The sequence below is a fragment of the Strix aluco genome, chromosome 21 (assembly GCF_031877795.1).
Source record: "Strix aluco isolate bStrAlu1 chromosome 21, bStrAlu1.hap1, whole genome shotgun sequence".
NCBI classification, from domain to species: Eukaryota; Metazoa; Chordata; class Aves; order Strigiformes; family Strigidae; genus Strix; species Strix aluco.
The window spans coordinates 3,612,789-3,896,422 of NC_133951.1; the positions used below are offsets into that span (position 1 = coordinate 3,612,789).

The 283,634-nt window shown below is 48.2% G+C and overlaps 7 protein-coding genes and 1 long non-coding RNA gene across 14 annotated transcripts in view; 2 read left to right on the plus strand and 6 right to left on the minus strand.

Moving 5' to 3' along the window:
* The first annotated feature begins 56,322 nt into the window (after positions 1-56,322).
* MYH10 (myosin heavy chain 10) lies at positions 56,323-159,166 on the plus strand. 4 transcript variants are annotated; one of them, XM_074846976.1, is made up of 43 exons: positions 56,323-56,415; positions 59,105-59,482; positions 72,637-72,793; positions 94,739-94,766; positions 105,631-105,733; positions 111,676-111,705; positions 115,594-115,686; positions 119,462-119,525; positions 121,166-121,264; positions 122,180-122,323; positions 122,618-122,713; positions 126,158-126,276; positions 126,679-126,831; positions 127,232-127,405; positions 129,202-129,375; positions 131,078-131,192; positions 132,234-132,296; positions 134,765-134,958; positions 135,228-135,349; positions 135,675-135,744; positions 135,843-136,003; positions 136,617-136,725; positions 136,808-136,939; positions 138,276-138,482; positions 139,675-139,812; positions 140,365-140,488; positions 142,696-142,867; positions 143,611-143,823; positions 143,924-144,068; positions 145,469-145,675; positions 146,736-146,840; positions 147,889-148,041; positions 148,379-148,627; positions 149,167-149,379; positions 149,882-150,094; positions 151,373-151,534; positions 152,949-153,077; positions 154,319-154,407; positions 154,657-154,780; positions 154,886-155,094; positions 155,961-156,069; positions 156,410-156,582; positions 157,450-159,166. In XM_074846976.1, exons 2-43 carry the CDS (start codon positions 59,138-59,140, stop codon positions 157,592-157,594), a joined length of 6,024 nt encoding a protein of 2,007 aa, XP_074703077.1. In that variant the 5' UTR covers positions 56,323-56,415; positions 59,105-59,137; the 3' UTR covers positions 157,595-159,166. The 4 variants fall into 4 exon arrangements, with proteins under 4 accessions (XP_074703077.1, XP_074703079.1, XP_074703078.1 ...); XM_074846978.1 differs by lacking the exon at positions 132,234-132,296; XM_074846977.1 differs by lacking the exon at positions 111,676-111,705.
* A 655-nt stretch (positions 159,167-159,821) lies between these two features.
* On the minus strand, positions 159,822-189,120 carry NDEL1 (nudE neurodevelopment protein 1 like 1). 4 transcript variants are annotated; one of them, XM_074847082.1, is made up of 10 exons: positions 189,041-189,120; positions 179,454-179,551; positions 177,826-177,979; positions 176,412-176,560; positions 175,184-175,320; positions 172,912-173,085; positions 172,007-172,098; positions 169,571-169,722; positions 166,384-166,418; positions 159,822-161,431 (listed from the first exon to the last, which is right to left on the minus strand). In XM_074847082.1, exons 2-10 carry the CDS (start codon positions 179,537-179,539, stop codon positions 161,424-161,426), a joined length of 987 nt encoding a protein of 328 aa, XP_074703183.1. In that variant the 5' UTR covers positions 179,540-179,551; positions 189,041-189,120; the 3' UTR covers positions 159,822-161,423. The 4 variants fall into 4 exon arrangements, with proteins under 4 accessions (XP_074703183.1, XP_074703180.1, XP_074703181.1 ...); XM_074847079.1 differs by lacking the exon at positions 166,384-166,418; XM_074847080.1 differs by lacking the exons at positions 166,384-166,418; positions 189,041-189,120 and adding an exon at positions 188,537-188,680.
* A 13,389-nt stretch (positions 189,121-202,509) lies between these two features.
* On the plus strand, positions 202,510-203,175 carry RNF222 (ring finger protein 222). The gene has a single exon (XM_074847788.1). It carries the CDS (start codon positions 202,510-202,512, stop codon positions 203,173-203,175), a length of 666 nt encoding a protein of 221 aa, XP_074703889.1.
* A 31,302-nt stretch (positions 203,176-234,477) lies between these two features.
* Positions 234,478-234,888, minus strand: PIRT (phosphoinositide interacting regulator of transient receptor potential channels). Its single transcript, XM_074847803.1, has one exon. It carries the CDS (start codon positions 234,874-234,876, stop codon positions 234,478-234,480), a length of 399 nt encoding a protein of 132 aa, XP_074703904.1. The 5' UTR covers positions 234,877-234,888.
* A 28,228-nt stretch (positions 234,889-263,116) lies between these two features.
* LOC141932953 (uncharacterized) lies at positions 263,117-264,853 on the minus strand. Its single transcript, XM_074847206.1, has 4 exons — positions 264,823-264,853; positions 264,227-264,597; positions 263,850-263,975; positions 263,117-263,624 (listed from the first exon to the last, which is right to left on the minus strand). The coding sequence occupies exons 1-4, from the start codon at positions 264,851-264,853 to the stop codon at positions 263,241-263,243; spliced, it is 912 nt and encodes a 303-aa protein (XP_074703307.1). The 3' UTR covers positions 263,117-263,240.
* Positions 264,854-273,749: 8,896 nt separating this feature from the next.
* LOC141933211 (uncharacterized) lies at positions 273,750-275,326 on the minus strand. The gene is made up of 3 exons (XR_012626027.1): positions 275,196-275,326; positions 274,754-274,826; positions 273,750-274,190 (listed from the first exon to the last, which is right to left on the minus strand). It is a non-coding gene; the product is annotated as an uncharacterized LOC141933211 (long non-coding RNA).
* Positions 275,327-275,836: 510 nt separating this feature from the next.
* Positions 275,837-279,305, minus strand: LOC141932954 (uncharacterized). Its single transcript, XM_074847207.1, has 8 exons — positions 278,848-279,305; positions 278,616-278,710; positions 277,791-278,270; positions 277,414-277,539; positions 277,114-277,188; positions 276,396-276,804; positions 276,127-276,188; positions 275,837-275,959 (listed from the first exon to the last, which is right to left on the minus strand). The coding sequence occupies exons 3-8, from the start codon at positions 277,842-277,844 to the stop codon at positions 275,837-275,839; spliced, it is 849 nt and encodes a 282-aa protein (XP_074703308.1). The 5' UTR covers positions 277,845-278,270; positions 278,616-278,710; positions 278,848-279,305.
* A 2,825-nt stretch (positions 279,306-282,130) lies between these two features.
* Positions 282,131-283,634, minus strand: part of LOC141932955 (uncharacterized) — a 4,907-nt gene continuing 3,403 nt past the window's right edge. Inside the window, exon 8 of the mRNA XM_074847209.1 lies at positions 282,131-283,634. This exon is cut by the window's right edge and continues 2 nt beyond it. Coding sequence (XP_074703310.1) covers positions 283,280-283,634 — 355 coding nt within the window. The 3' untranslated portion in view covers positions 282,131-283,279.

A 283,634-nucleotide genomic window follows, 5' to 3' on the forward strand; every position in this document is an offset into this window, starting at 1 on the left:
GATGAACCTTTCTGCCATGTGGTCTCAGCTTCCAGCATTAGCCCTGGCCTCAGACCTGCCCCCGGGGCTCCTGCAGGGCAGTCACTGCCTATTGCTTTCTCCAAGTGCAGATGACATACTGAAGACAAGAGTGAGTTGGGAGCACCAACCTTACCAGCGTAGTGGTGTCATTTCAGGAAATTTCCCTGTTCCGTGAAGGTTTCACTGTCAGTCCCTGTGTGTTTATATAGGGACTCCTAAAGCCTGACCTCCTGGAGTCGTGGGATTACACAAGGCTCTTCCATCTCCATTAAACAGAAATTCCCAGTTAAAGAACAACCCCCTGAAAACTCACAACCCCAAAGGCAAGTGCATAGGTAATCAAGATGCAGTATTTTGTGTCTGACTTTTTGCCCATTTTTTTCATTCTGTAAGACCTGAATCTCACAAGCTTAGGGGTTAGCCATCCCCAAATGCTATGGTTACGCCATCGGTTTTACGGTGTCTCTTGAAATGCCACTTCATTGTGTGGCTTTAGGCAGAGCTGCCTGCTCTTCCCATCTGTGTGGGAGAAGTTGGTCTTGGCTTCCCTGGCTGCTACGGTGGGTTTCTGTGTGCATCAGGCTCCGCCACCAGGGCAGTATCTTGTCCAGTTTCTTTTTTGCAATAAATTATCTCTGTTCTCACTTAGCTGGGTTGCAAAAAGGAAATAGACTGGTGAGCTCACTAATGAAAGGTGTGTAGGCTTTGTTGGAAAGGGTTATTCCACACCTCCCTGCCATCCCTGGTGCTTCAGCTGCTTGTTCCAATGCTGGTGTGGTTCAGCCTGTTTAGAAGAAGCGTGCCTGCACGTGGCAGTGAAGCAAGGAGATGGTATTTGCTGCCAGCTCTCAGTGCAAGAGAACAGCAGCCTGGATATTTGGGTGAATAAGAGAAAAAGGGAACACTTTCTGACTGGAGAAGATCAATTCAACACAGGTATCCAGGGATGTTTCCATTTTAAGACCTCATTTGTTGAGCAAAACTTTATAGCAAGTAAAAGAGGACAGTTTGCTCTTTCATGCACAGAGTGATCCCTGAATCAAAATATAAGGATGATGCAGCAGGAATAAGAAGCAAACTATGACTCAGTGTCCAGACATCCCCGTGGCAGCGGCAATCATTGGACTGTGTTAACATGGGCTCATTCATTTGCTGTGCAATGGGGAGGATGCAATAGCTGGAGGAGGAGGAGTGGGTCTGCTTCCAGCCTTCAGATGTTCCCTGTTCTTCAGCTTTGAGAGCTGGTCCCAAGGCCCACACATCTGGACACAAAAGCAAAGCAGCAGCAATTTATTTTTCTCAGGAATATTTTGCTGCTCCTTTTTTACAGCCTAAAATGCTCAAAAAATGCATTCTCACCAGACAACAGTGAAGGCTCACAGGTCTGCCCCAAGGCAGGTGCAACCACCCCTTTCCAAGGGTTTCAGGGCAGCAAACTGCCCTTACCTTGTTTCAGTTCAGGTTGGGATCTGGACTGTGTCTGCTAAGAGCACATTTAAGGATCATTATCCAGTTTCATGGTAGATATCTTGAATGGAGACATCTCCATGGGTCAGGCCATCCCAAGCTCCCATTGCAGCTGATGAGAGGGATAAGCACTCCCAGGGCATAACACATCTGAGCCCTTCGGGATCACTTCGGGATCCCATCTGATCACTTCAGGAAGATCCTCTTTCTCTCCATGGACTATCCAAGGCACCTGCCATGACCTGCTCACATAGACACATCCAATTTGGCCATCTTGAGCACCCTTGCCAGGCTCTGCAGCCCCTCACTAGGCCTGGGACCTGCCTAATCACTGGATTGAACCCAGTCTCCCTAGGTCTCCCTGGGATTGACCTGTAAACTCTAAGGATGAGGAGAGGAAGTCTGCCTGGCTGGAGCTGTGGGCTGCAAGAGGGGAAAGATACCCTGATGTGTGGGTAGACTTCAGGGCTAGCCTTGCTGGAGGCAGGTCACTACATGTGCCCAGACATCAGTCCTCACCCAAAGTAGATGCTGAGACTCATATTTTGGTAACAAGCTCTGCTAAGGATGCAAGAGTAGATTTTCATGCTCCAGTTGGAATTCCTCAGCCTTAAGAAAATGACCTCTTCCAAGAAGCCATCTAAAACATTGTTTGCATCTAGCACGCTCCTGGAGGCAACCAGCCCCTCAGTTCAGGCACTGTGGTTTAACCCAGCCCACTATCTCTGGACAGCCCTCAGTGAACTCCTGCAAGCTACCCCAAAGCTGCCCTGCCTCCAGCTGAATGTCTTCTCCAGGAGATGATGGAGACTTGCCCCTTGGTGGGAGCATTCAGATTACGGGGCTGGGGACATGGCACTAGCCCTGGCAGTCAGAGTTCATGCATCAGTGACAGCAATGCAGCATTTGCTGTACACATACCTCCAGGATGTCTCTCCTGGCTGGGTTTTAGCAATAGCTCTGTCATGGCTCTGGATTTTCATCTGACTGGGACACCCAGGAGTGCCATAAGCCCACAAGCATCTGAGTTCATCTTTTGTGGTGCAAATGACCTCAAACCCAGAAGCATCACATGAACGGTTGTTTCCCAGGGAAACTCTGACAAGCACAGCCAGCCTTGTGGCAACATCAGGAGGGCACTGGAGGCATCAAGGTGAAAAGAAAGTGTCTTCTTTTTTTTGTCTTAGACTTATTTTTTTTCTGGGCTGAGGCAAGTCCTGGGATGTGGCACCAGTCTGAAGCTGTTCTCATACTGCCCAGACTGAGGACCTGAACCCCAAGGTGTGTCTGGGCAGAGTCACAGCTCCAGAGAGACCTGCCATCAATAAATCCCCCCAGCTCCAGCACTCAGCTGGTTTCCAGCACACCAGAGTTTTTTGGAGATAATGAGCCTTCTGCACACACATCAGTTGAAGCTGCCTCATCTGCCATGGCTGCTGGAAAGGTCTTGCCCTCCCTTTCTTCCCCATCAAAGGTTTGATTTCAGCTGCACAGGAGCTCAAATGCACAGCAGGATAATTGCAAAGCTGGAGGTCTTCAGATTTCTTGGGCTGGATTCAGCTCTCTGGTAACCAAGAGGAGCTCAAAGCCCTTTTCCAAGCACTCAGTCCTGGGTTAGTTCTTGCTCTTGGACTTTGAAAACCCTCCTGCCAGGCCTGGTGGCACATGACTCCACCGAGCCCATTAGAGGAGACCCGGGTAGAGGTGGCACCATGGAGGTGAACAGGCAGATGGCTGAGCTGCTGGCCGGGAGGAGAAACAGGATCCTGGTGTGGTCAGATCCCAGGGACCATAACAGAGGGGTGTCTGGGTGTCTCAGCTGTGACCATGGCTCCTGAAGAGGACCAGACCTGAGAAATGTGAAGTCCCTGTGGGGAGGCTCAAATCAGCAAGGCTAAAGAGCGTGGATGAAGTCCAAGGCTGTTCACTCATGTTCCTTGCACCAGGTAGTGGCCATCCCAGCCTGCAGCCAGGGCAGAGCCTCCCAACCCTCAGTGCTGCAGCAAGAACCAGGCTCAGAAGCAAGATCAGTTCTGGTCTTTGTCTTGAATCGCATTGTCTAATCACAGATGTGCTGGGCAGGGTATTTCCACAAGCTGAGAGGCTCTGCTGCAGCTCCCAGTTGCTGAGGAGGGAACATTTTTGCAGACATCTGGGGTTTTTCTGAGTGCAGACACAGCAGGCATCATGATCAGCCAGTGCAACGAGCAGAGGAAGCAAGACACGAATTCAATATGAATGGTAAGCAAGCTTCAACTTTATTTTCGTACACAACCTCTTTTATCTCCTTCTACATTAACTATGCACACGTGTCATAATCCAATTGGCTATATCAGAAGGCTACATTGTAACATCCCTGCTCCTCCGTGGTCTCCATGCTGCTCGACACCCTCTTTTCTCTGGCTCCCTGCCCAGAAAGTTGTTTACTATTTACTCAAGGTCACTGTGACTTTGCCGATACTTTCTGCATAGCTCAGTTATGCTAACTGAGGCCTAATCATGCTAAACGCCAGTGATCAAGTCATCTAGGGAGCCATGTCCTTGTTCCTTAAGCCATTCCCCAACAAGCCAGCAATGCCATTTCCATGGTATTGCCTCATCCTCAGTTGCAGCCCAGCATAGGGCTGACTCCATCCCACCATGCAGGATGACCTCAGGGGAAGGCTGGATGCAATGAGGTGGGAGCTGCTTGCAGGCTGGGATCACCTCGGCAAGGGTATGCTCAGGTGTTTGTTGCCCTCTGGAACACCATGAAGCCCTGCAACAGTGCAGAAGCCTTCTCAAGTCCTTTCCTACTGCTCCATAGTGGTGCACCAGATCCTTCCTCTCTCCTAGACATGAACAAATCCTGCTGAAATCAGTGCCAAGCGAACAACAGGAAGATTTCAGGATTAGACCTGCCCGGGTCTAGATTTGCCCAGTTTTGCTTTTGGGCACTACAGATTCCTCTTTAGCCTGTGATCCCCACAGCACCCCCTACACACACACAGAGCCTGAACCCATTCTGGATGTGCTGCCATCCCCACGCTGTATTCATGCAGCCGATGTCTCCTCCAGACCTGCATTTCACATCCTGAGTGCCTGCAACACTGTAAAGCCCAAGTCCACTGATGTTACTCACACATTAGAGCCACACCACCTTAATCAGGAGGGAAAATACAGTCCAGAAATCCAGGAGAGAGTCTCAACAACCTCCCTTGAACCAGTCCTGCAGCCTGACAGTCACCCGGGCGGGCTGGATTTTGATGAATGTGTTAAGCTGCCATAATCCGTCCGTGCCTCCTGAAGATGCAGCCTTGGTCCCTCAACCCCAGCTGCTCATTCCCAGCCCTTCACACCCCCTGTGCTGGCACAAGTGTTTGGGTAGCCCTGCCCTGGCTCAGTTCAGGGAACCAACTGCCTGCAAAACATGGTCAACATCAAAGAACCTTTCAAGAGCCCACAGAGCACTTGTGTGGATGCGCCCAGGAAAGGGAGGGTGTTCAAGAAGTGGGGTAGTGCGTGGGGAAGGGGAGGCCGTGGCTTGTCTCCTGGTGGCAATGCTTTACACTGATCCCCCCCAGCCTGAACAAGATCTCCCCCAAGCAGGGCTGATGCTGGGGCTGCGGTCCTCTCTGGAGACGCAGAGCAGCCCAAAACGTTGATACACCTCATAGCATCACTTCTTCCTTGCCATCAGGCCATCAGTCCTGTGAAAAGAGGACATGAGGCTTATTTGGTGTGACTTGATTGTGTTAGTGTTTGCAAACCATTTAATAATTCACCCCGATTTGGTTCGATATCACTCTGATGATGGGTTGACAATCCCTCCCCTTTTTCTGGTCGGGTTTGTTCCTCTTCACCCCATCTTCCTCTCACCATCATCCCCACGAGCTCTCCCAGATCCCCCACCCTGAACACATCCCATGCATCTACATGCTCCTTTATCCCACCTCTCCTGTTCCGGCCTGTTTTCTCACCTCTCCTTTCATTAACTATCTGGTCATGCCTGGATTTTTATGAAGATTAAAGCTAAAAAAAGAAACCACCAAGCTCCTCTGCTTTCCCTGCATCCTCCTCTGTTTGTTCTTTCCTGCTGAGCAACAAGCTGAAGCTCTTCTTCATCTTCCTCCCTGCAGATGCTTTTCATTCTGCCTGTGGTGCCTCTGCACACAGCAGCCCCTGCTTTCCCGTCAACATCCCACTCACTTGTGTTATCCCTCCAGGTTCAGCCTTGCTTGTATGCTCTTCTCTTCAATGCTCTGGTGTTCGAGGGCTTGTGCAGCCCTCCTGCTTGTCTCCTGGCAGGTCCTCTGTTTCTCTGTGCAGCAAACATTCCCCGTGGAGCTGAGATAGAGTCCTGCTCGGGAGCTACACACTTTCCTGCTGTCCTTGCCCTCAAAGATCCCCTGACAGGAAGGGCCCTGTGGGCTGATGCATGCTCTTTTCATTGATGTCCCTATCCCATGACTTTTGTCCTTGTGTTTTTAATCCTGATATTCCAGCTGCACTACCCCTGTGATTTGCATTTGTACCTTTTCCCTGGTCAACTCTTACTTGCAACCAAAAATAGGTGAAGAGCTCTGATTAAAATGTGGCATCTCTTTGTTTTCCACCAAAAGAAGCCTCATCCACACACTCTCACTCTCTGCGGGGCACAGCACATCTGGTACAGAGGACGGGAAAGCAGTGTGCCTCCAGCTCTGCCACACATCCAGAAAAATGAGGAGGTGATGCCATCCCCAGGCTCTGGGAAAAATAGCAGAGGGTTTGAACAGCAAGAAGGAGGCACACACCCAGGGATGGTGGGCAGCTGGGGGTGAGGAACCAGCACTGGTTCTGTGGCTGTCTTCTTCATTGTACAGCCCTGGGTCTCAGCATCCCCCAGCATCTTGCACATTCTCTGCAGAGCTGCCAAGTGCCCTTCAGGAAGACAGGCTGGTCTTCAGGGACACACAGCTCCTCCTGCACTGGCTGCTCCAGGTTTGTGCCTTCCCAGCAGACACTGGTGTGTCACTTGAAATCTCCAAAACCCTCCATAGGTCTGTGAGACTGGGCAGAGCCTCTGAGCATAGGTCCTGAGTTCAAGCTGACAGGCTGCAGGCTGGGGTGTGACCTGGAGGACTTTGTCCTGCCCTGAAGATGGAGAAGGAAGGTGGGCTGATGCACTGTGATCCATGGAGACCAGGGGAAACATGGCTGCCCAGCCTCTGGTGAGCCAGAGGATGGGTTTTGCACACAGATCTGGGGCCCATCAGGGAAGAATGTGTCCCAGATTAGACAATTTGGATGTTTTTAACTGGTGTGAACAGGGTTCTGAGCCTGGTGGATGGAGCTCAGCTGAGGAGGTCACTGGGTACAGGGGTCTCCACCTTCCTTTGGTGGAGCTGAGGAAACTGTGGGCAGAGCAGAATACTGGTTTGATGTAGGGCTGCAGGCCCCTCTACCCCCGAGTCCAATTCCTTCCTTTCCTCTACTTCTGAAGGCCCCATACCTTGTGGTCCCCACCCAGGGACCTTGGCAGTGAGGTGGCCAGGCAGCCCCTGGAATTCGGGAAATCTCCCAGGATTTTGGTTGACGGGGGCCAACCCTCTAAACAGGACTGTGCTCCACAGGTACTGGGGGTGTCTTCCCTCTCCTGGGGTTTAGGCATACTTCATCTCGGTTCCCTGCTATCGGTCCTGAACCCATACTGGCAGGTGATTTCTCAAGTTATTGGCAGCTACAGCCAATAACTCCCACTACAATATCCCTTCATCAGCTGAAAAAGACCCCACTGGAGCATTTAAACGAGGAAGGACCTCCAGGGCGGGGGTCGTGTGGGATTTTAGTCCCGTTTAAAGACACGTGGACCAGTCTTTTTCATAGAGCAAGTGTACAGCTGGAAGTCTATTAAGGCCATTTTATGGGAGCTCACACTGAGCGCTCCGATTAATTAGCTGGCAGTATTGCTAATGATCTCCGCTGCAATGAGTTGTGCTGGGAAATGCACAGCTCCAAGGGCTTCAGGGAAGCAGGTCTGATGGCAGGGCTCGGTCCCCCTCCAGACAGGCTGTCTCTCTCTGCACCCCGCATGGTATGGTTCACACTCTTCTCAGCTCAATCAGGGATCGGGGTCCCATGGGGATAGAGCTGTGAGGATGCAGGGCCTTTGCTGGCAGTTGCCTCTGCATTTCTGATCCCTACACACATAAATAAACCAGGGGCCATGCTCAAAGCCCCTGGTCAGGGGCTCCCCACATCTCTCCGGCTCCTTCCCTCCTCGGCAGTTCTCCACTGGGAGAATGGACGTGTCTGTGAGATGTGAACATTTGAAATCCTGTCCAAAATCAAAACGTTTCCCATGTTAGGGAGCCAAAAAGAGGTGAAATGGCCAGTGCTGTCCTGGAACCAGCCAGCTCTGAGTGCTAATCCTGAGATGGACAGGAAAGGCAAGGCTGGGGGAGAAACCCAGCCTGGATGGTGTGCCAGAGGCCATGTGGATGCAGGTGGTCTGGGGGAGGCTGGGAGGGACAACCAGTGCTTGGTCCATGTCCAGTGTCCTGTCTCCCATCTTCCCCAAGCACATCCTCTACATCACAGCCGCTTTGTACAGGAGCTGCTCTGGACCGAGCTGGCCTGGGAACAGTGGGGCTTGGGGTGTCTGTGACTCCCATCCCATGAAAAGCAAGGGGTGAGGAGATATACTGACTGCTGTTTGTGCTGGGGAAGGGCAAATAGGGCAGGTTGCACCAGGGGTAGGTGAGGGTAGCAATGGGGGATGGATACAGCCCTGCCATTGGGTGGGCAGCAGACAGGGGTGTGCCTGCAACCCCCCAGATTCTTGCTCTGGTCTCTCTCAGGTAGCAGCTGAAGGCTGCAAGGAGTGTGGGGCTACATATGGCCCTGGGTCACTTTATGCAGATGCTTTTCTATGGGACCAACTACCCACTGTGCCACACTCCACTGTGAGGGGCCCTGGGGAAGCCCTCCAGGGAGATGTCTGTGCTGCTCAGGGGAGCAAGGAGTGCAGGTGCCATCCCCCAGCTTCCACAGAGTTCAGCATGTCCCCTGAATCACAAGGAAATTCAAACTATGCACAGGGCACAAGAGTTCAGAACAAGCCCAAGTCCCCAGACAGCCATAAAATTCTGGCCAAGATGAGGCAATGTGAAAACTAAACATTCAGGCGAGAAAGGGAGCCCAAAGAGCACAGCAGCTCTTGGAGACAGTGTCAGCTCACTTCTGCTTCCCGGGTGAGCTGCAGTCTGGGGAAGCCCATGAGGGATCTCTATAGGGTCCTGAATGGGAACTTCAGCTCCTGGGGTGGTGCAGGCAGCTGAGATCCCTCTTCACCACACAGCACTGGCTTGTCAAGGCTTGGATAGAGCCAAGGGAAGGGTAGGGGCCTGAGCCTGATCTGCTGAGCTCTGGAAGAGCCAGTGCTGAGATGCAGCCAGTGTTTCCCCCTCCAATCTTTACCAAGACCAGGACGTATGGAGAGCCCTGAGATGATGCTGCCTGTATATAGAATCACAGAATCATTCAGGTAGGAAAAGACCCTTGGGATCATCGAGTCCAACCATCAGCCCGACTCTACAAAGTTCTCCCCTACACCACATCCCCCAACATCTCATCTAAAGGACCCTTAAACACATCCAGGGATGGGGACTCCACCCCCTCCCTGGGCAGCCTATTCCACTCTCTGACCACTCTTTCTGGGAAACATTTTTTCCTAATGTCCAGTCTGAACCTCCCCTGTTGGAGTTTAAAGCCATATCTCTCTTTGGCTTTCAATCCACCAGGTCGCTGAAGGGGCTATAGAGGATATATTCCCAGGATACAGGGATAGAGATTGCCCAGGGAAAGTGTCCAGGAGAGCATAAGCAGGGGAGCTGGCTGGAGTCAGCTTCGGGGCAGAGTCGGCAGCACGAGGTGCCCCCTGCTCCTCACTGTCCTGCTGCCTGCTGAGCAGTTTGCTCCCCATCCTGCCTCTCCCTGCTGCCTCTCTCCCTGCCTCTCTGCCTTTCTTGCTGTAGAGATCCCTTCTAGCTGCTCAGGATTGCCCAGGGCTTGGGGAATGTCCCTTCCCCTAAAACTGTGCAGTTGTGTGCAACCGCAGCAGCATGTGCAATGGGTGGAGCGGTGCTGGCAGAGCCCCGATGCCGCATCAGACCCTTCCCCAGCGTCTGCAGTCCTGATCCTCGTGGGAAATCACTGCCACTCATCAATTCTCCTTCTTATTTACATACAGCTGCCGCTCACAAATGGGCTTCCCGGGATTGAAACCTCTGGCAGCTTTTTGGAGTGGAAAAGCATGTGAAAACCTGCCACAATGGGCTGCCTGCGAGGCAAACGCCTGTTTCTCCAAGGCTCATTCGCTCTCTGGCTTGCCACCTGGATCACCTGCAGCAGGAGAGAAGGTCTCTGCCTTGGTTGTGGGAGCCCAGGGCTGCATGGTTGCTGACTGCCTCCCCCACTCCCTGTGGAGCAAAGCTGTTCCCAGGGCTCTTGCCTGGCCACAGGCACCAGAGTCTGGGGCACATCTGAAGCCAGAGCTCAGCCTGAGCATCATGATGGCCTGTGGTGGAGCAGGAGGCACAGCTCTGCGCATCCATGGCTCAGCTGTGCCCATTGGGTCCCTTCTACCCTCCCATTTATGGCTCTGTCCCCTCTATGGGATGAAGGCTCTCATGAGGAGCAAGAGGCAGTGCAAAGAGCAGACCCCTATTCCCAAGCTGAGAAGCAGGGGTAGACAGTGGGGCTCAACAACCCAGCACGAGATCACCCAAGCCCACTGAATCCTTCAAGCAAGCCTGCAAAGCTGGCCAAGAAAGGACTTGACTTAGGAATGGAGGGCAGACAAGTGCGGCTCATGCCTCACCCTGCCTTTAAATGGAGAAGTGAGACCTGCCTGGTGTTGATGCCCGTGGTTTCCTGGCAGCTGGTCCATGCGCCGGGCTGCCTGCCTGCCTGTGGGCAGCACGGCCGTGCTTGCAGGTCATCCAGCACGCAGCTCTGCAGAGCAACCTTCGGCCACCCCGGAGGGCTGCGCACATACCAGGGTGGGACCGTGCACACACAGAGGCTGCAGGAAAGAAAGCCAACCCTTCCCTGCACATGCGGGCTGCCAGGGACCATGCGGGAGGTCAGAAGCAGAAGGAGCCCAGGAATTCAGGAGAAGAATGTGTTTGTTGTTTGATTTTTCAGTAATATGTTCTGGGTTACGGCTGAATCCTGTTTGCAAAGTGCTGAGCCTGTTGTGAGAGCTGGGAGCAACCTGCACATGGAGGTAGGCAGGGGAAAATCCACAGCACGTTCCTATCTCTGTGCCCCTTCTGTTCAGCAGCGCTGGCTCCCCCAGCCCAGAAGGGAATTGCTCCAGGGACATGCAGTGGGACTCCAGAGCGACCCAGGTGCCCCAGGGCATGTGGTCCCAGCAGGTCCCCTTGTACAGTGGGAAACAGACCCACAGGAGCAGAGCCCATTCCTACCCGAGCCACCTCCCCAGCATCTGCCCTGGGATGGGGTGAAGCATGCTGGAGCCTGAGCTTCTGAGATCACACTTCCAACAAACTCCCACTGATTTTGGGAGCCCATCTGGAGTCACGGGAACTCCCTCACCAGTTTTCAGAGGGTGCTGAGCCAAAACACCCTTCTGGGGCTGGGATCCTGCACTGACAGCCCCACTGCTCCCAGGCAAGTGGGAGCAGGAGGAGCCAGAAGGCTAATATGTTTTTAAGTGGGGATGTCCCTTATAAGCCTGAATCAACGCTCTCATTTCCCTGGGGACCCCAGTAGTGACATTTTCACTACATGTTTTTCTGAAGGGGCCCAAGCAGCCAGGAGGACAGGAGCCAGCACAAGGCCCATGTGGGAAGGCAGCCAGGCTGCTGGGCTGGTCCCGGTCATGTGCTGCAGGGTGCTGGGGAAGAGGACAGCCCTTCCCAACCTTGTCCTGCAGCCAAGGGCACATGGCACCACCATCCCATTGTCCTGGTGGGGCAGCCAAAGTGAACAACCCACCCTTTGCTGCCAAGAGGCACTTCTTTGGGGCACAGAGGAGACCCTGTGCAGGCATGGCTTCATCGCAGCACATCTCAGCCTCAACGGGGCTGTGTGATGTGATAGAGGGGGGAGATGACTCAGGTTGAGGATGGGGCTGCTGTGGTCCTTCCTGCACAGCAGCCGTGAATCCAAGGAGGGTTGCAAGGAGCTCTGAGAGCTGCAGAGGGCAGGGGCTTCCCTGGGAATGGGAATTGTGCATTTTTTCAGAGGGGTCTCCAGCGTCACTCCCTATTGCACAAGAGCTGCTTGAGCCAAGCCACCCTGAATACAGACACCCGCCAGGCCAGAACACCTACCTCTGCTGGGACACACAGCTGCCTACGATCCCTGGTCTGTTTTGGAGAGGGTCAGATATTCACACCCACCATGTTCCCCTGGTTGGGATAGTCAGGCATGGTCAGGGCACACTGGCTGCCACAGCCCCAGCAAGCTGAGGAGCAGCGTGGCTGCTGTCCTACCTGCCTGCCTCTGAAATTCCCCACCACAAATGACAGGTTTGCTTTTACAGCTGACTTTTCCTGAGGGACACCCACCATGGGGTGCTGGATCCCCGCTCAGGCTGCAGCACAGGAAGCAGAGCAGCCCAAGGCTCCCACATCACGTGTCCCCACGCTCCCTCTGCCCCATCAAGCAGAAAATCTCCTGGGGAAAAGACTTGGGGAGCAGCCATTTCTTAGAAGCCCTGTTCAGGGCCCTGTTCCCCTCTTTCCTCAAGCTGCCAGGCCTCTTGCAATAAATCAGAGGATTTTCCCAGCACAGCACTCCCGCTGCCAGACCACAGTGCTCTGCTTGCACTTTTGTCTCTCTTTCCTGATGACTTCCCTCCTGTTTGCTTCACTGTGGCCTTTGCTGTGAAGTTAACCCCATTTTTTGTCAGGGATGCGTCAGCAGTGCTCTCTCAGAGCCCTGGCCCCTACATCTCCTGTCACTGCGTGTGGGTTTGCACGGCTGAGGGTAGGAAATGCAGGTGGGGGTCAAAGCTGTGCCCACTGGCGTGGAGGCCTGGCTCTGAGTAAGAATTTCTAGGAACAGTGGCTAAACTGTCCAGTTTTGGCTTCAATCCCCGTGAGTTTTTCACCTCCCCTGGTTTTGAGGCATTCAGGGCATCTTCCACATCCTGCCTGCTGTGCCTGACCGTGCCCCCACTCCAGTCAGGACGGCTGGCAGGCAGGGAGGGCTGGCTACCTTTGAGGTTATCCCACAGCTTGGTAGGCAAATGAACAATTTGGCGTACAATCCCTTTCCCACTGCATCTTCACCCAAGCAGCATGCAAGCAGAGTTTGCAGCTCCACCACTCCAGATGCACAGCACAGGCCCGCAGTTGTCCTGGAGTCAGTGGTCCCCTCCCCAGTGGGAAGGACCCTAAGGAGGGGGTGTCACCCCAGGACACTAAGGGGCAGAGCAGTCTGTGCTGCAGCATCCCCGTCCTGCATCCCCAGCCAGGGTCCTGCATGCCCTGCAGAGACAGAGGGCCACAAGATCAGGCTTCCCTGGGCTCAACCACAGCTTGAAACTGTCCTCCAGGTACCCAGCATGCCTCCTCTGGTCTGCTGGAGGGGATTCACCCTGCTCTGAATCCTGTGTCCTCCTGGGATCTGGACAAACCAGTCATGCAGAAGCGGAGGGGCTGTCCCAGGTGACACCTTGGTCCACTGGTGACAAGCCAGCCTTCCCTGTGGCCCCCATACCAGTCCGGCATGCTGGTTAGCTGCTCCTGACGGGGGCTGAACAGGGCTCGGAGAGCATTTCTGCTCCATGCAGACCGATTCACTTGTTCAGTCTGCAGGGAGGGAATTTACCTCTGTGTTTCCATGCTGATAGGAAGAGAGTTCATCTGAAATAGTGCAGGTAGAAATACTCATCAGAGGTGGCATCCTTACCCAGAACCTGCTCCAGCACTGCAGTGCATGAGACATCAGAGGAAATATTTGCTCCTGGCACATTGCATTAGGGAAAGTGTACAGGTCAGCCCAGGTGAGGACTTGGTCATGCCCAGACGCTCTCTGCTCCAAGAGGTTCGTCACTGGAGAGAGAAACCAAAGAGTCAGGAAGGGGAACACTGTAGCTCGGGGGGAACAAGAAGAAAACTTGGAACTAAAAGCCCTCTATCAGCTCAGAGCCTACCATGCCCCTCGAAAAGCCAAGTGTTGTTAGCACCGAAGCAGTGCAGATAAGAAAAGATGGTCAGCTCCAGCAGTTTCTCTGGAGGACAGCAGCTCTGCAAAGCAAAGGCTGGCTGTGAGGGCTCCACCAGCTGCACTCTGCTCCAACCAGGAGCTGTTCCCAGTATCTGCCTGGGTTTATGATGAGAAGAGACAAAGAAACCATGACAGAAGCAAAACAATCTGCTGTCCAAGGTTCCTCCCATGTGAGGGACAGGAGAGAGACCTCTCTTGGCACTGCATTTCTTTTTCATCCCTTGGGAAGGGCTCTGACACAGCGTGATAGAAACCAGAGCAGTCCTGAGTCCTGCACGGGTGGGTGGGAGCAGACTTGTTGCTCACTGCCCCAGCTCCATGACAGCAAGTAGGAGCCATGCTCAGTAGAGGGGAGGATTTGGCTCTCCCATGCCGTGGAGCATTAATATCCCATCTGGGGAGGTGGCTTGCATGTGCCCTGGGCTTGCATGCTTTCTCATCTTGCAGTGGGTCAATTCAACCCGGGCAGTCTGACCCAGATCACACTGCACCAGTTGACATGTCCATGAGTGGATCTGGTAGCCCCCTCCCTTCCCTTGAGGCTGCAGGGTGCTTGCTCATCAGCATTTCTGAGGCAGCTGACAAAAAAGGACCTTCTCACCCTGTCCAGGGCCTCTCCCTTGCTGCAAATCTGCAATTTGAATGAAGCCCAGGTGGCAACAGCCCAAGGAACTCAGACACCTCAAGAGAGACACAACACGAGGCGCCCTGTGCAATGAGTTGGTGGACATGGTGGTGAGCCCCTACAGCAGAGAGAGGAAAATCCACCACAGGCTCCAAAACAGCTTCAGATTCTTGGAAAGCTTGCAAGATGGGAAAGGAAAATGAGATGCAGGCGAACAGGGAGTCCTAGATTTTTTGCTATTAAATAGCAAAGCAAAGCAAAACAGTCAGTGTTTCCATTCCACTCGGTGTTCTGCTCATTTGGCCTGGCTTTTCATCTCAAACTGGGATGAAAATAGGACTTATTTGCTGCAAGACTTCTCACACTTTTCTATTTAGAGAAAAGTGTTGCGACTCATTGATGCTGACTGGTTAAAAGCAAACCATCCCTGATGCCCTTCCTCAGAGAAGGTGGCTTCTGAGTGGCATGTGCCATGGTCACATCATGGTGCTCTGCACACTTGTGATTCCCAAAGAGACTCCACACATGTACTTGAGGAAGACTGGAGGGCATCAAGAGAGAGAAGTAATTGTTCCCCTCTATATGTCACTTGTGGGGCCACTTCTGAATTAACTGTGTCAAATTTTGGGGCCCCCCAGTACAAGAACGACACTGACAAAGTGAAGAGAGCCCAGTGGTGAGGCTCTGAGATGGTTAGGAACCTGGAGAACAGGGCATATGAGGAGAGACTGAGAAAGCTGCGTTTCTTCAGCCTGGAGAAGGTGAGGGGGAGTCTGGTAGCCAGCTGTCTTCAAATACCTAATGGAAGTGTATAGAGACAAGAGCTATGGTCTCTTTTCAGAGGTACACAGCAAAAGGACAAGAGGCAACAGACACAGTCACAAACAGGGAAATTCTGATGAGATTTAATAAAAAATCCCCTTCAGCAGGAGGGTGGCTTGACCCTAGAATAGGGATTGAATGAGGCTGGGGGATCTCCATCCTTGGAGCTACCCTGACCCCAGTCCTCAGCTAACTGATCTATGTTGGCCCCACTTGGAGCAGGGGTTGGACCAGAGATCTCCAGAGGTGCCTCTGAACCTCCAGCCTTGCTCAGGGAAGTGCTAAAAAGATTTGCCTCTCCTACTGACTTCCCTGGCCTGTGAACAACCCAGTGGCCAGGACTCTCAGGTTGCACATCAGGGAATCTTCTCTAGGAGCTCCCCAGCAACAGCCTTTGGGTGGAAGAGTCCAGACTGATGCCACTTTGCCTGGAGATTTGGGCCATGACTCCCTGGTCATGTATTTGGCTAGTCAGAGCCACATCCCCAGACCAGATCCTGGTCTTGAGACTAGAAAAACAGTTGAATTTGTTCACATGACTCATCCTAGAGAAAAGGGACCAGCACCCAGGAGTCACATTTAGCAAAATCTCCTTCATGCTGGGCTACAGGCAAGTCCTTCCTCAGTTTCCCAACAGCTTTGCCTTCTGTGTTTACAGCAGCTCTTTTGTGTCTTTGCTGCACAGTGTCTTGTTCAGGCAAAGAAAGGGAGAGGGTTTTCATCCAGCCTTGCCAGGAGGTTGTCCTCAAGACAGAAAATGGATTAAACTTGGCGTTTATCTGCTCCTCATTGCAGTCTTTAGCCAGAAGAGATGGCCACACTCAACTCCAGGTTGTGGGGGAGCAGAGGGCTGTCGAGCAGACAAGGAAAAGACAGAGACTCAACAAGGGTGGACGGTAAACACGGTCATATCCTCCCATCCTGCTCACATGTGGGATCTTCCTGCCTACCTGCAGAGCACCACGTCCTGCACAGGGTCAGCTGCACTCTGCATGGCCCCATCCCTCCCTGGGAGGGCTTGCGTCATGCCGAAGGGCAGCCAAGCCTGCACTGGCCTTTGAGCTCGGCTTTCCTCCCTAGAGGTGTAGCACCAGAGTGGCTGCAGATGGGCATTAACCCCCAGAGAGGGTGAGATGATCACTGCCCAGACACGTCCCCACGCGCTGGAGGTCAGTTGCTGTCTGCGGCTGCCGAAGTGAAGCCCGAATGCACAGCTTCATGGTAGGAGCCGCTTTCAGCCAGCAAATGGCTGTTTGCAGATGTTGGGAGACGGGAAACATCTGCATTGTCATAGCTGGCGGGTCCTCCGTAAACACAGGATACATTCATTAAACAGGCTATTTCCCTTCCCCGCCTGACAGTGGGTGCCAAGTGAGTCTTTTCTCAGGTTGGATACATGAAGCTCCACAAGCTCCCCTCCAGCATTGCACTGTGGGGGCCACACACACCTCAGCCAAGGGGGTCTGGCAGGGGGGCAGCCCCACGCCACCAGGCTGCTGTAGGGCATGGGGGTGCTCGGGCTCGGGGTGCTCCCTGTGCCCTGACTCTCAGCCCTGGCACACACAAAACTGGGCAAGGTTGGGCTCTGCAGGTGATTCCTTCCATGGGGGACATAGTTGCTGGTGCACAGTGAGCAGACAGATGGACAGAGGTCCCCACTGCTCCCATGTGGCCAGTGGGCAAAGGCCTCATCTGTGGTGTCCCACAATATGAAAACCCCTGCACAGGATGTTTTGTACAGTCATTTACAAAGGAGACAGCAAATGCTGGTACAACACCCACAGCTGGACCTGAAATGCCATGCCAGAAAAAGGCATTACACTTGCTTTGTTCCTTGGTCTACTTGAATCTGAAAGGGAGCAGAAAATTATTCCAGCATCAAGCACCACCACAGTTCCAGCAAATGTGTCTTTTCCCTCCCAAGATAGTTACTGCTATCTTTAACACCATTTGGGAGTCCATCAGACAGGGAGATTTGCTTATGGTGAAGGGGAAATGGGATAAGGGAGATGAACAGGAAAGTTTTACTGAACACATCGTGTTTCAGACTCTGCTTTCCCCAGTATTCCTGCAAGCTCAGGTAAATGAATGGTTAAAAGGACTTTTGAAGGAATTGCTCATCTCAAGACAAAGCAAAGCTGATGCCCACATCAGACACAAACCACGTTGTCTTGCTGGTCACCCTGCCACTGTGGTACCAATGCTTCGCATCCTCTGGGCTGAGTTTCCCCATCACAGCTCAGCGTGGTCCCTCTTAGCAATCCCTGAGGATGCTTCAGATTTGAGCTCCCCATCCTGGACAGTCTGTCCACAGAGGAGCGATGCAGCAGAGGGGTGGCTGTGTGGTGTGTGCAGCTCACCCTCTCTGGAGATAAATGGAGGACTCTTGGTGCTAAACTAAATTAACCTTGAAAAATTCATGTCACAACTGACTGCAGCAATTAGTTGCTTTTAATGAGGTGCTTCACTCAGGCTGATGCGTGAAGGTCCTGGAGGAAATCAGTATCTACTGCACATGCCCCCGAAAACTGATGGTTGATAGGAACTGGCAGCCTCCTCTCACCCACTTCCCAGTAAGGAATTCCCACATTTATGGCTCCAGTTTTCTGCACACAGGTTTATACGCCCAAGTGCTTAGATGAAGGCTCCCAAGCCCAGTGTTTTGCTGGTGTGCCACTGATTTTCAGAACGGGAAAGACAGTCATTTTTTAACACATGTTGGGGAAGGACAAAGCGTAACATCACTTTGTGTCAAATCCACAGGAAAAGGGCAATAGAAATAGTGTTGGATCTTGATGCAATGTTGCGGCTTGATGCAGGTATGTGCAACAGCTCCCCGGCTCTGCTGCAGTGCTGACCACACCTGAGCAGGGTCCAGCACTCAAGCCCCGACCCAGCCCTGCAGGACCAGTGCTGTGACCCTCCAAAGGACTTTGCTGGGGAAGGGGAGTGTAGTCTTGCTGGGCGCTGATGTGGGCTGGCTCAGAGCAGGCTCCCTGACCTGCTGCACACTCTAGCTGCTCTTGTCCCTGAGCTCCTGCTAAGGTGGATCAACTTCCCTGGACCATCCCATTCCACACTGTCCTGGGGTCTCTGCCCTGCTGGGAGACCCCTCTCCACCACCCAGCCAAGCCTGTGTTGCTGAAACAAGGCAGCAGCCTTGATCCTGGAGGTATGGAGAGATACCAGCATTGCTGGCTCTCTATGAAGAGCCCTGCAGAAGGTGTGTGCCTAACTCATCATCCTTGTTCCCAGCCCCACACCTCTGCCATGCCCCAGCAAGAGGGGTGCAGAGCACATGCATACATTAGGGACTTGCAACAGCTCAGGATTGCTAGGTGATGCCAGCCTGTCCTGCCACGCTCACATCGATGGGCTGCAAGCACCGCCGACATTCCTCCTTCCTGTAAGGAGCTGGTGCCACAACATCACCTGGTTTCGGGGAATTCATGGGCCCATGCAGCCCTTGGGACTGCTCTGTGGGTAGTCTAAATCCACTTGCAGGCTGCAGAGCAGCTTAAAAGGATGCTGAACCAGATGTTTGGCTCATCTTCCCCCGCTTGGGTCTGCAGTTCATTGCTCCCACGCTGCATTTCCTTGCCTGCTCTTTCTTTGCACCCCATCAGGGGCCCCATGCTGCCCCCCTGAAGGTAGTTATTATTTTCTGCTGCGTCCCTTGAAGGCAGAGCTCCTCTGAATCAAATCCTACATCCAACTCTGGAGGGCTCCTGTCCCTGACCCTAGTCCTGGTGTTTTGCTTTGGGCTCAAACATGCAGCAGCAACATCATTAAGGTGCCAGCGTGGCTCCATGCACGACTCGTAGCTGCAAGATTTGCTTTCACAAAAACACTACAGAATCTCAAACCTCGCATTTTGCTGTTTGTAGGTCCAGGTTAGAACAAAGTGATTTCTAGAGATGCCTCTGATTCTTTCCCTGGATCTCCTTTCTCACTGTGGCTTAAAGTAAATACTAATAAATCCAATGTGGATTTCTTTCAAGTGTAACCTCCTCTCCTTGATTTAGCACAAAGGCTCACAATTTTCTGTTTTAAAAGTTATAACCCCATAAAATGTCTCCTGTACCAAAAATTCAAAACAGTTTCATATTTACTCATTAACCACTGGAAGAATACCAATGTTTTATTTTCTTTTCCCTAGTTTGCTTAGCGCTGAGAAGTCCCTGCTCTGCTCTTACACCTCAGATGGTGCACATGGAGTACTGGAAACTCATCTGCTTCTACCAGGCGCTCCAGAAACAGTGGGTACTGCATGTGGCTGAGGTATTTAGACAAAGCTTTTCACAGTGAAAATGGCCTCATCCTGCAACCTCCCTGGCAGCGTCCATCCACAGGTATCAGTATGTCACTGCACAAGAAGCAGAAGACATGGTCCCAGGGCAAAAGTACCAAGTGTAGGGAGAGCTTACTTCTAAAATCACCATGTAGCTGTCATCTATAAACTTGAAATAGTGCCATCAAAACCAGATTCCTCTAGCATGGGACAAACCTGGATGTAATTGAGCCTTGGAATCTGCTACAGTGTCCAATTTTCGTGCCAGAAGTGTCAGAGAAACAAGAAAAGCTGTGGCAGGATGTTGTATGTTTTTGCTGTGATTCAGCAAGCTGCATGAAAAAAATCTGCGCAATGATTTGAAATGGACCAAGCCAGAATCCAGCCCGTTTGTTTTTCAAAAGCTTTGTCATTTCCTGGACAGGATCATTAAAGAGGGTTGAAGTGTTCAAAACCTACTCCAAATGTGGTCGATTTTGCAATGCACCCTGGAGCTCTTTCTAAGTATGCATGTGCTTTGCAAGCAGAGTGCTCTGAAAAAGGACAAATCCTTCTAGGTTTGTTCAGATCTACTTTTCAAGACTTGCTTGCCCATCACACCACTTCCCCAGCACATACCTGTTTGGTTGGTGCTATCTCAGGTGCTCACAACTGCTGAGCCCAAAAGGGATTTGACTGTGCAAAGGCAAAGCCATGAAGGCTGGAGCACTGATGTCTCAAAATTGTTGTTATCCCCCACCAAGCCCTGGAAATATCTCAGCTCCGGTGCTTTGATAACCCCAGATCTACAGGTCTCCTTCTTCTGCCCTGAAGTCCTCTGAGACTGGAAATGAGCAAGTCAAGTCTTGATCAAGACTTGGTCCAGCACATCTTCCCTGCAGTTTTGACTTGCCTTAAGTCTAGGGAGGATCCTAGACTGGCCGAGACCTGCTGGTGACACAGCTGAATGGCTCAGGCACGAACACACATGAGGAATGGCTCCTCAAAACCAACCCCAATATCCCCGCGGTGTTAGAGCCTGACCCAGGGGTCAGAGTTCTTCTCTAGGCCAGGCTGCTTTGGGCTGCAAAGACCTTCTCCTCCATCCTGGGGTGCAGCATGTTGTGGGGACCCACACGTCCCACCCCACATGTGCCACCCTGACTCCTGCAGTCCCACCAGCCACACCGCTTGCAGCTTTGCTGATCTCAAGGGCTTCGTGTCTGCAAAAAGCCCTCCTGTGCTGCATTTCAGGATCATGCTTGTACCTCAAATAACCTGTGATATGTGATTTTCTTCTTTTTTTGTGTGTCTTTTTCATGTCTGGCAATGGGGCTGAGCTCATGCTGAAGACTTTCTCTTGATGGCAGCCCAAGTGTGGGTCTCTCTCTCCTTTCCCAGATTTTCTTGAAAGAATAAAACTTTTTTGACATTTTAATGTCTCTGTTGAGGCTGGTAGGAAGTGGTCAGCATATTCTAGCTGACTAGAGGCAGCAAACAGACAGGCAGAGAAACAGCATAATAGTTTAAGCCTCGGCAATAAAAGTGTCTTTTGCAAACATTTACAAAGTTCTCCCTTACTCAAGTTTTTCTGGATTATGCATTTTTCTGTCATAAAAATAATTAATAATTTGGGCCCTTTATGACAATAAATATGGATTTATTAATAACGTAGACTCTGAGATCATTGAGGCAGAGCATGTTTCCTATACAGAGAGTTTAGGACCAGGAAAAGTCAGTAAATCCCTTTGTTTGACCTCCTGTGTATAATCATTTTGGTCCTTGCAGCTTGTCTAATGGCTGAACCACACCCTCAGTGGTTCAGAGGTGGGACACCACGAGATGGAGCATCTGCCCTTCCTCTGGCCAGTTGTGCTTGGCTTTGGCCACCCAAACTCTGTGTGTCCTCTCTACTGGGGCTTCAGGTTGGCCTGTTCCCTTCCCCAGGACTTCTGCTTCCCTGCGGCCTGGGAATGAGACCTGCCCCAAGCCTGCTCCACGGACTCTTCATTAATGATGTGGAGCTTGTCTTCAACTGTGCTGTCTCTGGATTCTGTCCCCAGTCCTTCACCCTCCTCAGGCCACCGTGGGTCCAGCCCAGCCACAGGTATGAGGAGCATCCAGCCGGGATGGGCGTGACCCAGGGAGGTGGGTGTCTGCCTGGCGGCACCCTGTGACTCAGGAGCTTGCACCACCTTGTAACTGATACAACGGAGAGACCTAGAGGTGACTCTCAGGTGAATTCTTCCCGCAGCAGATTTGCACCATGCTGGAGACCCCACTGGCTCTGTCCATCTAGTGTGAATCACCCCTGAACAGACTCTCTTACTGTGCCCCAGGCTTTCCCACCTGCATTTCTGGCTGGGGTGGCCCCTCACTCAGGCACCTGGGACACCCTGCTCTAGTCTAGACAGCTCCAGCTATAAATACATGTGAATTTGCCCTGGGATTATTTGAAGACATCAGCCCCAACCTCTCCTAGTCCATGAGACCTCTCGTTACCCCAGCACTCCATGGGCTCTCCCAGGGGCAGGCAGCTCCACAATGTGCTTCTCCCTCTTCACTGCAGGTCTCAGTCTGCCTTTCTGAAGGTCACCCACGCCTGATCGGGGCCCTGGCAATGCAACAGCTCTAACAGCCGCAGAAAAGCAGCACCAGGCTGCAGGTCTGCAGTGACCCATTAATCCATCCCTGGGGGAGCTTCAAGTGGTATATCTGGAAGAAGGGAAAGCTCACAAATGAGCTGCTGTAATGCTTGACAGTGCAGAGGACCCAAGCAAAGAGGCTGGGGTGGGATGGAATGGGGTGGGATGGGACTGGCTCTGCCCAGACACATGAACAAGCCAAGGGGCTCTGGCTGTTCCTGGGTTACACAGCCTGGAGATAAGACGCCTCTGGTATTCCAGCTCTGCCGAACCCTCACACCATGTGTGCCCCATCAGCTGTCTCTGCCTTGGTGCCTGCAGAGCCCCAAGCACATTCTTCAGGATTTAATCATCCTGATGGGGGGGGGGGGGCAGGTTCCCAGGGCAGTGAGGGAGGAGAGGTAGAGGGAGAGGGACAGGGAGAGGGAGAGGGATAAAGAAAAGATGACTGCTCTGGGAGCAGAAGAGCCAAACTCTTTTAGGCACTCTGCATGGCCCCCGTTGGGTTATTTATAAGGGTTGAGGTCAGGATCTCTGGATTGAACACACTCATTTCTGCTGCATGCGCTAATGGATCCAGGGCTCCGGGGCCCTGAGATCAACTTCCAAATACAGCCTGGTCCCTGGAGGCACTGAGCCACCCTGCCAGCTCGGGCTCACAACCTCCTGCTCACAAGGACTCGTACACAAAGGGGCCTTAGACACAGCGCTGGATTAGACCAGCTCACAGGGCAATGGGACAGGAGCCAGGACGTCAGCCCCAGCTGCCCTGTTCTCAGCACTGGCACAAACCTGCCTGCAGGGATGGAAATCCCATTCCCCAAATGATTTTCTCGATGGTTCCCTTGCCGGAGGAGGGGAAAGGAGATCCACCATCCCTTCGACCCAGTTGGGACTTGGCCAATCAACAAGGAGTAGCTAGCTATCCATCACCTCCCCTGAGTGAAGGGTGCTCGCTGCCCTCCTCCAGGCCAGACTGCCACAATCCTGGCTTGAAGACGTCAGGGCTGGGATCTGAACCAGCCTCCCCCAGCACCACCACAGCTCCAAGCAGGCCCCCTCAGTGAATCCCGAATACGCTGGGCAGCAAGACTCCCTGCTCCCACTCACCCGGCCATTTGCTCTGCCCAGGAAAAGGCAGGTGTGGGGTGAGACGAAGCAGAACACAAACATTGCGTTAATGCTGGCTGGTGCTAATCAAAAACTGATGTTGCACAGCTCAGCCAACAAACATTGCTGGGGATCTGTGGGAAAAATGGGATCCACATGGCAATTCACACTCCAGCTGCCGCCTTATCTCCTGGAAATGTTATCTCATGCAAACTTGAGCTGGAGCTATTTTATTTTCAGCTGAGTAAAAATGTGTCAGTTTTATATTTATATATTAGGCCGTAATCCCATGGGAAATTAATTTGTCCAACAGCAGAAATTCTGTCATCGCACGCATCAGTCAGTCTGGGAATGGGGATCTCCAGACCAGGGCCCTGAAATCAGGGGAATGGCTTAAAATAATAACCATGGGAGGATGTGGGAGACCGAGCAAATTACAAGAGCTCCTTCCTAACTGCAAATGTATTTAGGGGGCATTTCACGGTTGATACATAAACACAGAGCCAGAAGCTTTGCGTAACTCCTGTCTTAGCGGGTTCCCCAGAGGGAGGAAGGGGCTCGGCCCACGCATGCCACAGGATGGGGGGGGACCACTCCGGCCAAGGTGGCCCCCATGCTGCCCCTGTCCCAGTGGCACCGACCCGGCTGGGTGCCAGCCAGCTGAGTCTCCCTGCAGAAACCAGTCAGGGGATTGTTCGCATCATCCCTGTCACTGGTGGCACAGCAGCTCTGGGTGCTCGTAGTATACCAGGGAGTGCCTTGGGGACACCCCCGGGTGGGCATCCCTGGATGCTTGGCGGTCCTAAGTGGTCCCTTGTGTCCGCAGGATGCTCTGGTGGGTGCCCTGCCTGGCAGCCATTCACTGGGGCTGGGATGAGCCTGGCCCTAAAAGCTTCCCTCCCATCACAGATGTCATGCAGCACTGGGCACAGAGCACCCCCCAGCCCACCAGCACCACCCCAGACCTCCAGCATCATGCCCGTCCCAGGCTGGGGGCTGGAGAGTGGTCCAGGGGCTGCTGGGACCATGCCCCTCTGAACCAGGGACGCTGTGCTGGCTCGGTGGGCACACGCCTGCCGCTCGCCGGCCCTGCTCCTGGCGCCCAGCGGGTCCCCATGGAGTGACGCACACGTCCAGTGAGCCTGTCCAAGCCGGGGGGTGTCAAGCCCTGGCCGTGGAGCTGCCTCGTTGGACTTTGGCAGCCTGGACAGTCGGTGTGACAGCTGCCAAGTCACGTGGAGGCATTTGCTGCCCAGACGGGTATGTTTGTGTGGAGGGAGCAGTGGGGCACAGAGGCCTCAGGGTGGCTGAGGAAATAGCCTAGGGGATGAACAGGACATTTTAAGGGGATTCTCCGTGTTTTTACCTTTGAGACAATGAGAAGGGAAGGGAAGGGAAGGGAAGGGAAGGGAAGGGAAGGGAAGGGAAGGGAAGGGAAGGGAAGGGAAGGGAAGGGAAGGGAAGGGAAGGGAAGGGAAGGGAAGGGAAGGGAAGGGAAGGGAAGGGAAGGGAAGGGAAGGGAAGGGAAGGGAAGGGAAGGGAAGGGAAGGGAAGGGAAGGGAAGGGAAGACATGGGCTTGGGTCCCAGCAGTGGGTTCCCTGAGCAGGGCTAGAAAGGGAGCTCTGTCACAGGGCTGCTGTTTTCTGTGGTGCTGAGCATCCAGGGCATGAGGACCTGCCTCAGACAGCAGCAGATAAGGCAGCTCAGAAAGTGCCTGCACAGTGGCAGGATGGGTCCTGGCACTGCTGTTCCCCTGTGCCAGAGGGATTGCACCCGCTTTGCCATGATGGGCAGGGCTGGGAGCTTGGCAGATGAAGGGAGTTCAGCAGGAGCAGGCATTGGTCAGGCAGGGTGATGGGCAGGGCTGGATGGTGATGGGATGCAGCAGCATCGCGCCTGTGTGAGGTGCCCAGGAACAGCCAGGGAAGGGACTGTGGCCCCAGATAGGTGAGGAGCTGCAAAACCGAAGGATGCTGGCATGTCCCCAGTCTGGAAAAAATGAGAGTGCCACTGGATGCTGACAGGGCTGCAGCCTACTGAGACTCCTCATCACATCTGACATACTCCAGTGGTGTCAGTTTTCTTCTGGTGGGACACAGTCTCCAAAATCCACTGGGCAGTGGAACTCCCCAGGAAAGTCTGGAGAGCACTGGTCCCCCAGGGAGCACCCATGGCAGAGGGTCAGAGTTAAGGTTATTTGTGTCCCCGGTGGCCCAGGTCAGTGGCTGGACCCTGCTTGGCCCTAAACTCATGTAGCCAGCACCAGTGCTGTGACAAAAATGAAAAAGTGCAATAGCCATCATCTCCCCAGATCCATCTCCCTGTGCCACAGCTTCCCCAGCAAAGCCCCTACCACCAAGCCAGGCCTGCTTTCCCCAAACTAAGCTCCATTTTTTAATCTAACAAGCCACCTTGTTCAAGACCTTCCTCAGCAGCCACGCAACCCCAGGTGCCTCAGTTGCTCTCTCCATCCCACTCTTCCTTTTGTACCCATGCTTAAGCCCAAACTACCCTCCAAAGTGAGGGTGACTCATCCCACTCTTCTCTGTGGGCTCTCACCCACAGTCCAGCTGGGTCGGGGAGCCGAAGGGATCATCCGGCCCTGCTGGGATCAGCTGGAGGAGGGGGATGGATATCCCCTTCCCTTTGAGGGCAACTCTCCCACAGCACCACTGCTGCCTTTCTCTGCTTCCCAGCTTTGCAAATAGATTGCACTTCTTTCTTCAAATCCACAGGCTTCCTTTAAGCCTCAAAATGTTCCTGGAAGCTTTTATCCTTCCCTCTCTGCTCCAGCCGTGCAGAGCACCACGGGCTGGGCTCAAGCACTATTATCTAGCCAGTTACTAATGCAGCCGAATCCCCCTAGGTTTAATGAATAAATCCAGCCTGTTTTCTCATGGAGACACTCCCACCATTGAAAGCACCCGGGTTGAGTTGGCGGCAGCCTGATTTATAGCCAAAAACACCAAGGCCACGCCAGCCTCTTCTTCTTTTTTTTTAGAGCAAAACCATTCTGGGGGCTGACGGGGGATTGACAGAGAGGGATGCTGAGATGTGCCGATGCTCCTGCAAATAACAGGGCTTTGTGGGACCCAGAAGTTCAAGTTTCACACAGTAAATAGCGACTGGCAGAAGCACGAGGCCAGAGGAGAGCTGGGAAGCGCGCTCCCGAGCAGCTCCAAGGCTGACGTAAGAGCAGCCCCGGAGCTGGCTTGCTCACCACATACCTAATTTTCCCATATAAGGCCAAGGAGAGCAATAACTCTCCTGGCAAGCAGATCAATAAAAACAGATGGTGGGCTTACAATTAGAGATTAAGCACATACCAATCCAGAACAAACAGACCATAAATCATATGTGAAGGAGGGTATTTATAGTTTAGATCACATTCCTTAATTAATTCAAAATGGCCCAGAAAAGAAAATAATACAAAACTGCTCTTTTCTGCTTTGTTCCTGCCTTGCTTTTGCAAAGCTGCATTCTTTTCTTGGGGGGTGCAGGGGACAGGGCAGCCACAGGAAAGACGCCTGAGGGATGATCTAGCCCAGGCTGCTGGGGGAGGAAACCGAAGGCTGCAGGTCTGGGAAAGAGCCACAGAGGAGGCAGTGAAGTAGGGTGAACACCCGGGGTTTGATGGCGTGCAGGGAAAGGGCTGGAGCACAGCTGAGCCCTGAATTTGCACGCCCCGAGGTTCATGGTATGCCTTCCCCCATGAGCACATCAGCAGCACTGTGTCCCCAGGGTGGGCTGGTGGGACAGGCTGATGGACCCGTGGGATGAAGATGCTGGGGTTTCCTGCATACAGCAGCTCTGGGGGTATTTCCATGGTGAGGGATGCTCCCAGGCCATGAGTCGGGATCTCCTGAAGGACAACACAATAGACCACCCATTAGCACAAGTCCTGATAACAGGGCATTTGACCTTTACAGCAATGGCCAAGCATGTTTTTCATGCAGAAATTACTGCACTAAATTAACTTGCTCTGTAAAATGATAACAAGATCCTCACTCTTGAGGGGACTGTCAAGCTGGAGGCAAATGCAATATGACAGGGAGAAAACACCAGCCAAAACTGATTAGTTCTGAAAATATACCTGGGCCTGAACTGTGGATGAAGGGTCCCAGGCTTTCCAAAGCACCTCTGTGACTCCAGTCCGGACCTATAGGTCTTATAGGAATTATTAATTTTAATGGGAACAAGGTACCTAAGGCCCTTGGGTGCCTCCAGACTTCAGAAAGTCCCATCCAACTGCAAGTTGAACTCCTGAAACTATGTCAGGAGGATGGAGAGGTTTCCTCTTTGTGAACACAGAGGACTTCTCCACCTGACTGTGGGAAGAGCCGTGTTGAGCAGAGGCTGGTATGGGGATGGCAGGCTGACTGCTGCATAGCTCCCCTGTGCCCAGAGAGGGATGTCTCCCCTCCCTGCCTCCTCCTTGTCCCCTCTGCCCTCCACCCTCTCTCTCATCACATCCCCATTCTTCCAGCTCTTCTGCTCATCATATCCCATCAGCAGACCCCCCAGCAAACTCTCCACATCTTGGCTGGCAGGGTTAGTCTTCTGCCAGGTTCATGATATGAACTGGCCTGTGGAGGGATCTGATGGGTGCCTGCACCGACCTATGTTGCTTTCAGCCATGTCCCAAAGCCCCACCAAGTGGCAGAAGACCCCAGGACACCCAGCATCAGGAGCCAAGCCCCTTCCCCACTGCCTGCCCCCAGCCCAGGGGGAGCAGGGCTGTTGGCACCCTGAGGCCACAGTGCAGAGGGAGCAACTCTCACTTTGTCCCAGGCAGGAGAGCAGAGAGCCAGGACAACTGTAAATATAAACCAAGCCCTTTGAATCTTGTCCTTCCCTCCCTGCTCTCCGGAGCACTGTCTATCAAGCAGAACATGAAAGAGATTGCTGAGCTGCTGGAGCTGGAGACTCTCCAGGACAAGAAATGAAGGAGGGACCCAACCGTCCATCAGCCATCCCAGCATCACCAGCATCTCCGTCTCTCAGCAGACCCTGTGCCTTCTAAATTGGGAAACTGGGATAAGGGGGCTGTACCAGCCGGAGCAGAAAATGGTCTATCGTTGCCCAGAGGTGATTCAGGAAGAGAGCCTGGCCCTGGAGCAGTGGCACGGGGTGGAAATCCACATTCATTTGCATGAAGCAACCCCATTAGCACTGCCCAACCCGAGGACATCACAAGGGGTCAACCCTAGAGGACAAAACGAGCCTCTCTCCATCACAGCAGGTTGTGCAGAGTGGGTCTGAACATTTCAGCACCAGTTAAAGTCCCTCGCTGGGCAGGGCTATTTTAAAATCTCGTTTGCACCCTCCTCCCATGCTTTCCCATGTACCAGGGCTGCTGGTGGGGCGTCGTGCCCGTTCTCTGACGTGAACGATGGCTTTGCAGATTGCGCTGGCACAACACTATTTGTTTTCTTGCCACAGCTCTGCATTTTGTGGGTTTGTGGGGGGGTTGCGGACTCAAAGACACGAGAAGCAATCCCAGCCGTGACGCACTTCTCATGATAGTGATCGTGCAGGCATTCACTGACAAGCAAGTCTAATCAGCATGTGAAATAGCTTGTTAGCTGCCCCCTATCATAACCAATCTGTTGACAACCTAGGCTCGCGTAATAAATCAGGACTTCAGATCATGAGGCTATTATAGCCCTCTACAAACTGCTGCTGTGATGTTTATGGCAGCCCAGCTACTGTGCAGTGACATTCCAGACCTGCAGGAGTGGCAGGGTCAAGGCGGGCTGTGCATGTGCCATCGGGTGCCATCGAGGTGACTTCCTCTCGGAGACATGTTTCAGCTCTGCATTGCATCTCAGAGGGCTGAACAGCGAAGAGACTCACGGCAGAGCAGGTAGAGGATCCCCAAAGTGGTGCTAGGGGCTATTTCATGGGCAGCCAAGGTGCATCTTTCCCAGGAACAGTTTAATTCACCAGCAAGGCTGTAACCCATGCACCACCTACTCTATGTGCTGATATCACTTTCTGGGGCTTTCTTCCAGCAGAGATAAGGCCCGTAATTGCCACCAATGTCCTGATGCAGACACCATTTGCTGCTTGCAGGACAATTGACCCCTGAGTGTCTCCAGCTCCCCTATCAGCTAGCCACCATTGCACCCATCTCTCTCTTTCTCACACACACATAACTGCTCCAACGATTACCTTTGCATATGAAATGCACCAAAAGATGCCTCCGTGTTTTTGTTGGGTCGAGGTGGAAGCAAATTTCCCCTTAAGACAACACTTTGGGGGAAATGGTTTAACTTCCTTTTTTTTGGCTCTTACTAAACCTTTTACATTTTTGCCCCCCACACCTTTTCATGCCCTGAATTATATTTTCATCATTTCTATTCTTCTATTCAAAGCAAAAGATACACTGGAAACTTTTATGCAAAGCATTCACAAATGTTTAAACTATCAGAGGAGATTCAAAGATACTAAGTTCTTGTAGCCTTGAAGCAAACGCTGTCCCTAGCTTTGCTCTGCCCCAGAGACTCTGTCAGAGGAAATAAGGAAAACCACGGTGCATTTTATAACAGGAAAGGTGCCACAGGAGGTGTCCATGGTTTTGTAGGGTGTCACACTCTGCTGAGACCCAGCAGAAGCGCCCTGGCTGCACTGGATGGTAGGTGGGATGGAGTGATGGCTGGATGATGCCCATCCAGGTCTTTGCAAGCCTGCTGCCATCCCAGCCCCCTCCCTACTATCTGCGGAGGTGGCTAACTGCAGAGTGAGGAGCTGTCGCCAACCCCCTCCAGGCAATATTTAGCAATCCCCAGCACTGGGGATGCAGACAAGGTGTGAAGCATTGCGGTTGTGTCTCCTCCCACACGCCTGGAGCAATCAAGGCCCTAGTGATGCCTCAGCTCTGGACCTGCTCCCTGCAAGCAGGTGAACATCTCTGTTTTCAGCCTCCTCCACCTCCACAGAAGTCCCCTGCACTGGCTTTCACCCAGGCAAACTTTGCTGATGGAAATGCCACCCATCCCATTGTCATTAGTCACAGCCTTTCTCCACTGTTTTGGGCACCTGCTGTTCACAGGCTCAGCTGAACTTCCCCTGGGGACTTCTGGCAAGGAGAGGATGTCCTCTGGTCTGACAGCGGCTGTGGAGGGCTCACGCTGGGACGGGTCCAGACCGCAGCAGAGGAACTACCTCCCTGCAGGGCAGTTGCATTGGTGTGAACCATGCTGCAAAGCCCATCTCCCTCCCGGCACAGGCTAGCGCAGAGTTATTTACAGGCTGTGTTAATACGATGGACACCATGCCAGCCAACGCACAGGGATTAAACCAAAGCCCTTCAAATGAACCGTGTGAACTGCTGTGGAGGGAGGAGGCAGCCAGCCCTACCCGCTGGGCTGCCAGGGCCCCGAGCTGCCCGTGGAGCTGGACAGACTCTGCGGCACCTTGTGCTGCCCCACGCTCGTGTGTCAGCTCCAAGCAGACAGACAGGTATATCAAATATGTCTCAATCAACAGGAATCGTAAACTTGTCGATGTTCAGCACGCTTGCTGGTCGTGGCTGTCCACTTGCTCCTGGAGAGCAGCAGCTCCTATCTGGCTGCTTTCATCTGGTATTAAATCACTTCAGGAATCCTCTTCTAGCAGTTAGTCAACCTCCTCCTCCCTCCCGGAAAAAAAAAGCTGTTTTGTCAGTAAATGCGATAAAAATCTCCCCTTCATCTAGATTCAAGGAGAAGCTAATCAAAATATTTACACAATCCTCATGATACTGCACATGCCAGGGTTTTTGTGGTGTCCTGATTGCAGCAGGTCACCCTCGAGCATCATCCCAGCCCGGAGGAGGAAATCCCAGGCTGGCTGCTGCAGCCCTGGTGCCCACGGACATCTCACATTGCCCCCGTGGCCGCCTTCCCAGGCTCGCTGTCCCCATCCCACCCTGCACTACCGGCTGCAAGGAGCCACGTCTGTCAAGCAGCAGAAGGCCTTGCACATCCACAGGAGCGGGGCTAGGGAGTGTGTTCACTCACTCATCTGGCTAGGCTGAAGCAATTAAAAGAAAAGCACGTTAAAACCTGCAGTTCTGTACAGCACCGGATGGGAGACAGTGTCTCAGGAGAACCCCGGCTACAGCCTGTCCAGCTGAGTGTGGGCAGCACAGGGCTCAGCTCCCCATGCATCTGAAGATCTGCCTTTGTACATCCCAAAGCCTGAGGCTCCCTTGCCCTGCTGAGCCCCTGCCCACCTTGCCCAGAGTGTGTGGATACCTGGCAGCCAGCACCCATCTGGGTGGATGTTGAAATTTTGCATCGCAGCGTCCCTTGGGCAGACGCATGGGCGTTTCTGCTGCCTTTGTTCACACTGTGAGATTGGAGTGATGAAAAGAGCCACATCTTGGCCAGAGATGCTGACAGACAGTGCTCCCCACGTCCCCGCTCAGGAACACCACTCACGTAACAGTGAATCACAGCCCTATCAACCCTGGACTATCATGTAGTGCCCAAGGGGAGCTGCTTGTCTACCCTGGGCCACCAGCCCTTCTGTGGTCCAGCAACTCTCTGTCCACCCTGCCTCATCCCACCATACCCAATGGCTGTCCGTCCATCCCTCCTTCTCCTACCCAAAGATTCAGCTACGCCCACTGGTTGTGTTTGCTGCCAAAGACCTTCCTGGATGATATGCCTGACCTGGTGGCCCCTTCCTCTCAGATTTGCAGAAGGGCTTGGTAATTTTCTGGGTCATCCATCTAAAGAAGTGAACATGGGCTGCCTCCTGCAACACCCTTCAGATGGACATCATTGTCTCCAGGTAGATATGACCTGAGGTGTTTTCATGAAGCAGTGGCAAACCCTGACTGAGATCATACCAAGGCCTTGGTTTGCTTTTGTTGACAGTTCACACGCCTCCATGACCCCCACGGCAGCGGGTTCTGAGAACATTCATCAGCAGACAGGAGCTGCCTTCACTGGCACCAGTGTGTGATTTCACCATGCGAACTGCAGCCTGGCTCCTCATTTTGCATCCATTTATGAAGCTGCGGTGATGAAGATCAGATGCTATGTTTCGATTTCCACCTTTCACTGCAATTTGCTTAAATGTATTAGCATTGACGTGTGGCCCAGCCCCTGCTTGGCCAGGTGAGCCACATGAGCCAGCAATGCATTTTATTTGCATCCTTAGTAGCTGTGGTGGATCTGGGAAGGCCATTGTAGACATCTGGAATAAGGATCATTTTTTGTTATTCTTTTGCTATTTTTTTTTTCAGGCAGTATAAAGAAACCTGTGCTACTTTGCTCCTGGAGATAAGCTTTTCCTGCGCCATTGTTACAGGCTATTTTCCTTGATGTACTCTATTTTTGGCACATGCAATAAGCCCTAACATCCTTCCCTATCTCTGTGTGCACTGGAGTCCAGTTTAACATATTTCTGGCCTTTATCTTAGATTTTCCAGTGCTGGAGCGATACTATATATCTTTTAGACCTTATTTTTGTCTTATGAATCACCAACCTTTAAACAAGACCCTACTGGGTATAAAGAGCCCCTGCTAAACAACAAACAGTGCCGGGGTAATAACATAGCAACTCCCTGCAGTCTCCTCTCCAGCAGTAGCTCTGGCACTTGGTTTGCATCCTGCCGGAGTCTAGACAAGCATTTTTGATCCAGCAGAGAAGTATTAGTTCAAGCTCTGGACTTTGCTCCCACGCACTTTTATCAAATGCTCTTGAAGTGCATTTGAAACCACTAAATCTTCTCCTATTAACAGCCCATTTGCAGATGGAAAAGGTATTTCTGCAGTCTTGTGGGGGCAGTTTGTCAAGCAGGTTTCACTAATATTGGCTTCCTGTAAATAAAGACATGATTTATTCGTGCTGGTTTTTCCTTCTCTGGGGATTTTGGTGCACCAAGCTGGTCTCTGGGTTCAACCATGCTTTGCAAACATGGTATCTGTGTCCACCTGGGGTCTCACTGACTGACAGCTCCTGGAGGCTTGTGGCCCCCCTTGTAGAAGAACAAAAGTGTATGAAATGGCCATGGAGAAATTCCCACTGGGCAGTTAAAGGGGGTCCCAGCTATCTGGACAGAGAGGGTCTGTCACACACAGTAGGTCTTCATGGCCCAGGATGTGCCCCCCAGTCCTGTATTCCTTTGCAGTTTTAAGCTTGCCTTGTACCTCCTGGGGAATGAGACAGGCTTAATGCACTTTGCGGGCAGGCTGAACCTCATGCATGTTGCACATCTGTGTGATCCAAGCTGCTAGACTGGGAACATGGTTCCCAACATCACTCACACTCACTGCTCACACTCAGAGGTTTGTTGTATTCCTCTGTCATCGGAGGGGGCTGCTGCCTTACCCTCATCCTTATCTTTCACACCTTGTTGCAATAACTTCTCACTCAGGCACATTATTTCCATTATAGACAATTTATTCTGTTGGCTTCATTTTTTTGACTGAGGCTTAGTGCAGCAGCTCTGGTGTTAGAGTGGCTCAGACCCAAGTATCATGTTCCTCTACTCTTTCCAACTCAAAACATCACCTGTATAAAATGAAATGCCCCAAACAGCATCATAAATGGCTTTATTTTTCTGTACTACCCCCCAGTGCTGCCTACCGCCCAAATGGCAGTGAGGTCAGTGTATCCTAAAGGAGAGCTCACGGCACATGAGATTGCTCCTGTTTTTCCAAGCCTACCTGCCAGAGCACTGCTAATGCACACAACGTAAAAATATTTGGCATGAGTCACCTCCCCCAGAATTTTTCCCCTTGAAAGCAGTGGAAATATTCCTCCTACATATGTAGTACGTTGGGTCTGGGTGTGAGTGGAGAGTTGTGTCAGCTGCTTTCCCGCGGTGATCACTGCACACCTCCACCCTCGCGTGGGTGTCCAGAGCAATGTGCCACCTGGCTCTTCTCTTAGCCTTTCCTATGGGAACAGACTGGGGCAGCACTGGGTTCTTCTACCTCTTCGCACAGAGCTGGGTGTTCCTCTGGTCAGGGGAAGACATCTTCAAAATCCTCTACAGCTCTAGCCCTCCAGCTAGCAAATGTGCTGCTGTGAAATCTTTGGTCCGGGCACTCCCTGCCTGCTTACGGGTACTGTTCACCCTTACAATACTCTCAAGTGCATATTTTTCAATTTGTATCTTTATGCTCAGATTGCTCAACTCCTCAGTGTGGATGAGTATGGGATGGCAAGTCTAATTGTCTCCCTCATGCCTACACGTGTGCGTTTCAGCTCACTGCTAATATCTGCTCCTGAAGCCACCTCAGTTGCTGCTTTGGAATCTAACTTACAAAAAATAAATGTCCTGATTGCTTACAGCCTGCTGGTCTGCTTGTCCTCTTCACCACTGACCATGTTCCTATGAAGGATTTCCTGAGCTAGAGAAGCTGCTGCCTGTTTTGGAACAGCCCTGAAAAACAACAGAGTCCAGAGAAACTCCTAGCCATTCCTACTGGCTTCATTTGTGGTGTCCCAGGCAGCCCAAATTCATAGATGGCAGAGATTTCTTTCTTAGGTCCCTTCCCTATAGTCCGTGGGTTCGCAGTCACTCCCAGGGTGTCACAGTCCCTTGGTTTGCCTTGTTGCCAAACTGCATGACCAGCTCTCAGCCCCAGGCGGGTCTTGACCTCCTTGCATCTTCCACTTTAAAAGCATCCCTCCTGGTCTCATTTGCCTGCTGAGTGCAGGACAGCAGAGACTTATCCAGCAGCTTTATTGTTGGCTTTCACTGAGTTACACAAAAGCCCCTAAGAGCGTCAAGCGCTGAAATCAGGCTGCTTCCACCTCTCCCTTCCTGTTGGTCTCCATAACCTGCATACGCAGAGGGAAGCAGTGTTTAAACCCTCCCTCCACACTCATGGGGTTTCTCCTCCAGAGTTTTAACTGCTATGCTCTTCCACTCCATCTATTTTCTTAGTTCATTTTCTTCTGATCCCATGGGAGGGTTCCGATTCCATGGGAGTTTCAGAGCCCAGGGCTGTGGTGGAGACCTGCTTTGGTCTGATGGCTCTGCTCTGATGCATCAGTATGATGTAGAGAGCCTCTCCTGCAGCCCTGCGCACCGTTTCTCCACTGTGCAGTCCCGTGTGAGGAGGGAGGCAGCGTGCATGGGCACCTCCCCACCACAGCCACAGCAGGAGCAGCCCAGGTGTGCTGGCCTGGGGCTGCGTGAGACCCCAGACCTGTTGGGAGCTGCAGCCCATCAGCACTTGCCTGGACACAGAGGTCACCAATGCAGTTGTCCCTACAGCATAACACCAGGGCCAAACTGGCTCATCCAAAAACCCCTGGGTGCCCCACAACACTGTGGTCTGTCCCATCCACTCTCCTGGCTCAGACCCAACAGCTCTGTGTCCTGTGGCTGCTGCTGCAGCGCAGAGGATATCAGTGGCACATCCAGGCCTTGCTCTGCACCTCTGGGGAGCACGGTGGACTGCCTGGACCTTCCCCAGCAGTATCTCTGCCCCTTGGCAGCAGCACAACCACCAGCAGGGCTGACCCCACAAGCAGCCTTTGCTCCCAGAAATGCCCCATGCCGGGATCTGGCTGGGACTCAGCACAGATTCCCAGACTAAACCCTTCCCGCCTGGTGATGAAATCACCCATCAAAAGGCGCGCAGCGGTGCTCCCACCATCAGCCAGATGTCTGCCGTGGGCTGCAGGGGAAGGAGCTGGGAAAATAAACACGTCTTCCTGCGCACGTCCCCTGTTGCTGGGAGGATGCAGTCACTGAAACCAAACCTGTCCTCACTGCCCCAGCTATGAGTGGGGCCAGCTCGACTCCTGAGCCATCAGATAAGCACATGTCCCTGGTCAGCAGGTACCAAATTCACCTCCCAGGCAGGGACTTTGTGGGCCACAGGCAGAACCTGCTTTGCCTAATTTTGAACATACCTGAAACAGAAGGTTGTCAAGCGATGGGGAGGGGCAGGACACGAAGGGAGAGAGGAATTCCTGGGAAATCACAGGTGAGAACAGCTGGAAAATCACAGACCACAGGAAGATGACTGGGAGAAAAAGAGGAGAATGAGGGCAAAGGAGGTATAAGATTTGGTCCACCACTATGTGGACATCCCATCCTGGCAAGGTCCGGGGCAAGGTAGCTCCTGTCTTGGCACTGCTCCCAGCAGCACGGGGACCCCTCGCATGGCCCCTGAGCACCACTGGGCTCACTGCATCCTGGAGCCACTGTCACAGCAGCATCAGATGGATGATGGGTTTGACAAGCAAAGGCTCGGGCCCAGTGTCCATCCCCAGAGCTGACCTGGCCAGGATGCTCTCCGCCAGGATACTGGAGAGGTGAGAGGCTACTGAGAGCAGAGGGATAAAAACAGCACTGGGGAAAGTCCAGAAATAGAGAAAAACACTTCCAGGAATCCACCTTGCTCACCAAAATAGGGTTACTAATCTCATCGTGGCATAGCCTTCAGACCCCAGCTCTGCCCAAAAGCTTCCCAGCTCCAAGCACCCAGGAAGGCCCCTCACATCCCATGATGTTTCTTTGTTCAAGGAAGAGTTTCAGCTCCTGGAAGACACGAGTTGGCTCCTTCTTAATGTATTACAACTTAACAAGCTTGGACAAAGCAGCTTCAAGTTTCCCCCTGGGGGGATTCAGCGAAAGCTGTGATTTATCACGTTCTACATGTAGCACTTCTCTGGGCCTGATTCCTGTCTTGTGTCCCGGCCCCGAACGATGCTAAAAATGCTCCTCTCCCCCATGGTCGCTGACCTGAGTGTGACTCACCGAGCAGGGGGAGGACCACAGTATTTCACAGGGATTTTATCCCTTCATCCAAGAACACCAAAGCTCTGTTCAAATATTCATCACTCCTCTAAGGCACAGAAACACCTCTGCCATTTTAGAGAACAAGAAAATGAGTCATGGGATGATGAAGTGACTTGTCCATTCTCATACTGGAATGGGTCCAGCCAGCCCTGTGACATGGGAATTATGGGGGGCCTTCACTTCTGAGGTAGGAGATGAAATTTGAGGATTTTGCCACAGTTCCCAAAGGCTTTCCAGTAACGGAGTAGTTCTAATGAGGCAGAGAGCAATAATCCAATTGGGTTTTCAAGCCAGAAAGTTATCTAAAATCCCTGCCGTTGCTCCCAGATATTTTTCTTGCTGATCCTGTACTTGTTTCAGAGCTCCCAGGATGCACCTGCGATGCACAGCGAAATGCACTAATTACTAACCTGGAACTGGTTATGTTTAGGATCATGAATTTATGCTGCAGGGTCCTTTCAAGTTAACTGTAACAGCCTCAATTAATCCTTTATTTACAGAGAGCCAACCCGGGTGGAAACAAACAGAGGGGAGGAGGAGTTGGGATGCTTGGGTTTGGTTCCTTGCTCTTTAGCTCTGTCACTGTCGCTACACATGACTTGGCAGAAGAAGGCAGGCCTGGTGGTGAACATATCAAATGAGATTTAGGAGATCTGCATCCAACTCCTGGCTTTGTTACAGATTCCCTAGGTGACTTCAAGTAAGACGTCCATTTAAAGCTAAACCTTCACAGCAGCATTCCCAGGATCAGGGTGATCTCTCTTATCAGGGGTGAGGCCAGTGCTCTGCCTTCCTGGCATTAGGGCGAGTACACGTTGGCTATGCCAGCACAGAGAGCCCGTGGCTGTCTGAGGAGCCCTGCTGCTGAGTCCCCACAACCAGCACAGATGCCCTTTGGTTGAGCATCCCATGTCCAGCCACGGGAAGCAGAGCAGTGTTGAGCCACTGGAGATCTTCCAGGGCTACCACACATAGGGGACAATGTGGATATATGGCCACCTGGACCAGTACATTCCCAGTGCCCAAGCAGTGGTTGTTACTGGTGAGAAAGTCTTCGTCCTCTTTGGCTGCACAACCACAGACCCATGTGTGCATGGGAGCTCCCCCAGTCCCAGGCTATGTTGGAGCTACAGCGTAGAAGCAGATCAGCCAGTAGGCTCATCCCACATTAAAGCTGCTGCAAGTAAAACCAGAAAATACAGTTGTCTCGCCAGCAACCAGCAAGGCAATGGCCAAACCAGCCAAGCTGGAAAGAAACCGGTCAGGTAGCACCGCTCACCCTGGTTAGGCTGTGCTGGGAGCAAGACAACGGGCAGGTTTAGGAAACACTCGTCAAGTTGCTTCTAGATGCCTCCATTTGCATGCCCAGAAGTTGCTTTGGAAGGCATTGGCTACAGGCAAGGAGGACGGTGTGTGACCCCTCAGTCCTGGCCCCAGCAGAACTGGCTGCAGCTCCTGGAGACATGGAAAGTCGAGCTTTCTCCATCTGTGAGCAACTGCTGCTTGAGGTGGTGGTTACTGCAGGGGTTCAAAGGTGATGAGAGAATGAATTTGGCTTGTAGGGCTGCAGGATGAGGAACAGCCAGAATCCCCTACATGCTAGACAAGACCGAGAGACACATATAGACCCTGTCTTACAGGAGTGTTTGTGTAGATGGCATAACTCGCAGGGCCTGCTCAAGCACCACTTGGCTAGAAGACCTCTTTCCGTTTTGGTGGATGATGACTTGGCTTTAGTTATTTGCTCCTTCAACTCCTCTGAGCTGACTTCTGCAATAGCAGCAATGCCACTGGAGATGTTCAGCCTGGATCAGAGGCAGCTCAGGCGTCTGGAGAACTCAGAGGTCCCATTAAAAATGGAGAGGATCTACTGTTCACCACCTCCTCAATTGCAAAAACAAAGGGTCATTGGATAGAGCTAGAAGCCGTCAAACAGACCAAATGAAGGTGTGGTTCATCCTGTGAAAGCTGGTGGATCAGGGGAACTCCTTGCCAAAGATGTGACTGCAGAAGGTTTTCATGGATTCCAGGAGGCACTGAATAAGTGCTTGAAAAATAGATCTGATCTGTTGAGATTTGTTAAACCAACAAACCACATCAGGCACAAGTCCACTTCTCTGCAGCAGAGAGCCATGGAGGGCTTGGCAGAGAGCAGGTTCACAGTGGTGGAGCAAACCACTGTGCATGACAACAGGGACCTTCAGCAGGGTGTTTGCTGCAGTGCAGGTCCACCAAAGTGGGTCTCCAAGCACCAGCCAAATGCTGGGCGAATGTTGGATGTGGACCCTTTCATCCCTGATTTATTTGCTTGGTTTGCTAGTGTGTGACCGTGGCTAATGGGAGCCCCCCATCGAAATGACTCCTTCCCCCTTTAATCTTTAGAGGGGCTATTCAAGGAACAGTGCTGTGACCTCTATTACAGAAAAAATGCACATCTGGACACAATCAGCCCCACGCAGCTGTCACAGCTGGGAAGTGGGACCTTCTCATCCTTGCTCCCTGGGCAGGAGCAACAGGAAGGGATTTGGTGCAGAAGGTGCAGAAGGGGCGACTCTCAACCCTTGAGTTTGCAGAGCTTCTCCTGTACTGTCTGCCAGCCACAAAACCAAGTTTTAATCTTTTATTTCCCATTCAGCAGAAAATGAGAGCAAATGCCCCAGGTTCCAGCAAAAGCAACCCCCCTCCGTTGTCTTTCCCATGAGACCATTTCTCTTGCATCTGATACCCCACTGAGATGCAGAAGCTCAGCCTCCTTTTCCAGCTCTAACCTGTCTCTCTTATACTGATGGCACTAGATTCTCTTCAAACTCTTTGCAGGGTCCTGTCACTGAGCCACCTGGTGTCCCTGGCGTTAGCAGGAGGGTGCAGGAGGCCAGTGGCACGTTGAACACCTCACTATGCCGAGCCAAGAGGCTCTCAAAGGTCCGGTGCAGGATACACACAGAGACACATGGGACCTGAGCCCAGAGCTGGGTGGCTCCGGAGGGTTTCTGTTTCAACCTGAGGCATTGTTTCACTTCTTGGTGAGTTTTTTACAAAATCTGAAACCCAGAACATTTTCTGTAAAAAGCACCAAAGGAAAAACATTTGGGGATAAAACTATTTCTAGTGAAAAAGCTTTTGCTCCGCTCTGGAAATTAGAGACCTGGCACAACTGGAGAGAACATGCCTGATAGGCAGTAGCAGGGCAGAGGAGGGGAAGGCAAAAATATCCACATCCAGGTAAAAATATTTACATCCAGGGACCCCGACTTCACTTCTGTGGCCATGTCCATAAAGCGTGCATCTTCCAGGCCAGTAAATGTGGGCAGCTGCATGATCCTGTACTTGTTTCAGAGGGATGCTGGAGCCAACCATGCTCCTCTGCTGTCCTCTTCCTACGCGAGCCTGGTGACTCAGACTCCTGGCTGCCAGAGCTGGGACAGCTCAAGAGCCGGTTTCAAGGTCTGCAAATGAAATCAGCCCTGTTCAGTCACCCATGGCTTGCCTGACAAGCGATTCACATTTCATTCAGACTTGACTGCAAACTGGTTCCTGGGAAGGAGAAGACCCCTCATGGCTCTAAACCAAGGTGGGGAGCACTGAGCCACCAAGGTGGAGAAGGAGGGATGGCATGGGAGGGGAGAGAATCATTGACAGCTACAGTGGAACTGTCAGACTGCTGAGAAATGTCTGCTCTGTGATATTCTGCTGCAGCCTGGCCAGGAAGAGGCTAACGATCTCACCAGAGCACGAGAGGTTCCTGGCGGGAGACCCCAACCATCAGCTGAGAGCCTGGGCCAAGTTGAAGCCAGTTTGGCAGGTGATGCTCAGGTCCCCACTGTGGGGTCCCATCCCAGGAGCCAAGCACAGCGCGGAGATCTCAGCTGGGGAGACGGGGTGTGTGGTTCATGGAGGGCCGGGCAGGAGAAGGCTGGAGGTAGCTCCTGGCTGGTGGCCACCATGACACCAGGAGAGCTCAGAGGAGGCTCAGGCGTAGGGTATCTGGGACCCCCTCTTGCCAGGGTGGTCTCACTAACCACAAGCATTCAAATAATTATCAGTTCAGAGTAAAAATAAACAGAGGAATCTTTACTATATGAGCCTTTTGGCTTCACCTGCTTCTCATTTTCTTGCTAGTTTGCTTCTGCAAAGGGCATTTTGTTGCAAGAGGGGAGAGACCAACCTCTCTCTGCGCAGTGCCTCTGTGGTGAATCAGGACAATCAGCGTCACAGTTTCTCCTGGATGACCTGGTGGTGTTGGTCAGCAGGGCACAGGATTTTCACAGCCCCAGTCTGCATGAGCCTTGGGGTCATCGCAAGGTGGGGGATGCCCACCTGGGAGCCCAGTCCCCAGGGCCGGGTGTGGACTGAGGCCACATCCCAGGGAAGGTTTCTAGGGGCAGGAGAAGGGGCTGCGGACTGTGACAGGCACCAGCTGGGCAACAGCATCATCTGGGCTGTTTTTAGGGCTGGGCAGACCTCAGCCCGCAGGCAGGACCTTGGGCAAATCCTGTCCCTCCCTGGTCCAAGCTGTCTGCCAGCCTACTCAGGGCCTCTGTGAAGGCCCTTTGGCCATATGCAGAGAGCCCGCGTGGGGCCTTATGGGGCTGCCCACGGGCGATGGTGACAATGGTGAGGTGCAAGGTGGAGGTTAAGCCACACCCGCTCCTCCTCCTTCTCACACAGCCCCGCGCTCCTGTGCAGCGGCTGTATGTCTTCAGGGTGGGTCTTGTACAAGACGGCTGGGTCTGCGCCTCAACACCTGCTCCTCCTCGCCTGCAACCCTCCGGCACGTCCTCGGCAAGGATCGTCCCCCAGCAGGTCAGGAGAAGCTGAGCTGCAGGAAGGGCTGCCCGCGTTGCCAGCGCAGGGGCGGCTGCTCAGACTTGCCGAGCACCGTTTATCTCCAGCAGCTCCCTCAAAGGCGAAGCGATGCCGGGGCTGATAGGAAACCGCTGAGCGAGCAGGGGCAGGGCGCGGGGCAGGTAACACCGCGCCGTGACTCAGCCCGGGGCTCGATCCCATTGATTTTCCACCTAGGCAGCCCAGCTGAGTGCAGGGCAGTTACTCCTGATCTGGGATAAGGGCAGGACTTGGCCATGTGGTCCCGTCCCAGGGATGAAATGCAGTTTGGCTCCCATGCCAGCGGGGCAGCCTTCCCCACCACCACTGCTTATACTGCTCTGTACCTCCAGCCCCCGTGGGCACTGAGCCAGCAAGAAGCCACTGGCCCCTCCCCTGGCCGGACCAGGACAGAGCTGAACCACACTGTAAAACACACACGTAAGTATTTGCCTTCAAGGGCCTTTCAGGTTTCTACTCTTTACCCACTTGCCGTGCAGTTATTACCAGGAAACACAACTTCTTCAGACAGCAAAGGCCAGATTTTCAGCTGGCATAAAGCAACATCCCCCAGAGCAGCCTCCAGAGCTGCACTGCTTTACACCCGCTCACCATGTGGCCCCTGGACCGGTATTTCTCGTGGACAGAATTGCTCTGCACCACAGCTCAGCAGCTTAAAAATATTTAAGGGACTTCAGTGCTGGGAAGGAAAGAGCTGATGGCTGGGAGTCAGCCTGGCAGGCACCTGGGGAAAGGCACAAACGATGTAGAATCGTCCTCATGCCAAGGAGTTCCCAGAAGGCGCAGGCTGCCGCCGTGGGAGAGCTCATGGCCATGGGACGAGAGGACGGAGTGCTGAGTGGGGAGCTGGAGGATGCTTGGATGCATTTCAGGTCTGCATCCCGCCAAGCTGCAGAGCATGCGTGTACGAGAGGGAAAGGTTTCTGATTAAAGCCAGCCTTTTCAACACTACCTCAGCCTGGGATATCAGATGAGTTTGACTAGAAACAGAGAGCCGAAACTTGTGAGGCTGCTTTGGCAGGCGTAACAAATATGTATGTTATGTGCAAAAAATGGTATTAAGCTGCAATTATGGGGGAGCTCAGATATCAGTAGTTTGAGCTGAATAATATTACAAGGTCATTGCTATTAACCTAAACCCAAATGTTATAAATCCAGGAAATTTGGAGCTGAGGTTAAGCGTCAGGGAATTTCAGGCATGTCAGGAATGCAGAGATCAGGCACAAAACACCTGTAGTGAGTCTTTAAAAGCGGGTTACATCTCATCCAGCCACCATGGGTATCATTCCTCTGTGTCACTGCAGAGCAGAGAAAGCACCTCCAGCAAAGCAGAGAAAAGGGGGGGGGGGGGGGGGGGGTGTGTGTATAATGATCGTGAATTAACAAATACATTTGCACACAGCTCCTGTGCACGGTTTTGTGTGGTCCAGCCTGCCTGCACATGTTCTTCCCACTACACATGCAGGTTTTGGTTATTCTTAAGCAGAAGTGAGGATGTTTTAGAGAACCAGAGACTCAGGAGACTAAAACAGAGAGGAAATTTAATTTTTGTGCCTATGAAGGGAAGGCTGGAAATGTGAACAACTTGTCTGAGTTGGCAGAGAGACAGAGATGAGTGCTCTGGGCCAGGAGTGGCCGGGGTGGCAGTGGGACGACCACCCTGCTAGGGCCAAACCACGGGGCTTCAGACGGGCTGGATCTGTGCCCCTTCCTAGACACTCTTCCATCAGGGATGCTGCCTGGCATGGGGACAAGTGTTTCTGCTGCAGGGACACACTGGGTCACAGTAGTACTGGCAAAGTAGGGACTGGCCCAGTAAAAGCCACTGGGAACTGGGGCCAAGCAGCCCATGTTGGAGAGACTGGAGGAGTTTCACGGGGCTGGTGGGCACAGGAGCTGCCAGATGCAGGCCCCATGCTGACAGGGCAAGGGGACCGCATGGGCTTGCAGCCAGGCTTGTGTCCAGCCTCCAGGGACATCGGGCAAGCAAACGGGTTGGGGTAAGTGCATGGGAAAGCTGGACTTCTGCTGAGCTCTTTATTAGGCGGGCATTACTGGCACCCATCAGTACCCCCAGAAGTGATGCCAGAAGGGCTCAGTCCAGACCAGAGGCAACATCACCCCTCTCAGGACAGCAGCTCCCCAACACCAGCGGGGAAGCGCCAGCCAGCAGCGCCTGCAAAGGGGCTTTGCTCAAGGACACCTCCCCGCTTCCAGCTGTCACCCGCTGTTTGCATCCAGTCGCTGCTGCCAGTGGAGCACCCCATGAAGCCTTCGGACTTGCAATTAATCCCTGGTGACAGTTTGCTCCCTGGATGTACAAGCGCTAACCCCTCAGGTGCTGGTGGCACCGTGCTGGCTCGGCGGGTGGGTGGGTGCAGAAGGGTTAAGTCGGCAGAGCCGCAGTTAATCAGATTGGAATCTGGTTTAATTGCAGGTTGCCTGTGACCCTTGATGCCTGCTTTTATGAAGTGATGGAAAATGACAAATATTTATCCCCACTCTGGCAGCAGCCCTTTATCTTCCCACACTGTCATCAGGCTTTTCCAGCCCTGCTTTCAGGAGGGAAGAGTGTAAGCAGATACTATATAAGGGTAAAAGCTGGTTTGGGCAGCTGTCAGCTTTTGCATTCGCAGCATTCCTGGGAGGAGAGGCGGGGGGAGGAGGTGTGAGACACCGAGGTAGCTCATGGACACCCAGGTGCTGCCGAATGGGCTTCCTGGAGTCCCCATTGCCCAGGGTCCCCACTGCCTGGGAGGAGGAGGTGCCTGGTCCAGGGAGCAGGGCAGAGCTGGCACCTTCAATGGGGAACAAAACTGGGGGAGTACGTGCTCCCCTGCTTAGGGAGATATGCATGAATCTTGTGCTAGGTGTGGGATAACCTGCAGTTATCCTTGAGCTACGGAAAGCTTTTCTCGCTGTTGTGCAGAGATGCGGAGTGGTGAATTGGCCTCACACCTCCACACCTCCTGCATTGGGCATCGTGGGAGCACATGGGCAGGCAGAGAAAAATGCCATTGGGAAGGGGCAGGCAGGGGAAAGCAAGGCAGGGAAGCAGCTGCAGCAGCCACACAAGCGTGTGCTGCTTCAGATACGGTGACACTGTGACCATGGTGGTGACCTGGCCATCGGTTCTAACAGAGGGCCAAGCCCTCACCAAATAAACCAGGATTTCTGCCAGAGGAGTTGCAGTTCTGTGGAGAGATGAAGTCGCAGTCTGTTCCCGCAGCTGCAGCGTGCCCTGGAGGTCCATGGGGCTTCTTTACTGCACATCTCCCAGAGCCGTGATCACCAGCGCATCCCATCCCAGTGGTGCTCAGCCCGAGAGCCCTGATTTGGAGGCAGGGGGCCAAGTGGGAACTCAGACTCTGCCATTCCCCAGCTCTCCTAAAAATCACCCTGGTTTCTCCCCAGCTGCCCAAAGCTCAGGTGGTTGAGGGGACATCCACCCTCCCCCTGGCATGGCTTGCTGGGGACACGGATGGGTGCAGGGTGAGCTGCCGTGCTGCTGCTGGTGGGGCAGTGCATCAGGCTTGGCTATACCAATCCCATGCGTGCAGGCCAGGCAGGGGGTCCCCATGTGGACCTGGCTTGGCGGGGCTGCTGGAAGCCCCTTGTTTTGCAGCACTTTTAGCTGCCTGCCTCCTTTGGAACATCTGGGCTGGGAACACGGAGCTGTGAAAACATCTTCTGCTGAACAGGACCTGTCCCACCACAGCCAGTTTGTGGCTTCACCAGGCTTTCCAGAAAAGGGTAGTTACCCCCCTCTAAAACCAAGAAATACACAGGAGCACTTGAAATCTCTTCCTCCATCAGATGCCTTCAAGAAAACTGCATTTTTAAATATTAGAAACAAATAAATTGCATTCTGCCTCCTAGGCTTCGAGGAGTTCTTTGGCTACCAGAGAGCTCCTCAGCCTTTCACTGTTTATGGATTACCTTGCTACCATGGGTTGCAATATTACTCTGAATGGTTTTGTCTCCCAGACATCCTGCAATATCTTAACTCCCATCAAGCGCTGCCTTTCTTTCCTCTGCAGTGCTCGGGGTTTGGACAGCCGCCAGCGTCCTCTTTAAACGTTACCAGAAGGGCTGGCAGGAATTCAGCCCTAACTCATTACAGGTCCCGCATACGTTCGGCTGGGGGTGAGGGTTGGCCTCTTTTGGGACCCTGACAGAAAATTTAAATTGAAATGGGAGGAGGGAGGGGAAAGAGCCCCATGGAAAAATATAACTCCTGACAAGGATGTGTATATTAAAACCCCCCATTGGCTGCATCTCCTGTTGCAAAGCGATAGCCCCGTCCCCTGCAGCGGGGGCTGCCGCCATTGAAAATGGCTCCGGTAATTGCAGGGACATGCTGATGACATGGTTATCCCATGCGTGCTCAGGCTGGGGATGGTGGGGGCTTTACACACCCTGGAAGAGTGGCTTTGTTCCCCCCCAGGGTAGCCCCATCGCCGCAGCCAGTGCACCAGAGATAAGAGTGTCCCCTTTGTGCAGTGGCCCCGGTATTTTTTGCTGGTGACTTCTCATTTCCCTGCTGCAGGGCTGAAATTAGGGGATTTCCTTCAACTTGAAGCTCTGCTCATCTCTTCTGTGCTGTTTCATCTCCTTTGGTGATCTTTGAACCATGCAAAACCATCATTGCTCAGCACTATTTAAACACAGTCCCTGTATGAGCACTCCCCCTCTATGCTTATTTCCACATGATTTTACATTGAAAAATCCCTTGACTCTCTGCCCTGGAGGCACAGCAGCACCTGCAGAGGTTGTTCAAGTAGAAAAAAAAAAACAAAAAAAGGGGTATTTTATTTTTCCCAGAATCAGGTTTAGTTTCTGCCCACTGAGATCTGTTGGTGATTGAATAACAACACACATATAAAATTACAGCTAAGAAATAATAAATAAATAAAGTAACAAAAAAAACTTGAGCTACTAAAAGACACATTCATTTCAGCCTCTTTAAACCCCAGGGTGTAAATACAGGCGGAGGAAGGAAGTCTCCGTTAAATATTCAGCACCAAGATCCTTTAGCACAGGTGGGGGAGGTTGTAGCTTTGTCTCCAGATTGTCTTAAATTCATTTGCTAGATAGGTTCATTAAACTGATGCAACTGGGCTATGTGGACTCTCTTCAATCAGGTTGTGGATGGTTAAGTGAAGGTGGTTGCAACTCCTCCTATGCTGATATGCAAATACAGGAGCTGCACCTGGGTAACTGAACCCAACAGGGTTCATCCTTTAGCAAGAGCAGACCTTCCTACGGAGCCTTCCAGCAAAGTCAAAGAAGACCAAGGTTAACATCCAGGATGAATTAATAGCCTGTTTGATTTACAAACAACTTTTTCAGATGCTCAGACCATCTCATCCATCTTAAACAGATGAGAAAAGGCACAAGTCCAATTAAAAACAAAATCATGGAATCATTTGCAAATCACCTTTATCTTCATCCTAAAGCTCTACCAAGCCTCGTCACTATGGTGCTCAGCCCTCCTCTGTGTCTGGGAGCTGGGAGCAATGATAGAGGAGTGTGTGTTTGTCCCTGGTTTCTCCATGCCCCTGACACAGGCTGCACCCACGACAAAGTGGGAAGTGGGAACTCTGCCTGTGTGGGAGCAGAGTGAGTGATGATCATGGGAATGGGGAGATGGTCACAGGAAGGGGGACATGACCACGGAAGTGGGGCGATGATCACAGAAATGGGGAGACGACCTTGGGAACAGCGTTATGCTCGTGAGAGTGCAGAGATGACCATGTTGGAAGTACCCTGTTGCCATGATGCTCTGCTCTTTCAGCCCACAATGTCACGCTGTAGGAACGGTATTTTTGCACTTCTGGGAGCCATTTCTGTGGTACCCAAGAGCTTCAATCTCTGTGCTGTGGTTGTCTCCCCTGCTTCCCATGCAGTATGCACATTTTTCACCCACAGACCTCAAAACAGCCCACTCATAGTGTGTGAATGAGCAATGGAGGTATTTTAGAAGTCATCCCATGGCTGAGTTGTCCCTGCTGGGACTGGCAAGTGCCCTCCATGCTCTGTTCCAGCCCTTCACCGATGCTGAGATTGCCCACGGTGTGTAGGGGAGACTGAAGCTTTCCCCACCCCGCCCGGGCATGCTGCTTCAGGTCCCCGCCTGCCAGCTGGGGACATCTTCACCACATTGTCACTCTGCCCCATCATCCCTTGGGGGCTGTGACATGGGGACAAACTACACCATCACAGCACAGTGCCAGGAGGGGACTAGATGCTGCTGGCAGGATCCCAGTGCTCAGGCCAGCACCAGTGCCATGAAGGGGTGAGCACCCTGACCTTAACAGGGATATGCAAACTCATTTTCCCTTTGGCAACAAGCGAAGCGCTGGCGTCCATCTGATGATGGAGCTGGGCTCTGTAGCACTGATGTGCCATGTGGGCTGTGCCAGGGGTTAACTGCTCCTCACCCTGCTCATCCTCACCACCCGAGGGAGTTCGTTCACTGGGACCAAGCAGAGATTGATCCCCCACTCCCCCTCCCCAGCCCAGGGAAGAGGTTGGCACATGAGTTACAAACTCAATGACCAGCTGATAGCTGAGTATTGGCTTGCTAATTAAACCAGCAGGGTTCAGTCAATCATTAAATTGGATTGAATTAAATTGAATTAGATGGTGGCTGTGGGCTAACATCCCAGGGCGAGCCCAGCTGCCAGGGCTGTGATGGGAACTCCCAGTGCAGTGTACCCTGACAGGGATGGCGTGCTGCGATATGGGTGTGATAGGAGGATTGCTGACTGCTTCCCCTCGCAGGAACATCCCCCAGGAATAATTTATCTCCTAGACTGTATGCACTAGACTCAGCTGCTGGGTTTCTAGGGAGAGGGTTTTTCCAGCTGGCCCTTAACTAGTGTCAGGAAACTGGTGTCTATGAGACCTGACCCTCCTGCTTTGAAGTCAAAGATAAATAGTCATGGAGGAGGCTTGTAAAGACCAATTGGCTCCTTTGGATGTAATATGATAAAACAAACTGCATGTGATGATTGATAACAGGGGGAGACCACCCTCCTCCCTTTTAGGCATACTATCACACCCCTTGCACAGAGGTGAACAGGACCAGGACAGAGATCCTTCATGCCTGTGAGACCTAGAAGTGAAGGATTAACATGAATGGAAAGGGTGAGCTGCAGCAGAAGACATATCCTACAGCCACTGGGTCTGTCACAGTCTCTGCTGGACACAGGAGGGTGAGAGAAGCTAGGACACACTCCTCTGCTCCAGCCTCTGAGCTGCCCTGAGCCGGGGAGCAATCGGGACATGCCTGAGGCAGGCAGCAGGTCCAGCCTGGACCGTATCTCCTGCTCCACAGCAGAAGCTGCATTCTGCATCTGGGAGAAGCACTTGCACATCCATGGCAAAAACCTCAAGGCCAGCCTTACAGGACAGTAAAGTCACCAGTGAGCCCCAGAGCAGTGGCTGGAAAGTGGCCATGCTGCTGGAGCTGCTGAGCGGGACGAGCAGCTCCCCGACCTGCGGGGCTCAGACACGCTCATGCCCTGGTGTTTGGGTCCACTGACGGACAACCAGACAGGCTCCCACTGGCCCAGATGGTGAGAGGTATTTATTCAAAGACTGGAGAGGGGCTTCAGTGCCAGGCTGCTCGTGAGCAGGCGGCGGCTATAAAAAGCCCTGCAATTGCCTTCCAAGCTGGTAATTCAATAACAAAATGCAAAAGTAATATTAAAGCTGCCTGCTGTGCCAACTGCTGGCTGTCTGCAGCAATAAAAATGCCGTAAATCAGCTCCAATTAAAGACTGCACAGAGTCTAACAGGAGGCTCCAACTGAAGCTGGGAAAATCCCCAGTACGCCGAAATGGCCGGGGCAAACTCTGCACGCCGTTGCTTGCCACTTGCAGGGGACTGGAGCTGGTTGGAGGGTGAAGTGCTGCAGCCTGGCCCTGCAAGTGCACACTTCAAGTATGAGAGGGTTTTACAGGGTTAGGAGACTGGCAGTACTTGTGCCCCATGTCCAAACACGAGGCAGGGCTTGGGAATGCTTTTCTGTGGTTTTCTAAGCAGACACAAGCTCTCGGGGTCAGGTCTGAAGAAATTGAAGTTGCTGCTAGCCCTGGAGACTGCTGGCAGTCTGGTGGGACCTGCTGGTGTGCTTGGGCATGTCCATGCCTTCCTCAGGTGGACCCCGAGGAGCTCACACCTTCTCGTAAGGCAGGGAGACATCCCAAATATATTATTTGCCTTTAAAAATGGGCCCTAGGCTCCCAAGGCACCCCAGCAGCCATCAGATCTCCACTGTCGGTGGAAGGTTTCTCCCCTGTGGTTGGTTGAATGCCATCTGCAGCTCAGTTTTTGGCCGTTTGCTTCTTGTAGTGGGCCCTGAAGGATTTTTCTCCTCTGTGGCACATTAGGGCATTGGAAGAGCCCCTGAGGGCAGACAGGAGGCAGGCATGTGGAGCTGGGATGCACAACAACAGGCTTGGTTTCCAGTGTGGGTCCCATTCTTGCTCCACCAGCACGGCCTGTGGACTGGGGGACACCTCAGGCAGCCCTGGCCCAAGTGTCCCCTCAATTCTCAGCATCCTACCCACCCTGTCATGGCCCCAGCATGTCCCCCAGCCCTGCAGGGAATGGTCAGCTCTGCTATGGCTTTGATCCTCGTCCAACAGGCACGGCCAGGGCTTCCACCAAGGGTGCTGGATATACCCCGATGGGAACTTGTCAGCACTGTTTCTTCTTTGCTGATCCTTCTGTAGGGTAAAAAATGAATGGTTTTAGTTAAATCTCTGCCAGAAAGGAGCGACTGGTGTTGGATGGAGATTCTGGCTCAAGAGGAAGCATTTGGTCCCTTCAGCCCGGCCAAGGACTATTGCGGGGTGGTGAGAAATGAGCCCCCTGCCTGCTCCCCAGCCACGACAACAGCTCAGCTCTCCCACTCTGGGCCTTCAGTGCAGTGACCTCTTCCAGGGGCAGCCTCTCAATTTCTGCTCAGCCCCTCCAGCACATGGCCCGCCCAAACCCTGGACTATGCAGGGGACTTGTGTTCCTTGGCATCACTTTTGTATTTGTATACAACAAATCTCAAAAAACCCCTGCTGGGTTTGCCCAGCTATAAACAGGGCATTTAGTTCAAATTAGAAAACTGTGACCATCGTCAGCAAGGGCAGAGTGACAGGGGAAGGAAAGCGAGGGGATAAATAGGGTTTCCAGCCAGGGTAGCCAAGGTGAGTGTTGTACCAGTATTGATGCACGAGCCCTGCCTACGGGAAATGGAGATGGGTCATGAGAGAGCAGGCTACAAATAAACCCCACATCCAAAACACGAGGAGGGAAATCTTTCCCATCAGGAAAGGTATGTGTGACACGCTCATCCTGCTGGCATCCAAGCACCTAATCTTGCAGTTGTGCTAAGCAAAGGCCTGTTCTGGACGAGGCAGAGATCCCCAGAGAAATGTGCCCTTTGCAAGTGGCTCCAAAGGAAACCTCCACCATTTTCTTTATTTTTTTTAAGTCTGCAAAATCCTAACTAGGTTGAACTAGACGATCTTCTGAGGTCCATTCTAGCTTGAATTACTGTCTGATTCTACGATGCCTAAGAATTTTTTCTTCTGGACTTTCTACTATACAATGGCTAAATCCTTTTCAGTTAAAGACAGTACTGCAAAAGTGCTTCTGCAATGCGAACTGGTGCAACTGGGATGAGAATCTGGCCCAGTGAATTGCAAGCTCTCAGCTAGCCAGAAGTAAAAGGGCAGCTCCCCAAACCTGCCGCACGTGGTTTTCCCGGGGACAATTTCCGATCTCAGGGTGTGGTGAGTGAGGCGGGGGAGGACAGATCTTGCAGACAAGTTCCTGCTTTGAGGGGAAAAGGGAGGTTCAGATTTCTGGCTGTTTTTAAGCAGAGACTTGTGAATGAGCCCTCCTTTTCCTTGAGGGAAGAGAAACGCATGCCAAACCCCTGCATGGAGGGTGGAAGCCATGGTTGCGAAAATCCTGCTCTACCTTCCTGGCCTCTGCTCCTTCCCAGTGTGAGGGATGGAGGAAAGGGGGAGGAAGAGAGAAAGCAAGGACCAGGTGAGCACAGGTCCCCCGTGTGTGTCTGGGTCTTGCTCCTAGCATGATTGCAGCAGGATGATCCAAGATGGATCTCATCCCGGGTCCTCCGCTTCAGCCCTTCATGTTTGAAGAGGCTCGAGATGTTCTATGGAGTTTTTTGGCTTCCAGCACAACCTGTTAGAAAATGGCTGCATGGTTGTTGGAGGCTTCCTCAGAGGGAATGCTAATCTTTCACTCTGCTGCTTGGATCTTGACTCATTTGGTGCAGAGGTGGCTATTTTTGCTGATCTGACATCAGGTTCACAGCAGCCTGTCCAACCATTGTGCAATCCCCTTTTGTGAGTAAGAAGCAGACTTTCCATTCCTGATTTAGCTAAGTTTTTAAACTATCTGGGACTAAAATATATGATGGGTGAGACAATGAAGCTCATATTTGGTGCTGATCCCTGCGTGGTGCCCTGGAGAACACCTCCTGTTTCAGAACGTTTCCTATTGACATATGAGATAAAATAAACGGCGCGGTCCTGGAGGACAGCATGCTTCAAGAAATAAGCGTAACCTCATCTTACTGCAATTTATTACATCTCGGAAAGCTTTGAAACTCAAGCATTAAGCATGAGGCTTGAATTTCCAATTCCTTTCAAGTTTCTCCCATAGAAATGTTTACTATAAAGTAATTTTGTTGTGGAATAATTTTTCTTTTATTCCTACACTTCTTGGTGTTTTGATCCCATGCAACAAAGCAGCCAGTTTTCACAAGAGCAATTCTGCCTTTTCCTCACACCTTCCTTCTGAAGGTGTCAAAGCACATTATACATCAAACGTGATCTCATCTCTGACATGGCAAATGAGCATAATGAAGTCTCTTCCCTTTGCAGGGTGAGTGAGGGCAGGGAAGGTACCGCAGCTACCCAAAGCCGCAGCAAGTCAGGATTTGAACTGGGAACTGAATCTGCATGGATTTTATTTACATGTCCCCTTGTCACCACTAAGCACAGACAATGTCTGTGCATATGCAACTCTTGCACTTAAATTTTTAATTCTAAACCCTGGCTCAGTATTGTTCAGTACTTGAAGTTACTGAGAAAAAAACTGACCCAGAAAGATGCTAAGATGTCCTGCTTTGCAGAGTCGTGGGGCTCCTGGGGGAGGCCAGACCTGGGTCTGTAAGTCTTGGAGGTGTGCCCAAAACCTGCCGCAGTCAGAAAGAAGGGCAGGGAGGGAGGACGCCAGTCACTGCAGGAAGCAGAGGTGTCAAATAATCAAGGAACAAGAGTTGTTCGGCTTCTTTGTGGAAGAACAAACAGCTGTTGGGTGTTTGTGGTGTGTTTTCCCCTTGCAGAAGTTTGTTCTGCCCAGCAATGCCCAAAGCAGACTGGGGATGGAGGTGCACATCACCCAGTGTGGAAATTACCTTTCCAGTACATGCCACCAGTAGTAAGACCTCTAAATTAGAAATGAATGGAGTATTTTTTTGCCTAAATCCTCCACATTGTTTCAAAAATCTCAAGCACTGCTTTAAGCTTAAGTGGTTCTTATTTACCTGCTCGGGTTCCAGCTCTGGAAACACCCACAGGGACACGCTTTGCCTTTAGCACATGCATGCCCTAGTAGCAACGGTATCATTAGCCTTCTGTTTAAAAGTAGGGAAACAATTTTAGGATTAGGGACCAGCTGAGTTTCTGTTTCACATAAAAATCCTTTATGAAGCTCTTTCCAGTCTCTGCTCTTTTCAATCTCCTGGGGAAGATAGAAATATCATCTTTCTCTCTATGGGTTAAATACATTGAGTGGATTTGGGGAATTCCTTCCTAACACTGTCCTGGATAAAAATAATTGTGTGATAAAAATAATAACTTAGTGCTACAATCCTGACACACTCCACGTGGCATCTACAGGATCCTCAAAGATTTTCCATGGAAGTAATTTCCTAAATGAAACTAAACTCTTCAAACTCTTTGTCTTTAGAGTAATGTTTTCTGTGTGATGTTTTTATTTTTCATTTAAAAGGCACTGTATGCCTAAAAAAGGAAGTTTTGTGACTGAAGCCTGAAGCAGTGTGACGTGGAGGTGCTGACCCGGAGCATGAGGGCGTTGAGGTGTGGGTGCTGCACCATCCTGAGGCCTCAGCCGCCCTGAGGGGTGACTGTAACCGGTGCATGATGCTGCTCCTTGAACATGCGGTTTTTCCAAAGGGAGCAAAATGCTCATCAGGCTGCTCCGTTGCAAAGCCCTGGTGCTGCCGAGGAGCTGGCATTGCTCTGTGAACGCTGGCTGAGTATCTCGTAGAGACCTGATGGCTGAGCAAGGAAGAATTATAAATCCTGGGACATGCGGCATGCTGGATGCCTGTATTTAAGCAATCCAAAATCTGCGCGGTGTTGGCCTCACTCTGCTGCCTACGGCTGCTCCGGACAGCTCGCCACACAGCTCAGCCATCCCGGCCCCGGGAGTGGCAGTCCTTGCAAAGTGAAAAACAGCTGGGGAGTAACCAGTTCAGCCTTTCGGCTTTCATCTACCTGCGTTTGCGAGTCAACACCCTTATTTTTCAGTGAAACAGGATGTACGAGACCTCCCACTGAAATGGTAATTAAGAGGGAGACTTTCATATAAATCCAAGTGCCAGGAGTTGCGCATGAACTGATTTGTGTGCAGAGATGAACAGAGGTGAGTGAATGACTTCCAGCTCCGTGCCAGGAGCCAGGTTCCCCATGGTTTGCCTTGTTGCCTCCCTTTTTGAACTGAGCAACCCATCCAAAAATGCCAAGTTCTATTGAAATGGCAGGTGCTGCTTTGAAACATTTCCATTTGTGCAGGTAGTTTGCAGAAAGTCCTGCTTCCTAGGCACAGGGGAAACGGGAGACCTGCTTACTCCTGTCCCCAGGCGCTGCCTGACACCGCCAGCCCTTCCCAGGTTCCTCCGCTGCAGCTTTGCCCCGCGCCAGGCTCCATCTCCTTCCTGCCACTTCTCTCTGCTCCTCACCCCGCTCCCAGTCCTGTTCAGAAGGATCTGACACAAATTCCCTCCACCAGAATAGCTCAAATTCCGGAGCCGCTTGCATTTGCTTTTAGTCTGGGTGGAGAAACGAAACCTGCAGCTCAGGCAATGGGAACCCTTGATGCTCCCAGTTACCCGCTGGCATGCAGGGCTGGAGTGAGCCGTGGCTGTGGCAAAAGGTTCTGCCCATTCCCTGGAGGTTGAATGCACCACGTGTGATCCTTGAGCAGCTTTCTGAGACAGGGAAAAAAACATGGAAAAATTTAGAAAAAAACCATGGAAGGCCATCATGGCGTTGAAGCTCTGCATCTCGAAAGCCCAGGCAGTGGCAGCGCTGGAGTGTGTGGGCCAGCAGCCCCCCGAGGCGTTACACCCGAAACCCACCCAGCACTGATTTTCAAAGTCCACGTGAGCCCACGAGACTCTCAGAGATGCCACAAACGGCTTTTTTTCCTATGCTGAAGCCTCCTGCCTACCCACCTGATCCAGAAAAGGTGCTGGCAAGCGGGTGAAGACTCCAAAACGCCTCGGGATTATGTTTAAGGAAGGGGAAAAACACACATGTGAGCAGGAGCTCGGCTGGGTGGCCTGGGGCAGAGGAGGCCAGGGCTGCTCTGTGGTGGCTGAAGATCGGAGAGGCTGGAGCAGGCTCTGCTGAGGGGGGCTGCACAGCCACCACCGAGACACTCACCGCATCCGGGGGCTGGGAGACCACGTCAGACTTGCAGTGAGGGTTGGGTTTTTATTTTTAATCATCACGGTAATTACCCCCGGGAGCAATTACCGAGGGCTGCGGCAGAGTTTCTAGAACTGGAACTTTGGAATTCGGGTCCTTTTCTGTTGGACTGCCATCCCACCCGGCGCCTGGCAAGCGGGGACTGCCACCTCAGAGCACCGCTGAGGAGAGCGTGAGGCGACCCTGGGCCCGCAGTACGGCGGGAGGGCTTCCCCGTTACCGGGGGGACGGGTTTCCCCGTTATCTCTCACGTCGGTGGAAGCCGGCCCAGGGACCGGAGCCTGAAAAACCCTTCATCGACCCCAAAATACGCGGGGGGGGGGAGTGTGGGTGGGTGAGGGGGAAGCGCGCGCCCGCCCCGCGCTGCAGCACCGCGCGCGCCACCCGCTGCAGCGCCGGGCACGCGCCGCGCCCCCCACCGGGCGTGCTGCAGCGCGGGGCGGAGCCCGCCCCGACAGGCGTGGCGGGAGCCCAGTGAGAGGAACGCTGTGGGCCGACGGGCGGGCGGAGCTCGCCAATGAGAGCTGAAGGGGCGGAGCCAAACGAGGAGGCGGGGTTTGGAGGGTAGCGTGTGGAGGTTGCTATGGCCGTGGCTGGAGAGCGGCCGCGCCGCCGGCCAATGGGCGAGCGCGCGGCGGCGGACGGACGTGGCCGTCGCCCAATGGGAGGCCGGCGGCCGGCGGCGGCAGCGGCGGGGGCGGGGCCGGCGGCGGCGAGCAGGGGGCGGAGGGCTCGGTGTGGCGCTAAAGGAGCGCGGCGGGCGGGGGGCGGAGCGGCGCGAGTGCTGAGGAGCCGGGCGGGCGGCGCGAGCTCCGGGGCACGGCGGCGGCCGGGCGCTACACAGGTGAGGCGGCGTGGGCCGGCGGCGGCCCCTGGGTCCCTGGGGCGAGCTGGGCGGGGGGCGGGGCTCGCCGGGGGCGCGCGGCCCGGCCCGCCCGTGGTGGGGGTGGGGCGGGGGCGGCGGGCCCGGCACACAAAGACCCCCTTGTGTGGGCCGCGCCGTCCGTCCCGCCCGCCCGCGCCGTCGCATCCTCCCGCCCACCCCCCCCTCCCCCTTCGCACCCCACCCCCCTCCGCCGCATCGCCGCCGCTCCCGGCTGCATCGGTGAGGGGAAGGTGGCCATTTTCTCCCTTTCCCGCAGCCTTCGCGCGGGCGGGGCGGCGGCTGGGCGGGGGGCGCGGGGCTGGCGCCGGGCTGCGCCGGGGAGGGGGCCGCTCCCGGGCCCCGCCGGGCCGAGCGGCCCCGGCCGCCTCCTTTGTCCTTTGGGGCGGTGGCGGGGCCTGCGGCCCTGCGCGGGGGGCTCCGCAGCCGCTCCCGCAGCAGGAGGGCGGCGGGCATCAGTCCTCGGCGCCCGGGGGCGGTGCGGCTTCTGCGGCTCCTCGGGCTGCCCCTGTCCTTGAAAATGCCCGGGCTGCGCTGAGGGATGCCACTCCCCATCTCCTCCGGTGCTCCCCCACCCCCCTTTTGTTTAGCGGAGCAGAACATGTGTAGGGTGCCTTTTTTTTTTTCCCCTCACTAGTCGTCTTTTGGGAGCGCTGGATTCCTGCATGATAAATGTGCTCATTTGTGTATTTCATTTGAATGCCATTGTTAACAGAGGAGCCTTGGGTAGAGTAAGCTGCAACTTGCTTTGCTTCTGCAGAGGGTCTTTTGTGATGGGCTCTATGGAATTAAAAGCCAAAGTGGAAAAATGACCCTGAAACCGTCTGTGATCCTCAGATGTTAGGTATATTCCTCAGGGGCTGGTGTAAAGTCAGTCCACGCATTCATTTCAGTCTTCAGCCTTTAATTCTGCTGGGGAACAATAATGATTAATTTTGTCGTACGAGTTCTATTTGACCTCTAGGTTTCACTGCATCTCAGTGTGCAAAACTCAGACAGATTATCATAAATGCGTTTGGCTATCATACCTGGCCAGGGAGCTTTCAGAGACTTGACACCAAATTTGCAGATGAGGGCGGCAATGGTGTTCCAGGTCTTTGTTGGAACTTCAGCTGTAGTCAAGCACAGTGGAGACAAACAGCTATCTGAATTGGGGGTTGGAAGCTCGAATATTAAATCTGTGGGCTTCTTGAGCCAAATGTATCATTCCTTGACTAATAGCTTCACTTTCCTGGCTGAGCAGTCCAGCTCACTTAAGGTGTCTCCTCAACGATTCCCTCTTCCTTCATTGAATTTTTCTCTCAGAGGCTCTTCTAAAATACTTTAAATGTCAAGTCATCGCCTCTTGATTTGAATTAAGCTGTCTGTAGTAAACGGTCTGCTTCTCAAACCTCTGAAGAGTTCAATGACTTCATGCTTACTTTACATTAAGGTTGGACAATGTAACAAATGTCCATGCCGCAGATGGAGACACAACTATTGTACTTAATTACATGTTCTTCTGAGGATGGGTGTGTTGCAGAACTTCCATCAGTTCATACCATAGTATGAAAGGTGGCAGATGCAGTTTGCGAAACCTTCCTTGCTTTTGAAGCTAACCTTTAGATTACCTGCTGGAAAAGACTATCATTAGCTAATGTAACATTCTTCAGCAAAAAGATCTAGTGTGTAAAAACCCAAGATATTTAATGACCTGGGTACTAGGTGTCAGGGTTGACCTTGTTGCTCCTGGGCAGTTACAGATGAAACTCCTAGCTCAAGGAATCCTGGATGTGACAGTGGTATTAACTAGAGATGCAGTGGCCTCTCTTAGAGGCAAATAGGTGAAGTGAGCGTGCAGGAGCTCTTGTCAGCAGTTTTCCTTTCCTCTTCAAATTACCCTTGAAGCTGTTGGAAAATCTAACATCAGTCCTTGCTGTGTCTTGACCCTCAAGGTAAACTTGAGATTTGTAGACATTTTTTTGGAATATGGTAATGTCAGTGCTCATGACTGAGAACAGAAGCAGGCTGTAGAAATGCAAAGTCTTATGTTTTTCAGGAAGAATATGAGCAGGGTTTAGCTAGTTTAATGGCTTGCAGAAACCCCATGTCTCAAGTTCTTGTCTGCAGTCGAAAATCTACATTTTAAAACATATTTTTGCTGCCTTCTGATTGCTGTAGTTGGCTATCCACTGAACATTTTTTTAATAGTTTTATCTTTTTTCTTTTTTTTAATTGCTCAATTCAAGTGGAGTTTACTGGTAAGCTTTTGTTAAATTTGCTCTTCTTCCTTATTTAAGCATGGAACACAGATGTGGGTTTTTCCTGCTTGTAGGTCTCACACTTGTTGTGATGTCTCTCCGTAGTTGGTGCACAGTTAGAACCAGTTTATACTGAGTTTCCTGTACTGGATCTGGGATGATTCTTGACAGATCATTTTAACTTTTATATGGCAGTTGGTTTATTCAGAGGGCTGCTGTGTGAGTAGGGGCTCTCAGTTGTATAGTAATTTCTTCAGTCTATGGAAGAAATTAATGATGCTTCTTCATCAGGAGAAGATACAGATGTTAGTGATAGATCATTTAATTGATGTGTCGTAGCTCTGTTCATTTCATTGATAAGAATATGATATGTAACATTCGCTTTGCTTTGTTTTCTCTCCAATTTACAGGGTAACTGATAGTAGACACCTTCACTTCCTGCAATGGCACAGAGATCGGGACAGGAAGATCCAGAGAGATACCTCTTCGTGGATAGGGCTGTAATCTACAACCCTGCCACCCAGGCTGATTGGACTGCTAAAAAGTTGGTGTGGATTCCTTCAGAGCGCCATGGTTTTGAGGCAGCCAGCATCAAGGAGGAAAAAGGGGATGAAGTGTTGGTCGAACTGGCAGAGAATGGCAAGAAAGCACTAGTCAATAAAGATGATATTCAGAAGATGAATCCTCCCAAGTTCTCTAAAGTGGAAGACATGGCAGAATTAACCTGTTTAAATGAAGCCTCTGTATTGCATAATTTAAAGGATCGGTATTACTCTGGGCTCATCTATGTAAGTACTAATTATTAGATTCATTATCGGTGCTAATCCAGCTGAATTTACCTGATTCCAATTCCTTTACCTATTTGAAACAGAAGAAGTGGGTCTTGTCTTTGATTTTGGTAGCCTAAATACTTTTGAGTCCCTAGCATTTAGATTAGTCCAGGGTCTTTTTCCATGCTGTGTACAGGTCGAGAACTCTGTTGTCATAAAACAAATAATAAAAAATTCTCCTATGGAAATAGTTCTGCAAGCATCTTTCAAAAATAGAATGCTAAATGGCAACTCTGGGTGCTTAGCTCATGCCGCTCGTTAGAGCACTTGCCTCAGACATGCTTAACTGATACAGTGAATAGTATCAAATGGCTTGTTTGAGCTGATGAGAGATTACAAAACCTAACTTTGCTGAATTACTGTTGTTTAATTGCTTATATGAATAAGCATATATCTTGTTTTAACTTGCTGTGTATTAAAAATGATAAGAGGCTATGCTATGCTATTATTTAAAAGCCAAAGTTGGAGAGTGCTCGGAATGCAAAATGTCTTTTTGGAATCTAATATTAACTTAGTGGGCCAGGAAAGAATGTGTTCAAGTGCTTAAAATAAACTAATAAGATAAAGCTTTCTTTTTTCAGTGGTTTTGAAGCACTACTTGGAACATCTGGCTTATCACCATCTTCCTATAGAGTTAGGAATCACACCGCCATTGATGCTGCTTTGACCCCGTTCCTTCTTTGAGCAATGTTAAATGAGTGCCTGTGCCATACAGTTAAGAGTAGCTCCTTGTCTCTTGGCAAACTGATTGCATAGTGACTTGTTGAGTCAGAGTATCATTAAGAGCTACAAGTAGACTTTCTATCTTAAAAGAAACTGCAACATCTGCTTAAATGCTTGGCTTGTTTTAATAAACACTTGTTCTAAAGCTTAAATCCATTTTCTTTAGTTCCACTAGCTAGTTGACTCGTTTTCCCTTCCATCTAGGTATTAATGGGGTACCTTTTTGCTTGGCCCTTGGTAATATTTGGAGTTATTAAAAATTATATGCGACTTCAAAATATTCTTTGTATTTGTGCTTCTTTGTTAGTTTCCTCTGTGGGTTTTTGGTTTTTACCCTTCTGAGGCCTTCCAAGACCCTTATGGCAGAGCTCAGCAAAAAAATACTCTTGGAATGCTTCCTGCACACTTATAAGTAAACTAATTGGATAATTAGTAAGGGCTGGATTGAAAATTAAAAGTAAACAAGTTGATAGGTCAGAAGTCTTCAGTGTATCTATCGATCATAATGCTAGTTGTTATGAAAGTCATTACAACTATTATAACCATATTTCATTATGAAGGTTAAAAGCTGAAGGCCTTAAATGTCAAAGCAAGCTCAAGTCCAAGGCCTCCATGCAGTAAACACAGCCCCAAGAGCTTCTGGAGGATGGTGCTGAGAACCTGTCACTCTTCTGTATACACAGATGATACAGCAATGTGTTACTGTGGATGACTGACAAATTAAAGAACTCTGTTTTATGGAAGCTGGCTTATTATGTATGTGGAGTTTAACTGATATCCTATAGGTGACCTACCTTCCCCTCCCTTTCCCAAAAAAGGTGCTTTCTGCTTGCATTCCTTAACTGTTGAGGCAGACTCTAAAACTTGGTTCCTTGGCATTGAGATACTGCTGTCATATAGGAGGATTACTGCATCAGTATATTACTAATGATTTCTACTCCTAAGCTGGAAGAAGTTAGTTGGGATCAGGAAGTTAATGGATTTGTTGGCCTCAACTGGAGGTCTGTGTTACAGGAACATTGCTGGAGGATGCTGCTGTTACCAAGAATAATGCTTCTATGCAGCTGTAATGATGGCTTCTTGTTTGAAATTAAAACTCAGCTTATTTTTTTGGAGGGGATAAAAAAAGCGGTTGCGAGTACTGTTAGAGTAGAGGCTGAAATGCTGGCAAAGGTCAATAGGCTGTAGAGAGAAACTTCATCAAGAACTTGAGCTGGTGGGGTTTTCAGTGCAGTTCTGGTAGGGATCTCTGTCGGGGGTCCCTAAACTTCTTGAATGTGGCACTGTCACTGCTGCTGCTGACTGCACAGCCCAGAGCCACTGCCATGGCCTGTGTATCCTGCTGATGGTGTATGGAGAAGAGCCAAAGTTAACTGAGCTGATGAAGGGAATTATGGTGGTTTGGCCATGACAAAAGTTGGTTCAAGGTATGTTTTGATTTCCAGATAGTACTCCCATAATAACCAGACTGAAGTCTTATATTTTTGATGTTGGTCTCAGGTAGTTAAGATGGAGATGGTGAATCTGATCTGGTTTCCTTTAATTCACAATAGGTAGCATGCAATGTTGCCTTTCTAGGGAGTAGATACATGTTTCCTTTCAATCCCTAGAAAGGAAACAACCGAGTTGAGGTATTTGGCCAGTGGGTCTAGTCATCTGTCTATAATCTACCTCTCCCAGATGACACTGCTGGAGGAACAAGGAGGGCTGACTAAAGCTAGCTAGTGCCAGTCGGCATGACCTGGGCAGTGATGCTCATTTCATCAGGAGTTTCGTGTAACATCTAAGTAGGGATGGCGAGGAGTTTCTGGAACTTCTAGCATTTCTAATGTCTGCCAAGTGACATGATCTTGGGCTCTGAGTTGCATTATTACTGTGCTGTGGGAGATGAACACAATTGGAGAACGTGGAAGACCAGTGGTTTGTAAAAGCATGATGTCCATGCTTGGCCCTGTCTCTATTTCTGGTCTGTTCATGACAGCACAGAAGATGAAAGGTGGGAGGGCTTGTACAAGGAACTGCTGGGGAGAATGGTTGGAGTATGAGCTATAGTCATCCCAGTTTTGCTTTGGAGATGAAATAAGTTACTTCATTTTTTTTTATTTCATTTCTTGCTCCACTTTCAACATCACCTATTCCATTTCTTGCCACAAAGTGTATTTTGAGTGTAACTGCAGAATATGTTAAAAAAATTCTTTCCTAGAGAAGCTGTACTATCTGCAAATTCTTTTGAAGTATGCTATATATATATTCACCCCTGAGAATGGGTAATTCTTATGAATTCTTGCACTTGGACTTTTCTCCTTAACCTGTCAGTGACTAAGCATGATACTGCAGAATCTGAGTCCCTGAGATGATCTCTGCTTGTGTTTGGGGCACTGTTTTCATGAAGTGCAAATGTTAGTTCTGTGAAGGTGCAGCCATCTACAGCAGGTTTTTTTCTTGGTAGGAGTTGTCACTCTTCCTTTTGTTTCACAGCTGAATTTTTCCAAATTTTGTGCTTTTCTAGGGATATTGGCATTTCTTATGACAGGGATGTATCATTTGAGTTGCTAATACTCCAAATTGTCTCTCATGACTTGCTGTAGTGGCAGCTTCTCCTGGGTTTTGGTTACCTTAAATGCTTGTGAACTGTCAGTTCTTCAGCTTCGTATAAAACTTTACTATTCTGCCTGCTCTGCTTTAGAGTGGCCAGCTTTAACACTGGTAATATCCTTCATAGCTGTAGGTCAGAAACTGGAGGTAGTTCACTGTAAAGGAGAAATATCCAAAGGCTTAGGAGGTCCTTTGAAGATTTGAAATAAAGATGATTTTGCTCAGACTGCTTTTGTGTGGTGGTTCTTGAATATCCATATCCCATGATGAACTCAGTTCCAGATATCTTTCTGGGGGCATTGCTTTAAGAAAGGAGTCTAGTTGTCAAGAGGTTTTAGGTGACCAAGGTCTGTAGCCTGAGTGACAAAACATTTTTATTTTTGTAAGACCTGCATGCAAAATGCCACTGAATGCTTCTAGATATCACCCCTAGATTTTGGCTTCTGCTTAAGTCATGTCAGCAAAACATGATTTCATGGAGGGGGGGAGGGAGATAATCTTTGAATCGAACGATGAAATGGAGACATCCACTGGAAAGAGGGGATGTTAAGAGTCCATCAGCCTTGAATGTTACTTAAGTTCTCAAGACCACTGTTGCCGTAATGCTTTGTGCCAAGCCATGACAGACAAGATTACTGCTCCAGTAATTCTCCTTGTCACCATTTCATGTGGTTCAGGTTTTCTCATGAACCAGCCTCCAAACTCTTCATGGTCCAGTATGGTATCTGAAGGTAGGAGGTCACTGACTTCAATTGTTAAACTGCTGTGCTGTAAGCTGTAGATGTTCAGGAGCAGTTTTGTTTATGGCTTGGAGGTTTGTGGTGTCAGTTTGCTGTTGTGGGGAGTGTGTGAAGCTCAGCTGAAGAAGTGGCTCTGGCTGTCCAAGCTGTAGCTGTCTCCTTCAGTTGGAGTCCTGGGGAAAAGGAGATGCTTGAAATGGGTCTCTTCTTTTGGTGGGAAAGGATGGGAGTGGCAGGGGAGTAAACAAGAAGGAGGATTTAGTCTGAAAATGAAGTGCTAGGATGGCAGATGTTGCACTTGAGAATATGGAGGGGAGAAATACTTAGGTGCTTTGATGGAGAGCTACAAAAAAAGTCTGAAAACTGCAAAGAATTTCTGGTGTAGGAAGAGGCGTTTTCTCCATCTTGATCTCTCTGCACTTCACTATCATCAATGTCTTAGCTTCAGTGTCTATTTAGAAAGTTTATGTATAGGCGTGTCAGTTATGCTCAAAATTAGGCTTCTACTCAAAGTTTACTACCCAATTTGACTCATATGGCTGATCTGAAGGAAAGAACCATGTCAGTATTTAAGTTGTTTTATACCATTTTGTGTTCTCTGCACTTGGAAGAGAGAGTGGCTAGTTAGTGTGCAGTTTGAGAGTCCTTCTCTTTCACTTCAGAGCAAGATGATTCTGTTTTTTTTGAATTCTGAATTTGAATTTTGAGATATGCTATACCACTTCTAGAACTGCAAAAAGCAAAGTGGTCAGGAATGTTCCTGATCACTCTTAAGTAATGTTTCAGTGCTTTGTTAGGCAGCATTCTGGATATAACTTTCTTAGACTTAAAACTTTGAAATACTATTAAAAGCATTTCAGTTACTCAAAGTGCAGCTGGCTGCATAGATCAGGAATGTGAATACCTCATTTCTACTTAAATGGAAAGCAACTTGTTCTTGATATTGCAGACACTGGCTGGAAATGGAATGAATAAGCTAATGACTGTTAATAAGTCGGGGCTAGGTGACACTTTTTCCATCAATTTAAAGCTCTGCTTTTGAGTCAGTACCTCTTTTGATGGCAAGAAAGACCCTTCCACTTGCCTTCTAAAGCATATTTTAAATGTTTCTATGTTCCTACATACTCTATTAATGAATGTAAAAACATAACCTTATACTCATCTTGTTAACAGAAATATTTTGTTAAGCCAAAAAGGGTTTCTTGCTAAGTGCACTAGCAAACACTAATAGTATGGATCCTGGAGAGGTTTGACACACCTTACTGATTTTCCAGAGAAGTAGAACATCTGAATTGCAGATGGCTGTATTTTAATGGTCTGACTGGTAAGTGCAGACTAATATCTGAAAAGTTCCTGGATAAATGGCATGTTGTCTACTCAATGGGTCTATAAATGTTCGAGTTAAAAAAGATAATCAAACTGAAAGAAGATATTGCAGGACCAAAAGTCTGTCTTGTGCAGTCAAAAGTTCCTATTCCTCTACCCAGTGCAGTAAGATGAGATGAAGGAATTGCTCACTCAAACACAGGCTGTAATTAAGTCACAGTAAAAATGAAGATACTTAAAATCCAGTGGGCTTTATAAAAATCTATTTTAAAAAATGTTGCCATTGCCACATCTGTTCTAGTCCCAGCTCTGCTGGAGGAAGTCCACTGCCCATAGCTGATAATATGTAGCTTGCTGATACCCCCCATAAATCACTGCAGTTACTACTTAACTGCTTCCTGACCTCATTCAGTCAAAAGGATTAAAATTAATAGAATTTCTCAAATGCTTGACTTCTATTAACCCGTGTCAGTATCTAGATGGCCTCTTGCGTTGGTGTGACTATGTGGGGTGTTCCCTGGTGATGTCTGTTGTTGGTAAGCCTGTGACCTACGTTTGGGTGCTCAGCTAGAGAGTGTCAGGTGGGGATGTGTGGCGTAAGATGTGAACATGCTGTAGGTGAAGTCAAGTTAGAGACAACTGGTTTTGCTGTTCCTTGAGGAAGGACAAAAGATGGTGAAGCACTCTTGAAGAAAGGGTTAGATTCAACATCGGAGTCCTTCAAACTCTAATGAACTATGCATTATCTTCCCTGCCTGCTCCTCCACTTTTTTTTAGCAAAGACTTTTTTGAAAGGGTTAGAAACTGTTTATGTAAGGCTGAGAGCTCCTGGAACCTTGCTGCTGATTATTGTTCTCTATGTATATGCCTACTGGGTTTTCTTTGTACCAGTAAAGAAGAAAACATGCTTACTATTGTGCAATTAAAAATACTTCAGCAGGTATTTTTTGATAATTACAAGTATTACATCTGTAATTGGTCTGCAGCCATATGCTACTTTCATTTTTTGAGGTACTTTCCATTTTATTGGGGCAGAAGAGGGAAAGAATGAGAAATATGCTGTGGTCCCCAGTTCCAGAGCCTGATGTGGGTGGAAGCTCTTGTAACACTGCACTTAAGGGGCTGTATATAAGCTGTTTCTTCTCCTAAACTACTGCCTCCTGTGAGGCTAGAGCGTAACCTAGAACAATCTGTGTTATTATATAAGCTTCTGTGATCTAATTGCTTTAATTTTCCTGCTGGTCCAGTTGGGAATGCTTCACATTAGTGAGTATTGAAGACTGGTATTAAAAGAACCTGTAAGAAATTAAGTTTGTTACTTAATTTCATCTTTTTCCTTAATACAAAACAGTCACTGGATCTAGTACGTAATATATTGCAGAAGAAATGCTGGCGTTCAAATTGTAAGTGCTGCTCTGACACAAGAACTTGTTTTTAAATTAACTTTGATTTTTTGGAAGACTTATAAATGGGATCAAGCTGAGAGAGTTCTCTGTAGGATTTTACTTTGTTAGAAACGTCAGAAGGATTTAAGGGAAATGAATCAATGCCCTCCTTGCCCTCAGGCCAGCAGAGGTATGAAAAAATACGTATTCTCATCATATTGTCTGCTTCTATTAAAAATGGTAGATTAGCAGCCTAAAAAGGTGCAATAACTTGGATTATGGACTCCTGTTCAAGTGCTCAGTGGAATACACTGTGTTGCAAGACATGCCTGCATCAGAAGTCATGGGTATCCTGTTCTAGGCCTTCTGTAGAGCAGTCAAGCTCCAACACGCAGCTGTACAGGAGCCTTATGAAAGGATATTAATACTTTTCTGGCTCTGGTGCAACCTAAGATCATGTTTTATGTCTTAGCTGTTGCTGTGGCTGAAGCAGTCATGGCTGTGACGCTGCGCCTGTCTATCTCAGAGGTGGTGAGCTGACTGAGCAGGAGTATGACCTGCGCTGCTGATCTAATATTGGTTTTTCTCTCATTAAACAGATAACCTGAAGGCCTTACTTGTGAAATACAGTTCTGGTGAACGTCCTCTCTTTAGTGCTAGCTATAGAGAACATCAACAGACAAGTCTTTTTAAGTTTGGGCTGTACTTTGATTAGCTTCTATGTGTGTTGTGTTCCTTCCCTTTCTCATTCTCATGCACACATTTTACACTTCAGTTGCCCTGAGTCAGTGGCTCTTGTGCCCCAGCCCCTGTCAGAGCTGAGGCTCCCATCACCCCGTGGCGGGTTCCCTGGCCTTGTTGGCACCCTTGACCCCAATCTTTTGGATGCCAACAGGACTTTCCTTTAACTAGCAGTTTGGGCTTGTACAGAGACATCTGGGATAACTTCTGGGTTCCAGTCTTGACTGTGGCCTGGCTGGGGAGCACAGGCTCAGGGTGGTGGTGTGGGGACTGCCCATGGTGCTGGGGCAGCTCTGTGGCCCCGCTGTCCTGAGGTGGGTGGTAGCTGGGGATTAGCTGCTGTGCAAAGCAGAGAATGTGTTCCACCCCAGGCCACAGCCTCACCTTCTTTCCTCACACTTCAGAGAATGAAGAGCTGCCTGCCCTTCTTAAGGCTTGAATTTAGGATTGGATAACTTCCTCATTTGGGGGGAAAAGGTAGTACATGAGAAGACCATGCCAAGCTTGGAGGACTTAATAGATCTTGGAATGTGAAAAGCAGGTCCATAGCTTCAGGAAGTGAAACCAGACAAAATGCTATGATGATGCAGTTTATCAATCTGGAGAATGCTCTACCCCATTAGTATATGGGATACTGCCTAACTTTTTAGGCTAGAAACTGCTGGTCTATATTTTGAGTAATAATATGAGATGTCTAGATGCTTACATCAGTTTAATTATGTACTAATAGAGTAAATCTGTAACTTTTTGAAGAACTGGAGATGAATGTTGAGCCTGGATACTCAGGTGATGCAAGCTGTTAGAAATTCTAAAAATTTACCTGCATCTTGCTACTGCACTCTGAAGTGATGCTTTAAAGAGGCCTTTTGATGTTGTCCAGGAGGAACTAACCTAACAGTCATAACAGCATGTTCCTTGATGCAAGAACTGTAAAGCTGAGTTATTAATCTAAGGAATTGTACAAGGCTTTTGACACTAATACCACCATATGTGTACCCAGTGAAGGTGTGGTATGGTTTTAAGAGAAAATAGGCCATGAAAACCTTTTTTGCTCTGCAGCCCACACCCCAGATTCAGAGCCTAAATTCCCATGTGCTCTCACCTGGAAATAATGCACTCTCTATTTGCCCCTGGTTCACTTACCTTTCTCAGGTTGCTTACTGCTAGGAATGTAATGCAGTTTTCAAATAGGCCGGTGCCAGAAACCTGAACTCTTCAGTCTGGGATAGCTTACCAAAATCCAAATTACTAAATGATATACTACTGGATAAAGGCTTGTAAGCATCTGGAAACATTCAAACTCCACAATTAGTGTCCTGAAGGAGAGTTTGTATAACAAACCTCTGTCAGAGCACTGCTTTACTATTTCTCTCTGGAGCCTTGCCTAGAGAGTGTGCATTCCAACATGCCTTATTGCTGTTCGTTGATATTATCTATATCCTGTTCCTCAGTAAAGTGTGTGTTTCAAGCAAGTATCTTGTTTGCAGCTGATCCCATGATCTCAAGGTGAATAAACATCTTTACTTGCCTTTAAGTTCTTAGTGTATATATCTACCTCTGTCAGCTGAAAAAATTAATAAACCTGGTTCTTCATCCAGACTGGCTAGTTACTGGACCTCTTCAGTGCTTGATCCTACCTTCAATTCAGATCTGATGGTTTTGCAGAGTGCCTGTACTGCAGGATGGAGAGGAGGCACAGGGCATCACTCTACCCCTTCGGCGAGTCTGAAAGCTCTGGACATCCTTAACGGTTACCTGGTGGTATTCTTGAAGTAGGGGGTCCATTTGTAAGGCAGGTGTGCAAGTATTCCTGTTAATTCTTTCTATGGCTGCTCACCAAGAAGCTGTTGAAATCAATCTTGGCCTATTTCTCATGTCTTCAATTTGCATGTAGAAAGCCCACAGCTCCAATCTGCTGTCTTAGATACAGTAATAGACTTGCACTGTGAGACTTGGAGTTATAAAATAGCTGTATGAATTTTTTTGTACCATTTACCTCTCTCCCAATTAAACTTGACTCAAAAGCATCCCTTCTGTGTTTACATGCCTACCAAGCCCCAAAACCAACCCCTCAATATCTTCGTGTGTTGCTTTCTGCAATAGATGATGGTCTGGAAATTTGGAAGCCTTGTGGGAGAACTTTGTTCCTTCTTCCTATGCATAAATTAAGGCTTTACAGTGTGGTCATGTTTTGAAGAAAGTGTGGGGTTTAAAATTCTGCAGGGAAACAGTAGGAGAGTGAACTGAGTGACGAACCTGTGGGAAATCAAGATGTTGGAGTTCAAGGTGCTTCTTACGAAGAGCAATGTCATGACACAGACTTAATGGTCAGGGATAAAAACCTATCCTTTAGATTTAGTTTCAAATAAATGAACCCCAGCACTGGTGAAATAGTAGAATTTTGTACTTCTAACTTCTAATTTGGCCCTGTTCAGTATAAAACCTCTTAAATGAACCCTTTTTATTTGCCTGGGATGCTTCTTGTTCTTCCTCTAGATTGGCTGAGTTATGTTGGCATCTAGCTGGATTTTGCTGCTTATGATCATGCCAGGTTCACTGATCCATCCCATTACTGTGTTGGGAGATACCTAACCTGGAAGCCTTTTTAGGTTATCATCAGTAGAGGTCTGAAGGATTAAGTTGTTTTTATGAGTTATTAATTCTTTATGTAGCTAAATAGTAATAACATTTATTTCATGTGTTGGGGAAATAAACAAAATATGCCAAAACAACTGGAGGGAGGAGGGATGAATAATCTTCAGATAACTGTTCTTATCTTATCACTTAAACTTTTTTTTTTACTTACCAGATCAGTTTATTCATGTCTGGGGAAGGGCAGTGATACTGGGGGGGAGAAAACAACTACTTTCCTTTGTGAATATAAAAAGACCAAAACAACTGATAAAAGTTTTAGATTGATTTGCAGAGAAATGGAGGTGTTGCTCTTGAAAGGGGGAGACTCTGTAATACCGTTGGTAAATACAGCAATACACTTACAGCTTAACCATCAGGCAGTGTTCTGAGAGTTCCCACCCACAGTGAGATATAGAACAGCATCCCACGGAGTTAAACTGCAAGTTTCGGGGTGGGTAGAAATCAGACCAGGGCTCAGAAGTGCTGCTGGATGAGAGTCCAGAATCATCCTGGAGGAAAGAGGTCTTCTAGCTTAAGCAAATGTTCATGTTGTTACACTGGTCAGAGTGTGCTGGGACAGATCTGGAAATGGACTTCAGTTATGTGAATTCTTTTGCTCGTGACCAGATCTCATCTGCAGTCAGCAATCCCCAAGTCTCTTTTTCATTAGATGTGGCTGTAGTAGAGAAACACAGCGTAGGTGCTGTTCAGTGATTTTGAGCTGGTAATCATACGGTGGGCTTGGTGAACATGTGCCTGCCTTCTAGTTACCCTTATTTGAAGGCTAGAATGGAAACCAGGCTTGTGGTAATTCTTGATGCCTTCATGTCACCTGTAGTGATTAGAGATGAATGTGGCTGACCTTAGTTGAGTACAACAGGGGAGACCACGGGCTAGGAACATAAATCCAGTATTTATCAATTACTTGTCTCCTTGGTCAGTTGTACCAAGATATTAAATAACTGTCCAGCCTTCCCTCTCCCTTGCAGTATCACTAGTGGCCATGAATGAGTTTGGTCTGGGAATGGATTCTATTACCAACCAATTTTTTTTGAAATATATCTTCAGTAAGTTACTGCAAGGGCATGGATGCTGGCAAGAGGGACAGTGGTAGGAACATGTGGCTGGGGAGGAGCTGACCGCTTGCCAACAGACCCATGCTTATGTTGAGCTAATGACTGATAAGTTGTTCCTTATGCTTGGGTCAGTCGACCTGATAACATCTGTTTCCTTTCTGTTGAGAAGTAAATACCTTATTACCGAAGATGTTTGGCTGGGTAAGGCACTGCAGTGCTTATCATCCAGCAGATCTGACCAAAGTGGAGAGATTATTTTCCTATAAGGACATAAGATGTCCTTGTGTCAGGACATCTGGCATAAAACCAAGTTCTTTTTCTTTACCAAGGGTGCTCCTGACTCAATTCAGAGATCACCTTCTGTCTGTCTTTCCAGAATCACTTGTAGATGTAGAAAGAACAGGGCACCTCTTCCTCAAAATATTTTATATATTGAAAAAACAGGCAGATCAGGAATTTCAGCTACTCTGTTGATACAAGTCTAGCAGAAATATATTTTTTTAAATCAACAAATGTTATAAGAGTTAGGAGTTACCTGCTTAATACTATAGGGTCTGAACAGCTGTTAATGCTCTCGGCTCCATTCCTTCTCTCAGCCTGCAAAGGTAGGAAAAACAGTTTTCCTGACATTCAGAAAGATACCTCCTGTTTTTGTCAAAAGAAAACTGGTCTCTTGCTAACATTCCTGTGCCAGTAAAGGTGTGAATAGTATTAATGACTAAAATAATGCACCTCCAAAGCATGCTATGAAATAAAGGTGAATGGAGAGATTTTACTTTCTTAAAAACCATCAGCTTAGTTGATTTTTTTGAAAAGGCAAGAGCCATCCACATGCTTTGGTTCAGGGAAACACCATGGATTAGCTCTGGTTTTTGCATGGTCAAAACTGACTGTGAGCTTGATCTTTGATCCCTAGTAAAGCCCATACAGCCAAGCCACATTCATCTGTGCTTCCCAGATAACAAAGTGTGGGTGACTGTGCATTTTTTTTTTCTTACATATATATTTATATGATAAATTTCTTCTAAATAACTTTTATGGAGCAGAGATTGAACTGTCTGAAGTAGCCTTTGATATTTCACTTATAGGGAAATGTGGACCTGTTTGTGTAATTTGTATTGTGTGCTCAATTTTGTAAAACTTTTGAGGCATTTCTTGACTAAACAGAAATGCCTCAGTAAGAGAGTCAATGAAATAAGAGAGTCAATGAAAAGTAAAATTTGTGCTTGAGTTTCTTATTAGTATAGTAGTCCTGGTAACTTCTGTTCATGGTCAACTCTAAAAGCAGAGTATGAAATGTCGTCTGCAGTGCCAGCTGCCAGGCTATCCATCAGCTGGGGTGGGACAGTGGAGGGAATGACCTCCAGGAGGAGACTGCTTTGGGATTGAGAAAGGCCGATGAGCAGGAAAGACATAAGATACAAGAAAACAGTAGGATAGCAGAAATAGTGGTGGTTGGAAAGAGGCTTTTTCCTTATCCAAATTATTTACTATTGAGATTATCAGTTCCTTCAAAAATGAAAACATAACTTTGAACGCACATCTTAGTGGAGGAGTTGAACCTCAAAAAATGACTGTAAATCCTGTAACTTGGCAAATGGAAGGGAAATTTAAATATCTGTGGGAAAGTAATCAGATGCTCCACTTCATATTTACTCATGTTTATTATCTTTAGTTACCTGCATAAAAAGTAATGTAAAGAGGCTTTTAAGAGAACTAGAAGCCAATAATTTGCCTATAGCGTGTACTTTGAGTTGCTCAACAAAAAAGACCTCAGTTTTGTTCTAAGATAAATATTATAGAACCTGTGAATAAAGTTTTCTGCTCTTCATGGCTCTATTTCAATACTGTTTGCTAACAGAAACGTTTCTCTTTTTTATTTTTTTTTTAAGACCTATTCAGGGCTGTTCTGCGTAGTTATAAATCCTTACAAGAACCTCCCGATTTATTCAGAAAACATTATCGAGATGTACAGAGGGAAGAAGCGCCATGAAATGCCACCGCACATTTATGCAATATCTGAATCTGCATATAGATGCATGCTACAAGGTAAGAATTAGTTAAATGTTAATTAACAGTTAGTTGGCAGCTCTTTGTAATGTACCTAAAACTCAGGAGCTTCATTATCCAGCTATATAGTAATTTCTAACATGATCATAATCTTTCCTACTACTTAAAGGGGGGTGTGAGGTTTTCCTACCTAGAACCTTACACTTTCAGAACAGAAATAACTTGGAGATTGACCCCTCTCTACTTATTTGTCTGACTTATGGAGGCACAGGCACAAGCTAACGCTAATAGGAAGCGTACTGTGCTGGCTGGTGGCACTGAAAGTTGTGGTAGAAATACTTTCTTAAAAGAAGTAGATGTAAGATTCATGTCAAAAGATGTTAGTGCAGCGGCTTTGAATGAAGTAAGAATGAAAGTGTGATTGAAGAGGGAAAGCTAAAGTATGTTAATGGCTTGTCTCTAATTCTATAAAAAAGCTGGTGTTTTGGCAGCTGAGAAGTAATCTAAAGTGACAATGAAACAATAGTATGTTTGAGTTCAAACAGAGGTCAGGGAAATACTGAACCTTGAAGATTTTTAATTTTTTTTTTCTCCAAAGTGGTATAGGTCATGTCTGTAGTACAATAGAGAGTAAGTTTATGGTGGGCACTATGCTCTGAATTTTGGCTTTAAGGCTCTGCTGGACAAATATGAAAACTGTGAATCTGACATTACATGAATGTGTTGAACTAAAGGCATGCTGTTGAACTTGCAAAATTGCACTTCTGACATAGTCTGTTGGAAACAGAGCCCATACTATCCAATATTGGCTCAGACTTAGGCGGCTGTTTTACTGATGTGGGAACACCAGCATGTTGCATCTAGAAAAGTGTGTGTAATGAAGAGGCAGGTCTGAAAAACTTACCGTGTTTTCTGCTGTAGACCTGGTATAGATGTGCTGGAAGTAGGTTAAAAGCTATTTGACCTAGTTCACATAAACTAAGAAAACACTTTTTCTGCTACCAGGTTAATCAACCATTTAAATGTAAGTGTTTTTTAAAAAGACATTTTCTGTCTTTAAATCACTGTAAATCTTGTTTCTTCAGTTGTGCCTTTGTCTTTAGGGCTGCTTAATAATAAACTACAAGTTGGTGGATTGCTATGTGCTCTTTCACCCCAGAAGAAACTATGCCATCGTCACTGAGCAGGGTGATTCAGGGGCAAGCAATGGAAGAGCAGCAACTTGGGGCCATCGAGAGTTGTCACACTTCTCAATGGATATTTGGGGCTCTGATTTTATGTGTTTTTTATGAAAAAACCCCCAAATTTAAGGCCTTTTGACCCAGACCAACAGCCTCTAACAGCTCAGATCAGAGGACCCCTAATAACAAGTGTATGTGGAATAATAGAGCAAACCTCAAGATTATTTTAATGAGGTTATTCCTAGAAGTCTCAAGTGGTTTGTGGATAAGGGCTTCCCACTCTAAAAGCACAGTATCTTTTGAAATTGCCTCAAGAAAAGTTCTTGAGACAAATGTCCTCTAATAAAGTAAGTCAATGTCAGTAGTTATGACACTTCAGGTGCTCTATATATTTGTTCACATACCATGCTAGTACTGATTTGTGTCTCTGGAGATCTTACTGCCTGTACAAATTTTACTATTTTTGGAAGATGAAATGAAAAAAATTTTCATATGATGGTATATGTTTGGTTACAGTTTTTTTTCTTTCCATACTGATATATGGAGGTTTATATTTTGTATCAAATCTGTGTCTTTTTGTGCTTGCTTTATCTTTCTTTTTGATTTTGATAGTCTGAATTCTTTTCATTTGAAAGAATGAAGCCTCAGATTGGAATAAGAATAGATGAAAACTGTGCAACAGGATCAATTTATTAGGGAATAACTTCTTTAAGGTTAACTAAAACTGTGTTTCTGGTGCCCTTCACCTGTGTAGAGCTACTCCCTGTTTATTTTAGCAAGTGATTCCAACCAGCCAGTGAACTTTCCATGGATGGTTTGCCTTCACAATTGCATTGCTAAGGATAAGTAAAAACTCTAGAACAGGCATTAGCAGTTTTGTGCTTGGCAAATATTTTACTAAGCAAACTGTTCTTGCCTGATTGGTTTGGATCAGAGGAAGAGAAAACCAGTGCTGCTTCTGAATTTATAAGACTCATGAAACTTTACAGACATTGCTTCCTTTAGGAGGAAGGTGGTGTACAGACTCTGGAGATATGCTTGCTTGAAGTATGACACTCACTGCTCTTTGTACTAGTGATTTTATACAATCACCCTGGCTTTACGTAATTTTGAAGCAGTGATCAGTCACAATAAGAATGACCTAATGAGTATGTCTAAAGGGGGCAAGTGGAGGAGAAGTCTGGTACTAACACTGCTCAGTGCTGGTCCCTCTTTGCTCCCGGAGCCTCTAGTGGGACCTGATGCAGAGACAGAGGTGCTTCAGGGAACTGAATTTGTCTTCGTGTAACTAAAACTTGCAGTTACAACAGCTAAGGTTTTCTAGTCATTAGGGCATCAGATAATATTTGTCTTAACCATAGGACATTATTACAATTTTCAGTTTATTTTCTGGTTATTGGTGGCAATACAAGGTCAACTACTGAGTGTGCCTAGAATTTGTTAGGGAGAGCTCGGTTTTCCCTGCCAGCCAAGGATTTAATGTAACGCACAGTGTCCTTAATCTTCTAACTATGTCTTATGTTTTCCTAGAATTTCAGACTTAAACTAATGAAACAGAAAATACGTACATAAAACTTTTAGCTGATAGAAGTAGATCTCTAACTAAGAGCTAGCTGTTTTAATCACAGCGATTCTGATTTAAGTCATCAGTGGTATCTGCTAGCATTTATTTGCAGGATAATCCTTGACCAAGACGCTTTTGCTAAGTTACTAACACGTAGTTATTATAAAACTGTTCTACAGTTCATGTCCACATTTGTGCACATGTTGCTTTGGAAAGTGAAGACAGGATGGTAGAGAGAGAGAGTGCAGTAGTGGAGGAGAAGAGTTATTCCAGTACTATTGCAAGCCAAGATTTTGTTGTTATAGCATATTTATATCAAAAGAAACCTGTGAACATGCTGACTTCTGTGTTTCCCATATTTGGCATCTAAAATTTTTAATTATTACGATTCAAGACTGAAATTGAAACCATAGACATGCAATTCCTTTGGATAATATGACCATGCACTTACAGAAATACCTTAACCGCTAATTTAGGTCAATGAAAGTGGTTGGCTGGTTTTTTTCAGTGGTATTTCGTTCAGTATAATCCATGTTTACTTTCCTTGTAGCTAATCATAAACTACTAATTTTCTAGGTGTTTGAGAAGTGCTTATGGTGATTAACAGGATACTTGGACCTGAGCTGTGACTCTGAACTACGCAATTTCTTAAAACACAATTTTTCTCTACTGATAATCATGTACAGGGAGTACCTGTACCTCAATATCTTAATGCTTTCATGCCTTAAATTCAGAGCATGGATGATTGGAGATTGAGCTTCTGCTAATCTGAAGCTTTATATATTTAAAATAATATTCGTGCTTAAACAAACAAAATATAGATTTCTGGTTTAGATCATGAAAGCAAAAAGTTTTTTGGTTGACAGAAACAACTGACACACATGCATCCAAATAGTTTTTCCTTCTCTTAAATGTTGCTGGAAATACTGCATTTTGTTAAAGTGGTGATCCAAGCAGAGCACCGCACTTCAGTGTGCTCTCTGTGAGGTACAGGTTGTGTGGGAGCATTGCTAACTGCCAGGCATTGAACTGCTTCTCTGTTCTTGTCCCCTTGAAGAATTTCCTGTTCAGGAGGACCTTCAGCCCTGCAGTCTGCACAGGTCAGCTCTCATCGTGCCCTTTGGGGAGGAGAATGGGCTGAAAATCTATTTCAGTGCTTGTTAAACACTGAGGACAAAGGGGAGGCGGGGCGGGGGGGGAAGAGCCATGAAACAGAATGTGTTCAAAAAGCCCAGTTTGCCATTTTGGAGAGGCAATAGTATTTTCCAGAGAGATGTACTGGATTAGTATAAACTGTCACAAGAAAGAGGGAGGTGCAGAATTGTTTTTAATGGCTGAGTGTTGCAGATGAACAATTCAGTGGTGGTGCAGCTGTGATGCACTAGGGATTTGAGGCGTTTTGCAAGGAAGAGCAAACCTCATTGATTGCTGGATGTCGTAAGTGTTGCCTTTTCTGCAAGACTTTTGTGAACACAGTCTTACTGAAAACAAGGAAGACGTTGGGTGCCTCTTGGTTATGACAGTCAGGATTTCTCTTCAGGAAAAGACTCATTACCTAGTGCCTTGACCTCAGAAGATAATAACATGCAATTCAGCTTTACATACTGGATTTCCCCTCTCCTAGTAATTATTTTTCAAAGTAGTGTGGTAGTAGGGTAAGTGTTACTTCACGGGTGGTTTAGTGGGTTTCTCCTGTGCTTTCTCTTCATTTTCCTAATGTTATTTGAAGCAGTAAGTACACATAACCCAGGGGCTTCTAGGCATATTAAAATTGTTTAGCCCTAGACAGAAATCAGACGCATAAATGCATAGGGTTGGAGTTGGCATACTTCACAAAAGAATGCTAGAGTGAGCTTTTTCACGGCTGCTGGACAGTTGACATGGTCATAAGGAATTGGTATCCTAATCCCTGTGACTACATTGACCTTAATTCTGTTTGGTAATACAATTTGCAAGACTTGCTAGTGTTTTGTACTGCTAAAAATTATAGGCAGTAAGAAGGAAATGTTTTGACAGGTACTAGGATTTTCTTTCAGAAAACCGATGCTCTAAGTCTAATAGTTCATCTGTGACTATCTTTATTTTACAATCGAGAGAGACTTGATTGTGTAAAAGCAGCACCAACATGCGTTTTTTTCCTAGTGCTTTTATCATACTTGGCTTTCTTTTCTCCCTCCTCCCTTCCTATTCTCCCACTGTATTTCTAGAGGAGGTATGGCATTGTTTTATTATGCCTCTTTATTCATTGACTCTTAAAAGTGCTTTGGAAGAAATATTAAGGAAAACTTGTGTGCTTTTTGTTGCCAAAGACCAGCTTGCCTACTAATATTACTCTTGTACAATTATGCTTAGTCTCTCTTTTTTTATCCTGTTTCCCTGAGGACATCTTGATGAGCACTAAATTAGCACTGATATTTTAGGACTGCCTTTAATCCTGTGGCAGAGAAGGTTTATCGGAAAAGGCGTAATAGGTGAAGTGAACACTTGGTGTTGGAGAAGCCAGTACTGCCTACAGATGCAATACTTCCCTCTTAAAAACATTGTATTGATCTATATAGTTTATCTTGATCTATATAGTTTATCTTGATTTAAGCGCTCCCTTTGGGGATGTTGTGTCCTGCCTGCTCCCCAAGATATGGAAGAAAAGAAACTAAAATATGACAAGGTCTATTAAATGTTCAAATGGAAGAGGAAAAAATTGTTCTGAGACAAAAAAGCCTGGGAGTGATGACTAGCATTCTGTTATGCGAGGAGTATATAGTACCTGTTATATGTGTAATTAGTATTCTTGATATTTTCATTACATCTTGACTTACCAAGAGGTTCCCCAAAGCTTTTTAACTAGTTACACAGTGTGGGATGGCAATCTAAGAGAACTAGCTGCTTGGCAAATGTAATGTGAAGGGTTTATAGGTCTCTTTATTGTTGCACTGTGATTTCTGTTTTTTGACTTTGTCCAATCAGGCTGGTGTGGAATGTAAATACTGAGGTGACAATAACATTAACATCAAGATTGGTTTGTATACCAACAGCAGTGTAATACACAGTGGTGTTAATGGCTGAGTGGAGGGAAGGAGATTCTTGAAGCAAGTAGAAAAAAATGAAATCCATCCTGCTGAAAATTCTGTTGCATTTTTGAATTTGAAGTAAAATGAGAGATGCTTCTGTCAGCTGAACCTATTGTGCAATATTTCATCTCCTTCCCCTCACTCTTCTGTTCTATCTCTTGATATTATATCTGTGTGCTTCAGTGACCATAAAGTTATTTTCATGAATTAAATTGTCACACCTTGCTAGACCATCTCTGAATGACATCAGTAGCAATTACTTATTGAACAAACTCAGTCGAACTTAGTTTCTAGAACTAGATTATAGTATACTATCATGTCTTTTTCTTACTTTAGTGCTTGTGGCAACAGTTCCTAACCTCTGCCTTTCTTGTCGAAATGTGTTTGGTTCCCTGCTCTTTATTGGTGTTCAACCTCAAGATTACAAACTTAATTAGGCATGATGATATTTACAGAAAACAACTTTTTTCTTAAGGCTCAGTTGCTTAGAAGTGTTATTTGAAGTTACCCAAAAAAATTAAGTCAAGCACTTCAAGAAGTAACTTTCTTATATTTAAAAATGAGACAGGAGTGTCAATTGTTACGTAAAGAATTCTTAGTTTCTTTAGTGCCTTGCCTGTTTTCTCCCCACTTCTGAAGGGAAGTGTTGCAGCAGATTAGCCAGTTCCGTGGTCTTTTCGGTTGATATGCTGATGAACTGATGATGATTTTAATTTTAAAACTTGCTATGCAAGCCGGCCTCATAATTGAATTGTGGCTGCACTAGCCTACAGACAGGAATTCAAGACTCTGTGCATCCAACTTATGAAGTCATTCATGAGATGAATCATTTTGTGCATATTACTCAGCCAGCACCTGCTTCTACTCTGAAGCTTTAATTTAATTTTTCTAGGTAGTTGTGAAATAGATAATTCACTTCTGCTTGGCTTTAGCCTTCAGATGACATACATCAAAACATTATTACTTGTGCAACAGAAACATAAATGTATTGTAATCTTGACAGCACATAGCACTGTAACAGCACTGCTAGGTGTTGCGTGTTTTGCACAATAACTGGTTTTTGTTAGTCACGTCTGCATTCCTCTGGGGTGTTGAACTAAGAATTTAGCTATAACTGCTACTGCTAGCAATTGGAGTAGCTCCTTTTTCTGCCTCTACTTAAATTCCTTTGTTATACTCTGGCAAGGAAGTGGCAAGAAGTAGGAGCAATTTTTATCGCTTAGCGAGTAGAGATAAGTGGTAAGGGGCTGGTGGTGTTCTGCTTTTCGTCTTCAGTAATGCAAGGCTCACATCACCAACATGATTGTCAATTTATATCTCAGTGTATATCTAGATTCCTTTCACTTGTCCATACTTCATGTTTTCAGATATTTGGCTGCTTAGATACTCCTGACAGACTTTGTGTACCTTCCTCAGTGATTCAGAGTTGCAAGGTGTTGTGCACCTCTACTATGCAGTTTCATAAAGCAAGGTCAATAAAAGTTCATGGCTTTCTGAATACTCCAGGGCGTTAAAATTCTTTTTATTCGAGGGCTTTTTCAGAGTGATGGTAAAGCTATCAGATGATGTGTAGAAGGAAATCCCAGAAGAAAAAGCAGGAAAAAATGCAGTGTCTTTATGTGTGTCTGCTATGAAGTTGCTTGGGGAAGTTCTCAGGCTGGGCGTGTTCCTTTGAGGAAAACATAAGGGGATCGCTCTAACTGAAGGGTTAGTAAATAGAAAAATGATGGTAGCAAACTGCAAGAACCAAATTCTTAATCTCAGAGATGGAATAGCAGACCAACTGACTGTGCTGCACGGGAACATTTGGCGCAAAAGATTTGGTACCAGAGCACCCAGATGTCAGCTACTGGGTGCTGTCTCTGGGAATCTGAAGACCGGTATGCTCATGATTGCTATCAAACACGTTGGTAGAAATTGTTCCACACTGTAAACCTAGTCTTTGCAGGGACGTATGTATGCATAGAATCATATATAAAGACTCCATATGGGTTTTCTAAAGAGGGGTCATCCTGCAAATGCATTGATCTGTGGATGAATCTGTATGGACAAGGGAGGGCTGTCCAATATGGAACATGTGGTTTTCAAAAGTAATTTGACAACAATCCTAACCAGAGGCTCTTGCGTAACTGCAATATGAGAACAGGCCTTTATATAGGTAAAGAACTGGTTAAAGATTGACCAATCTCATCCATTGTTTTCTGCTTTTTATGGTTTGGCAGGGTTACTGCTGAAAACCCCATGGAACCTGCACTCATCATGTTCATACTTGTTTATAAATGTGTTGCCTGGAAAAGAGGGGGCTGGGAGAGGGTTCTTGGCTTATATTGTTATCCAAGGTAGCAGAAATGAGAGCCTGATGTGAAGGACTGTGCCTCAGTGTATAGGACGTTAAAATAGTGTGTGTGAGACTCCATGTGTACCACTCCACGGTGGTGGTGTACTGGGGGGAGTGAACTTGGTTAGTAGTGTTGGAGCTGGTACTGCCTGAGCAGGAGCTGCAGGGGGTGAAACAGATCTGTGGAAATCTAAATGCAGTGTTCGGCAATGGTTATAAATCAGATGCAGAATGTGAGGAGCAACTGGAAAAGGGATCAAAGTAGGAAACACTTTTGCCATAAACTTACATTTTATACACTTATTCTCTGTGCAGCTCTGGCCTTCCCTGCTTTGGGTGAAGAGGAAATAGGACAGGAAGGCATTCAAAAAACAACTGAAATTAAGAACTGTATTCAGCACGTAAATGATAATTCAGGTCAGATGTGACAGAAGTCCAAATCTGAAGTGGCACAGGGAGAGGGAATAGCAATCCTCCCCCCAGCCCATCTCTTCCTATGCAAGAACAAAGGGTCGTTGCTTGGAATTTGCAAATGACATGTTCAAAACAAAAAAAAGGCAATTTTTTAAACAGCATATCTAAACTGTGGTAGTCTACACCTCAGGACATAGTGGGTGCTGAAAGCCTATGCTGGTCCAAAAAGCCATTTGGGCAACACCTGAGCTTGAAGTCTGAGGATAATGAATCAGTAAATTGCAGGAGAATTTGCCGGCTACTAGAAAAGTGCACTCATCCTTACCTGCTGATTTTGGTCCTTATGTTATCTGCTGTTGGAGTGTGATACTGATTCTGGTTGTGTGGTCTATCTTGCTATATCAGTAAGTAACCTGCATATAAAAGTGCCCATGGTTAAATGGCAATAGTCTGTGTCTTCATAACTCTGGAGGGTTGTGGAGTGAGATGGGTTAGCGGGAGCCTCACTGCAGTGTGCGGGAGCCGTAGAAGTGCAGGGATCTGCTGTAGCTGGCTTTTAAGAGGCTGAGACTATTGGAAACTGTAGCACAGTTATTAGTTTATTATGACTGCATGGAGCTTAATTAGTCTTTATCAGGGTGCTTTCCATAAGTATTATTACTACGCTGAAGTGTTAAACTGGCCAAGAGGCAGAATCTGGTAAAATGTCATTGTATCTTTTAAAGCAGTAGTTGTTAACGGTGGCATTCAGCATCTCAAATGAGATAGATTTAAAAGATGAGGTTAAGTTTTTCTCCACAAAACCACAGGGAAACATTGCCTTTAGTTCAGGAATGAATTCACAGTAATTACTGGGTCAAAAATTCCTCCAGTGATTATTCTCTTCTTTCTCGTATCCTTGTTTTTCACATCCCTTTCTTACTGAAGACTAAGGCTGGAAGAAAGGGGGTGTTAGGTGCTGAAAATAGTTGGAGAAAAGTTGTAGTTGGTGGGGAGATGCTGCTCCTGTTCCCCTCCTGCTCTCCATAGGGAGATATTACCCCTCTCTTAGGGTAATATACTCTAGAGTTTTAGATGGAAACAGTATTAAGCTATGTAGAAGAAAACACCAATTAAAGCCATTTTGTAAACAGTGATTGTTCATGACCATTCCTGATAGGGAAGGATTACTTTAATTATCAGCAGATACAGTGAAACTATCAAGAAGAATTCTAGTGCTTTGTACTTCCAGGAACAAATATTTTTGTCGGGTCTATGTGCTTAAGGGAGAGAGAGAAAAGGATTTTAAGGATTTCCACCTGTAAATAACATAAGGAATATATGATGCTCATATTTAGAAAAATGGCGAAGGGTAGAAGAAAATGCTTGTGTGTGTGCACAAGTGCATGTGCGTGTCTCTCCTCCAAAGGAAAGGCGATCCAAATAGATATGTGAATTTTTCTTTAAAAGCTGAAGGATAGGTTTATGTTGTGCAATTTCAAATTGTTGTGCTGAAATACAGTTTGAGAACTTAGTGGTGATTTAGGCACAAGAGGGTAGGGAAAGTGTGGTGTTTGTCCTCTGAATTATTGAACTTCCTTAAAAACTGTTCAGAATCAAACCTAGAGGAAGTCTGTGTTTAAAATGTAAGAAAGTAGCATAACTTGGGTCCTTTGAGGAAAGGATTTTAGTGTTTGAACTGTCTCATTTAACTTGAGATATGCATTTCTCCCCCTCTCTCCAGTCTTAATTGTAGACAAAAGTTTATCTTGAACATTGCACAGCATAGAAAGTTGGTTGTGCTGTACCTTTCCACATTCACAAGGTAGTTAGCCTCAACAGTTTGGCATGTAAAGGGGTGGAAGCTCATGAACTTCGGTCTCCTGAGATGTCTCATGAGACTGTAACAGTGGCTTTTGCACATTCTCTTGGGAAAGTGTTTTAGGACTTCTTATGGTTTTTAGTGATTGGAAAAAGTAATAACTCCACTGCTGAAGAACAGAAGCGTAAGAAGTCTATACAGCAAATCTGGGACTTAAAATATTTTCAGATAAGCGTACTAATCAAAAGGCTTTTTATGGATCTTAGAAAATATTTATTAGAAAAACTGCTTACAACTTTTTAGCCTAGCTATTGCTAGGTGATGAGTTAAAATCACTGGTGTGTGTAGTGTGGCTGACTTTACTGGGGGATGGGGTGCTGTGCTGGATGATCTGTGTCCTGTCCTGTGTGTGACTGAGAACAAAAAGCCAAACCATTGACCCTGTTGTGTTGAAGTTAGAAAGCCCAGCTATGTGCTGTTATCATACTTGCTATCTTTCCAAACTTGTGGAGTTCAGGCATAATGAAACAGCTTAGGGAGAACCCACTAGAGTGAAAGTTGGTTCACAGCCAGTTTTGTTAAGTGGTTTGTGTTTGCTTATTTGTTTGGGAAGGAGAAGAGCAAAAGTTACATGAGTGAGCTTAAATGGCAGATATTACAGTTAAAGGACCTCCTCGAATCATTGTTTCGGCTGACAATTTAATCTTTGTCTGGGCAAAATTGTACTACATGGGAGACGGAACCACTTAAGCAGGTTTGATGGAGAACAGAAACCATGGCTATGCTGAATACTCTACAGTCAAAATAAACCTTTTCCAGCCTGTATCTTGCCAACTGCTACTAATTTTAGGTTACTTTCAAGCAGCATGCAAATGAAAACTGAAAAGTAAGCATAGGGATGGCCTGTGTAGAAGATTTAGGAGCTGTTCATTTCTACTGGGAAAGCTCTTTGGGAGCCACAAATCAGGAAGGCTGAGAACTGCTCATCTGTGTCATTTGAAGCACAATAAGCATAAGTGAGCAAGTCCTTGCATCTCTAGCTGGAGCAGTTTAAGGAGTTGCTGCCTTATGGATTGTAACTGCCCTTCAGCTAAGTTGCATTAAACACTTGTGTGAGAACCAGTCGTTGGCTTTGACGGTAAATCAGTCCCACGAGTTGTAGCTGCCCCACTGGCTCGATGGTGTGGTGCACCAGGGGCACTCTCACGGTCGCAGTGATTGCCCTCTTCACGTATCGGCTCTTTGCACATCTCCCCCGTTGCTCACAGCACAGACCAGCCCTTGGGACTGTGCCTTTCTCTGGTTTTTCTCCAGACTCAAGGCTGGCTTGTGTTCTCTGCTTATCTCCTAAACTACAGCAGTCACCCCTTTCAAAAGGCTAAATAAATTTGGTATTACATAATAGATCAGGGGTGTTTGCAAGTCCTGCTATAAATCCATACCTGTTTGAATGAATTTGTTAGGGAAGGAATGTGTTACCTATTAACTTCTGCTCACAAATGTAGCAACTCTGTTTTAAGTTGGACTTACTAAAGCTTCTCTTAATGATAGTTAATAAAGGTAGTGAAAGACTGCCAGTGAAAACATAAGACATGTTTGAGCTTCTTCAAACTTAATGAGGGCTAAAAAAAAATTCAAATTCTATCTGGTATGTAATGGAGAAGCTATCCGCAGTTTCATTAAGTGGGCAGGATGTAGTCTTAACAGCTATTTGTTTTCTCTTTTTAATGCTGATTCAGCCCTGGCCAGCAACTTGGAAAACAAATGTCACAATTTTTTCTTTAGGAATTTGGGTAATTTCAAGCTAATGTTGCAAATACTGAACTTGTGACTTCTAAAATAGCCTCAGTTCATAGCTTGGCTTATTCTTCCCAGGTCTGATGATGCTGTGGTAGGTTTAGCCGCTAGCACTCTGCCTGCGCTGGGGCGCTCGTGCAGCAGCTTGAGCTATCTGGGGTGAGCGAGTGAATAATGAGTGTGGTCATGAAGTCTGCTGTAGACATGCAAGAAATACTTGTATTCAGTGCTATGGTTTGCCATAAACAAGTTGCAGGGTAAACTGTGACTGGGGCTTGACTGACCTCTGCTATGCTTCATTTGGTAATAATTAACATACTTAGGAGTCGGTCAGCAAGCAAAACTGAAGTATGGCTGTTGTGATTTATCTCAAATCTCACATCTTTTAGAGTAAGGGATAGAACCACTTTTTTTAAAGAACCTTTTATTATTTTGACTTCACAAATAGCAGGAACACCTATAGAGAGTCTACATCAATGCCCCCCACCCCACAGTGAAGAGGTGCTTTCTCAGCCTTGGCAGTACCTTGGAGTAATTAGACAAAGTACACAGAAGAGGCAAGAGAGAAATACTGGTCTGTCAAAAGTGGTTTGTGGCAGTTCAACCTGACAGCTTTCTCAGATAGGCTGGTTTCTAGGTAGAGGAAATGTAGTAGACACTGGCTGGCTCTGTCTTGTATCATGCTATATGGGAAATACTAGGTAAACAGACAAAGTTGGGAATTGGTACTTGATTTAAAACAGCACTGTTGTATTTCTTTGAAGTGGGTGACATTAGGCTAGAGGGAGAGATTTGATGTAATTCTTCATGGACTAGTGTCTGAGCCAGCATTGGGGGCTTTCAGTGTTTTGTGGAAAGTGAGCACTGATGAAGCAAAACTGATAAATATTATTATTCTAAATCTTAAAACCATTGGATACCCATGAGGAGTGAAGTGCACCTGAATTTGATCTTTCTTCTAGTATAAATTAGTGTTACATGTTTTAGGACAAACAATGAGAATTTCTGCAAATTCATTTTTTGATAGTTTCAGTGAAATGAGACTTGGATGTAAAAACTGACCAAGAGACGAATAAGATGATGATGACAAGTAGAAAAAGGTAAATGCAGTTTCAGGCTACATCGAGAGAGATGGTTTTCCCCTGAAGAGTGCCAGTGCCCTTGATCACTTCTGACCTCCAGAGGTTCCTTCCAGCTTTGAGGTCTTTTAGTCCTTAGAAGGACAATGCAATGATTCTACTTGCCTTTCTTGAAGATACCTGTGATGTCTCCATCCTTTTAGTAACCTGAAACCTCCCAAAGACAGTAACCTGACAATGATATTGTTCAGCTCCTTTAGCACCAGTGAATGTGTCACATCAGATCCTCTGGGCATGTGTAGGTTCAGCTTCCTTAAATAGCCAGTACTGGCTTGATTAAATTTGGGTATTATAACTTGAAATATCAGCTTTATAGTGTTAGTAAATTACATGCTTTCTGAAAAGCTCACATTGTGTAATGGGTTACTGTTGGCAAAATACTGACTGTATTCCTGTAAACTGTCCTCATCTTTTTGTGAAGTTGCAGAATGTACATTGAAGAATGAATGACTAAGCTGTAAATAGCAAAGATTATTGCACAACCAGAAGTAGAGGTGAAATGTAGGATGAACAGTGCTATTGCAGAAATCTCATGTGAGCATAAGTGTGTCAGGGTATATTTGGTCTGCAGTAAGGTAGGTACTCAGGAAACAAACTTGTGCCTGTCAGTCTTCCTATTAGGCTTGTTAGAGATGTTTGTTGCAAGTCACTTCATAGTGTTAAGTGCTTGATAGTTTATGGAGTAACTAGGCAACATTTTAAAGACAAACACAAAATATAAAGGCATGTTTCATCTCTGTAACCAGATCTCTTTCCATGCTTATCGGTCCAGTAGGACTTAGATTAAAGGAGGGGAAAAAAAAAAAGGTATTCAGAGCTTGAAGAATGACAGATTGTCAGACCACCTGCGTGTTTTATATTGTTATGTAGCATTTGTGGCCCAGTCCTGTGAATGTTCTGACAGCAGCAAAATCTGTGCTGATGGGAAGGTCTCTTTCCTCCAGGCAGTGACCCATTTTTGCAAAACTTGTCAGGAATTCAATTTTTAAATGTCCTTGAATAGATTGATATTTGAGCCTGTTCACCTACAGTAGAGGGCAAATATGCACAGATCTTCCAAGCCCGACATCCACAACAAACAAGTCTATTGACCAGGGAACCAAGCTTTTCTTGGTTATGGTCTATGGCCCCTGAGTATTAAATACTGTCTAAAAATAAAAAAGAACCCTCCATTCCCCCTATACCACTGCCTCTTTTTACAAAGACAACACTTGCTTCTGTTTGAGAAACATCAAAGAAGTTGCCTCATCCACCCCAACATAAGCAGTAACTTTTTTTGGTTATGCCTGCTACAGAAATGGGGCTGGCGTTTTATCCTTCCTGAATGGATATTTCATGCTCTGGAGAGATAAAAGGAAAGGCCATGTCAAAATGAATGATCTGCAAGAGTCTTGTGCTTGGGTTTTGGGAAGGACAACCCTTGATGTACCTGTAAATAAGAACCATTTTCCTCTCCATAATTTCCTGCTGGTTGGTGGCTGGATATGTAGTAGCCTGTAGCTTTTTCTTCAGCCTGAGTTGGGAAAGCAGGTTAATACTTGTGTACATCCATTTTCACTGCTTTTCTAGAATTAACCTTTTTATCTTGACACAATTATTTAATGTTCTCACCTAAATGAAGGCTGTATGCAAAAGGGAAGATGCTTATACGAAGGGCAGGGGGATTGTGAGACAGTCAATGTTTGTATGACAGTTACCGTGTTCGACAAGAATTGTAGTTGTTAAAATAATCAGAGATGTTAAATCTGAAAGCAGGGAATACATCTGTGGAATTGTTTTCAGATTTGCATATTTGTGTTAAGGGCAAAAAATGGCTTTCTGATTGGGTGGTTCACTGTGTGGGATAACTCCACATGGCTTCTTCCATTCATTCTGAGCAATTCGTGAGGGATAAAGGCAGATCCGGGCATTTGCAATACTTAAAATATCAACATAGTGAAGGGCAATTGGAGCAAAGACAGTTGTAGAGGGTGGGCATCCGTTTACTTATAAGCTCTGTTCTGTGATAAAATTTCTGTGCTTGCAATGCTACTGCCTTTGAGTTTTGGTAGGAAATTTGAAGACAGATTCTTCCTTTTCATTTGACTATCTTGTATCAATTTATGAATGACTATAGTGTGACCAAAGCAGAACTAAGTCATGCTTTTAAGAAAAGCTGCTTTGTTAAAATACAGTAATTCTTTTATAGACAGACTCTATAGCTTTGAGCTATAACTTTTCAGAACATCCTGCCTGAACCAATTACCCAACAAATGTGTTTAATGTACGTCTGGAACCTTCCCCAGAGTTAACAGGGATTTCATTAGGTCTAGTCTGTTGGGGGGGGGGGGGGGAAATCCTTCCATAGTTTGGTGAGAGAACGGATGTGGAGTAAAATGGTTTGTGTTCTAACAGTCAAAACTTCATGCGTTTTACTGTATGTACATAGTAGGGTAAACATCAGGATCTATTCTTTCTGGATTTTCAAACAAGAAAACATGGCAACTCTTTTGCAGCCAAGCAACAGGTTTGTTTGAGGAGCTGCCAGTTGCTGTCCCCAGAGCGTGTTCCTCTGGGGAGACGAGAGCAAAGCAGGTTTAAGACAGTGTAGGGAAAAATAGCTTTGAGCTGTAATTCTTCTTGTCCTTGTATTCTGGTAATTCTCCTTGGCCTCTCTTCAAAGCATTTGTACTGTTCAGTGTTGTACGATTGCGTTTCCCTAACGTGGCTGCTGCTTCTTACATCAGTAAGATGTCTTCAGCTCTACAGCAGTAGGGGTTAAAGAGAGCGGCTGATTCCTACCTTGGGGAGTGAGAGTCTTCCTTGGGGTGGAAGCAAAAGGAGAGCAGGAGTGAAAGAATTGCTTCTACGTCTGATACTTCCAGATGCTAAATATATAGCTTGATACAGTGTAAGCCAATCTAATGATTAGTCACTTTTTTGATATGTATTTTGAGAGGATGAGTTTTCTGCTGGTATGACGCACCAATTGGTTCACTATAGGTGACTGCCAGTGCTGGCTCAAGGGAGGCAGTGTGAATGTATGCTGGGGATGGAGGAGGTGGCCCCTTCTGCTGGCACCAGCTATCCATTTGAGAATGGGTTGCAGCTCACCCAAGCTGGGGAGTGGTTTTTCAGTAGCTTTAGGGTGACCAGAGCGTGGGTAGCTGGTACAAGAGGTGATTTTCTCACTTTCCATACACTAATTCCAGTGTTTGTGTGGCTGCAGTATAAACTGGCTCTGGGAGCTGATCTGGTTGAAAACTAAATTTTGTTAGTTCCATCAGCTACTTGAACAGGCATCATCTGCATCTGTGCAGTCCACTGCTGCTTCAAGGGGAGGAATGGGATGGTGATACTGGGTGGAGGAAGCAGAGACGTCAATGGCAGCTCAATTTGACAGCAGTGGGGGAGCTTCGGCCTAAGGCTAGTGCCAGGTTGTATTGCCTTTGTGCTTCCAAATTCTTCCATTCCAAAGGACAATACTAGTCTATAGAAAGCTTACTTCATAAGCAGAAATTCAAACTTTGTTTTTATTTATAGACTCTGCATAACTTTGGAAATTTGTTTTTCAAATTAAGAATACTGTAGTAATCCTTCTCTGTGCAGCTTGAATGTTATGGTCTTCAGTGTAGTTTGAAGACCTTGGGATATATTTAAATCCAAGCAGTATATCTCTGAAGTGATAGATTCCAATAGAACTCTTGTGTTGGTTTAAAACCAAAGGGTTGGTCTTATGATGTAGCTTGGATTAAGAGCTTGGTTCTCTTATTTAATCCCCTCTTACAACATACTCGTCCTCATGCTTATATTCATCTGATTGAGTTAAATTGACTTACTGAGTATCTTTGATTAGTGAGCTGAGTTGCTTTAACCTATGATGAGACAAGCACCAGAGTCTGCTCTGGGGACAGACTGTGCTGTTGATATGGCAGAGCTGTGACGTACCTTTTCCTAAGAGACTGGAAGCTGATAGTTTGGCTCAGCCTTATAATGAAACTGTATTGAGTTATATGGGAGTAACTTGCAAGATATTTATGCTAATATCAAAAGTTGTGTTATTCAAGTTGTCTTATAGGTGCTTTTTTCCCCACTAAAGTGTCTGCTTACATGCTGAAAATGTAATGTACCCATTGTGACTTTGGAGTATCAACCATTCCAGACCAATACCCTTTCTCACCCTTTGCATGGAGTAACAACTAATATCATATTTGCTAATGCTATTCATGAGAGTAATTTATTTGTATTTGCTATTTCAGTTGCCCTAAAGGTTGGAGATAAGGATTGTCTGCTAACTTGTTTTGTTTTTTACTACTTCAATTGCTTATAAACCCCAAGGGATTTGTTGCATTGGTTTAATCTTCATACATTCCTACAAATCTGTTTGTTAGAGTAATGTTATCTCATGAAGACTTTACTAGAGGGAGACGGTTTTGGTCTGTTCTTAATTACAAGATGTATGTAGAAACTTAAGTGTTTCTCAAGTATTTTTAGATTTCCATGAACAGCCACCTCAAAACTCTGTGGCTTTAATAAAAAATTGCTATTAAAACTTTTGCAAAGGATGGCAGATTATTCTTAAAATTTAGGCACATTCTCTGTCATTAAAAAAAAAATAATCTGTCTTGCGGGCTTCGTGCTGCCCTTCAGGTTGAAGCTGGGTCACTGAGTATCATGCAGTTTTTGGAAAGTATTGTTGAGATAAATGTCCAAAGACGAGAAGTTTAGTACTTCTTCCCTGCCCCAGATAACTCATCTGGCAAAAGTGCCAGATAAGAGCTCGGTTCTTTCAAAAGACAGACTAACAGATATGTAGTTACTGCTCCTTGGAGCCTTTGGGAAGGGGACCAGCTGCTCTGAAATCAAGGCTACAGATAAATTGTGGTTTTTCTTTTTTTTTTTTGTGGGGGTGGGTGGGGGTCGTCAAAACAAACAAACCAGAAACAACTCTTCCATGTTAGTTCTTTTGTCAGAAAGTTTTTCAGTATGAGTCTGGTGAGATCAGCTCTTTTTCTTGGGACGAAAGGCATCCAGCATTTGACAACACAAAGCATCATCCTGAGCCTTCAAGCTGTAATTTTTTTGTTATTGTTAGTTGCGTGCTAGATGCTGGAACTGGCCATTAGCCCGTGATCAGAAGGCAAAACCTGAAGCTTGTTGTTGTCTGTCTTCAACTTTCATAGTCTGTGAGGTTCAGAGTCTAGATGGACACAGAAAAATGGATTTGGAGTAACGTACTTGAGTACCAGATAACTTCCTTTATAAGGTCTCTGTTAATTCAGGCTCCTGGACATAGAAAAGAAGAAAGCTCTGCTGCAGTTGCTGGAGCTTCTGACATGACAAAATACATACAATTGTCTGGACTTGTAGACTTTCTCTAGGACTGACTGGGTGAGAAAATTCATTTATACAGTGTCTTCCATGTTGTAGAACACTAGTTTTGCATGGTAAATTGACAGGTAAAATATGTCACGATACAAAGCATTGACAAATGCACGTTACCTTCAAATAAACTAGTTTCAGTCTGAAGGCAAATGTTACCTGTGTTCTTGATTCTTAAGAAGTGATAAACTGAAGAGCTGTAGTTTAAAGGACACTGTAGTTTTTGACAAAGTGACCTAGCTACAGTGACAAAATTACAGAGAGAAGTTATTCTTGGAAAGTGAAAAAAGGGGAAAATTCTAAAGTCACTTAGCAAATGTCTCAATAAATATTAAAGCTAGGAAATACTAATTTTCTGCTTTACTCATGGCACCAACTTGGGATTCAGTAGTTTATTCTAAAAGAATAAATGATTTTTACTGTCCTGTGGTTTTGGTTTGTTTTGGGTTTTTTTGCTGGCATATGGGGTTGTCTGTGAAGTGCATGAGTCACTATTAGCTACCCCTGGAAACAGGTCAGGGTCAGAAAGTTGCACTTTTTTCTAGTTTATGCTGACAATGAGGCATACAGTACATCTGACTGCTGGGGTTCTGGGGTTTGTCTCCTGCTGGGACTAAAAAGTTATTTCTGATAAGACTTGAAAGACCAGCTGCTGTATATCAAAACCCAAAGCACATAAACGTTTTTAGAGTGTTTTCTTAATGTTTCTGTTGTCATACTCCCGCTGCTTTTGCCTTCTCTCAGCTTTTATTTCTTGCAGTCACAGGCTTCCCCCTTCCTTTTTTTGGTGTGTCTGTACAGGAGTTGCTATACATCATGCAGATGCAGGAAATGATCTGGTACCATCCCTGCAGTCTTGTCAGGAGTATCATCAACTTTTCGAGTCTTATTTTCTTTCCCACTTTTGATAATCTAAACTAACATTCTTCTGCTCTCCTACTACAATCATTCTGCTCTGTTTATTACCCTGTAGGTAGGATTTTTGGAGCTAACCTCTGCTTGCAGGACACAGATAGTCACAGGGGTGCAGCATTTGACTTGTGCTCCTGGTGAAGTGCAACCCAATGCAGTTTGTCTGCACAACGGGTAAGAGGATGACTAGTATTTCTTGCTATTTTTGAACAAGCTAGTGCAAGGGGTTCAAAGTACAACTGTGCATGTTTTTAACATTTTTTAGTCAGAAGGCACCTCATATTTTCCATCATATTTGATGTTAAAATATAGTGGTGCAGTCCACAAGCCTCTGGTTTAGCTAGCTGTGGCAATAGCATCTGCTTGCTTTGAGAGACTTGACTTCACGTCCTTCAAACTTTCTGTTCATAAACTAATTAAAATAACAATATTTTGCTGAGACCAGGTCTTTTCTAGCTGGTTTGCTTTTTTAGATGTGGCTGTATGAACATCGCCTTTTGGTCTAAGGTAGATTGGGACTGCTGTGTAGAAAAGGGATGTCAGGTCTCCCACAAGTACAGGTTTTTGTACAGTGTATGAGGGCACCGATTCAGCTCAGCACAAATCGGACCAAAAAACAACTTGTCAGGAAGCTTTCCTGTTCACCTCTTGTCTGTGCTACACTGATGACATGAGTGCTGGCACAGCTGGAGGAAGGGGACAGGACATGACTGACCCTTCAAGAGCAGCCTGTCTTTATTTTGGCTGTATACGCCAGTTGCTGGGCTCTCTGCCTGTGCTGATCCAAACCTGGGTGTCTGCCTGTGCCCTGGTGGGCAGCCTGGCTGTGCTGAAACTCGTATTCTGCTCTGTGGCTGGCCTGCTCAGCGAGCTGATGTGGCTGAACATGAACTGGTGTTGTATCTGGGTTGTTCATCAGGCAGTGTGATGGGGAGAAACACAGCTCACTGCTGTATTTTTATTGTTTTTTAACATGCTACCTATCTAAAGTTGAAATTCTGCTTCACAAGAGCACTATGAACTCTGCTCTTTCCATAGGTAGGATGACTGGTTTCATACAACGGGCAAAATTCAACAGTAATTTGCAACTCGGTTTAACAATTGTTTCTAATGGGTCCAGAAGAACTGTGAAATGTTGTTTATGTTACTTTGCTTATCAGAAATGGTCATAAATGTATTGAGGCTGTATATATGGACACAGATCTGTTTCAAACCTATTAAGCATGTGGGGAAGCTGCCTTGTGGCAACTGAAGCTGTCTATTCCTCCTGCTAGAACTGAGCTCTGTGTCCCACAAGGAATAACAATCATCCCGTTACCAATTGCTCCCTTTCTGTGGTCTGTCAGAGCGCTGTGTTCAAGGAGGAGTGTATGCAGAGGGTGGCAGGGAGTCTAATGTGTAGTCCTGAGTTTTACACTTGAACAAAATAAAGCTTGAATTTATTTATTATAATGTAATCCACTGCAAATTACCAATCAGAACAGAAAACTTGTTTGAAGTTCTGAGCTTACAGGAGGCAGTTGTGTTCTTGTGGACCTAGTGACAAACAGCTGAAGTGTAAAAGAAAGATCTTGGTGATGCAGATTTATGAAAAAGATGTTGAACTTGTTGAAAACCCTGGCTCAAACAGGGGGTGGAGAACACCTTTAACTGAAACATTTTACTTTCAGCAAGTATATTTGAATGCTTTTGATTATATAATTTTTAATATAGAGTGTATGATGTTGAAACATTCTGTTAAAGATCCTGTAATTATGAAACACCTCTTGCAGAGTATGACTGACCTTCAGGCATTCTTTTCAAAGGTCATGAGCACGGCAGTGGGTGTCACAAGTGCTGAGCCGTCCCATATTGTGGAGTTCGGCTCTGTTCAGTATTTCCCTGGATGTCCTTTTCACAAGTCTTTAATGAAGAAGCTAAATTATAGAAACACTTTAGGCTTGCCTGTTAATTCAAAAAAAAAAAAAAAGCTATAAAGCACTTGTTTGCTGGAGATGTTAGTGCTATTTCCAAGCGTCTGGTCGTTAATACTTGAAATTAAAGTCTTCAGTGAGAAGAAAAACAAATTCTTTGATTAATCTAGGGAAGGATGCATAATAAGAAACGTTGGGCCAGCTTTATCTGAAAATATGGTTAAAAGTATTACCATGTATGATTATTAATTAAAATTTTGGCTTTATTATAGGAAATGGCAGAACTTTTAGGAATGTCTGAGCTGTTGTGTGAGGGGGGGTGGTGTGTGTGAACTGGAACATTTAAGGGATATTATTAAAATTGCTTGACAGTAGCCTTAGAATTGTTAAGCTGAAAAGCTGTATTTTTAAAAATATTTGTTTAAAAGAAACTGTCTAGCAAATTACAGGACAACATAAACAAAAAACTGTAACCATGTTTGTTCTTGTTTTGCAGACCGTGAGGACCAATCAATTCTCTGCACGTAAGTAAACACTCTTCACTTGGGCATTTTTGGAAATCTGTGTTGTGAAAGGGGTCTTTGATACAGCTGTAGTAGTCAAAACTTCATCTTTAATCTTGACAGACAGTGACTAATACTTCAAGATGTAACATGAAGTGATACTTAATTTGGGGAGATATTATTTTAATACTGTAATTCACCTTATTGAAAGTTTTATAGGCATGTGCTATTTAAGAAATTAGTTTAAAAATGTCAGTCAAGAGATCTGAATCAGAAACAAAAAGCTTTAAAAAGTGTACATCTGTCTGGAATGCTGTGCTGTAACTACTCGATGTGTAGTGCCCGAGGGGGACATGAATCAAAAGTTGATCTAGAAACCCTGCTGAGCAACAGCTTAGCTTTGGATCTGCTTCAAACGGGAGAGCTCTGAAGCTGACAGTAAGGTTGCCTTTTGCTTTCTCTGTGTGCACCTGAAGTTGCCCCACCCAGGAGCAAACTCCTGTCTTCAGCTTAAATTTCTCTGGGATCTGGAAGTGCATTGGTGGGGTAGTCGGCACACGAATGTGCTTTCAGGCTTATGACACTACTGAGCAGAGCTATCTTTGGGCTGCTGTTAGAAGGGGTGATCCAGTTTCCTTTCCTCTCCCACATAGGCTGTGTGTTTGTTTCTGCAGCCTCTTGTGCTAGTGTTGGAGGTTGGCAGCCAACATAAGCTAGTTCAGGGAGTGGAGCTGGCAGAAAACCGACCTTGCCACAAATAATGCTTTTCAGCAGTTTAGTTCTCTGGGTCTGCACTCTGGGCTCAGAGGAGTACAAGTCTGAAGCAGGAGGTATGAATGTGCAGGAGGGGATCTGTCCCTGTGAGTAGCAGCCTGGGGGTTAGGATGGTTCAGCTGTGTTGTGAAACCACACCTTGGCTCCATTCTGAAACTGCTTGCAGTTAGCAGTTTTGGGTATAACTTAACATATTCAATTATCTGAGGGAGAGAGGGAGGATACGGTACCTAGCGTGCCTCTGACTTGGTTATGTGATCAGTTGCCCGTGCTGTGTGCCAGTGCATACCAGCTGCATTGAGGCCATAGTTTGTGAGGATGCCTGCTTCCTGAAATAGCTTGATCGTTAGATTAATTGCTGGAAAGAGACATGGGTTTAGTTTCCTTCTTGACATGAAGGGGTTCAAATCTTCATCTCCTGCTTCCTACAAAAGTGCCTTAACTATCAGACTTGATACAAGACTGAAGGTGGATCCTTTCAAGCCACGCTTTTTTGAACTATGGCTACTATAAACACAAGATTAATGGGGCCTAGGGACACAGAAGCAAATACAGTTCTGTGCTAAGATAAAAGTTGATCCAGTTAACACAGGCTTGTCTAGGTAGGTCTGTGGTTCCTGCTATTAGTGGGACTTCTGTTTTCATGTGATGGCTACTAAATATGTGCAATGTACAAAACAGCCCTCAAAGCAGGGATGGGATCCCAGAGTGAAAAGAAATGCTTTGTTCTTGTGTGTTTGTGGATGCTTTGACAGTATGTGCTTGCCCCAGGTGAATTTTTTTGAAGTAGCTTCATATTTTGTGCCTATGCATGAGCCTTGCACTCCTTTACATGGTCAGCCGAGACCACAAAGGTTGGAATGGCAGTGCTACAGGATCTAGTGAACGTCTGATCTGTTAATTTGCAAATTGGAAAGCCTTTAAGCTCTCTTGCCTTCAATTTTGTTATTACCTCACCTGTAAGGTTACTGTAAGCTTTTGATCCTTTTGTACTGAATAGACATTTGAACCCTGTTTTATATCTGGTACAGCACACTTCAGCACAAAATATCTGGGTCTTGTGATAGGTTCCACACCTTGGCTAGGCAGTTGGTAGGTTGCTGTACATCCATTTGCAGAGAGAAGCTTGCTTCCAGATGGTGAGGGGTGGGGAATGGACACATGTCCTTAAAGTCAGACCTCAGGAGAATGGGACCATATTCAGTGTTGAAGTCTGGAGCTGCTGGGCACTGCTATGAGTGCAGTCCTAATATTAAGACCCTCAGAAATGGTCATGAGGACATCTCTTCTGTTGGACATGTAAAATGCTTGGTGATAAATCTACTCCATGCAAAATTTCAGAAGCAGTGAACAATACATCTCTGAAGGATTTCAACACTGTCCTGGAATCATATCACAAAACTAAGTAATGAAACTATTAGTACCATGACATAACAAAGGTTTTGCTAGCTTTAATTCTGTGTCTTCCTTGTACCAGTGTTAAAGGCTACACTTAACAGAAGTGTGGCAGAGTCTTAATAAAGCTGTGTTTCTGAGCAACAGATTCTGGGTTCTATTGGCTGTCTTGCCACTTTAACTTTCATTTCTTACTGAAGTACTTGTACAGCAGCATAAAGAAAATCAAGGGTAAAAAGATCAATGTCACTGCACGTGGTTTACAAGGATATACAAATTTCTTCAGTAATGTGGACAGATCTGTGACCTCAGAATTACAAAGGGTAAGACATTGTATCTCCAAACTGGACGTACGGGACCAAAGACCAGTCTAGGTCATACCTTTTGAGAATATGAAGACAGATGATGTGATAGGTCAAGGTGTTTGTGTCATCTTGAAGTGGAACACCAAAGTTCCACCATAGCCCAGGAGACCTTCCTAACTCTGTCTAACCATCAACACCATTTAGATTCTGACTATAAAAAAGGATAGTAGGGGTTACCAGGCTGCTGTTCAGGTTAATGAACACTTTTCTCTTAAAATAGGTTTGTCTTAGGCTGCTTTTCAGCTCTGTGTCCAATTCGGAGAGAAGTGCCATCCCAAACATTTGTATTCCCCTGCATGTATCTTTTGAGCAAATAGACTACAAAGACAGCTGCCTGCTGTGGTACTGTCTCTAATATGGTTTCTCTCATGGGCTTCATGGAAGAGCTGTATTCTTTTGTCAGGTTTGCATTATAAACTTGGTACTTGACATCTGGCTGGCTGGGATGTTAAATCCTCTTCATGAATGGGGTAAGACCATAGCAACCTCCCTTGTGTAGCAGGCTAAAAGGAGGTCTAATGTTTTGATCAAGAGTGGGCTAGTGTCCAGGACTTCTATTGCATGGCTGACTGTGGTAAAGAGGTAAACTGTGTGTGTTTCCCTTCTATGCCACTGGTTTTACTGGTGTTAGTCTAAGGCAGGAATAAATAAGGTGAAAGGAGTATGTCTTAACCGCACCAGAGGTGCTTTCAGAAACTCCTTTGGCAATTCATAAAAGGCCTGGAACATCTCATCCAAACTTTTTGTTTCAGGACCTGGATCACATGACTGACCCTGATATTTAGTAGAGCTGAAAGTCCTCACAATACTACTTTTTTTTTTTCTCCAGTAGGAGTGGTTCAAGCTAGCTAGTGAGAAAGAAAACATGAGAGAAAGAAACAAGTAATAGTATTTGAATGACACCAGGTCTCTGGATCCAGCCCCCTTTTATTTTTGACAGCCAGGACTGCTGCTCTCAAGGGCATTCTTAGGTGCAAGAGTGGTGCTATTTGAAGCCTTTGGGTTTGGTTTAAGTTCTTCCTCTTCAAAGACTGTGTCTGCACTTTTTCCAGATGCCTTCCTTTGGTTCTAACATAGTGAATGTCTGATGGATTCATACCTACCTTGGAAAAACCTTTAAACACTCTTGTCTTCAATATTGTTATTAGCTCCTCTGCAGACACAGGCATTCATGTAAAGGCACTGTGTGGAGTGGGCTAGCCTTGATGGGTGATTCTCCAAGCATGCCTCTCATCACATTTCATTATTTTGAAGGTAGTGGGATTACTTGGAGGTCTCAACTTCATCAGCAGGTGATGTTCCATGAGGAGTTTTGCATAAACTGATGATCTTAAAGTTATTAATATTTTCTCAAAGTCAAACTTAATACCAAGAGGCAAAGAAAAACGCCGATGCTGCTGCGTTCTCTGGATGCCTGTCTCAGCAGAACATCTTGTGCTTTACCTAACATGGAAGCTGGTTCTTCAGGAGGGTATTACTCAGATTGCCAGCTGATGTGGCTGTCATTCAGTTCTCCAATCCAGACTTGATGACATAGATGACTTCCTGCTCTTGCTGCAGAAATAAGAGTTGTCTCTGAACATAAAATGGTGTGCCTTCTTCCTTTTTTTTGTTTTTTGTTACCTTCTGTTCTCTTCCCTTTCCACTCTCCACCTTTTAGGAAACCAAATAGAGACAATTGCATTGCTGCGAAGTCTAGTCTACAGGGTTTTATTCTGAGTTAGTGGCTTATGTGATGGATATTTATGCACTGACTTACTTTCTTCTGGTCTCTTTTGTTTCATTCTGCCCCTTTCCCCTTCCCCCCAAACACATCTGTTCTTGTAAATTGGACAGTACTTGAGCCCTAGAGACAGAGTTTGTAGGAGAAACTTTTTGATTAAATTACTTAGAGAGGCTTTTCTCAGAGTGAACCAAAAGCCATTTTCCCATGTCAGCAGGACTCAGTCTTGCTCTGTGGTATAACCCTGATTTCCTCAGGTAGTGGTGATGTGATTTCTCATGTGCCCTTTGGCCTTTCACCAACTGAAAAACCCAAATATGTGCACAGGCACATACACCTGCAGTTCCTGAATCTGTTGGGCAATTTAGCAGACATTGATGAAAGCCAGATTATTGTCTGGTTAATGATGAGATGGGAGGAGCTGAATGAACAATAATTGTGATAATTTCTTTTTAGCTTTGAAGTTGGATGGCTTAATTTTGGGATGATAACCACTAACAAATTGTTAGTAAGGTTGCTGGAGCTCTCTATTGCTTTGTAGTTTCGTTCATTAAGCTTTTCAATAAAAAACAAACAAGCAACCCCCAAAACCAGCCCTTCTCTGGGAAGCTAGACTTAACTAGTTTCCATCTAATCACTCCGTGTTGACTGGAGTGCAAATGAAAACTTATTTAGGATCTTCTGACTTTAAATTCTTAGTTTGCTGAAAAGAAAGGAAAATGTATGTAGTTCCAGCAACTTCCTGTTCCTGCTAGCTTATAAATATGTTATCAGCCTGTATTAACCCAGCATCTATAAGAAATCTTTTCAGAAAGGTGGTGCTAACTTGTACAGTGAGGTATGTGCACACTGTAATTTTTTAATTTCTGTGAGATGTGAAGTTCTAATGAACAGCTTTGCAGGCTTTTTTTTTTTCTCTGAGAAGCTACAGCTGCTGACGTTAAGTTTTCTTGATGCTCTTTGATTATTGCTGTCTGTTAATGTTAAATGGGCATGCCAGGCTGTTGGAGGCTGACCAATATGAAGAAATTTCTGTTGTGGTATACTAGGAATCTGAGAAATATTCAGACCTTCCCTGGCTTTGTTGTCTTTAGCTGCAAGGCAACTTTTGGAAAGTCCAATATGAAAATGTGCTGTATTGCACTTTTTTAAGCTAGTATGTTCTAAATCGGAGAATCTTACCACAAGTTTATGGTATTCTCAAAACTGAGACCGGGCTTGATAAACAGTCATTTAGCAGATGCTTGCAGCCGTACAAGGATATCTAATCTGAATTGGCTTCAGTAGGAGTGGTGGGGTGTGGAGGGAATAGAGGCTGCTTATTAAAGGACAACGGCAGCAAATACCAAACATTTTTGTATACAACCTCTGGCTAGAGTCCAGCTTGTAACATTCCCTAGACAACTGGTGTTGAGATGACATGAAGCATCTAGAGAGAAATGAAAGAGCTGTAAGGCAGGCTTGTAAATAGTAAAGCCAATTAATGACTCTTCTGCGCTAGTCAAAACTATCAGTTATACCTCTTCATTTCAGAAAATTAGCCAGGTGATTAAGACGTCCTTTTAATTACAGGTCTTGACTGTAAATATCTGTTAATTTGTAACTGGCAGAAGATCTGCTCAGTTGTGTATGAGAATAAGTGTCTCTTCTGTTCTTTGCAACTGCTGTTGTGAGAAGGACAAAAGACCATTGTTGGGGCTCTTACTTACGCAGTTACTTTCTCCTACAAACAATTTAAGTGCATACTTCCATGTTTTAGCGCCTTATGTAAGTGGCTGCTCCGTATGAAACGTGGCACTGCTGGCCACAGGACCTGTGAGCGGCAGGTTGGGATTCCTGTCTCTTGTGAAATCGGGCACTGAGGAGAACTTGCCCAGGTGTCAAGGTGGAGCTGCCACTTCTTTGCAGACAGACCTTCTGCATCCAGATGAACTTCTTGTCCCAGAGCTTGTTGCTCATCAGGAATGATAGAAATAGACTGAAACTTCTAGGGCAGAGGGAAGGTTCAAGTGATCTAGGCTTCCTGCATGGAAAATACTGGCTTGTTTGGTTAGCTTTTCAGTAATTTAAATCACAGCGATGATCTGTAATGGGATAGATGACACTAACCGCATCTGACCATCCTAATATATTCCAGATGCTTATCTTCACAAATATTGTTAGTTTGTAGTAGACTTTGTGCACAGATAGCAAGATGAAGAAGAGTCAGTCTTTGAATTTTAAAGCTTTCTTTGTATGTGTGGTTTTGTGTCCCTTGGTCCTATGTGACTCATGGCACTACACTTAGTATGTCCTGCATAGTCTCCTGATCTGGTAGTGAAATTAATGGCTGGCTCAGTGGTGGTAGAAGGGTGCCAGTCCTTGCAGTGGGACTTCAGTAAGCAACTTTAAACTGATTTGACTTCCCTAAAATCCAGAAACTCATTTGCCAATTCAGGAAGAGGTGGCGGTGTTGCCTTGTCCTGCCATTCTGAGTGCTGTAGCTTTGACAGGATGTGTAGATGCTTCAGACCTGCTTGACAATAAGAAAAGCGACTGCTTTCCTTTAGAACAGTGTTTCCCCTTAGAATGGGTCTTTCCCAGATAGGCGTTTGACCTGTTCATAGAATAATAACTGCCATTATAAATGGGCTGTATGGGAAGAGCACACTGCTCTCCTGAAAGTCAGAAGACCAGCTTCCATTGCTGCTTGGTGCCTGTTTTGCTTTCTGACCTGCGAGTCATCTCCTGCTATATTTGTTTTGCCTGTTTTCTAGATGGCAATCTGTTCAGCAGAGGAAATGCATTTTACTTCTGTGCAAGATTTGGGCTCAAGTTGCTCAGGGAAAAAAAAAATTGCAGCTGGTTGAGAAGTCAGTCACTAATTTTTTTGCTAACCAAATTGTAGCTGAGATAAATTTGTCTGAAGAGTACTTTTGTTTATTGAAAATTACATCATAGCTTTACATGTAATGAATTTAAAACCATAAAAAACTTTAAAGTGCTCACACTAAGCTCTTCTATATCAAATGTGCTTGAAGCTGCTTCAGAGCAGAAGCTTCGCTGCTCTTGGGGAAAGTGCTTTAACTCTAAATACTGCAGACTGACCTGTCTCTAGCACAGTTTGTAAGGGAGAGATCCTTCAGTGAATTGATGGAATAACCTTATCCCTCCAACTTGAGGCTGTTGCTAAAGATGGTTTGCTTACGGATGCACTGTTTGACATAGCCCGTGGCTGGAGTTGATACAGCATTTCAATTCAGTCTCAAAAGATTTTGTTTCTACTAGTAGTGGAATTGAGATTGAAATAAAGGAGGTGAAATGATGACCCTACCACAGTCATTAGCAAAGCTGCCATTGACTGAAGTAAGGCTAGGATCTCAGCCAAGGGTTTTAGTTGTTTAATTTATGGTAACATATTAATTGAGATGTATTAAAACAAGGTTTTGAAAAAGTTAATCTTTAGCTTCGTGATACCATCTCCATTCCATAAATATTGTACATAGTGTTACTAGAAGTTTACCTTTTTTGGGCAGGTTGGTAGAGGTAGAAGATTTTAATTTATTTTTATAATGCGTGTTTGTACACCTGGGAAAGAACCAAAGTACGCAGATGTCATTATTCCTATAGATGAAAAGAGGACTTTATCCTAAATCTTCTAATTCTTTTATAGTACATGGCAGCAGAGCTATCTAACACAGTATCCTGCAGGAAATAGTTGGCATACTTGTAAGCTCCCGGGAGAGGAGAACTAGGATGATAACATCCATTAGTGTTGCTTTTGAATGAGAACTTGAATAAAGACTTTCTCTAAAAAAATCCACTATTAGATTTAAAGGCTTTTTAGTAAAAGGAATGTATTTCAAGCTTTTGACCTTCCTGTGCTTTACTGGTGTGTATGCCAGAAAAGCCTGTTGATTAGTAGACTCTTCTAAAACTGTGTGCTGCCTTTTTAGAAAGTCGACATCTGGACTGTATTTATTGTACTATTTTTCTCTTCACTGGATGTGTCAGAATAGATTTTTCTCCCTTAAAATTTAAACTTTGTTTCTGTAATTTGACAGAAAAGATTATTTATCTAGTTTTAAAGGCACAGCTAATAATGTGTTCCCAGGCTCTGATGACAATAAGAACAGATTGTATTGTTCTAAAATGTAAATGAATATTTTGCTCTACTTCTTATTTCTCTTACCTGTTCGAATAGTTTTGGCATTAAGCATATTTTAATACACATCAAGAAACAGGCAAGACTGCTGTTATTATTGCTTACAGTAATGAATTATGTTAATGTAAACACTGCAGTAAAAAGGAGACTAGAAATAAAGACTTGAGAAGCAAGAATTGGCATCTGAGGTTGTTTTGGGTTTTTTTTTCTGCTTATTAATCTTCACATTTGTCTTGTATGTGGTGACTCTGGACCAGGTAGAAATGGTATTTTTCATTAGGAGTCAAAGTTTGCTATTCCACTTGTAGCGGTCGCAAAGTACACCCAGTTTCTGTGTTGCATATTGATGGTATCTTGGCAAAAAGGAACCCCAGTTATCCATTAGCTAATTCTCAGAGTAATCTTCTTTAACTAGTTCTTCAGGTAATACCTTCCAAGTTTTTTCATGCAGTGAGCAAAGCTAGTATAGTCAACAAGCTTCAAGGGAACTACCCTCTATCTCCAGAAAGTTTTAAGTATTTGACTACCATGATTTCTTATCTCTCATAGTCTGTATAATTTTTCCAGTGATGTTTGTCTTATGAGGAAAGATGGAACAGAAATGGTTTTAGGCAGGTTGATGTAGTTGCTTCTGATAAGCAGATACCATCAATAAAATCAGGTGCCTTGGTTAACCCTCTAGTATTGCAGGCCACAATTTGGTAATTGCGGCTGTGATAAATATCCCACAGCTTGTCTGCAGAATCATGTTGTTCAGTGTTTTCAGTTAAAAGTCTTTTTCCTGCAAAACCTAGGGGCTGATACTGTTCTGTCAGGTCAAACAGATGTTTCACCTGAAGCTTGTACCTAGCTCTCATAGACTCTCTGCGATGAGTTTGCTCCGTGGTGAGTGAGCTTCCTCAGTCCCCATGACTTGCTAATGGATGGAGAAATGCCCATGCTGCCATCTCTTAGCAAGGGGCCACCTCTGCTAGTGCAGTTGTCCTGTGGGGTTTCCAGGATTTAGGAGGATTGGAAGGTAAGAAGAAACAGGTTTTACAGTCCGTTCTCTTTGAAAATCTGGGGCAATATCCTTTCAGAATATGCAAAGTTAAAATGTCAAATGCTGTATTGTCTCATTTTTGTACATGTTAAGTGTAATGTGAGGATAGGGATGCTTCTAAGCTGCCTATCTGATCAAGAAGTGCAGGTCTGAAGGTACTAAATACCTAAGTAAATGCAGACTAGCTACAAACCTGGGGTGTGCAGCATGGTGGAGAAAGATACTTGTAAAGACTGCAAAAGAACGTGCTTAAATTCCACCGCCTGCCCTGTAACTTAACATTTCCATTATAAGTATCTTCGCTGAGAAGTACACAAGCACACAGACCATGTACTTGTCATTCTCACAAAGTAGTTGTCTTCCAAACTTTAATTTCTGAACAGCTGTTGAATGACAGAAGTACTTTCACTCTTTCCATGCAAATCCCCGTAATAAAATCCTTTTTAGCTTCACACACGCAGAGCTGCTAATGGCAGTCGCTGTCTCACTTGAAAGGGGATCTTCCTCCAGTAGTTCACTGCCATTATATATTCAAAACCATTCATATTTTTTAAAGCAGAGTAGTTCACTGCTAAGTTAGACCTGGTAATCCCTTTGATGTGTGGATTTATCGGAAGACCAGACCTAGGTTTAAAAAACAAACCAAAACAAAAAAATTGTTTGTGATTGCACTGATGTGAACTTGGTCACATTTGGTGCCTAGAATATCCCCTATGTAAACCTTGCAGTAAATTCTGTTTAAATATGTGCTGCTTTGTCTTAAAAATGAAATGTGCATTTGTCCTCTTTATTGATCTGCATACTGTACCACTCTGCACTAATGACTTTATTTCTTAATGAATTCATGTAGTCCTGTGGCCATTAATGTATTTTTAAACTAGCTAAGAGTCTGCAATGAGCAGTGCAAAGAATCTGTTTGTTTAAAATGTCTTTTACTGTACTTTGAAACTGGCTTCTAAAGATACAGAATGTTTCCATCAACTTGGTGATTCTCATAACCAGGTCCTGGTATATAAATATATTAAAATGGTGCTAAGTATAAAAGTGTGTGTGTATATATATAATGATTTTAAAAAATTAATATATATGTATCTGCATTCTGAAAAATTCTATTTCTGGCCTTACGATCGAGACATGGGGCAAGTTTGTTTTTTGTTGCTTAGGTAACAAAGGAATTCGGGCATATAGTCAACAGCTTTTAATCAAACTAATGTTATGCATTGTATCAACATCTTAATGCTAAGGAGATCTTTAGGATGAAATTATTTTAAACAAATACCTTGTAGTTCCCTGCAACATCAGTGCTTTTGATTTTTAGACAGTTGGTGAACGTCTGTTGCATAGTCAAAGCCATAAATTGAATGAAATGAGGTTGCTATAAACAAAGGATTGATAAGTTGTTGAAAATGAATTTTAAGGAAAATGTCTGAAATGTTTTGCAGAGGTGAATCTGGTGCCGGGAAGACTGAAAACACTAAGAAGGTTATTCAGTACCTTGCTCATGTTGCTTCCTCCCATAAAGGAAGAAAGGACCATAATATTCCTGTAAGTTGGGATATTTTCTCATTTGTTTATTGCTTTTTTTGAAAACTACCATCTTTGCATCTAAAAAACCACAACTTTTTTATTAAAGATAAGCTGTAATATAATCCATATAATTTTGTCTCAGCCATTATGTTCTCTTTAGTCGTGGCTGAAATGAGCTGTTACATCAAAATTTCCAATTAATCTTATCTATTTAACTTCTGTTGTGAAATTAAAGGCTTTATGTAAGCATTGTAACTAGGAACAGTATCAAAGCTTTCTGATGCAGTAAACTCCAGTTTTCTAAAAATTTTATTAACTTGGGTAATTCTTAGGGAATTTAGTTCCCACTAAATGCAGTTTTCAGTACTATATATGTGAACAAGCTTTCTGTTCTTTCAAAAATTAACTTGTGGATGGGAAAAATCATCAAGCTTAAACTGCCGTAGACTTGCTATATCTAGAAGTCAGCAGCTAATAAAAAGCTCAGATTTTATGACATGACAAACAAGAGAGTATATACTTATGTCAGAGAACCTTAGATTTTTTTGGTAACTTATCACTACCTGATTTATGTAGGGCTTTATTCAGATTTACTACTTCAAAATTTGCACTGAATTCTTTTAGCAATTCTTTGCTTTAAAAAATATGAATGGGTATGAATATCTGTTGCTATGAGCACTTGGATCTCTTTGCAGTGAAGCGTTAATTCAACTTTGCTACAAGCAAAGTGGCTTGCTGTAATCAATACCAGCGTGTGCCTGCTCTTCTCCAGGAGCACTGCGGGTGTCTCTGGTGGTTGGAAGCTTCCAAACGTTTTCATCTAATTTAGTAGCTACAACTTCTGTAACTTCTAGTGCATGGCACTTAACACATTTTTGAATGTGTCAAGTCTTAAACTCCTGGAGAAACAAGAGGTGACTCTTGACCAATCTGTGAAGAAAAAAAAAAAGGCAAGTATTTGAAGTGGGAGAGAAGGAAAGATTGCTCTGCAGGTAGATTTAGAGAAATCTAAGTGTATGGGGAAACTCGAATCTTTGCTCTAATTAAGATTAAATCACAGGACTCTGTGTGTTGATACTTACTCAAACTGTTGCTGGTTTATCGCACAGAAAAGATCAGAATGAGTCTGTGTAAGTATTGTGCGGTCTGAGTGCGCTGCAGGTTGTGCGTGTGTTGGTTGCAGACCTTGGAAGGAAGCTTCTTAGGGTTGGAGTGTCAGCAGCATTAGGTGTATGTTCATGGCATTGTGTGTTGGGAGAATACACGGCTCTGGGGAATGCTGTTTAGAATGTCATACCTCAGAACTAGTTTCCTGTGTAGGTTTTGATTTATGAATATTCTTGGCTTTACTGCTGTGCAGCCTTGAACCAAGCCAGCATTTTTCAATTTCTACAGGAGTAAAAGTTTCTACAGCTTTTTTGGGGAGAGGGGAATTATGCAGAGAAGGGAATTGTGCAGGGTTTGTACCAACTACTTCTAAGTATACTATTGATGACTGCGAACACCTCAGGTTGAAAGAGACTTCTGGAAGCCTCTTGTCCAGACTCCTCTCAAAATGTGCCTTCTTTCAAAGTTAGATTACATTGCCCAAGACCTTATAAACCTGAGTTTTGAAAATCTTGAGAGATGGAGATCATGCAGCCTCTCTGTGAACCTGTTCTAGTGCTTAACCCCTTGAAACCCTATTTTTAACTGTTTAAAAAGTACTTCATGTTTGTTTGGCTTTTCTGATGCTGTGTTTCCATGAACACTGTGCTAGTACCTCTGCTGAAAGAAGTACACCTTTCCAAGTTTTGTCATCGTAACGATTTCTGTGGCCGCTCACTGGGCTTGGAGACTGATGCATTTAGTGTTCTTAAGAAGTCCATATGGCTTTAAACAAAACAAGTTTCCTTCATTGTTTATTGTGTAGCTACGTAGCTGGTATGAAGTGAAGGCACAGGAAAGAAAGAGCAAAACTGGGGTGGAAAATGTCAGGGAAGGGAGGGATGAGTTGCCCTTTTGAATGCAGTGTTGGCTAATTCCATTTAAATTGCTGGTTGAATTGCAACTTAATCACACTAAGTAGAGAATTAGCTGGGATGGTGGTGTTCATCTCAAGAGTTTTGAAGATGTCTTTTGTAATCAGCTGCTTCATGAACCAGTGACTGTCATGATGAATACTGGAGAAGTTTTTATTCTTTGCAAAACATAGTTTAGGCACAGTAAAAAGAATATGGTAGTTTCCTGAATAAAAGTCTGATACTTTGATCATGCACTTCATTCAATGCAGCACCATAGTAAGCATTGAATTAAGCATGTTTATGAAAAATGCAGAATGTTTGTGTAACCAAAACATTTTTGAAAGTACAAATGTCTCCCTTGTTCTGTAACAATTCAGTTTTATTTATGTAGTGCAAACAAAGAATGTCTAACCTACACACCTAACACTCAGAAGTTAGGAAGTGTCAGAATTGGGGTTATAGATGCAGCCCTAATTAGTTCCTGTTATATATTCATTAGAAAACTGTAGAGGGCTGGTGGTGATCCTTAGTACCCATCTGTACAACCTTTGCCTTATCCTGTGCACAGAGAAGATGCTAAATAGGCTTGTTAAATAGACTGCTAGTCATGGATCTATTTTTATTCATCCTGTTACAAATAATTATCAGTGACATGCATATTACTGAGACTGTTCTGAATGCTGCACTGACTTTTTTTTATGAAGCAATTTGGATGCTCATGAATGAATAATTACCTTCCCAACACTGTTCTGCAGTCTAGGGTTAACTTTGTTTTGCCTGACAGAGTGCTGTGAAAGTATCACAAACAAATATAGCCCCCAGTTCGACACCTCAGGCCATGGCCAGAGTAGCACTGATGTTGTGCCATGAAACGGATGCTCGCCACATACATTTTCCAGCAGTGCTGACTGAAATGTTCAGTTTATGCAAAGAGCATCACGTAGGAGCTCTACCCATCCCCTGAAAACAGCCTCATCACGTTTGGCATTCCGCTGCTTGTCCGTGACTTTTCTTTCCCAGCAGCCCTCTTTCCTAACAGCTAGTGACTCTGTGCCTACAGAGGAGTCCTGCATAGCCCTTGGCATCTATCTCATCCTCAGACAGTGGTCCTGTGGGAAATGGAGTCAGTAACACGTGGGTAACCACAGAGGGTGGAATTACAGCACTGAACAACCTTCATACTAGCATTTCCTAATTTTTGAGTGTTTGAAGCTGTAGCCCCACTGTCTCATTTCCTGTTTAATCCCAAGGAATGTTAAAGGTATTGTCTTGGGCACTGCACTAGGAAGTGTGGGGTGGTGGTAAAAAAGTAGAAGAGAAGCTTTAGTAACTGTGGGACTTGGCAGAACTAGGTGAGACTAGGGTAGTCACTTAAATTAGGAATAGAGGCTGGGCTTTCTATAGCCAAGTAATGGAGGGGAGGGAGAAGTACTTGGTGGTGAGTTATAAACATTATCTCTTCTAAAGACTGAAGGTGGGATGAAAGTGAGCCTGAATCCTTGTCTGTAGTGTGCTTGGTTGGGAGTCAGAACTGATGCAGGTACAGTTGTAGTTGGTGTGTAGTAAGGGAGAGAAGATAGAAGATAGCTGTTGTGAATAACTGAAAGCTTTAGTTTCACATCCAGCAACTCTGAGCTCTAAAGAATTTGGGGAGTTGGGGTGGTAGTTAAGAACTTTGCCAGTAAATCTGAATATTTTGCCTGCACCAAGCATTATTGTGTTTTATTCAGTCATTAACTATGCCAGGCATAGACCAGCTTTATAAAAGACAACCATTGTGCTTTAGCTCAGGCATCTCAGACCAGAGCTGACCCACACTGCTGTCTGCTGGTCTGGTCAGCTATCCCAGGCTCCTAGGCCACACAGAGGAGTCTGCCTTCACTCTCAATTATTCTTCTTTAGGCTCAGGAGGTGTGGAGAAAAGGATATTTAGAATAAAAGGAGAGGAAGAGAACAACTACAGGTAATCGGTGAGGAGGCGGCTGTGTCTAGAGAGGGTTTTGGACAGATTAAGCAAGGAGGGTAGGGAGGAAAAGGAGACTTCTAAACTGCTTAGCTTTGTAGATGATCAATGCTATGTACTAATTGAGGTGGGAATGAGAGTAAAAAAACAATGAAGTAGGGTTGTTAATGCATGTGTTAGAGTTGCTTTAATATAGTTAAGAAGTTTGAGTCTTAATTCTGACTCTTGGGTTCTGCTTTAGTTTGCAAACTTCGTTTTTGAATGGGGAGGGAAGTCAGTGCAAAATAGAAATAAAGAAAAATAATTGCATAGATGGCTTTCCAAAAGAAGAAAGAGTGATGGTCGTCACTTACTGTCCAGGGGCTGCTGTGAATTTGCATGTTCTGCAGGCTGCATGAGGCTGGGGGTTGCTCCTAGCTGTGCTGGTAGACTGTGGGCAAACCTGGACCCTATTCATGGTCAAATACATGAAATCAGCAGATGTTGTCAGTCGTGGTAGTATGTGCAGTACCATAAAATAACTGCATCCATCCACCACTGCCGTCTCTTCCATTCATCCTGGCACTTGTGTACCTCTGGTTCAGATGAATGGAATTTGACTTTTGTTCATTTCCCCTCTTCCCAAACCCTTCCCACCCCAAACTCCAGCCTTCGCCATGGTGTCACTTTAAGCTTTGATACTTTCAGGTTAATGATTGCTTTCAGTGACTGCATTTGCCTTTGTAGCTGAAAAGCTGAGTTGTTTAATTTGTTTTATTAATTTCAAAAGAAACATAATTGGTTTTGAAGTACAGGATCTTGGGTAGGCTTGCTCAGGCTGAAGCTCCCCTCAGTGAGGATTTCCCAGATGGGCTTTAACTGCTCGAATTTAAACACAAGTTAATTATGTGTCTGAGGACAGAAACGGGCACCCTGAGAGAGCAGCTCATCTTGTCTGAAGCAAAGAAATACCCCCTAGGTGTACCTACCCATCTCCAGTGATTACAGAGAGTGGTAGCTTCATGCTGAAACATCTAACCCTTTTTTAGATGTCTGAGTTGTTTTCTGAGCAGGTGTGATGCAGCTTTGCAAAATTCACATCACTTAACTGAGTAAGCCAAACCTTTGCAGCTGTGTTACAGACCTCTGTCAAAATCTGTTATTCTGCACTAAAATAGTGCTAGTTGTTTAAAATAATAGACATAATGGAGGGAGTGTGCATCTGGCTTGGTATGAAAATCTCTTGGTGTGTGTGTTTCGCCACAATATTTTCCCCCTAGGCTCTCTGATGTGAAGCTCACGATTATTAAAACTTTCAGACTGAGCCAAGGAAATAATAACGGAATCAAAAACTTCTGCATTTCTGCAGAAACTGTGCAACTTGAGTTTTGAGGGTTTTTTGTTTTACTTTATTACATTCATGTTCCCCTTACCCTTCTTCCTAGCAAAATTTGAAGGCCTTAAGATTTTGCTTCTCATGTGGACAGTCATTCTTGAAAGAAACAAAGCTTTTGTCTCAGTTGTAGGTTTGCATTTCTTAAATACTTGCAGTGCAAAAACAAAACCCCAGACTCCTTAAGTATTGCTTTCCTCTTGTTTTTTTTTAATAACCTTTTTGATTTTTGAAGAATAATGATCATCTTATCCATAAAAAACCACCTTGCAGTGACTAAGGCTATAGAGAAAGTTACTTGGTGTTGTGGGTTTGGGTTTTTTTTGTTGTTGTTTGGTGAAGCTGTGGAAAGCAGTGCACAACTAATTAAACTGCTGTCCTTTTTCCCTGCTGCTCAAGATCCATCTGTCATCTTGTGTTTTATTTGGAATTAGTCCTTTGCATAAACAGAGGTTTTAGTATTTTGCGCATGCGAATAACTTATTTCTAAAATTAATTTGAACAGTTTCTATGAAGTGGTATATAGTTAAACTAAACCTACTGACATGAATAATTTGGGATGTAACTTGCAGCCGGAATGCTTGCTTGCTAACATATGCATTTGTTTGTTTGCAATGAACAGCCCGAATCACCTAAACCCGTGAAACATCAGGCAAGTGTTTTTCTTTCTGCTTTTAAAGTTATGTAGGCGGACTGATATATATTCTTCTATTTTCTGTCAATTTTTACACGTGGGAAATCTTGTAGAGGTATATAGCTAATAATAAACTTTGTTTAGGTGGCTTTGAGAGAGTGGACTAGTGAAGAGCTTGCAAGTTCCTCAGCATTGCAAAGCACTTCTCGCCACTTTGAAGTGGTGTTAGTCTGTCCTGAAGCAAGAGGTTCACCCTCTCTCTAGCTGACCTTCTCCAATATGCTGTGTGTATACTTGGTTAATGTGCTGCTGAGAGAGTGCAGAACACTTTAAAAATATTGAACAAAGTACTAAATAAAAGAGATGGATTAATGGAAGCTACAGAATTCTTTTCATTTAACCTACAGTTTTGTCTGAATATTTTTATAGCTTCTCAGATAACCTGATAAAGACTTTGATCTCAAGTGTAAGAGGCTTGGCATAACCAATCATTCTCTGAAGTCAAGTGTTTCCCCTGACTTTCTAAGTGGTGTGAGTGATGTATCTGTTCATTGTTGCTGCTTAATTAATGTTTCCTCATTTGAGCTTCAGCTGCTCTTACTCCTCAGGTTGGCTGGAGCTGCCATGCAGAAAACGCAGCCAGTTTCCTGCTCCCCTAATCCCTCTCTTCCCGTGGGTGGGCAGCAGTAGTGGATCTGTTCCAGACCACCTGCTGGTACAAGAGTAGGAGTTGCAGTGTTCCCAGTGCTATGGAGTGTACTTGTGAAGGAGAATAAAGAGGAAGGTTAGGTGGAAGTTGAGGGTAAGACTGTGGAAAGAGATGAAAATTGCTGCCACATGTTATGCAAGTTAAATGCTCCACTCTCTAACCTGAGATGGTAAGTGATGCCTTTGTCATGGGCACAACTTTTAAATAAAGAAAAAGCTTTGCAACAGCTCCGTATGGTATAGCCAAGGCTTGGTAACTGAAGAAGCTACCATGAGTTAGTTTAGCTGATGGTATTCTTCCCCTTACATTTTTCTGAAAGCTGACTGTAGTGCCACTTGACCTGTAGTGGAAAGGAAAATAATACAAGAAACTTCAAGTTAGGTCTTGTATATTGGAGGCAAAAAGAAATCCCATGGACAGCTGTGATGCCTTTGCTAGTGTGTGGTAACTTGTTAGACCTCTGTAACCCAATCACGCGTCTGAGCCCACAGTCTCATTTTCAGAAGTTACAGACATTCTTAGTATTTAACTTAATCCTCCCTCCTTGCAAACCTCAGTCAATTCTAAGGGTTTTTACTAAAATATTTCTCTGTTCCAAAAATAGATGGAGCAGTGTTTAGTTTAAACCTCCTTTTGCTTAGAGTTAGCATGTCAGGGTTGAAATAAACCTTTTGTTGGCAAACATTTGAAATGTATCAGTGGAAACATGCTAATCCAGAAGTGTTGATATTGCATAAACCATAATCATTAACATTTCTGTTTCAATGTCATTTTGAACTACAGAGTGGATCCCTGTTGTATGTGAGTAGCACGTAGTTTTCCCTGCCTCACCCAGGCTTCACGATGAACTGAATCACTGGGATGCCGGTTTTTCTGAAACTGAGACAATAACCTGTCCTCATCTTAATGTTGCCCTGCATGAAATATTGCATGACTTCACTTTCTCCACAATACTGTGATACTGCTTTTTCCAAGTTCTGTTTAGATGCCAATGCAGGAGATATGCCTATAGGCCAAATTTACACTCTTTCCAAAACACTGAACACTTCAAAAAAAAAGAATTGTTTTTTGTCCGTAAAGCAGTCCATCTGAAAATGCAAACTACTAAATCAGAAGCTGTTTAACATAATGTGAGAGGTTTGCTTAATGATTGCTACGACAAGTCTGCTTGCAAGTGCAGACCACAGAGGCTGGCTAGGCTGTGAGCACTCTGTTCATTCTCACGGCTTTCACCCACATCTGAGGACCCAACTGAATGTTCTCTTCAAATGCTCAGAGGTGATTGTAAAACCGAGCTACTAAGAACTTTTTGCATTCAGTTGGAGAATTTGAGTGAAATGATTTTACGATGGATTGCAGAAGTTCCTCTGCGCAAAACCAAATTAAGGTTGTGGTCCATGGAAGCACTTTAAAGCATGGACGAAGCCTGCCTGCAGTGAGATGCTTTCAAGTGGCACAGCGATGTTCTGAGGAGGAGTCACATTTTGAAGTCAGTGTGCTTTCTCTTCCAGAATAGCTAGAATTTGAAATGTAAGCTGTGACATGCTTGCTGCGTTTAATATACGTAATGTGGTTTATTTCAAGCTGTGTACAGCATGGTAAGCAAGCTTCTCATTTTTATACTTGGTGTCTTAGCAGGAGCTGACAGCATGATTGGGAGAGGGGGATGAGAGGGATGGTGTGAGCAAGTGCTTTCCCGCTGTCTGATGCGTTTACATAGGAAACGTTTAGAATATAAATTGCAGACGTGCATAGAGTGTTTATAACGGGGATCTAGTTTTTCTCCAATTGTGGATTTTTTTGTCAATTTACAGTTCTCAGGAGCACTTTTAACATTGGCAGACCTGAGCATATAGTGAGTAGGCACTGTGGCCTGAGTAGTGCTTAGTGTGCTCTGGGCTAAGACTCTCACATTTGTATCTTCTTTAGTTACTTCAGAATTCAGAGAATATGTAGTCCCAAAGGGAATATATTTGGAAGTAAACAGGTTTTGTGCAGATAACTTGAGGTCACTTTAAAGAACTAGCAGCCATTAGTTTCCAGGAGGAGTTGAAATATATTTCATTATATAAACAAAAGCCTCTTTTGGGTGTTAAATAGTGATTTTTTTTTTTTTTTTTTTAATGCCTGTGTAAGAATTGACCTCATGTGGAAGCCTTAAGAGACATACGTTTCCCATTCTTTGATGTTCAGTCTGGGACCTTTATTCACCTATGCTATAAATAATTGGAAAAAGCAGGTTTATGAACAGAAGAGTCAGTTTTTGAGACTACATTCCAGACAGCTTCACTTTCTTTTTTTTTTCTCTTTTGAAACCATCCTTCAGAGCAGGAAGGACAGTATCACATTTATACGTACATACATGCCTCCTGGGCTTATGGAAGCAGCACAGACTTTTTTGTTACCAGACTGCCTCACACAGCAACTGTAAAAGCTGTTGTGCAATTTCCTTAAGATAAGTACTTTGATTTCTACGTCCATTGGCTTGAACTTAAAGAAACATTTAAAAACATTAAACATACTGACCAATGTCGGCTGAATTGAGCAACTTGAAAATGATCTTTGTATTCAGTGTTGCTCAGCTCCATTGTGCCATTCTGGCATGCTTCTCAGGTGCATTCAGGGCAGAGATGTTGCAATGCTGTGAATGTCTGGCTGATTGAAAGTGAGTGTTTCACTGATTTGAAAGTCAGTTTGAAAATAGCTATTCCAAAGTAGCTATATTGTCAAATCACTAAACAAGAAGTTTTAGAATAACCTTGCACTAAAATCTTAAAGCAGTTTAAACCTTAAAGAGGTTAAAACCTCTTAAGCACTCAAAGTCTGTGCCTAATTTCACTAGCTCTAAACATGAATTTTCTTTTCATGTTCAATGATTTTCAACATCCATTAAGTCCTTATTTGGTCACTGCTCTGTGTGTGTGTGTGTTTTTTAAAAAAAAAAACCCAACCAAACCCCAACAAAAACCAAAACAACTACCAAAACAAACAAACAAAAAGAAACACATTCTTCACTGGATGGAGGGACTATCAGCGGATTTAGAAGTGAGAGGAAAAATAACCCCCTTCTGAAGGTGGTACCACTGCCACCACCTGGGTAAAATGACTGTCAGGAAGAAACAGAATATAGGAACCCGTAATTGCATGTGCATTGTGCTGATGTCTAATGTTTGTTTTTCTGTTTGTGTGGTTTTTAGGGGGAGCTGGAGCGTCAGCTGCTTCAGGCGAATCCCATTCTGGAATCCTTTGGGAATGCAAAGACAGTGAAAAATGACAACTCCTCCCGCTTTGTGAGTTACTCCTTTTCTCTTTAGAGTGTGTAAATCTGGATTACTGTTTGTGAAGAAATTCCCTTTTTTAGGAATTTATCTAATTAGTATCAGAAGCTTTCTTTGTTCTTTCCTCTACAAATTCAGATTCTCTTACAATGCTTTCTGCATTGTGAAGTCACTGAAGATGCATCTTTGCTGGCTCTTGGCAAAACTTGCTTTAGTTTTATCCAGTTTCTAACTTCAACTGTCTTTGAATTGACAGTAGTGTTCATAGTATAACAGATATAACTATGCCACAGAGCTAAACTGTGGCTTGCATGCACAAATTACTGCTGAATTACTATAAAGTATGAAGGAATTTGGCTAAATATGTAGCTTTCTTGTCAATAGCTATGACTTTATCAATTGATTGGTTTAGAGAGAGCATCCTCGATTTTTAAAAAAGCACAAACTTTGCCTGTAAAAACCTCTCTAAATTTCCATGCCCTTCTGTCTGATTTACTGAAGGAAAGTCAGAAAGGCAGTACGACTTATTCAAGGTGTTGGGCGCTCTTGTAGCTGGCTGATGTTTTTCTTGTGTCAGTGCCTTCTGTTCACATACTGTTTTGGTGGCAGATAACCACTTTTGATGTGTTCTATTATTTTAAAAATAGTGGTGGAACCTGGGGTGGATTGCTATTTACTACTTCTTAAAACTTTCTTTCCGTTAAAGAAAAAAGAAAAAAAAGCCATCTCCTATTTCAGAGGAAAGGTGGTTTTCGTACAGCTTTAAAACTGTATAGGAGGTATTAAATCTTTTTTCTTGAGAAGAAAACTAAAATTTACAGAACAAATGAAAGATTTCTTGGCTGCCTTGATGTTTCAACAGTTGCTTGGATTTATAACGTATGAACTTGGCTCCAGTGATGACTCTGGAAGACGGCATGACTAAATCCCTTAGCCTTTTCAATGAAGAGCAGCAGAGTACTGTAGAAATTCAACTTTGATAATTTTATAGCCACATTATTTACAGTATTCCTTGATGCTTATATATGTTGGGTATAGGATTTATAATATCAACGGGTTTCACTGTACAATAATTCTACTTGGTTACACGTCTTGGATCCATTGAAGATTGTACTAATTTAATGAGGATACTTTTTTCCTAAAAGATGTTAGCATCTGGTTTGTGTTATGTTGAAGTCTGCATTGCCATCATGAACATAATCACTCAGATAGCTCCAGCTCTATTTCTATAAAGGAGCAAGTATAATGCACTCCAGATGGTGTCATATCATGCAGAAAAAATAATATTCAGTAAGAACCATTTTAAAACCTGACTTAAAAAATAGATATCTTCCCACAAAGTGAGAAGTGCTGTTGTTCAGCCCATACAGGCTTGACAGTCTCCACCATGCAGCATGAGGATGCCAGCCTGTTCCCTGCTTGCTGATATACCAGATAGGACTGAAATAAACCTAATGTCACATCATTTATTTTTTTTTTTTCTTCTACCAAAGGCAGTGTTCTCTTGTGTTTCAGGAAATAAAGTCTCTAGTTTGCAGTGGATGGGAGAGTGGGCTTGCTGGATTCATATTGCAGAACTAAATGCTTCCTTCTGATGTGGTTTTTACAAAGCCATGTACTTAGTGCTATAGTGACAGTGTAAACAGAATTCAGTTGTTAGATGACCATCACTGTAGTCTCTAACTGATAAAGATTTCATAGCAAGATTTACTGGTGCTAGCCAGAAGGATGTATTAATATTTTGCTTTTAAGAAGATGAACTACATAAGTAACCTCTCTAGTACAGGCTTCAGTAAAGACTGAACTTTGGAGCAGGGAGCATGCGGGTCCCCTTTTCTGATGTGTCAGCTTGTTTAATGACTGCATTTCCTCTCAATTATTTTTGTTCATGGAACTGGTAACTTGACAGCAGAAATTAGATAACTTTTAAGGGTGAAACAAAGTAAAGTAGTTCTGAATTATATCAGAAAAAGCCACTGACTAGACCTTATGTAATGCCTCATGTTTGTTTTTGCATGTAACATGGTAGATTCAAGCCATGTCATTCTAAGATGGCTCTGTGGTACCTGTTCTGGGTTAAGTGATCAGCTGCCATTCTTGACATGCTAGTGCTGACAGTTGTGTTGTATAGCTAGTCTGTTGGCTGAACTTCAGTAAAATGTTAGTTCGTTCTTGGTGACAATTATAAATACAGCTTTCTGGAATTGTTACTGAGCAAAAAGTATAAATGCTTCAGTTACAAGCTGAACTTAGAGTGTTCTGTTTCTTCATACTCAGAAATCTGAGTTCAAGTGCTGGTCCCTGACAGGGCATGCTTGAAAATAAGCCTTGTTCCTTGGCGTGGTCATTTTAGTGCCACTGGCTTTCCAACCAAACTGCCAGTTAAGCAGTAGGGAGTGACCATTGAAGCTAGTTTAAATTATTCCATCAGTTTTCTTCAAACTTGAAGAAATCACTTTGAGTTGAAAACGTATGACTACAGTCGTGGAGCAGTTGCTTTGCTTAAGACTAAGTCAAGCTAAGGCTGGTAGGTAGGTTCTACCTTTCTCTGGATTCACTGATGTGGTTGGGGGGAGAAACTTGGTCACTTTTGTGCACACAAATCTTCTTGACATGAATGGGATTTATCAGGGAAGTTGAGAAGGGTAGGGTGTTCTGGTAAGAAGTTGGAATAGTTCAAATTATTGCAGCAGCTTGTTCAGGTGTAATTCTGTAGCATGGCAATATACCCCCAATATACACTTACTAGGTTGGGCCATTGCTAGAATATATATCTTCTACAAGCTTGTAGAGTAGAATATTTAATATGAAAATCAATAGTACAGTCCCTGAGCTGAATGGATCTGCCAAAGAGGAATTAATTTAACATACTGATCAGTCACACTTGAGGTAAGCGAGGATTTGGATAATGATTATGAGAGCCTTTAGAAGACCTTCATGAAAGGTATTGGTAGGTGGCTTTGTGCAAATACTATCAAAAGAAGCATTTAGACACATGTTAGCAAACTGCTGTGATGCTCCCTGATCTCCAAAACCTCTTCGTATGTGGATAGAGGACTGTAGAAATTGGATGCAATGAAAATGAAGAGCCCAGTGTAGTCACTAGGTATTCCCGGTGGTTTCCTCACATGTTGCAATCAGAGGAATACCTAACAGCCTGATGTAGCTTAAAACTGGTGTAATATATCCTCTTGCAACCACTTTCTTTCCAAGAGCTGCTCTGTGCATGGGAAGCATGCTCTTTATTTGGTCCTTCATGGAGAAGAGGAGATGTATGCGGAGGAAATGGGTATAGTGTCTCTCTTAGTCCTTTCTTTTACCTACTGCTAGAAAAGAGAGGCCATGCAGATAGCCATTCTGGTTTTGGAATTGGAAGTAGAAGTATGATGGGCTGGACAGCACACAGATTCAGGATGGCTGCAGATAAAGCACCTTTAGGCTCCGATAAGTTTGATATAGAAATATGTTCACTTAAAATCTCAGCATTAATGTCAACCTTAGACAGCATGTTTTGTCAATGCAGAAAATGGAGCTTCACTTCCAAAAAGGTTTTTCATAAGTCTGGATTACAAACATGTCTAGGATACTAGTTCTTTAATTTTTAGAAAGCTTTTGTATGCAGCATAACACATTCCACTGAAATGATGACTGAGCACATTGAAGGGAAAAGATTTCATTTGAACTTGTGTGAAATGCTTGTTATATGAATGCTGGTAGGATTATGTTTTTATATAGACAGAATTGTTGTCTTAAATCAGTAATTACAAAAAATCTCTTTTCTTTTCAGGGCAAGTTCATTAGGATTAACTTTGATGTTACTGGTTATATTGTTGGGGCCAACATTGAGACATGTATCCTACTTCATGCCACATTGTTGTAAAACGCAAGTTTCCCTATTGTTTTGTTTTTAACATTAGAAGTCATTGGAATGCAGTGAAAGGTTACCACATTTCTGCATTCCTTTGACAACATCCATCTCTTCCTTTGTTTCAAAACAGCTGATCAAATATCACAAAGTCAGCGTGCTTCTTCATGCTTAGAAATCAGATACCTCAAAATTTAACACTCTGAAGCTGGATTTTCAGACTAGCCTTAAAAACAGGGTATGTTAAATAGGGAAACCATTTAAAGTGTGCTTGCTCTGTGAACGTTTCTTTCTAGAATAAAAACGCCTCCCTAATCAGAAGCTGAGCTACTGTGTTGTGCCAAAAGCTTGGTTTTGCTCTCATCAGCACTGCAGAAGCAGCGCTCTGCCTGGGAGGAGGTGGTGCTCATTATGAAGTGATGGAGCTGGAAGTGCTGGGACACCTTCTGTTTTCTTAAGTCTTCTAGATACCAACGTAGGTTCAGTAACAGGAGGCCCACTAGAAATTAATACCGAAGCCTAATTCAGTTTTAACCTTAAGGTTAGTTTTATTTATGATTGTGTAAGAACGAGTAAAAATACTTGCACTGAAAGTCTTTCTGTGAAGTTGTTTCCCTTATACTAAAAATAATGTGTAAATTTTTTTAGTTTATCCTCTTTTCTGGGGGAATAGCAATAGGGTGGTCATAAAATTATGAAATCGGAAGTCATGGTAAACAATATCATGTGAGTATTAATCATAAACAGTGCTGCAGTTAAGCTTTCATTCTGTTGCTGTGAGTTAACTGATTAATTTCAAGTGCACTGAAAGTTTGGAACTGTTACAAAATATGATTTCCCAATAAAGCTGGGAAAGATGGTTATTCAAAATGTGCTTTAATGGTAAATTATTTTTTCATTCAGCACAGGAATGAATGCAGTTTTTGCTTCTATGAAAGTTCAGATGGATTGTTTTGCTTAGAGCTTTATGAAAACAGGAGGACTTACCTCTTGGGGAATTTTTTCTTCATCACAAGAACTTCTCTCACACCCTTACTTTGTGTGTCACTTCAAATTGCTATCCCACATTTGTTTTACAATATGGAATATCAAGAAATAAAAACCTAAATAACATTACAGCTTAGAGCAGCTTATTAGACACTATCTGCTGCACAAAATGAATTTGGAAGCTGTTTAAAGGCAGTAAAGATTGTGTGTAAAAATGCAGTGCTTGAGAAAAATGACAAATGAACTTCAGATAAAGTATTCTGGGTTCAGCAGCTGCTGAGTTTTTGGTACTAAGAGTTCAGCTATGACCTCAATAGAGAAAGTGATTGAAAAAGGATGGCCAGCTCCCCCTCTCACTTAGACTTCAGCTGATCCATTACAGACAATTGTCAGCTGTATGTAGCAGGGAAATTCAGTCAATATTCAGGAAATTATTTTGCTGGAATTAAATGTGGGCTCTACCAGTCTGAATTTAAAACCTCTCATTTAAAGTTACTGAAAGTTCATATTGGACATAATCTTGTCATTACTGTTGAAGTTCTAGTTGGTCTTTAATTATATAGCCTACTTTAAAAGTTTTGTTTGCACTGGATATTTTGAACTAAAAATTATAGAAGATCCTTGACTAGTTATAATCAGACTTGTTGGAAAAGTCTCGTGCTGTTCGTCAGGCTAAAGATGAGCGGACATTTCATATCTTCTATCAACTACTTGCTGGAGCAGGAGAGCACCTGAAGTGTAAGTTGAGAATCACATTTTGTAAACCTGTTGCTTCTGTGTGCCACATTTGTTAGTTCAGTGTTAACAAAGTTGAGTTTCAAGTATTTTTTGGTCTTGAAACAGTGAGTTTTAAAAAGAATGAAAAGCCAGGTGGCCTTGTTTTGAAATCCCTTCTATGTTTTATCAAGTATGAGGTCAGGCAACTGTTGTATTTCAAGCAGATGGCTCCCTCGTGACAAAGTGCAGTTTGGGCAGCCACTGGGTTGAAACTGCAGCGCTCCCAGCTGATAAATAACAAACCCAGTCGGCAGTGACAGCCCTATCTCTTCTGGACCGTGCCTTCAAACTGGGTAGAAAAGCAGCTGTTTTACAAAAACGTAATGAAACCCTGAGGCTTTCTTCAGCCATTTCAGTACTGTGTTGGTTATCTTCTACTCTTTTTTTCCCTTGGTAACTGGGAATTCCTGTTAGGTTGTGATAAAATGTAACTGTGAAGGAACAGGCTTCAGAGTTGATCTACTCTTTCTGCTCCTATGTTAGATAAGCCTGTGTTTAGCATCCTTGATGTATTTATCATCAATAACTGACTCCATTTCTGCCTGTATCTATTACTTTTCAATAGAAATACTTCTTTTAGGATATTCCAAATAGATCTCACAGATCTCTGATTCAAGTAACGTTCTGTTTACAGGCTTAATGCATTAAAGAGCTAATGTAGGTTGCTACAGATAGAGATTCAGGGAATCTGGCTTCAGCTTTTCAGGTACACTCACTTTTACAGTTTCAGAAGCTGGTATAACTGGTTGTAGCCATATTTGAGGAGCTGATTTCATAAAGCGTAGCTTGCACATTTAGTGAGAACAGAATACAGGTGGGTGTGAACAGCATTTCTTGAGCTTATGTTTCTGTCTCTTCCCCTTCTCCACGATACAGCTGACTTGCTGCTTGAAGGATTTAACAATTACAGATTTTTATCTAATGGTTACATCCCCATTCCTGGGCAACAAGACAAGGATAACTTTCAGGAGACTATGGAAGCCATGCATATCATGGGATTTTCGCATGATGAAGTCTTGTGTAAGTTATTGAGCCTTCTGGATTTTTAAAGTGTACTTTTTATGCATATGCTTCCTAATTTAATGTCACCAAATTTAATGTTGCTTCAGTGTCTTGACAACCTGCAGCAAATGTTTGCCTAACATGAGCTAGAGTTGAATTAAACCCATTTACCCCAAAAGTACAGTACAAACTTTATTTCCTTTCTCAATTCATACTTTGAATTTGGAAGGAAAGTGACACAAGTAACAAGAAAAATTTGTTAAGCTGAGCCCTCGTCAATAAAACTGTTGCATATGTCTTTTGTTACCACAGCAATGCTGAAAGTGGTGTCTTCAGTGCTACAATTTGGAAATATTTCCTTTAAGAAAGAGAGGAATACTGATCAAGCTTCTATGCCAGAGAATACTGGTGAGTTGATCACATTTGTATGGCTTGCTTTAACATGAACTGTAGTTTCCTTCCTGCATTTGTTTAGTGCATATCTTTAAAAGTACAGAGCAGTCTTCTGAGCTTCCTTGATAGCATTCTGTGCCAAAAAGAGGCCATGACTGTTGTGGTAGTAGCCAAAGGGCAATTATTAAAACTCTTCTCTTCCATTCTTGTAATGCAGACAAATTTAAGTATCCATCAACAGAATTTATGCTGTTTGCATTGCTTCTAAACTTTGAACAAGTATTTCAGTTGTAGTCTTGTTTATTGCTATCTACAAAGACTTAATCACTAAGAAAAAGTGCATGCTTAAATCAGTTTGTTTTCTTTGGTTCTTGACAGCCGTTTTCTTGCCAATGATAAGAGCCCTGGAGGCCAAGCACAACTTCCATAGTGAAATGGCTGAACATAAAAATGCTGTATTTAGAAAAATCTGATTTCTGAAGTGGCATGGTAGCATGACTAACATGTAATTTATCAGTTAGTACCTGTAACGTGATCAGCATTCTGAGGACTATATTTCTTCACCAAAAAAAGATAACTGCTGACACAGATCTTGAGTTTTTAATTTAGTACTTCAGTACCAGCCTTTTAAATGTTCTCATGGAAAGTCAGCTTTGAGAACTGACTTCAGTGAAAAGAGCAGCAAGAACCATCATTCAGAGGACCTGCTGCACATGCATGACTCAAATTCTTGTCTGTGTCTCATTTCGTAATTGTCCTAAATTCCTGTGTGTGTAGGTTGCTTGCAGTGTCCAAAACTTTTGTAATTTCCCAGGGCAGTGGCCTGCTGCCCAAAGTAGTCCAGCAAACAGGTGTGAATTAAAGTTCAATAGTCATTGACTTGACATTTGGCTGGCAGTTGGCACTTTGAGTTTTGCAGTGAGGAAAAAAGGTTGGGTGAAGGATCAGTTTTTTGGGCTTTTAGTGCCAGGTTAGGCATCTCACCTGAGTCACTGTCCATTCAGAAGGTGTGATGTAGAAAGATACAGATGCTTATTACTTCCTTACTACCTTGACTTTTGTATTACCATTGGTTTTTGGGCATAGTATTCTAAAATGTAATATTGGATATAAATATATTGATACTGTTGGATATTTATAATACTGGGTGCAAAATTCTGAATTATAAAGCAAAGATTCTGAAAAGCTCAGATCATAGTTAAAGCATATTTCTGTTCTCTTATATTTCAAAATTACTTTGGTTATGTGGCCTTTGTATCTTTCTGAAAACACCGAGTGAAATCGATCTCTCCCATGTCATCTGTACTGTCACATCTCACTGTAACGGGTTTCCCTGGTGTCCTCCAGAGAATTAAGTGTGTCTTGATAGCGATTCATCTCATTTAGAGGTATGTGTCTGCAACAGGTCAGGTTAATGTCTCCATAGATGGGAAGGAATTTGTGTGGATAGTGGAGATGTGAACCTGGACAACGTGGATTTCAAAGAAATGGAAAGCAAATTCTACCCTGTAGATAATAAATACAGATAAAAAAAGTACCGGTTTCATGTATAGATACAAGAGATGGCAAGAAAACCATATAGCCTTCATGGATGAAGAGAAGGGAGAAGCTGTATTTAAAGAATCCTTTCATGCTTGCCAGATTTGGAAGAAATCTTTCTGCTGAAAGGGCAGAGGTTCATAAGCAACCTCATAAGATTCATGCTTCAACTGTGATACGAGCTTTTTCAGTATCTTTTGCTTTCTAATAATTCAGAATTTTATATCCGAAACCCAACAGTAATAAAATAGAAGTCAGGATAGTCAGGGCTTTCTACAATCTCACCTTTTAAAAGGAACTTCCTCAGTTATAAGCCAACAAGATGGATTATGCTTTTCTTAAAGTGCAAGATTAATCAAGCTGAAATAGTGTGAACCAGTCTCCTGAAATGATAGAACTTTGACTTGAAAATGGTTTTGTTTCTTTCCGTCAAACCTCCTGAAATACTGGCTACAATTCCTTCAGTGACTGAATTAAAAGTGATTTTTAGTATTACCTCTACTATGGTTTATTGTTAACTGTTGTTACCTAAGCTATGTTTTACTACAAACCGGAAAAGTAGGAACAATGAATTCTATGTTACATTCCATGAAAGAGGAGCTGAGTGTAGTGTTTGGAGTACTGCATGGGGGGAGAAACCTGCATCCCTTCAACTGTAATACCCTGTATATAGTATCTGTTAGTCACAGTACCAAGCTGATGCTCGTGGCTAACTAATATTTTCAAGTTCTTGTTTGTTTTGTGTTTTAAAGATCCTGACAGCATTTGCTACTTGACACCTAAGGTTGTAAGTTTTTTGATGTGCTGATGTGTATTTTTATACTCAAAGCACAGAAATGCTCCTGTATGTAGCTAAAGTGAAAGGAGTGCTCAATTTGTGATGCCACCCTAATTTCACTGATTAAGTTGCGTGTTGATTCATGAACCCTTGCAATGAATATATAGCCAGACAGAGAATCTCAGCGTTAAGAGCATGTTTTTGAAACCAGCAAATAAAATGCAGAGGAAGCTCTTAATATATTGGTATTAAAATCTATTTTCCAATGCTGACTTGTAAAAATAGCTTTTTTCATTTTGTCAGTGAAACAACGAGCTGTCAGATTACGAAGAGAAGGGGTTAAAATACTTGGTAGTGTGAAGGGCTTCCTGCTAAAGGGCAACACTTACCCAGATCTAAAAATACCTTTATAGTGTCACTTTCATTTTTAGAAGTATGGAATCATAAACACTTAACCTGCTGGAACATTGATTTAGAAAAAGGGATTGTAGCAAGAATAGGTAATGATGGTGTGGGTAACACATTATTTCAAATCATGAACGTGACACCAGGAGAGTTCATGCTGTCTAAAGTGAGCTGTTGCTTGCGTTGCTTTTCTATATAAAATATGACAAACCCATGCTTTAAATTGTTTAAACAATGTATTTTGATGAAGCCTGTAATAGCAGCATTACACTGGCATACCTGCCTGAACGGAAACACAGTTGTTAAGCAGCCGTTAGTGTGATGGAGTTGATGTGTGATGTCCTCATACTGTGCTTTCTTCTGGAGATGAGAAAATGAACATTCCCTCTTAAAGTAACAAAATGAACACTTGTGCGTGGGCTATGGGCTGTTAAGTGACCTCCCTGCAATTTCATCAAATCTAGTGTTTTCTGCACTCCCCTAAGGCAATTCAGCAGTGTAACCTCTGTAGAGACGTCCATCAGCCTTGCCATGGAGGCCCTGCGGATGCGGGCTCTGTGCTGGGGTAGATCTGTCCACAGGACATGAGGGCACCTCCCGAACTGCTGTTTGGAACGGCAGTTCAACTTCTAAGCTGGCACATGGCTGCCTTTGTCAGTAGCTTGTTTCACCCGTGTTGCTAGCTGCTGTGGAAGGTGGAGGATTTAAGTGCTTCCATTTATTACTTTGATCTCCAGTCGCACAGAAACTCTGCCATCTGCTGGGAATGAACGTAATGGAGTTCACCCGGGCCATACTGACACCGCGCATCAAAGTTGGCAGAGACTACGTTCAGAAAGCCCAGACCAAAGAGCAAGTAAGTTTTGGTGCTTTAAAGATGAAGTGAAACTGTACCTCATCCTGATTAGCTCTTAATAAGGAAAATTGGGTTAAGTGTGTACCGCCACTGGTAAAAATCAATGGTAGAGTAGAAGAAACCTTTCCCTTTCCTTGACCTTCTGCTGGTTTCATCCTTTAATGTCATTGTTGTATGTATCAAACATGCAGAAAGCTTTTGGTTTTTTATGGAACAGTTTAAAAACAAGTTTTTCATAACATTAATCAAACTACATACTCTTTCTACTGCTTGTTTTCATTCCTCAGTGGTATTAACTCCATTAAACTTCTTCTGTTACTAAGTTATTTGTGATAACATCTGTGTCTGCGTTCTTTTGATGACTTCTCCAGGGTAAATAAATTTTCCTGTTTGGATTTTCAGGCAGACTTTGCAGTGGAAGCTTTGGCAAAGGCCACCTATGAACGCCTCTTCCGCTGGCTTGTTCACCGCATTAATAAAGCTTTGGACAGGACCAAACGACAGGGAGCGTCTTTTATTGGAATTCTGGATATTGCTGGGTTTGAAATCTTTGAGGTACTTCAAAACATGGATAATCAGACTTCTGTTTTCCCTGTTAATGTGTGTTCAGGAGTAACTGTAGGCACTTAATGCATGCATATTCCAAGGCTGCAGGGGGGTTTTGTTTTGTAGCATGCAAATGGTTTGACAACACTAAATTACAGTACTAAAAAGTCATACTTTAGTCCAAACTGTTCTTTTATATATGATGTTTTTTCATATTATGGATTAGTTTAATTATATGTAACAGGGAACATAAGAGACTTGTATAATGCATTTTCCAATTTTCTTTACGTTATATTTGAGTGTTGCAGAGTTTTGGGGAAATTCCCTTGTAAGGTCAAATTTTTGACTTCCAGATATGTGATAATTCCTGTCACTGAATTAATCTTGCTTAATAATGTTATTCTTGTAGTTGAACTCCTTTGAGCAACTCTGCATTAACTACACCAATGAGAAGCTTCAGCAGTTATTTAACCACACAATGTTTATCCTGGAGCAAGAGGAGTACCAGCGAGAGGGCATAGAGTGGAATTTCATTGACTTTGGACTGGATCTGCAGCCTTGCATTGACTTAATCGAAAGACCTGTAAGTTTGTGCATTAATAATGCTCTAAGGGGAAGAGGTTAGCTGCCTGAGTTTGTCTTTTACTGCCTGCAAATTGTAAGACTGTATAGACGTTTCTTGCGGTGCTGTCACAAAAAGTGAATTAACTCGAATGTCGAAGTCTAAAATACCATGAACTAGTAAAAGGATTTATCCTTACAGGATTTTGCCCTGATGTTACGGTAGAACACTTGAGTTAAACTACTATTTTTATACCTTTTTTCCGTAGTACTAATGAAGTCCTTGATCCTATCACTTTCGTATTAAACCATGCCGTTGTGTTACAGGAGCTGTGGAGTGGTGGCTCAGTTAGAAAGCTTTTCTAGACTTACGGCAAACTTTTTTCATTTGAGATCAATAGCAAAATTCCTGAAACTTCTTTTAGGGTAGAGTTTTCAGCATAAATTTGCCTTACAAATAGGAAAACAGTATCTTAAAGGTGGCTTTAACCACTGTGCTTTTTAACATTTTTTTTGTTTCTGGTTGCTCAATATATGGAAGCTGAAGAGGGCTTCAAAGAGCAGGAGGACCAGTTGGGGGACAACAAAGATCATCATTCCTGAAAGTTATCGTTCTTCACACCTCAAAACTATGCTGTCAAAATTATTTTGACCTCTTAAATTAAACCTAGGGCATGGCAGTTACTACTCTCTACATTTCTGTGTGTGTATTCTAGAATACACATAAGCTGCCAATGATGCCATGTGTCCTGAAGAGCAGAAAAGCCCATGAGCTACGTTCTTGTTTTTATTTAGAGTAGGAAAAGGGAAATATTGTTTCAGTTATCAAAGGTTTGTACTTTGTGTGTGGAACTCCAGAAAGTTCTGCCTCCTTGGAAGGTAAAATCTCTGCCAAAAACCCTCATGGGGTAAGTGCTTTCTGTATGCAGATGTTTAGGTGAATATCCTAAAATACATCAAGTTACTTGATTATTTTTTAATTTTTTTGCAAGGCAGATGTCAATACTTCCATAATTGTTCTGTAACTGTGATGCCATGTGGTAGGCATATAGAAACATCTCTCTTCAAATGTGCAAACTTTACATTCAGTAGAAACTTTTTAAGTGTAAATCATTATAAACCTCTTTTTTCCATTGTCTTCCTGTGTGCATCAGTCTGTCTTCTCTGAGGAGAATGATCCTGTTAAACAATTCTACAGCTGTAAAATACAGACATTGGTTGTTCCCTACTTCATTTTAAGAATAAACAAACCTTCAAATGGAGTGCTTGAATTATGGAAGGAGGAGAGGGAGTATAGAAAACTATGCTGGCTGCTCAAGTGGAGCCTGCTCAATCTCTTTGGATGCTGCTACTGGATATGGATATCAACGCAGGGCTTGGCAAGGGGAGGCTTGGCGGCTGCCACAGTAGTATCGAGTGGCTGGGAGGGATAATTGTCTTGAGTTTAGCCCACATTAAAGCATGACATTAACTACTGTGGAAATGTGGATGAGCTGCTGTGAACAACGTACGTGTCACAGACATTTTTGGATGGTAACTCTGGAGGTCATCTATTCCAGTCTCTGCTCAAAGCAAGGCTCTAGGCAGCACTAGATCAGGTCAGTCATGCCTGGCTCCGTGTACATTGGAATGAATTTGTTTGAACCAGTTATGTCCTTCATTGGACTGGACTCCCCCACAGCTTGTTTTAATTTAAATAAAATTTGAATCAGTTTAGAAAACTTCTTATTGTGGCTTTCAATGATGTGTTTTAAATACTAAAAATTTTTTAAAAAATATGTTAAATACTAATGCAGATTAAATTCAACTGAATTTCAGGCAAATCCTCCTGGTGTGTTGGCATTACTGGATGAAGAATGCTGGTTCCCTAAAGCTACTGACAAGACATTTGTGGAAAAATTGGTCCAAGAGCAAGGAACCCACTCCAAGTTCCAAAAGCCAAGACAGCTAAAGGACAAAGCAGACTTCTGCATTATTCACTATGCAGGGAAGGTAAGGGTTAAATGTTAAATACTTGGTTATAAATGTTGGGTTTGGGAAAGTACTATGCAGTATAGATACCAAATCTAGAAATACTTGTGCAGGAGGGTGGCCTTGCTTAATTTTCTTGAACATGTTCAGGAGAGCTGGGATGGAACTCGTGTTACCAGATAGAACTGAAAAACAGAAATTAATATTAAGCAAATATTTGAGTTCCCTTTGATTTTTGTTGTCAGGTCTTACAGGTGAGTGTTTTTTCAGGACTTTATTGAAAGGAATCTCTACTGAATACCTGCATTTCCAAGATGATAGTAGGGCTGTGTCAGTACCATCTTTATTTTTATCTCCTCAGTTCACATAAAACTTTCTGTGTATCCCCTTTTGTAGGTAAGCTGATAATTTTTTCATTTTTACTGTTAGTTCAATCTTCAGTCTCCTGCTGAGGGGGCCGGAGCTCAGGTGGATTGTGAACATGTCCATGAAATAACAGCAATTCGTGTAGTTTGTGGATCCTTCATGATCACCAGGGCTATGCTATGTAATTAGTTTCATAAATAATTAAAACTTAATCCTAGTATGAGTTTTTGCCCTGATACTTAGAAAAAACAAGTTGTGCAAATGATTAAAAGCTATCTTTCAATTTTCATTTAAAGTACTAATGGCTTGTTGTTATCTATTTGTTAATGTCAGTGGTGCCAACTAGGTAACTGTGGCAAAAAGTGAAATAAAGAAATTAGACGTTTTATTGCATCACTACTTAAAACATTATGAAATCATCACTGTTACTGCAGTTCATAATAGGTTACCTTTAGGTAATCAAAATGAAGTGAAACAGCTTGGTGCCTGACTACCAGGAAGTAATTGTTCTGAAGAATGGTTTAATTCTGCCAAACTGAGTGGGCATTTCTGGAATACTGGCACTGCATATCCTCCTCAGACAGAAGGCATTTTTCAGTTTTTGATCAGCATGTGTATTCCTTCAAAACTGAAATAATTCATAAAGTAGCTTTTCCTGCAAGAAGTATTAAGATAACAATCTTACTTGGTTTTGGATGCTGGAAGCATTTAAAGGTGGCTTTCCTTCCAAAGCCCTTATTTAAAAGCAGAGGACTCTTGATTTGGCTGAATTAAAAATGTGCTAGTCTATATAGAGGTTTTATTTGGCTTATGGAATTTTAGGGCTCTCTTTTGGGTTGGGATGAAACACGTGTTGGTAGCACTGAGTTTTCAACTGCTGAGCTATAGTTTTAATTGCACCCCACAGAATTGGTTCTCTTGAGCTTTGTTTTCTTTATAGAACAAAGTGTTTAAGTATAACTGCTATAGTGAAATTAAAAAAGTTTTGCTGCAGCACATCCTTAATTTACTCTCTAGTAATTTAGATAAAGTAATTAGGTTCTATACTAGAGTTCTTTTTACAACTTCACAGTAAAGCCTTATTTTGGCAATAACACTAGGCTGAAAATGTATACCAGCTATTAGTAAGCAAAAGTCAGATTGCTAAATTTTTAAGAAAGCTCCCATTTAATTTTTCAAAAGAATAATAACTTTTCGTGGTACTTTGTTCTAAGGAGGCACAACTAACTCACAACAAGCAAGCATCAAGAAGAGAATAGGAAGAAACATCAGTATAGTGTTCTGAAAGCCTTTTTTTGATGATTTGAACCTAAAGCTGGGAGTTTATCTGATCATGTGCAACTTGGCTGCTCTGCAGGTAGACTACAAGGCAGATGAGTGGTTGATGAAGAATATGGATCCCCTGAATGACAATGTGGCCACGCTGTTGCACCAGTCTTCTGACAAATTTGTTGCAGAGCTTTGGAAGGATGGTAAGAAATCATGTTCCGAGCACACAAGTTGTTAGCGATTTTTACCTTGTTGGATGAGTTTGGATTTTTTTGTGCCGGTTCCCTCCTCACCTTCCACCTCTACATTGTAAATATCTACAGCACTTTTTCTGTTGTTTAGCACCAGAAGTACAACAAGGAAGCTGGGTTGCACCAATGGTCCCTTGCACATGTACCATTTCTGAGTAGCTGCTTCTCATGTTCATTACTTGAACTGATTCACTGATTTACCCTGTGTCAGATTTCATGTAGAATCTTGTCCAGAACTCTTAGTTGGACTTGCTGCAGTAGAGTCCTGAATATAAACAGCTGTAATGCTTCTTGCTGTTAATAAAATGTGAGCACCAGCATAGTTTTTCATGTGCAGTGGTGGGTGATATCCTGAAAATCTGCATCTCCTAAAATAAAATTCATTAACAGCCATACTAGTGCTTAGATATTGCATATTAAAATCAAATGCAATGTATTCCTATTTTAACTGTGCATTGTTCATTAGCTAGTTTACCTGCACATCAGCTGAAAGTATTTATCAACATTTTTACCAAAATACTCCCAAGAAGCAGAAATAGCCAAATAAATACTTAGCAGGGACTTTTCTGTTCTAATTTTTAGTGTCACAGTATATTAATTAGAGTATATTTACATGTCACAGTATACAAATCCTGTAGTTTCTTATTCAAGGAGGAAATTAAGCTTGTGATATAGATGATGCAATAGGTTAATACTGAGTTTCCCTCTTGGTTCAGCTACATAGAGCAGTTTTAATGAATATATAAAGAACTTTTTGGTTGGGGATCTGCTCCTTCCCTTTTGAGTACACACACAGAAGCAAAAGTATTTTGGTCCAAATATTCACAACCTGCTTCCACAGATAATTGAAATGTGCATGGAATATGTTGTGGCCTGATTGCTTTTGTAGCACAGTTAAGTCTGTTTGCAATTGATAAACCTGTTCTGTATACTAACTGAAGTGTCTTGTGTATCTGCTCTTCTGTCTTTGTTTTTGCTGTTTCTCTGCCTTAGAGATTCAGAATATTCAGAGAGCCTGTTTCTATGACAATATTACTGGTCTTCATGATCCACCAGGTGAATGGATATAAAAACAGTAGACCTACTAAAGGCAGGGCTGTTGTATCTACAGGAAAACCACTTTTGCTCGTAGGCTTGCATGAACTTTTCATTTCATGCTAAACTTAGGTATACCTCCACAAGGCAAATGGTCTCTGAGTGCATACCTATTCAGTTGCTGCTGCATACATATAGCATCTATATTTTATGCATTGCATTGAAGCATTGCAGATCAAAAGGTTTGTTGCTTCCTAGTTCCATGCTGAGATGCAGAATTGCTTCTTAAGTGGTAATTCTGGTAGCCCCAAGCATTTGAGAGAATGTATAAGCTTTGTAACACTATCAAGCTTCTTTCTGCAGTCCAACATTGACGGAGCTTTGGAATGTTTTAGAACATGGATGTATTCTTTTGGGAGGAGAGCTGAAGAATGTATTGAAGTGTCAGAATGAGTGCTGCAGTTTTAGTGGGGGTAGTAAGTGAAATAAACTTCTTCCAGAATTGTTGGAATTGTTCTTTTATATAAAAACCTCTTAATTTTAATATTTCCCTTTGTAGAAGCTGCACACATTTTTTGAGGTATCAAGAAATCAACAAATCCACTTATTTGAAATGTCTTTTTGAAGACACTTTAGCTATTTCATCCAACCTTTTCCTCATTCTTCTTGTATTCCTCTCCCCAAGTTTAGAAATACGTGTATGTGAAGGTTGTGCCTTCAGACTTTTGATCTTTACTTGGGTTTATCTTCTGTTACTCGTGATACATCACATACTTGAGGAAGCTAGTGGTGTTTCCTAAAGTAATTACTAGAGGGCTTGAGTTCAGGGGCTTTAGCCAATGGATGATTGTCCGGTCATGCTGTTCAGTGACTGTTCTTAACCTATAGAGAAGGCTTGCATTTAACTTTAATAATCCTCTTTGAAATACGAATAACTGTCTTATAGTTGGAGGCAGAGGGAAGCAAAGCAAAAGATGCACAATTATCAGATATGTTTACAAAATTTTAAAAAGTATGTGACCAGACGAGCTGAATGGTGTCTAGTTGTTAGTGGTGTCTGGTGGGTGCATGTTTTTAATATTTACAAGCTGTTATGTTCATCCTCTGTAAGACTGATTTCCAGTAATCTCTAGCCCACTTCTGGTTTAGAACTGAATTCTGGTTCAAAGTAAATATTTGGGATATGATCTTATGACCAATGTACCACCTACTTACTCTTGTAACTTTAATATGCTGCTTAGATTCTTGTGATCAGAACTGTGTGGAGGATCTGGGCTCTGCTCTGTACTACATGCAAGACTTACCAGTGATTATTCAAACTTATTGCCCTGTATTTTTCTGCTTTTAATTTTCCTTTTTTTATAGACCTTTGAAAACTAGTTGAAAGTATGAAAAAAAACCTATTGTCACTTATTTGTCATATATGAAACTAATTCTGGAGGCAAAGCATAATTGCCTCTGCTTTGGTTTGAATGAATTTGAAGATAACTTCACAAGATTGTAGCCTACATAGGAGTTGCTTCTTTCTGGCTGGCCAGCTTGGATTTCATGGATTTCACACTGATAGATGCTGTGTATTTGCTCAGTACTAAGAAATGCCAGCTATAATTATTAAGGTCCTAAGCCACCTGTGTATTTTTTAGTGAGCTGTTTAAATAATTGTTGACATGCACATGGAATCACGTTTGTGCTTTTGGCCTAAAGGTTTTAATGATGGCAGTCAGATTTCTAATTTGTGCTTCTGAAAAAGAAACCGTAGAGATCCTTACCCAAAATGTTCAAAAGATAAAAGAAAAATCTATTCTGATGCTTTATGGCAGCGTTGGAGTGCTTTGGTGTGCAGTTTTGCTGTTTGAAACTGGTCTTTTGGCTAGGGAGGTCTTTGCAGTTGTATATAAAACTCAGAAGAATTCTTCAAAATAGCAGACTAGCAGAAGTCTGGCAGATACTTTTTTCCCCTCTTGTCACTGAAATAGCCCTATTTCCAACTCTTCTGTAAATAGTTATGCTTTCAGAACACTTTTGAATATTCAACAAAACTCAGACTTAATCTATATAATTACCACAAGTGACTCTTCATTTTACGCAAATATGCACAGATGTCTAATTCCAAATGTTCAACCCAGAAATACTTTGCATTGTAAGAATTCAAATAATTGCCAGTTTCCAGGCAGCTTTTTATCACTTAGAAGTTGACTTAAAGTAAAGAAAATGGCTTTACTGGTCATGTAGAACTGCAAGTAAAGAGCTGGATATTTTAGTCTGTACCTACTAAAGCTACACTGTTCTGCTGTATAAGTTTGTGGCTTTTGGTTCCACTGCTTCTGCACAGTGTCCCTAGTACATGCTGACTGCCTTGCCCTACTGATGGCACCTTCTGTCATTTGTTCCGCAAAGCTTCTGCTGCTGCACTGTTGCTCCTTTTTCTGCCTATTTTTATACCTGACAAATATTAAAGTCCACTTAATTATTTTCTCTTGTCCTTCCAGTGGATCGTATTGTGGGTCTGGATCAGGTCACTGGAATAACAGAGACAGCTTTTGGCTCTGCGTACAAGACCAAGAAGGGCATGTTCCGTACCGTTGGCCAGCTGTACAAAGAATCTCTCACCAAGCTGATGGCAACGCTCCGAAACACTAATCCCAATTTTGTTCGCTGCATCATTCCAAATCATGAAAAGAGAGTATGTACTACAGGCCACTCCTGTAATTCTTTCTCTTTATTAGAGTATTCACATGCATTTTAAGTTATGCATGCTGTCTGTGTCTTCCTTTTGAAATCATAAGCCAGGTTTCACAAAACTTTCACACTGATCAAGCGTCTTCTTAGTATCCCCTGCACATCCCATTTTTTAGGCAGTTGACTTTGTAGAGAGTAGCCTGAAAAACTTAAACTACAGTTTTTCACTAATACAGATTGAGACTAAAAATCATGCTTGTTTTGTTTGTCCAGGCTGGAAAATTGGATCCACATCTGGTTCTAGATCAGCTTCGTTGCAACGGTGTTTTGGAAGGAATAAGGATTTGTCGACAAGGATTTCCAAACAGGATAGTGTTCCAGGAATTTAGACAGAGGTAACAGCAGGAACAGTCTTTTGAGTTTTTATGAGATAAAGTTCCTTCTTAAATAATTTGAAGACACCCCCAACCCCCTCCCCCAACCCAACTGGAAGAAAATACAAAACAATGTGTGAGGTCTTGAAGTGACTTGAACTTGAAGCAGTTAAATACTGCAAGTTTATTCGAAAGACAATAGGGAAGGGACAACAATCTAAAATGGGCTGTGGGGAAAAACTTTCTGGAGAAATTCCTTAGCTGTGCTCTTGGTAACTATATCTTTAGGTTTGTAATAATGTAGCTGTTTGTTGAATGTAAAGGTGTTTTTTCATTTAACTTAAAGGTATGAGATCCTTACTCCCAATGCAATTCCAAAAGGTTTCATGGATGGTAAGCAAGCCTGTGAACGTATGGTAAGTGCTTATACTTAAATATTATTAAAACACTGAAAAGTTGAAACAAAAATTGTTGTTTTCTTGATATAAAAAAATGTGTTTTCCTGTGCATTTAGATCAGAGCCTTAGAGCTGGACCCCAACTTATACAGAATTGGACAGAGCAAGATCTTTTTCCGAGCTGGTGTCTTGGCACACTTAGAAGAAGAAAGAGATCTGAAGATCACAGACATTATCATCTTCTTCCAGGCAGTCTGTAGAGGATACCTGGCTAGGAAGTATGTGTGCTGTTATGATTTCATCTTCTTGCCTCCTTTGGGAGGGAACTGTACGTTAAAGCTTCCACTTGAGGAGAGATTTTCTTAAAGTGTGTTGCCTGATAAACTGTAGTTGTCTCCAGGGTATTAGGTGATTTTTTTTTGTTTGTTTTTACCTAATAAGAATTTACACCCCCATTCCTTAACAATATCTCCTTTACTTAATATTGCCTTTCAACATGCAGTTGTTCATGGTATAGCTAGTGGCTCCAAAAATGTCTCTCTTCCAGTGGAGCAGGAGGATCCTGAGAGGTACTCTAGAAGGCTGCTTTCTTGAAATTAAAGGACAGTTCAGCATCTAATCCATCCTGATTTTTATCTTTTTAAGAAAAAAGTCTGTTAAGAGTAAGAACAAATAACATTTGTAATCATAGTTTTGAAAATGGTGAATCTAGCTCTTGCTCTGCTCTTTCATGTAAGGAATGAGTACTCATAAATCAGTGTAATCACTGAAACTTAAAAATAAGCCTATTTATGGTCTGCAAGTGTTCTAGAGCTGGGTAACCTAAAAATTAAACACGGACAGATGATCAGCTGTATTTAACACAAAATGTTTTGCTCTTTCTGTCTTCAGGGCCTTTGCAAAGAAACAACAGCAACTGAGTGCCCTGAAAATCCTGCAGAGGAATTGTGCTGCATATTTAAAGCTTAGGCACTGGCAATGGTGGAGAGTCTTCACGAAGGTTCGTTATATTCTGTGACCTTCTCTGACCTTTGTAAGTATGTGAACGCGGGTTCTCACTTGTTCATTTCAAATCTTTGCAGGTGAAGCCTCTTCTCCAGGTCACTCGTCAAGAAGAAGAACTTCAAGCCAAGGACGAGGAGCTAATGAAGGTGAAAGAAAAACAGACGAAAGTGGAGGCAGAACTTGAGGAAATGGAAAGGAAACATCAACAGGTTTGTCTTCAATATCAGCTTTTGATATCTAGAATGTGAATTACACTACATCCCATGTGAGGGAGCCATGTTGGGTAGACACTTGTGAATAAAAACACTGAGAATCAGGCAAGCTAATGCCTTTCACACTCAGCTAAAATCTGGAATAGGAAGATACAGCATGAGCTGTTCCTCCAGGAATGCTGAAACATCATGTTAACAAAACTAAACTTTTTTTGGCTTTTCCTAGTTTACAGGAGAGCTTCAGTAGCAGTGTCTTTTTCCTTTTCAGATGCATTCTCAGGGTAGGATATTTCTGTGGTGTGCATGTGCTGTTTAAGATGTAGGGAAGCAATTACAACAATTGGACAAAACTGAAAATGGATTTATGATAAGTAACATTATCAATTTAAAGAGCTGAAAGAGTGTCAGTGAAGACAGACATGTATTTATCACTGTGGTAGCTTTGAGACAGGCTAGAACTGGGATGGATATCTAGAAGGGCAGAGCATCAGTTCCTGTTGGTAAGAGGGCTGGAAGGCATGGGCTGTGAGGAGTGTCGAAGGACACTGGATTTGAGTGGGCTGAAGGGCAACCTCATTGCTCTCTAGAGCTTCCTGAGGAGCGCAAGTGGAGATGGAGGTGCTGATCTCTTGTCCTTGTGATCCTGTGACAGGATGTGTGGGAATGGTTCAAAGCTGCATCAGGGAAGGTTCAGGCTAGATATGGAAACACTTCTTACCCAAGAGATTGTTCGAACACTGGAACAGGCTTCCTAGAGAGGTGGTTGACACCCCAAGCCTGTCAGTGTTTGAGGCATTTGAACAATGCCCTTAATAATATGCTTTAACTTTTGGTCAGCCCTGAAAGTGGTCAGGCAGCTGGACTAGATGATTGTTGCAGGTTCCGTCCAACTGGAACTATTCTATTCTGTTGTCAAGTTTACACAGTAAGTATTAATGTGTTCCAGTGACTCCAAGGGTCAGCTTCAGCCTGGCTACCCATGGCACTGCTCTGCCACTGTGCAGGGATGAGTGCGAGGAACAGTCCAGGAAACAGGCACTTCTCTCATCTTTTTGCTGCTGGTATAACAGGGCAGGTGGAATAGGTGCAGTGGGATTTATTCCTGAAACTGGGGGGATGAGTGAATATAGCTGTAACCCTACTGTGAAGGCTGGTGGACTGCTGATAAAGCCCTCTGCTAAAATTCTTTGAGTTTGGATGTTGATGAGGGAGTCAAGAATTGTAACAGAACTTGATCTTTAAGTAACTTTCTAGTTGGCATATGTATAATCTCTCATGAGAGACTTTGAAATGTTGTTCTTACTGCTTTACTACACTTTGTGTATATCTGCAGCTTCTAGAAGAGAAGAACATTCTTGCAGAGCAGCTGCAGGCTGAGACAGAGCTCTTTGCAGAAGCTGAGGAGATGAGGGCTCGCTTGGCTGCCAAAAAACAAGAGTTGGAAGAAATTCTCCATGATTTGGAGTCCAGGGTTGAGGAGGAAGAAGAAAGAAACCAAATATTGCAGAATGAGAAAAAGAAAATGCAGGGCCATATTCAGGTATGCTTCTTGGTAACTGGAAATGGAAAAGCATGCAAACAGGACAGTTAAGGATGGGGAAGCCTACAGCACAGAGGAATTTAGCTCCTTAGCACCATGTGTGGAATAAAATCAATTTGAATTTTGTTTCTTTTCTCTTCCTGTGTTCAGTGTGTTTAGCTTCTTATGGTCTCCAGGCATGTGAGGGAAGAAAAAGAAAAGTCAAAATGCCCTGTTGGTATCTATTCTGTATGCAGACAGAGTATTGAAGGTAGCAAACACTTTTGGGTGGGGAAGAACCAGGAATGACTGCATGGGGCTTAGCTGCTTTCCTATAGAAAGAAAGACTGATGGGATGATGTAACTTAGGAGATAAATGCTCCTTTCTGACAAATCCATTGAATATGATGAGGAATATTCCTTCTTTGAGTTTTATGAAACCATAACAACTTCCTCTCCTCCAAGTTACTTGGGCTTTTTGTGAAAATCAGATAATTTAGATGTTTCCTTTTGAATTATGGGGACCTGAGGGAATACCTGAGAACCTATCTTGCAAAATATTCAAGGTACTTGAAGTGGAAATAAAGCCCACATCTCACAGCTCTTGATGCCTTTTAATAAGCGTCCATTCATGTGTTGCTGAGAATCTTCTTTAAAACCACGAATGAATAGAAGCACAATACATTATGGCTTTTCTAATCATATCTAGCTACTTGTGCCAGTATCTGAACCATTTCAGCTGTAATATTGAGATCTAGATTCATACTGAAATCAGGAGATCTGTTTCCTGTGGTGTGTCTTCCTAGGCACTTGCACTTTGACACTGGACATCCTATTCAGCTGTAGTATGGTAGGAAGTCTCTGACATAAAGCCTGATCTGATTTGGTTGTCATTAAGTAGAATTTTTTTATTTTATGTTCAGAATTCGGAAGGTGAAAAACTCTGATGCGAGTGTATGTTTCCTAGAGTGCATATTTCGGCCAAAGCTGAAATACAGAGCACAAAAAATTCCATGTGTATCACGTGGCTCTTAATTTCATTACCAGTCATTAATACTATAAATGAATCTAACAAAGCAAATGCATTTTTAGTGTTAGTTAGGGCAGGTTGCTTTTCAAAATAGTACATCATTTTCACCAAGTTAAAAGCAACAAAAAAATTAACACATGGGGAACCTGGAAAATGCACAGATGCAATTGCCTTTCTCCCCAGGACCTAGAGGAGCAGCTTGATGAGGAGGAGGGAGCTCGACAGAAGTTGCAGCTTGAAAAAGTGACAGCTGAAGCAAAGATCAAGAAAATGGAGGAAGAGATCCTACTGTTGGAGGACCAAAATTCCAAGTTTTTGAAGGTGAGACCAGTATGCATCGTGGAGATTCTCCACATAAGTAATAGTGATGCCAAGTGATACCTCTCAAAACATTTGAGACTGCTATTACATCATCTGTAAAGCTTGCACCTGAAGGCTTGTGGGGTTTGAACAGCTTGAAGCTGAGACATTTAGAGATTCTTTTGAACTGACCTTCAAAAGAGAGGTATTTGTCATGCATTCTTCCTGTTTACATAAGTCTTCCAAATCTAAGAGCTGGAGACAGTGTTTGTCGTAGCTACTGTTGTTCTTTGCAAACAGATTTCCAAAAGTGTACAACAAATGCTGTCCTAAACCCAGGCCTCCCATGTGTTAAATTCTAAGTCTCACTTTCTTGGAAAACAAATGTTTGTGTTTCTGTACTATTCCAATTGATCCTTACTACTGACAGGTCAGTCACTTGAAATAAAATCTGTATTCTATATGCTGTTTAAAACCTCTGTATGGATTTTGTATATTCAGTTATTTGTGTTGCTTAGAGACTCTTCAAATTGTGTTTTAGAAGTTATTCTTTCTCCCCTTTCTTCTAACTAGGAAAAGAAGCTGATGGAGGATCGAATTGCTGAATGTACTTCTCAGCTGGCTGAAGAAGAAGAAAAGGCCAAAAACTTGGCCAAACTCAAGAACAAGCAGGAAATGATGATCACTGATTTGGAAGGTTTGTTCTTACTCCATTGACCTGTTAGCAGCTTGAACATCACGCTAGAAAGGAACGAATCCCTTGTTACAGTGTATGCGCTATCTGGTCCAGCCTGCTAAGTGTAACCTTATATGTAGATACCTTATTAGCTGTTATTTTTATCTATTTAAGTCTTGAAAAAAAGTTGTGTTGCTTGCAACACTTGTTGCATCTGGCTGCTCAGTCTTTCTCATGTTTAACTTGTTAGGTTTTCATTTCTTGAGAATCCATTTCATTATAGACACACTCAGAAATCCATGTTGTTGCATGCATCCCTCAGTGATAAGGTAAAACATCTGTCTCTTGGGACGTTGCTACACTTCTCTATAATAACATACTAGAACAACGTATTTCTGGAAGAATGTTAGTAGGCATTTGTTAGGCGTCCAATATTTTTTGAATAAGCAAATCTGAATCGTTTTGCTTAATGCTTTGCTTATGTAAAATGGTTCCATTTCTTTGGCCATTTATTTCTGGTTGTTTTGCGTGTGTTGTCACAGGCTAAACTAGCCCTATATCTAACCTTTTTTGATTTTATGTTTTTTTAAATTACTTATGTAGCTATTGTAAATAGCTATTGTGCAACATTAATAAACTGCCAAGTCAAAATTGCAAAATATAAGGCAAAGTTACACTCTGTGCCCTAATTTGGAAATGCTTTTTTCACTTACTGTATTATGGCCAGTCTTACCACATATTTTAAAACTGATGTACTTATGGAAGAATACCAAAGTTTAATCTTATCTGTATAGGAAGGTATTGAACTAACAGGGATAGTAGGTGATTGATGTACCTTTTATTTAAAAATTATATTCAGAGATCTTAAGATGGGCATAAGTAAGCTTTACTCCCTGGAGAATAATGCTTAAGTAGTTGTGTGCTTGAATCAGGACTAGTGTTTCTGAAGATACTTGACAGATGTGTTTTGGTTATGGTACTGTTCCAAGACTGATGACTTTAGAAATGGAAATTAAAGCTTAAATATAAGACAAGCAATTTATTGGCTAGTAAAGCACAGTAAAATGATATCTACTCTTGGAGATGATTCAAGAAGCCATTAAGGTCTCTCTGCTAGGGTCTTGGCACTGCTAGGCACTGATACTTGAAAAAAAAGTCTAATTTGGTTTACTATGAACCTTTCCAATTGCAAAATTGACTCTTAGGACACTGTTCTAACTGTCACTCACCAGGATTATAATGTAAAACCAAGAGAAGTGCTATTTTTTTTGAATGAGGAACTGTTTAGAGAAAAACAGTGTTATTTGAGGTTGTCGGAAATCCCAGATAACCCTGGGTGGCTCTCAGAGATGATTCTTGAACATGGCTCCCTTTCCGTGTAGATGTCCTGATTCAGTGGCAGGCTTAGGAACAGTGTGAGGGAAATCTCAGCACTGAGGACCCACTAAGTATTGAACAAGTCTAATAACTTATTTTTATGCTAATGCATTTGGAATTGTGCTAATGCTATGCTAAGCAAAACCTTCCTCTGACTTAAATATATTACATACCTGATCATTAGCTAACTGTAAACAATGCAGCTGGTAACTATCTTATTCGGACAACAGGCAGATGAACTAAATGTGTTTTATTGCTCTGACGCTGATAACTGGATGGTTTTCACAGAGAAATACCTTAGGGCAGGAGTATCTCAGCTTACAGGAAGCTATCAGGGTTGCAAAGTCTTTCTAAATACCAATGGGATGTGAGTTAGTGCCACACATACTTGCAAAAACAGTTTATCCAAATTTTCTTTAAGCTGTACTGTTTTCCAGTAGACCTTTTGGAGTCTAGCCTAGCCCTTCCAAAACTATGCAAGCCATAAGTCCATAGTTGATCTTCATTTTTGAATCTTGATGTCTGTGATTATCTGGCCTAACAGCTCGAACTGCTCTTCTGCTAGTTCCCACTCCTTATTTTCTATCAAGATGAGGTTATGTTTCTGTTCTCTTATTTCAAACTTTTTTCTCTACTCATTGACTTTTTCTTGACTTTCTATATAAATGGTACAGTTCTACTTTGTTATTTCATCTTTCCCAGTCAGCCTTCCAGCTGCAGACTGGAGAAGGAATTGACACAGTATAGATTAAACTAGTTGCCCTTCCTGCCACCCCATGGCCCTGCCCCTGAACCATCTGAGGGTGACAAGAGAAAAAATTGCATATAAATATAACTCTTTGCTTCCTTAGAGCGCTTGAAAAAGGAGGAAAAGACCCGTCAAGAATTAGAAAAAGCTAAAAGAAAACTTGATGGTGAAACAACAGACCTACAGGACCAAATAGCTGAGCTGCAAGCCCAGATTGAAGAACTGAAGATCCAGCTGGCCAAGAAAGAGGAAGAACTTCAGGCTGCTCTTGCCAGGTCAGAGCACAATGGTGCTTGTGACTACAGAAGTGTGGTAGAAAACTGCTTTCCCAGACAGAATTTTAGTTGACTGCGAACATATCAGAACTGGGAATGTTAAAGGAGAAGACAGTTCACATTTGTATTAGAGCATCTCTAGACACCAGTGCTGTGCGTAGACATGGCAAAAAAAGTAATTGTGGTGTTTTACTTGCTCTACAAAGCTGCAAAAAAGCTCCACCAGGGTGTAATAGTGTTTGGGCTTTGGAAGCTTATTTAGTCTCCCAGAGTTCCGTCTCAGGAGGGAAAAAAACCATGTAATTGTGAGCCTTAACAGGGTACTTTCAGTGACTGGGTAGTACAGACATCAAGACTTGTGTGGTAGTCTTGCAGTCACATGTTATGATAGAAGTTAAACACCTTTTGTAATTTTTGAGTAATGGTCTATAATTTTGCACAAAGAGAAAATTCTACAGACACTGCATTTTTGGGACAGTGTTGAGATCTACAAAATTGGAACACTTGAATGTAAACTTGAAAGCTTGATCATTCTGATAGTGCCTCTGTAGTACCTGGGGCACTGTGCTTGTCAGGATTTGAGAATAACAGTAGAGGCTTTCTATCTATGAAGATTTAGAAAGTCAATTTTATTCTAGTTGAAAAGTTAGGATATCATTTATGTACATAAATAATGCTAGACTGTTATGAGAATACATCTGAAGGTACGAGCTATTATTAACTGTTGTGCCTCTGTTTAACAGAGGTGATGAAGAAGCAGTTCAGAAAAACAATGCACTGAAAGTGATAAGAGAGTTGCAGGCTCAAATTGCAGAACTCCAGGAGGATCTTGAATCTGAGAAGGCATCACGCAACAAGGCAGAAAAGCAAAAAAGAGATTTAAGTGAAGAGTTGGAGGCTTTAAAAACTGAACTGGAAGATACCTTGGATACCACTGCAGCACAGCAAGAGCTGAGGTAGGATCATATGTCTGTGTAAAAAAGCACCTTTAAAATTCACCTTTAATTTACAAAAGACTAAAATGTTGATTTTGATAACCCTTGATGCTTCCTCTAGGACAAAGCGTGAGCAGGAGGTGGCTGAACTGAAGAAAGCAATTGAAGAGGAAACCAAAAACCATGAAGCACAGATCCAGGAAATCAGGCAGAGGCATGCTACTGCTCTGGAAGAGCTCTCTGAACAACTTGAACAGGCCAAAAGGGTGAGAAGTAAATGAATTATAGAAATACACTTTTCTGCTTCAGGACTTCTTATAAGTACCCTAAGTGTTGCAGTCCCTTCCACTGATATCTGTAGAACTAAGTTGTCCTCTATACACACATAACAACTGTAAATTGAAACAAATATATCGTGCTGGTTTGAATATATTGTAACTATTAAACAGTCTTGGCATCTCTCTGAAGTGTTCATTAGACTTCGAAATGGCACACCTAGAGATAAAACATGTAGTACTTCTGTAGGAATTCTCCAGCAGCCCACGTGCTTATTTGGTGAAAAGTAGCTTCTCTGCATGAGTGAACTGCAGAATACTTCCAAATAAGGTAATTGTAATGTCAGCACTCACAAATTACAAACTGTGAGTGCAGGTGGTGTGAAAGTTCTGCCAGCCACTCCTAACCTCATGCTTGTACTGTGACCTCCAGTGCTAGATCTCTGGAGTATCTTGCCAGTTTGCACATCTGTAGTGTGTTCTCTGGTAACCACCACAGAGCCGGCAGGAGGAGGCACACCAATGCAGCTTGAGTGTCTTGTTCCAAAGCAGAACTATTCCAACACTGCCAAATAGAAGTATCTTTCGTTCATGAAACTAGTTTTGGTTATTCATAAATGTATGTGTGAACAATTCACATGCTGTAGTAATATTTTATGTAGGGAATACTTCAAGCTTCCTTAGTATTTTAAACTAAGCGAGGAATATAGTAGTTACAGCTGGTGGAAATCATAGTTTATTCACCTGAAGATCTTATGCATGTCTTCTATTACTTAATCATTAAATATTCTCAATAAGAGCATGAAAAGATGGAGTAATACCCTGAAGTCTTAAAGGTCCTGTGATACGATGTCAGTTCTGGTGATACAGTAAGATTGGCACTTAAACATCCCTTATGCCAGTTACTGCTTTTTTTAAAAAGGTTTTTGACAAATGTCAGTGCAGTGGTGAAAAGTGCTTTGTTATGCACTTCCAGGCTGCTATGCCTACTAAAATCAGGGCGGCTTTAGTTGATAGCTGTCCTTTTATTTCTGTGAGATGAGCCGTGCTGATCTGTTAATGGGCACATTCCTTCTTACTTACAGTGCTACTCATACAGTCATTTTACAGCAGTGACATCCCAGATCTTGTTAAATTCATAGAAGTATGTTTGATCTTCACTGTTACCTGTGATATCTGAGACTGAAATAACTTGCATTAACTTAGTCTTTGGCCAACATATACAGAATGTTACGTGGCAGCATTTTAAACACTCCCTACTTACAGCTTGCTGAGCACTTGTTTTATCTCTGGACTTGTAAACCTGATTTGTTGGACTCAATATTTTTTTAGCAGAAAACTTTATTCATATGTAACAAAGTGTTGAATTTCTTTCCTTTTGTCTTTCATAGTTCAAAGCAAATCTTGAAAAAAACAAGCAAGGCCTAGAGTCCGACAACAAGGAGTTAGCCTGTGAAGTGAAGGTACTGCAGCAGGTCAAGGCAGAGTCTGAACATAAGAGGAAGAAGCTTGATGCTCAGGTACAAGAGCTAACTGCTAAGGTCACAGAAGGCGAAAGACTGAGGGTGGAGCTGGCGGAGAAAGCTAACAAGCTGCAGGTAAGGCTGTATGGAAGTCCTGCTGAAAAATAGGCAGGAAACTAAAAGTCTTAACCATCTGCAGAAATGACTTTCAAAGATGCAGCTCGGTCTACAGGAACTGGGCCTGTAGTTGACATGGGAGGTAACCTCACCCATGCGCTGTCACGTACTTAAGGGCCCTTAAAGTGGTGACGCACCTAAGGTGGAGATAGCTGAGCCATGACATTAATCCTGAACTTTCTGGGCTATGTGAGAATTACAGTGCCTTTTAAGTACGTGAATTCCCATCCTGGAGACCAAATCCTGTAGGAGGCTCTGCATAGGCAAGCTGCTGCCAGCTGGCCTCCTGGTTCTTGGCTTGGATATGGAATTGAGCAGATTGGGCTGAGCTCATTCGTAGGTGTGAGTAAAAATGCACTGATTGATGGTGGCCAGAGGTTTCTTTTGTGCTTCAAAAATGGGAGCTAGGCGGATAGGGATTGCAAGTAAAGGCCCAATTTTCTGGGAAATGGAGAAAATAGGCAAAATGCAATCAGGACTGACTTAAACCAACAGCAGTGAGTACTTTAGGTAAGCTAAAGTGCTTCAAAAATGGAATGGCCTAGTTCTTTTCAGAGGAAGCATTTGGGTAGTCTCTCACTATACATAAAAGTAGCATGGCCTAAAATAGCAAGAAGAGCTGGCACCTGGCAGTAACCTTTTCTCTTGCAATGATGCTTTAAACCCAGCTGCTACCTTGATAATCCCTGAATTAATGGTCCCATAAAATATATGGTTCTATAATTAAAAATAGAATTTAAGTATGAATGCAGATATTGGAGTGATGTGCTCTGCTAAATAGCCATGCTTAACTCTTGTTATGTTATACCGTGTAAGTTCAAGACTGACGTCCAACTTGAAGCTTCTAGCCAAACTTCAATATTTTTAGCTTATTGTATGTCTCTGTTGGGATCTATTGTTGTCTTGCCATACCTGGAATTTGTTGAGGTTTATGTTCTGCAGTTCCAGCTCCCAGTGGGATGTAGGCTTTGCTGTGAGTCAGCTGCATGCTGTTACCTTTAGCCTGCTTGCTTTGCAGAACGAGTTGGATAATGTCTCAAGTCTCCTGGAGGAAGCAGAGAAGAAAGGCATTAAGTTTGCCAAGGATGCGGCTAGTTTGGAATCTCAGCTTCAGGATACACAGGTGTGTGTGCAGTAAAGCTTGAACTTTGCGCTGAAGCTTTGTTCCTCATTGAAATGCTAACTGCATAACAAAAATACATTTTCACTCATGGTTTGGGAAGTCCCTTGGGTAGAAGCTGTAGTTCCTATTTCACTAGACTTCAATGTGATGTATAATGATTGCTCAGCTACATGTGGAGCCAGTTTTTCATTATTTAAGATTCACTGCTTGATAGACTGTAGCCTTTCAGTTTCTCTTTTATATCTTGGTCTCTGTGGGAGATAAGAATTAAGTCAAAAAAACCTTTCTAAGTAGAATGTTAATGTAAAGATCCTTGGGGTACATGAAAGGCATGAGGGACAATATCCTGTCTTTTACTGACAGCTTAAGTTCAGACTGACAGTATTTGGTTTTGAGTTAAGTAATGCAGCTTTATGCATGTATTCATCACTTAAATACACTCTTTTTTCCCCTTGTATAAAAATGCTAATTTTGACTACTTGAATAATGTTAATCACAATTAGAGAGCTCTCTGAGGAACAGGATGGAGGAGAGGGGATGGTGGTTACACCTGTCATTAGTTTCCATTATGACAGAAGTTCCCCCTGCCAAATTACAGCTATCTTTAAACTGACCTTTATATTTAAGCAACGGAGCAAAACTTGGAGGCATGCTGCCATTGCAGGATTTGTTGCTACATATTCTTCCCATGTGGTTTAAAATAGCTACTCTATAATGCTTGTCTGAAAGAAGAAAAATTTTGAAGGTGACTTCTGCGCTCGTCCCTTTAAGGACAGAAGAGTATCATCCATTAACTTCTAGAACGGTGGCATGGATTCCCTGATCAGAAATACGCTTTATAAGGGTTTAAGTGTGCCCAAAATGAATGATCAGTGCCTCTTGGAAAACCCAAATTACAGATGTCTTCATAAACATGTCCTTGTGCAAAAATGCTGTGAGGAAAAATAATCAAACCTGAAAGTCCATATAGAGGAGGGTGGTAGCCCGAGGCTGCAGTTAACACACTATGAACCAAGCTGAACTTCGAATATGCCTGTTTGTGTAACAGGAGCTGCTTCAGGAAGAAACCCGCCAGAAACTCAACCTGAGCAGTAGGATTAGGCAGCTGGAAGAGGAGAAGAACAACCTGCAAGAGCAGCAGGAAGAGGAAGAAGAGGCCAGAAAGAACTTGGAGAAACAGATGCTCGCCTTGCAGTTACAGGTAAGCTGTTGTAAACGACAGAACTTCTGTAAGGCCTACGCGTTCCAGGTGAGATGAATCAGGGTCCTAAACCTCTCAGAAAAATGTCATGTAACGTGCACATGTGCTAGACCAGATTTTGGAATAAAATCCCTTGTGGTGTTTCTCCATTGCAATAATGACCAGTACAACTAACTGCAGTGGACAGAACTTTCCCCTACTTAGTATCCTACTAGCTCACAATTTTTGTGTTACTTTAGCAGTAACATCTATTTATGGTTTTGTATTTTGGACTTTATGCCTTTCTTTCTTTCTCCTGATGCACTAAGGAACATTATTTTCTTTTATTAAATTTCAGTTGGCTGATGCTAAGAAAAAGGTAGATGATGACTTGGGAACCATTGAAGGCTTGGAGGAAAATAAGAAAAAATTATTGAAGGATATGGAGTCCTTAAGCCAGCGCCTAGAGGAGAAGGCAATGGCTTATGACAAACTGGAAAAGACAAAGAATCGCCTGCAGCAAGAGCTGGATGACTTGATGGTAGATCTAGATCATCAGCGCCAGATTGTTTCTAACTTGGAGAAAAAGCAGAAGAAGTTTGATCAGGTAGCCTAGTTTCCTGTCATCTTGCTGCTTTCTATGATTTTTAAGTGGCATCTTGTTTATATTGTTACTGCATAAATGACCCTTGTATAAAGAAGGGTCTGACGAGTACTGTGGTTATTGATAAATCTTCTGTGAGCAGCTTGGCCTTTTAACTTGTCACTTATAATTTCAGTGAGCTAAATGCCAACTTTGAGTCTTGCTAGATCAAGTAATAAGCTCTTTACGTACAAAAAGGAAATTATATTGGAACAAAATCTTAACTATTATTGTACTCCCTCAAGATAGACTAAGAAAGGATGTGAAGACTGAAAGATGAAAATAATATTAAACTTATTTAATCTTGATTAGTAGCTTGCTCTCCTCATCTCATCCCAAAGTAGCTGTTTTCTTACTAGCACTTTGGTCAAGATAGAGAGACTAGACAGCTTCTGAAGGCCGGCTAAACTTAGAGCATTAACCACTTCATTGACTAAGCACCTGAGGCAGGAAGGACCTGATTATAGAATTTATGAGATGGATTAATTGTTTCTTATGTTCAGATGCTGGCAGAAGAAAAGAACATTTCTGCCAGATATGCAGAGGAAAGAGATCGTGCTGAAGCAGAAGCAAGGGAGAAGGAAACCAAAGCACTGTCTCTGGCTCGGGCTTTGGAAGAAGCTCTGGAAGCAAAGGAAGAATTTGAAAGACAGAACAAACAGTTGCGTGCAGATATGGAAGACTTAATGAGCTCTAAAGATGATGTGGGCAAAAATGTAAGTACGTTTCCACACCCTGTTTTGTTATATACTGTATAGGGCATAACACAGGAAAACTCCCTGGCTGGAGAAGTAGATTGGACACAAAATAAGAACTTTTTGAAGCTAATTTATAACCCAGAATCCTGGAGGAATTAATGCTCAGAATAAGAGGGTGATCTTTATTCACATCAGGACTTCTCAAATGATGTGAAGACATGGGGAGCAGAAGTTGCTGGCCAAATGACGAATGGCACCTGCACTAGATTTAAGAGCTTGTCTCATTACTACTTTTTTTCTGTGACATTGCACAGCTCATCTCTCCAACCATCTGCATAGATGTTTGTTGGGTTCTCTAATACAGACTTAGACGTGCTGCTCTGCCTGTTCTGATTCATTGTCCAATTCAGAGCATCACAAATGTAGTGTACTGAGTTCATATAATGTCTTATTTAGCTGTTAATAACTGCTGATGTTGAGATAACTGAAGGAGAGGGTCTGATTAACGTTTGTGGCTTAGGTTCATGAACTGGAAAAGTCAAAGAGAACTTTAGAGCAACAGGTTGAAGAGATGAGGACTCAGCTGGAGGAACTGGAAGATGAACTGCAGGCCACAGAAGATGCTAAGCTTCGTTTGGAGGTGAACATGCAAGCTATGAAAGCCCAGTTTGAGAGAGATCTGCAAGCCAGAGATGAACAGAATGAAGAGAAGAAGAGGATGCTGGTTAAACAAGTATGTCTGTTTTACTGTACTTCATAGTGAGAAGGGTGTGAGGATCTTTTGCCAAAGCTCTTTGGCTTCGGGGATAACTTGCTACCAGAAAAATAACACTTTTTGCTTAAAGATCCCATCCTTAGAACTCCTAAGCAGTGATCTTTGTAAGCAATAGAATAGGCCTTGTTGAGGACTGGCCACTGTCAGTTGTTAGTCTGTTACTGTTGAGTGTTTTTGAAGGACTAGCATGTAAGCAGAGGTTTGGCTATTGCTGCCGGGGTGTATTTCAAGGACAGGGGTATGTTATTTGGACTTCCAGGTTCACCCTATTTGATGTACAGGAACAGATCCATGGATGCCGAGAGACTTAAAGACTAATTAAGTGAACAGATTCCTAAACTAAAATCGTGGCAAAGATTTGCCAGACTTTAGAATTCTAGCAACACAAAGCAGATCAGAAGAGACTTAAGAAATGCTTTTAAGGTTTCATGCTTGTAAGAGAAGATGGTTCTAATTTAACATTAAGCTTTGAGGAAAAAACAACCAATGTTTGAAGATTTATCCCAAGAAAACAAAAATGTACAATTACTGAGAATCACCAATATGGAGCTCTCTTAGAAATAAACATGGCTTGGAGGGCTTTTGAAGTTCATTGCAACGCAGAACTGGTATTATCTTGCACCGGACAAGAGCTCTTGACCTAGCATGAGGAGGGAGGTTTGCTTCAAAACAAAACATATTCTTTCATGTTGGTAACCTGTGTCATTTCTGGCTCAGTTTTATTTTTGCAAAAGTTTGAATTAATTCATGTTGGCTTGCTGCTTAAATAGTTTTCTGTTTCATTTTGAAAAAAAAGTTGTTGGTGTATAAATGCTAGTAGCACATCTGTTTCAAAGGGAATGATTTAATTTTTTTCTTGAGAAAATAAGGTGATTCTACTTATATTTCTCTTTATGGTTCAATCAGAATTAGCAACATCTGCCCTAAATGTGGATAGATGTGCTGGGCAAGAAGCTGATCAGTAGCTAAACAGATGAAATGGAAAGGCTTCAGATGCTGAGTTATTGTCTTTGTTTTCCCTTTTGTCAGTTGAGAGATCTCTGCTTTCAATTTGTGGATTTTTTTTTTTTCCCATCTGCAGTGTCTTCCCATGTAGCTTGCATTCAGTAGTCTTTTCCAGTTGAGTAATGTTAACTCTGCTCTGCAAAGGCCTTTTGGAGTTGCTGACCATTTTGTTAGGATTTTGTGGTTGCTCCATTCCTGGAACTGAGCCTGTTAAATGCCTTGATTTCACAGGTGCGAGAGCTGGAGGCAGAACTGGAAGATGAGCGCAAACAGAGGGCTCTTGCTGTGGCAGCCAAGAAGAAAATGGAGATGGATCTGAAAGACCTGGAAGGTCAGATAGAAGCAGCAAACAAGGCTCGAGATGAAGCAATCAAACAGCTACGTAAGCTCCAGGTAGGCACAGCGAACTGACCGAGCTGCTTTCTCTCCTGCTGACAGTCTATCCGAGGGTGTTGTTTGTCATTAAACACACTTGTAGTTTAAAGGCAAAAGGAGTTTGACTCGACTATGTTGACATAAGTCATAGAGTATCTGGCCTGAACTTATCACCTGCTCAAAACTCCTCTCATCCTTTTGTCAGTAAGGAGTGAAGATTGTCCCCCACACACACACTTCTATTTAGTAGTCATCTTTTTCTTTATTTCAACACTTTGCATAAGGATTTGCTTGAGGATTGCTTTCTAGGCTGCATTTTTAAACTTTTGGATCTTTGAATTTACTGATTTGAGCACAGCTTTTGCTGACTGCTGCTTCCTTGAGTTGAACTTTTTAATGCGTTTTCAGCCAAAAACGCTCCAGAGAAAAAGGAGGAGTAAATTTCAGTTACTTCTAAAAAGTTCCAAGATGCCCATTCTTTTTAGTTTGGCAAGAAAAAAGCAGTCTTTGTGTCAAGAATTTATTTCCCATTCTCAGAAAAATATTCAACGTTTGGTAGCGTTCAGTTTTGCCAAAAATCTTCAGTGCCATGGCCCAAAGCCGCAGGAGTGTGAGGCCATGGCAAGACCATGTAAAGCATATGGCAAACTGAATTGCTTTTCTGCCCTGTCCACTTTGTTCTTTGGCAATCCTCCTTCAACTGAACGAGGGCAATTCTGGAACTGAGCCCTGGATGCAGAGGGAGCATGAAATGCTGGTACCTAGCTTTGCCAGTCCAAAAGGACAGGGGACAGTGAGAGAATTCATACCTGACCTCTGTATGTTCCTACAAGCACCTGAAATAAGAGGTCTCGTGACTGGTGGTATTCTAAAGACGCAGGTACAACTTAAATGCAGTTTCTCCAACTTGCTTACTCTTTTAGCATCTCAAGTCAAACTTGTGCAGATTAAGATCCCAGTCTGTGTTAACAGCGTTTAAGGGATCCATAAGCACATGCTTCTAGCTGTGCAAAATGGGGCATTGTGTTACTTCTGCTCCAAGAATAGTTTCTTACCTGTAATAAATTTGGGGGTTTTTAGTCAATTTAAGTCATTTTTTTAAAAGTCATTTCAAGAGCTTTACTCTGTAAGTTCCATGACAAATGTAATTGAGCAGCTCTTTATTACAGTTTTTTTCCTACAAGAAATATACCAGATAAGTGAGGTGAAGTCTTATAATGTGATATTTCTGACAAGGAATAGGGTGATGGAAAGATGAGAAAATTAAGTCTTACCATGAAAATAAGAATTGAAAATGCGTTTAAGTGGAATGAAGCCACTTTGGGAGGAAGGTCTTACCTCTTCAGGGCCAAAATGCTTCAGAGCTACTAATAAATCTTGTGATTGTCCTAATGCAGCATGGCTTTTTCGTTCCCCTGCTTTCCAAATGCAGGCTCAAATGAAAGACTACCAGCGGGAGCTGGAAGAAGCTCGTGCATCCAGAGATGAGATCTTTGCGCAGTCCAAAGAGAGTGAAAAGAAGCTCAAAGGTCTTGAAGCAGAAATACTCCAGCTCCAAGAGGTGAGATTGAAATCCAAGAAATTTTTTTTTCTTGCTAGAGTAAGGTGAAGTTTGAGAGTAAAAAAAACCTGAAAAGCAATCTAGTGAGTTGAACAAAGAAATGGGAGCCAGGAGAACTTTCTCTCCCCCCCTGCCCCAGGTCATTAGCGAACTACTTATGGCTTGGTAGGAATCATTCTGGTAGCCTGGGCTTCATTTCTCTGCCTGGGTAGCAGAAAAGCCGTACTACTGCTTAAACAGATTTGAGGCCTCACTAAAATTTGCAAGGTGGTTAGAGAGTTTCTGACAGGTGCAGTGCACAGTCTCAGTACTAAAATTGATTATTGGAAATACATAAAAACCTAACAATCCCTCTAGTACCTCAGTGCACCATTTAAGTCTGTTTTATCACTCTGCCCTCTTAGGTGCTCATCCCTTTCTCTTACAGGCATGCATTCCCTCATTGTTGGCAATTTATGTAAGAGCTCTAAGTCTTGCTGTGTATCACTTATCCCATTATCTCCTTGGTCTGCCACAAGGTCAAACATCAGCAGAATTGCCTTGTGTGAGAGACTGCCTCTTTTTTGTCCTGTGTTAGCTGCAGACCAAAGTTTGAAGCAATTGCTCAGATTTCACTACACTTACTGTTTGAGCCTTTATAGATAACCGATGACTTACTGGAGCTTCTCCATGTCATTCTTTTGTGAACTTCAGATTTGTCAGTCTTGCATTTGCAGTGCATTAAACTGTCCTTAGCAAATGCTTGAGTGTTTCTGCCACTTAGTACAGGTTTATAATATGAGATTCAGTGGTGTTTATACTATTGTGCTAAAGCTTTTATTTTCTATACTCTGCTTGCATTTATGCTATGTACTCTATAAGAACCTAAAAAAAATTTTAATTTAGTGCCCACTTTACACTGACTGTGTTTATTAGAGCATGTGACAGAATGTTTTTCTCCTGCTTTTTAGGGTTTGAATGTTACTGATCTTCGCAGATTTTTTTTCTTCCTTAACTTTATACAAGGAACACTGCAGGGATAAGAAGTAAATCCACTGTAGTCATATGGCAGTTAAGGGGTGGAAGTACCAAGATGATGTGTCCTGCTAGCTTCTACAGCTGTTGCTTCTGCTTGTCCATTAAAAGACCTCAGGGATATCACACTTCACAGCATCTCCCAGAAGTTATTAGAAGGCTAAATTGTTTGCAGAAGTTCTGAGATTCCTGATGCTGTAATGAATCTTTTTTCGAAACCTTTACAGGAATTTGCTGCGTCTGAAAGAGCCCGTCGTCATGCTGAGCAAGAAAGGGATGAGTTGGCTGATGAGATTGCAAACAGTGCTTCAGGAAAGTGAGTGGCCAAATGTATTAATTGTGCATCTGGAGAACTTCAAGCATTGGCAGCTGTAGTTCTCAGTAATCTGTTTGCAAATTCTGTATTGACCTGTCTTCATGATAAAAATTCCTTGTCGTTGTGAAAAGAATTGCCGACACAGTAGCTTCTCATGACAGTTTGCAATGCCTAAAGCATCAGAAGCAAACTAGCCGGTAGCTTTGTATCAGATCTGAACATGTCTTGACCCAAATACTTCCTTTCTAGGTCAGCGCTGCTGGATGAGAAGCGCCGGCTGGAAGCTCGTATTGCACAGTTGGAGGAAGAGCTCGAGGAAGAGCAGAGCAACATGGAGCTTCTCAATGAGCGGTTCCGAAAGACCACACTGCAGGTGAATCCATTGTTGGCAGTGCTGTAGGGGCAATCTGTTTCAGCGTGCGGGTAGGTGGAGACTCTGAATAGCACCAAATGATCTTCTGTTCTTCTCCTCTGAAAGGTTGACACGCTTAATTCTGAGCTAGCTGGGGAGCGGAGTGCTGCCCAGAAGAGTGAAAATGCCCGGCAGCAGCTGGAAAGGCAGAACAAAGAGCTGAAAGCCAAGCTGCAGGAACTGGAGGGATCTGTGAAGTCTAAGTTCAAGGCAACAATTTCTACTCTAGAAGCCAAGATTGTGCAGCTAGAAGAACAGCTTGAGCAGGAAGCCAAGTAAGGAAAAAAAAAAAATCTGCTTGCCTGTGTTTGCTCTATCAGTTGAATGTCTGAAACCTCCATGCCTGAAGTGTTTGTGGGGCTGAGCTGTGAGCTTACAGCACAGGCGTTAGGGTCTGTTATCTGGAAACCTACTGTTTAGGGGACACACTTTAACCAGACAGCTGTGAAGTAACTGGAGTTCAAAGTTTCAGAATCTATTTGCTTCATAACTGAAACTGCTGAATTAGCTCTTGAAGTTAACCAGGTGGATATGTTGACTGGTAGTCCCAGGATGCCCAAGGTGCTGTGGAAGTTTCTTGAGACAAGGTGGAACATCCCCTTGAGACACCTGGTCTCTTTTCTTAGAGGAAGCAAGTTGAACAGCTTAGGCGTGACAGCTTGAGATGAATCCTGTGCTCCACAGAATTCTTTCTGCAGGGAGCTCTTCCTGTCTATCTATGCCATCTTGGTCTTCCAGATACCTTTTTTTTTTCATCTAGTTGCTCCCAGAATCTGAAGGTGGACTTGTTGTACCACCATCTGTTCTTTTTGTGCTTTGGCTCTGCAGACTGTGTTACTGGTTAGCAGTAACTTTAAAGCTGCTCTGTTCCATCTCATTGTGAAGAAGCACCTTCTTATCCCTTTTTTCGGCTGGCATACAATACTCATACTGCTCCAGGGCTAAGACTTTGTGCTTTCAAAGCTGCATCCCAGCCAACCACTGGCACACCAAAACTAAGTTGGTTCCGTTGATGGTGGCAGCGTGTTAGGAGGACTCAAGTATCAGCTACACAATGAGGCAAGAGCCTTTCAGAAAGGACAGATCATGTGTTCCCAGCCTTCAAGTACTGGGACAAATTATGGCTTTTGATTATTTTTAGGGAAAGAGCAGCTGCTAACAAATTGGTCCGTCGTACAGAGAAGAAATTGAAAGAAGTCTTCATGCAGGTGGAAGATGAGCGTCGACACGCAGACCAGTACAAGGAGCAGGTAGGTGGAAGGGCTTACCTTTTGAGGCCTGTTTCTCAGAAAAGGCAAATAAAACCATACTTTGAGTAGAAAGGGCTTGTTAAGTATTTTAAGATTGAAGGGTGTCTTGATGACTAAACCACTAGAGTAGTTCCCAGCAGTCAGTCCCTGTGTTAGCTCTGGTGTGATCTGTTACACATCCTGGTCTCCCAGACCCAGGAGCTCTCTGCAGCGTTTCTGGCAGTCCAGGCTGACAGCTTGGCTCCAGCCGGGGTGGTCGGGGAGGACTGTGTTAGCTGGGCCCCAGTTGTGGGGTTGCAGCTGCCTAGTTTGATTCCAAGTACCTGGTTTTGTATTTTAGATGGAAAAGGCAAATGCCAGAATGAAGCAGCTCAAACGCCAGCTGGAGGAGGCTGAAGAGGAAGCCACACGTGCAAATGCTTCCCGACGTAAACTTCAGCGTGAGCTGGATGATGCCACAGAGGCCAACGAGGGCCTGAGCCGGGAGGTCAGCACCCTGAAAAACAGGCTAAGGTGAGTGCCACTGGTAGCAGTGGGCGGGGGTTTGTCCAAGCCCTGGGTGCCCGCGGTCTGTCTCCATAGTGCGTCCTTGGGGAGCATCCAGTGCGGAGCTGCAGCAGCAGAGCTGCTGATGTTAGGGAATGGGTCAACATGGAGCCTCCTGGGAGCTGCTGCCCGAGCCTGATGATGGTAACAAGGAAGCTGCCAGAGCCCAGGGATATTCCTGACAACCTGAGCCCAAACTCAGAGCTTACGTTGGCAGGTTCCCAGGGATTGCCAGTTCAATCCAGCCGTAGGTAAACGTGACAGAGGAGACAGCTCAGCTGTGCTTTTCCAGGGACTGGTACTGATCCCTTTTTTCCTGACCCACCCTGGTGGGAGTGTTTTCAGCATTTTTCTTGAGAGCAGGTCTTGGAGATCAAGGTCTGTCACGTACAGATGGGAGTCAGCAGCGGTGAGGCTGCTGCAGAACGGAAACCATCTCAAGAGGTGGCGAGTGGCTGAGCTGGTTGCTTGTAGGAACGGCAGGAGGGGTGCAGTGCAGTGCTTCACAAACAAGCAGTTGGTATTGTTTTTAGAGAACCTACTCTGGTTAGTACTCGGTCTGTGCTTGGTGCTTGTACAGAGAATATTTTAAGTTACTTGAGACTTGCAAGATTAAGGTGATGGTGTAAACTAAGCAGGAATACCAGAGCACCCAAACGTGTCTGAGCCCAGTGCGTTGACCCCTCGCTCAGAGAGAGGCTTTCGAGACACTGGGTGTGAGATTTGCCCCATGGGTGGCCCCGTTTCCCCGTGGCTCAGCAGGGTCTTCCAGGGGACTGGGGCTGTGAGCGAGGCATGACCCGGCAGCAACCGCTGTCTGCTGCTTGTTGGCAGGAGGGGGGGGCCCATCACCTTCTCCTCGAGTCGATCCGGGAGACGCCAGCTGCACATCGAAGGGGCCTCTCTGGAGCTCTCGGACGACGACGCGGAGAGCAAAGGCAGCGATGTGAACGAAGCGCAGCCGGCCCCTGCGGAGTAGAGCCCGTCACACCGTTTGCATGCAGAGACCTTTTACACAGGAGTCGGCAGGAGGAGGAGGACTTTCCTGACCACCGAACTGCCTTGTGGCCGTAAATCTGCCTTACGAAGTGTCGGCATGCTACAAGGTTACTTATCATAGGTCAACTATGTCTTAAGGCTCTCCAGCCTCACCATACTGTACCCTGCTTCAGATATAGGTACAACTGCTTTTTTATATATAGTAAACAAAATGGGATCGTCTCTGTTCAGTGCATCTATTTTCCAGATACTCATTGTAAAGCCATTTTATAAAGCATCATGTGAAGGATGAAACTTTTTTTTTTTATCAACACAGAAACTTCATTCCCAGAGGGTAGGTGGTTGGGACAGACCCATTGTCATGACTATGCATGCTTGGTTGTACAGACAGCATCCTTCCATTTCTTCCATGCTCAGGCGGCCCTGGGCTGTATTGAGTCTGTTGGATCATTGAAGACCAAACTGCACCCATATCTTTCTTTTCTCCTAATTGTTGTGATCAGCACACAATCAGCAAGTGAACTGTGAAAAGGCTTTGGGAAGGGTTAGAGGGAAATGTAGGGATGAATGAGTAGTGTCCATTTTTAACCTGCAGTATCATTTTGAAGTGTTCTCAGCACCTGCTTCATCAGTTAGTGTTCCTGCAGTACAGGCAGACTGAAACAGCGTCACCGTTCCTCATCTGTACAGTACTTCTGCGTTTGTAGAGACCTGCTATTACCGTGCCCAACAGACCTGTATATATATTAAGGCTAGTATAATGTGAACACCAGTGGAAAATAAACATACAACACAGGCAAAATTAATTTATTAATTTATGGCCGAGTTAGTCTTCAGGACGTGGAGCCGAGCGGCTGCAGGGTGAGCGGAGGCGTCTGAGCCACCTGGGCTGGGCCAGCGGGAGCAGCAGGGCCGCCGGGACTGTGCAGGGGGGGCTGGCGCGGGTCATAGGCTGCCTGCCGACGAGTTAACATGCCAGTGGATGTGAATCCTTTTTCTTTTTTTTTTGTTGTTGTTTTTTTATTTTGAACAGTATTACAGTGAGTAGTTAGCGTTCTTTTTGTTTAAATAGCTGAAAAACTGACATTACAGAAAGTGCCTTAGACACTACAGTACTAAGACAATGTTACATATATAATTTGCCTATATAACAATGATTTAATGTATTAATTTTGACTGTGCTTCATATCACGTACCTCTCTAGTCCAAGTGGTATTATTGATATTAGTGACAATGAATCAGTGTTAACTAGGAAACTTCCTCTGCCACATGCTCGAGAAACATGGATTTCCTTTTTTTGGTTAAAAGCTTTAACATCTGTCGCAAAGGTTTTGTTGTGTGTGTTTGGATATTTTTAATCAAACTGGCTGTTGACCACCAGGCATCTGACTGCAAATATCTTGTTTTCTTGTATACCCATATTTCTAGACAATGATTTTTGTAAGACAATAAATTTATTCATTATAGATGTGGCCGCCTGCTCTGTTTACTTACCGGAAGAGCTCTCTCCTGAGGCTGGCATAGACCTTAATAAACAAGACTATGACTGGAAGCTGCCTTTTCCCTTCTTCCTCTTTTGTTTGGTTGGTTTGGTTTTTTTTTTCTTTTATTTTGTCCTGAATACAGCATGAATTTGGCTTTGAAGTCTAATGGCACCAGGGGAGCTCTGAGGGCTCTGGTGTCCCCTCGGGGCTCTGGCTGGAAGCCTGAGGCTGGTGCCCACTGCAGGGGAAGGGGGTTGCTGGGTCTGCAGCCCTAAAATCCACCCACGGTGGGGAGGAGGGAGGAAGAGGATGGGGGTAAAAATGGGGTGAGCGGGGGCAGCTGGTGCCTCCTGCAGGGCAGTGGCAGCCCCTCCTGCTCCTTTTCCCACCCTTGGTCATAGAAAGCCCCAGCTCTATGCGAGAGCAGCCTCCTCTGACCTGGGGGTTTCTGGGGGGTGACCAGCCTGTGTCTGTGCCAAGGCTCCAGCGTGGGGACTTGGGGGGGCCTGGGCCAGAGCTGAGCCCAGCAGCCCAGGACTGGGAGCCCTGGGGAAGGGCCCAGCCCTGCGGTCCTGCTGAGGAAACACCTTTCAGCTGCTCTGAGGAGGCAAACCCCCCGCCCTGTGGGGGCAGCTGGAGCCCCAAGCCCCAAGGAGCAGGAGCTGCAGAAAACATTCCATGACAAAATACAGCCACTGCCACCGTTTCTGCAAAATCCACTGATTTCACATTAAAAGAACTTTATTTTTGGAAGAGTAGTCTTATTTTTGTTTTTTTTTTTAAACCACATCATGATCTGTGTCACCATGGTGGTGTGGTACACTGTCCTATCGAAACATGCCATATAGATTTTGAATAAATAAAGCTACAAAGCCCAAGTTATTTACAAAGATCTTAGGCAAAGATATTATGTTTACAAACCTATGTACAATAAAACAAATGTAAACAGTCAAATGCAGCAGAGGATGCACAGGAAAGGACCATACAAGCCCTCACAGCAAGGGGGGACTTTTCCCCCCTCCCTTCTACTGGGGCTGAGGGTTTTTTCTCAGCGCCTGTAACTAAACCAACTTGGAGCTGCGGAGCCAACGGAACGTGATGGACCAGGCCAGGAACGACGATTTCTAAACTCACAGATCAAACCCTGGCTGGGTTTGCTGGTTCATTTTAAAAATCCACCAACTCTGAGGCACATAGACAGAGAAATCGCACAAATACGTTGCTTGAAAGACCCACACGGTACACAGTCGCCCAAAACTGTCACAGAAGCCTGTAGGTGACGCTGTAAAATCCAGTCCTATATTACACAGATGGGACCGTGGCTGCAGGGGTGGGGGGGGTCACAGGCCTTGCAGCCAGTTGGATGAGTGGCTCCCTAATGGTCTCAGGGACCCCAGCTGTGGAGGGGGGTGAAGTTTGACTGTTGAAGGTGGGGTACAAGGGGGGAAGCTGTGCTACAGGTACCTGGGCACCGTGAGCGCGCTACAGCCACTGACCATGCTACTGCCCCGCAGCTGCAGGAGCGCCGAGGGAGGACGTTTCAGCAGCACCCACCCCGCCAGCTCACGCTAAGGCATTTGATGTTGTGACTGACGTGCGCTGCCCCCCCAGCACCCCCCTGCCTGCCCCCGTGGAGCTGCAGGATTCATGCGTCCTCCCCTGCCCGCTCCCACCTGCGGCACGAGGCAGACGGACGCACAGCGGCAGCCGCGCGCCTGCCCGGCCGTCATTTACTGAGCTGCAGTAACTGACTCGCGTACCTGGACCCGACTCCCAGGCGCGAATGTCCCACGTGCCATCCCCCAGCCTCAGCCCGGCCCCGAGCGAGAGGTCTGAGCCTGAGCAGGAGGGCAGCAGCTGCACGTTCTAGGGAGCAGGGGAGCCTTTAAGAGGAGCAGCCAACGTTTGTGTCATGCCAAACCTAAGTTAGAGATAAATCAAGGGCCCAAGGACTGCCTGGCCGAGGTTTGGTGAGCAAGACTCCTGCAGCTCCTGAAACAGAGCACTGTGTGGCTCAGCGTGCGCGGCACAGGGTGTGGGGCCAAGACAGAGACTGTCTGCTACGGCAACAGGAGAAAATAAACTGTATTAACATGACATGAAGGGCCGTGAGCACAGGGTGGCCTCTGGCAGCATGGTGCGGGTCGTGTTCCAGCGGGGCGGGAATGGGGAGGAATCAGGAGCAGTTCTTCTCTTGGTGGGCTGAGAAAAGCGTCCGCAAGTCCGAACACGACCTCCCGCAGGCTCATACACTCAGGGGGAGCATGCCAGGTGCTGAGGATGGTCGAGAGGCTCCCAGTCCAGGGGGACCTTGATCAAAGCCGTTTACTGCCCTGAGAAACAAGAAGAGACAGGCCCTTAAGTGACGAGCAGCCTCAGGAGGAGGCACTGCTCACCCCTCCCCATCACCAGCAGCTGGAAGACAGACAGACCCCTCTCCTCCCTTCTCCCCCCATCCATCACCCTGACTGTACAGTGGCTGCTCGGTGGGTGTGGGACCAGGGCTGATATACGACCGTGACAGGGGTCCCACCTCCGGCTGCGAGGATCAGTGCTCACCCACAGCCAGGGACACGCAGGTGGGTGCTCAACCCATTGCCCAGAGCTGGCCGAGGGAGGACAAGCGGCTCCTGCGCAGCCCCTGAGCCCGCCGGGTCTACACGATGGCGCCTGTGCAGCTGCAGGTGCCAGGCCCAGCAGCGCTGCAGGCTCGGTCCCCCCAACCAGCTCCCCTTCCCTGCAGCCTGTCGGCCCGGGAGTGGCGCAGACATCCCTGAGCAACGCGCAGCCCCGGGGCTGTGCAGGCAACGCTGCGGCACCATCACGCAGAGGAGTGCAGCAGCGCCGGGGACGGCTGCACCCGCCTCCCCGGGTCCTGCACAGGCGGCGACACAAGCTCTGCCCGGTCACAGGGACAGACACACACGCGCGGGCTCGGCGAGAGCAGCGGGCGTGTGTTAAAGCGCAGCAGAGTTGCCTCTCTGCTACGCTACCCCCGGCTGGGGCGCGGCTGGGGCCCCAGGTGCCTCCACACCCCCAGGATCCGTGGGTTCCCCCCCTTCCCCAGGCTGTTGGGAGAGGTGAAGGTGTGGAGAAGGTGGCTTCCTGGTGGGCTGGGAGAGGAGCATGTGGGTCCGACAGCTTTTCCATCTCTACTCTGCTGCTGCTTTGACAGATCTTCTGTAATTAGGCTCAACACACAGCGTCTGCCCAGGCTCACCATCTGCTGATCACCACCACCACAGCCTTGACAACCAAAAGCAATTACACCCCTGTATCAGGACAGCGTGTCCGCCCCCAGAACCACAACCCTGTCCTCATGGTCGGGTTTGCAATCAGAAGGTGGGGGAGAACCCCCACACCCCTGCAAGGCAGGACAGGTCCGCGCCTCGATGCCTGCCTGCTCCCAAGGAGCTTCCACAGCTCTGCCGGAACCAGCAGCGCCCCAGAAGACGCCGTTTGGATCAATCCTGGCAGAGCTACGATGGTGCGAAGGGACACTTCAGGGGACAGCCGCTGCTGCTTAGATCGGCGAGCTGCAGCGAGTAAAAGCAAGAAGAAAAGGTGAGGGCTCTACCGCTGAGGAAAAAGCCAGCCCGGGAGCTGGTGGCTCTGGGGTCCCAGGCTGCGGAGGAGCCCGTCCCGCTTGCTGCCACCGCTGCCCCCGGGACCCGTGTGCCATCAGCTCGCAGGCGGGCGGCTCACGGCAGCGTCCCCAGGACACAGCGGTGCCGCGTCCACGCTCCCTTCCTCACGGCACACCGCTGCGGTGCGGCTCACGTTCACCGGTGACCTTGCACCTCCTGGATCGGGAATGCAAAAACCCTGCCAGCAAACCCAGGAGGCTGCTGCCGTTGCACCGGGCAGTTACAAAATCCTTCCAGAAAAGCAGATGAAGAGCTAAAATCTCAACATTTGCTAGCAAGGACAGATTCCCATGGTAACGCAGCTCAATGCTGTACAGAGCCGGGCTGTTTCCTTTCTCCCTCTTGCTGTTCAACATCCACACTAGCACAGCCTGAAGCACGTCCCAGCATCAGGGTCAGAGCAGGGAGGAAACACCTTTCCCACCTTCTGCCCATTGAGCTGGAAACTTCAACTCCCATTTGAGTGTTGCTTTGATGCATTTCAAAAGGCAAGCGCCTCCCTGGCTGCAATGAAAAGCTGCTGGAAGAGGCTTAGGGGCAGCTGTATTTCACTATTCGCATTTGAATGAAGGGGCATGAAGTCAACCTGATCCTGACATGACTCTGCAAATTAGTTACCAGCTAGAAAGCACCTTTGCCAAGTAGGACAGGGAGGAAAAACAACAAAAACCAAAACCTAACACCAACATCAAACAGGATTAAAACGTGGCAGCTTGCTCCCTTTTGAAAGGGTTAGAGAAAAGTGACATTCAACAACAGCAGCCTGGAAGTGCTTGTGTTTGATGAGTCACGTCAAAGCCCAGCTCTGGGGATTTGTCACGTTTCCTGCACTAAATCCAGAGCCGCTCTCTGTGACTGACGGACACTGTGGGACGGTGCCCGGCCAACGCCAGCGCCCTGGGCAGGCCGGCTCTGCAGCTCGGCTGAACCAGCAGCGCCCGTGCCGCAGCGCGGGGGGACGGGCAGGCTGGGGACCACAACTGATCCCTTTCAAGCCCGTGGCAAGTGCCGTCGCTCCCCAGGCAGCCTGTCCTTGCAACCCAGCAAACCGCAGCACTGCACGAGGCCGGGCAGGAGGGGCCACGGCCCCGCAGAGCTCAGACCTTGGCACATTAGTCCCCGCTGCACCAAGGCAGCTGCCTTCCCTGCCACCGGGCACCTCCTGCCTGCCACGACGGATCTGAATCAAAACCCAACGCGTGGCGTTAGCACATCGCGCTGTCAGGGACAGGCCAAATCAAGCGGTGCAAACTTCTCAAATGTTGCTGTTTCTGAGGCACCAACTGCTCCCAAACTGGGTTACCATCACTCGAGCTCTGCATGTGGGGAGAACAGCTGCCCCGAGCTGCTGCCATCCAACAGACCTGCCTCTGCAGGCAGCTTCAGCTTCTCTTAAATGAAGCTACATGTCTCTAACCCTCCTCAGCTCCTGCACAGAGACATGTTCAGCAGTGGGTGCCCTTTTCCACCTCCCAGAGGTGCACGAACAAGGCCAGAAGCCATGAAGCCATCAGGTGTTCAGCACAGATGCCACAGGGACATTACAGGATTCTGCCTAAATCACCTGTGTCACAAATAATCCAGTGATGCCCAAAACAGGGAGACCAAGGCCCATCGCAGAGCCAGGGCAGCAAGAGGATGAGTGCTGTAAGCGCTGTTACAAGTGTTAACCAGCACAAGATGTGGAGTGCTCACTACAATGCACAAGGGAGACATGGGAATTCTTTCTGCTGAAGATGTTAAAGATAGAAACCCCATTTAGAAGCCTTTTGAGGTTTCCCCATTGTTTGCTAATAAAAAAAATAAAGCAGGAAGGCAGCGCAGAGCGCTTGTTGGTGGCAGCTTCTCCCAGGATCAGCTCCTGGAGTCACGTACCTGCACTGTTCATCGCATCCTGCTGGCCCAAACTTGCCCTTGGTGCAGAAATAAAGATAAAGCAGTGGCTTTGATTTGCTGAAAGCCAGTTCAGTAAGTGGGGCACAGGAAAAGGCTTCAAATAGTAGCAGCAGTTGGGGGGATACTGAAAGCTGACATGATGGCTGAGCTTACTGAGGTGTTACCAACAGAAATCCATGGCTGGGTAACATGAAAAGGCACAAAAAACGAACAAATCAGCATTACTGCAGTTTAATGTATTTTCCTTTAACAGCACAACTGTAAAAGATAACAAATAAAATGTGGTGGAAGCCTCCTGCCTAACCTCCCAGAAGTGAGCTGGGAAGAGAAGTCCTTGAGCTCAGTCTCCAAGGTCTCGGGCAGTGCTGGGAGGAGCACACCCCCCGCTCCAGGCCTGGCACACGCGCGGGGCCGCTGCACGCAGCCGATGCTGCCCGGCAGCCTGGACACCTGCAGCGATTAATCCCAGCCACAGCAACTGCCTCCTGCTTCTGCCTTGTTCCCCATCCCTCAGGCCCCACCCAACCTGCCCTGTGCCTCCTGTGAAACCGGGCTCCGGTGCTTCAAATGGAGCCAAAAGCACCAGTCCCTGCTGAAAACATCCCCTGCAGGGGTTTCTGATGGATGTTTCTGACTGCCTGTCCCTGCAGTTACGTGGACTTTGTGCCCATTTCCAACCGCTCTCTCTGCCCTGATTGCTAAACATAGATTTTTAGTCATTAAATTGTATTTCAAGCTGTATTTTGTACTTAGCACCTTATCTCCAAGACTCCCTCAACATTAAGTATCCAACAAAACCTCAGCAGAAGAATCTCCTGCAGCTGAATAGCCCAGCCTGAGGAGTAAATGGATGTGGTCAAAGCGTACCTGGAGACCAGCCCCACAAGAAACCAAGAGGGAAAGTGAGTTTTCAGGCAGGTCAGTGCTTTAAAACACTCCACTTACTCTCCCAAGGAGCAGTAACAGCACAAGGAGGTAGAGAAACACCCAGCATGGAGATGTAAGGAGAAGGATGGGGCCAAGGCTGTGGCAGATCAGGCTGGTAGGGACCTGTGCTTTTTGACAGCATGAGGAACCCTCCATGTGCCCTCGAGAGGCGGTGAAGTGAGACTAGTCCGACCCCTGGTCACTGCAGGCTGTGCCTGGGCCAGCCCCAGTGCCGCACGTCCCCTCCCACGAGCCCGTGACCCTGTACCTGCGCAGCTTTGCTGGCACCGCCGTGCCACCCCCAGCGCTTCCAGCTGCCCCGGCAGAGCTGGGCAGGGGTGGTGACAGCGAGCAGGGGCACCACACGCTGTCCCTCCCCCTGCTCCATAACCCTGGCCGGCTCCCAGCACATCTGGGCCTTTCTTTCCTTTCCATTAGCCAGAACCACGGCAACCCAGCATCGGCAAGCCGACAGCCACCAAACCATTGAAGGAAAGACATGACCAAAGGGTAAACTAACTTTCAAAATTAACTACATCCTGTATCTCTGATGTGGCTGATACAATCAGAAACATGCATTTGAAGAAATATTAATTAGATCAAGAAAGCAAGCAGCATCAATCTTATGATTGCAACAGGTCACAGCACCAGAGGAGTAAGGAGAAAGGGAGAGTACAGCCTCAGGCTTTGATCACGGACTGTTAGTTTGTAGTGCTAACAGAACTACCTCATGCAGTTAGCATAACCACCAACTCTGCACCTCCAAGCACCAAGTTAAACGCATGCTGCTTATCATTGCAAATGAATTCATTTACCCATGACCAAGGTGGGGAATATGACCTTTTCACGCCTAGTGGAGAAAAATTGAAACAGTTTATGCATACAATAAAGACATTCTTGGGCATAATCCGGGATGCAAGAACTGAGGCACAGCAAAGGTGTTAAACTAAACCTCACCAGACCTCTCTTCTTTGACCTCTGCATAATGAGGCTGCCCTGCAGGGGCGGGCGGGGGGTCCTACTGCAGCCACGACCATCACTCCCACCGCACTGCACCACTGCAAGCGCATGACCCAGGTAAAAGCCTAGAGCGTTGCAAAGCACAGTACAGGACATGGGATTACTCACCTGCATCTGAGTTACCCACAGTTCCCTCTTCTCCAGGGAAACGTTTTTATAAGTTGGACTAGGAACAGAGAGGCCACCCTGAGTTCACAGCCTGATGTATTACGATCAGGTTTTGGGCAACTGTGTCCGCTGTGTAGATTTACCTACATGCTTCACAGGACTGCTAGAAGTGTGCAAGCAAAGGAACTCCTCACACTCAAACTCTAGCTTGTTTTATTAAAATCAAGCCCAACACATTCATAAAACTAAACTAAGGATAAACATCACCTCCTTTGACATTCAAGAGTGTAGGAAGGGGAGTGGGGGAGCAGTGAATGTTAACGCCCCAAGGAACAAACACCCTGGGTTGGCTCGTATGCTGTCTCAGCTCTGCAGTTGAAGTGCCAGGTCTCTGCAGAGCCCGTCAATGGGCTCAGAGACAGAGACATTTTGTTCCCCAACTGGATGGAAGTTAATAGCCAATTTAGAACAATTACAACAGCAAAAAACAAGTGTCTATCTGAGAACATCCTCAGGTGCTGTTCTGCCATGCCCTGGCATCGCGACAGAAACAGCATGTTCCTGAAGGAACAAGTCTGCAGGAAACTGATCTTATACCAGACATTGTTGAGTTTTAAAAAAAGTAGGTAAGTCCTGACTCTTCCAATTCACCAGCAAAGATTCGGTGCAAGCCCAGCTGTCCTCCAGGCCTCCCCTAAAGTGATGCTCCCCTATGCCAGCTCCTGCCTATCAGTGTCTTCAGCTGCCTGCTCAGCTCCACTCAGCCAGCAGAGGTGTCTGATGGGAGACGGAGGCTCCTCAAACATTTTAACCAATAAAATAGTGGAGGAAGGAAAGTAAATGGAACTGCAGGGATGTGGCTGAGTTACCTCCGTTGCAATCCTACCACCCAACAACCAACTGTTCTGGCAGCGGCTGCAGATTGGATGGGATCTACAATCACACGTGGCTGTTTCAGGCTCCAGCAACAAGTAGGGGCAGGGAGAAGAGCTCAGGGGCTGGAGAGAGAGGAGGAGAGGGGAGAAGAAAGGGCATGCCTCGACGCAGCGCCTCGTGCCCAGCCACCACAGCACGCTCTGGACCCGACACACGCCAGCACGGCTGGGAGCCGCAGCGTGCGGGCACGATGGGGCTGACCTCGTTTAGGTAACAGCTTGGCTTAGCTGACACGTGAGGACAAAATTATACAGGTTTTATTTATGTAGCAGCCGCAGAGACACGTACACAGCACAGACACTGCGCTCAACCTCGGCAGGGGCAGCGAAGTGGAGCAGGGGGAGAGGCGTGGGGCACCGACCCACTGTGCACGGCATGGGGGGGTGCAGAGGGGGAGGGCAGGGCAGCAGGGCCACGCAGCCATCTCTAGCAACTTGCAGATAAGCACATCAGTCATTTCCACCCTCTTTTCTAGCCCATAACAACCTCCAACCCTGCTGAAGAAGTTCTCTTTCAGGAGCCTGGGTCTCTAAGCCTTTTTCAGCTGCAGCCTGCTCCTAACTCAAGGCAGCCAGCCCAGATAAAAAGTGTGATCACAATCTGGATAATTAAAAGTGACCCCCACCCCACATCGCAATCAGCTTATTTGTCACACCACAACTCAATATAGCCATGCTGCCTCCTAAGAACAGCTATAATCCCTCCCTAGCAACTACCCTGACAGCTTGCACCTGAAGCACAGCCCGTGCACTGCCAGCGTGAGCACTGCTGTGGGGAGGCACAGACCCGGTCAGCCAACCCAAAAGTCTGTCTGATTTGCACGTGGCCACTGACTTTAAGTCTCCAAACCCTTCCTTTCCAAAAGCAGCAAACAACAGTGACTCTGAAAACTCTGAATGACAGTTTCTAAGATGCAATGTGCCCTGCTACCCACGTAGCAACATGATTCAGCTCAAACGAGGATCACTGTAGGAAGCTCAGCTTGTCTGCTCTGTATATGGTGCTCATCAGGTCTCAATTATTCTCTCAAATAAATTCTGGCTTGAGGATGAGCTGAATATTAGCATTAAATTGCACTGACTTGAGGTTTAGCGTGGAAGACTACCACCGTGCAGGGAGCGTGGAGGGTGTTTTGCCCAGTGGCACCCAGCAAAGCTCGCAGCACCACCGTGCTAACCCTGGAGGAGTGCTGTGCTTTCTGCGCCACTCCTCAGGGCTCCCCACATAACCACAGGGCCCTGTGCTATGAGGGACTGTGGGAAAATCCTCCTGCTGAACCACTTCCCAGTATCCCAGAGGAAGCTTTGACCACGGGCGAGTCAGAGGAGACACATGGGGTAGTTTTTCCTGTGAAAGCAGTTTCTGGCTTCATGGCTGACGCACAGCACAGCCAGCCTGGAGGCAGTTGCCCCCTCAATCAGCCAGAATTACACCGTTAATGACGTTTTCTTTTCCCCTAATAGAGGGGGAAGTAGAACAAACAGAGCACCACCCTCCAAGTCAGTGTTTGCTGCCTGCACTCAGCTGTTCTCACCCAGGGAATCTCCAGATTTGCGGTTAATGTACTTCCCCACGCACGAGTGCACCAGTAGCTATGGCAACTCCACCACTACTTGAGATCCTTTCAAAGGGCACATTCACTTCACTAGCAGGTTTGCTGCCTGGGGTTTTGAATTACCTGAGATGCAGCTGCCAAGAGATTAGGCAGCAGAGGGACAGAACAGGCACCGACATCCTACCAGCTAAGAGACAAGCACGCTTGCTTTTCTGTTTGCTTTACAGAAACCAGCACCTTCCCTGTCCCCTTGAGACTTTGGCTCCACAAATTATTTGTCCTATAGGATGAAAGCTGTGGTGGGCTGAAGACAAGCCAGAAACTGCTCCAAGTAGCATCCTGAAATACACTCCACTTTAGGGCAAGAATATATCCTTACTTACCCTTTGTCAAAGAAAGAAGTATGCCCCAGGTGAGGGTACTTTGTGCCGTTGCTGTTTATCATGCCACTGTTAACGTTCCCTGAAATGTAGGATTTCCGTGATGCCTGGTCCTTTGCAAAATTTCTGCAAGCAGCTAATTTGGATTCTAAGGCCTGTGAAAGGGGAAAAAAAAAAAAAAGTCAAAAAAGTAATACCATTAAGAGAAAGTATTTTGCTGCTTGAATTCAGGCTTTGTCATGACCCCAAGATCACCACGATCAGGATCCCAGTATGTTCACCTTTGGCAAAAACAACTGAATGGGAACAAAGCTGTCATTTTCTCTGTCACCCAACCACACAATGAGATGCTGATGCAGACTGCCAGGCATGACTCAGTTCCATTAGGGCTCAGATTTTAGAACTTACCAACTCTTACCTAATTACCTAAAATAAAGAAGCCAACTCCTAGCAGAAGTTACAAAAACTTCTTGCTTCAGCAGCTGCACTAAGGCTGGCATAAGTCAATCAGAAGACTAAGACAGAGCCTAAGGCAGAATCCTAAAGTTTTATGAGGGACTGCGTATTTGGAAAGTTTAATTTTTTCCCCAGGACAATGCCTTCTAGCATTTCTTTCTTCACCTTGGCCTGCAAAACAAAGCCAGATATGCTTCAGAACAAGAGGTGCTACAGCCACAGCATCGGGAGGAGGAATCAAAGGCAGCAGCTAAGCCCATCTCCGTGCTCTGTACCTCATCTCTACTACTTCCAAGCCAGCCTGGTGAGATCTTTTTCCCCCCATACGAGATGACAGTCTCTGCCTCATCCACTGACTCCTGGCAGAAGGGAGACCAAAATCCCGATCCTGTCCTTTACTTCAGAACATCACCTGCCCTTTCTGCCATCTATCACAAACTGAGCTTTAACTTGAATATCCATCTGCTCTAGCAGAAAGACCTTGCAACTATCTGTTCATCCACCCTGTGCATGGGGCATTCAGACACCTGCAAATGCGTGCACGGGAGACAAAAACTCATCTCCCCAAACATGGGGTTTGGTCCTGTTCCATGTAGAAAAAATACTCCATTAAGAAGGCCCTGAGATGCTATCACAAGTAAGCGGACACTATACAGTCATATTCTAGAAATCCACGTAAGCCTACTTAGTGAGTACCTCGGCAGATACAAACAACTACCCATCTCGTGGTCTCAAAGCACCTATCTGCTGGAAATAGCCAGTGTGATCTGTGCCAAGTGACTCCCCATCTCAGCTGCAAGCAAGAAAGCTGAGGGGAAATGTCTTGAGGAGAAAGGGAGTCTAAGGTTTGGGATGAGGCATCCTATGAGTAACCAAACCCAAAGAAATCCTGAACATCCTATAATTATTACTAAACAAATGTGTGAGCTGGAATTTTGTACCAGTGGCAGAGCGTGTGTCTAAGAGCAGGCTGGGGAAGAAGCATGCTTATTTGGCATTTCCTGTCCTTGCAGAGTAATCACATGGGATTGTGATTAAGCTCCCTAAATCCCTTGCAGACTCTTACTCACAATGATCCCATTTTAGACGTGTCACTCTGTAACCCCGAGTTGTCCTGCTGCCCTTTCAAACCAACTACAAGCTCACTGGCTCCAAATGCAAGCAACGAGGTAATTTTTTATTTCAAACTTTGCTAAAACAACTGTCTCTACTGCAGCTATTGCTGTTTGCAGTGTTAACCACAAGAGACAGAGGAAAGCCAGCACCAGAGACTAGACACCGAGGCTACCCACGCTTCCACTGAGAACACTAACCACTCAGGCATGTCAACAAGCTTCTCACTACTCAAAAGTCATGTCTTCGTTCAACTGGAAAGCCTGGCATCCTAAACAACACTGTAACAGATGTTTAAACCACTCCCTCCCCACTTGCAGTGGTAATCCTTTTAAAGGCTCACACATTTCACTTCCCCATCAACCACAGATGGGAACATTTGGCTTTCTCCTGATTTATTTTCTCACTTTCTTATCAGAGGTTTCTAGATTTTTTTCTCCATTTTCAGCACCTGTTGCAGATCTCCCCAGGCACGAGAGGAGATAGCGGCAGCGTGATCTCGGCTCCTCGCTCGTGCACACCCAGTGTCTGAGGTCCAGCTCTGCATCTTGGTCTCATTACAGAGGAAGCTGGAGGCCACATTTAAAGTAAGAAGTAGTTGACAGTGTCTAACACCACATAACAAAGTGCTTGAGAAACTTTTTACTCCAAGTATGAATTTTGTCACCCAAAATTGGCTCCAGAACCTTAGTAACATGCTTTACAAATCAAGATAATTAAATAAAAAAAACCAGCAACACTGAATGTGGATGATTTGGAATCTACAGCATGTGTGCAGCAGGGGCCAAGGCCTTGCTGTAATTGCGCACCAGGATGAAAGCTCAGTGACAGCAGCACGGGGCTAGGAACGCTTCAGTTCAGGGCACTCACCCCCACTTTCCGTAAGAGATCTCCCACAATGTTGAGTGCAGATATTCTAGCTGAAGGAGTAAGGGGGCTGGTACCAAATCCGTTTGGTATAGCTGCAAACACATACACATTTTATTTTATGCTCCACTCCTCCACAGTTCATTTTTTTAAAAAAAAAAAAAAAAATCAACTTCTACATAAAAAAGTAAATCTAAAATCTGCTGCAGACTCTTCACACAATTACCCCACAATACCACACAGACTACATGATCACTAGCCATGGAAAAACCTTAATTCCTGTCCACTGCCCTCTTTCCCATTAGACCTACAGGCACAGTTCATGCACTCTCCATCTGCAAGGCTACTGCCTGCAATCCATCTAATCCAGCCAGAGCTTCCTCTGGAACCTACTCTTTCTAATTTGAAAAATAATGGATTAATCCTTGTGATTGTCCAGAGCTTTCCAGATGGGGAAGGGGACTGGACTAACATCCTGCTGCCTCACAGAGTAAACAGGACCCCTGAAACGTGTATATGGTAACAGAGACTCTAGACTGTCAGAATTACTGAGCACCATTCACCCACCACTGCTACTCCACGTTTAAGCAGAAATCAGTCACTGCACTTCCCTGCAATCCCAAGTGTCTTCCGTGCTCTACTGCAGGCATCTACTGCAGAGTGCAAGCCCCCACCCCCTCAAAAGCAGTATCTAAGCTTCACTGTCCTCCCTTTCCATGCTATTTACTCATTATACTCCTTAAATGCACCTGATGCTGCCCCAGGATTTAAATACACCTTATGCAATGCACGTGGGATCCACATGTACCTACATTTACTTCACGTTCACTAACAAGCACCTGGTCTGAAATTGTTAACAAGCTGAACATACTGCCAGAACAACTAGACACAGTTCCTATGACTTATACCTTTTGGGGAAGGAAAACTATTTTCTGATCCTTTTCCAACGGGCGTAGCTGGCAAGGAGAGAGATGCTTGGACAGCTGAATCCATCTTTTCACAGTCTAGAGTTGGAGAACTGGGTGCTGACTTTCGGGTGACTTCTTGTTGCCTCTCCCGTACTGCTAACTCTTGCCGTAAGTCTGAGGGTTGGAAACAAGAAAAAAAAAACACACCTATTGGTGACTGATTTCTCTAACAAATACTCTTTTTATTTATTTGGGAAGGAGGAAGAGACACCTCGCAACAACCCAGTATTAACTGCCTGCTGCTGGTTTTCTCCAGCAGCAAGGGCCCCACTGCCGAGCAGTCACAGCCCAGCACCACTTCCCATCACAGCTGGGAGCAGAGGGGCCGCATACAGAGCCCTCCCCGGACCACAGAGCTGCGTGGTCCCAGCGAGCACAGCGGGTGACTTTTAGCCTCAGTATTTTTCCCCATCTGTAGTGTGAGTCCCATGGAAAGTGTACGACAAAAACTCTAGCTGGTCACAAACGCCTGATGAACCACATTCAGCTCCTGCTCAAATAGAGATTGGAAAAGGGGAGGAATGACCTATTCTTGTGTTTCAAATTCCCCATGTTCTTCTTCCAGTTCACAACCTACAGCACTCCACACTAGCCAAAGCAGCCAAAGCGTTGTATCCAGTTTCTTGATGCCTCGACGAGTGAAAGAGCAGACTGGAGATGCTGGGTAGTCCAAACGACAGGGAAAGAGACTGGAGGTTAGGAAACCCATGTTTTATTCTCCCCTTCTCTCCAGACTGCTGCTTACCCCACCTTGTCCCCTCCCATTTCCACATGTATTCGCCACAAAGAGCATCCAGCACAGCTCAGCAATGAATCTATAAAATCCTTAGAAGGGCCTAGATGCAAATAAACAATTCATTACGAGGGGTTTGTTCCTTTTTGGGTAGAGCAACTTAAATCTTTCACAGACCTCTTATTCCTTGCCTCAATCTGGTATAATGTGCAAGAGCAAAATTAGTTGTATATTATGCCTCTTAAATTATCCTAAATATTTAGAATTGATTTGAAGTAAAACAGCACAGCTGAAATGAAAATCTATTTGAGCGCTTAGAAGAGCATTTGTGGCTGTTCAATCAGAAATGTTATATTTGAGTTTGACACCATATTGGTTCTTTCAGTGGTTAGTGTTCCTGCTTGCTGTCAGGGGGAATAACATGTAGCTTTGCTACCCTAACAAATGCTAAAAATTTCCAAATGACTCATCCAAGAAACAAGATGTCTTTTTCGCCAATTATTCCAGTGTTCTAGAAAACAGTCCCCTAGGGTTTGCTGTTTTTTCCAGTATTATTGCCCCAACTCCAAATTACAATACGTTACAAATTTCCTCACAAAATACTTAATCTCCCTTTTCATATCTATTATAAAAACCCTGCGCTTCTAATAGAGGCTTTTAATTTGTGGGGCATAAACTTGGTTCAAAGGGGAACAGCAACAAAAAATCCCAGCCTGTTATCAAGTGTGCTGTCTTACACTCGAGTCTAGGCCTTAACTGAGGAATTATTTTAGAAAACTTCACTTGGGAAACAAAGTTGAAAACCATTAATCTCTAAAACTGTATTAATGACAGGCACAGGCTTATGAGCATACCATCCCCACTATTAGAGAAATCACTTTCCACCAACCATTAAAAAAATGTTTCCTCAGCATCCTCAATGTGAAATCCATTGGGGAATTCCCAACTCCTGGTCATATCCCAGAACACTATCCCAAACATCTCTGATCCCACAGGTCTAACCAGAGTCTTTACCAAAATAGCTTAAATAAACCAGGCAACTTCCAAGAGGTTTAGAAGGAACACAGGGGACATGATTTTTAAAGACAGTTATTTAACCATTTATCACGTTTCCCTGTCATCTCCTGTTCTTTCCCTTCCAATACAAGGCACGAAACCACAGCGAGAGGGAACTTTTGAAGTACACTTCCTCAGTTCTATTACATCTGTGGAACACAGTATTTTTGTAGTCACCTTTGTTAAAAATCCTGAATGAATCTGATATTAATTTTGCCTACATGAGGAAATTTTTCCTTTTAGCTACACTGGACATACAAAGAATAGAGAACATCCTGTTAGTAACCGCTAACGCTTACATTACGCACCCCGTTCAAGTCTCATTATGTGAGGCTTTCTATAAACATGAGCTTTGGTTGCTACCCGTCTCTGTTAGCAAGCCAACAATGTACCGAGACACAGAACTAATCAAGCCAGCCATACCTCTTGCTTCATCCTTTAATCTCTGTACAGAAACTAGCAATGATTCCTTGTCATCCAGTTCACTTTCTAAAAACGCATTTCTCTCAATAGCTTGGTTCAGCCTTTGTTCAAAGTCTTCCAAAGAAACTATTGTTGCCCTAGAAACAAAATCCAGAATATTAGGTTCTCCAGCTCAGCCAACATAAAAGCGTATTCAAAAACATAATAGAAGAAAAATGTTAGCAGGGTTTACATTCAAGTTAGTCATTTGAAAGCTATGGAAGTGCTTCTTAGAAAGGACTAATAAACTCCAAAGGAGCAGGGGAATAAGATGAAAAGAACATGATAGCATCTGGCTCTCAGAGATGGACCAAAGAGCTGGGAAAGAGCCAACCCAGCGCACCCATCCCCATTTTTCCCAAGCCATGCTCCAAAGTCATATATTTAATCAGGGCATTAGCTGAGGCGGTGCTGTACTTTCCAGAGCTCTGGACAGGCCACAGCCCAGCAAGTGCAGAAAGCAGGGCACCAGGATGTTACCTAAGACCCAGTTCGTTCCATGAGTTCAGCAGGCTAACTCATGTGTGTCAAAAGTGAGTCATGAGGTTAAGAGCCTTGTGGAAACAGGGCCTCAGCTCTCAGATCTTTTTGCCAGATAGCCAGAGGCTGATTCCTGGTCCCACTGAACCAACGGCAAAATTCCCATTCAGCAAAACAGAAGCATGACCTACTCAAAAACTGGGTGTTTCTAACAGCAGCCTGTTCATTTTATGCACTTATACAGGACATATTTGCTTCCTATAGTCATTAAACTGTTATGCAAGGGAAGAGAAGACTCCTTTAGCCTGTTTTATTTAAAAGGGACTATGTAAAGCATTCACTTCCTACTTCAAAGGGACTTTGAGCTACAAGAATCACAAATATGTTCTAAGAGTCACCTAGCTGGTAGTATCAAAAGCAGTGCTCTGGCCTGGCTTGCTCTGCGCCTACTTGCACTGCTCACTTCTCACAGGAATGGGAGGCACATTGGTCCCCTGTCTTTCCTGCTGTAACATAGTGCTACCAGCTGATGGAGGTGAACTCCAAGGATAAACTGCATTTTTCAAAGAATCAAGTGTCTTGGGGTTTCTTTGGCATTCTTTGAGTGTGCATTATTTTCCCTTTTAAGAAATAATAACATGCTTAATCTGAGCAGCAAAGAAAAGACCTAGTGAAAACTTTAAGGAAAGGAGAGGTTTGCACCCTTCACCTCTTTGCACGTTCCAAGTCGTCGTTGGCCTGCTCCAGCTCCCTCACATACTTATGCAGCTGATCTTTAATGGCCCGTGTCTGGCTCAGGTCATCCTCTAACAATGACACTTGCTTGTAACTTTGTGCATACTGGTGCTCCAGTTTCTCCTGAAAGAAAGAAGTAGCAAGATAAATATCAGTTGCATACACTCTCCAAGTAAGTAAAATGGGACAAAGAAAGCAACACACTCACTGCAGTGTGCTGACTTGGGATTGCTGGTAATACAGAGCAAAAACTGGGGAGTTGGAAGGAACACGTTCTGAACATCAGAACCGGACACAGTATAAAATCACAAACACTGCATTGTGCACAGCCATCTCGCCACGACACAGCTGGCTGCTCAGAGATGCATCCCTGCATCTGTTCCCAACAGCCTGCACTGACAGCTGCTCTGAAACCTCAAACATCTAAGGAGTCAGAAAGAAACCTAACTGCACAGCCTCCCCTTCAGTGCCTCTCCCTTGACAATAGCCATGCTGTTACCAGAACTTGTCTGACATCTCCATTAGTGAAAATAAGAGCCACTGAAATCTGTTACAAAACCTCCAGGTCTGCAAGCTCATCGTCGAAAGACTGGAAGAATTCCCTCGCAAACACGCTTTTACCAGCTCTGAGGGTACACGTAGGCACTTATGTAAGAACTACTGACCTCATAAAACACGTACTGACCTTACAGATATAGGTGGGACTGGGTATACAAACAAGTAATCCCATTAACTTTATTTCCATTGGGTAAGTTTCCAACCTTAGTCTTCACTAAAATAACCCAAGACTACCAAAAATTATACTTTCCCAAGATTCTAAAAGAGGCAAGAACTTGTTAACATAGAGACATCAATTAAAAGTCACCTTCTGCACATTCAGATCCTTATGCAATCCCTGTCTCCACAGATACGGCTGTTAGGAATGAATTAGGAGATTCTCTCTGAAAAATGTGCACAAATTACCCATCTTCAGCTTTCTTTAAGGTCTCATAAAACCAAGGAGACCTTCTGGGCAAAAACACTAGCACGCAAAGAAAGATAATGCAGTGGTCTGACAAAGCATACGCGTGTTGTCCACCGTTGCTATGCTGATGTTGCCTGTTTAACCCACAAAGCTACTGCTTGGCAAAGCCCAGAGAATTCAAACAAACAAGCACAGCCTCTATGACAAGAGTTTCATGATGTGAACAAGAAAAATTCCACCAGAAATTTCCCTGGTAAGTGTCTGGCCTTATTCGGAGTACATGCCATATTCAAGTCTGGATCTTAAACAGACAACTCCTTTCCTTCATGTGGATATTCAGTGATCAAGAACAGACCAGACAATCTAAAATGAGATCCAAGACATACCTGTAAGAAGAGGCAATGCTATTACAGAAAAGACTTACTTTTAATGTTTCCACTTCATACTTCAGTCTTTGGTTATCTGCTTGCAAATCTCTATTCCTCTGCTCAGCTTGCACTAGTTGTGCCTCCAACTCAGCTTCTAATTCTCTGCTTCCCTCTTGAAATTCAGCCAGCTCTTCACGAGCTTCCTGGAAGCTGTAAGGAGAGGATTTAATCAATTGAAAATCCAGCATCTCCCAAGTTAAAACAAAATCCACCGCTCTTAAATTAATAAGCTGAAAAAACAAGAGTTTCAAAGCACTTAAGTGTCATCCATAGACCTCTAAGGGGAAAAAGAAAAATGAGGAAATAGAGAAAATACATCATTAAGCTTAGCTATAAAAGGAAATTAATTTTCTTACATCAAACAGCCAGCTACATTAAATGCATGTGTGAATGCAAACTGGTATCAAAGCTATTTACAGGATCCATGGGAGTCTGACAACACTTTGTACTCCATTAGATTTCACTGCTAGGAGATTAAAGTCACTGAATTATACAAACATTCAACCTGGGTTTAGTCAAAACCTGTAAGACAGAACAACAGTTTCTAGACCTCTGCACAACCTGGAAATTTAAGGTTCTTGAAAAGCGTGAAGTTTTGAATCTCAGGGTTACTGAGCACTGCGGCAGGAAGCCAGCACATACCTACTTTACACCACTGCAAGTTATTAAGTACTAGATGTAGTCACCCCACATACTTTGCTTATTAAAATTGCATCTTTACCATACGTAATAGCTCAGCTCTTAGCAAGTCGCAGATAAAACTAACAAGGTTTTAGGAAACAACATATCCACTGGTATCCAAGAGACAGAATTTTCTGACACCCCAAACCAGATTAGGTTTCTCCATATGGACAGGCCCCTCCACATGCCCACCCCCCCCTCCAAAAAATACCAAAACCAAACAAAAAAAAAAAATCAACTTGCACCTTGGGCTCTTTGGTCTTGAGAGTGCTTTAACTGGCTTCATCTCAACTGCACATGAGTAATACTGAAGGCAAGGAAAGCTTTCCAAGGAAAATAAACTGGGACCCTCCAGTGCCCCCCACTCCAGAAAAACCCCAAACAAACTCCACCCTCACAAGAAGCACAGCGTTACTCAAGACAACAACCTCTCTTGTCATTTTTGGTAGCCAAAAAGCCCTGTGCCCCCTAAAAGATGCAAACCACTGGGGCAGGCTGGACTATGAGGTACAATACACTTCAATAAATTGCAGCAGACACCAAATCAGCCACTTTTCACGCCAATAATTCAACCACAAGAAGCTTGAAGGAACAGTAATGACACAAGGCAAGCCCAAAGGCGTCTTCTTATGATAAAACATCAAGATAACTACTTAAGGCAGCACTCTAATTATACAAAGACACACATGATCGCAAAAGGGCTTTGCTCTTGCTCAAACATGCTTGAAACATAGCCTGGAGTTCATGGCATGGTAACGCTGTGCAAGAAACACTCAGCTCCCACAAGGCTGGAAACTTTAAAGCTCGATTTAAAGCTGGAAATGCAGAGCTCCTTTCTAAAATAATATCTAATACCCATCTTGGTGTACACTTGCAGAGGAATAGATTAAACAATGTTCTGGTCATTAAGAACGAAATCCAGCCTGCAAATCTACAACAGTACCTTTGCTTGTACTTCAGGGAAAGCTCTTTCCAGTATGCAGTTTCCTCCTTTGGACTCGAAAAAGTCGGGATTTCTTCACTGTCCATGATCAATACAACCTGCAGGATACAAACATAAGAACACACTCAGGATAAATAGACAGGGAGACCGCCCCTGAAACTGCTGCTAAGTACTGGGCTTCATCGCCACGGCCCTTCTGACAGCGGCATCCACACTTGGCACCCACAAGCGGGATGTTAACGATCCCTAACAAGCATCATTCAGCACAGAGACCTGCTGCAACAAGCAACGTAATTTTATCCAGCTTCTGGAAATGCTCATGCAGCAGCCTGAAATGAGACCAGAAATTCTGGCTGTATTTGGTACCTACTGAAACAGTAGTTAATGCCACAAGCTCACTGAGGACCACAGTTGGTAAGGATATTAAAACTTACAGCTACCAGTTTGCATTTTTGTTTGTAAAAAGTTCCTAAAGAGATTGTGCCTCCTGTTGCCAACACAGCGATGCACACTACAACTCCTACTAGAGCTGCAAAGGCACGTAATGAACAAAGACAAACACTCTGAGGTCAATCACTAACACACTGTGCTGCGGAGATTAAAATTCAATTTACTCTTCCTGTGTTGAGTCCTAGGTAATTCCTGCTTTCCTGTAAAACACGCAGGTAACAGAAGTTATCCATGTAGTTTTGCTCCCTCTGTCCTCTCAAACCAACACAAGAAGGATCAGCCTCTCTCATAAAATTACATGGTCACGTCATACAAGAGCACTTCCATCCTGGAGGTGTTCAGAGGACCAGCTTCCCACGCCAAGGCAGGGGGGCCACGCTCTCTGGGTGAGGACCTCTCCTCTTCAGCTGCTTGGGCCACTGGATGCCATTTGTGTTGTTGCTCGGCTATTAGCCAGCGTAAGAAATGCAACCCAACATGTGCTTTTTGTATCGCTGCTCAGTAACGGAGCAATACGCAGTCCAGGGGGACACGAGACATGTGAGGTCTCAACACACACCAGGTCTCAGAAACCGATGAAAATGATGATGTGGTGCTCATGGTCCTGCCAAGCAGAGCAGGGCGAAGTGCTCAGGCAGGCCCAGCTCCTGACCACAGCCAGCAGAAGCACCACACCGTGCACCCCTTCTGAGCTCTCCCCAAGCAATCCCATAATGCTTTTATGGGTAGGCATCTTTTTTTCTCCCCAAAAGCCAAGACACAAATTCTGTTATTAACACCCAGGAAAGAATAAGCTGAAAACAACCTCTGCTCTCTTTCAAGCAGAGGCTTTAAACAACGCTTGCATCAAGCTCATCAGTCAGTAATAGCTGACCTAGAAGTCCTGACTTTCACACTCTAACAGGCATCAATGGCCAACTCTGTCCCTTCAGGCCTAAAATTATCACACTGGTATGACCTGCATCTCAGTGACCCACATTTTAGACACCTAAAAGGGGGACAAAACAATCCCATGCTTTCATCAGAGGGCAGACAGGCTCATTTCAGACTGGCACTTAGCTCACGAATAAAGTGAGGCAGAACTGGCACATTAAACTCTTCAGCTGAGACTGCAGCTGCCACAATCAAAGGGCACAAGATCAGATGTATCCAGAGGGTGCTAAGTGCCTCAAAAACACCTCAACTCTTGCACTGCGTTGATTTAATTTTACAGCTTTATTGTGGAAGCAAGTTTGTCTTGAATCAGGTCCCCATGGTGCCCAAGAGAACGGATGGTGTTTCCTTTTCTGCATTGTCCCTGTACTGATAAAATAAAACATACATATGGATCCATTATAATTCCCCCCAGTACACACTGTCGGGCCTGCTGCACCTCTTCAGATAAAAATTTCTTTGGGTGCACTTGCTTCAGCAGTTGCACCTGTTACCAAGGCTGCTTAATCACAACACAGGGACAAATCATAAGTCCTACGCAAAAGAGTGTTTACAGTGGAGGTAGAGCCCATGAATCACCTCCCAAACTGTGGTGGTTTTGCAGCCGGGTGCATTAAGGCAAACAGACATCTGCTGTGGCTCAGGCACACGTCAGGCAGCTCCTGACTGCAATTCAGATTGCCGGGAAAAGGTGAACAGCTCGGCTACTGCTGCTGCTGCCCGTAACATCAGTCCTGCGCTGACCTCACCGAAACCGCTTCAGTAAAAGTCATCTGACCTTTACCTCTACAGCACTGGGCTCCAAGCCAGCACACTCGGAGCGGCTTAATCAGCAAGAAACATATTTTCCCCAAAATAAATGAAGCCTAGAACAGAGCAGGGCCAGCTCCCACAGCTCCAGAGGAGCTGATCTCAAAAGGTAAAAGGTAAACAGCCAGTAAGCCACCCGTCAGCAGAATTCGGGAAGCGTTTAGAGAAAAGGAAGCAGCTTACATCATTTCCTAGAAGCAGCTGAGATAAGGTACGCCAGGGCCCAAGGCTCCTTCCTGTCTGCTCACATGGGGCACACCCTCGGAAACAAACATCTGAGGAATCCCTGCAAACACCACAGTCTGCAGGAGAAGCAGGAAGGGCTGCCTGGGACTCACAGGTACCCACAGAGTCACCACCTGCTGGTGCAGAAGATATTCCCACCCTTGTCAAAGACCCTTTCCTTTTAGACACCAGAGAGAGGAGATTCAGCCCTATGGTACTTCAGGCCCCTTGGCAGCAACTCCTCCTTCCCAAACCCACTCCGCATGCGCAAGCTGACCTTTTCCAAGTCTATCATCCCTTGCCCACCTTGGTTCAGCAGGTGATAGTTCCATGACTACCCACGCCCCATGTCTACCATCATGCCTGGATTTTTATCAGCATGGATTTTTGATCTGCTAACTGCACTGCATGAACACCTACACCAGATGCTGATGCCAGCGTGCAATACTAAGCTCCAACATCCACATCCCAGTTTTTGTACAGTTACATCACTTGTCTTCCCTTGCATGCGTGGGGGACAAGAGAAAGAGATAAGAACACACATACACACTCTACAGACAAGGTGGTTCAGGGCCAGAATACTAGTCTGGGAGTTGGGAGATGCAGACCTGCCACCAGCACAGATAAGAGCCATGAGTAAACCACTTCACTTCTGCCAAGCTTTGCCCATTCCCTCTATTTATGGTGCGGAAACACAGGCCTATCTAAGCACGTGTATATGCCTGGCAGAAAGCGACTCCTGGGCATTATCAGAACATAACCAGACAATTTTAAACTTCTCACGTGTGGGAGAGCAGATGCCCACGGAATACCAAGAGTTTAACAAAAACTGCTTTGCTTCAGCCTGTTGCTGGTTGTCCCAGCTCTGAGCATTATGTGGGGAGCTGAGAACCAGCACGGCAAGTCCTTCCTATTCACGGGCTTCTTTGCATACGTGGCACTTGCAGAATCAAGCCTTTGACAAACAACACTGAGGCTTTCAGGATACAGACAAGACAATGCAGCAGCGTCTTCCAGGGAAAATGAGAGCAGGCTTATGCTGCTGCCCACTCGAATTCATTACAACACAGCTTAGCATTCACGCAGCGCCCTGGGAAAACTCAGTTACGCGGGCATAACTCCAGGATCCAAAGCAGCTCTCAAACAAGAACTATGTTCAAAAGGTGGTGGCTCCTTTCAAGCCTCCCCTTATACAGTCCACAGGACAGAGTAACTCTCTACTGTTAAAATGGAACAGCTTTTTCATGCCTCAGTCACCCTAAAAAAAAAAAAAATGCAGCTTGTAGGTTAAGAACTTCTCTAAATCCGGGGGGGGAGGTATACAGGACAAATCTGGTTCCCCACTTCCAAAAGCATCCTTACAAGCGAGATGCTCAGTATCCTCTGGATATTGCAAGAGCCAAAAGCTGAATCCAACATGTAGCAGAAGTAACTAAACTAACATGCAGACAGTTTTTCAAGTAGCTTAAGCAATCTTGCATTCAAGGCCAAACCAGAATCTTCATGGAGCCACCTTTCAGCTAAGTCAGGAAAACACAAACACAGCTTGAAGTGTAACCCAGTACCTTAAGAAAGCTTCCCGGGCTCTCCATGTGACTGGAGGCTGCTGCTAGGCTTTGGATCAAATATCAGACCAAAACACTAAGTTTGAAATACAACACGATGTTTCAACTTCTACCCACCCCTTCCCACAGTCGGGAATCCACTCCTCTCCACTCTCAACATCAACTCAATTCACTGACGCATCATGGTAAGGATGAGCTGAACAAGCACGTCCAAAGTGATTTTGAGTACTGCTCAGAGGCAGCTGCAATTCACCCAGGATGTACCTGCAGCATCTCAAGCGGCTGGATAAATCATTCTTCCTGATTTTAGTCACCCCACATTCTCTCATTTAAAATTAGCTTATAAATATTTAGCATATAAAGTGAATGAATATTATTTAATGATCACGAACAGGTAATTTTTCTGCACATAGGCCACCAGCTTTCTTCCACACAATCCTGTTTGTCCAGTATTTTCAGACACCGAACATGAAGGATTAAGCAGAGACAAAGCAAGGCCACTCAAATGTGACAAACTACAGTGCAAAGGTTCCTCCATCTACACTTCTCTGCCCCATCACCAAAGGCAATGCAAATGCCCATTGACCTTTGGAATTAAACAAGTAACCACCTAAACCAGGACTTGATAAAGAAATTCTGCCAAGCTCACATGTGGCCTTCAGTTCTCCAGATAACAACCCATTCTGGCTATCAGAGTCCCCAAAACTGGCAAGTGCCATGTAATTGCCGCAGGCATCCCCTTCTCACAGGGAATGACTCTGCCATTGAGTGCTGGCACCATCCAGACCTGCCATGGAGAGCAGGAAGGACTGTCAGCAACCAGGTCTTCTTCCTCTTCCCATTTCATGCTGATTCACAGACAAAAAGGCAGAAGCATCTTGTTTCCACCATTCTTCACCTTCTCAAACCACGAGAACCAAGAGCTAAACCCCCAAACCCCTGAAGCTCTGGATTTTTTTCCAAAACCCAGTCAGGATTCAAACCAAAGGAACCTGAGCATTCCAGTCAAAAACCAAAGCCAATTTTCATTGTCTTTCACTTATTAGAATATGGAAAACAAATAAACAAAAGACATGGATTAGATTTCACCAATCAATTTGTGCTTGTTTTTCTCATCCTGAAATAGGAGCTGGAAGCATTTTCATACGCATTTTGGAAGGCTGCCTGCATCCATTGCTGCTTCGGAAAGTCAACCTCTGTCTTTTCCTGCAATACTATTTTTGAACTGAATGTTCTCGGGTGAACCACAACAAATGCCTCCTTGCCTCTTACAACAGCAGCATATGAGCTTTCAGGAAAAAAAGAAAGTCAGAGCACAGCATCAGTACAACACTCCTTCCTCTGCTGTTATAATCAATCCTGCATTTCCAATTTGGACAGCACAGGTGGCAGGAGATAACCAAACCCTACCTGCAGGAACTTTGTGCCAGGTTCAGACAACAAGCCTCTTGTGGAATTGGCCTTATTAATCAAATAAACCAGGTATGCTTTACACCACATGACCAAGACTCAACACACCTTGTGAATACGATATCCAGTGGGGCAAAATGCCTCTTGATGAGTTAGTCAGCACTGGGATGCAAGCCTTGAAACCAGAAGAAAGGTACTGATGCAAGAAGTCTGTTTTCTGAAATCAAGCTACAACTACCAAAGGCATCAGGATTTAGTATTAAAACCCATTTATCCCTCTCACAAACATGGGAAGTTTAAGACATCTGACCTCTATTTGTTCCCAGGTGACACCACTGAAGCACCTTAAAAAGGAAAATCTGAAGAGGCTGGTGCTCCTGATGCAGGTTCAGGCTCTGCAGAGATGAAGGAAAGGCCCCTGGAGACGTGCACGTCCCAGAACAACCTGGGCCTCACCACAAGAACAATTTGCTCCCAGCTCCACACCCAGGAGCCCCAGAGGGATGAATCCACAGAGCAGAAGGGTGCCGAGTAAACAGCAAACTGAGAAGGAAATTAAGGCTATGGAAAGGATATGCTTCTCCCTGCTCTCTGGAAAACCACCTCTTAGGAAAGTCGGTGAGATATGATAAGCACCAGGAGCACTGATCCCGACTCTACAATGGAGGCTGACAGCTGGCGCAAGCTGCCACATACCTGCACAGCCCCCCCCACCTCTGGAGATTATCCACCCAGCTTGCACCTTCTCAAACTCACAGTTGCCTGGTTTCTCTTTAAACCTTGAAAAGTTACAGAGCATCCTGCCCAGAAGCAATGAATTTATCTGAGAGCTTATAGTACCCACAGCAAAGAGCTTGTGACAAATCACAGCACACCAGTCCCTTAGGCCTCCCTATTATCTCAGAAATTAATACCATGCCGATGATGACATTCCCTGGCAAGGCGGTGGCCAGAGAGCCAAGATGCTTCTGGACACTGCAGAATGACAAGTGGCCAAGAAACTTAAAGGGAAAAGCACTCAGCACAGGTTTCTTCCAAGAGGAGTGAATTCTGTTGCTTTTACATCTCTGAAGTTCTACCAGTGCTAGAGAAGGAAAAACAATTTTGAAAAATACTACCCAAAAGCTAGTCACAGGCCAGCCATCAACAGAGAGGGCCTTAGGTCTCTTCAGTAAGCACTTAACAAGATGAGAGTTAAAAATAAATCCCCAAACTCTACGTTGATCAGCTGAGGGAAGCAGCACAATCTGCTACTGAGCTGTACCGGCAGAAGTGAGGGACACAATCATATCAAGAAAAATACGCTTTGATGGATATGTCTGGCTTTGCCCATGGATGAGTGCAGTACAGTAGTTTGCTTGAACACACCTCATAGTTTATCTTGATTGTGTTTGTGGTGTCACAAATGTCAAGAAGGACTGTAAAAAGACCAGTTCCTTTCTGTAGTCTGACTTTCCCCAAATATAACTGTATATATAACAAAATATAACTGTATATAACAATATAACAAAAATAACTGTAATAGACTGAGGGAATAAATAGTTTCTTTGTTGCTGTACTTTTTGGTAGTCTACTCCCAGACATGTCTCCAGAGACATGACTCCTTGTGAAACCAAGGTCGCAGACATCACCAGTCTTGCTTCCTCTCCACTTTCTTCTTTTTCTTTCTCCTCTCTTTCCTTCTCCACCAAATAAGGAATTATCTCACATGTCTGTAACCTCGAAAGAGTCAGGAAAAAACAAAAACAAAGAGGGCTTTACCCCAAAGAGGGGGGAAGAAAATTAAATCACTATGCCTCTGAACACATACCTTCACCTCTGTAACTCCCAATGACATGAAGGATCAAATCTTCACATCTGAGACCCAAAAGGAGAATGCCTGGGCTCTGCCTCCACGTATGTAACTTAAATACACAGCCCAGACAGGTCTGGGTCTGAAAGAAGACAGAGGATCTCTTCCAGGGCAGGCATAACACTATTAATCCAAAAACCACACTACTTACCCACACCTGCCATATCCCCTACAACCACAGGTAACTGGCACTATCAACCAGACTGCCTGTGCAGTCACACTGCTGACACATCAAATTTAAATATAAATAAATATAAAAGCCTCCTAGTCACTTTTCTGCCCTGGGACACCTTCTTTCTCTTACAGTTACTAATATCTCTAACAAAACACTGACCTTCACAAGGCCACCTACCCTCTGCAGTGTCCAGGAATTGTTTCTGGAGGGGAAAAAAAAAAAAAAAGAAAGAAAAAAATTTGCTTAAGTATCCAAGGAACTCTTCTACTGGAGCTTCACATATTTAAGCACCTCTCAGGGCAATAAACGCCATAGGCATTCAAAAGTGCCCTCCGCCCCTCCGCACTCGTGACCAAAACAAGATAGCTTCAGAGAGAACAGAGAAGCCCTGAGTCACCAAATGCTCCCAGCGCAAACTGGCCCAGGGCAATGAAGCTGGGCTGGGGGTGGGCGAGGACAGCTCTCCTCCTCCCTAGGAAGGAGAGAGAGAGGGATGTTAATGGGAAGTCACTTAACTGAATTCTAACTCTAGTAACATATTTCCTCTTGCGTCAGATGTGTTCATCCTTTATGGCACGTCTGCAGCAACTCGGGTCAAACTCATCAAACCGGGGTCCGAGGCAGGGACTGTTCCTTTGGTGATGTTTATACAAAATACAGCAGGACTTGCTAAGCTGAGAGGGAGGCGATAAAAACCTCAGAGAAAAACCCTCACAGAATTACTGAAAAATGTTTGTTAGAGACGCACCCTAGGCATCTGATCTACCAAGTATTTTATGAGAATGGAGGCAAATCATAAATCCAGCTTCCTGAGAGTGACTGGGGACAGTGATGGAAAAATAAACACCTTCTGGGACAAAACCACCTACAAAGGAGGCACAGGGACAGTGAAGGGAGCAGCCCTGCCCCCCGATGACAGCCCGGCAAGTCACGGAACTTACTCTGCCGCATGTTTCTGCACACACACACACACACACGCTCTAGTCCCTTCGCGTTTGGAAACCGCTCTGAGGAAGGAGTGAAATCAAAAGGAATTCGTCACCACCGCAGCCGTCCTGGCTCCCCCCTCCCCGGGGCAGCGCAGGGTCGCACAGGGAGCACAACCCCCCGCCTGAAGCAAGTGTCCCCTGCTGTCACACGGCCCAGGCGGGAGGGACTGCCCCAGCCCCGGCGAGGGCCAGACTTGGGGGCGAGTCGCCTCGCTCGCCACCCGCCTGCAGACCGGAGGGCAGCCGAACAGCTCAGGAGCTGGCCGGGCTCCGTCGGTGGGGCAGTTTTGGCTTAACGCACCCAAATTTTGCAATTTCGCGTCGACCCTTGCCACAGAAGCGCACCACTGGGCTGCTACCGCCCGCCGGAGCTGCCTTCCCCCCCCTTCAGCCACCAGACACCCCGACCCGGGCTGGCCACAGCCCGACCCGATCTCGGGCCGCCGTCCGTCCCCGCGACGAGGCGTGACGAGGGGAAGCAGGACGCGACGGTGCAACAAGAAAACGCGTTTCCTTCCGACAGGCCCACAGCCCGGCACCGCCAGCACCCACGGCAGCTCGGGGCCCAAAACCCGGAGTTTTAAGGCAAACCCGCGCTCCGCCGCCGAGCCTGCCCGCGGGGAGGCAGCTCCACGCCAGCCATGGCTCCCTCCCCCGCGCTCCACTGAAAATACCTTTAAAAAGGGAAGGGTGGGGGGTCCCCCTCAGGCCGCTGCTCCCGGGCAGGCACGGCTGGCCCCGGCGGGAAGGGGTGCCCAGACCCCGCGTACCTCCACGCCGCGCTGCCGGCCGCGGGCTGCCCGCCAGCCCCTCCGGAGGCGACGGAACCGCGGGGGGGGAAACGGACGGACACCGGCTCACGCAGGGCGGTGGCCGGGCGGGCAGGGCCGAGCCGGGCCGTCCAGTGACAGGCACTCGCTTCCGCCAATGGGAGGCGGCGGGGCTGCGTCGCCAGCCAACGGCGCGCGGCGGAGGGCGGGACCTGCCCCGTTGTCAGTTTGCAGCCAATCGGCGGAGGGGTGCGAGGCCCGCAGCCTCCGGCACCGTGAGGGGCGCCCGTACCCACCCCCCCGCCGCCGCGGCCGTGTCCCCCTCCCGTCCTCCTCCCCGCGCCCCCGCCCCACCGGGCCGGGCCGGGCCGGCCGCCGCGGGGATCCCCGGCCTTGGCCGCCACTCACCGGGGCGCATCCCCTGTCACCGCCGCAGCACCAACCGCCGGCGCCGGCTCTGCCTCATCCGGGGACTCCGCGGGGCGGGGCCGCGCCTGGGAGGCACCGGGCGGGCGGGGGCGGGGGCAGCGCCGTCACGCGCGGGGCGGGGCCCACGGGCGGCGGGGCCGGCGGATCCGGACACCCGGCGTGCGGGTCCCTCAGCTGCTCGCCCACAGCTCACAGGCTGCCCCGCCGCTCCCTTCTGCCTTCCCACCGCACCCGGGCGCTGCCCTCTCCCTCTCCTCCGCGGCTCTGCTCCCCGGTGCCCCCGGGAGGGGCAGACCCAGGCACCGGCACCGCATTCGCGGGCCCCTGAACATCCATCGCGGAGGGGGAGCGGGCGGGCCGCTGAGCCGCCCTCCTGGCTCACCCCATCCCTGCACCCGCTGCCTTGTTCCCCGCACGGCTTTTCTGCCCCCGAAAAGGAGGAAAACTCATTTTGAACCCGCCAGGGACCCCACTGGCCCCGAGCCAAGCTTAGGGCAGCCGACAGCCCCCCCGAGACTGTCCCTGTCCGCCCTGGCTTTCTCCACTTTCCCAGCACAGCATTTCCCTGCTGGCGGGTGGCTTTTGTCCCCTTGGCATGGCCATTCTGTAACTGAAGAGGGAGGGGAAAAATGCACCAGGACCGTGTGGGATGCACGATACAAAGCGCATGGCATTTCCTCACAGCTTCTGCAGTGCAGTGAGGAAACTGGGCACCCAGTCTACTCCAGTCTGCGATGGTTGGCACCCAACCGGCTCCAGAGCATAAGAATGGGCACCCGGTCTGCTCCAGAGCATGATGGTGGGCACCCAGCCTGCTTCAGAGCACAAGGATGGGCATCCAAACAGCTCCAGAATGCAATGGTGAGCACCCAACCTGCTCCAGAGAACAACAATGATCACCCAACATGCTTCAGAGTGTGATGGGCACCCAATCTGCTCCAGAGCATGATGGTGGGCACCCAACTAGAGCTGGGCTGTGCATGCACTCAGCACTGCCAGTTCTGGCTGCTCCCAGCTCGGAGCAGCACAGGGTTGGATGCTGAAAAAGGAGCTATTCTCCCAGCCACGTCTCCAGCCTCTGCACAGCTGCCTCAGTGTTGCCCTCATGTCCTCCGCACATGCCCCCGCAGCCCCCCGAGGCCACGGGCAGGGGAGGGCAGGGTGCCACCACGATGCCTCTCGATGGGACCTGCCCCACAGCTGACCTCCCAGCTCCCTCACGCTGACCTAATACTTAAGCTTCTTTTGCATGCTTAATTTCCTGCCCTCTGTAATTAGCTGGCCGGCCTGTCATTAGCATCAGGCAGTGCTGTTGGGATGCCCTCGTGCTTCCCTTGCTGTGGGCCAACGCTGCCGGCAGCGTGGCGTGGCGGTGGCCAAAACCGCGGCTGTGCCGGCTGCCCTCGTGGGGACAGTCTGTGTCCTTCGTGGGCATGGTGCCACCAAGGCCACCTCTGTCCCTGCATGTGTCCCCACAGCCTCTCCTCTGCCATGTCCTGTCCACCCGTATATGGGCTTATCCAGGGCTGATGCTCTGGTACTTTTCTACCTTTTCCCACAGTGGATGGGATGGGTGGTTGCAGACAACCTGATGATGGAGAGCACATGCTGCTCCCTGCCCGCAGGCATCCAGCCAATACCATGGATGTCCCCCGACGGCTACGCAGGACTTTTTGGGTCACCCCGCATCACCTGGATATTTCACAAGGCCACAAACAAAGCTCCGCAGCGTCAGCACTGAGCCCAGGACGTGCAGCAGAGCGTGGCTCCAAGCCGCACACTGCACCTGAATTAGAGGCCACGAGGGGTGGGGAAGCCACAGCGTCCTGTGAGAAATCATCCTGGTGGCAAGTTGCCCTTGGAGCTGTCTCATTCCTGCTGGAAACGGAGCCTTATTCCCAGTGAGTATTTGTGCACCTTCCACTGTATCCCCTGTGCCTGGCTGCACCCAGCTGATGCAGGGGATGCTCACAGCCCTGGTCCACCCTTTCCACTTCCCACCTTCTCACTTCATCTGACCCCGTCTTTGGCTCTCTGAAGCCCTCTCTGGGGGGCAGAGTGAGAGACTGAGGCAGCTGTGCAGAGGCTGGAGACGTGGCTGGGAGAATAGCTCCTTTTTCAGCATCCAACCCTGTGCTGCTCCGAGCTGGGAGCAGCCAGAACTGGCAGTGCTGAGTGCATGCACAGCCCAGCTCTAGTTGGGTGCCCACCATCATGCTCTGGAGCAGATTGGGTGCCCATCACACTCTGAAGCATGTTGGGTGATCATTGTTGTTCTCTGGAGCAGGTTGGGTGCTCACCATTGCATTCTGGAGCTGTTTGGATGCCCATCCTTGTGCTCTGAAGCAGGCTGGGTGCCCACCATCATGCTCTGGAGCAGACCGGGTGCCCATTCTTATGCTCTGGAGCCGGTTGGGTGCCAACCATCGCAGACTGGAGTAGACTGGGTGCCCAGTTTCCTCACTGCACTGCAGAAGCTGTGAGGAAATGCCATGCGCTTTGTATCGTGCATCCTACGCGGTCCTGGTACATTTTCCCCCTCCCTCTTCAGTTACAGAATGGCCATGCCAAGGGGACAAAAGTGTAGTGCAGTCAAGGTACAAACTGAGCTCTCGCTGGGGAGTTGCAGCAGTGTGAGGGCTCTCTGGGGCTCTGTCTGTGTCTCTTTTATAAAAGTGCCAAGCGTATCTACACAAGGGTATCTACACAACCCTAACTAAATTTCCCCAGGGGCATCTGCAAAGTGAGACACCCCTGGTCTCTTTTCTCTCCGGTGGGATCCTTTAAACCTCAAACTGAGCTCCTCAGTCCCTCTTTCCTGAGCTGGGTGCTTAGATTAAAGAAATACCCTTTGCCTCTCCCTGTACCCGGTGGCATCACTGTCCCAGCCAGCTGCCAACGTTGACGCAGCATCTCTAGGACTAGGGATGGATGTCACCGGCTCCATCAAAGCCGCCTTTACCAACCGCCTCTGTCCCAGCCCAGCAGGGTTTTGCCTCCGGCGACAAGGCATAGCACTGGCGGGGGCTGTATTTCCCAAGAGGTCTGGCGTGCCTGCCTGGTTAACACTGATTTTTAAGTCAATGTTTGCTTTGAGGTCGCTCCGGGCTGCACCCCATTGTAAGCCAGAGCTGTTCCCATGCATTCGCCGAGGGCTCGGCGCTTCCAGACGCACAAAGGAGCAGTCACTTAGCATTAGCAGCCCCACAATGTCGTCGTGTCTCCCACCAGCCGAGCCAGGTCTGTGTTTCACCAGCAAAAGCCCCTCTGCTGAAAGGCTGCGGAGAGACAAGGCAGCAGTAATAGATTTGATCGAAGGGGGGGCTCTCACAGGGGCGGGGGGACCCAGCACGGGCAGGAGCCAGGGCTGTCCCACGGTCCAGGCGTGGGGCTGCTGGAGGCTATTTCAACGTGGGGTGAGCGGGGGGACATGGAGTGGGATGGGTTATATATTTACAAGGGCTACGCCACAGCGCAGAGAGATCCATGGCGGGGACAGCCCCAAAGGGTGGGATACAAGGTGGGTGTGGGTCCCTGGGGGATAAATTATGGGCTGAGAATTATTGTCCCAGATATGGGGCCCTGCAGCGTGCAGGAACTCCTGGGCATCACCTCAGAGAGACGCTGGCAAAGGTTCAAGAGGGAGAAATAGCCACCAGGACTGTTTTTTGGAGAATGGTAGCGATTTTCTTGCTAATCCCTGCCTTGGAGGGGTGTCTGGGACCAGCAGCTCTTACCATCTCCAGGAGCATCCAGGCTGGGGGGACAGAGCTGGGAGCAGCCAGCCAGAGCGGGGACACATCCCCAGGAGGACACATGGCGCTGCCGGCATCTCCCCCCACATCTCCCCTGTGCTGGCAGCACTAATCCCATCTGCCTGTACACCTTAATCAGCTGAAGTGGCCAGGGGAGAGCTGGATGCTGTGTGGAGCCTCTCAAGCTGCCCAGCAAAGGATTTGCTCATCGTTGAAGTGAAGTGGTGCCTGAGCTGCCCCAGCCATGGTGGGGGGACCTGGCAGGGCTCCAGGACCAGCAGCAGCCCCCAGGACATGCAGCTGTAGGGGAAAGGAGGCTTTTCGTGAAGGAGAAGCTGGGATGGGGTGGGAGACAACCCAGAGAGCTGGGAACTGATCTGTGCTAGGTGGCAGAATCCAGCTGTGAGCATTGCTCCTGGGGAGGTGGTCTGAGAACTGTCAACTCATTGCACCTCAAGAGCTTTGTGGGGCTTGAACCTGACCTGACCACTCCTGGGCTTGGGAAAGGTGACCTCAGATCCAGTGTGTTTGTGACCACTGGAAAAAGCCCAGCCAGCCTTTGACCTTGCATGGCTCCCACCAAGGACTCCATGTCACGAGTCTGCTGGCCTCAGCACTGGCAGGTGCTGGAGAATATCAGCTTCCCTGCTCAGACTGGTGTTTGCCTCCAACCAGCCCTGATCTCATCCCCCCCCACCCTGCCTCCTTCCCTGGCTGGCTGAGGACTGTGTTCAGGGCAGAACCTGCCATCTGCACGAGACCGGTTACTCACACCTACCCACAGTCCCCACCCCAGTGCCACGCTGACAGCGGCAGCAATATTTCCTTGTAACCCAATGCATTGAATCATGGCTGTTTGGAGCCCACCAGAAGGGCTCTGTGCCTGCCAGCAAGGAGCAGGGAATGGATGGGACTGGGCAGGATGCAGGGGTGGGTGGGGCTGGAGGAGATGTAAGGAGGGATGAGTTTGGGGAGGGTATAGGGCTGGGAGGGATACGGGAGATTGTGCAGGGAAGAGTGGAGCTGGGAGAGGTATAGGGAGAGATGGGACAGGGAGGGATGTGGGCAGGGCCTGGGAGTGGGGGGAATGCAGGGAGTGCAGGTCTGTGAAGGATGTGGCAGGACAACGGTGTGGGAGGTGTATGGAGAGTCAGGGGTCTAGGAAGGCTTTGGGGAGTGGGGATGTGGCAGAGCAACGGCTCTTGGAGAGACAACTGGCCCAGGCAGAGCCCCTCGGTGCTCCCTGCCCAGCCCCTCCAGCCAGGCTTTGCAGATGGGGATACCCCATGGCTCTGCCCTGAGGCGGGGGCCTGGTGGCTCTGTGCTCAGCAGCGGAGCTGGCCCAGCCTCTGCTTGCCCGGCACTGCTGTGTCCTGGCAGCCTGCCAGGATGATGCAACAGCCAGGAAAGCAAAGCCACTGGGTGCCCGGCCACCGCTCTGCGGCATGGCCAGGGGGACTGTCCCCCCAGGATTAAGCAGGTCTGGATGAAGCTGAGTGCAGCGTATGGCCACGTCTCCTGCCCTTGTAATGCCTGCAGCAGCCTGGGGCTGATATTTGAGAGGGGGGAGGTTGGGGGCTGACTGCTTGACCTACAACCATGTGTCACCGATAACCAGTGCTCTCCTGGGATGTATCCAGATGGCCCAGTGGGACTGCCACCCAGACAGCCCAGGCAAAGGCAGGTCAGGTGAAAGCTTCAGGAAATGGAGCTTCCTTAGGGCAGCAGCTGCCACTGGCCAGCAGCCACATCCCACTGCCTGCCAGAGGATGGGGGACTCCCACCCTCCATGGGTCAGCCTGGGGCAAGACCTCGGTGTGGGGACCACACAGCCTGGCCAGAGGGATGGCCAGATCTGGGGCCAGAGGAAGGGCTGACACTTAAGATATTTCTTCAATCACAAAGGCAGCAAAACCTCTGTTGTACTCAACAATGGGGTCATTTCATTTATCCTCCCTTTATCCTGCACCCAAAATCCCCCTCTGAGCTGGCTGTATCCATCCATACAGAGACTTCTTTTGATAAATGTTACTATTTTTATTGACTAATCTGAGTGCCGCCTTTGGTGCCTGGGCAATATTTGCCAAATCATTTCCTTCAACAGACTTTGCCAGTGATTCCTAAAAATACTTGTTTGCAGCTCAGCTCGCCTGTCAAAAGCAGAGCTGCCCTGAAATACTGACTTTCTTGATTATTGCCCAGCTGCTTACGGGGTGCAGGGGTGATCCCTTAGGCACCCCAGATCTGCCTGTGTTCATTTTCATGGGCGTCCCTAACGGTGGATGTGGAGGGCCCAGGAGATGTGGGAAATGGCTGCGACATCAGCCACAGCCCTGACGCTGGCTTGGGAACGTGTATCTGTGCTGGCCCTATCGTCCCCCCCAGGATGTGGAAGGGGACACCAAGGCACTACATGCCCTGTCCCCCATGGGACACCGTAGGTTGGGGGGTTGTCAGGACCCTTGTGTGTTTTCCAGCTGCCCCCAGCTGGAAGGGAGGGCTGAGGTTATCCTTCCCTTGTTTTGACTACAGGGAGGGCAGACCCCACAAGATGGTGGGATGGGGAGGACGGCCCTCCTGCCTCCTGCCATCATGTCTGAGCAGATGCACTTTGTGCTGAGCACCCTCCTCTCGATAACCCACTTGGGTTTCTGGTTGGCGACCCACCGAGTGATCCTGGGTGGTGAAGCAGCTCTGCCTGAAAACTCTCCACTCACAGCACTACACTGACTGCATGGTCAGAAGACCCTGGAAAAATCATTAAACGGACCCAAATTGAGTATTTAGTGCTCCTCTTATGGATCCTTTCCTTTCCGTGCTGCTCCAGGACATGTGTTGTTGCAGGGTAAGAAGCTGACCTGCACTTATTCCCATTAAAGGCAACAATGCTTTTGTCATCTCAGCCCTCCAGGATCCAGGATTGGAGGAAAAACCCAAACTGTGACACAACCTGGCAGCCAAAATCATGGGGAACATCCCATTTTGGTAAAAGACCCCAAATCCGCAACCCCAGTGGCCTTTTCTCTTGACATTGCAGGGTTTCTGTAGTGTCCCCCCCAGAATAAGGCTCAAGGGAGCTGCCTGGTAAAAAGGCAGCCAGAGGGGATGGTGTGAAAGAGTCAGGCAATCCTCTCTGCTGCAGGGGATGCTGGTGATAGCACGTGCCTGGGGTGGCATGACTCATGGTGCAGCAGAGGCAGGTCACAGGGACCACGGCGAGTCTACACCTGGTTTGTGTGCTTCCCCCAAAGGGGGGGACAAGCAAAGGGACAATCTGCCATTGTTTGGCCATGTTTGATGTGGACCCCTCCTGGGTTTTTATATACTGCTTCCCATCCTGGCCCTGTCCCTGGGGAGGGTCTGCTGAGTCGCTGGGCTGGCAGGACCCCCGGAGTGATCCCCAGGTGAGCACAGCCCCGGCAGCGCGGGGCTCTGTGCAGGCAAGCGGGCAGCTGCCCGCCCCGGCTGCTGCCACTGAATAGATGCCTTCTTCTCCCTTGAGCATCTGCCCGCTCGCTTCAAAGCCGTATTGTTTCTCCATTACGCACATGATGCCGCGGATTACCACTGCAGCAACTCCCTCCTGCTGTTAACCAGCATCCTGGAGGGGTGGGGGTGGGATGTGGGGTGGGACATGGGAAGGTATGTGGAGAGGCAGCCTTGGGCCAGGGGAGGGGGATGCCACCACATCCAGCGAGGTTTGTGCAGTCCTGGTCCTGCTGATCATCTCAGGTGATTGCATTTGGGCTGTCCCCAGACTCACTCGAGGCCCTGCAGCGAGCTGACACCCTGTTTGGTGGAGGGCATCTTTTTTGGGGAAATAAGTGTTGAAGGAGTCCCTGGAGACTGTAGTTGCCCTCCCAGTTATGGGAAAACTCCATGCACCGTGGGGCTGAGTGGCTCTGCATGGACTGGATGGGACAAATCCCCCATGTTTGGTGTCAGAATAAGGCTCCAAGGGCTCATGCCAGGCTTGGGGTCATTCCCAGGAGGGTTTGTTGCCAGCAGCAGGGGGGCAGGGACAGGTCAGAACTGTGATGCCCAGGTACCATGCAGGTCCCTTCACAAAACCTGCAGCATCTGGCAGGAAAAGAGAAATCAGAGAAGGGTTTTGGGACATACCCAGTTGTTCCTTGGTGTTTGATAAGCATTCATCCCATCAAATGGCTGGAACCAAATTTCTGATCGACAGGAGGATGAGCAGATCCCATCCATCCTGGTGGGGAAGAGGCAGCATCCTAGCTGGTGGGGACCACCAGCTCCAGACCTTGGCACCCCTGGAGAGGCACCTCAGGGCTTTTTTTCAGTGCACCCTGGACTTTTTTTTTTCTTAAGATGGAGAAAGCACATCCGAGAGCACCACCTCCTGGCCACGGCAAAAAGCACCCGAGGAGAAAGCTGAAAGAAGAGCTTCTGTTAACGCATTTTGGGCGGTCTTGGCTGAATTGTCATCCTGATGGGTGGTCTCCATCCTGGCAGATACCTGATGGCAGGATGGAGACTCCCAGAAGGAGAAGACACTGATTTTTCCACTCTGAATTCAATTAAAGCAAGCGTGGGAAAAGATGGACAAGCTTAGGGGCACCCTAGACAGGGGCACCCAAGACCCTTTAAGGAGCTTGGATGCCCCCAAGGTCATGCACCTTTTCCAACTATGTGAATTTATTTTGACAGCATGAGACTGGATATAACTCAGACACGGGCCAGGACCCTTGGACTCTCCACCAGCACAGTGCAGCATGGGAAAGTAGTTTTGTTTCACTAAGCTTCTTCTCCAGATAGGAATATCTCCCTGGGCTGGGATCAAACATGGATTTACTTTTCCTGCCCCTTCGCCTCACCTCATTTCCACAAATGCCAACAACTCACTGTGTTTGAGCTGGGTCTGAGAAGAGGTGGGAGGAGAATGGGTTGAGCAGAAACTCCTATAAAGCCTCAGATTTGCAGGTTGATCATCGCTAAGGGAAAACCTGGGGAGTCTGGGAGGACTGGCTGTGACCTGGGGTAGGCTTGCTGGCCCCAGGGTGATGGGGAAAAGGTGCAAATGGTGTAACGAGCCCAGCATGGAAAGGAGCCAGAGAAGAATTGAGAGGGGCAGCATCCCCACCACCCTGCAACTGGACCTGTCCTGCAGCTTCACTGGGGACACACCGAGGCCACTGGACAGGAACAGTGGCCATCAGAGTGACCATTTTGTGTACCATTCATGGTACTGAGAGCGGAGAGTATAGACCTGGGCACAGTGATCTCTCCTGCAGCTTTTGTCAATCACTCAGTTACAGACTTCCCAAGCCAGAGAATTCATCCAGCCCAGCCTTTCCAGCAGCCACCAGCCACGTGGATGGGTTGTGGCTGCATGGCAAAGCTTCCTGCATGCACCTTGCCACCAAGAATAAATCTGGGATTTTCTCACCAGGATCCTGGCCCCAGCTGAGTGAAGGGATGTGGGACACGTCTTTGCTCGTTGGAAATGTCCCTGCTTTATCAGTTAGGATCTAGGGAAGTGCAGCATGGATTTGATGTGGAAATATTGAGACCCATAGTGATTATTTGCCTGGCACCAGGCTCACATATAGATCAATCTTCTGGCTTTAAATGTGTTTTGAAAATAAACACTTTCACATAACTATATATAATAACATTTTCCCTCCTCCCCACCTGGTTGCTGAGAGTGGGAAGTTTGGGTGATGCTGTGGAAGACAAGAGCTGTCTCTGCAGCATCCTCTTGTCCTTTCAAAAGGCTGCAAAGCTCTGCTCAAATGCCACCACAGTTGCAGGGAAGGGACCCTGGCCACCCTGGCCCTGCAGCAAGGGCTGTGTCCTGCTCTGGATCAGAAGTGTCCCTTGTTTGCTGGAAGTCACTGACCCCAGAGCAGAGAAGTCTCAGCTGTGGTCCCTGGAGAAGTGCTGAGCCTGCTGCCACCTTTGCCCCTGAACCTAGTTTCTTGTCCTTCAGGCACCAGCAGACTCAATCCCGTCACTCAGGAAAGATGCTACCACACTTGAAAGTGGGGCAACGGCACTGAGAAAAGCCATGCCCGGGATAGAATGAAACTGCTGACAGAGCTGGACCATGATATGCCAAAATTCCTTTGATTTTGGCATGGTCAAAGCAGCAAAAGGAGGCAGACTCGTTTTTCCACTGCCTATGTATAGAGCTGTGAACTCATAGTTTCCAACTGTGGAGAGCATTCAAAGTATGGGAAACAGGAATTTCCACCCCGCCTCGGTGCCAGCAGAGAGTAAATTGAAGCTGGGGAGATGCTCAGCTGCCCCAAATCTACTCTCCCTGTCCCAGATCACTTGTTCAGTCAGGGCTGGAGATCTCGGTGGGTGTAAGCAGCCCTGGCACCTTGAGCAGCTTCAAGGAGGGGCCAGGGGATGGGGACACCTACCCCAGGGGTGACTCTGCAACCTCAGCCCTGGCACTATTGGTCTGGAGAGGTTCCAGCCTCATTTTCTGACCATCCCAAGAAAACTGGGATAACAAGTGGAGTGGCTTGGTCCCTGATTCTAAGCAGAGGTATGGAAGTTGTTGACATGCTCTGGGTCTCCTTTCAGCAAGGGACAGGGCTTCATGGCTTGAGAGGTTCCCCGTGGGGCACAAGCCTCCCACCATAGGTGGTCTCTGAAAAGGGCAGATGCATTTTGGCAGCTTCCCCAGTGCACAGGGTGTCCCAGTGGGGCTGCACCCACCCTTCTCCTTCCAGAAACTAACCCCGTGTTGTAACTGCTGCAACTGCTGCGCCCAGGAGCAACTGATACTGCTGCCCACGCCTGCAGCCCTGCGCCCTGCCACGGCACCCAGCTGCATGAAACCAGCCCTTCTGCCCATGGAGGGACTCCAGGGCCCATCTCATTGGGTTTTGGGTGCCAGGGATGCATGTCCTCTTCTGCATGCCTCACAGACTCTGCAGAGCTCTGGGCACCTTCTTGAAGCCGGAGCGCAGGGCTGGGAATGCTTCTGCAGAGCATCTCTCTGCCCCAAGGCAAGATCTCCCTGTACATCCAGGTTTTTCCTGAAGACTTTCCAGAGACCCCAGATCCTCTGGGACATTCAGGCCCCCTGATGGTGCAAATCCAGGTCCTGCAGGTGCACCGCCACAGTCAGAGCCAGGAAAGACATGCAGGCAGGCGTCTTGGGGTCGCTGTGCCTGCTCTGGGCACCTCTACTCTGGATGTGGCAAACAGCACCCAGATCCCCGTGGAGCTGCTTGGCAAGATTGAGTGTGGGCTGGCAGCCTTGTGGCCACTGGCTGGGCTGAGGTGTGGCAGGGGTGGCTGGAAAGAGTTGAGATTGAAGCAGGAGCCATCCACCCCACCAGCAGTTTTGCAAGGCTTTGCAGGGAAGATGTCTCTTGGCTTCTTGCCTGGGGGTCGGATGAGGAATGGGCAGCACCCTGGGACATGGGTAAGACTAGAGGGAACCTTCTCTGTGTGGGTTTCCAGCCTGCACGTGGACAAATGGTGACTCACAAGCCACCTGCAGCTGCTGAGATGGACAAGCACGGGGCTTCTGCCTGCCCTGAGCCCTCAGGACTCCTCCTGCTGCCTGGATCATGGTTCCCAGAGATGCTGGAAACCCGCCACAGGCAGGTGCAAGGTGGTGCTGGCCCCCATGTCTGCTTGAATGTATTTGTTGGGCTATGTAGTGCCACACTGGGGCTCTGGTGAATGCTTGATGATGTAGGATGGGGAGTGCAGGGTTGGGGGGATGAACATTTTGGGGATGAGGAGTGGAGGGGAACAAAGACATGGCCAGGGTGAGGCATGGGGAGTGGTGGTGGGCAGAGGTGAGAATTGCTTGGCAGGAGCCCAGCCCTGGTGCAGGATGCTGCAACTCACCCTGATTTGCAGGAACAGAGGGGTTTGGGGTCCCAGAATCCCCTTTAGTGCCTGTTTCATTGAGGTTTGACCCCAGGGACAAGCCCAGCTACAGCTTCCCATTACATAAGGGAAAGCAGGCAGGATCGTGCCTCCTGTCCCTGCCCTCTGACGCCTGACGCCGGCTCCTCGCCCACTCCCTGGCCAACCAGGCAAATATCAGGCCTTTAAAACCTGAACGAGTTCCTCCGCATTCACTCCTCGGGAGCTGTCCCTGTCCCTGCTCCAGCATTTGCGCAATGCACCCGCATGAAACACGCAGCCAACACCTCCGTGTTATATAGGTGTCCTGGTCCTCTCCTCGTCTAGTGCTCGGTGCTGGGGCTGGAGCACGGCCAGCCCTGCTTCTGGGGACAGCGGTGGAGTGCATAGAGGGGCCCCTGCCCTCATGCCCTGCAGCAGGTAAGGGGACTTTGGGGCACAGAGGAGCAGATGCACAGGGTTAGGGTCTCCTTCTGCAGCGCTTTGAGGGAGCATCAAGTTCCTGATCCCTCCTAAACCAGAGAAGGAGATTGGATCTTCTCTTGCATGGGGAGGGGATGGCTTGTTGTGTTCTTGTGTCCATCCTGGTGCAGGGGGTGGCTCCTGTGAAGAAGATGGCAGCCAAGGAGGGGATGGAAAAGCCTCCAGAATTGGCTGTGAGGATGTCCATGGGCACAGTCATGCCTGAGAAAAGGGATGCAGGTTGGGTTGGATCTGAAAATGCTACAAGGTCTGGAAAAACCTGTAGGTTTTATGAAGCTCCAGTTCCTGAACTAGTCTAAGAGAAGGGAGCTGAGCATCCCTCCTCCCCTCTCCCTCCTCCCCTCTCCCCTCTCCTGTCTTCCTTTTCCCTTCTCTCTTCCTTTTCCTTTTCCCTTCTTCCCTCTCCTCTCTTCCCTCTTCTCTCTCCCCTCTCCCTTCCCTAAAGCCATCACATGAATCCTCCCTGTCCTGGGAGATGCACGGGAGAGCTTCAAACCCAGCCCAGTCTGGGGATCACAGGGGCCCTGCGCTCCCCCTCGCACCCCGGGCCAGGGTGGGGGCCAGGTGAGCTGGCTGGGCTCTGCCCTGCTCCCTCTGACTAACAGGAGACGCTGGTCTCTGAGGCTTGCTGACTGCACCGTGCTGCAGCGTGAGTGAGGAGCACAACCTGGAGATGGCAGTGGCCTGGCCACCACCCTGGGACATCCTCCAGCAGCCTGGAAGGAGCCTGAAGTGGGTGCTTGTTGCCTGCCCTGGATATGGCATGATCCCTCTCCATCCCCGTGGGGTCCTCTGCTCCCACCTGTCCCACTGACCTGGCCTACCCCTGCTCCTCCCAGTCCCTCTGTGTCCCCTGGGATGGGAGCATCTCCCTTTCCTTGGCAGGCTTCTCTGTGGGATGGGAGTTCCCACCCTCTGTGTACCTGGAGCTGGCAGCAGAGCACAGAGGCACTCGTGACACGAGCTGAACCTGTTTTGTCTGCACCAGGCACTGAGCAGGTAGACCCAGCTCCATCCAGGGGCTCATGCCTTTTTCCATGTGATTTTGCAGCCAGGGATTATTGCCTCCAGCAGTTCTGGAGCTGAGGTCCTCCCGTCATCTCTCTCTCATCCCAAGGGCCACACTGAGAGGCTTAATGATCCTGAAGAAGCCCTGCCTTGTTGAGCACACGCCTAGTAGCCATCTACTGCTTCTGTTAGGGGGAAGAGGGCAAAGGCAAGAGAACAGGGAGGAGGAGGAGAGGTGAAGAGGTGGATCATGTTAATCATTGCAACCAAGATCCTTATTAACCCATCGCACCCCGTTCTTGCAGCTGGCGAGTGCCTGGGGCCAACAGAGCAGGGATGTCTGAGACCTCATCCAGCAAGGAGAGTCCCCCGGCCGAGTGCCCCGTGTGCTACGAGAAGTTTCACCCGCTGGAGGCCATGCACCGCAAGCTCAGCTGTGGACACACCTTTTGCCATGACTGCCTGGTGAAATGCCTGCTCTCCGCCAAGCTCGATGGCCAGGTCCAGAGCAGCATCATCTGCCCCGTCTGCCGCTACGTGACTTTCCTCAGTAAGAAGAAGGCTCTATGGTCGCCCAAGGCAGGCACCAACCCCCAGACACTAGAGATGCCTCTATCACCTTCCTCCTTGTCCCATCTGACCAAAATGGAGGCCAGCAACACCTTGGTGGTGCCCAGTCATTTTGTGATGCCGGTACAGAGCTTTGACCAGTGCTGCAGCCCAGGAAACAGCCCTGCGGACTCGCAGGGGGTCCCAGGAGAGCTGGCACGAGAAGCCCACATCTTTGTCATCAGTGACCATGGAATGCCACTGGTGGATGCGGACTGTGGCTCCCTGGGGAGGAGAAGCAGAGCGGAAACACGGAGCTCAGTGTCATCCAGCTCAGCCCTGGGGGTGAAATGCTGCCAGTCACCCATCGCCCTCGCTGTCCTCCTCATCTTGACTGTGGCCATGCTGGCGGCTGTGCTCCCTTGGCTACTGCTGGTGAAGAAGGACTCATAGTGGTGGGGGATCGGCTTGGATACTAGAGGGGTGTTGCTGGTGCTGGGACAGAGCTAGGACTGGAACCTCTCTCAAAAGACCCTGGAGAAAGCTCAGAAGCAGCTTCAGGTGAAGCTCTCTCACCTGGTCAGGGACTGAATGGACTTTCAGACCTTCCTGTAGATGTCCAGGTGCTCACATTGTCACTGCTGGCATTTTCTGCCTCTTTGGGTTAAAACATGGCAGGTCTGACCCTGCTAGTGGGTTCCTCCAGTGTCTTAGTGAAGAGGATGGTCGCTCCTCCTGCACCCTGTGACAGCATGTGCAGGGGGTGAGAGGACCGTGGTGGTGCCTCCCCTCCACCCCAGCTCCTGGGGGGCTGTGACTGTAGCACGCAGGTACCCAGACCCCAGGGACAGCCAAGGGCTCTGTGGAACAGAAGATCAGGCTGTTGGGCTTTTGGAGGTCCCCAGGCTCCCCAGGCTGTCAAGGTCATCGGGGTATATGGTGCAGCCATCCTGGAGTAGAAACTCATGGCTTTCCAGCCCAAAGATGCGAAGGTAAATCAGAGCATCTGGCTACTGGACAACAAGGACAGTGAAACCAGAGAGTGGTGAGAGAGATCCTGCCCCTGTGAGCTCACCTTCCCCTCTGCCAGCCAACGCTCCCCTCCCTACAGAGCCATGGGGTGGGAAGGGACACCAGCTCATCCCCCAGGCAGTCCCAGCCTTGCCCTCCCTCACCTCTCTCTCTGAGTTCCCCAGGATTGTGGCCATCCTCCCAGTGTCACAGACATCCCTCCTGCCCTGGAGATCCAGGGACAAGCAACAGGGTGTGTGGGGCAGGGCACTAAACCAAAGATCTGACCTGTATAAGGGGGCAGATTTGAAATCCCACACTGCTCTCCTCTCTAGAGCCTTGGCCTTGGCAAAGTGATGTTTTTTCATCCCTATATCCAGCTCCTGAGGATTAACACCAGGCAGCTCATTTTCACCTGTGCCAAACAGGTTAGGCACCACACAGTGCTGCGTGCCTCCCGGTTTTGCCCTCTTTGGGACTGGTCCCACCCAGGGTGGTCTCAGTCCCTCATCCCAAGGGACCTGGTTTGGGAGGAGACTGGACGTCTGAGATGCACAGTTGAGCTTTGGGACCCTCCATGCCTGCTCTTAGAGGAGGGGGAAGTGGGGACTGTTGGTCATCCCCATGCCAGAGCTGTCTGCTGGTGCTGGAGACCTTCATCACATTTTTCCCCAGCTGTTCACCCCAACACAGCGTCTGTACCCTTGTTGCCACCTTTGTCCTCCTGACCCAGTCCCTGGCCACATGGGCACTGCTCTCGCCCTGTCATTGGGGAATGTGCCCTGAGGGCCACGGCGCTTTCACGGGTGCTGCAACGTGTCCTGGATCAGGAGAAGGAACTCCCTCAGCATCACCTGCCAGCGGTGACAGCGGGGTGGATGGCTGGCACACGGTTCCCATTCTCCTAAAGAGAGGTTCCTGCTGCTTGGCTGAGCATCAGGTAGGACAAAGACAGGCAGCAGTGTCACTGAAGCAGCTTTGGCATCAGCCAGAACATTTCAGGGGAACAAATAAGAACTACTTGGGGCTGGAAAGCAGTGAGCAGTCTGGGGCAGAGGAGTTGATGGCATCCCACCCCTTCCTCTGTGGTTACAAGCAGGGCATGGTGCCCTGGCTGGGCTGACGACTGCCTGGCTTCTCCCTGTGATGTTGTTACTGCACTCCCCCACCCCGTGCCTCAGTTTCCCCACCCACACCCGGGGTGCAATGGCACTGACCCTGGGAGATTGCCTGGGGAATAGTGCTTGAGACACTGTGCTGGAATGGAAATCCTATTTCACAAGAAATGATTACCTGATAATGGCGCGTCCACGCCTCATTATTTAATAATAAACCTTATTATTAGTCTGTCTGGGAAATTAATGCAGGGTGCTAGGGAACAAGCTCCTTGTCAGAGAGCTGCTGGGTGGTGGGAGTGAAGCCTCCCCTCATCTGCACCCCAGGGGGGCTCACCAGGCGTATGGCTGGAGCCCTTTTGGTTGGAGCCCTGGGGATATTTGGGCAAGGCAATGGGGAGAGGAAGGAGCTTCAGTGGAAGCACTGGGATGAGATGGGATGTCTTGTGCTGTGTTGGGGTCATGTGCAGGACCAGGGGACCAAGGCTGGGGGTGTTAGCAGGGACAGCCAGTGCCATGGACCGGGAGGCCTGAGGTGGGGGTCTAGGGGCATCACCCCCCTCAGAGGCGAGGAGGACGTTTGCCACAGGGTGGCACTGCTCGGCCAGAGATCATAGAATAGAATCAGAATCGTTTAGTTTGGAAAAGACCTTTAAGATCACCGAGTCCAATCGCTAACCTAACACTGCCAAGTCCACCACTAAACCATGTCCCTAAGAGTCACATCTACACGTCTTATAAATACCCCCAGGGATGGTGACTCAAGCACTTCCCTGGGCAGCCTGTTCCAAGGCTTGATTAGCCTTCTGGCAAAGAAAGTTTTCCTAATATCCCATCTAAACCTCCCCAGGCGCAACCTGAGGCAGTTTCCTCTTGTCCTATCGCTTGCTACTTGGGAGAAGAGACTGACCACCACCTCGCTACAGCCTCCTTTCAGGTAGTTGTAGAGAGTGATAAGGTCTCCTCTGAGCCTTTTTTTCTCCAGCCTAACACCCCCAGTTCCCTCAGCTGTTCCTCATAATACTTGTTCTCCAGACCCTTCACTAGCTTCGTTGCTCTTCTTTGGACATGCAATGTCATTGAACGGCTGTCAGGGCTGGCACAGGCAAGCATGCTGCTCCCGAAACCCCTGCCTTGGGTAGGTGAGGGCCAGGAAGAGGTTGGAAATACCCTGGGAAGTCCTGTGCTGAGCATCCACTAGCTCTGCTGGGGGTGGCACACTCCTCTGCCCATGGGCACAAGCCAGGGTCCATTCAGACCAGCACATGCTGCGTCAACCCACAGACGCATCTGCTGCTCAGGGCCAGCTGATGACCCACTGTCCCCATGTCCTCACTAGAGCTACCACATCTCCAGGCAACAGGTCCCCTGTTCAGTGCTCCCAGAGGCGCGGGTGTCTGTTGTTTTAGGTCAGAGTCTTCCTGCATCTGGGAAAGATGCTCCCAGACCCTTCTGGTGCAGATGGAAAAGCTGCCATCATCCTATTTTCTTGTTATTAGAGCTGATAAATGGAGCCAGACCTTCCTGAGCCCTTTTCTGCTGATGGTCCTTGTGGGAGATATTTGGATCTTCAGCAAACCAGAGCCCCCAGATGCTGTACTCGTCCTCCCACCAGGCATATGTCCATTAGAGGATGCTGGGGCCATTTCCAGCTCAGTCCTGAGTAACTCAGTGTTTTGGTTTATCACGGTGACCCAATATCCCAAGGATAATTCATGCCTGCAAGCGCCGGGACATGTATAGGATAGTAGTGTTCTCTGCAAACGTCCACCCTGCACATCAGCCATGGCAGAGACACTCACATAGTCCTTCTTTGGCCCTGCCACATCTGTCAGCAGAGATGCCAGCATGGGGCTGTGAGAAGCCAGTTGCTCATTCATGGCCAGCTTCACTGGTGAAGAGCCCTGCACAGCACCTTGTGCACTCCCGACTCCTGGCACACAGCTAGTGCTTGCGATTTAAACTGGGAGCTGCCAGAAACTCCTGGTGATGCCCTGGGTGCCCTGGCTCCATCGTGCCTTTATGTCACCAGTGTCGCATCCTAAATGCCCCCCTGACACACAGCCCACCCTGTGGCTCCCATCAGAGTCCTCTCCACACTGACTTTCCTGGCTCAGCCCTGCTCCCACTCTCCCTTTTCCATTGCTGGAGAGGGCTGGGGTCTCCCATCCCCTGTCCCACGGGAGGCTCTGGTGACGCTGGAGCCATGATCCCCAGATACTGGAGCCATGGCCCCCTGCCCGTAGGCAGCAGCCCAGTGGCCAGACTCTGTTCACCAGCAGCCGCAGGCCACCCAAGGCAGTGGAATGCATGGGCCAGGTGACTGGTAGAGCCCATTAGGGCAATTAATTCCTAATGTGCTTGTGGGGAGGAAGCTAATGGCTCTCTCCTGCAGAAAAGGAAGGCCAGCATGCATGCACACACGATTAAGGGTCAGCTAATGTTATCAGCATAGCTAAAGGGCCAGGGACACATCCTCCAGGCAGCTCTGGTGCACAGGGACTTTGTAGGACCCAGTGATGAGGACAAAGGGCTTTCAGTGATGGGGCAAGATGCTGGGAGTCCCACTGTTGGTTTGGGACCGCTCTGCAAGCACATGGCAAGAAATAAAGCCCAGCCTGGGCTGGGGATGGGTGTTTGCATGCAGGGGTAGACTGTGGCCCTGAGAACATATGTGGGTGTGTGTGTATTTACTTGTGTGTCCATGTGTCCTTACATCCCGCAAGCAGCTGCCTATGTGCATGAGGGGATGTGTATGACTGTGCGTGTGTTTCCATACATGTTTTCATGCCCATGTATTTTATTTCAAGCAGTTGCCTATGCACATGGGTGCCTCAGTGAGCATTTTCCAAACAGATGCTTGAGCTGAAGTGAGAGACTGGGCATCTCCCACCCCACCGGCACAGCCTTGGGACTGCAGCACCAGTTGCCCCCATGGAGGGAACTGGTGAACTGATCTCTTGCTGGCCATGCTGAGGACCCTGTTTGTGGACTGCTTTTAAACTAAATGAAAGTCCCCTCTCCACTGGCCTGCTCTGCAGGGGTTAGATTGGGGATGTCCCATCCCTCTGACCTCTGTAGTGCCCATACCTTCACCTCCTCCATCCTGGTGGGGCTGGAGCTCTCCTCCACCCTGGGGAGTGGGGACAGCCCAGTCCTGGCAGAGCCATTAGGTTGGAGGTGCCAGAGGACCCCAGGCCCCAGCATGTGAGAGGTGTTTTCTTCTTTCCTGTGGAAGGAGAGATCTCCAGCACATGTCTCTTCTCAGGAGCCCTGCAGTGTGGCCACTGGCTAGATGATTACAGACATGTGGTCCCTATCTCGATGGGCAGCAAGGGCAGGTCACTGCTCTCTGGGTAATTGCCTGTCTCCTCCAGCACTGACTGCATTACTGACTCCAGGCCTCAGCCCACTTGTAGTGGGCACTATCTCATGCTATGGCTGCATGGCCCTGTCCATGCTTGGGACATCATGGGGTGTCCCCAAATGCAGCCTTTCCCTCTTACCCCCTGGGAGGTCCCAGAGATCCTGGGCAATGGGATCCACCAGCCTACATGATCCCAAACCAGCACCCAGCATCCCTGCTCTCAGGCATCGCATGCTGCAGGCAGGGCACTCTGGTGTGTATTGCCAGGCATTGCCACCGCTCAACCAGGCAGCCTGGCGTGGGGACCTTCCCTGGGCGCCAGCTGGCCGGAAAAGGGATCAGGGTGTCTCTGCCAGCACTGCAATTTTATAAACATGGCTGTCTATCTGGAGCAAGCTTGTATCACCTACTACAGGTTTTGGGAGCCTGTTGAGGGAGGACTCAGGCACAACAGCTGTCTGCCCATGCAGAGCCTTCTGAGGATGCTTCTCTTGCGAGACAGAGGGGGCACAGATCCTGCCCATCAACATGTCCTCTGCCCTCCTGAAAGAGAGGTCTCCTGCACTCCTGTAGCCCCTACAGGAACACCAGTCCAACCATTATCACAAGAGTTTCATACTCTCCATTTAGGAAAGGACACCAAAACCACTCCAGGTGTGCACCATTTCTCCCAAGCACTCAGAGATGAGTGGAGCACTGGTTTGATCTAGAAGAGTAGCTGGGTGATGAGCACATGGGGATGAACAGATGGATGGATGGAGTGTCAGGTCAGTATGAGAATGGCTATTAGGTGGAGGCATGCCTGTGCGAGGATAAAAGGCTGTGGGGATGAATGGATAGGTGGGTGGACTGCCACAGCTTTCCATGTGTCATGGACAGTAGATAGAGTGGGCATGGGGATGATATGCAGGACTATTCAAGGTGACCTAAACCCTGCCATTATACTGTGGCCCTCATGAACCCTGTCTTTGGTTACATGGCACCCTGAGCTGTGCATACGCCGGGGTCATGTTTCCAGTTCTACCCACTCGATGTGGGATGTCTATACAGGCAGGAGAGGGTCCCAGGAAACCCTGGCTGGTGTTGCAAAGGGTCAGAGCCAGAATGGCCAAGAGGCTGGCAGGAGTTGCTGATGCAGCATTTATCACAATCTCCTGCACAATATCCAACCATTAACTTTGTTATTCCTGAGTCATCTTCTACCACTGCCTCCACTCATCATCCATGGCATCGTTTGACTTTGCAGGTGGAGATGTCCTGCAGGCAGTCAGTAAGTACATCATGCTACCTGGTCTGCAGCACCTGGGGTGCCAGCTGATGTGGCCCCAAGTGTCCTCTGTCTTCTCCTTCCCTTCCTCTGTTGAAAGATCTGGGGTGGGATATCTGCAGGCCGTGTTATGCTCTAGCTATACCTGTTGGTACCTCTTCTCCCTGTGCAAGCTGATCTCAGATGGGCTGTCATCCCTCCATCAGCCTCCAGCATGGGCAGGACTCATGGCAGATCCCAGCATGTGCAATATCCCTGGCTGGAGAGCACACGCTGCCCTTCCCACACTAACAGCTCAAGATCTTTGCATGATGGCAGCAGGGCTATGAACCCTGAATAATGGCTGCATAATGTATCATTAGCAGGAGAAGGTGGTATTTTTATGGCATGGAGATGGGAGAAGTGGGAATTGCGCAGGGCCCAGGAGTGCTTACTGGCCAGACACGTCAGCAGGCTCCATTAGGAACCAGCCTCTGAAAGCCCCAGCTCCATCAGCTGAGATCTCACCATGAATAATTGAGGAGGCTCCTCCAAGCTCCCTCCCCTCCCCTGCACCCAGCCAGGGCTCTGGGAGAGTCACAGTCAGTTGGAGGCTGGAGTGGGTCTGGCTCGGTTAGTCCAATGTGACCGCGTGGGACATGGACACGAGGTGACAGTGACCTAGCTGGCTGTCTCTATGCCTGGGTCTCTCTAGCCGAGATCCTTTTGGCTCCATCTCCAGCACATGGCAGAGACCTTTTTACATTGTCCACCTGTGCCAGCATATGGGGCATGTTCCTGGGCTGGACTCTTCTTCTTGGGCTTGAAGAAGAGTGAAGTATTCTGAGCCTACACTGGGACTAGAGGTTTTGCAGTTCACGAGGGGCTTAGCTAGTGTCCTCACTGTGAGATCAATGCCCATGGCAGGGGTAGCTCACCAGGATGAGATCCCCAAGCCCTCAGCTGAGGGATCATGAAGACAGGAGCTGAGCTGGAGCCAGTCCCTTGGTGAGGGTCTGATTTATTCTCCCGTTATGGCTGTTCGCAGCATGGCACAGCAGAGCCATGGCACAGAGGAATGTGTGGCTGGTCCTGCCCTCATCTGCATTGCCTGGCAGCAGCACCCTGGGACACATTCTGCTCAGCTGGCTGGTGAAGTTTTACACTTCCCCATGTCATTCTTACAGATATTTTATCAAAAACTCAGCAACCTACCATGAAAAAAACCACCCTGGAATATCATCAAAGGTCTGCACTTTCTTTCCAGCAACTGCTGGCAAAGACCTGCAAATGTATTTTCTAGGAAAACCTTATTTTCAGCAGATTTTGCTTTAAATACTATCTCATTTTGCAACAGCAAATTGAGCTGGGAAAACGACTTCCCTTGTCTCAAGTGTGACTTCTCTGCTGGTTGATGGCCAGTGTTCCCTGTGGTCACTGGTGGCAGACGTGTGCCTGATGCTCCCAGTACTGGGTGCAGGCAGGGATCAGTGATGCTGAGGTGGGGTGTGCCAGGGGTGCTGCAGGGCCAGTGCTGGGCATCCAACTCACTGTGCGTGGACAGATCCTGGCACACACGTACAGGAGCCCTTAAGTGTCCTTTGCACAGCAGAGCCGAAGATCAAGCAGGGTTTGTAATCCACCATGAGGTGCCTGAGTGCGGGAAAGTCAGAGGTTTAATGGCAAGCTGCATGCTGAGAAACATTTGTGTGTGATAGGAAAGCCTAAGGTTACTTTCCTTAACTATAAGGTGTTGGAACCTTCTAGAAAACCCATCCTGCCTGGTCAGATGCCTCGGGGGTCAGAGCTGCCAGACACTGACACAATCCGGGATTGCAAGTGGCTGCTGTGATATGAGGGATCTCCAGGGACCCTGGTGGGAGCACATCCTTGGGGAGAGCTGATGACTGCATCTGCTGGAGCGAGATCTCATCCCCAACCAGCACTGGCCCCTGCCCTGGTAGAAAGGTTTGATCCCCAGGTTTTCATTTCCTGGGAACTGGTTGTATCAAGAGTGGGTGGAGAGCAGCCATGAAGCACTGCCGAGCATCAGTAATGGCAGTCACAAATCAGCTTGGTGGCCGCTCAGGGAAAGCACTAGCCATAAGGCCCAGCTAGACGGCAGAGCCACCCAGCCGTTGCTGGTGCTTTGGCAGCTGGTTTCCACCCAGACAGACTCTGGAGCAGCAGCCAGCCCCAGGGATGCACACGGATGCCCGTGCTGTGCAAGGCCCGTGTGTCACTGGGAGCTGCTCTTCAGCTTTGCATCCAGTGGCTACAGCGAAGCCCCTGGGCAAGCGCCTTTGGCTGCTGGTGCCACCAGCGCTTCCTCTCACCCCTCTCGCTAATGACTGCAGGGCTCGAAGTTACCTTTCAAATGGGCAGCAATTAACTTCTGGCTAGCACTGCTGGGCTGATCCATTTGGAGCCCGGCCAGGGCTAAGTCAGGCATTAACAGAGCCTGGTTCGTTAATGGAGGCTGGACGAAGCAGAGGGGCTGGGTGCAGCAGAGGGCTGGGCTGTGGGATGGAAGGGGTGGCAAGACCACGGGGGACTGCCCAGCTCTCCCCTTCCCTGGCAGCCGCTATGCTGACTGCAGCAGACATGGGTGCACACTCCCATGTGCTTACAAAAACTTCCCTGACATTGCAAAGCACCACGCAACGGTCCTTCGTCTTGGGAACCTGTTGAACAGCCCCTTCCTGCTACCCCGTGACAGCGGGGGACATGCAAGGGGCCTCCTGCTGCAGCAGACCCTGGAGCCTGTCTCTCCGGGATTCCCTATGTTGGGATTGGGTTTCACTCCAGCCTGATTCTCCCAGATAGTGCGGGACTGGTCATGTTCCTGCTGCACAAATGGGGTTTGCTTCGCTGGAAGAGCAGGAGGATGGGGCAGACGTTGGGATCCTTTGACTGCGCTGTGTCTGCCCTGACATACCAGCAACCAAACTGCAGTGGCACTGGGTGGGGACAGAAAAATGAGCTTGCAAGTAGCAAGGCAGTGTCTGGCCCTACAGAGTGTAAGAAAATGGTCTGAGGGTGAAGTCAGAGCTGGCCCAGTGTGCAGAGGATGGAGGAGCTGCTCATCCTGCTGCATCCCACCCCATCCATCAGCCCCAAGCACCTCCATGGCTGAGCAGCTGCAGCAGTTAGGGCTGGTGACGGTTAAATCCCAGTTGAAAGCCCACTCCCTCCAGCTCACCAGCTGTGCTGGAACCAGTTGGAAACAGGGCATACATATCTATGACAGGGACTGCCTGCAGGACCAGGCATCCTGCTCCCTCCAGACCAGGGAGGGTGGATGCAGCCGTGCAGGGAGAGACAAGGATTGCTGTAGAAGGGTTTGTGCAGTCTGGGAGAACCAGTTGCTCCACAATGTACAAACCCTGCTTGTTATCCCCCCCCAGCCCCTGGGTACAAGGTGCTGTGCAGGTCCAAACGTACAGGAGGAGTTTGTGGTCTCTGGCCTGGGTCTCCTGTCAGGTCAAAGAATGCTGGTCCCTTTTCAAACCCTGCCTCTTGCCTCCAAGCAAGGCTGGCTCTGCCCGTGGGTTAAGTGTGAAGGTGGCCCTGTAAGCAGTGGGGTCCATTCAGAATTTCTACAGGACTTTATTTGATAAAATTCCTGGCTGCAGGCTGGCTCCTTCCTTGACCAGTCATGGATGGATATCTGGCTTCACGCTGGCAGGCTGCCCTGGAGAAGGTCGGCTCCTGCCTGGGGCAGAGGGCAGTCATTTGCAGAGATGGTGCTGTTGCTTACCTTGGGGTTATGGCCAGTGATCTCCTGACCACTGCTGTTTCCTAAAAGTCCCTGCTTCTAGAGTCATCAGAATTTGCAAAAATCTCAGACATCCTCTTAACATGATTTTTATCTTTGAAAGAAAAATAATTAACTAATGACCCACTGCTACACTAACTGCAAATACAGAAGAGCCAACAGCGCCTGTGTTTTTTAAACTTACTTTTTTAAAAAGCTTACTTGCACAGAAGGGTGTCTCTCTGTATTGTCAGAGAAGGGTTAATGATGTTGATGTTTGCCACTGATGTTCTGACTCTGCCATTTATTCCACACATGCTACCACATTTTCCAGCTCTCATTCTCCCTTGTGTAAGAGCTACTCTTCAACAGAGTTGCTGCAACTTTACCCCACCACCTACTGTCAGTAGACAAACAACTTTGAAAGAGAAGGTAGCAACTTTAATAAAAAAGTCCCAGAAAGGTGACACCAAAATGGTTCCCCCAGAACAGAACAGAACAGGACAGAACAGAACAGAACAGAATGTTGCAAAACACCCTGACAAGGGCTCTGCTCTGCTTCGCATCCCCAGAAGACAGCCTTGTACCCTGCTCGATGTGCTTGATGGCATCCCTTAGCATGACAACTCTCTGACTGATGTTCTGGGGAACTGGGAGGTCTTCTCTGTTCTACCTAGGACAGGATTAGGGCCAAAATATGCCTAATTTTCAAATGTATGTTATTTCAATGCTTTGAGGCTTTGAGTCCTGCACAGTATATCTGTGGATTTGAGCAGGGAGCCTTCCTTCCCAGTTGGGAAAGACAGGATGGTTAGATGGCTACAGGGAACACCAGTTACCACCTCATGGCAAGGGCTGAGATGCCAACCCTGCCAGTAGTCTCATGCCCTAGGAACTAGAGACAGAGAAGAGCTCCTAGTTTCCCCCTCAACCAGTAGTTCCCATGCTGAACGACTTGCCCACAAACCCCACTGCCATTGCTATTGGCCCAAGGTGCTAAAATTAAGGACAGCAAGAACACCAAAGGCTTGATATCACCCATATAGCGTTAAGTGTTCCATGCTGTTGTCTGGGCAGCAGTGAAGGTGGGCATCCACAGCCCAAACCTCCCTCTGGAGACCCAAGTGTTTTGTTCTCTGCGTGCTCTCCCTGGGGCCTCTTTACCTCCACATGAAATGGCTGATAGAGCTGGACTGAATGTAAGCAGCATGTGCACATCAGGCCCAAACCACGTCTCCATCACTGCAGGAAAGTTTGTGGAGGTCTTTCTGATATGGTGGGGAGATCTCTCCTACATCAGGTCAATGCATCCCCGTACTGAGCCTGTTTACCACAATGTGTCTTGACTAACAGAGAAGTCCCTGAGTGCCAGCACTGTCCTGTCAGCTGGTCTGCAGAGAGAAGGACCAAGGGAAGAATGGAACTTCATCTCGAAGGCAGATTCTCCAGGATGAGAAATCACAAAGAAATAAATTTTGACAAAGTTTGAAACAGTTTAAAAGAGACATCTGTAATGGAAAGTGCTGAACAACCTATTTGACAGGTGTTACCCATGCTTCCATAGTACACAAGTGTCTTTCTGGTCAGCTGAACACTGCATCAGGAACACAGAAGGGTGGAGATATGGGTCTCTTGGTCTTCTCTTTTCTCACCTGAGATTTGTATTTTGAGTCAGCCCGGAAGTTTGCTTCCATGTTGAGCCACCATCGGTTTGACAGCTGAAGCTCTAAATCCTTTCCTGGTCTTTGCAGCTTTCACAGCGCCAGTAGTTCTTTGAACCAAGATCTTCTGAGTATTTCATTAAGTGCCACTTAGAAAGTTCCTGGGACTTTGGTGAAATTAGGTAAGATGTACCTAAGATATTAGGTAATTTACTTAAGAAATTAGGTAGAAAGGACCTAATCCAGACAGCAGCTGGATTTTGCTTAGGAAATCCCCTGTCCTGTCTGATTTTGTTGTTTCCCTCTCCCGTTGAGTGCATCAACGTACAGACAAGGTCCTCCAGCCTGGGGGGTCAGCTGCACCTCAGGCAGCCTCTCCAGCTGTGAGCCCTGTTGAACCAGTTTGTCACATCCATTCCTGAGGTTTGCAGAACTGGTCCCACCTGTCAGCCAGATCCTGCTGAACCTCTGGGGCTCAGCTGCTACCAGGTTGCTTGTGTTGGGTGCTCTGAGACAACGGCAGTGGGTAGGAGTGAGTGTGATGTGCTTAGGGAGGATGCGAAAAGGATACCCACTGTTCAAGGGGTGCCTTGAGTACTTGTGCCCAAAGTGGTAACAACATGCCCAGCAGATCAGTATAACACAGCGGACTCCGTATTTTCAGTGACAGGGTTGCAAGAGTAGCACAACAGAGCCCTTGTTTGGTGCTACTGCTCTTCATCTGCTCGCTCCTCACATTCACACTCTGGTTCTTTTTGTTTCCCTATAAAAAAAGAGATGCAAATACTTGAAAAGACCTGGATGATATCAAAGAAATTCAAGATCTCTTCAATAAAGACATCTAAAATCAAAACACTGAGACTCAGGGGACCACTGACCTGATACAGCCAGATCTGATACAGAAGCACCAGCAGACTTGTGGGTGACAAACAGGATGTCCAGGATGCCCATGTGTGCAGCCATGCCAGCTTCTGAGTCGGACAATGTGGGCTGCCCAGTGATATTCAGGATCAGCCCAGGTCAGGATATGAGTAAGGCTGTTAGTATTTGTTCACAAAAGGAGGTTTTTTTCCCTCTTGAAGATCTATACACATGAGCAAACACTTGACATCGCTGGGGCCTCCCTGGGTGCAGAGTGTGGGATGTTGCTGCTGTGGTGCTGTACAGGGGAAAAGGTGTAAAGGAGCCCAGACTCCTGAGACCATGCACAAGTCATGAAAGAGGACTTCTGGCATGTACTTTCACAGCATTTTGGGGTTAAAATATCAGGGTAGGAAGAGCTGGAGAGTGCTGTTTCTTTGGTGATGGGCCGTTCAGGTCAGTGGGGTGACTTGGGGAGCATAGACTGGTCAGGGAGTGGAGGAAGGCTGCTGATTCCCAGTGCCTTGCATGCACGGGCACTGTGCCATAGCCACTGCACTACACCGTGTCTATGGCTGTAAAACACCCCCAGCAGCCTGGAACAAACGGACTGAGTACAAAACCACGAAAACCCAATGGTGAAAGATAAGCTCTTGGGTCAATAATGTGTTGGGCTTGCCCAGCTCTCCCGGTGCTGCACAGGACCGAGCCTCCAAGGGACAGAGACTCACAGATGCTTCACTCATGCTCTCCTGCCGTTGGTGAGGCTGGCTCTGGCAGGGATGGACTCTGTTCCAGCCAGTGTAGTTTGGGAACAGCAGAAGAAGGAAGGACTTATGTCCCTGGGATGGAAAGGGACATTGGAGACCATCAGAGCTGGTGTTCTGGAGGTGCTGGGGTGTGCAGGCTCATGGGTACCCACCATGACAGAACGTGGGACAGGGAGGCAAGAGAAATCTCATGGTCCCCAGCCATGGGCACACACCACATGTGGGAGGTTTTCCCTTTGGTAGCTGGGCCTGGCTGTGCATGGGGGAAACTGAAGCCACCATGTCCCACCTGTGCCCATGCCTGTAAGGAACTGAAGGAAAGAATGCCTCAAACATTTATCAACACAGAAAACCTTCCAGTCCAGATCATGACAATGCTCCTCTGTGCCAGCTGCCTGGAGGAGGTGAAGGACACTGAAGGAACCTTGCGCACACAAGTAAATACACACACACATTTGGGTTTGACTTGTGCACTACCTCCCCACATGTATCCTGCTGGGGAACAGTGCTTGCCCTGCCTGAAGCCATGTGAGTTGGGTGACTATCAGAGACCACAGATGAACCAGAGAGGAGGAAATGTACAAGCAGGAATACCCCATGGGGAACGCAGGATCCCCGGTTCTGCAGGACCCTGGCAGTGCAGTGCTTGGACCGAGCCAGTGCGTGGTGGGGTGCATTGGAGGCCTTTACTCCTTCATGGAGCTGGATACGACCTCATCAGTGCATGCCAGGAGGTGTGGGCACAGGGCTGACAGCACTTTCCTGGGTGGGTGAGCACCACCTTCCACCTCTCATGACCCCAAAGCTTTCCCCTGGACATGTGCTGGCGATGTGCATTGGCTCATCCAATGTTAGGTGCTGGCAGAGACTTTGCTCCACAACAAGCATCGTTCATGAGTGGTCTGTCCCACCAGCCCAGGAGGCAGGAGGGACAAGTGATGACAGAGTCCTTGTACCCATTCCCTGCTGGTTCCCTGGGCAATGCTACCAGCTCCCTGGGTGTTGTCCCTGAGCGACGCACACAGGCTTGCACCCAACAAGGGACAGACATTGAATGGTGACAAAGCCCTCAGCTAAGCTTTACAGGCTGGATTGAACAGGTTTAGCACTAGTAATTAAAAATCCCAGAGCAAATAAAGGAGGGTGTTGGTTACTGCTGCCCTTCCGTATGTATAGCTGCAGTATCCAACTAATGCTTGTTACAGGGTGTTATCTGGAGGTGCATCAAGGAAATTCTTGAAGGAGGTAGTCCCAAGGGCACATGGGGGGGAAAAGCACCCCGACACCTGGTGGTGGAGGGTAAAGCTGAACTCCTGGTCTGGGCATCCTGGTAAACACAGGGCTGAAAAACACTGTGACTCACACTGCAGCTTCCACGCTCCTGGGAGAGTTGAGAAAACTTCCTGGCTGCCTGAAAACTTCCTGAAATAAAGAAAAATCAGTAAATAATTTAAAAAAAAAATGTTTCTCACCGGTTGTGAGAGGCTTTATAAAAAGCTGTGCAAGGAAATCTCTCTCGAGTGACTCGCTAATGGGGATCATATCATTTGGCAATCTTCCTGCGTTATGCACTGGGAGGTATATGCCTCGGGGGACTGGCCTGGATGAGATACCAAAACTGAAGGGGGACATCTACCCCATCTCTGCCTTCTCTTTGTCTCATGTACTGTTATATACTGTTATAAAACCATTAGCTCTTTGGGACAAGGATTTGCTCTTGTTATGTGGGTGCACGATTGGCTCCTGGCTGGGGCATCCTCCTAATGTCATCATCCTTTTGTCATGTGCTGTACAGCTCTGAGCACTGTGGGGCTGCTTGTTAATTAACTTGGGCTAATTGGCTCCACCAGCCTTGCCAGCATGTTGGTGGGGAGGAACATCCCCTTGGGATGTTGGGAAGGATGCAGGACGCTGTCCATGCAGTGGTGCTCTTCTGACACAGGGACATTTCCAACTCTGTTAAGCTTTGCAATGGTGTTGCTGCTCATAGGTGAGGCCAAAACTGAGCCCTCTGCAGCAGCTCTTGGCAGACCTGAATGTTTTCATGCAATGCAGGGGCTGGTGCTCAATGTGTGGGTTCCTCGTGCTCATGCGCTGTAGGACCAGGCTGCGCAACCCAACCAAGGTCCACGCTACCTGATTTTTCTGCCCATTGGGCAACTGCCAAACAAACCAGGCATGTTCTAGACCAGTCTGAGATTAAGAAGGCATAATCTCAGAACCAGTGATCAAACATGGCACTTTGTACCCAGTTTCCGTGTATTCAGCATTTGTCACTGGGCTGTGTACAGGGCATCAAACCAGTGCTTTAGTGATAGAACCTTCACTTGGTTTTTCATTGTTCCCCATTACTTTTCTGGAAATACACTCCCCACTGGCAAAACCCTCCCAACCTGGGCAGCTCAGTAGCACACACTGGTGTGATGGGGGTATGCCAACGAGCAGCCAGGTTTGCTCACTCACACGCCATGTACACAGAGGTTTTGGTGCTAAGCAACAGCCTGGATCTGGATTATTCTTATTGACTTTCTCTGTTTGCCCGGGCTGTATCACTGGGAGATCACTCGTGGTCCCTGTCCCTCTGCTACCAAAAGCTGTCATGAGAGAGCTTCAGGACCCTCAACTCACAGCATCATCTGATGGGAAGAACTGAGGAAATAAACCTCAGATACTAGCCACCTCCAATTTCCATCAAAATCCCCCTCCCCAGATTCATTCAGACAGGATCATCTTATCAAAACCAAGTTCCTGTCCATCATTAATCCATTCCAGAGCATTTTAAAATCTGATGTTACTCCTGAAGAGTGGCTGTCACCAGCAGAAAGGTCTGGCTGCCCTGTCAAGACCTCTGCATTCCCCAACACTAGGAAAGCATCCCTGTGCATGCTGAGCTGTAGGTACCTTTCCCCTGAGGGTCCATCTGGCTGGTCGATGCTGCAGGAACCAACAGGCCCTTCCCTTTGGTGTTTTTGGATGCTCTTCACCAACTGGATGATGCTTTGGAGCTTCCCAGCATGTGACGTTGCTCCTCCAAGTGCAAGTTTCCATTTCGGCTTTGCCAGAGACACCAGTTAGTTAAAACCTAGCTCCCTAAAGGGCACCTCGATGTTGAACGTGTACCAGAAAATCCAGAAGACGAGGCTGGAAGCAAGCAACAGAGCTCCCAAGTAAATGAAGAAGTCCCAGGAGCTTAATGGAGCAAAAATTCCCAGGAAGAGGATGATCAGCCCGATCACATCACACAGCACAGCCAGGAGGAGTATCCCAGCACATCGGCCGATGAGCTTGAAGAGGGCCATGGTGGACCCCCCCAGCAGAGGCCCTCAGGGCGGGGGCAGAGGGGCCGGCAGCATCTCAGCAGTCTCTCCCTTGCTGCCTCTGCTCGAAGGCTGCCAGGAGGAAGTACAAATGTCACAACACACCTTGCAGAACAATCGGAGGGAGCACACGATACTGCTTTAACCGTTTCGTGGCCCAGCCATTGCCCTGCCTCTGTCTGTCCTGGAACAGATCCCAGAAGTGCATTTCTCTGCATGGCATGTGTGAGCCCTCCGGGAAAGGGACCCACCACTAGGATACCCTGTGATGGGTCCGGGTGTAGGTGCATCACACCCAGTCTGCCTAAAAGGTGCAAGTCTGGTCCTGACCCAGCCTGCAGACAGGCTATGCTCCTTCAGTTTGAGAACCGGGACACCTTGTGTTACTTCTGGGCAGCATTTGCTATGAAAGATCCCAGCAAAGTCTGTAGGACACTGGGTCTGACATCCTGGTGACAGCCTGGAAACATTGCACTGTTGCCCTCTCTTTATAGGCAAACTGAGGCACGGGAATTTGTCCAGAGTGTCAAAAATACATCACCCTTTAAACACCTCCAAAAAGCATGTCTTGCTGGAAAGCCACAAATCAGACAACCTGTGTCACCACCCATCCCAAAAATGGGAACCAAGCAAGTCAGTGATGAATTACCAAATAAGGCAAAATTTCCCAGAGGTCCTGGCTTGTCTCTGAGCAGCCAGTATCACTTTGTGGGATCCAGGACTGCTCTTTTCTGCTCCCAGCTTGCTGTGTGACACTGGGCACATCTTTCCTCTCCTGGCTCTCTGGTCTGTGCATGCTTGGCAAACAGAAAGTCTGGAGGAGGTGAAGCATCCGGGGAGCCCTTGGCTCTGGGAAAGGCATCCCAAGACACACGCACTGCATGGCCTGTGGGCTGGCAGCTACCTGTCCCGTTTCTTGGCCATGCAGAGGATGCCAGGGCTTGAGATAGGGCCTTTGGGCATGAGGTCAGCATCAGGGACTGGAGCAGTGCCCAGCTGCAGGTACCTGCTGGAGATGGCCTTAGCTCCAGGGATGACAGGGGTCACACAGAAGTGTCATCCCCAATCCCCTTGCCAAACCCAGGGCACCCAGGACTGGTCTGCCACCTGGGCAGCCCCACCACCGCTCTGCCATGAGTGAGGTAATGGCTGGAGGGCATGGGGGACATTATCTACCTTGCCTGTTTCCTCTGTTACCCAGGTAATCCCAGGTGCTAGAAGTCACCATGCTTCTGCCTGCCACCCACAGTGTACGTCTTACAAATGGTAAGCACACGACAGAGGAGGATGCCGAGCACCGCCCTGTGGTTCTCTCTTCTAATTTTATCCAGCCTGCCACTTGCAAACATGTCAGACAGCCCTATGCAAACCATCTGTTCCAGTGTGTGCTGTTCTCTCCCAATGGCAAGGGTCTGCCTGTCCCAGGAGACATTTCCCCCCCCCTTGTCTGAACAATGAAGGCTTTAAATAAGCAAATAAATAACTAATCTCTTCTTTGTGCATTATCACCCTCTGGGGCCTGGGGGAGAATCTGCTCTTTGCCAGCCCAGGATCAGCCCTGGATTAATTACCAGAGGGCTGGAGGGAAGTGCTGGGACACAGCTTCTTTCAGGACCCGATCACCTCATTTGCAGGAATCATCTGCAAATCTGAAATCTGTCTTCATGGATGCTCAGGCAAAAAAATCCTTTGTTCTCAAACCCAGCCTTCAGTTCCTAGTCTTCTCATCACCTGCAGCCTCCCAGGGAGCTGAGCCAGGGACTCAGAGTTCAGTGACCAGAGCTTCCCCAGCCCCTTAACCCTGGGGTTCAGACTGGGCTTGCTGTGCACTGGTGGTCTGCTCTTACACCTGCCCTGCCACAGGTGACACGAGGCTCAGGGCTGTGCCCAGCTCCTGGCTTGCTGTTGAGCAGCCCTTGGGTGGATATCTTTTTCTGTAATCTTCTTTCAATGGACTCAAGTGATTGTGGAGGTGGACAGAGGACAGAAAAAGAGGTTTGCAGCTCTTTGCTCCCCAGTTCAGCTGCATTTTTATGAACTCACCTGAAGTTTAACGTTGATGATGATGGAGCTACTCTGGCCAGTTTTCTGATGAGCCCAAGGCCCATCACCCTCTGAAAGGAAGGACCTTTTCTGCATCCCATCTTGCTCCCACAGCTGTGTCCAGTTCCTGTCTCCTTTGTTTTTTCCGAGTCTTTATCTTCTGTTCTCTGAATTTCAGAGAGTTCTTCCAGGTGATTAGACAATCAGTTTTTGTTGTAGTGGGAGAGCCCTAGAAGATGCCTCAAGACTTTTCTGTCCTTCCTAGACTTATTTCTGATCCTGACAGACATTAGCCACATGGGGCCGAGTGGACCCAGGAATCTCCCCTCAGACCAGTGACACCCTCCAAAAGCAAACAGTTTAAATGAAGATGGGTCTGACACAAGGACCTCAGGTCAATCCAGGACTGTCCAGCCTCACACTGCAAAAGGTTTGTGCCACCTTGATCTCACCAGACCAGATGAAGAAGTCTTCTCCTGGGCTGCATCCCATGCCTGGGTCAGCCCAGGAATGAAAAAAGCAAGAAAACTTGCGGAGGTTGTTGCAACGCAGAAAATGGGAATTGCTGATCCCACTCCAGAGAGTGGAATAGCTGTGGCAACTCCTGTCCCTCTAGAGGAGACACTGTGTGGCAGTACGGCCTGTCCCATACATTTGGTGTCTCTCCAGGAAAGCTCTGGGGCCGGGGCAGTATTTATCGCTGCAGACAAGATTCCCTTCAGGATTCCTTCCACTGCAGTCTCTGGCTTTCATGAGCCAAATGTTGCAAGGTGAACACCCTGTATTGCCCTTCAGGACGGTATCAGCAGCCCAGCTTGGATTTGCTCTGCAGAAGGCATGGTTTTCATCTGGATGCATTTCAGTGATGCTGAACTCTGCCAAGCAGTGCGTGAGATCAGTGATTTGCCCATGATAACACAAAACGAAATGTGACACACTAAATAAAGTAATTCCCTGGGTTGGGGAAAGGAACTTAAACATTTCCAGAAGTTCATTTACCTCCAGTTAATGGCTCAGAAAACTGCAAACAGCTACATTTTGCTCCAAAGATACCTAAAAAAGAACAGAAAACTGCTTACTTCTTCTGCCTTTTCCTAGCCCAGTTCTGCCATAGATGGAAAGATGATGTTAGCGGAAAACACTTGTTCCTGGAGCTGACAGGTTTGCAGAAATATGTGGCAAGAGTGAACCAGTTCTTCACAGGGAACAATGAATTTTACTTTCCTGAGTTACATATTAGTCGGGAGCAGCAAGAATTTGAGCAGGCAAATCGAAGTGGTCTGACAAAATCTTTGGCTAGCGGGAGTCAGTCAATATTTATTTAACTGCAGTGTGTTGAGACAAACCCAAGAAGGAGACTTCAGAAAGCTTGTCCTATAGTGAAGCCTGGGTAAGTCACTGTAGCATGGGCTGAGCTTTTATGAAATAACTGCCTGAAGATGAGGAGAAAACAGATGAGCAGCACAGTGCTGTTTGACTGAGCAGCCCAGGGATGGTTGATGCATGGTGATCTGGCTGCTCGAGGCTTAGATGATCTCACGCTTTGCTGGGTAAAAAACTGGCTGGATGGCCGGGCCCAAAGAGTTGTGGTGAATGGAGTTAAATCCAGTTGGAGGTCGGTCACAAGTGGTGTCCCCCAGGGCTCGGTTTTGGGGCCACTCCTGTTTAACATCTTTATTGATGATCTAGACAAGGGGATCAAATGCACCGTCAGTAAGTTTGCAGATGACACCAAGCTGGGTGGGAGTGTTGATCTGCTCAAGGGTAGGGAGGCTCTGCAGAGAGACCTGGCCAGGCTGGAGCGATGGGCTGAGGCCAACTGGAGGAGTTTCAATACGACCAAATGCCGGGTGCTGCCCTTGGGCCACAACAACCCCCAGCAGCGCTACAGGCTTGGGGAGGAGTGGCTGGAGAGCTGCCAGTCAGAGAGGGACCTGGGGTGTGGATTGACAGCCGGCTGAACAGGAGCCAGCAGTGTGCCCAGGTGGCCAAGAAGGCCAATGGCATCCTGGCCTGTATCAGAAATAGCGTGGCCAGCAGGGACAGGGAAGGGATCTTACTCCTGTACTCGACACTGGTGAGGCCACACCTCGATTACTGTGTTCAGTTTTGGGCCCCTCACTCCAAAAAGGCCATTGAATTACTCGAGCATGTCCAGAAAAGGGCAACGAAGCTGGTGAAGGGTCTGGAGCACAGGTCTGATGGGGAGCAGCTGAGGGAACTGGGGGGGTTTAGTCTGGAGGAGAGGATGCTGAGGGGAGACCTCATCGCCCTCTACAGCTGTCTGAAAGGAGGTTGCAGAGAGCTGGGGATGAGCCTCTTTAACAAGTAACAAGAGATAGGACAAGAGGGAATGGCCTCAAGTTGCGCCAGGGAAGGTTTAGACTAGATGTCAGGAAGCATTTCTTTACAGAACGGGTTATTAGGCAGTGGAATGGATTGCCCAGGGAGGTGGTGGGGTCCCCATCCCTGGAGGTGTTTAAGAGTAGGGTCGACATAGCGCTGAGAGATATGGTGTAGATGGGAACTGGCAATGTTAGGTTAATGGTTGGACTAGATGATCTTCAAGGTCTTTTCCAACCTAGTTGATTCTGTGATTCTGATTCTGTGATCTCCAGCCACAGCTCCACAGCTCAATGTTGGCTGTGCCTGTGGTGGTGAATGGCTAAAGCTGCCATAAATGCAGGGACTGCAGATGAGCTCAGCTTTGGCAGGCGTGGGAAAACTCCCTCCTGCAGCACAAGGGGACTGGTTTCCTTCAAGGGCCAGCAGCTCCATGCAGGGTCGGAGCATTTTGGAATTGGGTTTCAGCTGCGGGACTCAAGGCTGCAGGAGTGAAGCTGCTCTCCGAACGCTCTCCTCCCAAGTCTGGGTGTAGGAAGAGCTTCCTTGACCTTGAGCAATTTATATTGAACTCTCAGGACATCTCCGTGAAGAGGAATGGTAAAACCAGCACACCCCCTCTCCTTAAAGACACCGATTGATAGACACTGAGTGATTTCACCTCTTCATACATCTGGGAAGGGAGCCCAGACATCATGGCTGGACAGGAATAGCACTGAATTAGGAAAGGCTCCTTCCCCCAGTGCACCTTCCTTGCTGAGCCCTGGCTGGTGATGCTGATCCCCTGGAAAACATCCCACAGAGGACAATGCTTCAAAGTATCCTGGCATGTGGTTTAGATCACACTCCCCTCTACTGAAAGAAACTCCCACATTTTGCAGACCCTTCACATCCCTGACCAAGGGCAGCTCAGCCCACCCAGGCTACGGTGCAGAGGGGGTCCAGCACCCCCTGCCCAACTTTGTGCTGTGAACATCATTGAGCTCTGGATGACTCACAGCTTTGGTGGGTACACAGCAATTGAAATCTTTTCTTCAAGATTTGCAGATGGTCCCCAAGAAGCAGCCAGGAGCTGGAGATGCTCCTGTAAGAGCTGCACAGCAGGAGTGGGGGAGTCACAGTGTTGGGGTCTGAGCTGCACAGCAGCAACCACCAGTGCTGGTAGGCACCACTGTAAAACCATTGCAACAGATTTAGCAAGCGAGAGCTGGCTTAAACTCGCACCTGCACAGTGAGCAGTGGAAGGGCTGATGAGTGCTCCCAGCAGCAGTGCCCTGGACACAGCTTATCTGCCCACTCCTCCACCCACCCGATGCAATCGGCCATGCACTACTTGCCTTGGGCAGCAGCTCCTTCCCTGGCATGAGCACTGACAAATGTATTGAGCTGAGGTCAGTACAGCTGAGGAATATGCTGGCAGTGCTGGTTATACTGGCCTGCGATTTCCAGCCAACCCTTCCCTACATCAGAGCTCAAAGACCTGGATTTAGGCTGCATTCAGAGGTGAAAGGCAAGCAGAACTGGAAGGAGAGTTGATGGTTTATCCCAATGCCAAGCACTGTGCAAAACTTGGTGTAATCCATGGGCACAGCAGCCCAAAGTGGGACCCTAAGGGCTGGGTTCAGGCATGGGGGCAGGCATGGTACAGACCAGACCCCCCGCTCCACACCCCACCCCCCCAAACCTTGCAGATCCAGCTGGGGCTGGGGGAGCACCCACAGAAGTCAGAAAAAACAGATGGACCTTCGGCTTCCTCTCCCCACCAGGCAGAGGGGGGAACCCGTGCACTAAATGATGGCTGTAACACTAGGGAAAATGATCAGCACTGGGCAGAGGGAGAGGCTGCAGCTTTTCCCAGTGAGGATTTCAACTGGGAGCCATTGGGGCCCATCACTGGTCCAGTGCCTTGGTCTCTCAGGCAGAGATGCCACAGAGTCTTGCCATAGCAAAGGCAGTGCCACACACACCCAGTGCCTTTCATAGGGCAAGCCTGGTGACCTGCTTCCCACTCACCTGCAGGGTCCAGCTCACCAGTAATTGCTGATCTTCTCAGAAGAGTGGGGAGAGCTGCTTTTAGCATAAGAAGCTGTCGATTATGTGTCACTTGGGGTTTACGGCTGCTACCACTGCTGGAGACAGCAAAAGCATGCTGGGAGCCCAGCCCCCTTCCCTCAGCAATCCCTGGGATGTGCCAGCATCAGCTCTGGGGCTGTTGGTCTCTCCTGATCTCAGCCACACAGCAAGAGCCCACAACCCAGAGGAGCTTCCTCTGAGGGGCTTTCCCTGGAGACCCTTTCCCACATTATGGACATATGGGGACACATATACACAGACAAGTGGGATGCCCTTCTGAGTCCTTTTGCCCCTCCCAACTCAGGCATGACACTCCAGAGCTGCATCTTCCTTTAAATCCCCTGGCTTAATGCTTCCAGCACATCACCAAGTGTGGAAGACCCAAGCTCCCATCTTCCTCTCTTCTTCCTTGTTTTGTACCTTGTCCAGAGACAGCCTTGAGAGTCTGAACCACCTTTTTTATTACCAGCACCCTTCAGGGACTTTCTGAGCTACTTTCAGCTCTGCAGTTTGTCCTTCCCATACCTGTGCTCAGCTTTAAACTTTGGCAAGACAAAGGGCATGAAAGAACTTTCCAATTGAATATTTCCTTCCACCTAGAGAAGACAGGCAGCAGGCTGGGCAGGAGCCAAGCCTGGCTGAGACCTCCTCTAAGGGCTTTGCCCAGAATCAGAAATGCAGGCAGACCTCCTGCAGGAGGTGAGAAGGAAAGAGCAGAGGAGGGGAAAGCCTCACTTCCTCCTCTGGCACGAGCCAACCTGCTCTCCATCTGCAGGGAGAGAAAATAATGTGGTAGATGATGCAGTACATACCTCTAGGGCTAGCTGGCATGGGCTAAAACCGTACAGCACCCACCACCATCAGGCTGCCTTAACTGTTCAGGGATTAAAACCAACTTTTTTTTCTGTGTGAGGAGTGTATATGGATAGATAGGTGGATAGGTAGGTAGGTAGACAGATAGATAGGTAGGTAGGTAGGTAGATAGATAGAGAGAGAGACAGACAGACAGACAGACAAATAGATAGTAGGACACAGCTTCCCTTGACGGCTCTTTTCTTGACAGACTATGCTGCTGCCCCTCCTCTGCCCACCCATAGCCACTCACACAGGTGGAGGGTCTCTCAAAGCAGTACATCAGGTTTTCTTCAGAAAATAGTTTAATATTAACACCCTCGCCTCAATCCTAACGATTCCTGTCCTTCATCACACATGAGTCCTTGAAGGATGACAGCTGAATCTGCCAGTCTGAGGAATGGTCCCAATGATTTTACTTTAAAACTGGGCAAATCTTTCCAGGTCGTGAATCAGGAAAGCGCAAACAGGACACCACAAGGAGTGGTCAAGTATAAAAAGTTATAAAAACAAAATAAATAACTGTCTATGAGAGCTGCCCCGGAGAATCTGGTTCATGGTGCAGCACCACGGGGCAGACAGGAGCAGCGGTCCCCTCTGAGGGTGCCACGGGAGGTATAGGCATCTGCAGTCCATATTTCATCTGAAGAGGGATGCGAGGTACCAAGGCTTGGCAGGGCAGAGTGGCAGAAGGCACCTCCTCCCACAGACCCTCTCCAGGGTTCCGCTCCTTCCTTCTGGAGATCAGCCATCACCAGTAGAGACACACTGGAGCATCACTGCCAGCCGGTCTAGGAGAGGTTGAGCCTTACTGACTTGTGTGCACTCACTGCAGTTACATGGTGGAATTACACATACACTCAGCTCGAGGGCTACGCAATGCGGTTGGAAGGGACTTCCCTTGCACTGACACAGATACACCAATAAGTATTTGTGTCTCATCTCCTCAGGTGAGTTCAGGCTCCAGCTAGGGTTTCCAAGCCTTGGCAGGGCTGAAAATAATGCAGCACTCCCTTGCAAGAGTGCGAGGACAAGAGGGAGGTGGAGGAGCTGCATTCCTTCACCTGCCATCCCAGAGCCTTGCAGATGCAGACTGGCACATGCTGGAAAGGCCATCACTGGACCAGAGAGGGTTTGAGCAACCCAGGGAAGGAGTTTAGACTAGATAGTTTAAACTTTGAGGCTCAGAAGCCTCAAAGGAAGACCCTGGTTAAATGAATACCCAGGGAAGTGCTTGCTGGACAGGCTGGGGTTCCCCCTGGTCCTTCCATAGGGGTTAACCAACACCCCTACATTGACACAGGTTGCCCAGAGCTCAGTTGCTGACTGCCCTTGCCAGAGATTCAGGCTGTGCCCCACGCCAACCCACAGCTGGGGACTTGAGCCCCTACACCAGCCCTGGCACCCCCAGCCTCATCTTCTGCACCCCCAGGGTGCTCCAGCACAGAGAGGGATGGAAAGTTTTGTAACCCCTAATGGGGTCCGAGCAGGTTTTGAAACCAAGAAAACCGGGGCGGGGGGGGGGGAGGGGGACAGGGAATTTCCAACAGCTTGTTGCTGGTGTCCTGGGAGCCCCTCCATCCCCGTCATTCAGGGGTTCATGGCAAGACTGGGGGTTTAGGTTGGGTTAAAACCAGGCTGCACCATCCAACCTGGGAGCAGGCTGGGATTCATGGTATTTCCTTCACAGGGATGCTGACAGGGGAGTCTGGGATAGGGACCCACATGAGCTTTCCAGTGTTCATGGTGGCCAGGACACTGCAAACCCCATAAGACGGGGAGCAGGAGTTTTACCATCCCCAGTGCTGCTGTGTGCAGAGGAGCAGAGCTTTAAATATCCTGTGTTGGAGCACTGGAAATAAAGTTTCCTTTTGGTGCTGACTTGTTGCAACCTGATATTCTGGTTGAGTGAAAGGAAAAAAAAAAAAAAAAGAAGAAAAACCACAATTATATTTACTGCTGCAACACCCAGCTTCGGTGGGGGGAACTCCCAGCCCTGGGACTGTACACATGCGCACAGGCAGCTCTGAGCGACTGCAGACGGAGGCATTTCTTCCCCTGGAAACACCCAGGTCACGGCAGTACCACATTTGAGTGAGAAATAACCAGATTTACCATCTCTGACATGGTCCGGGTGAAAGCCCTGCTTCAGCATTCCTTCTCCTCCTTTAAGCAAGGTTAAGGGGCAAAGCTGGGGTGTGTTTGCTCACATCTACCTCTTGCAGCTTTCCTGCGCCCTTCTCAGCGGTGCCACAGTGCAAATCTCAGCGGGTTCAATAATTTCCATGTGCCTAACACCTAGTGTGAAAATAGGAAGGATTGTGGGGTTTTGTAGGGTTTCAAACCCACTGTGAGCAATGAGAGTCCTCTGAAAGTTGTAACCCTCATTACTGCTTATTAGGGACAGGGAAGGGCTGCTGCTGGCCTTGAGTGAGGGATGGGCGATTGCAGTTCATCCCCGTGGGGTGTCATCTGCTCCTTACAGTGCGAGGAAGCACCAGCAGCATTTCAGGGTGCCTGCTGAACTGGCCGCCTGGCTAATATCCAGACACAGGTATGAAGCTGATATCCCAGCAGGAACTCAGGATATCAGCCCCTGTGGCCCCATGAGCCCTTGGCTGTGTATCCAGGAAGGAGTGGTGGAAGTTCTCAGGGAACTATATATGTGTGCTTACAGACACCAGTGGTCACCTGCTTCCTTGCACAGTTAAATCATTTATACCCCAGAGGAGGGGGGTTAGTGTTAGTGCAATTCCCGGCAGCAGCTGCAGGAATCTGCTGCTTACACCCAGGATGAATCCAGTTAATGTGAGGTGAGATAAAACACAATCTAACATCCTCGGAGAGAGATACGCAATATGTGTGTGGTACCTTTGGGCACGTTTAACTTTTGTTAAAGCCCAGGAATGAAGAAACGGTTGTAGAGGCCCTGTAGCAGGGCGTCATCCGGCGGCAGAGCCTGCTCAGCAGGTTTGCTGGGGGGCTGACCTTTGAGATGGAGGAGAAATATTTCCTCTTTGAACTGCTCTGCAGAGATAATGAATTTTATAATGGATTTCCTGTTCTTTTTATAGAACAGGGGAAGCTGGCAGATCTCATCTAAGCTTGCTTTAGTGGAGCTGGACATAATTACATTTGCTTGATAACCTGATATTTTCTTAAAACACGGTTTTCTTTGGTCTGATCCAAAGCATCACACCGGGATTCAAACAGGCTTCAGTGGGAGTAGCGAGAAATATTGGGGAGCAGTCAAACAGAGCTTTGCAGATGCATGGGAATGATCCAAAGATATGAACTGCCCTATGATCAGACCAAAGGCCCCTCTAGCCCAGTGCTGACTCCAGCAGTGGCAGGAGGAGGCAGCATGTGAGCCCATCCCTTTCTGCCATCTGCTGCCCATGGACTTCTTCAGCATCCACCACTGTTGTGCTACAGAAGTTAGAGGGCACAATCTCTCTGTTGCTTCTGCAGCCTCTTTTTTGATCTGTTTTCCATAAACCCATTTTGAACCTGTGGATACTCCCTGCCTCTGCAGCCTCCCACATCAACAGGATATAGAAGTTGACTGGTCCCACAGCACAGAGGCAAGATTTCACTTTTCAGCAGCCCCATGGGGTTTTGCTGGGCCACAGTAGGACATTTTATGTCAGCTCCTAATGAAACCCTTGTGAACAGCCTCCAGGATGCCCTGCATCTCTGTTTCCTTAAATTGCTCCAGCTCACCCTCTCTCACTTCAAGAGGCTGATGCATTTCCCAGTGCTGGGACCTCTTTGCATTGCATGCACAAATGCAAAGTCCACCCAGCTTCCTGGCAGTAATCAGGCATTTATACCTTGTGCAACAAAGTGGAAAGTTCGCACTCTGTTGCTGGACTTCCATCTGCATGTTGATCTTCAAGCTGTTAATCTGTCTTTCCCTTCAGTTATCATTTCTCTCCCTTTACCTCACTGTCCTCCTACAGATCTGGGCAGCAAATGGTAAGATCCACCTGATAAATCCCCTCTCCTCAGCAAGCTTTGTTGATCCCCAGGCTATTGCCTTTACCCTCACCTGGGCAGGCTTCACGGTCTTGCCTGTGCCACCCACATGCTCCTCACACCTCGACAGAGGTGTCCACTGAGCACATCCACAGACCTGAAACCCTACCCAGGGCACAGGGCCAGCACCCAAATAAACCTGCAGCACCTGTCCCAATCTTCATCCTCCTGATGTCCTGAGTGAGCCCCCCAGCATGGTGTCTCCTGGATGCCACACCATCTGTCCCAAACACCTTATAGTGCAGCCTCCCCTCTCTACCAGCAGTCACAAAACAACAAACATGAGACCAGAGCAGCAACATGAAAGTCCCTTGGGAAATTTTTGCTTTAATTAAACCTAATATTCTTATTATAAATGACCAGTCTGGAATTCCATTAAATTCTTGATCTCAGTGACTTCTTATCATATTAACATTTCACTAACTACCTCCTTATCCTTGGTCATGAGACATGGAGAGCACGACCCCTGCTCCCTCTCTCCAGGCTGTTTGGTACTTCTAGTCCTCCTGTCACATCCCTTTGGACAGCTAGCCCAGGCTGAGCAGTCTCTTGCCACTGCAGAGCTGTTTGTGGCAGGGTCCATTTCCAGGTGCCTCCTCCAGACTGTGCAGGTTTAGGATGCCTGTCTCTGAGCAGATCTGCAGGCTGCAGCCAGTTGGGACCCGGTGATGCTCTTCACGTTGCTCCATGATTTCCCTCTCATGAGTCCTGATGTTTGTCTGCTCTTCTGACTGCAGCTGCCCCCCAAGCAAGTGTTTTGGGTGAGCATCCTCTGTAGCTAAATCAATGGAGACTGCTGCCTAGTGCCAAGTTAGAATTGTAAAAACAAGAAAAATTTTGCATGGCATGATAAATGCCTGAGGAACAAATGGCTGTTTCAGTGCCAGATCATACAACTTGTACACCCCATTCACAGACCTGGCACTGGCTGGCTGGGGATACACACGTCTGTACCACCTAGGAAACAAAACTCAGGGCCAGGCTGACCCTGGGGCAAAGGGATGTGCATTGCTCCAATACTTCTAATCCAGCTGTGTCAGCTGCCAGGCTGGGAGTTGCCTCCTTAAGCTCTCCCAGCGCTGGTGGAGGGGATCTCCAGACACATGACACTGGCCAGCCTTGGTCACATACTGTTAGGATCCTGGCAGCAGTGTCAAGGTGAGTCCGACCTCCGTGGTTAATGTTAGCCAGGCTGTGGTAGCACAAATGCTTCCACTTGAAGGTTTTGGGCCACAGGCACCTTGGACCATATTTGCACGCAGGAATGCTGATGTGGCACTAGTTTCAAGTTCAGCCAGAGATGGCCAGGAGGAGGTTAAATATTTCCCCACAGGGAAATAACTCTTGGCCCTGAGCACAGTTCCCACAGCTACAGTTTCATGATGTTTGACTACAGTGAACACATCTCCCATTTAACTGACCTGCTGGGTGCCTGTTGGCCTGGAGCAGCAGGATCTGTTACCCTCTGCTTTTGCTGTGTCTCCTGATGTTATTCAGAGCTTCCAGCACGTCTGGAAAATGGAAGAGTTTGAAGGAATTGTGACTCCAGGATGTTGTAGAGACTGAAAGTACAAACTGGTTTGAAAAAGTGGGTGAAACAGGAGGAAGTGGGCATGTTGGCTGTATTGGTGGCCATTAAACAGTGGTCTGGAGCAACCTCTGCCTTGGCTCTGAGCTGCTGTTAGCCAGGAGGTGGACATTAACCAGGAGAAGGACTATTGTCTGCATGTCCCATTCCTTGTGCTTTTCTCCAGGGTTCCTTGGCAGCTGTTGGTAGATGCAGGTTAGAGAAAGCTGAGGGATTACATGAGCTTCCTCTCCTCAGCAGCTGATGGAGGTTATCATACCCTGTCTGTCTGAAACCAAAGAGCAAACACATTGCAAATTCTCTCAGTGCATCCCCTGCCAGCCTCCCTGCCTCCCATGGCACTTAGAAGAGAAACGGGGCTGCCTCAGCTTCTGCACGGAGAAGTAGACTACAAAGAAGAGCTTGGTGGGGTCTCCTCTTCTGTGTTCCTCTTCTGCTTCTGATCAGCACCGACCACATCCTCACCCCGCAGTGGGTGTCAGGGCCTTTGAGCAGTGCTTGATATGCTGGGGAGTCTCAGTGGACTGACAGAAGGCTGTTGTGGGATCTGGAGTGGATTAACACTTCTGAAAAATCAGACTTTCATCAGCGCCTGAGTCCAGAATTGGGAGCTGGACATTATGGGCTTATTTTTATCTATCTAGATCTTGCTGTCCAGACTGAAACTAGTTCTTCAGACTGAGAATTTGTATTTCAGATTTGTCTTTTAAAGTAAATCAGGCCTGCTGAAAATATGAAATTAAAGCAAAAACTATGCAGAAAGGATCCATGCTTTCCTCGGTGAATTGCCTCAGGACACACATTTATTAAAGGCAGAAATGGAGTGGTGGAGATAACGAACCTGTCTCTCTTGCCTGCAGTCCAGTTCTGGTTGCACAAATAAGCTGGTGGTTAGGGTTTATGGGAGGCTCTGGCAGAAAACAGCAGTGCAAAACAACTTTGTCCCTGCAGCTTTTCTTAAACATCCTTTGCCAGAGGGAGGAAAAAAATGCTGCTTGTGATGCTGCTCCTTGCCTTGACCCTTTGGAGCAACAAATAAAGCTTGTGAATGCTCCACACTGAGCAAGGATTGAGCTCCAGTTTGCAGCCATGTCTCAGCCAGCCGTTGTAACAGATCAATGACAAGAAAGTTCTAGCCATGGGCATCATGTCTCATCCTCCTGAGCTTTGGTGGTGTGTGTTGCCTGTTCTGGTGGCCTCCTCTGATACAAAGTGGTCTGGAATAACATTGTCCTGCTTCTCCTCTCCTCTAACTCTAGATGAAGCATCTCTGGCCTCCCAGCTTCTACATTTGAACTGCAGTTTGCAGTCACAATGTTCACACCATGCTTTACTCACACTCTAGTCCATTGGCTTCTCTCTGCTGATGTATCTTGCAGAAGCTGCTGGGTGGAGCCAGGTTACTTAGGAGCTTTTCTTTTCCCAATATGTGGTGTTGGGTTGCTTGTTGGACAGGAGGGTGATACAGAGAGCTTGGACCTGCCTTGCTGGCCTCAGCTGCAAAATTCTGCTCTCTTTTTTTCTGAGATTACTTGGATGAAATACAAAGTTCATTTTTACACCGGACACTGCTACAGTGTGTTTCAACTGTAGGGAAGAGACTTACTGGGATGAAATCCTCTAGAGAGTACAAGAACTTGTTTCTTTTTATGTCTAACCAACACAGGTGGGTAGAGGGGAGGGGAGCCTTCCCAGGAAGGTCATGGGCTGCCCTCAGCGGTTAAAGAAGAAGGACTTGAGGCTCTGCAGAAACTGTGACTTCTGTCTCTGCTTCTGCTTCTTCCGGATAATGGGGATCCAGACAAGGCCACAGACAAGGAGCATCAGTCCCAAGGACAGGAAAGCTGGGCCACACATTTTGTAAACATTATTGTTTTTGATTTGGATCCAAGACAGGCTGGTGATGACCATCCCAAAAAGAAAGACAGCTGCTCCGACAGACACGACAATGACGGGCTTGTGGTATATGTCCCATTTGCTTCTGGATGCGCTGGTCCAGACAGACTCGCTCCGGGAGCTGATGCAGAGGGTGCTGGCCGTGTTACTGGTCAGCAGCTCCTTGGACTGAGGAGACTTCTCACTCCCGTCAGGGCTCTTGGGGGGAATTTCCATGGTAACAGGATCTGAGGAGGGGACCTGAGATGGGCAAAAGAGAAAGAGCAGAACAGGACTAGTGATGGAGTGATTGGGTGCTTTCGATTTGGTCATTAAACAGTGCCAAGTCAAATGAAAGTGGAGAAGGCTTTGTGTGTCACTGCAGGGAGAGAAGAGCATCACACCTATGAGAGCAATGAGATGTAGGAATAGGCAATGGGGTCTTGCAGGTAGGCTGGGCTTAGGGTGCCTGCAGAGTCCTGCTGCCCACCCATGGACAGTGGGACTCCTGTAGTCCCTGTCCTTAGACCTTCCAGCTCACCAGCTTCCAACTCCCACAGGGATTCAGTGGTGGGATGAGTCCATTAGAACCCACTACCCTGAGCCTCCCAGGGCTGTTGGCTGCTTTCAGGGGAGTAGCAGGGTGCTGCAAGCAGTGTTGGTGATCCTGGTTGCATCCCTGGATCCGCTTTCCCTCTCAGAACCCAAATTACACCTCGGTACCTTGTGGCATGGTCATGTCTCCCTCTTGCAGGTGGAGAAACTGAGGCACAGGTGTGCCATGCCAGGACTGCTCAGTGAGAGAGCAGAAAGCACCCTCCCACCGGCTGAGGAGTTCCTTCGGGCCCCTGGGGCTGGATGTTCCCCATTGCCACATCCAGCCTAGATGTATCAGTCTTGTAGTAGCCACAGCACAGGAGCTTCTCATTTCCTGTCTAAATGCACAGATGGGAGATGGGGAAATGCTCATCACACAGGAAATATTTCTCCAGCTGTAAGCTGGGGCAGGCTTCTATGGGAAGGCTCTTGACTTGGTAGCAGAAGCACACTGAAACACTCTGCCTTGTGACAGATAGGTCAGCAGTGTGGCTTTTTGGCACATTATTTTTTCACCAACTCAAGGAGGAAATACATTTTCCCAGAAACAAAGTGCCTTTAGCACAGAGAAACCATTATGGTAAATGAGAAGGGCCGAGCATTATGTTAACCATTATTTCCTCAGGGCTCTGCTGAGGAGACAAGGGCAGGAGGGTGGATCAGGGTGTGCTCCTGATGCACGTCTGCCCTGCTGCTGGGAAGCCCAGCAGAGATGAACCCATGCAGGTACCAGGGCTGAGGAGGGTGGGAGAGGCCAGGGACATGGATGCTTCACACCCAGGAATAAGATTTTTTTAGCAAAGTTCTCCTGCCTGAGCTGTCAGGATTTCTCCTACAGGCTCCGCTGTGTCAGGAGGGCTGGGACTGACCTGTCCTCTGCCGGTAGTTTAAGCTGTCCCCACCCTCAGGCATGGGGATGTTCTGGAGCAGGAATATAACAGCGGTGCCAGCCTGGAGCAGCCCAGGACCCTGCATTGCCCTTCTGCCAGCATCACAAAGCAGAGCCACTGGTGATTGTTGCCAGACCCAAAGCTGACCTTTGTGGGGCTGCCCCATGCAGGGCAGCAGTCAAGCTCAAGCCACATCCATGCTGTCCTGGGCACAAGACCCCAGTGGGCTCAGATGGATGGGCAGTGCCACCAGGACTCTGTGCCTGCTCCACTGTCAAGCACAGCTCTTGCAAAGCACCATGCAAGCTTTAAGCCTAAATGGGCTTTGATCTGGAGCAGTTAAATTAAAACCCTGCTTCGGCCCTCATTTGGCACAGACAGCACCAGGGGCCCTGTGTTTGCTTAGTTCAGCTCTGACTGCACCCAGACCCACTGCTGGCCCTTGGAATGGGTCAGCAGGAGGTGCACATCATGGGTGATACCAGGCTGGATTTGGACCCTGTGTGTGCCATGGGAAGGCCTGTGGCTGCAGTGGGCAGCAGCGAGGTGTAGATGAGATGAGCATGAAGCCCAGCGGCCCCAGCTCTTTTCCCATTCCTGCTGATCAGTGTGAGACCACGTACCACATCAGTGCAGCCACACAGAGGCTGCAAAACTGGCACAGCTCCAGAGGCACTGTCTCAAGGAAACCTGCCCATATTTGGCCCATACTGGGCCCAGTGCCCATCTAGGCATGCTGATGGCTGGGTGCCAGCCAGCACCTCCCTTATTCTTTCACCTGTGTCCCCTGCCAAGGTTTGTGGTTTATTCTGAAAAGAGACAGATGTAATTTTTCAGTTTAGTCCTCCCAACACAGATACTTACAGAAATGTGGATCTGGTGGTATCAATGTATTTTGTGATGTTTCAGGTTTGCTAAACTTGGACCAACAGGCAAAAAACAAAAGCCAAGAGCAATGGACACAATTTGTGTTCCTCCTATTTTCAGCTTTCACCCTTCTCTGTTGAACTGGAAAAGATAGGGCAGAGGAGGGGACATATTTCTGCTATCCTGAAATATCTTCTACATCAGGGATGTTCAAACACTTGACAAGGCAGGTAAGTTTGGTCATAGTAGCAAGCTCTGGTTTCTGTTTCTCTTCCTTTTGAACTGGTAGTTGTATCTCCGCAAGCTGGACTGATTGCAGTGAGGCATCCCGGACCCTTGGCTTTGGAGAAGCATGAGCTGCCGTGAGATGTTATTTTGATGACTACAACTGTGTTAGAGATGCAGGTGATCAGGTACAACTTCTTGCTTGGCTGGTGTGTGCAGCCTGTCCTCCAGCTGCTTTGCTCACAGCATTCTGGGCTGTGATCCCCCTCTTCTAGCTCAAATCTTTTGCAAAGCTCGTCCTGAAATTTCATCCTAGGTAGCTGTGGCATTTCTTGGCTTACTTCTTGTAACATCCATTGTGGAGAGGTTTTATGATCAAGACACTGTATAATTTTAATTTGGCTTTGTGGTTGGAAATTTGCTTTCTTCTTTGGAATAATGCCCCGATCTCATATCTCAGCAGTCTAATGCAGTCTGTCCTGCCCATCTTTCAGACACCCCTCTCCCTCCTTGTCCACGTGCTGCTGCCCTGTCTCCGCATCTGGGGGTACTCTGAGCTCTGCAAAGCACCTTCCTCTTCATTTTGCAGAGCGTTAATCTCAGGCTCCTGCAGAAACCATCATCTTCCTTTCAGGTTTGCATTTACACTAGAGTGGATTTCCCCCTCCCCCCCTCCCCCTCCCCCTTTTATTTTCTGACATAACCACCCCCCTCACCACAGTTCCCAGACACTTACCATTTTTCTGGCACTTCCTGGCAGAGCATGCTTTTTTGGTCACAATTTTCCCCACTGTTAGCTAGTAACATGTATCTGCAGCTCTTGGGAGAGCTGATGCAATTTCAATTCCTGCTCTGCCCATGCTCCATCCCTAATTCATCACAGATGTGCTCATATTTGAAGATGCGATGGTTGTACTGAGCAGCCTGGCAGGATAATGCTATCAGATTTCTCCCAGTTTTTTTTTAATCATTATTGTTGTAAGGAGAGCGTCAGCAGATGACTGGTTGCTGGCTTGAAAATGCCTCCAAACCACATCTCGGATTTCATGTCTGGAGTTGTGCTGCTGCTGTCTCTGAAATCTTGGGCAGCAGTTGGCGGTGGAGCTAACACTGGGGTCTGTCTTGTCCCCCCTCCATAAAAGCCTCATGTGATTCTGTTTCTCCTCCCTTTGCTCTTCCGGTGCTTTGTGTGGTGATGTTTGGTTTCTGATCTGGGAGATCTACTGGGGCCCGCTTACTGGTGGTGCTGGGGACCCCAGTGCCAAAGCAGCACAGCACACACTTGGGTGTCTCCTGGGCCTTGGGGACATTACATGGTGGTGCTGAGGAGAGAGCTTTGGACTGAGCAGAGCACCCAAGGGCTCTGCCCCAAGTCCCTCAGCCCATCCCATCTGTGGATGACATTCCTCACCTGCCAGCCTGCAGCAGTGGCAGCTCTCAGGATGGGCACCCCAGCCAGGACCTGGGATGCTGCAAGCAACCTGCAGATGTGGCCAGAGCTGTGCTAAAAGTGGGGCAACAGGCTGATCTGAAGACTCTGCTCCTATGCACAGGCCTATGTCCTTTTGGCCATGTAAGAGCTGGATTTACTCGCCCAATACAGTCTTCAGCCAGGCCATCTCTTTTTTAACTGGGGAGGCAGCCCTGATTCTTCAGGAGCTTCTTACATGCTCCTCTTAAGCTCTCAGTGCAAGCAGCTTCTGCCACTTCTTCCTCCCACTTTGCACATCTGGGGACACAGGAGCTTCCCCATCTCAGACAGTCTATCCCCAGGGACTGGCATCTACCTCCATCTGGCTGTACCTCATGAACATCCCTCTCAGTATCACAAAGTGGAGCTGGTCCTTGCCCTAGGACTAAGCGGGTGCCATCCCATGGGAGCACCGGCAGTGTGGGTGAGCGTGAACCTGCCCTGGGTGCAGAGTCATGGGTGTGGTGGTGGTGCTGCTGTGTGCAGGGTGATGTGGAGGGGCTGCAGCACCTAGGTTCTCTGTCTTGTGTTTTACTACACAAATCACTGGAGGAAAAGTTAAGAATTTTGCAAACCAATTGTCAAATGTTGCTGGAATTCTACGCCAAGTTTGTTGATATATTTTGTGTCCTTCTCTGCTGTCAAGACACTTCCCTGAAGAAAGCTACCCACCCCACCAGGGGTGGGACAGGCAGCAGAAGCTCCTGCTCTCCTAAGGCAGGTTCACCTCCAGCTCCACATCCCTCTGGGAATGAACCATCATAGAAAAGAATGTTTTGAGGAAAAAAGTGAGCTCTGCACTCCATAGATGTGGCTTCCCCTGATTTATGTTGGGGAGAAGAAAAGACACCAGCCTGGATCAAGGGCCAGGCCTGGCCAGGCTTTTCCTGAGGGCTCAGTCCCTGCCAGACGTCCCCAAGCAGACAAAGTGAGTGAGCTCTGGTCCGTCCATCACCAGTACCACCACTGGATTTGGTGAATGGCATCTCCAGTGTTATGGAGCTGGGTGGAAGTCACCTGAACACAAATGTGCACACGTTTTCCCACCTGTCCCCAACCTGGCCATCTAACCCACCAAAGCCACAAGCTGTTCCACAGACAGGAATCCCCAGACTCTCCCCACTGCCCCATGGCTCTCTGGGGTTTCCAGTGGCCTCCAGATGGCTTGGGGTGGTCTCCTGGCAAAGAGGAGCATCAGGTGCTCTGCAAAGCCTTGGGGTAAGACCCAAAGGGTTTGTTTGTCCTTCAGTCAGATGACGTGTCCTACCTGCCACCCCAAGGGGTATGCAGCAAAGTCCTTGCTAGTGGGTCCCAGCTGGGAGAAAACTGAATGTTGGACAATGGAGGAAAACTGAGAAGTGCTTTTTTGGGCATGGCTTTTCCTGCTGCTCTGGGATGCCTCAGTCTGACTCTTTAATCAGTACCGATGTTTAACCTCAGTACAGGACACCCCCCAGATGACAGTCATGGGTCCATGTTTGCCAGGACAAGGGGTTAGCTACTCTAGAGGACTCGTGTGACCTTGGGATGGGTGGGAAAGGAGGCTGCTTCACTGGTGGGCACGTGCGTTCATGCAGTTTGTAGAGATTTTTGTTAGACATTTAGTGCTGTCCAAATTTAATTGAGAGTGGCTATCAACCAGGTTCAAAGTGAATAGGAATGAGATGTATGTTCAGTGAGCCACCATGTGCTAGGTCCCCAAGAAACCAAGTAAGATGGGGACTGGGGGGCTGCTTCCCGGTGGAGGTGGAGGACCATCCCTACCCGCAGCTGTCCAGAGAAGAGCAGCCCTGCGGCCGCACGCCTGCCTCGGGGGATTTGCATGCGGGGAGGTGCTGATGGGAGACAGCACCCTGTTCCTTGTGCGGGTGTTGGGGCAGGGAATCCCCTGGGGAGGGACCGAGTGCTGAGAGCCTACTCACCATGCCGTGCTTCTGTCGTCCTGGCTGTCACCGAGGTGTAGCGGCTCGCTGCGGGAGGTGAGGTGGCCAGTTGCACTAAACATCCCCTGAGCACGCTGCAGAGGAACCCAGCCACCGGCTCCTGCAGGCACAAGAGGAGCGGCTCAGAGAATCCAGCTTTCTGTTGCTGTGTGTCAGCCCTGGGAGGGCTGGATCCTGCTGGGCTGAGCAGGTTCTGCTCTGGGAGAAGAGAGGGACAGTTGTGTGGATGGCAGGCATGAGTGCTAAAGCCCCATCCTCTCTCCTCCCATCCCCACCCCCTCCTCACCTTGGAGCGAGGAGGGGACTGGCAGTAGCTTTGTGGGTAGCAGTCCCTGCAGACTGGCTAGCCCTGCTCTGAGACCAGGGGTGGGGAAATAAAGCAATGTGTCAGGGGATTTCACATCGCCTACAAGCCCTACCAGATCTTTGATGTAAATTGAGATGGAGTCAGTGTCCATTTGCTGATGTAGTGGAGCCGGGTTGGGCTCAGCCACCTGCATCCCTTGGGAGCAGCTTTCCAGCATCACCCAGAGTTTAAACAGTCCCAGCAACACACTCAGGGTCTTGCTGAGCAAAGAAGATCTGCAAGTCTCTTTTTGGGGCTCAGCAAGAGAATGACCCCAGCCTTGCTGTGCCATATCCCCTCTCCCTTTCCACCACCCCCAGAGCCATGGAAATCCATCCTACTTACAGAGTGAGTGGTGAGGGATGGTTGTCCACCCCAGTGGCGGTGGGACAGGATGCAGCAGAAGGTCCTGCTCTTCTAAGCCAGGCTCACCCCAAGCCCCACATCCCTGTGGATATTGTCTACTGGGCTCCTTTGAGTCTAATAAACAATGGAGCGCATCCCAGCTCTGATGATCTCACCAGCCTATCAGTATATTGTTTAACTCTTTGTTTCCCTGTCTCAGGCCCCTGAAAAGCTGACTTCTAGGCAGCTTGCCTGGGAGGGTTTTATAAAAGGCCGCAGTTTGGGAGGCAGTCCAGTGACATGGCAGGAGAGGCAGAGTGGGTTGGTGCTTGGAGCAGGGATCCAAGACTGGGGACTGTTGCTGATCCAGACTTAGGTCATCAGCAAGTTCCTGAAACATCTCTGGCCTGCAATTTCTGCACTCTCAAAGCAGGGGCTCATAGCCAGTGTTTGCAAAGTGCTTTGTGGCTCCTCGGTGAGACATTAGAGGGATGCAAAATATTAGCAATTAGCTATTAATTAACATCCTGAGTCCATTACAAGGAGGGGGATGGAAGAGGGAGGTGGTTCTGGCATACTGCCTTCTTTCACGAACCCATAGCCAAACTTTAATATCCTCTTATATCAGTGTCAATCCACTTGCTGAAGGGAAGGGATCCAGTCTGACAGAGACATTACTGGCATCCAAGGCCGGGTTCCAGTGTCGATGGGGCTGCCTCCATCCCCAAGGGCTCTTTGGTGTCTTGGTGAGTAAGTAACAGTACCTAAGCTGCACCACAGACCTGGCCAGGGATCGGGTTGGGGTGGGATGGGCATGAGCTGTGGAGCTCTCATGGGGATGGTCATGCCCCACAAGGGTGGTGGGCTGGGTGCAGAGCATCCCAGGGCAGCACATGGGGCTGGAAGTAGAGGAGGAGGGTCTAAGGGACACTGTGGGTCAGGGTGCAGGGAAAACAGCTCATCCAGGTGTGGGGAGCTCAAGCAGAAAGACCAGAGGCTGTTTGTCAAGATGAGGTCTGTGTAGATCTCTGGCCAGCAGTAGGTGGACATGGGACAGGTTATGGAGCTCTTCATTTAAGGGACAGCTGGGCCAGCGGGCTCACAGGCTGGGGCAGGGGCAGAGAGGCAGAGAGGGGCAGAGGTGAGATGAGCACATTATCCTAGTTCGTGGTTTGTCCTCACCTCTTGATGGGAGGTGGATGAGTTAGCTGAGCACAATGGCCAAGCCCTGGGGTAACAGGGTGAGCTCCATTGCCCATTGATCTGGGAACCAGAAGCCAAAGGAGCCATGTGTTTTGGGGACATCCAGGGAGAGTTGAACAGATGAAAATATTCTCTAGAATTGGGAGAGTTGAGTGGATTTGGGTTCCCTAGTGCAGGCCCAAGGAGGTGAATTATTTGTCCTAAAGGAGCAGTTGGGGAAAAAAAATTAAAAATAGAGGTGGGAAGGCTTCATTTCAGCACCCGCAGTAGGATGATTTTCACATCCTGGTTCTACACCTTCTCCGGGCTGAAATCCCTGCTGGGGAGCATCTAGCCCTGTGCTTCAGCCAGCTACCTCACTGCATGGCCCTACTCATTTCAGCCCCCCTCCAAACTTGCCCTGTGCTCCTTGCAGTGCTCCTGGCATCTCCTTCCTGCCCCAAGGACCAAGCCGTGGTGGCAGTGAGCATGCAGGGCCAGGTCACAGGCTCCGGGAATGGTCACAGGCAGGGGTGCCTTTTGAACCTGGAGCCTCGTTTATGCCCAGGTAACCTGAACCAGGGACCGAACATTTACTAGGGATGGCTCCTGCCCCTCCAGGGCTATGGTACATCCCTCCAGGGCTGGGGTATCTCCTGTGTGATGGAGTCTGCCCCATGGGGTCATCCGTGGGCTGCGTGGGCTGAATGAATGGGGAATCCCTCCCAGTCTGTCCTTCATGCAGATGCCGTGGGGGCACCCCCCACCCCAGCCGGGTCTCACCCCCACTCCCAGGCCAGCCTCAGCTTGCCCGGCTGCTGGCTTCTCTCCGCAGCCAGGAAGAGCAGCTTGCAGCCTCCCAGCCTCTTCGCTTCCTCCGTGGGCTCTTGCTGCCACCTCGCGGGGCCGTGGGGAGGAGCAGCGCTGGGGTCCCCCCGGGGACACTGCACAGGGGCCGTCCCTGAGCCCCCCAGGGACAGAGCATCCCCCAGCAGAGCTCCTCACCGGCAAACGCATGCACACACGGTGGTGCCTGCAGAGATGCAGCCCTGCAGCTGGAGCTGGGGGTTACACCACTGTCCCCCGCAGGGGTAGAGGGAACTCCAAGCACCTCAGCAGCACCGGTGATGGAAAATCTGCAGTGATTTGGCTTGCAAAGATGTCTGGACACAGAGGTGGGGTGATGTGGCTCCCCATGTATAACCCTGTGGGTCTGTGGCAGCTGTGGCACATCCCTCTCTGGGGAACCGTGTGCCCTGCATTGCTCACCATGGCCTGGTCACCAGCTTCCTGGCAGGCACAAAAGGTGAATAACGATTTCATTCACCTGCCAGACCATTTGGATTGTGAGATATGGTCACCACCCTACACAGTGACAGAAAATGAAAGCCTGAGTCCTGCCTTGGTCCCTTTCCTTCTCACCCCTCCTTCCAAACTTGCTTCCTAGGGCAGGTGCATTGCTAAGGGCTGATGAACTCCACTGCAGCCCATTAACCTTTTTCTGTCTGAGATAAAGGGAATATAATCTACTCTGGTCATGCGTGCCATGAGAACCATGGAGAACCATAAGCAGCTCACACAATTTCAGAGATGTCTACGGTCACCTGCATTGCTCTGGGCTGGCTGGCTCAGCAGCACAATGACATAAGGTAGGATAGGATAGGATAGGATAGGATAGGATAGGATAGGATAGGATAGAATAGGATAGGATAGGATAGGATAGGATAGGATAGGATAGGATAGGATAGGATAGGATAGGATAGGATAGGATGGGATGGGATAGGATAGGATGGGACGGGACAGGATAGGATAGGATGGGATAGGATAGGATAGGATAGGATAGGATAGGATAGGATAGGATAGGATAGGATAGGATAGGATAGGATAGGATGGGATGGGATGGGATAGGATGGGATAGGATGTACGGTAGGGTAGGCAGGAGGTACCCAGGGAAGGGAACCCAGCACTAGGGCAGCTGAGGTGCCACAGAGCAGGGTTACAAGAGGAACAGAGAGCCAGCAGAGCCTCCTGGGTCATGGAGGTGATCACAGGCACAATGGCATGAAGCTCCTGACATAATCTGACTGGGCAGCTCAGCTTTGCTGGATGGTGAGGCTGATCCAGTCCCTTCCAGCTCATGGTTTGACTTTATCTTCCAGCTGGTGTGTGCTGGTGGCCAGTTCATCATCCTTGTTCTGCTGCTAGTGCTGCTGTTCACCAGAGTTATGCACCCTGCCTGTGTTTGCTCCTCATGTCCTACAGAGGCCATGTCCACCACCATGGCAGTGTGCCTGGGGATGGAAGGTCTCCTGTCCCTGCCAGCACCCACTGCCCTCCTCTGTCTCTTCCCATGTTGACATCATCTCTCTCAATGGGTGGGTGCTGGGCTCCTGTGGCCTCTGGGGCACAAATTGCCTACAGAGTGGGACAGCTGCATTCATTCAAATAGTGAATAAGATGGGTCCCAGGTCTGCTTTTTGGAATACTCCTCCCTCCAGACAGAGCCCTTCTGTGTGGCCTCTGCCTTTTCCATCTCTTCTCAAGTTGTTTCCATGATGGTCTCATGCTTGGTGGGACTCCATGTTCTCCAGTTGAACTGGTGGTTTCCCAGGTGGCCCAAATGGCTCTGTGGGAGCAGGAGAGCCCCTCTCCATCTGCTGTTAAAGACAAGAGGCTCATCCAGGGTCAAGCTACATGGTCCTGCTGTATCCATCCTGTTCACTCCTCCATGCTGAGGAGTGTGCTTCCTCCAATGCCCAGCCCCATGTCCATGCTCCTTCCTCACCCTAATGCCCACCCATGCCCAGGACTAGGAGAGAGATGGTGTTGGAGGTGGATGGCAAAGGTCTTTTCCAAACAGCATCATTTCACTACAGCAAGAGGGGGAAAAAAACACATTGCTGTGGTAGAGTCACAGAGCTCACAGTGAGCGCAGGGTCCCCTGGGCTCTTAGTCAGGATCTCAGGCCCTGGACAGACATCCCTGGGAGTTTGCAAGGATACAGGACAACCGGCTGCAGGCATTCAAATGAGGCGGTGAAAGCAAATTGTGGATAAAGTTGATCCCTTCATCTTCTAGAAGGCCAGAGTGAAGCATGGGTGACAGGAGACCAAACCTTCTTCCCCAGGCTCAGGGATGTGTGTGGGCATGAGGAGCCTGTCCACAGACACCCTTGATGCAAAGCAGCCTTTACCTGCTTTGAGCAACAGTTGTGGGGTCCACGGGCCCCAACAAGCCCACCCTGGGGTTTGTAACACTGGCAAAGAGACAGGCAGGAGGGACTTGTGGTCAGGGAAGGGTATGTTTCTGTTCAGATCCTAGCTCTGTGCCAAATGACATGAGAAATCCCTTAATCTGGGTTAAATAAATAAAACCAAGGCTTTTCCTTCCTGTCGCTCCATGGAGGAAAGCAGGGACCTGCTCAGGAGGTGTCTGGGCAGGGAGGAAAGGAAGCTGCTCTGCTCCTGGCTGACCATTGAGAATCCGATCTGGAGTGGGAGATGGGTTACTCGCACCACTGTCCCCATCGCTCTGTCCTCAATGGGAGCATATTTATGCTGCTACAAAAGCATCTGCCCTGCCACAGCCCTTTCTGGTGGGAGAGGGAACCACTTACCCACGGATGTGGAGCTGCTAGAGGGTATGGACAGAACAAGGAAGAAGTCACATGCTGGGTGGAGCTGTGCTCAGTAAAACAGTGCTGCTGGGGACGCACAGGGAGCAGATCCGTGCAGCATTTCTGGTTCTTGCAACAGTAGATGGTGCTCTTGGCCTGTCAGGATGGTGCTGGCATGTCTGGCTGTGCAGAGGCAAGTGAAATCCAAATCGGCATCTCAAGGCTGTTGGGTCCATCTCAGGCGGAACCTGCAGCCCAAGAAGCCTTTTCCAGACCCTCTTCCCCTGTCCCCAGTAATGCCACTCTCAAAACCTGCGATGCGGCTGGGAGGCATTGTTTTTACAGGGTTTAGCAGTATGCAGGGCTCAGCTGTGTGGGTTGAGCCCTGGGCTGGACTAGAATCCGCATGCCAAGTGTCCCAGTTGTTTGCCTCATGGCAAATGGAGTTTGCATGGTCCGAAGAGTCATCAGGGAGCCCTGAGCAGACTTGGTGGCAGCCAGCATCCCAGTTGCACATCAACTTCCTCCCCTGGGATGCAACTGAAACCTGACTTCCAGCTGCGGCATGCGCAGCAGCTCTAAAGCATGTGCTCAGCACGGCTGGGGCGTTGTTTTCCTTAGCAATGTCTTGGCAGGTCATTGATTCCTGGCTGGAGCAGCTCTGCATCGACACCTGTAGCACACCCAGGATAAAATGCTCTGTGGCTTCAGCACCTCTGAGTGGAGGTCTGAGTGTTGCAGGGCACGTGAGGCTGGGAGGGAGCAGAGAGCTTCTGTGCAGGTCTCCTGTCATGGCACAGCGTGGCCCAGAGGTGGATGGAGGGTTTTGACCTGGGTTTTTTCTTGGCTGTAGAGACAATATTGCAGAAATCACAGTTTCCTGTTGGAAAATCCCTAACCTGAAAAGTGGAATGAAGCAAACTAATGTTTTAAGTCAAACTACAACAGAAATCCTAAAAGGTTAATTAAAAATTTGATTTCAAGATAGCAAAGGGACATTTTTCCATAAGCTTTTTATATGGAAAAGGGACTAGTGGTCAAATGCAGTTGGTTAATGATGTTCAGCTATTATCATAGTAGAAGCCATGTGAGATGGAGCTCAGATGAGTCAATGGTCTGTGTGGTGTTCTTGTTTCTCCAGTGGTGAACTTTCCCTCTTGTAAGGATTCACAAAATCCGGGAGAAATCCCCAGTGTTGGTGGTGTAATGGTCCAGGCCAGGGCTGCGCCCATTGCTTTGAAGCTGCTTCTGTCCTGGATAAGCAGGATGAACAGTCTGTGCAAACAGGGCTGGACCCAAACAACAGCCAGTCTGCTGCCCACGTCTGCTCTGCTGGCCCCACGACTGCCAAGGCCAATCCCAGCATCGCCAGACTGAAGTTGGCATAAACCTGCGTGCCCTGGTTTCATGTGATCATAGTGGCACTGCACTGATTTACATGATTTGGCCCCAAGCAAGCAAACAGAGACACTGGACCCTGCCTGTGCCCCACACCAAGGCCAGGAGAGCCAGCATTGCTGTCCTCTGGGAAATGTTTCTGCTCATCACCAACGGCATGAGCAGAGCGTGTGGGGAAGCTCATCATTGTGCTTAATCTGCCAGTTTTAATCTGTGTTTTAACAAACAGTTGGTGCTGGGGGCTTCCTAAATGTTGTTTGCCATTAAGGATTTGAAGAGAAAATACGAACAATTGGGCTTTTCTACTATCATTCCTCTCATACTGCGGTTTTATGTGTACTGTGCCCTGAAGACCTGTAAAATGAGGGAAGATACAAGTGAAAACAGCTGGGAAGCATGCTGGCCTGCAGTGCCCCTGGAGCTCCCAGCCACTGAAAAGGAATGTCCACAGGGATCTGCTTAATCTCCCAGAAAACAGCAAGCTGAGCCCGAGCCCATTTTTCTGCTTCTTTCCCTGCTCCCAATGCCCTGCCATGGCTTCAGCCCAGATCCCCAGCCTTCTCATTGATAAAGATAAGTTTTACTGAAAACCCAGGGTGGGAAGCATTGATACTGAAGGGATCTGAGTGCAAATGGTGACCATGAAGGAGGGTTTGCTGGAGTCACCATCCTCCATGGCAACATGGTGGAGATGCACCAACTACAAAATTTTGATCAGAGTGGAGAGGGAGCATTTGTACTTCAAGTATCTTTGGCTTTGCCCATGGAGGCAGGGAAAGTCTCAGCACCCCTCAGACCTTGCTGGCTGCTGGGTTTCTGCCCAAGCTCTCAGCTGAGCATGGGCTATGCTGGCCTGGCTCTGGCTGCTCTGTGCTGGCACCACCTGGAGCTCAGCAGCAAGCAGAGCAGGCAGCGTCTGGCTGCAGAGATGGGGCGGGAGCAGGAAGGTGAGGGAATCCAGCCCCCAAATCCCAGGATAAAGGAACTGGCAGCAAAACTTGGATGAATTTTGGGCTCGTTTGTAAAACATTTGCAGAGCAACGAGGGGACCTGAGGCATCTTCCTGCATTGCCCACAGCCCATGGAAGCTTTTCTAGGCCTTCAGGACAGAGTTATCTCCAGATGACCATGAGGGAGCCATGCAGAAGGATGGGGAGACCTGTGTCAAACCAGACTGTGCATGGCGTGGGGGAATCTAGGCAGAAAACCTTGTGGGGTGGCAGGTGGCAGGAGAAAAGTCTGTCAGGAGCAGCCCAGCGTCATTGCAGAAAGGTCTTGGAGGACCATGGGATGAGCCTACTACCAGTGTCAGATTGTGCCTGTCCTCATGGCACCAAACAGTAGAGGGACTGCAAAGAGAGGCAAGACGAAGGTATCACAAACCTTCAAGTGATGGAAGGAGACAATGTGCCAGGAAGGGGATATGAGCCCCAACCCTCCGCTCATGGGAGAATTGGGGGCAGGTCAAGGCTGTGCCCTTAGTTTTAGTTTAACTGAGCAGATTGTGTTTGAGGGTGAGCTGACGCTGAGCTATGGCAGGATGCTGTATTTTCCAGGTTCAGCATTTCAGACGTGCACGATGGTCTCTTACCAGCCCGTGGGGGAGTGTTCTTTAAGTTTGAATTACTACAAGGGACAGGTAACAACTCCATAATTAGGTTGGCACCTTTGAAATCTTATATTTCTTTTGCAGCTTGAATATTTATGCAATCACAGAGCTTAATGTGTCCCAGTTCTCCACATTATTTATTTATTTATGTTCAACAACGCCTGTAGTTGTTAAATCACAATGTTTTCAATAAAAAACCCCTGAAGAATAAAAAACCCATGTCAAGCCCAAACCTGTTTTTTCCTCCTCTCAACCCAGCTTCAAGCCCTTGCCTGGATCCTTTCTAGTTAGAAGCCCTGGGGATCTGTTAGTTTCAAATTCATGATGTGTTGTACAAATACATATCATTTGTTTCTCTAAAGGAGAAAAAGGCTTGGCCAAAAGGGGAACTGGGGATTTCTTGCTGAAGATTTTCAAACCCAGATTACTGTAGTAATAGATTTCAGCCCTGGACAGGCAGAGTGTCCCATCAGTACAGCCAGGGTCAAGGTAGGGATTCTTGGTGCATTGCTGAGAAAGCTCTATCACACTGGGCCAGTGGGAGGTCAAGTCCCACCTCCCACAGAGACACCAGTAACCTCAGTACAATAATAAATCCCAGCAACACCAGTTCCCATCATGGAGCTGTATATCAGACCTTGGGCTGTGGAGGAGTGGGAGAGTGAAGATGATTGCCTTGATCCACATCTACAGGGTGATAGCATAAATACAGCAGGATGACAGACTGGTGAGAGCTGAGATAGTACTCACACACTGGGGAGGACGTGAGGTTTCCCTGAGTCCTCCTCCCTGCTATGTGACGTGGCTCCCACAAGAACAGAAGCAGCAACAGGCTGCAGGGTTCCCTTGCATACGGTGGATACTCGGTGCAGGGAGGCTGTAGTCAAGAAAGAGTAAAGCTGGAGGAGGATCAGCCACACAGTGACCAAGACAGATATATTCAAGGATGAGGAATGGGCTTCCTTGGTCCTTTGACTCCAGCACATGTAGCTCCAATCAGGGCTCCTCCATGTACAGCTGCCTTTTTTGCAATAAGGAAACTTCAGCCACAGTGCTGTGAGGTTTCTGCACCTTCCCAAGTAGACTTGTCCTTCAGGATTCCTTGGTCCCCTACCCAGCCTATCCCCCAAGGCAGGAGACTCATCTCTCACTTGTTGGCCATAACCTCTCTTACCCTGCTCATCCATGTCTATCATTTGTGCAGGGCACGGAGCAAGCAGCCAGTGAAAATTGAGAGCATTAGTGTTTGGGATGGTTTCTGTTTGGAAATACTTTGTACATGGATTAGGGATCAAAATAAATTTATGAGACAATTACCCACTTCAATTAGATGAAGACATTAAAACATATTTACCCATTGCTTGCTCTTAGCGAAGTGGGCGGCAGAAGGACGTGGCTTCTTTAAAGTGTCTCATGTATTTATCTTTTTAATCGCTTTTTTAAGCATACATGGTTTATTGCTTTATTGATTGAACAGAGCTTTGAATAATCAATACGGCTTTAAGAATTCACTGGGAATGACAGAATTGCAATTAAGTAGACTATGTGGAGAGAGTGTTAAGCCATCTCATTAATTAATGAGGTCACTTTTCCAAGTGTTTCATAGGAGCCTTTGGGAAGAAGGTGGCAATCTATTGTCATCCCTGGAGATGTTTTTTCTCCTTCTTCTTGCAAAGTTATCTCAGACTCCCTGCCTGGTGCTGGTGACCTTCATGTGTCCTCCTACAGCTTATTTGTGCAACGTAAAACAGGACCAGATGTGAAAGGAACTGCAGCCTGTCCAGGTGTCAGGGACTTTTCCTTTGTGCCAGCCAAATCCCTGGCCCTGAGTACATACACCATGGGGCAGCACGGTTGGAGTTAGCCCTTTGTCCTCTCACCCCGTTCCGGGGAGATGTCTTTCTAAACCAGGGAGAGGCAGTGGCCTCTCGCATGCCTGTAAGGTGTATGTGAGTTGTGATCTCAAAAGGGCTCAAACGTTTCAGATTATGTAAGTTTATTCACATGTTTGTTTGAAAAAAGTAGATGCCTGGCCAGCTGGGTAGCTCTGGATCCCATAGACCTAGACAGGAACTGTATGGGGCAAAATCTGGTGTGGGAACAGAAAGGATGACATTTTCCCTAGCTGGGGGGGCTGATGGATTGTGCCGCACTTGTCAGGGCTAGGGATTGGGTCAGAAGCAAGCTATGGAGGAACATTTCTCACAAACTGTTAAGAACAACACTGCTGCTGCTCACAAATCCTTTGCAGATGGAAACTCAGGCAAAAGTACATCTGAAGGCTTCTTGATACAGTTGAGCATTTAGGGAAAAGTGATTCATGCTTGTATTTGCAAATAAAACATGTTATGTCTTTGCTTGCCCTTTGCAATATGTGCATTGCTCAGGTAGGAAGAAAACTGCTGATAGCTCACAGAAAGGTTTCCAGAGCATGAGCATTTCACAGACATTCAGTGCTTGTTTGTCCAAATATTCTTATTAGAGCCTCATTATTCATCTTTCCCTTAGACAAAACTTTGGTCCCTTCCTTCCAATAAGGAGCAAAAAAGTACTATTTTAGGCTTTCTCAGTGAATCGCTCATGATTAAAGAGATCAGTTGGGAATAGTCTAAGATGTTGAGAAGTCCCTGTATGAAATATTGAGCGGTACTTAAGAAAGTCAACTGTACTGAAGTATTTGTGCCATAGAAATGGGACTGGTCTAAGAATGACAATTAAAAGGAGATGGAGAAAGTGGCAATGTTTGGTGACTCATGAGGAGAAAATGGTTTCAGGTGGGCCAGGCTGAGATGGATGAAGAGTCTGGGTCAAGTTGTGCAGTCATCTTCATCTGCTTCATGATGGGGCAGTTCTCAAATGGTGATGGCTGTAAACAAGGGCTCAAGAAGTGCCACTAAACATGTGATGACATGTATCTTAAGATTTTAAAAAGGAAACTAGCTTGTGATGGGAATTGGGTTTTGAGCAAACGATTTTGAGATTGTTGCTGCTTTATTTCTGCAAGAAAATGGGGATGTTGCACTGAAATATCACACTGGTCAAAATAGAGTTATTTTTTCATTAAATCTGTTGCAATGATTTCCCCCTGCTAGCATTGCTGGGCCAAGAACATTGTGCCATACGAGTTCCAGAGCACCAAGCTGACGGAGACCCACACGTCATCTATAGTCCTGGATAGGACCATTTTGCACATATTGCAGGTTTTGGTCTGTACTCAAAGACCTACTTTATGCCAAGCTCTTGTACTGGAAAAAATCATCTCCATGAGCGGTGCGCCCTTCTTAATCTGATGCCTGATTTGTCTTCAGCAATCATGGGACCTTGTCAGTCCTGGCCCAGCTCTGTATCTGGGGCTGCCATCCAAAGTGCCCTGCAGTCCCTGCACAATGTTTGAGGTGCTTTTATGGAGAAGCCAGACCTGCCATGCATTGCACAATGTTGATGGTGTGCTTACGGTCAGGTATGGAAGACCCAACCCAGATCCTGCTTTGAATGTTTCTGAAAGCAGATGGAACCATGTGCCAGCTCATGGGACAATCACTTGTAGGACATGGTTACATCAGAACAATGATAACTTATTTTCCTCTGATATATTCCCTTCTCCAGACAGTGAGACTGATGTAACCAGCACAATTTCTACTGCTTTGGCAGACTGACATAATTAAAACAAGAGAGCTGCTGCGGGTTGACACATGTTTAAATGGAAAGGGCTGGTAAGAATCTGAGCAACAATAAAAAAATATTTATGTAAACATTTTATTTATTAAAACTCTTCCTGAGTGACTTCCAAGTCCCTGATATTTATTGATGGCCATCAGAGGATTAACTAAATGCAATGGAAATTTTTGCATATATATTGTGCAGGCACACACTTCTTCCATTTGAGTGACAAGATGGGTGATAAATAGCATGTATTAAATCCATAGTGGTTGCGGAGAATCAATCTATCTCCTCTGGGAAATTACCTGTGTCAAGGAAGGCAGCACTGAGGGAAAGGCAAGCAGCGGGCATGACTGGCAAAGGACAAGGTGTCCAGCCCTATTGATCTGTGGAGACACCTGTTTGTGTCTGGGAGAGGGGCAGCCTGGCCCAAAGCAAGAGCTGGTGCTGCTGGAGGGTCTTGACTGGGAAGGTGATTCCCAAGGGGGAGAACGATGAACATCCTCTGCTGGGAAGTGCTGCTTAGACTTACTCAGGTAAGAAGGAGCACTGGTGGCTGGTTGGTAATTCTCTGGCTCCCCCTTTTTGAAGCTGGCCCTATCTTTACCTTTTTCTGCTTTTCTAGAACATTACTTCCAAGTCTCATATTTTCCATGTATTGTTATCTTGGATTTCCACTTCTCCCAGTTTATTTCCTATATTCTAGCATGCATCAATGACAACTACATGGAACTCAAAAACAGGTCAGTGGGACAAATTAATTGTCTCTGTCCTCTGTGCTAAGACTTTATGACAGGTGGCTAATCATCTTTGATTCCTCTGGTACTCCTGGTAATAACATTAGCCACAATCAACTCATTTAGCTCATCTATGGATTTAATATCTAATTCAACCGCACATGAGAAGAGAACAGGCAGCAATGTTCAGGGGGCAGTAACATCTTTTTCATGTGCTTGCACTTTTTTAAAGCCATTCACAATGACTGTTTGAAATTAATTTATCAGTTGGGAGAATCTGTTAGACCTCAGTCAGCAGGTTTTTGCCTCGGAGTCCCGACTGATAAGTAATAGCAATTCCTGCTTTCCAGTAAAGGGCAGGGAAAAGCAACCTTTCTTTGCTGCCCTAGAAATGTCTAGCTGGGTTCAGGCAACACCTCCCGCTTGTTCATCATGTGTGGAGCAGGATGAGACCTCTTATCTGCCTATTACTACCAGGTACCTAACCTCCCATGGACTGTAAAGCCTCTAAATTCTCCTTCTGTTTGTCCACAACGAACATCTTCCCCAATCAGGCTGTGTCCTGTGGAGGGGTGGTTCTGTGCCCATCTTCACTTAGTCAGAAAAGGCACATGGTGGAGCTGAGATCTGCAGTCTGCACCAGGCATCCATGACGGAGGATAGCGCTAAGCCTATTTCAGCTCCAAATGGCTCCATTGTATCTGGTTTACATAAGGAGCTATAAATACGCATTCCTGCTCTCCCGCTTGCTTGCATGCTGTTTTCTTTGTTTGCATTTTTAATTGTTGTGGCAGCTGCGGCATTTTTAAATTCAATGGTGAGATCTATGTGACTGGAACGTGATGGGAGGATGTCTGACACAAGTCCCTTCAAGCCAGGGAGACAGTTCTCACTGTGGTCAGGTTGTTGCCACTGCCCTTGGGCTTCAGGAGGAGAAAGATTTAGACAGACAGAAGGAATGGGATCATTCAGCATATGCAGTTGTCCCTGTCCAGACAGATCCCTGCTAGGGCATCTGTTCTTCCATTTGGGCATAAAGACCAGCCTGAGGTATCTTCCCTGGCTTGCTTCAGACCCAGGGGCTGATCTTTAAAGGACTTGGCTTTGCCAGAGAGTTTCAGTCAGTAGCAGGAGCACTCTGCCTCTGGTACTGGAACTTGATCTTTATGTGGTTTTTATCTTGGAGTTGGGGAATGGTGAAGAAGGCCAAATTCTGCAGAGGAGTTGTGTTTGTAACAGGTGCTGACGAGAGAAAACATCTCCTACACCACATTGCCCAGAGCAAGTCATGGATACCAGGGCATGGAGGCAGTGGGCAGAAGTTGGGTTCAGGATGGACTTGCAGCTGAGTTGAAGCAGAGAGGGTTTTTGGCCTTTGCATGTTCTCTGCCTTTGCAAACACCCATGCGTATGCCCCTGTTTTGCTTTCTCTGCAGTCCTACACAGAGGACAATTCAGTACCAGTCAGGACAGTTTAGATCAGCTGTGGAAAGGATGGAAATGAAGTTATTCATATGGCAGCAGCTAAAACTTTTGAGGCCACTCTGAGCTGCGTTTGCTCTACAACCACCCCTAGACCCATGCCTGGGCATTGAGCTGCAACATGCAAAGCAGGAGCAAACAGCCCCATGTACATAAAACAGTTCCTTCCTGGATGTTGCTGGCTAAACATTGTCCAACCACTGCAAACAGGCTGTCCCTGCAAGGTCCCCCATCCCTCTGCTGCAGAGATACCTGAGCCAGAAGCAAGCTACTGCAGCAACCTGGAGCTCTGGGTGGGCCAGGAGGCAAAGTAAATCAGTCTCCACCACCCCCCTCCGTGCTCTGCTCCACAGTATCCAGGCAGGTTACGTGAATGCACCAACAGCAGAGAACAGCCAATTGGAAGACACAGTTATCCTATAATCTGGGGTTTGTACTGAGCTTGTGAATCAGATATGCGGCCTTGGGAAGTGGGTGTCTGCTCTCATGAATCTCAGGCAAAGATTTTGAGAAGTGGAGCTGATCATATGTTCCTTCCTATGAGGAAAATTTCTATTAAAAAAATCTGCAGTTTGAACGAAAGCTGAAAATCCCCAATATTTTCACTGTGAGGAAACGCTTCAGGAGTCCCTGGGAGGTTTCAGTGGAAATCAGGTGCTGCTACTCTCTTTTCTGGACCCACCTTTCTGGGTGTCTCTAACGATCTACACTCTTGGGGATGGAAAGCTGTGCAAAGTGGCAGTTGTGTAGTGATGAGAACTTTGGGAAGAGGAGGCTGAAAGAAAGCCCAGTTTACAGAAAACTTGGTGCCTGTGCTCCAGCTCCTGAGAGGCATTACTGTGGCCTTGCAGACTCCAGATACCCCAGTGTTCAGACTGAGTTTTTTCTTTTTTCTTCATAAGAGAATTGTCATAATTTTTCTGAATTAGGACCATCCCATTCTGTTCTTAAAGAACAGAACATGAGGAAGGTTCCTTCCAACAAAATCATAACTGCCTAGAAGGAAAGCTTCATGAGGAATGTCCTGCTCCTCATAAACACGTGGGCTGGGGAATGGAGCTGGCAGGGATCTTTACCTCCCCCAGTTTCCTTGGCAGTTGTTCCCTGTCTTCTAGCCAGTCTTGCTTTGGATACCCACACAGAGCGGATGGCATCCAGACAGCTGGGTACAGAGGAAGGGATGAAGGGCTCTGGGACATCCATGAAGACTCCCATCAAGACTCTGTGTTTCTGCAGTCTTTGACTTAAGCCTCCTGCCCAGAGTGTTGGGTCAGAGCCTGACTAGCCTGGGATCTCCAGCTTGAGTCCACCCCTTTTGGGAGAGGATCTCTATTTTTAAGGTTGGTAGAAGAGCCCTGAAGGTCAGACATGTCCTTAGAAAGACTTGTCACAGGCCAGGTGGTACTTAGCAGAGGAAGTCTGAGAGGTCAGCGCTGCCTGTGAGGAATGAGTGGGTCAAGGCAACAAGGATCATGCATGTTCCTCATGAGACATGATCTCTAGTAGAAGAGATGGAGAGACACCCTCTTAAAGTTAATCTCTATATCTCCTTTATGCTCATGTCTCTGATCTGGGCAAAGTTCAAGTGTGAGCTGGGCACCCTGGGCACCAGGCAGGTTGCAGGAGCTGGGTTTTTGGGAAGTGAAAGGCAAGGCCTGAGCTAATGGATGAGAGTCAGAGGCCAAGCAAGAAAGGATTGTTGGACTCCTACTGCCTGTTGAACTCTGTCAGCTCTTGGTGTTTCAAAGACCCTGAAGAGGAACAGGATCTTTAGAGGTGACTTCTTCAGTGCTGAGTCTCCTTTCAATCCCTCAATGCCTTATTTATCCTTTGGTGTTTGTTACAAAGCAGGAGTGTCTGGGTACATTGTTGTGGTGGTTGACCTTGGCTGGACAGCAGGTGCCCACCAAGCCCTCTATCATTCCCCTCCTCAACAGGACAGGGTGAAGAGAAAATAAGATGGAAAAAAATCATGGATCAAGATAGAGGCAGTTTAATAAAGCAAAATCAAAGGCTGCACATGGAAGCAAAGGAAATCAGATTTATTCCCTCCTTCCTATCAGCAGGCGATGTCCAGCCACTTCCTGGGAAGTAGGGCTTCAGTACACATAGTGGTTGCTCCAGAAGACAAATGTCGTAACAGTGCCCCCCGCCCCCTTTCTCTCAGCTTTTATTGCTGAGCAGATGTCATATGGTATGGAATATCCTTTTGGTCAGTTTGGGTCAGCTGTCCTGGCTATGTCCTCTCCCAAGATCTTGCCCACCCCCAGCCTGCTGGTGAGGGAGGAATGTTGGAGAGACAGCCTGGGTGCTGTGCGTGCACTGCTCAGCAGTGGCCAAAACACTGGTGTGTTATCAACACTTTCCTAGCTACCAATACACGGCACAGCACTATCAGGGCTGCTATGAGGAAAATTGACTCCATCTCAGCCAGACCCAATACAATTGTTAATTAATATTCTCCTGTGACCCCCTGATAATTGGTGTGTTTAATTGGGTTTCAGCTGATGCTGAGGCTGGGTGTTCAGGAGTGGGGCTCTGCTCTAAACAGACTTTTCTTGCAGTGTGTCCTCAGCCTCTCCTTCTCTCATAGCCCCATGGCTCAGATCCCCAGAACCTGCCTTTACCGATCGAGACCACCTTTAGGTCATGCTTGACCAGGTGGAGCCACATGTATCATTGACAGTATCCTTCATCATACCAAATGCTATTAAGTACCTTTGGGAGGTGGCCTCACATTTACATGCGCTTTTGCATTAGTCAGCAGTAATGCAAAAAATAACTAAGGCTGGCCTCAAGGTCCAAAAAGTGATGCTTGATGCTTGTGCCTTCTTTCCCCTTCAGCAGTTTAGTGACAGGCAAGCATCACTGGTTTTTAAGTGACCATCTTCCGTTCCCCCTCGCTGGAGGTCCACCATCACAACCCGAACCACCCCATCACCGTTTATCTCTGAGCTGGTCCCTGGAGAAGCAGAGCTGTGAATGGCTTCTACAACTGTACCTGCTCTTACGGAGAAGTGGGGGGCAGAGGGTGGGAGCTGGCAGACACCTTGATTTATTCATTCTTTGATCTGATGTGGGCTTGCATAGGGCCTCCTGCACACTCAAGTACTGCATAAGGGGAAGGCTGGACTCTGTCTTGAGACTAATAAAAGACACCCTGATCTTGGCTTTGCCCTAGTCCTCCACGTGGGCTTGCACAAGCTGCTCCATGCAGCTCAGGCTCAGCAAGCATGGGCAGGAGCTATCTCCGAGGGGAAAGGACTGCCATGGGACTGGCAGTGAGAGGTCCATTTGCCTGTATAAAATCACAGCAGTGATAGGAATTTGTCTGAGAATGGTGTTGATAGCAAGATCTTTCATAATTAAGACATCAATTAAATTCTTGAAAATTAGGCAGAAATATCACATAGCGCATTAACTGGAAAATTTCCAACCAGTGTGATCCTATGGCCTTGTGATGGGTGGGTTAATTATCCCTCATTAAATAGAGCTGAAATCAATCTCAATGTCTGTTATTTCAGTCTGGCAAAAGCAGTGAGAGCTCACTGTTTTCCCAAATTTTCTGCCTGTTATACCTGAGGCAGGCAGGTGAGGCTCCCAGACATGAACCCCCCCCTGTGCCCTGTGTCCCCGTTTCTCCTCCCCCAGTCAGAACTGCATTGCATTAGGAGCTCTGCATCCTTTCCCTGAGGGATGAGAGAGAGGACTGGAGGTCCCATCACACTCGTGGGAAGACTAAGCCTGGAGAAATGGAGAGAGTAGCCCAATTACCACATGCCCATGAATTGTCCACAGACAGCACTGAGGTCTGCATCCACATCTCTCCTGTAGTCCCTGGCTTCTGCCCTTGTACCGGGTCTGGCTGAGCCAGAATTGGTTTTCCCCTGTAGCAGCCCTCATGGTGCTGTGTTTTATGTTGGGAGCTGGCAGGGTGTTGATAGCACACTGGTGGTGTGGCTACTGCTGAGTAGTGCTTACACAGCACCAAGGCTCCTTCTGACATTTCCCCCCCACAGTGGGACGGGGTGGGCAAGATCTTGGGAGGGGACACAACCAGGACAGCTGACCCGAGCTGACCAAAGGGATATTCCATACCATATGACGTCTGCTCAGTATAAAGCTGGGAGAAAGGAGGAAGGGGGTGGGGTCACCCTTGGTCCTCCGAGGCAACCCCTACGCGTATGGGAGCCCTGCTTCCTGAGAAGGCCCGACATCACCTGTTCATGGGAAGTAGAGAATAAATCTGTTTTCTTTTTTTTGCTTCCGCGCACGGACCTTTGCTTCACTTTGCTTATATTAAAACTGCTGTTGTTTTACCCACAAGGGTTGTGGGTTTTTTTTTTTCCTATCTTATTTTCTTTCCCCTCTTTGCCCTGTTGAGACAAAAAGGGGAAGGGGGGGAAGTGATAGAGCGACTTGGTGGGTACCTGGCATTTAGCCAAGGTCAAACCACCACAGCCCTTTACAGTAGTCCCTGTAATCCCTCTTGCTCAGACATGGTCTGGAAGAGACCTTGCGGGTCACCAAATCAGCCTGTTCCTTTGAAGTGACCACCCCAAGTGATCCAATAGCATGGAGGAAAAATGCAGCACCTCTAGGCAGGAGCTGGAGGCTCCAGCCTGACTGTGTCTCTGCCAGCAGAGCAGGGAGTCTCTGTTAATCAGCACTCAGCTTTTAGTAATTACATTATTTATTGCAATAAGAAAACAGAATAATAATGATAATCACAAGAAAGGAATTAGCCTGGCCAGAATGAGGCTGTTAATTTTGCTGTGTCAGGTTTGACGGGATCAGTTTCTGGAGCATTTTTCTTGGAATGGTTCAGCCTCTGCTAAACTCACTTACTAGAAGCTGTCTGCACTGCCCCTGCTAAGCCATAGTCTCAAGGTCAACACCAAGCACCACTCTATGGGGAGTGTAGTAATGCAGGGCCTGAGGTCAACGGATGAATAAACACACCTTTCCCTTATTATAAATCTCTTTTATCCCATGTGCTCTGAATACAGCCGCTTTCCTTTGGCTCCAATTTGCAATTTATATGCCAGTGTTTTCACTGCTGGAAGAATCAATACACCTGGACAAGACTTGAAATCAACAGGATCCAGTACTGGCCAAAGAAGGCGGCTGGAATTTATTTGGAAGGTGAACTCCCAAGCTTTATCTGCAAATTAAAGTTGTGTGGACGGGCTTGGGGAGGGGGGACACACAGCCCCAAGCCATGTTCTGGGCCATGCAGACCTGCTGTCAGATCCAGTGGAGTCCTGGCTCCTATCTCATCCTGCTCACACTTGCTGTTTTTCTTGTGAGTCTCCCAAAAAATTTTCCGGGGGCTCAAACCCTCCCTGATTAGCCTGAGGTTGCAACACCTTTGCTTTAAGTCTTTATGAGTTACTGAGTTAGAAAAGAAAAAAAGCATCTGTGTCTAGAGGGGGGAAAGAGTGGGAAACATAAAGCTTTCTATGTCCTTTCAGGCAGCAGCCTGTAGCTGTGGCTTCCACCCGAGGCGGTTTTCAAGCTCTAATGAAATCCTCCTCTCCGAGGGGAAGGCATTAAAAACAAACAAGCAAATCTTAGAAAACCTGAAGGCGGCTTGATTATTTTTAAGCATTTCCAGTGCTGTCACCTCCAGTGATTTTAATTGCAAGTTCTGAGATGCTGGGAGATTCTTTCAGTCCTGGGATTGGCTCTATTTTGTTTTTAAGAAATGGGGGTGGAAAATGTAATCTATGAATGCTCTGACACCAGAACAGTCACCCAGAGTGGGCTAAAGAGGAGTTTCTTCCCATATCCAGTTTTGGAAACCGTAGAATCCTCACATTTCTGCAGTTTCCAGACATCCATCTTTTAAGATTAAAATTTTCAGCCAATTATTTCGGTTTTGAGTTAAAGACTTTTTTTTTTTTTTTTTTTTTTTTTTTTTCAATTACAGACTTAAAGTATTGAGTTTTCTAACTGGAACTAAATGCTTGGAGTACAGCAGGAAAGGATCATAGCATGTCATGGTTCAGCTCTTCACCCTGGCACATGCTTGTCTGCATTTGTTTTCAGCTCTCCCAGACTGTATCTTAGCTTTTTTCATCTGAAACCCACTACTTTATATCCTGTCCATGATGGACATGAACCAACTAGTCTGTTCCTCTTTGCAGTTGTACCTGGAGACATACTGTTTGCATTCAGTCTTCCCTACATGAAATGAATCCAATTCATACAGTTGTCTTTCACAGATCTGTTTTTCTTGCCTTCCTCTCTTGCCTTGCCTTGAACTCTCTAGTTGCTCCACATCTTTCCTCTGCCACAAACTTGTCCTGCTGCTCCAATGGGTCTTCTATCCATGCTGAGGAGGGAGGCAGGGTTATCTCACATACCTTAAAGGTGTTGGTGTTGCTGCCTTTTCTACATCCCTGGAAGGTGCTCCTCTTCCTCCAGCAGCAGGACTTTATTGCAGATGCTGCAACATGTGATCTCTCCCATGCAACGGCCCTCTTACTGCCTATAGCCACTGAGCCACTGGCAAGCCTTCTGCACGTGGTTATCTCTGTCGAATTTGCCTTACCCTGTACCTACATCTAGTCTGGAAAATATTTCACTTAAAAAAACCCCCAAAAACACCAAAAAAAGGAAGAAGTTTTGGTGGGCCCTGCGTGGATTATCAGACCAAGAATATCTGTATTTTTTTCTGTTTCTAGGTCTCTGAGGATATTTTCTGTCTGCTTTTACTGACAGGAGCAGAGCACCCATTTGTAAACTGATGGAGAATTTCGAAACTGCCGCCTGCGGAGAAGGGCATGAAAGAAACCCTTGCCCCGGTGCTGACCATTTTGTGGCAAGCAGAGCATAGGGCCATTCACTCTTCATAGCAGGCAGGCTGAAATGGGCTGTTAAGTAGGACTTATTTGACTGATTAAATCTCTTAATTATCATGCTACTTTTTTGTATGTGGGAACAAGAGTTGCTTCCCTATACACATGACAGAAGTGACCAGGGTCTCTTGGCCACTGTCTTGAGCCCCAGTGCAGGAGAGCTACTCTTCATGCACACATAGTTTGGCTGTGTTGGCTTGGCATGCTTGGACCTCTCCCAGGACAAGTCTGTCCTGAGGATCATGGGTTGCCCTTGCTTGCCTCTTGCTCTAGACCTTCTGTGGTATGATTCAGCCTCTCAACCCACCAAAGGGAATGTGGAAATCACATACAGAAGTCCCTCCTGATCCACTTTCTTTTTATCCTCTCTCTCTCCTGCTGATGAAGTCAGTGTTTAGTCGAGAGGGTCTGTATAAGGAGCTACCAACCTTCAAGCAATGACAATTTATCTCCTAAATCGAAAGAAGACACATCATAAATCAACTGCAGGGGCCCCTTACTTTGAGGTTAGTTGTGCAGAGTGAAATGCAGCTGGTCTTCATTGGGAAGTAGAATCTTTCCCTGAATCCAGTCTAAAAAGGAGTTGGCTTTCAAATTATAGGTTTTGCAGCAGGGATTAGGGGGTCAACCCTGGCCACATAGCCGGGTGAGATGGCACCCACAGGAGCACTGACCCCCTCCAGCATCGCTGCCCAGCCCTGCTGGGACCGTGCCCTGACACCGAGGGACTGGGTGCACCGGTGCCCCGGGCACGCAGCCGCCTCCGTCCCGGAGCAGGATCCGGGCGTGCGCGCGGCCGTACCATGTCACTGTCCAACGCTGTCTGGTCACGGAGGGCCGGCAGCTGGCCGGCAGCGTCCTGGAGATTCCCCCGGAGCGGGACAAGGAGAGGGATGGCAGCCCAGACACAGGAGCAGGATTGAAAAGGAGCATCCGAAAATTAACTTGGGCACAGGACAGAGGGATGCCAGGCAGGGTTGTGGCTGTGTTGCACGGGTAGATCTTTATCTCCTCTCCTTCTTAGCACCCATGTTTCTTTCTTTACAGCTGTTTAGTTAAAAAATGTCTTAGCGTCACCTTGGTTGGTGCATGCAGTTACCTCTTCAGCCTTGGGACACCCTTCCTGCTCTTCCCTCCTGGCACCCTTCACGCCGGGTGACACCCAGTCCCCAGTCTGGGGACTCAGCCTACAGGGACAGAGAGAAAAGACCCAGGCCCTTCAGCATCGGGGGCTTTCTGGTGGGACCCTCAGCCCCCAAAGGCAGGCACGTGCCTCGCCCGCAGCTGTGCCCTGGCTGAGCACAATGAGCCCCCAGCCCAGGGTGTCCCCATGCCAAACACATGCAAAACAGGGCGGTTTTGTCTGCTTTCTAGCAGCGGGGAAAGGCAGGAGAGCAGTGAGGAAAGGATGGAGGGATGATGGGCAGGGCTAGCTCGTGGCAGGAGGACAGGGAGAAGTGGCTACGTGGCCCCACTCGCCCCATCACCCCCGTGGGGCTGGTCACACCAGCTGAAGGGACCCAGGGGAAGACAGAGGCACCTGGGGAAGGAGCCACAGCCAGTCTGGAAATCCTCCCTCCCCCAGGCCAGTTCTGACACTGAGCCCCCAAGGCACAAGGGGTGTTTGTCACCCTGCCCAGCACCCCCTTGGGTGGTGCCAGGACCCCCCAAGGCCACACGACATCAACTCCCAGCACCAGGTCTTCCTTGTTCGCCTTCTCCTTCTCCAGCCTCTCCAGGGACCGGAACAGAGCCTTCCAACACAGAAAAGCATCCCATGACACCACGGCAGGGTTGGAGCTGCCTCCTGGCCAGCTGAGCAACCCTGCTCCCCCCACCTCACCCAAACCTCCAGGAAAGGTACAGTGAACCTCCACAGGGCTGCAAGGTTTGGGGGGGTGCAGACAAATCCCTTGTGGTCCCCAGCCTGGGGTCTGCCTGGAGGATGCTCTGACCCCAAGGGGGTTTCAGCCACCTACCTCCATATCTTTCTCCTTCTGGTGACGGTCATTCAGGAGGTTCCCGGTGACAGAGTTGAGCTTCCAGTAGTCCCCTTGCACCTGCGTGACGGTGGCCTGGATGCGCTTCAGCAGCTCCTCGTCCTGCTTCAGGGAGGAAGATGACAAGGTGGTGCCGTGCAAGGGGGGGCTGGCTGCCCGGGTTACTTGCCCAGTGGCCATGGGCTCTCAGTGCCAACAGGACATTTGCATCCAGGCTTTAATTTCCTTCCATGCTGCTCACTTGTACGAACCAATCTGGGAGGCAGTGAGGGGCTCCCCCACATTACAGGGAAGCACAAGCAGCTGGGGGGTGCTGGCAACCCCCTCCCAAGTCCCCCATGCCGGCATCTCCCTACGTGGCTCCTCCCTGGCAGCTGCCTCACCACCTTGCCCACTGCCTGCCGCGACATGAAATCGTCCACCAGCTCCTGGAGCTTCTCGTAGCGCTGCAGGAGCTGCCCCACCTGCTTGCTGATGTCCCCGCTGCAGACGGGGCACGCTGCCTGCACCTCTGCCTGCTCCTGCTCGCCACCATCGCCCTCGGCTCGCCCAGCTGCAGGAAGGGGAGAAGGAGTCGGCTCTGAGATGAGGTGGATGCAGTCAACAAATCCGGGTGCTGTGGAGGCTCGATGGCCCCAGCCAGCCAGGGGATGTGGCTGGAAACCCCTCCAGGACCACCCCACCGAGCTGTGGCGGTGGGAGCGCTGCCCCTGGACCTCACCTGCTCCTGCAGCTCGTCAGCCATCTTGGCCACCAACCGCTCCAGCGTGGCCTTGGTCATCTCCTGCTGCTCTTCCAGCTCCTTCAGCTTACCCCTCATCTCCTGCAGCGTGGACCTGCTCAGTGAGACAGGGGCACAGGCAGGCTTAGCCTCCACAGGGCCGCTCAGGGGGTGTCCCTTGTCCCCCCGGGCTCCTCCTGCAGGGTAGGAAACCCTGTCCCGTCCTTTTACGCCAGTTGCAGGGTGATCTGCTCGCTGACATCCCCTTTCCAGCTGGCTCCAGCTACCTCCAGCTTTCCGAGGGCATCTTCCAGCTGCCTGATCTGGGAAAGGCAGTGGTGGATGAGTCAGGGCACAGCCCCCTCTGTTGTCCCAGCCCAGGGGCCCTTCAGCTGCCTCCTCCCTGCCCAACTCCCCCCTGCAATCCCCACAGCCCCCCCAGGGACTGCTGCCAGCTCACCTTCCCATTCTCGCCCTGCAGGTCACTGGTCAGGCCCTGCAGCGAGGACACCCGGCCCTGGAGGTCGGCCAGGACGCTGGCGATGCTCTCCTTGTCTAGATGTGGTCCGAGGGGACATGCTGTCAGTGAGGGGGTCTCGCCTTTGAGGCCAGGCTCTGAGCACAATGAGCCCCCAGCCCAGGGTGTCCCCATGCCAAACACCCCCCTGCCAGCCCCCCCAGGGGCTCCTACCTCCCTCCGAGAAGAGCAGGCGCGGCTTCTCAAGCTCGGCGTGCTCTGACTTGGTGGCTTCCAGCTGGGCCACCTGCTCCTTCAGGCTGGCCAGAGGTGGCTGAGCTGCCCGATCTGGCGGAGAGCCTCCACCGTCTCTGCGCAGCGGTCGGAGACGCTGCTGGAGCCTGAGGATCCCCAGGGCACGGGCGGCTCTTGCAAAGGGGATGTGGCCCTGGGATCAGTGTCAAGGCGGATCTCTAACCCCTGGGCTGTCAGCGAGAGGGTCCTCACTGCCGGCTGGCCTGCCCAGGCAAGCTGTGTGCTGGGTAAAGCCTTGCCTCCCTCCTTGGGACTTTCTCAGTGCCAGAAAGGCTGGAGTCCATGCGGGAGGGGCTTGGCTGAACCCCTGCTCCTCCTCCTTGGGTCCCTGGAGGTGTTGGCTGCACCCCTGGGGTGGTGGTCTGGGTGCTGGAGGTACTTGGCTGCACCCCTGGGGTAATGCTCTGGGTGTCAGAGTACCCTGGCTGTGCCCCTGGGGTGGAGGACTGGGTGTCAGGGGCCCCTGACTCTTTCCCCAGCATAATGGTTTTGATGCCAGGGGATCCTGGCTGTGTCCCCAGGGTGGTGGCACGGGCATCAGACGTCTTTGTCTTATCTGACGAAGCACCTGCCCCCTTCTCAGGGGCCACTGGTGCTCTCTGCCTCCCCGGGGAGCCAGGCTGTGTCTGTGGAGTCCCCTTGCTCGTCCCTTTGCTGGTCCTGGGTGCAGGCTGCGTCCCTGGTCCCTTCAGTCCCAGCGCTGAGCTTGCCCCATGCGGGGCGTCCATGTCTGCAGTGGGGGGCTCGGCGGGGGCAGCCTGGCCCTCACTGCCATCCTGCGAAGAGGAGGCAAAGGGGAGCAGGTTTATGGGCGGAAGTGCAGCAGCAAGGGCCACCCGCCCTGTCCTCAAACCCCCCAGCTCACGGAGCCAAACTCAAGTACCCCAAAGGCAGAGACTGCCCACCAGGCAATCCTCCAGCACCTCCCAGCGCACCATGTTGCTCACCTCCTCCGGGGCTGGGTAGAGGCTCAGCCTTTCCTTCAGCTTTTTCTGGGGAAAAAAGGGATTAGGGGGTCAACCCCGGCCACGTAGCCGGGTGAGATGGCACCCACAGGAGCACTGACCCCCTCCAGCATCGCTGCCCAGCCCTGCTGGGACCGTGCCCTGACACCGAGGGACTGGGTGCACCGGTGCCCCGGGCACGCAGCCGCCTCCGTCCCGGAGCAGGATCCGGGCATGCGCGCGGCCGTACCATGTCACTGTCCAACGCTGTCTGGTCACGGAGGGCCGGCAGCTGGCCGGCAGCGTCCTGGAGATTCCCCCGGAGCGGGACAAGGAGAGGGATGGCAGCCCAGACACAGGAGCAGGATTGAAAAGGAGCATCCGAAAATTAACTTGGGCACAGGACAGAGGGATGCCAGGCAGGGTTGTGGCTGTGTTGCACGGGTAGATCTTTATCTCCTCTCCTTCTTAGCACCCATGTTTCTTTCTTTACAGCTGTTTAGTTAAAAAATGTCTTAGCGTCACCTTGGTTGGTGCATGCAGTTACCTCTTCAGCCTTGGGACACCCTTCCTGCTCTTCCCTCCTGGCACCCTTCACGCCGGGTGACACCCAGTCCCCAGTCTGGGGACTCAGCCCACAGGGACAGAGAGAAAAGACCCAGGCCCTTCAGCATCGGGGGCTTTCCGGTGGGACCCTCAGCCCCCAAAGGCAGGCACGTGCCTCGCCCGCAGCTGTGCCCCGGCTGTGCTAACCTGCGCACACACAGGGACGCTCTCGGGGAGGTAAAGCCCTGAGGAGAGCACCTCCTCCCAGCCCGGGAACAGCCATCCAGCCCCAGCCTCCTGCAGTCCCTCCTCTACACATCTCCAGCCCAACCCCACTGCTGCCCAGGTGACACTCGGCAGCCCCTACCCCAGACACAAGCACGCTGGGCTCTTCCTTCTCTGGGGACAGACTCGAGGAGAAGACCTTGCGAGGCCTCTGGGAGACAGCGTGTGTCCTGCCACCAGGGCCGGGCCGGGAGGTCCAGCTCCATCAGAAATGGAGGCTTCGAAGTCCAAGCAAGAGCTGCCCTCCCTGTCACAGGCTACGATTCCCCTTCACTTGTCTAGAAACAAGCTCAGAGCATCTTCACCACCGGACTGGGGAAAACCAGCTGAAGAGAAAGCCCTTCGTCAGCTGCAGCCTCTGATGTCTCATTAATAGGAGACAGAGATGCCTGGGGAACTCTGTCAACACTGCTCAGGCAACGCAGGCTTGTCAATGCACACGATTTACAAAGCAGCCACAGCACACACGCTTTGGCCTGACAAATACAACTGGTGGCATCTCAGGGCTCTCCAAAGCCTTTGCCTCCATGAACACAGGCTCCCAGGGCTGCAAAGCGGGGCACAGCCATCCTCCTGCCCAGGGAGCACGGGCAGAGCTGGGTGACGATGAGTTGGCAGGGGAGGGCTCACGATCACCACCCTGATCCTGCACCTCTTCGGGGCACAGGCCCAGCAGACCTACCTGAGCCAGTGGGGCAGGGCGCTGCGTCTCCTGCTCTCCTGGGAATGCTCTCCTGGGAACAAGGCTGCGGGGACTGAAAGTCAACAAGTCTGTGATTCAGACAGGCCAAGGGGAACCATTCCCTCCCAGAGGGATGAGGGCCTGGGTCTCCTCGGCAGAGCGAGAAGGGTCCTGCCCCGCTCTGGCAGCTGGGGATGGGGACGGAGGCTCAGACAGGCTTGTCCAGACCCGCACCCCTACCCCACCCCACGCACAGTGGCAGGGACTCTGCTCTGCAGAGTAAGTCTGGGGGCAAAGCACGGCTCCTCCTCCCTCTCCCTCAACTAGGGAGGAGGCTGGGTCCCCTCAGCCACTTGCAGTGGCCTCTGAAGCGATGCTCAGCCTCAGCCGAGGGCAGGAGGGGGTCTGCCTGCACACAGCGCTAGTGGCACGAGTGTTGGGGCAGCACGAACTTAGGCCCACCCATTGCTCAGAGAGAGCAAGTCCCCGGCAGCCCTCTCAAACCCCACAGGCAGCGCTGCGGAGCTCAGTGCGCCCCAGCACCGTGTCCCCACCACACCACGACATGAGGCTTGTTCCGTGGTGCTGAGCCAGGGGAGCGGTGGCCTGCGTGGGCACAGAGACACGAGTGATGCACAGCAGCGCCGCAGCTCAGGGAGAAGCGCGCAGACATTCTCCTGCTCGGCATTTCGGGGAGTTTAAAGCTTGGCCGTCCCACTGTGACGCCCCTCCCGTGGAGCACGCCTGAAACGCGAAGGCGGCCTTACCTGGAGCTGTGTGTGCTTGCTGCCTTGTCCGGCACGGCGGCTGCCTGTGGCTGTGCTCCTGGGGAGGCTGCTGGCGGGCTGCAACCAAAAAGCATCCGATGTGGGAGAGCCAAGGAGGCGAGGAAAGACAAGATCCTTTCCCCCAACACCAGTTCCTGCCTGGCAGGGGAAAGCCTCTGTCCCACTCAGCTGTGGCAGGATTCAGCCTTTGGGCTGCAGGGGGAGCAAAGACACCTCAAAACCTCCCTCACGGCTGTTTCTCCTTGCTGCATCCACCCCCTTCCCCCGGGCAGCACCAGCCCCAGCCAACACAGCCCTGCCCACGCCACAGGGCTCTCTGTCTGCAATTCGCTTCAGAGTCCCCTTCAGTGGCACAAGTCTGGACCTGGCTCCGTGTCGACTCAGCTGGAGGAGGTGCTTTGCCTCAACTAGGAGGAAGGAAGGGGAATGAAGGCAGCAACCAGGAGCACAGGGAGGAGCTCGTGGGGGTGTGCTGATCCAGGACAGCTCCGCGGGACCCACGGCACTGTGTGCCCTCTTGGCTACAACCGGCAGGAGAGCCCAGAGGTGGGAGGGGACTGCGCGCTGGATCACTGGGACACAGCCCCACGTTATTACCCCAACCTGAGACAAGACAGTGCTTAAAATTCATTTCTCAGATCCGAGCCCAGGGTTTCTGAGAGCTCCTGCTGGAGCAGCTCTGTGGGTGGGATCACACATGGTACGAGGTTTGAGCTGGGCTTGGGGCTTGTCTCTTTTTTTTTTTTTTTTTTTTTTTTTTTTCCCTTTTCCTTCCTCCCAACAAGAGATCAGAGCAGCCCTGCCTGCTCTTATCTCTCAGGACCGTTTACAGAGCCACTTTTAAATAGCTCTTTTCAGTGACCAAATCTCACAGCAAGTGACAAAGTGGCAACGTGCTACTGCCTGGTCCGTGGCCACTGCTGGGACATTGCTGGGTGTCACTGACACTGGCGTTTCCAGCTCTGGCGGACACGAGCAGCTTCTTCAGCTTTGCAAGTTTCCACTCAGACAATTGCTCCCCACCTTCGCCCAAAGTCCCTCTTCCACCAACGCACCTTAGTCCTTGCCCCAACCCACCAGCTGCTACTCGTGTCCAGAGGGGATTTTTCAGGGTGAAAGGAGATTTGAGGGGACTACCAGACCCATTGGCATCCCTGCTGCAGCAACAAGAGAGACGAGTGCCTGTAACGTGGTCACAGTGCAGCTGGATCCCACCCAGAGGTGCAACTGTGCTTTGGGGTGGACCAGCAACGCCCTCAGCCACCCAAATCCTGACCCAGAACACCGGTTCTCGTCTGGCCGTGTGCAGAACAGGCTGGATGAGGTCCAAGGGAAGAGCTGAGGCTCCATTCCCAGAAAGGAAACGTCAGTTCTGTAACCTGTAGCACCTTTCACAGTTGTCTTCCCTGGCCCAGAACCGGGTCTCGACGCTCCCAGCAGATCCGCTTCCAGGTCGTCCAAACCCTGGAAAGCAACAGCACGGCGACGGGAGCAGGGCGAGTGCTACTCCTGCCTCAGCGCTGCTTCTCCCTTCGGAGGTTGGTGCTGGAGGCCACGGCTGCAGCCCACGCGGGGCTCAGACCAAGGGTATTTCTGCACTGACCTTCAGGCTCTGCAGCAGACCTTGGGGCTCTCCGCCGGAGGCACTGGAGCCCTGCACGCCAAGGAGGGCAGAGATCAGAGACAAGCAGACTTTGGAAACTCCTCACCCCTCGCTTCCATGCTCCGGCCCCCGCTTTTCCTCATTGTTTGGATTGGGAGAATACACGCCCAGCTCCTCCTGGTGTGCCCCTCACTGGAAACCCCCCGTGCCTTGATTCCTTTGCTGACATCCTACTGCCTCAGGGAGAAGCGTCAGCAACACCCAGGCTGGTGCTTTGGGTGAGGGTCCTTCCTGTGACGCTTCCTCCCAAGAGCGCCCACAGCAGGGCTGGGCTGCAGCACGACGTGCCCCCCTGGCTTTGCTCCAGCCCACCCAGGGCACCCTCAAGCCCTTCTCCCACCAGCCACCCGCTCCCCCGGCCCAGCTCCCCCACAGCCACGCCACAGAGGGGTCACCTCTTCAGCCAGACCTCGCGGTTCCCCCTGATATCCCACTGCTGACTTGCCTGGGGTGACACCAGGGGCAAGCCTGGCCCAGCTCAGTCCCAGCCCTCGGGATACCCAGGCTCTCTCCCAAAATTCGGGCTCACCTCTGCAGCTTCCACGCCCTCTGCAGGGAATCTGTTGAAGAAATCCTCCGCTACACGGGACCTGTGACACGAGCCCGGGGGTCAGCAACAGCACCCGGGAGCGTTGGGGACAGCCAGGCCAGGTGGCAGCCGGCGGAGGGGACCACACGGGCACACGGCGGCAGCCACGTCGTGCGACAGAAAAGGAGGCGAACATAGCACCCGCATAAAAGATGGGAGTGCTGGGACTGCTGCAGTTAAGCGAGCAACTCTCCTAAGGCAGATGTACAGGAGATGTACCGGGCTGGGCGCACCCAGCTCTCGCTGGAAAGCTGCAGGCTCTGGGCTCCCAGTTCCCAAAGGCATCGCCAGTAACTCGCCTTCCCGGGCACTCGCTGTCGGGGCAGGGAGCGAGGGGGAGAAGCCGAGGACCCGGGGCAGGTCACAAGGACCTGGGGAGCACAGAGGCTGTGTCTGAAAGGCACTCACTTCTGGCTGGCCGGCGAGCTGGTGCCCCGGGCTCTCCCACTGCGGCCCTTGGCCAGCCAGGAAGTTCTTGTAGAATTCACGGGGCTTTCGTCTGGAAACAAGACAGGGAGACGTGAGGATGACGGACACGGGCATATTCCTGACCTGGGCACCCCAAAGGGGGATTTGCTGTCTCCCCAAGGGACACAGAGGCTTTTAATCAGAGGCGAACTTCACTGGGCCTCCCCAAGCTGACGTCCAGCCTATTCAATGGCCTCTGACTCTGGGAAACCCTGCTTGCTGCTTCCTCCCCCTCAGAGATCACTGGCTGTTGCACCAGCACCTCCCGCTCCCAGCAGGGGACTAAGAGCACAAGGATGCTGCCCTTTCAGCTGCAGAAAAGGTTCCTTTTACCGTCCTCGAATCCCAGGAGGTCACTAAGCAGATCATCGACAGACTCTGAAACCAGACAAACTAAAGGTGTTGAGGCAGGGGAGCTCACCACGCAGGTGCAGAAAAGCTCCCAGTTTCAGTATGCCTTGCTCTTCTGAAAGCCCCCAAGCATACAGGTTTGGGCTCAAGCACCACCAGCGTAAGGCCTTCCTAGAGAGAACTGCCAGGACCTGACCCAGTACTGGGCGGAGAAAAGATTGCGCTTCACCTAGCCACAAGGGAGATCTCTCTACCGAGGAGCCAGCGGCTTCCTGTTCAGTCTCTGGCCACAAGCAGCCCTTCCTCTGGGAGCTCTCGCCCCACAGTGGCTCAGAGGCCCTGGGCAACCCCAAAAGCGCCGCTTCAATTACCAGGGGCTGCAAGAGGCCCCCAAACAGGCACCTGGGCGTCAGGTGAGGCGGAGAACTGAACTAACGACATCTATTCTGCTCTGGACTGGGGAAAGCCCGCAGGAAAGGGCTGTAGCACCCCGGTAAGCAAAGCCCCTCGGATGGCAGAGGCAGGTCAACGTCTCTGCTTCAGGGATGAGACGACGCACCCAACTGCAGCTCTCAGCCAAGGACCAGGAACCACCGCCGCAGCCAGGACCCCCACCTGATCCCGCTGCCCCCCGCCTCCGGCCCCGCGTTCCCGCAGAACAAAGCGCCTACGGACAGCGAAGGGAACGCGCCCCAGGCTACGTACCGCCGAAACTTCTCCGGGGTTTTGTAGCCTACGGAGAGACACAAATTCCCTCATGAGAAAAGGGCGCGGGGCTGGCCGGGTCCTGCTCCAACCCCGCCGGAGCCAGGGGCACGGTTCTCCAGAGCACCCCACAAGCAACACCGAAGCCCCCCCGCCCCCCTCCCGGCCCCGCCGCTCGGGAAACGGCCCCTGAACCGCCGGAACCCCGAGACATTCCCAACTGCAGCGGCAGCGGCGAGCACAGCCCCTCCCGCCCCCCGCGGGGTCCCTCCTGCCCCCCCCAGAGGGGCCGGAGCAGCACAGCCGCATTGCCCGGGCCCGCCTCAGCACCCCCCGCACTCACCACCGCGCCGCCCCGGCCTTCCCCTGCTCTCCCGCCGCCTTCCCGGCTCCTCCCGCTCTCCGCCGCTCCCCGCAGGGACACAAGGGTCTCCTCAGCGGCCGGCCCGGCCCGCGGCACCCCCCGTTACCTCTGGCCCACGCGATCTCCTGCTCCTGCCGGGGCCCCTCTCCGCCTCCGCGCTGCTCCGCGCTGCTCCGCGCTGCTCCGCGCTGCTCCGCCTCGCCCGGCCGCTCGGAACAAGGCTCCGGCGCTGCAAAAGAGCCCCGCAGGGAGCGAGTCCCGCCCGCCGCCGCCCCGGGGAGCCCCCACCTCTCCGCCGCCGGGCGCCCAACGGCCCAACCGCCGCCTCTCCGCACCCGCTGCGCGGCGCGCGCTGCCCGCCCGCGCGGCTCTTCACGAGACAGACCCCCCCCAGCCGCGGGCCGAGGAGCGCGGCAGGAGACGCTGCAGCGGCGCCGCAGGGAGACACACGCGAGAGGCTGGCGGGGCTCAGAGCAACGTCTGTGCCCGGGAAGGGGTTTGCAGGGGGACACCCACCATCGGGGATTTGATTTCGCTCCTTTCTCGCCCTTTGAGGGAACTTCCTGGCCTCCTCCCCTCTGCCAGGGCTGGGTCCTCGAGCAGAGCGGGGCACAGAGACCGCAGCACAGTGCTCCCGGCAGCTGCCAGCCTGGGAACCAGCAGAGAGGGGCACCCACCGCTGCTGCAGCCACACGCCACCTCCCTCTGCAGCGACAAGGGCTGTGACACATGCCAGCGGCCAGCCAGGGCCACATCCCGCTCCTGCACCTTTCCATTTTAAACGACAGCTCCTGCTCTCTGCACGTGCCTGGGTTCCTGCGTGGGTCCCGTCCCATCAGGGAGGCATCCGTCTTCTTCACTTCTCCATTCTGTCACACCCCCTCAGTTTATACACACTTTCCTTGGGTCCCTCCCCTAGGCCGACCCACGTTCCTACGTATCCCACGTATGGGGAGGGGTAAGGTGCTTCATGGGATGCAATTAGCACGATCTTGCTAATCTTCATTAGCATACTCAGGGTGTCAACTTTAATTTGCATTTCATGGATAATGAAGCAAAGGTCCTTCACCCGACGGATGCCCTTGAAACTTTACAAGATGCCCCACAGCAGAACCGTCCCGGCTCCACAGGGCTCCCTCCTCCAGCCCACCCTGTGCTGCCCAGGCAGCCTCATCAGCTCCACACTCTGCACCCCACAACCACAGTTCCGCTACTCGCGAGTGCTTGAGACGTTCCCCGGCTGGGAGGGCCTCCACTCCCCCCATCCCTTCTCTCTCTCAGGCTGTTTGTTCTCACAGGCATCCTTTTTCCCGAGCTCTGCTGGAGGAGTTTCTGCCTGCTCCGCCTGGGACTTCCCTGAGCCAAGCAGCGCGCGGCTGCGAGGTGCCGTACTCACGCCAGCCAGCGCAGGTGCTCCGAGTCCGCATCTCTTCAACGTCCATCTGCAAACGCACACCACAGGGAAAGGTGACTCAGGGACACCCTGATGTTTGCACCAACCCCATGCCCGGATCCGCTCTGAAGGGAGGGGGCAGCTCGAGACCTCCCAGCACTCCTTTCCTACCAGAAAAGTAACTCAACCTTATAGGATTGAGCTTAAAAGGAGGAGCAAAGAACTCTACACATGGAATTCCAAGACTAAAAGGACTTCTTGCTCAGCTGCTTCACGTCACTGTGCTTTGGTTTCTCAGGGCAAACAGTGTCAGCTAACCTACCCCCCAGGCAGACTGCCAAGGGAGAGAGGGCTTTGGGGGGTAAACAAAAGATGGGAGTCAGGGAATTCTTCCCTCTACACTCGGACACAGGTCCCGTTGCATCACTGTTCCATCTCTCAACCGCCAGAAATTTGGGGAGGCTACAGTCTCTCCTGCATACGTAAAATGTCCCTGCTTTCCAGATAGCACCTCACGTCAGCTTGTGCAGCCAAAAGAAACAGGAGCTGACCAAAAGCAGGGTGAAACAACCCAGCTCAAAGATTTTTTTTTTTAAAGAACCCGCTACTCACCTGGATTTGTCAGCAACAAAGCCCAGAGGGAGCCTTTATCTGCCTCGTATGACACTGCAGGGGGACTGGAAGCCTAACAGAGCAACAGAAAGGGAATGTAAATCGCTCAAACAACAGCTTCCATTCAGACCAGATCACAATTTCCAAGGCAAAGAACGTGCACTTGTCACGGGCATGGCCAGGAAACCGGGCACAGCCACACCACCACCCAGTAAGCCAGCTCCACCCGGAGAGCCCCCAGGGGGCTTTAACAAACACCAGCCTGCTGACAGACAACGACCCTGTCGCAAAGCTCTGTCCTTGTCGTGTCCAAGAAACATATTTCCTTCATCACAGGGGAAATACCCTTGCAAAAGAAATCCCCAGAACAAGCAACGCCTGTTAGAAGCATCTGACAGAAACACACATGGGCTCGAGGCTGCTCCCAGCTCCCCTCACACACCTCTGACGGCGTCACCACGTTCCCATAGCAGACCGGCATGAGGTACTCGTCCTCTGGGCTGTACTCCACCCTCAAGGGAACCCAGGGGGTGAACGTGGCCCCCTTGAACAAGTCACGAAATATCCCGCAGTGCTCCGCCACACGCTGCTTGTGGAAAGGGCCGCTGGTCTTCTCCCACTCAGCTTAATTAACTAATTAATTAATTAACGTGGCAATAAAACTAACTTTTGAGTGTCCTGGAAGTGAACTACCCTCGTTATAATACTAAAAACCACACACACACAGAGGTTCAGAAGACGCTGCCCGGGTTGAGACCCTTTCCCTGAGCACACGCAGTAGTAGAAGCATGCAGGATGTTAATCACTAACCAATCTGTATCCAATAGGCGTATTTGGAAAAGCCTCTGACTTTTGTGTATAAAAGCAGCACAAAAACCTGCTGTTGCTGTGCTTGATTTGTGGAAAGGTCCACCGAGCACCCAGGCCTCAATAAGTACAGTAACTCTGGTGATCGTGTGAAGATCGGTTTATTGCTCGGCCATCCCTTGAGCAGGGCCTGGGGACGCCACCCCTTCAGCCTGGCACAAAAGGAGCATTGTAGGATGCTCTTCTTCAGGGACTCCAGGAAGAGCTGCTCATTATCTAAGTAAGCGTGGTCCTGAGAAGAGAGGGATGGATGGAAGGGGTATCAGAGAGTGCCACAGAAGGGGGCTGACAGTCCCGGGTGTCACTCATGAGGGAGGGAAGTATCCCAAACCGTCCTTCCTGCAGTCAGCAGGGGGCAGCTACCATCCGTGGTACCCCCTGGGGTGTGGGGGCTCCCCCCGCCCCGAGCCCACAACCTCACACTCTCAGCAAGACCTGGCTGTGGGTCAGGAGTGGGGAAGGGAGGGATGGAGAGTGGTAGGGCTGGATCTCCACAGGTGCTGAGCCTCTGGCTGCTGGAGCCGAGGGCACCGGGTGCTGTACTGGACCCACGACTTGCTGATGGCAACTGGGGGAGAACCCAGAGCAACTGGAGCAGCATTTCAGCCCCAGCTCTTTCTCCCCAAAACTCCATCCCTTTCCCACAGTGAAGCCCCACATACCACCTCGAGCTCAGGCTTAAACCAGACCTAAGGGCACCACAATGGTGGTGCAGACCCCAGAGGAGGGGGTGTCTCACGGGGGGGGCACCCAGGGAACGGGGAAGAGCCTCTACCTTGGAGATGCTGCTCCCGTTCTCTTCGATCTTTGTCTTCATCTTGCCCCCTGTCGGCAGCCACGGAGGCGTCCTGGGGAGTGCTCACCGTCCCCTGCAGCGGGTCCTTCGCGGGGGTGAGCGACCCTGTGGCTGGGCCTCCGCCCTGTCCCCCTTCCTCTCTCGGGGGTGCCTCGGGAGGCTGGTCCCGCCCCAGGAGGGGGGTCGGGCTGTGCCCTCGCCCCAGGGCAGGCAGGTCCTGCAGGCCCAGGTGCCTCAGCATGGCCTGCAGCAGGCTGTTGGGACCCTCAGCCCCCAAAGGCAGGCACATGCCTCGCCCGCAGCTGTGCCCTGGCTGAGCACAATGAGCCCCCAGCCCAGGGTGTCCCCATGCCAAACACATGCAAAACAGGGCGGTTTTGTCTGCTTTCTAGCAGCGGGGAAAGGCAGGAGAGCAGTGAGGAAAGGATGGAGGGATGATGGGCAGGGCCAGCTCGTGGCAGGAGGACAGGGAGAAGTGGCTACGTGGCCCCACTCGCCCCATCACCCCCGTGGGGCTGGTCACACCAGCTGAAGGGACCCAGGGGAAGACAGAGGCACCTGGGGAAGGAGCCACAGCCAGTCTGGAAATCCTCCCTCCCCCAGGCCAGTTCTGACACTGAGCCCCCAAGGCACAAGGGGTGTTTGTCACCCTGCCCAGCACCCCCTTGGGTGGTGCCAGGACCCCCCAAGGCCACACGACATCAACTCCCAGCACCAGGTCTTCCTTGTTCGCCTTCTCCTTCTCCAGCCTCTCCAGGGACCGGAACAGAGCCTTCCAACACAGAAAAGCATCCCATGACACCACGGCAGGGTTGGAGCTGCCTCCTGGCCAGCTGAGCAACCCTGCTCCCCCCACCTCACCCAAACCTCCAGGAAAGGTACACTGAACCTCCACAGGGCTGCAAGGTTTGGGGGGGTGCAGACAAATCCCTTGTGGTCCCCAGCCTGGGGTCTGCCTGGAGGATGCTCTGACCCCGATGGGGTTTCAGCCACCTACCTCCATATCTTTCTCCTTCTGGTGACGGTCATTCAGGAGGTTCCCGGTGACAGAGTTGAGCTTCCAGTAGTCCCCTTGCACCTGCGTGACGGTGGCCTGGATGCGCTTCAGCAGCTCCTCGTCCTGCTTCAGGGAGGAAGATGACAAGGTGGTGCCGTGCAAGGGGGGGCTGGCTGCCCGGGTTACTTGCCCAGTGGCCATGGGCTCTCAGTGCCAACAGGACATTTGCATCCAGGCTTTAATTTCCTTCCATGCTGCTCACTTGTACGAACCAATCTGGGAGGCAGTGAGGGGCTCCCCCACATTACAGGGAAGCACAAGCAGCTGGGGGGTGCTGGCAACCCCCTCCCAAGTCCCCCATGCCGGCATCTCCCTACGTGGCTCCTCCCTGGCAGCTGCCTCACCACCTTGCCCACTGCCTGCCGCGACATGAAATCGTCCACCAGCTCCTGGAGCTTCTCGTAGCGCTGCAGGAGCTGCCCCACCTGCTTGCTGATGTCCCCGCTGCAGACGGGGCACGCTGCCTGCACCTCTGCCTGCTCCTGCTCGCCACCATCGCCCTCGGCTCGCCCAGCTGCAGGAAGGGGAGAAGGAGTCGGCTCTGAGATGAGGTGGATGCAGTCAACAAATCCGGGTGCTGTGGAGGCTCGATGGCCCCAGCCAGCCAGGGGATGTGGCTGGAAACCCCTCCAGGACCACCCCACCGAGCTGTGGCGGTGGGAGCGCTGCCCCTGGACCTCACCTGCTCCTGCAGCTCGTCAGCCGTCTTGGCCACCAACCGCTCCAGCGTGGCCTTGGTCATCTCCTGCTGCTCTTCCAGCTCCTTCAGCTTACCCCTCATCTCCTGCAGCGTGGACCTGCTCAGTGAGACAGGGGCACAGGCAGGCTTAGCCTCCACAGGGCCGCTCAGGGGGTGTCCCTTGTCCCCCCGGGCTCCTCCTGCAGGGTAGGAAACCCTGTCCCGTCCTTTTACGCCAGTTGCAGGGTGATCTGCTCGCTGACATCCCCTTTCCAGCTGGCTCCAGCTACCTCCAGCTTTCCGAGGGCATCTTCCAGCTGCCTGATCTGGGAAAGGCAGTGGTGGATGAGTCAGGGCACAGCCCCCTCTGTTGTCCCAGCCCAGGGGCCCTTCAGCTGCCTCCTCCCTGCCCAACTCCCCCCTGCAATCCCCACAGCCCCCCCAGGGACTGCTGCCAGCTCACCTTCCCATTCTCGCCCTGCAGGTCACTGGTCAGGCCCTGCAGCGAGGACACCCGGCCCTGGAGGTCGGCCAGGACGCTGGCGATGCTCTCCTTGTCTAGATGTGGTCCGAGGGGACATGCTGTCAGTGAGGGGGTCTCGCCTTTGAGGCCAGGCTCTGAGCACAATGAGCCCCCAGCCCAGGGTGTCCCCATGCCAAACACCCCCCTGCCAGCCCCCCCCAGGGGCTCCTACCTCCCTCCGAGAAGAGCAGGCGCGGCTTCTCAAGCTCGGCGTGCTCTGACTTGGTGGCTTCCAGCTGGGCCACCTGCTCCTTCAGGCTGGCCAGAGGTGGCTGAGCTGCCCGATCTGGCGGAGAGCCTCCACCGTCTCTGCGCAGCGGTCGGAGACGCTGCTGGAGCCTGAGGATCCCCAGGGCACGGGCGGCTCTTGCAAAGGGGATGTGGCCCTGGGATCAGTGTCAAGGCGGATCTCTAACCCCTGGGCTGTCAGCGAGAGGGTCCTCACTGCCGGCTGGCCTGCCCAGGCAAGCTGTGTGCTGGGTAAAGCCTTGCCTCCCTCCTTGGGACTTTCTCAGTGCCAGAAAGGCTGGAGTCCATGCGGGAGGGGCTTGGCTGAACCCCTGCTCCTCCTCCTTGGGTCCCTGGAGGTGTTGGCTGCACCCCTGGGGTGGTGGTCTGGGTGCTGGAGGTACTTGGCTGCACCCCTGGGGTAATGCTCTGGGTGTCAGAGTACCCTGGCTGTGCCCCTGGGGTGGAGGACTGGGTGTCAGGGGCCCCTGACTCTTTCCCCAGCATAATGGTTTTGATGCCAGGGGATCCTGGCTGTGTCCCCAGGGTGGTGGCACGGGCATCAGACGTCTTTGTCTTATCTGACGAAGCACCTGCCCCCTTCTCAGGGGCCACTGGTGCTCTCTGCATCCCCGGGGAGCCAGGCTGTGTCTGTGGAGTCCCCTTGCTCGTCCCTTTGCTGGTCCTGGGTGCAGGCTGCGTCCCTGGTCCCTTCAGTCCCAGCGCTGAGCTTGCCCCATGCGGGGCGTCCATGTCTGCAGTGGGGGGCTCGGCGGGGGCAGCCTGGCCCTCACTGCCATCCTGCGAAGAGGAGGCAAAGGGGAGCAGGTTTATGGGCGGAAGTGCAGCAGCAAGGGCCACCCGCCCTGTCCTCAAACCCCCCAGCTCACGGAGCCAAACTCAAGTACCCCAAAGGCAGAGACTGCCCACCAGGCAATCCTCCAGCACCTCCCAGCGCACCATGTTGCTCACCTCCTCCGGGGCTGGGTAGAGGCTCAGCCTTTCCTTCAGCTTTTTCTGGGGAAAAAAGGGATTAGGGGGTCAACCCCGGCCACGTAGCCGGGTGAGATGGCACCCACAGGAGCACTGACCCCCTCCAGCATCGCTGCCCAGCCCTGCTGGGACCGTGCCCTGACACCGAGGGACTGGGTGCACCGGTGCCCCGGGCACGCAGCCGCCTCCGTCCCGGAGCAGGATCCGGGCGTGCGCGCGGCCGTACCATGTCACTGTCCAACGCTGTCTGGTCACGGAGGGCCGGCAGCTGGCCGGCAGCGTCCTGGAGATTCGCCCGGAGCGGGACAAGGAGAGGGATGGCAGCCCAGACACAGGAGCAGGATTGAAAAGGAGCATCCGAAAATTAACTTGGGCACAGGACAGAGGGATGCCAGGCAGGGTTGTGGCTGTGTTGCACGGGTAGATCTTTATCTCCTCTCCTTCTTAGCACCCATGTTTCTTTCTTTACAGCTGTTTAGTTAAAAAATGTCTTAGCGTCACCTTGGTTGGTGCATGCAGTTACCTCTTCAGCCTTGGGACACCCTTCCTGCTCTTCCCTCCTGGCACCCTTCACGCCGGGTGACACCCAGTCCCCAGTCTGGGGACTCAGCCCACAGGGACAGAGAGAAAAGACCCAGGCCCTTCAGCATCGGGGGCTTTCCGGTGGGACCCTCAGCCCCCAAAGGCAGGCACGTGCCTCGCCCGCAGCTGTGCCCCGGCTGTGCTAACCTGCGCACACACAGGGACGCTCTCGGGGAGGTAAAGCCCTGAGGAGAGCACCTCCTCCCAGCCCGGGAACAGCCATCCAGCCCCAGCCTCCTGCAGTCCCTCCTCTACACATCTCCAGCCCAACCCCACTGCTGCCCAGGTGACACTCGGCAGCCCCTACCCCAGACACAAGCACGCTGGGCTCTTCCTTCTCTGGGGACAGACTCGAGGAGAAGACCTTGCGAGGCCTCTGGGAGACAGCGTGTGTCCTGCCACCAGGGCCGGGCCGGGAGGTCCAGCTCCATCAGAAATGGAGGCTTCGAAGTCCAAGCAAGAGCTGCCCTCCCTGTCACAGGCTACGATTCCCCTTCACTTGTCTAGAAACAAGCTCAGAGCATCTTCACCACCGGACTGGGGAAAACCAGCTGAAGAGAAAGCCCTTCGTCAGCTGCAGCCTCTGATGTCTCATTAATAGGAGACAGAGATGCCTGGGGAACTCTGTCAACACTGCTCAGGCAACGCAGGCTTGTCAATGCACACGATTTACAAAGCAGCCACAGCACACACGCTTTGGCCTGACAAATACAACTGGTGGCATCTCAGGGCTCTCCAAAGCCTTTGCCTCCATGAACACAGGCTCCCAGGGCTGCAAAGCGGGGCACAGCCATCCTCCTGCCCAGGGAGCACGGGCAGAGCTGGGTGACGATGAGTTGGCAGGGGAGGGCTCACGATCACCACCCTGATCCTGCACCTCTTCGGGGCACAGGCCCAGCAGACCTACCTGAGCCAGTGGGGCAGGGCGCTGCGTCTCCTGCTCTCCTGGGAATGCTCTCCTGGGAACAAGGCTGCGGGGACTGAAAGTCAACAAGTCTGTGATTCAGACAGGCCAAGGGGAACCATTCCCTCCCAGAGGGATGAGGGCCTGGGTCTCCTCGGCAGAGCGAGAAGGGTCCTGCCCCGCTCTGGCAGCTGGGGATGGGGACGGAGGCTCAGACAGGCTTGTCCAGACCCGCACCCCTACCCCACCCCACGCACAGTGGCAGGGACTCTGCTCTGCAGAGTAAGTCTGGGGGCAAAGCACGGCTCCTCCTCCCTCTCCCTCAACTAGGGAGGAGGCTGGGTCCCCTCAGCCACTTGCAGTGGCCTCTGAAGCGATGCTCAGCCTCAGCCGAGGGCAGGAGGGGGTCTGCCTGCACACAGCGCTAGTGGCACGAGTGTTGGGGCAGCACGAACTTAGGCCCACCCATTGCTCAGAGAGAGCAAGTCCCCGGCAGCCCTCTCAAACCCCACAGGCAGCGCTGCGGAGCTCAGTGCGCCCCAGCACCGTGTCCCCACCACACCACGACATGAGGCTTGTTCCGTGGTGCTGAGCCAGGGGAGCGGTGGCCTGCGTGGGCACAGAGACACGAGTGATGCACAGCAGCGCCGCAGCTCAGGGAGAAGCGCGCAGACATTCTCCTGCTCGGCATTTCGGGGAGTTTAAAGCTTGGCCGTCCCACTGTGACGCCCCTCCCGTGGAGCACGCCTGAAACGCGAAGGCGGCCTTACCTGGAGCTGTGTGTGCTTGCTGCCTTGTCCGGCACGGCGGCTGCCTGTGGCTGTGCTCCTGGGGAGGCTGCTGGCGGGCTGCAACCAAAAAGCATCCGATGTGGGAGAGCCAAGGAGGCGAGGAAAGACAAGATCCTTTCCCCCAACACCAGTTCCTGCCTGGCAGGGGAAAGCCTCTGTCCCACTCAGCTGTGGCAGGATTCAGCCTTTGGGCTGCAGGGGGAGCAAAGACACCTCAAAACCTCCCTCACGGCTGTTTCTCCTTGCTGCATCCACCCCCTTCCCCCGGGCAGCACCAGCCCCAGCCAACACAGCCCTGCCCACGCCACAGGGCTCTCTGTCTGCAATTCGCTTCAGAGTCCCCTTCAGTGGCACAAGTCTGGACCTGGCTCCGTGTCGACTCAGCTGGAGGAGGTGCTTTGCCTCAACTAGGAGGAAGGAAGGGGAATGAAGGCAGCAACCAGGAGCACAGGGAGGAGCTCGTGGGGGTGTGCTGATCCAGGACAGCTCCGCGGGACCCACGGCACTGTGTGCCCTCTTGGCTACAACCGGCAGGAGAGCCCAGAGGTGGGAGGGGACTGCGCGCTGGATCACTGGGACACAGCCCCACGTTATTACCCCAACCTGAGACAAGACAGTGCTTAAAATTCATTTCTCAGATCCGAGCCCAGGGTTTCTGAGAGCTCCTGCTGGAGCAGCTCTGTGGGTGGGATCACACATGGTACGAGGTTTGAGCTGGGCTTGGGGCTTGTCTCTTTTTTTTTTTTTTTTTTTTTTTTTTTCCCTTTTCCTTCCTCCCAACAAGAGATCAGAGCAGCCCTGCCTGCTCTTATCTCTCAGGACCGTTTACAGAGCCACTTTTAAATAGCTCTTTTCAGTGACCAAATCTCACAGCAAGTGACAAAGTGGCAACGTGCTACTGCCTGGTCCGTGGCCACTGCTGGGACATTGCTGGGTGTCACTGACACTGGCGTTTCCAGCTCTGGCGGACACGAGCAGCTTCTTCAGCTTTGCAAGTTTCCACTCAGACAATTGCTCCCCACCTTCGCCCAAAGTCCCTCTTCCACCAACGCACCTTAGTCCTTGCCCCAACCCACCAGCTGCTACTCGTGTCCAGAGGGGATTTTTCAGGGTGAAAGGAGATTTGAGGGGACTACCAGACCCATTGGCATCCCTGCTGCAGCAACAAGAGAGACGAGTGCCTGTAACGTGGTCACAGTGCAGCTGGATCCCACCCAGAGGTGCAACTGTGCTTTGGGGTGGACCAGCGACGCCCTCAGCCACCCAAATCCTGACCCAGAACACCGGTTCTCGTCTGGCCGTGTGCAGAACAGGCTGGATGAGGTCCAAGGGAAGAGCTGAGGCTCCATTCCCAGAAAGGAAACGTCAGTTCTGTAACCTGTAGCACCTTTCACAGTTGTCTTCCCTGGCCCAGAACCGGGTCTCGACGCTCCCAGCAGATCCGCTTCCAGGTCGTCCAAA

Excerpts from the sequence above, each read along its gene's own strand:
- MYH10 (XM_074846976.1), top strand. The coding sequence starts at position 59,138 with ATGGCACAGAGATCGGGACAGGAAGATCCAGAGAGATACCTCTTCGTG. Across the intron at positions 121,265-122,179 it reads AGCAGGAGAGCACCTGAAGT|CTGACTTGCTGCTTGAAGGA; the intron begins GTAAGTTGAGAA and ends TCCACGATACAG. Across the intron at positions 151,535-152,948 it reads AACAGCTACGTAAGCTCCAG|GCTCAAATGAAAGACTACCA; the intron begins GTAGGCACAGCG and ends TTCCAAATGCAG.
- NDEL1 (XM_074847079.1), bottom strand. The coding sequence starts at position 179,539 with ATGGACAGTGAAGAAATCCCGACTTTTTCGAGTCCAAAGGAGGAAACT. Across the intron at positions 176,561-177,825 it reads ATGAAGTGGAAACATTAAAA|GAGAAACTGGAGCACCAGTA; the intron begins GTAAGTCTTTTC and ends TCTTTCTTTCAG. Across the intron at positions 172,099-172,911 it reads TAGTTTTCCTTCCCCAAAAG|CTATACCAAACGGATTTGGT; the intron begins GTATAAGTCATA and ends ATGTGTTTGCAG.
- RNF222 (XM_074847788.1), top strand. The coding sequence starts at position 202,510 with ATGTCTGAGACCTCATCCAGCAAGGAGAGTCCCCCGGCCGAGTGCCCC.
- PIRT (XM_074847803.1), bottom strand. The coding sequence starts at position 234,876 with ATGGAAATTCCCCCCAAGAGCCCTGACGGGAGTGAGAAGTCTCCTCAG.
- LOC141932953 (XM_074847206.1), bottom strand. The coding sequence starts at position 264,853 with ATGTCAGCGAGCAGATCACCCTGCAACTGGC. Across the intron at positions 264,598-264,822 it reads CAGATCACCCTGCAACTGGC|GAGCAGGTGAGGTCCAGGGG; the intron begins GTAAAAGGACGG and ends GACGAGCTGCAG. Across the intron at positions 263,625-263,849 it reads AGAAGGAGAAAGATATGGAG|GCTCTGTTCCGGTCCCTGGA; the intron begins GTAGGTGGCTGA and ends CTGTGTTGGAAG.
- LOC141932954 (XM_074847207.1), bottom strand. The coding sequence starts at position 277,844 with ATGTCGCGGCAGGCAGTGGGCAAGGTGGTGAGGCAGCTGCCAGGGAGG. Across the intron at positions 277,540-277,790 it reads AGCTGCCAGGGAGGAGCCAC|CAGGACGAGGAGCTGCTGAA; the intron begins GTAGGGAGATGC and ends TCCTCCCTGAAG. Across the intron at positions 277,189-277,413 it reads AGAAGGAGAAAGATATGGAG|GCTCTGTTCCGGTCCCTGGA; the intron begins GTAGGTGGCTGA and ends CTGTGTTGGAAG.